A 288,358-nucleotide genomic window follows, 5' to 3' on the forward strand; every position below is an offset into this window, starting at 1 on the left:
AACCTCTATTTGCGTTTGTAGCTCATCGAAATCCGTAAACAATGTTTCAAATCTGCTTAATTTAATCGATAACTTGCTGATTTCAACTGGCGAAATCGATTTGCAACTAGACAAAAGTTCTAAGTTATTTTTAAACTTAGTGAGCCGGCCTTTAAATGAGCTACGCTTCCCTGTTAAATCTCTAAGGGTAGCCTCAAGATTCTGTTCTTCTAGCGACATTTTAAATAAGTAGTGTTACTGTGTTATTAATAAAATAAAATGGTAGGTACGATACGCTCCTATACTTCGATGCGTTGACTCGGGCCGGTCGGCCGGTGAAAGGCAGGCGGCTACGGTCGAGGTCGCACGATGCAAATTCAGCCGCTGCAAGCGCGCATGCAGATGCACCGTACGTGTAGACGCTCTTCGAAAGGAAGCGCTGAATCGCTGAAATTGATATTACGCAACACTGTAATCGTAACTCGCAATTCAATAGAAATAGGTTGGTAGGTAAGATTGAGATTAGCGTTTAATTTGCTTATTATTGCGTTAATGTTTGTATTTGAATAGAAATTGAGATAAAGAATGCATAAAAGGGATTTATACCTTGCTAATAAGACGTAAAGCAAAATAAATAAGTAGTAGCTTAGGTATATTTTAGCAAGTTTGGCATTTAACTGTTGGTATAAGATAAGTTATTTTAAAAATAGGTGCTTATTAGGTTCGCAAGCAAAGAAGTCCACAAATAAATGCTTATTTGGGTATTAGGCACTAGGTAGGTAAAATTATGAAAGATATTATTTGCAATGGAAATCACTCACGGTAGTTTAAAACGCTATAACTTAATGCACATCTTGACACTTAAGTAATTGTTGTTATTAGGCAGACAAAATTAAAACATAGGTGCTTATTAGCTTCGTAAGCAAAGAAGTCCTAAAATAAATGCTTATTTAGGTATAGGCACTTACGAAAAGCAATGTAGATTGTGTACAGCCTTAAATAGAATAGGTAATCTTGCAAAGATTAAAGATTTCATGAGCAATTGGACTAGATGTAGGCTTGATAATCACTATTACATTAATTTAAGCACATAATAGCAAATATTTTATGCCTTTAGGACCTAAATTCATTGCTTGCACAGACTGAAGGGGACAAATTAGGGACAAAGAAAAGGAACTGGCTCACTCGATTTAGCAGGCCACACCCATTGCTCGAGTCTCCTTGCCGATTGCAGGTCCTGTCACGGTCGCCAGCAGATAATGGGGACTTCGATGGCTCCTCGTTGTTGTGTTTTAGTAAAACAAACTTTCACTTGTGAATATGGTTTGTAATTGGTTAAATTACATTTTATCAGCGCACGTCCGGCGTGCGCGCACAAGTTCTCGAACAATAAGTGATCGGGGCCCGCCTGCGCCCTGCCGAGACGGCCGCACACACACATGCACACACACACCACGACGCGTTCCTTGCGGCGCGAACAGTAAGTATTACAAAGAGTAACAAACATACATACACATACACACAAATTTTCGCCTTTAAAATATCAAAATAATGAAATATAACCCACGGGAGCGCAGTCGCAGGCGGTCGCTAGGGTGAAAATGTTTTTAAAACAAAAGGAAGACGTTGGATTCATAAGCTAACGCGTAGGAATGAAAAGAAAATGCTTAAAAGACGTTAAATTTCAATAATTTGATAGAATTTGTATTAAAGGAGACCCAAGCATTTCAAATGAATCCTTCACAAAGGGATTATTTTATATGTAAATGATAAATTGTTAAAATCCTTTGTTTCATTTATGTTTCAGTATTTGCGAGAAAGTTCGGTACATATTAGACATTTTACTTCTAAGACGAAAATTATAATTTGTTTATTGAATAAACTAATTAAAGTGTGTCTACAGATATTAATTACAAAATACATATATTAATATCCGTTTGTTCAAACTTAGTTATTGACGTTAAACATCTTTGTTATGATACCTACTAGCAGACACGTCGCTGCTTCGCACGGGTGGTTTTAAATATTTTCTGAGAGATTCTATAGACAAAATGTAAAACCTATACATAGGTAAAGTAAAAAAGGAAAGTAAAATATGCTTTGTTGTACACCAAAACCAAAACAATAGACATTTATAACAAAGATAGCATGTACAATAGGCGGCCTTATCGCTAAAATAGCGATCTCTTCCAGGCAACCTTAGGGTAGAGGATATTATGAAAATTAAAGAATGCGGAAGGGGTGTACTAATTAAATAAAGTAAATATACATAATATACGTATGTATATATATATAAATAAAAATACAACAGTAAATAAGAGAGGAATAGACGACAGATAAGTGGAATAAAAAGTAAAAATAAATACATAAATAAAGACATCAAATGGAGATGGATAGGTATAATCGCTTGTTCTTAAAATGTTCTAAAAATGCCAAAAAACGGCAATGAAATGTACTAAGAAATTTACAAAAAAATGTACGCAGTCAACACGAATCGCGACCTCGAAGAGTATTTAATTCGTTCTAAAAAGGTACTTCAGGTATTTTTAGGGTTCCGTACATGAAAAGGAAAAAGAAAAAAACCTTTGTAGGATCATTTAGTTGTCTGCCTAACGTCGTGTCTGTCAAGACAAGGAGAATCAAAATCTATAGATTACTTTCCATTGACCTAGAACCATGAAATTTGATAGGTAAGTATTCATCAGAATTCGTGTTTGAGCAAGACAGTTTTTCAGGTAAGTACGGGAGGTAGTAACAATACGTTTTAAACACGTAGTTTTTAGATCTTTTATTTGCTGTTTTCAAAGAGCTATTAATAGAAGTTTCTGAATTAAATAAATAAAATCCAGAAAACCACTATCAGAGATAATAGAAGTCAAAGTTCACTTTATCAAATAAATATGCTATTCCCAAAATGTAGGTCGATTTTATAGCTGCCGATATCCCATACTAAAGCTCCCGCGTCCTCAGTATGCGTTAAACGCCCTGCAGGACCATTTTCGGGAGCCATTCCATTTTGCTATAGCCGTTTCCATTATTGGACTCTATCTAATGAACACAAATTACTTGGAAGCTGTGTGCTAGATGACTCTCACCCATATTGACCGATCATAATTGAAATAGCTGCGATATTGTAGTCTCATAGATTAGTGAGATAATTAATATTGTGGCTAGTATTCTGTTGTACACAATCTCTGAGCTGAACTAAATTGACAAGTCTAAATCTATCCTTTCTTAAAGGAAGGATTATGAAAGGGATATGAATACACTTTCACCTGTCATTTTTGTTTAGTTTAGAGATTGTGTTCAACCGAATTAGCCACTTGTGTAGTAATTTATTAGTTTGTTTAGTTTAGTATTTACCGTTTATTAATTTGTTTGGAATTCATCTCAAACAGTACCCAAACATATTATGTTTTTAAATACAAATTACTGACAAATCCAGGTTTTACTTTATTCAGAAACGAATAATAAGAAATCTCTATAAAATTTCATTTAACATAAAACATAACTGACAACAAAATATCTTGTAACATTTATCTCCAAAGTACATTTAAATAAGCGCTATTGTATGAAAGCGGAAATTATCCTTTCCGGTTTTATATAAAAGTCACAATATGATCCCAATATTTCCTTCTCTGTAAGAATTGTGTTATTTATTATGATGAAATATTTAATTATTGATACCTCTTTTGTATTTTGTCATGTTTTCGAAAATGATAATACTTACTTCAATTTTCAGGTAATATTAATTCTGTAAGGAGACAAACAAGTAAATAAACTAAGAGCAAAAAAAAAACATAAATCTTCAATTAACGTAATCGATCTATTAAACGATATTTTTGTATCGTTTAATACGTTATTTTAAGAAGTCCATAAATGAATAGTAAGTACTATGAAAAACATTATTTATTCTACTCTTACTTACTTAGTTAATCTGTTTTATAAACAAACTAGGGTAAATATTTTTATTCAATAGCTTGTTCAATTATATTTCAGGTTAACAAACGTTCTTTTATTATTTATAAAAATTCTCAGATTTAGTTTTATGCCTAAAACACACGTTTTATTTTAGCACTCTGGAGTATACCACTCAACGGAACAGCTCCAGCAATTTTGTGATTAACATTGAGTAAACACGGCGGGAGTGGAGAGAAACAAAAATAACGCAACTAGACCGCTCTCATACGGCGTTCAGTTTCGACACATATTCGCTTTACAGATCCAGTGGGATCACATTATTAAAACTATTTTTGTGTACGTGGATGCCGTTGATATAAAAAGTCCAAGACACATTTAGAAAAGAACTCGTGTAGCCGAAGCATCTGTATTTTGTCTACCTGTTAAATTGTAAATAGATACAAATTCTATTAAACTAAATATGTGGACCTGTGTGAAATAAGTGGCTTTGTTTTTCGTTGTGATAGATGTGATTTTTCGCAAATTTTGCCTGAAAAATTGGTGTGATCTAAAAAAAAATATTTGAAGAAAATATGTGGTAATTTTTAATATCACATTTTTTTTGGGACTGTTATGTGTGGTGTGTACTGTTTCATGACTATTATAGACCAATGGTAGATGCAGAATAATCTACATTTTGTCATTAGAACAATCTACTGTTGAACTCTAAAAATATACAAGTTCTATTGATATAAAAATGTACTCGAACCTATCTGAAAATAAGGTCACTGTTTTTTTTTCGATGTGATACAAGTGGTTTTTCGTAATTTTTAGCTGAAAAGTGATATTAAAACACTTGAAGAAAATAAGTGGTGGTTTTCAATTTAAGACTCTATGGGGCTGTTATTTTACGTGTCTGTGTTTCTTGGCTATTATAGACCAATGGTCGATGCAGAATAAAATCTGCAACGTGTTTTAACGATGTTTCGTGTAGGTAGCGCGCGCTATTTTGGTGCGGTCGACGCGTAATTAGTGTAGGGCTTCCGGCTTTGCTGTCAAAAATGTTCAACCACACCACTACCGCATTGAAAGATACAAGTGGCGCCACCGGCTACAGAGATTCGAGACTAACGAAGCGTGAGTAATATTTTCTCGTGTGTATGAACTTATTTTTTTATATTCTCATGCTAGAGAGTTGCGAGGGGAAAATATTTTCATATGAATGAAAAGAAAATTACTCCATTCGTCGAAAAATAATAAAAATAAACTTATTTTCTGTGCTCATTCAAGGAAATTTGTGCGTTTGTATAAATTCTAGTTTAAGCTTTTATCAGCGAGAAAATTTTGTTTGTAAACATGATATTTCTTAACCTATTTTCAATTTATAGTAAGTACTTACTTACCTTATTATTAAGAAGTCTGAAATAGCACTTATTATCCCTACTGTGAACTGCGGGAGAGATGAACTGAAGCAACGCCGACGCATCTTTTCTAAAATGTTGCAAAATAATTTGAATTTTATCTCCAACAATACCTGATGTTAATATTAGAAAAAAAACCACATAACAAAAATATTACACTTCTTTTTCGATTTGATTCACACATATAATATTTTTACATTTCGTAGAGTAGATTAAGTTCTGTTTACTTTGTAACATTTTAGAACAGGCACGTGGCTAACTTTCCACTTTTTCGCAATTCACCTTGCGCCTTAAATAATTCCTTATTTTTGTAAGGTTAGTGATAGTTAGGTAGGACTTCATCGTCTTCAATTGACAGACGCCCAACGCAGAAAATTATTGTACAAACTTTCATACGTCTTATACCACCTTATTTTAGCGTCTTCCTTCAAATCGTTTGATGTTGTCTGTCCGTATAATAGGTGGTCTGCAACGGTGCGCTTTCCGGTGCGAGATCGCCATTCAAGCTCTTTTTGAGTACCTACTTACTTGACCAACAAATTTATCGGCACGTCTCTAACAATTGATAGAAACTTACGATTATATAAAAATATAAATAAAAAATGCCAAGCTTTACGGAATTTTGTTATAGGTATATACCTCAGATATAAACAGAGAAGTATAGGAAATCTCGGATGTTACACATAACTTACGTTGTAGATTTCTAAATATGCCTGCAGATATTTGCCTTGTCTTCTTTGCCCAGTCATATATTAAATTCCATGGACCGCATCGTTTTCATGTCGTTTAGATTAGGTACCTACTCGCATTTTCCGGTATCGATTACCAATTCTTTTGTTCACAAAGTAGTTCAAAAAGTAAGTATAATTTGAGTTTGAAATTTTTACCTACATATTATTTCTATTTTGATATAGGTATTCAGTCTTACCTCAGTGATAATTATTGAAGATGTACCTAGTCTACGATAGAAGTAAACTAGTCTGGAAAGGTATGAGTGTATAAAGTATTTGATTCATCTTTGGGTATGACAGTTTCATTAAGGCTATTATATACCTATCCCTAATCAGATTCTACACGCCATCGTCGTTGGCGGTAAAACCTTGCCGGCAGGTAGGGTGGTTACTATAACCACGGCTGAATCTTCCCACCAGACCTGCACAAATATAGAAACTATGGATTCCCAAATTCACCTCTTTGGTAATGAAACAATGGAACTCCTACTTATATAACAGGTACCTAACCACACTGCTTTGTGGGGTAGGCACTGTGATCACAAATGAAATGCAGTGGTCTTGAATAACTCATTATCATTATCAACCGCCAGACATCCACTGCTGGAAATATGTCTCTTATAGGGATTTCCACATACCACTGTCTTATGCCGCTTGAATCCCAGCGGATCCCTGCGACTCTTTTGATGTCGTCGTCCCACCTAGTGGTGGGTCTTCCAATGGCTGTCTGGAATTATCGACTGTGCTTTATTTTATCAGTCCTTCAAACAGCTATAGTCAGTGATAATCAGTGAGTCTATGACGCAACAATATTTTAAACACCTCCAATCAGACAGATTATGTGTCAGACCGTGGCAGACTATGGCCTAAACCCTTCTCATTCTGAAAGGAGAAGTGATTTTTGGATGGGTGTAGTTAAAGACCTGAAGAATGACATAGGCTATTTTTCATCCGGTAAATCAGAGTTTCTACGAGATTTTGAAAAACCTAAATCCACGCGGACGAAGTCGCGGGCATCAGCTATGTGATAGTTAAAATAAAGTCGTGAAATAAAAGTGGCGAAAGCTTTTACACGCGACTTTATACGTCATAATAATTACGCACTCACTCCGGACTATTTGCCTCAGGTCCTTTGGCTTACAAACTTTTTCTCATAATATTTTCATGGTTTCGCATCTCGTTAGTGACGAAACTTTTGTCCGCGTATTTAAATGTGACACATATATATTTGTTTAGTTTGATGACAAAATAAAATTGTTTCGAGTTTTGTTTTCGAGACATTGTGAAAAATCTTTTCTAAAAATGAACGACTGAAAAAGATTTTATAATTATACTTAAACTGAAAAAATATGCGAGCCTGCTAAAAGAAAATGTTGGGTCACAAACGAAATAAGTATAATCTAAATATATAAAAGGAAAAGGTGACTGACTGGCTGACTGACTGACTGATATATTCACACAGCTCAAAATACTGGGCGGATCAGGCTGAAATTTGGCATGCAGATAGCTATTATGACGTAGACATTCGCTAAGAAAGGATTTTTGAAAACAAGAGCCCTAAGAGGGTGAAATAGGGTTTTGAAATTTGTGTAGTCCACGCGGACGAAGTCGCGTAATAAGCTAGTATTTTATATAGAATTGATATTATTAATTTTAAAGTACATTTTTGACGCAAAAAATCGCATCCATTCCAATTAAAATTTGCGTCGTGTGTTGGAACTTGAACGATGCATGCGGCATACCTACCTAAAATTATCGCAGTGAAGTTGAATCTATTCCTGCGTCAATACTTTACCACCAGTTAGTTTACAAACAAATACATGTTATTTCATTGAACACCACAGTAAAGACGTTTTCGTTGACGTAACTTTTAATATACAAAATTAAAATAAGTAAATATTTATACTTAGGTAAGTATACAATAAGCAAATTAATTAGGTATATAAAAAATAAGATTATTTAAGTCAAAACTGCACACTAAAGGTGTGCAGAGCTATTTATAAGTCGTCATTTCTCTTTATTTTTTGGCCTGGCTTATAAACTGTAATCTCACTTGGCAAGGGGCAGTCCTTTATTAATGACACGCAAACGAGCCAAGTTACTGAATACCTCGTCATTAGAATGTAATATATCTAATGGGTGAGTATCAACTGAAGGATTTAATCTCTTAATCCTCCCTGATTGAGACGAACCCTTGGTAATCGCCGATTAAGTATGAAGCACACACAACGCGCGATTACAGCACGATGTAACTGAACGTCCAATTATAAGCGTACAGAGATACAAGAGTATAAGAAGCTCTAAAGCTATACAGAGGTTTTAAAGGTTTTAAAGTGGTTAAAGGAGTAGACTGAAATCTGAAAGGTCGGCGGTTCAAACCCCACCCTTTGCACTATTGTCGTACTTACTCCTAGTACAAGCTTAACGCTTAGTTGGAGGGGAAAGGGATAAAGGGGGCAAAAAAGCTCGAGTTTGACAAACTCCATCCATACTAATATTATAAATGCGAAAGTATGTCTGTCTGTCTGTCTGTCTGCTAGCTTTTCACGGCTCAACCTTTCAACCGATTTTGACGAAATTTGGTACAGAGGTAGCTTGCAACCCGAGAAAGGACATAGGCTACTTTTTAATTCGGAAAATTAAAGAGTTCCCAAGGCATTTTTAAAAACTTATTCCACGCGGACGAAGTTGCGGGCATCAGCTAGTATTTTTTTTTTTACATAATTAATTAGAAGGTATACAGTTAATATATGAAACGTTAAACTCCAGCATGTGACGGCAATGACAGGCAAATGTAAAGAGCGCTGCTTCAATGCGTGATTTCAAGTTAAACTTCTACTTAGCTTTTATTTCAGAACCTATAAGGGGCCTTTTTGTACTTTTTATGCCATCACGCGTCCAGTTTGTTTCAGCCCCTTAAATTCAATATGCGTTAAATGAGTGCCATCTCTATAGCAACGCGTTCAGTGATTCATATCGGTAACAAAGCTTCGCGTACGACAAATGGAAATAAGATAATTAACTCAATCGATCTTTCTCCAATCTTAACTAGGAAATTACGTGTAAGCTATCTGTCATATAGAGCGGTGGGTAAGATGTCGGCTTTCTATTCGCGTGGTCGGGGCTTTGATTTTGGGCGCGCAACTCTAACTTTTCCGAGTTTTAAGGAATTGAATTGATTATCATATACTTCAATAGTGAAAGGAAAGATCATAAGGTAACCTGCATGCCTGAGAGTTCTCTAATATTCTCAAAGGTGTGTGAAAAATAATATCACAAATTAAAACAATTTGTTTAAAATGTTGTGTACGGAAAATGTAAATAAAACTTAGCAAATATTATGTAAGTAATGCCAGAATCATGGTTCCAAATGTTTGAAACTTTTTTACTACAAAATATTTTATGTTACCTTTATGTTTGCCTACGTAGGAAATTTAAATAAGCGTCATTGTATGAAGACGGAAATAACCTATCCGGCTTCGCTAAAGTCACAATATCGTGGCCCAGGACATTTTCTCTTTGTTCTTTGTGTTTAAACATCCTGGCATAATGTAAAATTATTCTTTTGAACATAATGAAAGTTTGTTAAAAATAATAGAAATAGCTGGTACCCGCCCCTTCGTCTTCGTGTTTTTAAGTCCTTTTAATCCATTTCTTCTTTGATTCGATTTTCCGGGATAAAAGTGGCCTGGCCAGGCTATGCAAAAAATCACGTCGATACGTTGCTGCGTTAAGATTTGATTAAAGGATAAACCCAAAATCAAACACACTTGCATTTATAATAATACTAGCGTCCCAGCCCCGTTTTCTAGCGGTAAGTTATTACAATTTTCGTAGAGATGTCTAATTTTTTTTAAATAAAAATATATAGCCTATGTTACTCCGGAATGATGTAGCTTTCTATTGGTGAAAGAATTTTCAAAATCGGTTCAGTAGTTCTAGAGACTTCCTCCTACAAACAAACTTACACACTTTACTTCTATAGAATGTTATAGTATAGAAGTATAGAATTATAGATTATGGATAGTGGTATAGAGTAATAAATAGGGGAAGTTTAAGTATAGGTCAGTAGGTACATAGGTAGGTAGGTACAATAAAAATAAGGCACGAAAAAGCAACACAAAAAAAAGACTTTCCGAACTTAAAATTAAATGCCATAACTTTGTTTTTAAACGGTTTTCCTGTTTTTCCTTAATACTGATTTCGTCTTTGGAGAATTGACAAATGAGAAAACTGATGTTGTTATCATTAAAAAAAGTTTATTATTTTTGTTATCTTTACAAGAAGTACTTCTACTTACCTATACGTTAGAAGAAATCTCTACATTTCTCCTAAAATAGAAATGGATTTTTTTATATTCAAACTTTTACAAGTGCTTTTGAATCGTTACTGAATTTGCCACTGGTTCCGAATGTCATTTCTACCTCTATATACCTTTACAAAAACACAGATTTCAATGCAAGCTTTTATGTGTTTAAATAAAAATGGGCAGAAACAGGTTTCCTATAAAAGTATCAGAGTCACAGTTAAAGTCTTTGTTATTAAAAGAGAAAACGTAATAACAAAACATTTAAACCAGACAGTGTACAGCATCTGCATTTGAATAATATTGCACGATGAACTTTTACTGAGATTTTCTCCATGGGTGCGGGCGCCAGAAAATTATCAGCGGAGCGAGAAATTAAAGTAGCCGTGAACGGCATAAAATTAACTAAGTCGTACCAACTTCGCGTGTTAATGTCTTTGGCATCGCTTACTTACCGACATTTTGCAGCGAGAAGCGATGCAGTCATGCGTTTCGGGAACGCGCGATTTGCGACTGCCCTTGGAAATGCCTTCAATTAAACGTCTTTTATCCCAGGTCAGACTTGCGGGAGAACTCGGTATTAAAATTGCGGTAAAAATACATTTCAGACAGGCGCGGTACGCTGTGCCAGCTTTATTTATGGTGCAGGGTGCACAGCACACGTAAAATGTGCCTACATATCATAGAAATAGTGCGTAATTTTTTATTAGTAGGGCGGTAAATCTAAAAAGGTGAACGCACCAGTCAAGAGGAAGCATGGCCGTGGGTCAGCTACATCAATAAGGGCCCTATTGGCACTGTCTCACTAACTAGGGCACCAGTCTGCTCCGGTATTTCTTCTTTGGTAGCTCAAGACACCACAGTGACATGACCGGTGGAGCTGCCATGGTGTCCCAGTGAGATATTAGCTTATACGACCGCTGGCAAACTTAATTTTTTTCTAAACAGTATCATTACTGAGTATGAGGAATATAGGCGTAATATTATGATAATATTATCTTGTACTATACACATAAATCCACGTACTTTTAGCATTAATTATATTATTATATTCGTAATCTATTTGTATACTATAGTTATTGCTTAGCTTTGTATGTAAAAGCTTTTTTCAAAATAAAAGAGGTCATATGTATGAAATATGTATACTCAATGCAGTTGTGGTAGAAGTATTGTAAAAGTTATGAAGTAATAGCGCGACCGAGTTGGAAATATTACTCGAGTAGGGGGAACATAAACTTGCTAAGTTATAGAACTAGTCCTGTGTTTTTAGGGTTCCGTACCTCAAAAGGAAAAACGGAACCCTTATAGGATCACTTTGTTGTCTGTCTGTCTGTCTGTCTGTTTGTCAAGAAACCTACGGGGTACTTCCCGTTGACCTAGAATCATGAAATTTGGCAGGTAGGTAGATCTTATAGCTGACATTTGGGGAAAAATCTGAAAACCGTGAGTTTAGGGTTAGATCACACGAAAAAATTTAATTGTGGTCATGAACTAATAATTAGTAATTTCAATTTTCTAAGTAAGATAACTATATCAAATGGGGTATCATATGAAAGGTCTTCACCTGTGCATTCTAAAACAGATTTTTATTTATTTTTATGTATCATAGTTTTTGAATTATCCTGCAAAATGTCGAAAAAAAAATTTAGTACGGAACCCTCATTGCGCGAGCCTGACTCGCACTTGGCCGGTTTTTTATCATTATTTAATTGTTATTAATATGAACACACACTTAAATTATGAAAGCGTGACGGTAATATTTGACAGAGTTCTGCAGTAAGTATCATGAAGAGAATTAAAAAATAGCACTGAGTATTGCTCTGATAATGTGGTCACAACTTATGGCCATAATATAAGGAAGAGATGAAATGTAATATTTTTTTGAAAACTTATTAAACACGTGAATACGAGTTGAACACACTTTAAACACGCATTGAACACACATTAAACAAGCGTCAAATAGGTGTTAAACATGTATCACACGTTTTCAAAAATCTCATACACAAGTCAGGAATCAAACACACCTTTCTTACTGACCGCTTACTTTTTGTACAACATTCTGCACACAGATTGATATTTAATAGAAATTATGTTGCTAAGAAGTGGCATTGCCGAAATAATTGCTCTGCTAAGTTACTTCCACTATAGTCGAGCACTGAGAATGTCCTGGATCACTCAAACTTACGGTGCTGCGACATTTGAATGATGGTAGCTTGGTACTCCTATTGTTCTTGTTGCGGTTTGGTTAAGCTTTGCAAGGGAACTTTATATCATTTCGTATGTATTGCAATTGCAAGAAAATTGCACTGTAAATGACGTTGATAAAAATAGTTCATAAGGTTTGGGTAAAATATACTATTAGTTTGATCCTATCATATATCCTATGTATATATGTTATCCTAAGTATAAAAAAAAAACTTTGATTTATCGGTGCAGTAATTACTAGACAGAAAAGACAGGGCTATATTTTTACGCCTATCTGCCTATGTATGTCATCATCATCATCATCTTCATAATCAACTCATCGCCGCAGCTCACTACAGAGAGGTCACACAGGTCTCCTCTCAGAGTGAGGGTTTTGACCATAGTCTACCACGCTGGCCATATGCGGATTGGTAGACTTCACACACCTTTGAGAACATTGTGGAGAACTCTCAGGGATGCAGGTTTCCTCACGATGTTTTCCTTCACCGTCAAAGCAAGTGATATTTAATTAATTAAAACGCACATAACTCCGAAAAGTTAGAGATACGTGCCCGGTATCGAACCCCTGACCTCCGATTAGAAGGCGGACGTCCTAACCACTAGGCTATCACACCTATGTATGTGTGGGATTCTTTTTACCCTCGAAGCATTCCAACAGCTGTATAAATTTTAATCAATGGGGTGTCGATCGATTCATTTAAACTGTACAACGGTTATAAAACGGGTTTTGTTTTTATACGGATGCGATGTGTAGGCTCGACCGTACCAAAGGGAGATCTCCCACCGAGCGTCTGTACTCTGTGGTCCTCGGTAGTGCCAGCTGGGCCGACGCGACGGTTGTATATTGAAACTCCTATATATGTATAGTGCAGATTACTAAACACTGCGTTATTGCGATTCAGATTTGCGTGTTCTACTTTCATTTCCGATGAAAGAACCCGTGCTTTCATCTATTGAGGGCGTCGTGAGTAGTCAAGGCTTGGGTTCGTATCCAGTGTTTGCTGATTGACTTCTTCGTATGAGTGATTAACGCTATCTGCTTGCAATTGTGGTGACCGCCACATTTTTAGAAAACCAAAGTGGCAGCTGTAAGATATAAATGGCAATAGAGACAAAAAAAAGCGTACATTATTGAGTGGCATATCATTAAATAATATTGAATAGGTCTTTTAAATCAACATGATGTTTCCTAGACTATTTTACAGCCAATAATTTTTAAAATGGTTTGTACGAGTACTTGTTACTTTAATGTGAGTCTAGGCTTCATAAAGTTTATCTACTGAGCAATAAAACGCAGGATATTTTATATTTCTTTTGAAGCTATAAGCAAAAATAATAAAATAACACTTTCACAAAATATAGTTATTATATTTGAGAGGTTTTAGTTACTTATATAGTTATGTCTAAAACCGCTCAATTATTTTACTAAGAGCGTATTTACTTGAGCGATTTTAGACATAACTATATATTTTAATTATGTGGACTGTTATATAATTATGTATAAGTACATAGATGTTTGCCCAAATGAACGAGTACCTAGTAAAAACTGTATCAACTTTGCATCGGGCATCCACATTCGCCTCACATGTGTTGATCTCAGTACAAATACACCGGTATGATCTCCTCTCCGTATGAAAAATACTGAGAGGAAACCCATGTTCAGTAGTGGGCGGGTGATGCACGATGGGTTGAAATGATAATTAGTCTTGGCAGCCCGAAGTATACCGTACCGTACTACATCGAGCCCCATAACATACTTCATAAGATAATTGAGAAGTCTTTCAAACTCCGAAACTATTTTTTTTAATTTATAATTTGACTATAATTAAATTACAATTCGACTTACTTTTGTAAGGGGATACGTAGGGGAACCTCATTTACGCATATTCAGGATGTAAGTTAATTGAGGAATGTAAAGTGCTCAGACAAGTCGTCAAGCACTTACGATCACGAAGAAAACAACATTGAATTCGATTTTTTTGTTGAAATTAATAAATGTAAATCTGAATAGAAAAGCACGGCTTTCCAATGACGTCATAATAAGTACATCGTTGCATTCCCACGTGATAACAATCCACGTAGAAATCGTTGAATCGATTTCGCTTCCGGCCGCGAGGCAAGTGGCGGTACTCTGTCGTACTTCAGGCACATAATATATTATATGCTTCAGGCACGATGGTTGACACAAGAGTTGATGCATTTGCGTTTATTACGAAACAACCCACCAATTCGTGCTGCACAGATCCAACAATAATGCTTATAATACCGAGAATACAAAGTATTTTTTGCTTAACTTAAAGTTCTGCTCTCGAAAACATTTAGATACAATTGCTTTGAATCGTTAGGTGTCCAAAACATAAACCTCGATTTAAATGAATGGTTTTGTTTTGTGTTGTGAACGCTAACGCTTTGTTTTGTCCACTGCTACTACTCAGCACGATAATCACACTTTACTTTTATGAGCTTAATTTTACTTTTCAGGGTTCCGTACCCGAAGGGTGCCAATAGGACTAAGCCTCTGCTGTCCGCTCGTCTGTCAGCGGGTTGTATCTCATGAACCGTAATAAGCAGCGAGTTGAAATTTTTACAAAGTGTGTATTTCTGTTGCAGCTTTAACAACAAATAATAAAAATCAAGATTCAAATCCTCATGAAAGATCTGAAAGATGGTAAAAATTGCGTTGAAATCACTTAGAAAGTTAAGAGGCTATAAGTGAATATACAAACAAACACTGATTGCTATTTAGTTTTATGTTATTCAGATTTGAGATAGGTACGAATTAATCCTAGATTTTACAGTTTTACGCCGTTCTTTAAGAATAAAATTTCGAGCGAGAATATAGGACATCGGGAACCAAAGTAGACCAAAACTATTACTTGGGGATAAAACATTTTCTCCCCTTTCAATGCTCTACGCCAAAACTCTGCGACCATTTTCGTAGCTATTCCGCTTCGCCATACCATTATTGGACACTATCTAATGAACACAAATGACTTGGAAGCTTCGGGGCTAAAATCATTTTCATCCACACTATTTGACGATAACTGAAATAGTTATGATATTGAATAGCTTTCTAGAGTATTCAGGATGGAACACAAAATTTATTATTATTACAAGCCCTTTGTGCTAAAAGTAATTGCTATTTATATAACTAGCTGTTTCGCTCGGTAGAATTTCTGATGTTTTGTCTCATAATGGTAATCTAACGTTATAGCCCGTTATCTACATTAAAAGGTGTCGTTAAACCATAAAATAAATTTAAAACTATTAGTATTAGTACCCAGTCAGTCAGTCAGTTACTTACTCATACTTAGTAGGCAAGAGGACTTTATTTCGTAGTGCGCTCCAAAAGGACTAGTAGTTTGATTCTGATTTGAATCAAACTCAGTGAAATTTTGTATACTTGGACCCATTTTAAAAATTTACCTGTATCTGTGTCTGTGGTTTTCCAGATTTTTGAAGAAATGGTGGTTTTAAAATTGCACTTTAACAAAATACCTAAATAATACAATGATAGTTTCATCGTATTTTTATTACATTACATAACACATGTCATTTTAACGAAAATCTGGCAAACTAACAGACACAGATATTCAAATCAAATCAAATCAATCTTTATTTGCTCAAATGTAGGTTCACAACATGTTTTACGATTTACTTAAATGGTATCACTACATTTGCCACGCAATGGCATGGAAATATTTACTCACTTGAGTTTATTTGTCTCTAGAACGTACCTTTCTACTGAATTTTATTGATTTTTTTGAGAATGCTGGAGAGCGCGCCAGGGTTTGGGCTTCGCACGGGTTGCTTATTACAATTTTCGTAGGAATCTCTAATTTATTGAAAATAAAATATAGCCTGTGTCACTGCCAGTAATAATGTAGTTTTCTACTGGTGAAAGAATTTTCAAAATCAATTTAGTAGTTCCAGAGATTCTTTCCTACAGACAAACTTACAAACTTTACGCCTTTATGATATAAGTATATAGATTGTATATATTTTGGATATTATTATATTCTGAAAATTAATTGTTACTTTAATATTAGTTACATTTGAGTACACGTTTTAAATTAAGTCAACATACGAGTAGGTATGTAATTTCATTTAATATTTCTTACATTTGAACGATATCATAGGTATATTATTATATTTATTACACGAATAATCTCTATAAATTGATAATAAAAGCAGCATATTGGATGAAACGAATATTGGATTGGAAAATGCTTCAGTAATTTACTGATCTATAGCACTGGGAACATTTCACGTGGAATATAATACGTGCCAATACAGAAACCAATGATTTGTGAAATAATTCAAATAATCTTTCGTTTCACACATAATATCATGAATATGATTTACACAGTTATTGGGTTTATTGACTGATCTTGATATCTTTGGATAAAAATGGTTACAAGTAGAGCTTGATTAAACTTCAGCAACCCAAGCAAAATCAGTGCGACAGTGACTTTTTACTATTTTGTCGCGGTTTTTACCTCGGCAAAGTGAGTGGCAAGTTTTGTAGCATTGATGTACTTGAGCTGTTGAATAAAATTGCATTACAAAAAGAAAGATGAAATGTAGAAATTTCGATCTTGGTCGTAAGATAATCGTCTGCCGTGCCACTAGGCCTAGAGGCACTTACTCACATGAAAAAACTATAAATAACAAATCTAAAATTAAATGATAAGAAATAATCTGTGTTGTTGAATTAACTACGATTTTCTATACAATGAACCAAAAGCTTAATTTGCGATAATCCGCTGAAACAGATTTTTTTTTCTAGTTAAAAGAATATTAGCCAAGTTTATCATATTGACTAATATTCCCCTTTCCCCTCCAATTAAGCGTAAAGCTTGTGCTAGGAGTAGGTACGACAATAGTTCAACGGGTGGGGTTTGAACCGGTGACCTTTCGGTTTTTAGTCCGCTCCTTTAACCGTTGAGCTATCGAGGCACTAAATGGTGCAACATACAGCATGCGACATGCACCGCCCGCCCTCCCACTACTAAACACACTCGCTCACTCGACGCATGTTTCGCGCCGTCACCGGAGTATCCTCAGGAGATGAGCTCCTAGGATAAGCAATTAAAGCCTGCTTCTATACAACATTTATGATTTTCTGTTTATTTAGGGTTTTCCCACAACATGTAAAAGAAATTGATGTACTCAATTTTTATGGTTCTTCATGATCAACCCATCGCAAGCCCAATACTGAGCGCAGTCTCCTCTTAGAATAAGAAAGGTGAAGGCCATAGTCCGCCACGCTGCTGGCCGAGTGCGAATTGGCAGATTAACACACTTTTGAGAACATTATGGAGAAATCTCAGGCATGCAGGTTCACGATGTTTTCCTTCACCGTTAAAGCAAGTGATATTTAATTGCTTAAGAATACCAGATGGATGTCTTAACCAGTAAGCTATTACGGCTCATTATTTGTTGGTTACATAAAACTTCGGACCGACGAACTCCGGATCCCGAATAAATATTGTGATCGTTGAAAGTTGAAACAAACAATACCATGAACTACTCATACCTAACATTTCAGTTGGTATCATTCTCGGTTAATAATAATAAATACACTTTATTTGCACAACCACAAGAAGGATTACATTAAAGAATAAAAAACACAGACAGAAGGAAGATACAAAAGGCGGCCTTATCGCTAATTAGCGATCTCTACCAGGCAACCTTAAAGATTGGAAAGTATAAGGAAAATTAGACTGCAGGTGGTGTGTAATATACTAATAAACATACATTCAAATAACTGATACATACTAATACATAAACCACTAATACATGTATTAAATAATATGTATAATACCAATCAATATACTAATAAAATAGACTAATATATACTCTATAATCGTACTTAAGGAGAAACAAATATGATTGTCGTCTTCAATTTGTAAGATAATGATTCTTCACTGCAGTTTTAAAGGAGTCTAGTGACTTTGATTTCCGTATGGTCAATGGTAGTGCATTCCAAAGTTCAACAGCTGTGTGCTGCTGTGCACAGTGAATGAGTTGCCATAGAACTTCGTTTTGTGACTCGGCGTTTCTAACATTAAGATTCGGCAGGATTTTTCGGCAGAAGGTTCACTTATATCTATATAAAAACTAAATATAACTAATAAGTGCCATGAAAATGAGTTTTTTTACACTTAACGTACATATTTGGCTGATTTTGACAGCCTTTCTGTCGTAGTGTACCACCAGTTTGGCGAGAAAAAAATAATGTAAATATTTGGTGTGCCTACGCTTGTTATAAAAAAAAAAAAAAACTGTGTTGTACTACCAATCCCAAATCCCGAAACCCATTAGGGATATATGGGTTTCACTAAACTGCCATAATATGAGTTGTCCTGCTTCCATTTTAAGAGATATCATCACTTAGCACCACAGACCGCAGTTAAGGGTTAACTTAACAAGAATTTTAAAAAATTAGGAAAATTAAAAAATAAATTTATAAAAAAAATCTTTACCCACTGATTAACTCATCAACACAAAACTACCTTACCCAAAAATCTAGAAAACTGAAATTTTGCTCATAGATTTTCTTTCTAGCATAGACCTGGAATAAGGCGGTATTTTCCAAAATTCCGGAATAGGGAATAAAGAGGATTTATATTTTCGCCAACCAAAGCCGTCACTTGACAATAAAATAAATAAACAAAATTTTACTCCTGAAATCTTGAATCTATTGTCTTTAAAAAAAGTAAGTAGCTAGGTTTTGTCATGACGTCAAACTTGGCTCAAACTAAATTTAAACGACCGAATCCCGGATCCCGGGTAAATGTGATCGTTGAAACAAAAAGTCCTAGAACTACTTATTCCTCACATTTCATTTGATATCAATCACGGCTTACGGCGTAGCTTCGTTTCGGGTGCTCTCGGCAAAGCTCGGGTCGTCGCTCCGTAGCGTACACTTCAGTGTTCCTAACAAGCTTCGGTATACGCACGTGTCCGGGCTCTACGCCGTAGCGGTAGGCTACGTCCGTACAAGTGGACAATTTAAGTGCGCCAACTAGAACTAGAAGCCAAGTGAAAATTTCTGTGAATAATGGTGAACTTAATTTGTTGAGGATTCCAGTTTGGTTGAGATTGTCGCTAGTTAGTATATGGTAAGTAACGATTGTAAGATTTTTTCTTAAGTAAATTATATTTTTAGTATTTTGTACCTAGATTAATAATTATTTTATGAAAATACTAGCTGATACCCGCAAACTCATCTGCATAGATTTAAGTTTTAAAAGTCGCGTGGGAACTCTTTGATTTTCCGGGATAAAAAGTAGTCTATATATCTAGTCTTTGACTCTATCAATGCAAAAAATCACATTCCGTCCGTTGCTCCATTATTGTGGCGTAATTGAAGGGCAAACCAACAAACAAACCCATTTTCGCATATAAAATATGATAGGATAGGTATTAGGTATGTAGAAAACGCATGGAGGTTTAAATGAGAAAAAAATCTTTTATGCAATATCTACAGTATGGTACAAAATTTTGTCCCAAAATATTATACCCAACTAGCTTTTTAAGCGCGTAGATTTAGATTTTATGAGCTCATTGAAATTTTTCAAAATCCTTTCTTTGTGGGGGTGTATGTTTTTTTTTAATTCATAGATAAGCGCTTGACTGCAATAAGACTTGCTGGCAAGTAATGATACAGCATAAGGTGTTTTAAAATGTACCTACATGCGTAGCTTTAAGTTTCTAGATTCAGCATCTTGAGCTGTAGGTACATTATATTATCTTATAACTTAAGCCAAAAACATAAAATACAATGAAAAAGACTACTATAGAGCTCTCTTATAGCAGCTTAAGAATGTGACATGTTTTATAGATAGCAACATCAGTAATTAACAACAGGTGGTCATGCCCATAAAAATCTCTATTTTAATTGTATACATAACACAGCACACAAAATTTCATAATAAAATAATATACTTAGATGAAAAAAAGGCCAATGCTTAGTGCGATACTTACCTACTATTTAATTATATTTTCTACTAAATAGTATAAAATAAAGACTCAAGCCTCCTTCGTATATTTATTAATAACTTTTTAGTCACACTCAAAACGGTTTTTATATGTAATAATAATAATAATTTATTTATTTAATAACTCAGTTAATCATACAGAACATTTCACTGAAGGCTTATGTAATACTTATGTGTGCCCATTCACATATTTTGGTATTACAATAGGTAAGCCCATACGTGCAAACTGCAAAACCGAGTCGTCTACTTGACTATGCAGAATAAAATTGCTAATTCTATGTGGTTTCAAAAGTTCAATTGTTTTTGGATCAGTAAATTTTTTAATGAATTCTTACTTTTAGGTCCATGGGCTTAGGTTCAAATCTTTCCAGTTGGATTTGCTAGTTTGCTAGGTTTATCGTTGTATTGCTTTAACTTTTAAAGGAATCTACGGCAATTGGGGACTTTTTACATCATACTTAAATACATCTCCTATAATAAATACTATGATTACATCTAGTACAAGTAGGATCTCTCTTTGCGTTGTGATTTTTTCTTTTAATCACATAAACTTGGGGGAGACTAAAAATAATAGTTTACGATCTTGGTCGGATAGATTTAATGATTATATTGTCAGATGCTAGTAATCATAAAGACGGTTAAATATGCTCTGTGAGGCCTGAAGAAACGGAAATACCAAATGCGGACCTCCAAAGTAACTAGGTTGCCCACCTTTTTACCTGCTCGAGCTAACGTTGCTTATTGCTAAATTGATTGACGCTGATGTAACTGGGCCTCACATTTTTTTTATATCTAGCTCTATACAGAAGACAATACTTAATGTTTGCGGATGACAAAAAAGTTTTCGCCAAAATACGTTCCATTGAAGATTGTTATAAATTACAAAAAGACCTCAATGCCTTGACAGAATACTACGCAAGGAACAGGATCTCAGTTAATGTTAAAAAGTGCCACCATATAACTTTGACTCGTAAAACAAATATAATTGAATTTGACTACATAATCAATGGCACAAACTTACCCAGAGTGACTACCGTTAGAGATCTGGGTATCCAAGTTGATACTAAACTTTCAATGGATGTCCATATTGATAAGGTAGTAAATAGAGCTTACAAACAATTGGGTTTCATCAAACGGGTAACCCGTTCTTTTAGTAATGTGGAATGCATAAAAACACTTTACTTCGCGTATGTCCGGAGTATTCTAGAATATGCGTGTAATATCTGGTCGCCTCAATACATAATATATGCCCATAGGCTTGAAACCATACAGAGGCAGTTTCTTAAATACTTAGCTTTTAAAGACTTTAAAAAATTTAATAGTTATGAGGAAGCGTGTACTCACTACGGTATCGGCTCACTGGAGCATAGAAGGGAACAATGTGATATGTTGTTACTGCAAGCAATTTTAACCGGCTCAATCGATTGTCCTAGCTTACTCTCAGCCTTTTCATTTAATGCTCAACCTTTAAGAACGCGTCACACGCGCCTTCTAAATGTTCCCAAATCTAAATAAAATTATGCGCGAAATTCTATAATTCCACGCTTGGTACGTACTTATAACAATCAGTTCGCTGAGTTTGACTTATTTTACCTATCAAACAATAAATTTAAAAAGGAATTAAGAAACTATCATCGTAAAACAAAAAAAAAAGTAGCTAACATCTAAATATGCATGTGCTAGATTAGCCTCAGAAGTATAGAGACAATAAAGTCAGGAATCAACCTACTGAGAGTCTAGACCTTAGTTCGTTATCAATAAGCTAGGGCGTGGTTGTAGGTAGGAGACAAAATAAAAGATTGTATAAGGAAATAAACTGTTTTATTCAGGGAAAAGTCCCTCCAAATCAAAGTTTATCTTTACCATTACTTATTGCTTTATCATTAAATAATTTATTATTTCCTTTAAGAAAAATCTACCGCCAGTTCGAAAAAGCATATCTACCGAGAGAAAGAACTGGCAAGAAAAAACTCGGCGGTGTCTATCCACAATTATTGAAAAATAGATACAACTATGGTATTACCATAACATATCCAACCCACATCGGGTATAAGCATAAACTATTACAAAGGAATACCAGTTGAATAACAAATTACACATTAAACAACATACATAGTATAACAATAGAAATATAAAATCAACAATATTCGTACCTGTAGGTATGTCACAGCTTCTTATTAAAAATAGGAAAATTAATGATTTCTACCGTCAAAGCAGAACCATTTATAGGCTGGGATTAACTCCCACCCTCTGTATAAAAATATAGTGATACCATGTAAAGATTAAATTCAATAGAGTCAATAGAGTTTAAACTCTACTAAATTTATATACTTTAAATACCACATTATACTCTATTTAAATCTACAATTACTTTATTTCTAAAATATAATAAAATCTTAATTAAGTTTCGCCATGTAAGTACCATAGATTTGCCATTTATAATCTGTTAATTGTTCTGTCACGTCTGTAGTATTTTTCTATCATTTTGACGTGCCTCTGTTTACAAATAAAATGTCTATGGTTTAGAATTAATTCTTAAGCAAAATCAAAAGAGTTTAGTAGCAATTTCAAGAAATAAATAGCAACTCTAACCATTCATCTTATACGGCCAAACTGACAATTGCTTCGTTCTCGAAGCAACAAAATAAAAACAAACAATTCGTAAAGTAAATAAAGTTGCTAAACAACATCAAAACATTTTTTTTCAAACAACATGTTCCTTCCAACAAAATTAAAAAAACATTTTAAACATGTGTGTGACACACAAAATTACCACACAGTTTACTCTCAAAAAATACAAGAAATATTTTTCACGCCACAGCACATATGTTTCCAAACAAGATATCCTTTAACCCCATTGGTTTTAAACCAATATCAAAAAATATTTTTAACACCACTGGTATTAAAGCGATATTATAAAAATACTTTTGAACACCGTTGGTTCCAACGTTTTAAAGTATCATCTACAAAATATCCTTCAACACCATTGGTGTTAAGGCAACATCGTAAACATCATAAAATTGTCCCTTAACATCATTGGTTTTGATCCATATACCTACCACTATACAATTTTTCCTTTGATCGAACATTTGATCAAAGTTTTAAATAAATTCCAATAAATAGAGATGAATATTAAACAAAGAAAAATTGCAACTGAACAAAATGTAAATTATCAGACTTTAAAATAATATTTGTTTCATTAAAAGAAACCATCAAAATGAAAAAGTTACAAAAATATTAATATTTCAACATAAATTAAATCATAAGAACTTTTTTTTTTAAATTTCAAGTTAATAATTTTTCAAAAATAATAAAATACCATCGACTTTTACTCCTAAAGTACCAAAGTCAAAAACAAAGGGTAGGTATATAAAAAGTAATTATATCTAAGATATATCAAAACAAAACTGACTACTATGTTAGAAGAAGTAAAAATAATCAAAGAGTAAAATTATCAAATTATTGTTATTTACTTTCAAAAATATTTTCTATTCAATCTCTTTTGTCTATCTGCAATCAGTCCTTGGACTATACAAAAACATTTGTTGCTTCCCACATCCAATGATGTGCCAACAACCTTCCTTTTAAAATAAATACCAAAACATTTTTCCAAAATAAAATATAACAATCCAAAAAGGTAGTAAATAAAAACATATAAAGGTAGGTATTAAAAATTAAAATGTCAAAAAATATCACACAAAAATATTTTTACATTAAAAAGATCGTCAAAGAAGTAATCAATATCAAAAATAGTTTAATACAAGAAAAACCATGTTCAAAAATTAAAACATTTCAAACATCAAAAACGTCAGAAAATAAAAAGTATTATTCAAAACAAAAACCTACGGCATTAAAAAATATTAAACACAAGTGGGTAGTCAATAATCTCTAAATTCCAATATTCTAAATTTAAGTTTCAGGTTTGACCATAGTCCACCACGCTGGCCAAGTGTGGTTTGGCAGATCCATTACATCACATTACATAACGGTGGGTATTTATAAAAAAAAACAATGACATCAAACAATCGGTAACTACTATTCTATAATCTGACAATTGCCTCCGGCCTTTATTGCAAGGTACCTATTCCCCTGCTGAATGGGACTTAGCGGCATAGCAACAGGATAAGACATCAGCAGCCTAACCTATCCATATATAAAAACTACAAAAATAAACTCAAACAAAATTTCTAAACTATTGTAGGTAGGTATCACAAATCTTTCGTCTCTACGTTTTGCGAGTGAGAACTCCGATGCAAAGTCAATAGCAAAATAACAAAATGGCCACGCTAATCGCAATTTCTGATCAATGAATCATCAACATATTTTAACGAATGATGGAATGTGTATTTCTGAAACAAAACTACAACAAAAATTTTTTTTTTTTTTTGTTCTTTTTTTTTTGTTCTTTTTTTTCTCTGTTCTTTTTTTCTCTGTCATTATGTAACACATAAATAATTAATAAACATCTATTCGGCCAACCTGAAAAGTACTTCGTTCTCGAAGTACTTACAAAGGAAATGCCACAAGAATACCAACATAACTAAAAAAAAGTAAGATGACTCATCACTCGTAAAACAATATTCAATGATTCAATGTCAACATCACTATCATATAAATTACAAATATACGGCTAGACGTCAGACGGAAATTAAAATAGAACACAAATTAACCATCAGTAAATATTTACTGACAAACTTGCTTTAGTTTTTCACCGCTCGGTCAGTCTGACATTTAACCACATTTTATCATTTTGAAACTACAAACCTAGGTGCGATTAGATAATGTTACTAATGAACCGTATACAAAAAAAAAGACGTAACCTGTGTCAAGTCTAACCTATTGTAATCGTATGATCATTTACTTAATAAAAATTTCATACCAGCTAACTACCTGCAAATTTTCAACATTAATTTTCGTAATACCGATTTGTGTTATTAGCCGAGACATCATGCGATTTAACACCTTCAAACAATAATCTGAGTCATTGAAACAATACCTATACTGAATACAAAATTACCCGCAAAAATTTTATTTATTTAGTACCCACATCTTTTCTATAATACAATTAGTTTTAAAACAAATAAAATGACGGCAGGTACTATGAAACTGTGTTACTACATTACGCAGAGTATTAATAGGTCCATGATTACGCAATAAAACTTTCTAAGGCCTACCTGCCTGAAAAAAATAGTCTCGCAGAAACACTTTATTTCACTTTCACAACACTTTGAAGAAAATAAGCTTCCATACCGATTTAGGGTATCCAGATTAAGGGTATCCAATGTCCATTGTGGTACCTCTCGTGGACGTCAGTCATCACAACGCCTGTTGCAACATCTTTGATGGCTTTTCACAAAGCCATCCGAAATGGCCGGTATTTCTGAAACTTGTACAACTGTATTAGAAAAGGCACAATTCAGCCATATCGTATCCCACTTCTGATGCTAGATTAGCCTCAGAAGTATAGAGACAATAGAGTCAGGAATCAACCTACTGAGAGTCTAGACCTTAGTTCGTTATCAATAAGCTAGGGCGTGGTTGTAGGTAGGAGACAAAATAAAAGATTGTATAAGGAAATAAACTGTTTTATTCAGGGAAAAGTCCCTCCAAATCAAAGTTTATCTTTACCATTACTTATTGCTTTATCATTAAATAATTTATTATTTCCTTTAAGAAAAATCTACCGCCAGTTCGAAAAAGCATATCTACCGAGAGAAAGAACTGGCAAGAAAAAACTCGGCGGTGTCTATCCACAATTATTGAAAAATAGATACAACTATGGTATTACCATAACATATCCAACCCACATCGGGTATAAGCATAAACTATTACAAAGGAATACCAGTTGAATAACAAATTACACATTAAACAACATACATAGTATAACAATAGAAATATAAAATCAACAATATTCGTACCTGTAGGTATGTCACAGCTTCTTATTAAAAATAGGAAAATTAATGATTTCTACCGTCAAAGCAGAACCATTTATAGGCTGGGATTAACTCCCACCCTCTGTATAAAAATATAGTGATACCATGTAAAGATTAAATTCAATAGAGTCAATAGAGTTTAAACTCTACTAAATTTATATACTTTAAATACCACATTATACTCTATTTAAATCTACAATTACTTTATTTCTAAAATATAATAAAATCTTAATTAAGTTTCGCCATGTAAGTACCATAGATTTGCCATTTATAATCTGTTAATTGTTCTGTCACGTCTGTAGTATTTTTCTATCATTTTGACGTGCCTCTGTTTACAAATAAAATGTCTATGGTTTAGAATTAATTCTTAAGCAAAATCTAAAGAGTTTAGTAGCAATTTCAAGAAATAAATAGCAACTCTAACCATTTATCTTATACATGCAATCATACACTCCCATTTACACACACACACACATGCACACACGCTCACACATACTCATAAGCACACACTCACACACGCATACACACACACATACAATCATACACACACTGTTGTAATTTTATTTTATTATTGTATATACCTACATTTATTCTAACTCTATTCTGTTAAAATAGTTTAATTATAATTTTAAGTAATCTCTTTTGGCCTTCTGTTATACCTAGATTTAAATTTAAATAATAATTATGTATTTACGCTGTTGATTACTTTCAAATAAACAAAATAAAAAATAAAAAAAAAAGACTAATATAAAGAGGTAAAATTTGTCACTTTGTGATTTTGTATGTAGGAGTAACCTCCGGAACTAATGATCTGATCCCGAAAATTATTTTACTGATAGATAGCTACATTATCTCCAAGCGCTACACGTGAATGAAGTCGCGGACCAAAGCTAGTATCAAACACAAATAAAATTTATTTGTAGTAGGCCTAGCTTACAAGCTCTTTGAAGACTACTCTAAAATAAATGTCAAAAACATGAATCGAAAATCAACGTTAGATGTGAGCGTACATTAATTAATTAAATTACAAACGTATTCGCGAAACTCGGCTAATGAGAACTGATATACTCTATAATGATAATTTAAATCAAAATGATACGTTGTATCACATCATAAAACACTATGTATGTCTGTTTAAAAAAGTGGTGATAGCCTTGTGGTTAAAACGTTGGCCTCCCATTCTGGAGGTCCATACTCTAACTTTTCAGTTGACTTTTCAGTACTTTAACGGTAAAGAAAAGCATCGTGAGGAAATCAGCTGTATGCCTGAGAGTTATAAAGCTGTGTCAAGTCTACCAATTCGCACATAGCTTGCGTGCTGAACTGTGGCCTAAACCCTCCTGCCTCCGAGAGAAAACCTGAGGCTGGCGATGTGTTGAGATGATGATGTTTATATTTTATCAGGGATGGTATGAGAAAATCTTTTCAAACAAAAGAAATAAGGACAACTGTCTCAGGAGCTCTTTTCTCTGTCCTAATGTGAAAAACATCGGCTCTCTTATTTAATTTTTTACAAATCGTGCGTGATTTTTCTACAAAAATTTACAAAATTTTCAATATTTTTAATGTAGGTACAATTAATTATACATTTTATCACCTTAATCAAAGCAGTTTTTCAAATTCAGTAATAATTTTCTCATACAACTGTTGTCCGAATTAACTCATTAATAATATTAAATCGATCGAAACTGGCTTTTATCGTCGGACCAAATAGATTTAGATACAAATATTTCCATTTCCAAAATTTGAATGAACATTGAACTCGCTTACCACTGTTGCATTTTTAAAAGCACATGCATTCAATGTTACAAAATATAGACGTTAATGTAATTGAAAACTGTACAAACGCGTTTCACTTTGTTCTCTGATGCTGCGATATTATAATTCTTAAAGCTCTCTAAACTCAAAGCACTCAGTTGGAATTCTAACCATTTCAATAAACTGGTACTACGTACGGCACTCTACCTCTAATATTATTTGAATAAGTAGTAAAATAGACCTAATAGCAATGATAATAGGAAAATTAAATATTCACGGTATGAAATTACTCGTGATATAACAATACTCTTATATTTGCGGTTTAATTTTGTACGATAATATTATTTGTGTGGTTTTAATTGTTTTACTTAATTAATGTATATTTTAGACATTATTTTTATATATTTAAAGAGCTCCATTGCGTATAAAACAGGTATCTTCAAGGATACTGTGTTCTATGTTCTAACGTAGGAGCATATTATAATATATTTAGGACAAGTTAGCACTTGAGTGCGATTTCAACTTGGTTTGTCTATAACGAAGTGACGACTTCATCTTAAATGGAAGCGGAACCTATATTCAAACAAAAAATATTTATCTGTTCTATTTTTAAGAAAAAGTGCTGAAAATGATAAATATGGAGCTGTAAAAAAGGTACCAGCAAGCCGCTAGTCGCTGATAAGACCATGATTATGGAAGTCCCTACAAGAGAGCTATCTATGTCCATCGAATTTAAATTTGTGCAAGGTGAAATTAAGTACATGAACCTGTTTATCGTTCTTAGTACGTTCAGATTTATGTTCTTTTTCTAATGCACTTAGTCTTTGATTCTTGGGCACTTAGAAATGGACTTTTATTTTAAACTAGATTATGCCCGCGACTTTGTCCACTTGGATTTAGATTATATTAAATCTCATGGGAACTCTGATTTTGCGGGATCAAAAGTAGCCTGTGTCCTTCCCCGGGATGCAAGCTTTCTTTGTACCAAATTTGGTCGAAATCTGTTAAACTGTTGGGCCGTGAAAAGACAGATAGACATACGGACAGAAGGACAGACATACACACTTTTGCATTTATAATATTAAGTATGGATCTTACCAAGACCAGGTTTCAAAAGTGAGTACCTAGGTGCTACATAATATATTTATATAGTAATCGTTGGTTCCGTCTTATCCTTAAGAAGTAAACAAAAATAGGGGTCCTTTTGCTTATTTTAGTTCACTTAGTTTGATCTTAAATATTCTCTTTTTGTAGCCATTATGTAAAGCTGAAGTAAAATCTATTTAATACTCCGGGATAGCTTTTGTATTCACATATTGGTTTTTGTAAAACGAATGCGCAATCAATTAAAGCCTTTGTCTAGAAACGAATTGGAGTTCCGTTTCTTTACCAATTTTCCAATTACAAACACAAACCTGGCCTGCAGTTGAACAGGGTTAAAATTCTCTTTATCCACATACTATTGTGACTATAATTGTATGTCCATTTAGTAGGTAGTGGTGCGGTGGAAAGCAATTAAACGTAAAAGGAATTTCAAAGTGAAGGATTTCATTAATGTGAACAACTAGAACTACAGTAGATAATAATCTATATTATATTCATCTTAATCTATATAAAATTGTACTAAATGTATATGATAGTGTATATGTTACTTTTGACCGATTTTGGAAAGTAAGCCACTCCTTATAATATCAGCTATCTGCCAGTGAAAACTGGCAGATAGCTGATATTATAAGGAGTGGCTTACTTAGACTACTTTTATCTTTCAAAAAGAATTAGGGCTCCGCGCAAATTAAATGAAATAGAATATAAAATATTAACTCAACGGAGCAACCGATCGACGTAATTTTTGCGTGGATGTGTGTGACATAGACTACTTTTTCGTAAAATTAAAGTGGTTTCACCATGGTTTCACTGGATTTTTAAAAACCTTAATCCACGCGGATGATGTCACGGGCATCAGCTAGTAATATATAAAAATAAACAAAGACAAATAATCTATCTAAAAAGGAAAGAGATGTAAGATGAAGAAAAAACCAAGAACAAGTTTTTTGGCATACAAAACTCCTCAGATCTTTGTCTAAAAGAGATTTTATTTAAAACCTAAACCTTAAAACTAGAGGAAAAATCTTTTCTACAAAATAAAACAAAGCAATAACGATGTATTAATAGCGTACTTTGGTATAAGAAAAACACGCATTATCAACTTTAAATCAACTCGAATTGTCCAAAACGAGCGATTATTTTCCTTATCGAGTTTTGAGTCCGTCAATTTTGGCTGAGAGCCTAAAAAAATGCGGAAAAGCCGAGCCAAATTGACAAGCATACGAATTGATAGTTGGGATATGTTAAAAATATAAAATTGATCGTTGGAACGTAACGATAATAAAACGTTAACTTTTGCGTCATTGTGTTATAAAATTGGATTTTATTTTTAAGTAATGCCTAGAACGCTGATGATAGGTCAGCTTTGTGTCGCCGCCTGTATAGAGATTACAATTAGACACTTTAATCTTTTTAAGATTAAACTGGTCCAAATTTCTTATTGACATCATTTTGACCCGTCGCCGGCTCACTACTGAGCACAGACTTTCTTTAAGAATGAGAAAGGTTTAGGCCTTAGTCCACCATGCTTGCAAACGATTAATATTATGGAGAACTCTCAGTAATGCAGTTTGCATCAGAATGTTTTCCTTCACGTTAAAGCAAGTGATATTTAATTACTTAAATGCACATGACACTAAAAAGTTAGAGATGCGTACCAAGCCACTAGGCTGCACGGAACAGAAAAAACTGTTCTTTCTGTTCCGTGCTAGGCTGTCACCGCCACATTTTTCGTATTAATTGTATCTTTGAAAATTGTTAAGGTGCTGGGAAAGCGAATCGGTACCTGAAAGCGCAGTGTATGTTAGGTTAGGTTAGTTCTTTCCAAGAGACCTATGTAATATGTTTGTCCAATTACAATGGTCACCATCTCGAATGGTATCTAAACTAAAAGTTTCTGGGTACGACAGATTTTGCTCGGCGTCTTTCTATTTGATTGGTGTATTATGCCTGATACTAAGTATATATACCTACTAGAATTGATCATTTAGATTTTAGAGTATAGAAAAATACTGGTGATACCTATGGTGAGGTGATTAAAAAACAAAATTTTAGGCAAATCGTGGATTTGATGCGATTGGAGCTAAAATCGTTGACATAAAGGCATTTGAGGTTCAAAAGAGCACTGTATTAAAATTTTCGCAGAGAGCACATTCCATTTAATGAATTCCGATTGTCGAAATTTCGGTACGGACAAAAGAGCGGCTGAAAACTGAAATGGCTAAGCGGCTATAATAAAATGTAGCCGTAGCAATCATATTCATTGCGATCAAGTTGACGACAAAACCTGGTCTTACATTGTTCTTTATGAGCAGATACTGTAGGAACCAATAAGTGTAAAGTTATAGTCCGCGACAGGTCCGCGAAAGTGCGAAAGTTGTTTGTTGGTTTGTTGGCTTATTGGTTTGTCCTCCAATCACGCCGCAAGGAAGTAGCAGATCAACGTGGTTTTTTTTTGATTAAATATTTAAAGACCTGGAGAGTGACATAGGCATTTTGTCCCGGAAAATCAACGAGTTCCCACGGGATTAAAAAAACTAAATCCACACGAACGAAGTCGCGGGCATCAGCTAGTTAGGTATAAAAATTAGTTCCATATTTTCCAATTTTGCAATCTTAGTACAGCGATGACAAGTGAGATGGGACCAAATAGGGACATTCCTTTTTGAATGCAAAGAAAATAAAAATTGCATGGAAAAATTCTCGTGACATTTACAAGAAAAACTTGCAAGGGCACAAGGCATTTTAATTAATTCTGGAAGGTCGCTAATGGATATTAAAAAATTACTGCTTTTTTGCCATCAGATCCGAATCAAGTATTTTGTACTCGTCTTTTTCTATTGCTCTTTTACAAAATAAAGACAATATTTAGGTACATTTATTGTAATTTAAGCCACGTTCGACGAGCACAATATAGTTGTGTTTAGTCAGTTTCTAGATAAAAATCAACTCAAAAATAATTTACTGTAACAATTTAAGAAATTGTATAAGTTATAGCAATTCTATTGACACTAAAATGGTTTTTGAGAAAACCCGGCTGTGGTTTGCCACTATACCATGACTATGTGTTTATAATAAGAAGAAGAAATAATATGTCTTTACATACCATATAACATTTCTTCTTTATATAATAAACACTACTAGTAATAACGTGAAACGTCACTACTAATAATAGTTTAGTATGGAGGTGTTTTTATTATTTTATCACCAGACCGAATGCTTCTTAACGCAAATTTCAAAAATATATCTCTATATTTACTATTCGCAAATATGTTGCAAAAGTTTTCTTCTATTATGTCGCAACCCATCATCAGTTCCACTTTTGTTCTGTCATAAAAAATCTTTGGACATTTACATATTACGTGTAATACTAATTCCGGGCTAACGCCGTCGCAGTTACAGTAAGGATTGCATTTTAATTTATACTTATGGAGATATTCGCCGTATAAGTCACCATGTCCGGTTAGTAGTTGCGCTAGCTGATTATTCATTTTTATTTTTTTTACTATTGGATAGCTTTGACGAATATCAGGGAAGAATCTTTTCGATTTTTTTAAATCTCTACCACCATTTCGTATTTTACGGCTGCCATTTTAGTTTTATACAATCAAAACTTAGAATAAAGCTCATTTCACTCTACGTAATATAACATATATTATAATCCGGTCAAAACAGACATTGCGGTTACAATAATTCGCATAGAGCTAAAATGTTGTAAAAAAATGTACGAATATTGGGAACACCAATGTTGACCTGACTATAATATAATTTACGTCCCGTAGTGTGAAATGATCGCATGATGAAACCATCACATGGCTTAGAATACACGAATCGATAGAAATCTCATTGATTAAAACCTATCGAGCCGTTGGGATGTTAATAATCCCGCATACATACCCGAATAGTCATGAAAAACATAGCGTTATCTTTGCTGTCGTGCAGTGGGAAAAACGAAAAACTTGATAGGTACTTTCAAGTATTAAAGTTTGAAATAATAAAACATTTAAGCAACTTTTATTCTTGAATGGCTTTTGAACAATTTTAATTGGAAATAACAGAAGCTTTGATTAAAGCTAAACGTTTTTACCGCTGTTATTGTATTTGCTTTCATTTTACGACGCAAAATGTTTTCAGCCATCCGATCCTATCTACGGGAAAAGCTAGCTATAATAAGTAAGTAATTTATTATTTATTTTTTACACAAGAGAGGAAACTTTTTGATGATAATATTAATAAATAGGATGTAAGGCAAAATGGGAGGAAACCGTGGATGAGAAAAGTAATAATCTATGAAATATATTTTTATAAATATTGTACTATGTTGAAATTAAAAAGATATTAAAATATGACCACTTTTTGTTATATATCCGTACAGTAAAGTTAATAAATGAAATGATAACGCTAATGTCTAATACACACACCACTACCCATATCATAAATGTTTGTTGGTTTGTCCTTCAATCACGCTGCAACGGAGCAACGCGGGCCGATGCGACTTTTTGCATGGATATGCCTACCTAGTTCAAAATCTGAAGAGTAACATAAACTTTTTATTTAGCAAAGAGTTCCCACGGGATTTTTAAAACCTAAATCCACTTGGATGAAATCGCGTGCATCAGCTAGTAATAATTATTATAAAAGTTAAGGTTTGCATGTTCGTACTTTACTGATACATTTGCGCATCGTTCGATCAAATCGTCGATTCAATCCGATTTTCATCGGATTGAATCATCGATCGAATCAGAGATCATGGAGTACCTATATACACATATCACGCAACGAGTTCGAGATGGCAGTCGGGCAGGGAACATCCCGCACACCCGCACAGCCTCCACGCTAACCCAGTGCAGGCGAGCGCGGGTGACGTGCGGGTGAACGGGGTGTCCCCCCGGCCTGATACTCCAATCGCCATCTTAACCTGTCGCGGACTAAATATGGAAATTCCTCTAAGAGACCAGTCCACCAGTGGACATCTTGTTCGAATGAGGATGACGATATTCAAAATAATATAAAAATTAGTATTAGTGTGTTCCTATGTTTAACAATTTATGTCTATGCGTTCGCACACGGTTTATCTGAGTTGAAACTTTGTGCTGTTTGTTGATATTTGCGTGAGGATTTCTGATATAGTAGTACTTACTATCAATGTACAGAAGATGCTGCGCGAGTCACATAGCAACGCATGTCGGGCATCGGCTAGTTTAAATTAAAAAAATCAAATCTTGTCCAAAACCCATTAATAACTGGGTGACTAAATACAAAGGATTCAGTTAACGAAGCCAATTATAAAATATATGGCTTCTTGAGCAATCAATCGTCGGCCAGAAGTAATGTCCTATGACCCAGTATACAACTAATGACTCAGCTTCGTTAGGTACTGGGAAGCCTGAACATACTGACTATGGGGACCGAATCATCGGTATTTTTTATAGTGCTACCAAAGTACCGTTATGTTAACGATAAAAATTACGATATCTAGATACCCATTTTAAAAACGGTAAAAACAATAACACTAATAATTAGTTAATACCGATAATTATTATTCATCTATATCTAATGATGCCGTATATCTACAACAAAATTGCATCTTTGCTTGGTGCAAATTTACCGTTAACTAACGACAAAAATGTAAATTTATTCATATTGGTGTACAGATATATTAACGCTACCTTTTTAATGTAACATAAAAAAATGTTTTGGTAATTTTATCGTTATAAATTTAGTAACGGTATCCATTTCTTTTAACGAGTTCAATAGAAATTTTAGCCTCAATTTTCTTTTAATAATAATGTTCTAATTTGCCGATTTGGTTTCCTTCATTTTCCCAGAATGGAACAACAAATATAAAAAACAATATGTGATTTCTAATTAATCATTTCTTTGTACAGAAAAATATGCCGGGAATCGGGATTCTACGATTCCCGGCATATTTTTCTATACCGACCTTCTTGTCCGACGATTTTATTTCATAGGTACTTCTGATTTATTGATTCGACCTTTTGACTAACATCAGACGGACATCGTTATGGTAATAGTTGCAATCGCTAATCATTATCTTGAATTTAAAAAAAACACGGACAAAGTAGGAGATGGAGAAACGAATGTACATTGCAAAGACTTAACTTCACTTTTATCAATACTGCATCCCGATTATTAATAGTAGATATAGGATTTGGGTTTTAAACTTTTTTAAACCTAGGATTTTAAGTAAGTATTTACGGGATGTACGTGACGTTTAGTGTTCTTTTTAAAGATTCTTTTCAACCCCATAAGATATTATAACCCCATAGATTTAAATAATATTTTTTCTGAAGTAGATAATTGTAATAATTATTCCAGAAGTTACAGAAAAAAATATTCATCTTTGTGAACTTAGATATCTCGCTGTGCTTAACAATTGAGTACTAAACTAGAATAGAGGCAATAAGCTAATTCGTAGGTACCTACCGTAGACCCTAAGTAATTATCTATCTTTTCTTTTCAACGTTACAAAAGGTTAAGAGTTACTAAATTACATTTTGGAAAGGTAAATCTCGAAATTTTCTTGTTCAATATTTAATTTACTTAAGTATCATAATTTAAAAAGTAATGGGCCGAAAGTTAGATAGAGGAAGACCCTAATAAAATAAAACCTGCGAAAGTAAAGTCTGAACGGATAACAGTTTTAGCAAAGTGCTTGTAAAATAAAATTTCCTAGTTTAATTTCGGAACTCGAAGTGAAAGCCAAGTGAATACGGATTATTCCATTTTAAATATTCAGTAGCTTCTAAAGAACTTTGTGAAATTATTTACGTTGGAAGTTACAGAAAATAAATGATGGCTATGGAATTGTGTTTTCCAATTTGCTCGAACAATCTTCATATTATAGTAAACGGTAAGTAATGATTCAGTCTTATTACACTCTGACCTGAAAATGAAATACGAGTAGGTAAATTAGTTTCACATGTCGAGACAATCTGCGCTCTATGATTAGTAGACTCTAATGAAAACCATTCCCTTTTGGCGTTTTACTGGTAATATCGTCCTTTGCCTCGGAGAAAAGTTTGTTTCAGTTCGTTTGAAAAGATTCATAAACAAAGTAGCTACCCACTTAAAGGTCTTTTAGATAATAAAAAAAGGAAATGTTAAAAAGTTAAATGAAAATAGAAAGTGCTCTTTTCAAATCTCCACAATAGCAGTGAGGTTGGAAAACCACAAATCTGTACTGTTTCTGAGGGCGATGTTTTTAGGTCAACGCCGCCGGTCGGAGATGGGAAGGCAGATTCTAGAAAATGTCTAATATGATGAATGGTTTGATGTACGCCCTGAAAGGTCGTTTTTAATACTTTGATCCCTTATCCTTATCACTCTCTTCTGTCACTTCTGTTTTATTTCTCATCTTTTGTGGATTACTGTTATAAATTATAGTAATCACAAAATGTAAGGTTATATTCTGTAAATTAATCAATAATTTTAGTTTAGTTTTTATTAATAGCCTAACACTTCTACACTTTGAATAGAAAGAGGTTTTAATTTTAAATGGCGTTTTTTAATCTTAAAAGCTGTTTTACATTGTAGCAACGACATGCAACAATGTGGCATGCTGCAGAAACAATCTGTTTTATGCTAAAGGAATGCGAATTGGAATATTATGGTACGACAGTCTGTCACAAGGTTGCAATGCCACACGATTCACGCTACAAAAAAATTATTACGACCATGTGCCTTGAACCATGCGGCCCTGTGACATGCCGCAATATCGCAATAAGTTACGAAGCTTCACACATTGTAGTACTGTATTACAACACTAAGTACAGGCAGGAAATATTGTAAAGATAGAGAACCGAAGCGATAGAAGCCGAAACCTCTTTCTAAAGGTCGAAGTACAATATTTTCTTGCTGGCTACTGTAATAATATTTTGCATTTTTGATGATAGGTACGGATACTAGAAAAACATTTTTATTAAATATTGTTGTTTATTTTCAACGCCAAAAATAATATTATGGCTAAAAACATGAATTTGAAAAGCTTTGTGGCTGCCGCGCTTTTATTGACCAAATTCCTAGTTGCATTTTCCCTCCGAAGCTCTTTATAGTGGGGATCCGGTTATATTGGCATTGAAAATGGCACCATACAGCCGCTATTTCAATTTTTTCTAATTTTTTTCCCAATAAATTAATAGCTACTGTCACTAAGGATGATGTAAGAATTTCATTCATATCTGTTGAGGCATTTAAAAATAAGTGGTGGAATAAAGAAACTCACATAATAATTAAATACATAGGTACATATTACATACATAATTATTATCTCCTTCTCCACGCATAGGTACACGAAATCTGCAAATATTGCACTCCTTTTTTGGGCAGTCGTCTAAAAAACTTCAGATTAAAAACTCGTAATCGTCTTATACATTTTCTTTTAAAGTTGCATAGTAACAAAAATGTGTTCAAGATATATTTTTGTTAAAATAGTATTTCATCTTTGATTCTTAAGTAAATTTGAAAAATTATATCAGAATTATATTCAACAGTACATAATTATACGATTAAAATATACAGTCATTTATTTTTGCACGTGTAGGTATAATCTGGAATGTTCTTGTATACGGAACAATGGCGTCAAAAAAACAACAGTGAATTTTTATTAAAATCAAGTGTATTTAATTTAAAATGGGACAACTCTGGCAAACACTTTAAAATAACTTCATAAAGCCGAAGCGAACGTACGAGTTAAAATAATATGATGGAGTAAGTAAACAGCCGGTTCGAAAATTGTGATGAGAAATTGTGTACCTACAATTCATCTCGACTGTTAAAAAAATTATAAAGACCTTATGTACTTTGCACGAGTGATTATTTATGTCGGAAAATATTGTGCATGTTTTTCTATATCAGTCATTTTTTTCTCACTGTTACACTCATTTATTGTTATAGGTTCTTCATAGAATTCTTGAATTATGTACTGTTGCCACTCCAAAAGTTATATTTTTTGCACAAGCATTGAGCTAAATTAGTATAGTTTGCGACAGGTCGACATGGCAATCCCTCCGCCTCATACCCCGATTGCCATGTCAACCTATTGCGAACTATACTTATAGAATGAGCTATTTTTTATGCGTCAAACGTTTTAATATAAAAGCGATCACCAATATTGTGTAACCTCAATTCAAGGTTCCGTACAATTCGCACACTGAAAACAAAAATGGCTACATCAAAAAATTCCCAGTTCTCAGTTACAACTTCATCAGCTGTAATTCTCCAAAAAAAACCGGCCAAGTGCGAGTCAGGCTCGCGCAATGAGGGTTCCGTACTACAGTCGTATTTTTTCGACATTTTGCACGATAATTCAAAAACTATGATGCATAAAAATAAATAAAAATCTGTTTTAGAATGTACAGGGGAAGACCTTTCATATGATATAGTCTTGATATAGCCACTCACTTCGAAAGTTGAAAATACTAATTATTAGTTCATGACCACAATTTAATTTTTTTTTGTGTGATCTAACCCTAAATTCACGGTTTTTAGATTTTTACCCAAATGTCAGCTATAAGATCTACCTACCTGCAAAATTTTATGATTCTAGGTAAACGGGAAGTACCCTGTAGGTTTCTTGACAGACAGACAGACAGACAGACAGACAGACAGACAGACAGACAGACAACAAAGTGATCCTATAAGGGTTCCGTTTTTCCTTTTGAGGTACGGAACCCTAAAAACAAGTCCTTTGTGAAGATCCTTGTCTCGATCATTACTATATGACCTACGATGACACGTTTCTAGCGTCACTTGATATCTTATCGTTTTAACCTCAATAAAATCAATCTAAGCGCAAAGCTTTAAATGGCCATATTGAAAAATTGAGATTTTGCATAAAGTCACTTTTGTTTCACTGTGCGTATAAGACCGTATATTTTCCCCTGAGTTCAAACTAATTATTCGTGTTCAGCACGGGTTGTTGATATGCTTGCACTGTGATGATATTAATTTGACTTGTGCATCGTGCTCGAAATTAATTTCAGAATTTCAGTCTCCAGATCCCTCTTAACATTTTGATTGACTTGACGAAAGCGACTGCTTCGTGTATAATATGAGAAACTTGATTTATATATTCTGTTTCGACGTCTAGGCAAGTACTATGTAAAATGTTTGTACCTACTATAAACTTCTAATTGATACAATAGGATTAATAATAATTATTACATCAATCATCCGAGCAATTATTCGTATATGCGAGCTTTTAAAGTTTAGATAAAATATGCCTCTGTTTTTTAATCGACTTAAATAAAGACTAGACTTTTATATTATAGTCATGTTACTCCATAACTAACAAATCTGAGACGATATAAATAAATAATACATACGAATAATACATAAATAGTCTAGAATAGAAGAATAGTCTAGTGTAGAATAGTTACACGCGAATGTGTTTCTGTCTATCTACAAGCTAGCTTTTCATGGCCCATCCAGTTAACCGATTATAAAGAAATTTAGTATAGATGTAGCGTGCATTCTGCGGAAGTAGAGCTACTTTTTATCTCGGAAAGTCAAAGATTTCCCACAGGATTTTTAAAAACCCAAATATAAGTCGCAAGCATCATCTATTTGGTACAACGATATTTTACAACCTGAAGATGAATGTAGGCTATTTTTTATCACCAAAATCAGACTTCCCACGAGGTTTTAGAAAACCCAAATTCACGCGGACGAAGTCGCGGGCATCTAGGTACTACTTTTAAATCGACAAAACATAAATAAGGATCTAATTAAAAACCTGTTCTTTCTTTTTTGAAGTAGGTTAAAAGCTATATAAATACGTGCCAACGTGTTTGTTTTTATACAAAAGCAAACAAGTATTCGTGAAAATGTCGCCTATGTGAGAGGGCTCTTAAACACGAATGACTGCAAATAAAAGTCGAGTACAGCAACACTCGACTTGCCGCCACGATGGTTTACCGAGCATTTATTCGGAAAGCCATAAAATTTGCTTGAAGTGATCGAATAAATTTTTTTGTTACTCGCCATTGGTTTGGCAATGTAACTAAAATAAAAACATGGATATTATACTTTACTAGCTTATGCTCGCGACTTGAGCTGTGCGTTGATAGATCAGTTGATTAGTCAGTCAGTCAGTCAGCCAGTCATTCACCTTTTCCTTTTATATATTTAGACTAGCTGACCCGCCCCGGCTTCGCTCGGGTGGAATTTAGAAAATCGAGGTGGGGGTTGAATTTCCGAAAATCCTGAAATACATAGGTACCTATTTCTTCATTTGTTGCCGAATTACTCATAGATCTAAACTCCCCTCCCGCACGCGCACCCCCGCCTTGGTGACGCCCACTTCGCAACGGGCCGTGCAGCAGAAATCGTAATATTTTAATTTCGCCATAACTTCAAAACCAAACGTCCAATTTTAATCATTCAAAGACCAAATATTATCTCCATAAACTGTTCTTAGTGATGAAATCATTTATTTTGATAAGGATTAATAGCATGAGTAAAATAAACGCGTTTAAATGTAGTCCAAAAAAAATTCAAGATTTTTAAATAAAAAAATGGTTGCTGTGCCTCACTCGACATAGATGGGTATAGTGTGTCGCGGACTTTTTTGTAGATATTTATAAGATCTACAATTAATTAGAACATTTTATGGTTCTATCTTTTATAGTTTAGGCAGCGTACGCAAAATAAGTAACTTTTCTGGTTGATTTTTTACACCTTGTGTCCGAAAAACCCAAATATCTTACGGAACCCTATTTTTTTCCAAAATAAAATATAGCCTATGTTACTCGTGGATAATGTAGCTTTCGAATGGTGAAAGAATTTTTAAAATCGGTCCAGTAGTTTTTGAGCCTATTCAGTACAATCAAACAAACAAACAAACAAACAAACAAACAAACAAACAAACAAACAAACAAACAAAGTTTTCCTCTTTATAATATTAGTGTAGATTATTATTTACCCCAAATATGTTTTATTTAAAGAATTTTAAGCCGTGTTAATTATGACGAATAATTAACACGGCGAAACCAACAAAGCGAAACCAACAAAGCGAAAACATTGTGCTAGGAGGTAGGTACGATAATAGTGCAACGGGTGGGGTTTGAACCCTTCGGAATTCAGTCCGCTCCTTAACCTAGTAGTAGTCTTTTTTAAAGTAGGTATACTACATGATTCCCTCGTCTTCGTGGATTTAGGTTTTTAAAATTCCCTTGGGTACTCTTTGATTTCCAGTGATAAAAAATAGCGTATCTCCGGGATGCCAGCTATATCTGTATTCTGTATTCTGTTCCAAAATAGGTAAAACGGATGGGCCATGAAAAGCTACACCTCTGACACACTTTTGCATTATAACATTAGTATGGATTAGATATGCATAATATACTCGTAAGTACGCCACAGGTTGAAATGGCAATCGAGGAGGGAACGCCCGCACACCCGCACAGCCCCCGCGCTAACCCGGTGCGCAGGGCGTCCCCCCGCCTCATACCCTGATTGCCATTTTCATCCGCTCTAACCCGCACCGTGTTAGCTCGTGGGGTGTGCAGGTGTGCGGGGCGTCCCCACACCGATTGCCATCGCGACCTGACGCGTACTTACTACGCGTAATCTACTTCGTCACGCGCCACTGCGGAGTTCTGAGGTGTTCAAGCATCAAATGTATGGTAATGGGATGGTAATGTATCGTCTTCTCTCTGCTCACTTCACTATTCAGTGTTACTTTGTTTCGTTCTGGGATTCTTCTAAAGTAAGTAGGTACCTTTTTGGCGGATAACAAAGCTACCCATTTGACGGTATGGGAATATTCAGTTCTATAAGAACTGAATTCTATAGAGTACTATATTTTTAGCATACAATCATCAGCATCATCAACCCCTCGCCGAGCTTCTACTGAGCCTCTCAGAGTTCTCAGGTCTCTTCTCAGAATAAGAAGGATCTTGGCCACAGTCCACCACACTGGCTAAGTACGAATTGACAGATTTCAAGGGTCTTTGAGAACATTATGGAAAACTCACAGGCGTGACGTTTCCTCACAATATTTTCCTTCACCGATAAAACAATTACTTACCTGATATTAAATTGCTTAAAATGCACAAACCTAGGTCCGAAAAGTTGGAGGTGCGTGATCTAATCTCCTACTTCCCGAATAGGAGGTCGAGCTCTGTACAACTAGGCTATCGTACAATACAGTAACTTTATTTCAAATCTAAAAAAGCTATTTCTATAGATATCATAAGTGTTGAAAAGACTCCTTTTAACTTGATTTATGTAAACCTGAGATATATTTTATTTGTGTTATAATAGTTTTTTCTGCAGGGGTCCAGCTTAGCTTTGCCAAAATTTCGCTCTGTGTCGCATAGTATGTCGAGCGGAATTTCGCGCACGGATTTCCGTTCGCCAAATTTCCGCTATCCCCTAATTCTAAAACACCACACTCAGCAACACCATATTACGTAGTTGTATAACCTAAATACTTAATCAATAAAATAATCCTTGTCTAGTACCTAATCATATTTTGAGAATACTTCTGAGATTCTGAGATTATGTTTACAAAAGCAGGTTGAAATAGTAATGTAGGTACTCAAAGAACATTATTGCTTTAATAGCTAATCTCCCATTCTATTGTCGCTCCAACACAAAGCTTTATTCTATTTAACTTAGCTTTGGTTAGTTTTGGGTTGCCCCGCGGCCACATGCTTGTCTCTACATCTTATTAGTATTACTACACTGCTGAAACGACATTTATCTTTTGAAATTATGTTCGAAAATATAAATATGATGTTAACTAAATTTTATTCATGCAAAAATATCTAACCATTTGAGACTTTTGCAGTTTAAAAGTGCTGTGCTGAGCTAGTAAATTTTAATTTGGTATTAACACGGTATTAAAGATTAGGTAGGTACCTACTACCTTAGTATTTTAGTAGGTACCAGTACCAGTATCATGCTGTACCATTCAGGACAACGCATTTAATCCTAGACTGTATAACTAGTAGATACAATCTGCCAGATCATGAAGTGTAAACCTGACAAAATATATGAAAACTTTTTAAACTTGATATTACTTATTATACGATGCACCACCGTCGCGTTCGTTCTGCGCTAACCCTAAAGAATAACGCTCAAAACTTAGTTCAGAATTGAACAAAAATAAATGTTATAATAATTATCATGAGCTTTAAAAAGGAAGTTACTTATTCAAAATCACAGAAAGACGCTCAAAAATATTTGCATAAAATTTTATCGTGTCTACATTTGGACTGTCTAGGTGTGTAGTGCAGCGAATAGGTACACAATTAGATAGTTTTGCACAGATTTGTGATAAAATTGGCATTTTCACAAAACAAAGAGCTAAAGGGACTATTCAATTACCTTTGTTGGTCTAATAAATAACACAAAAGGTTCTGAAAAGGAACTTTCAGTGCGGTCTGCCGGAAAATTGGCTTAGTTAATGTTTTGTGTAGAAATGAAATCCTCTCCGAAAAAACAAAAAGTACGAGTAGGTATACGAAAATATACACGATGGTTTCCCAGAAAAATTCTGCTTGATATCAAATGACCAAAAAAAATGTTAGATAGAAGCACGCTTGAATTAATTGTTGTGATACAAAGGGAACAACAAAGCTACCTTCCGCTAAAATGGACAAATACGAGTATGTTTAGTCACAAAAAAACCGGTCAAGTGCGAGTCAGGCTCGCGCATCGACGGTTCCGTACTACAATCGTATTTTATCGAAATTTTGCACGATATATCATAAATTATTATGCCTAAAAATAAATAAAAACCTGTGTTAGAATTAGAATGCACAAATAAAGCCCTTTCATATGATACCCCACTTGATATAGTAATCTTACTTTAAATGTTGAAAATAGTGATATTTGTTCATGAACACATTTCAATTTTTTTCTTGTGATGTAAACACAAATTCACAGTTTTTAGATTTTTCGCTCATGTCTGCTATAAGACCTACCTTCCTGCAAAATTTCATGATTCTAGGTCAACGGGATGTACCCTATAGGTTTCTTGACAGACAAACAGACAGACAACGAAGTGATCCTATGAGGGTTCCGTTTTTCCTTTTGAGGTACGGAACCCTAAAAAGCCGTGATAGTCTAGTGGTTAAGATTTTAGCCTTCTATTTGGGGGGGTTCTATCCAAGCCACCTATATCAAACTTTTTGGAGTTACTTATGTGCGTTTTAAGTAAATTAAAATTTCATTATATTAGTGTTTTAATGGTGAAGGAAAGCATTGTGACGTAACCTGCATAAAAACTTTTAGCTAAACACTCAGGAAGTTTTCCATAATGTTTTCAAAGATGTGTAAAGTCTGCCAATCACACTACAGAGCACGGGTCTCCTCGCTGAATGAGAAGGGGTTTAGCCATAGTCTACTACGCTGGCGTATATAATGACCTACACCGCTGATAATGCTATTTTAGTACGATAATTATTTACTATCTGGCTGATAGCATTTCGTGGCCCAACAGTTTAACCGATTTTGATGAAATTTGGTATAGAGTTAGTTAAAAATCCCGGTGAAAGACATAGGCTACTTTTTATCCCGGAAAATTAAAGAGTTCCAACGGGATTTTTCAAAACCTAAATCCACACGGACGAAGTCACAGGCATCATCTAGTACATAATAATATACCAAGTGAATAAAACTGTTTAATATTTTAACTTGTTTATTAGGTAAACCATTTTGTTTGCATGCGTATTAAATCATAATCAAGAAGAAAGCCTCTCAAGGATGCCTTAATCGAGGATTTCTATTAATATGTGAGAAATTTCCAAGTAATCTTGATGGAACTTAATGCGTCTAATACAAAGCTTAATTGTTTTAGGAAAGCTCATTTATGTAAAATGATGCTCACATTGTACTTAAATCATTATTAACATAACCTAATATGGCTGAAGATTATGTAACGGTATAGTGTTATACTATTTAGCTAATTGAAAATATACTTAGCAGGCTTTATACATACTACCTAGTGTGTTTGTGTAACAAGATAAAGTTGAAAACTAAATCCCCTAACTACAATCGTCTTAATAAGCGCTGAAATATTATAAGTAAAATTGGGTTTCTGTTGCTTGGTCTTTATTAAAAGTCCTGCTATATTTATATTTATCAAATCAGTATTTTTTTCCTCTTTCTTTTGAGATCCCAATCAATACAATAGCAAAAAAAAAATTAAGACATCCATCTGATCAATTTTATTCGTGTAAAATGTAGCCTATGTCACCCGGACCACAACAATAAATCAATTGACACCTCATTTATCAAAATCGAATCAGTAGTTTAGCCGCATATATAGACTGCCAAAATCGTAACCCTTCCTTTTGATTTTGCCGCATTCTGGTAAAAACAGAGGCGTAGGGATAGCATGTTGATACGGCCTGATTAGTGAGTCTTATGATAGTTTTCATTATTGATGATAGAATAAAAATATTTACCTTTAGCACTTCTGGTTTCTAAATAGTTAGGGTATATTTTATAAAATCAGGTCACAATTTGCTGGCACTTTTTCGGCTGATGCTCCTTAACAAGAAATCGGTATAGACCTCCTCGCCAGACTTTTAGATCTTTGTGTTAGTGGGTATTGAGTAATTAATTGTTACATTTAAGTTTTTCCCAAAGGTTAAATTCTTGAAAATTACACGAGCTATGCTTTTACTGTATTAAATTTTTAAACAAATTTTTTTCGAAAAATCCTTGCCATTTTGTGTATCTTATTTTAAATAAGTTTCAAAACTGTATTCATCATCATCATGATCAACCCATCGCCGGCTCACTACAGAACACGGGTCTCCTCTCAGAGTGAGAGGGTTTTGGCCATAGTCTACCACGCTGGCCACGTGCGGATTGGTAAACTTCACACGCCTTTCAGAACATTATATAGAACTTTCAGGCATGTAGGTTACCTCACGATGTTTTCCTTCACCGATAGAAAGTGATATTCAGTTTGTTAAAAGGTAAAACGCTCATAACTGCGAAAAGTTAGAGGTGCGTGCCCGGGATCGAACCCCCGACCTCCGATTAGAAGGCGGACGTCCTAACCACTAGGCTATCACAGCTGCTATATTATTGTAGTAAAAAGATATACTACATAACGCTTTTCGCTATTCTGCTATATAAAAACTATACTTAGATATTTTAGATCTAAATAGGTAGGTAGGTAAATATTCAAATTGAAAACAAAAACCTTTTTGCAGCGATTGCTTCGAGATTCGTGTTTTTTCACTGCAGAAGTATTTTGTTTACGTTAATTCAGTTTTCTTTTAATCTGTAATCTGGAGATTCACAGCTGTATCTAAGAAATGAAGCTTTTAATTAAAAATATTCCACATTAATTTGCTTTCTCTTTAAACTCTTCCTTGAGAACCTGATATTATCCTTAAAGTAAGCGAAATCAAGGAAGCCATTTTTAATTAAAGACGATAAACAAGTTCTTTAGATTTCACCTTACGAAGAAAATTTATAATAATATGTTTATGATGCTATACACTTGTTGTAATATGCCTATTTATATAGGTACCTCCCTACAATCTAAATATGTAGGACGTAGGTATTTGTGTGTCTGTCTGTAACCTTTTCACGGCCCGATCATTTTTCCCGATTTCACTTACCGATTTTGACGGACGTACAAAGAAAGCTTGCATCCCGAAGACTGGACGGATAGGCTACTTTTTATCTCGACAAATCAAAAAGTTTTCCCGAGATTTTCTAAATCCAAGTTTGTCTATATACTAAGTCCAAGTTACGGGTATGTGTAGTATTATAAAATAATGGGAAAGTAACTCTGTCTAGTTTGTCTACTTTTTCACGTCTAAACAGGATTTCGACAAAATTTAGCAAAGAGGTCTGGGGACGGACACATGACACTTTTATCCCAGAAAATCAGAGAACTCGCATGGGATTATATTTTAAAACCCTAAATCCATGCGGGCGATGTCGCGGGAATCAGCTAGTAATGTATAAAAGAAGAAACAGGCAATGTATTGCTCAACGCTCTGGGTTAAGAAACTTTAGATTTTGTATGGTTTTCCTGGTAGTTTTATTGAATGTAGACCCCGACTAAAATTTCAGAAATTCTACCCGAGCGAAGCCAGGGTGGGTTAGCTAGTGGTTATTATGAAGAGTTGAAAACTGTTGCTTGTCTATCCAATATTATTGGGACACGCTTTGTTTAATATAGATACAACAAGTAGATGCTCGCGCCTTGGATTTTTTTAAAATCCCGTGGGAACTCTTTGATTTATCCGGGATAAAAAGTAACCCAAGTCCGTTTCCGGGATGTAAGCTAACTCAGTACTAAATTTCATCAAAATCGGTTAAACTGTTAGGGCGTGGAAAGCTAGCAGACAGACAGACAGGCACACTTTGGCATTTGTAATATTAGATACCTATTGGATAAAATAAATGCCCATCATATTAGGTAAATAATTTATTTTCAACATTCTAAGGCACATAAGCGTACTTTTAGTAGAGACAGTTTAGGAGAGCGCTAAAAAGTTGTATTGTTAAAAAGAAAAAGGGTCTCCATCATAACCCTTTAAAATAAACTTTCTGATAATTTGTGAGCGAGGTCAGACAAAAGGGAATATGCTCAATAACAAGCAAGGATATCGCCGCGTCACCTCGTGCTCAAAATGCGCGGGGAATAGTCCATATTTCATATTCAGCCGCCCCTTGAATACACAATGAGTGAAGTACCATGAATACTAACTAGGAAACAGTTTATTTCGTTAATCGTGCAAACAAGAACTTTCAGTTTGTACCGTCTTATCTTTCCAATGGGAACTCGGTCTTAGACTACGGAAAATGTTTTCTCATGGATATTAATAATAAAGGAAAACACTTTCAGGTTATATTATCTTTTTAGATGTATCTGGTAACAAGGGTTTTTTATCACTTGTTGTATGAGCTTTTTAACTTTCATTTACCTACTGTGATATTATATTTCTCTGACAAAAGTGGCATAAACGATATTTATTTATTTATTTATTTATTTAAAAATCTTTACAAATTATTTAAGTATTTCCGGCAACAATGACAACATTTTTTTCTAAACAGCATAATATTATGTATACTCAAGTATTAAGTCCTAATGGGTAGGGCACATAGTTACATCAAACGAGTCGCAGGGAGCCGTTAGATTCAGGCGGCGGCGAGCGGAAGTCCGTGGGGTGAGGAAGTCCCTACAAGTCGAGACCTATGTCCAGCCGTGGATCTCTATCGGTTGATGACGACTTATATATTAAAAAATTTAGTCGCTGAAAATTCAAATTCGCATTATTTTTCTTATTACATGAGTTATACCTATGTTCAAGAGTATGATCAAAAATTATATCGCTTACTAGGGCTAGTTACCACCACAAAAAAGTAGTAAATTTTTTTTTACTACTTTTTTGTGAAGAAGGCTCTTGAAATTTATATTTTAGGAATCTGCATAAAATGAGCTTGATCTGAGATTTTTTTATTTTATAATTATATTCGTTTGTATAAAAGTGAACGAAAACACTCATATTTTTTCAGAAAGTTCCTATGAAAATGATAAAAGTTAATACCAGCAATGAATTTTACATCTTTGGTTTATACGAAAATGATACGCAATTGACTACAGTGGCAATAGATAATCGTAGAGATTTTTTTTAAAGAGTTAGGCGGCGGCCATGTTTGTCCTGCTCTGTACCTTACCAGAAGAATAATTTTTCTTGTTTCCCGGACTAGATATGCTTAGAATTACTCAAAGAACATCTGTGGTGAGTGCCAAAGCTTAATCAAAAATTTTATAGGATTTTTTATTATTCACCGGGCTAATAGGTAGGTATACTTTGAACCAATACAAAGAAAGAAAAAGACCTATACGAAAGGATGAGTATCCACCGGGAGCATTTGCATAATCTGTAACAGCTCAGATTTGAGCACTGTGTTAGTAAATTCGTTCCGTGCGTGCGTACACTTGTAACTTCGAACATTGCAGCTGAGTAAGGAGCCGATCATTGTAGCACTCAGTGCATTCTACTTAAGCTTTCTTTAGTTTGCCATAGCGGTGCGGCGGTGCGGCGCGCATCGTCCTTATTTTGCTTTAAGTAGGTACTTATACCAATTTGAACGGTATTTCAAAGTAGTAAAGCTAAGTTTAGGTAGTTATCAAAAAGACTCAACTCCACTCCAATTTGTCTGTTTGTGCTGGGCCGGGCTCATCCTGTCTTGGTGGTCGCCCCATGTAAATCAGTGTAATACACATAAGTACAATGTTCGATATTTAAATCAAGCACATTACTCGATTTCAGTTACAAAAGCAAATACTGCTTGGTCAATACGTTGAGGTTGAAAATTTAATAGTTATCAAATTATACATGTGAATAGGAAGGTACCGCCGGGTGTACTTACCCTAAAAAGAAAAAACTTGCTCTACAAAATAACAAGAAGAGGTTTTTGGAACAGGATGAAAGCCGATAAAACCGAAAGTTTCGTTTCAACTAAAGCTGTAGCTAAAGTAACTTGTTAATTAAATGAACTCTTTATAAACGAAATACAACTAGCAAAGAAAAAGTTGTTTTTTGGGTTTGTTTATTATTTTACAGATAAATGTGAGTAAGATAATAAAAACACTTTCTTTAAAATAAACGAATACGTAATTATCTTTTGATTCTATTTTTGATGGCAAAAAATATATTTTTTAACTTTGATCGTTCAAAAAATAAATGTAGCGCTTAGAAAAGTAACAAATGTAATCTAATGAAAAATAACTATAGTACGCGAGAGGTCGAGATGGCATTCGGGGAGGGAACGCCCCGCACACTCGCACTAACACGTGGCCCTACCGCGGTTGTTTGACAGCTACAATTTCACGCTCGCAATCATCTCTGATTGGTTAATGCTCGCTCACTATTGGCCACAATGCATTGTTGCAACAAGAATCGCACAAATTCAGCCAATCAGAACAATTGAGATTGCAATAATGATTGATGCAGGTTTTAGACAATCGCCCTACCGGTGTAAGCGCGTGTGACGTGCGAGTGTGCAGGTCGTCCGTCCCTCCGCCTCATAGCCCGATTGCCATCTCGACCTGTCGCGGACTATGCTACAGACTGTGTGACAATCGCAATCACTTCTATCCAATACTCACCAATCGCAATTAAACTATTTATAATTCATAAAAATTCTCGAGCATAAGTCAAATAAATTATTGCGGTTACTGAGGGAGGAGGAGACTAATAACTGACGAGCCAATAGATCAAGATTATCGCAATATAGGTCAAGACCAAGATAACAGTTCGTCTCTATCTAGCGAGAAAAACACAATGAAAACGTTCAACGTATTTTTTTACGCTAGACAACTTGCTTTTATCCAATGTTATTATTAAGTTATGTCATAGTATTACGTATTTTAAGCCAGTGGGTTCCATTTAATATTAGGAACGAAGATCAAATTCAAGGGTCTCCGTACCCATCTTACTGAGTACGGGGTTTGGAGTAGATTAAACGTCGTTTATTGTTTCGGGACACTTGAAAGCTTCTGCAAGCTTTAAGAGCATTCATTCCGAAATGAACCGAAATTATCTCTAAGAACCCGTTGCCATTTTGAGCACAGTCAATTTAGCACAGCGACAATGACAAACATACAGCTTTTGGTTATTAAGTGAGCGAGCTCGTTTTGTCTGCACATTTATAACGTGCGTGGTAGTAAAATGTTCGACAAACTTGACGTAAGAGCGCACTAGGGATTTTCTGCCGCAACTTTTTGTCTTGTCGCTTTCTGACTTGATACTCTAGCTAAGATTTCTCTCAATATAGATACAGCTATATAACTCAAGTTAAAGTTATACAAAGATCGCAAAACAAGTAGTGCAATATGAAGTTGCAACATCGCAATCTGTGCACTTCATAGACAAACGATAAAATACACAAGCCCCGTTGAAATATTTTGTTTTTGTACACTGTGCAGTTAAATGCCTTTTTAGTGTTCAGAGTGGATTATAGTAGGTACTTTACTCATAACTACGTTTTTTAATGTAAAACTTGACTATTCTTGTTCGGAAATATATCAAAAGACGTAACGATTCGCGCATAGTTGCGATTGTAAAATATTCGTAAATAATTATTGATGATTAGACGAACTGTTAAGTTTTATCATAATTTTATGAGACGTTTTATTCGATCGAAGATATAATAAGTCATCCCTGGGGATATAAATATAGAAACAGATTTATTGTTTCGTAGTGAGGTCACTCAGCGTGAGTTGCGTATGTCTGTACAAAATGATTCCTCACGCGCTATTTTAACTCACAGTCAACTGTCATGTCAAAAGTACGGTTCACCTTTAAAATAAGGACTAAAATTGCACCTTTGACATGCAATTTGACATAAGAATTTAAAATGGTGCATGAGGAGTTAAAATTTTACGCATTATACGTACATTAGAGAGACATGTCAAAGAGACAATAAGTTGTGAAAGAAAAAGTCCTTGGTATGATCTAACCCTTACCGGTATAACTTAATACTTGGTAGGTACTTAAATATTCGGGTAACTAACTGCGCCCTCTCGTCACTGTTATTGCTGGAGTTTCACCAATGAGGCTTGATTGATGGGACGTGTTTCTTCAGTGCTTCAGCGACATAAAAATCGCTTTATTCTTCGCCAAACTGCTCGATTATAGCTATTAATCTTGTAAGATTCGTTTTTATTGCTGGTATTTTATACGGTTCACTGAATTGCAGAGAATCGACAATCGTGACTATTCCGGTAGAACTCAAGACGGATGTGGGGACAATAGAACATACTTAAATGATTTATGTAAAATAATTCATGGGCGGCGGTAATCACTTAACACCAGGTGACCCGCCTGCTCGTTTGCTATTTCCTTGCTATTTCTATTTAAAAAAAATAGAATTTCAGGAATATATTAGGTATGTATACTAGGTATGAATGTCGTGCTATTATTATTATCAAACTAGCTTGTGCTCGCGACTTCGTCCGCGTGGACTACACGAATTTCCAACCCCTATTTTACCCCCTTAGGGGTTGAATTTTCAAAAACCCTTTCTAAGCGGATGCCCACGTCATAATAGCCATCTGCATGCCAAATTTCAGCCCAATCAGTCCAGTAGGTTGAGCTTTGCGTTGATAGATCAGTCAGTCAGTCAATCCTTTTAAATAATATTTAATAAAGATTTTTCAACTCTGCTACTAAAAATTTTTTTTTGTAGCAGAGGTGTAAACCCCTATGGGTTTTTATACCATAACATGGCGGAATACAAAATGGAAAAAGTTCACTCTTAAACGGATTTCAAAATGTTTCTAAACATTTTCATGGAGTACTTGCCACTGCAGCACTGGTTCTACATCTGTTCGACTTCCTTTGCAAAGTTTTGAGTGTTTTTGCTAATATTGAAATATAGTTTGTTAAAGTAACGCATACCTACTTCATGCACTACATACCTATACAAGATAAAGCGTCAATCAATTATCACTTTGCGACTTTCCCTCTTCCCACCGAAACTCTCGGAATAATTTAATACAAAGAGAGCAAGTTTATGTTCCGGAAAAGTTAATCTCACAGACGATTACTGCAACGCGAATAAGGTGGCCCGTTTTAGCCAGATTGAGGATTTTTGAGAGCCAATTGTGTTTTTCTCTTGTATTTTTTCCTTATTATTTTACCTTTGAACACAGCCTGCTGAAGATTCCTTTTGAGATTTTTAAAAGGAACAAGGCGCACTACTGCTCTTATTTTCTAAAGGTTTTTATACTTTGCTGTAATTTTATACTTACTATTTTCTTATCCACGATGGCCTAGAGATGGCACTAATATGCGTTTGAAGAGGTTGGGGGTTAAATAATTTATCAGCTGTTAGTAAAAATTTAGTATACACAAGGATCAAGGATCCCACCGCATTATCCTAAGGAAACGTCTACCATTATGTTATGATATAAACTGCACCTAGTGTCACGGCCCACAACAAGCCATACATTCCTTCCACACTTCCGCACTTAAATTAATATGTGTACCTACCTATCTGTCTGTCTGTCTGTAGTCTTTCAACGGCCGATTCGTTTCATTCATTTAACCAATTTTGACAAAATTTGGCACAGAGGTTGTTTGTATCCCGGACACAAAAGTGAAATAAAAGAGTTCCCACGGAATTTTTGGAAACCGAAATCTACACGGATGAAGTCTTGGGCATTATCTAGTGAAGAATTAAAGATAAAAATACAAAAAATACGCATTCTAGTCAACTAAGTGACAACGTCACTATTAGCTGCTGCGGTAGATACCTAGCAGAGTGAACTAGAGTGAGGGAACTCTCGGTTTGATCCTGAATCGACGATATGTCAAATATTAGGCTATGGGTGACGTGAAATCTTTGTGAAATCAAAGAAAAATAGGTAATTTATAGGCTACCTAGCGTCAAATGTTAGAAACATTTGACGCCTGCCAGTGACGTCGAAGTCTCGACGTTTTCTTACAAGTTCCCCTACTGTCATGAACTGCGGCTGTAGTCCATGGGTTTTAGTTAGGATAAAATATAAATAAGTTTCGGATATTAATATTATTTCCTCACATGTCGCTAAAAACTGCCACACAAAAGGTTTTCCTGTGCGACAAAATAATATATGGAAATGTTATGGTAATGTATCGTAGTCTTTCATGTCACTACTGAGTGCTTCTTTGTTTTCTATTCGGCTTCTTGTTACTTGTTTAGCGCTTTTTGTGACGAACATTGATATCCATTTGGTGCATTAGGGAGATTTTTTTCCTTTGGCTCGGTAATATTTTGGTAATATCTTTTTCGTGATGCTCAAAGTATATGTCCCGCAAATTGCTATTGCGCTGGAACCATGTCTCATTAACATCGAAATGACGTCATCTTGACGTCAGCCAAAATAAAAATATACCTACCATCAGCTCGAAACTTCAGTGCTGACGTCACTAAAATGGCGGCCACGCTCATTAGCAATTTGCGGGACCTATTATTTTACTCCGAAACTCCGAAAAAAGACACTTTATCACTGTACTCTTCTTCTACCTGACCTTATCCGCTACGTGGGTTCGGCACAACATCTCTTCTTCTTCCACTCACTTATGTCATCTGTCAACGTATTATCCATCCATTTTACACGTACATCCTCTTTCACGCAACCCATTCACCTTTTTTCTAGTCGTTCTCTCCTCTTTTTGCCTTCCAAACACAGCTTCCAAATGTGATAGTAAAATATTTCGGCAACTCGAGAGATTTCTCTCGTCATTGTTATGGCTAGAGTTACCACATCAGGCCTGATTGATGAGTCCTTTTTCTTCGACGACATAAAATTTAGTGTAATCCTCACCCATCCGTTGATTATAGCGGTTAATCTTCCACGAGGCCTTAAGTCGTCTTTTTATCGCCCTTGTTTTATTCGTACCCCCCAAATGGTAGGCATTCGTGACTACTTAACGAAATTAAAGCGAGATAGACGCAGCTTTACTTTATTGGGAGGTGAATAAATAAACTGCGTAACTTTCTCTCGTCTCACTATTCCCGTTGAGCTTTCCCATTGACGGTAATACTGATACTACTTGTATCACTATTCCCATTGCGTTTTTATACTGCGACTATTCGCGACCAAGAAAACGCTTATTTCAATAATATTCTCGACTTATGTCCTCTTTATCGGTCTGATCACTAGATATTGTTTCATTATGTCTCGTTGTGGCTATTTTCTGTATAATATCGTCGATTTTGATTTTTATCAGGCGTTTTAAAAATGGGAATACTGACACATTTTCAATAACATAGACATTATCTATAACTGTTCGACAATATTAAAATTCTAAATTCTTCAAGAATTGCCTCTGACGGTACGCACGCACGAGTATGCTCAATCTCATATTTATCATCACGGAACGCTTTTGTTAGCTAAGACTATAATAATGACTTAGGTATAAATCCCGCAAATTGCTATTGCGCTGGAACCATGTCTCATTAAGATTGAAATGACGTCATTTTGACGTCAGCTGAAAAAAAAAAATACCATCAGCTCGAAACTTTAGTCTAGTGCTGACGTCACTTAAATGGCGGCCACGCGTATTAGCAATTTGCAAGACTTATACCTACTGTTATGTCTTTAAAATTACATTCGTTCTTTATACAGTGAATAAGAACAGAGTCAAAATCTTTTTCTCCACGTTCGAGTTGTAATGCGAAAGGATCTGGGCACGATATTATCCCAAGAAAACTCCTACCATTATGTGATTAATGTGAAGGGTCACGACCCTCAGCAATGAGGAATACGACGTAGAAAGAGAATACAGTGAAAAGCTAATGTGTGCACCTAGTAGGTATTTATCTGTAGTCTAGACAATTTTTAGCTGGAGATTGACTTGTACAGTTTGTTTGTAATGTAGTTCCTCTCGAGGCGATCTTGTTGCAATACAGATGACACAGACTGCGACTTGTAACGTGTGTTTGTAATGTATCATTCGAGCTCTTGGCTCAAGTGTCATTTTTACAGCTTGCGCTTGTGATTTCCTCTCGCGATGAGGCCACCTGCATTGACTTGTACCTGTGTTATTGTAATGTGACACTCAAAAGGGAATTCGCGAATTTCGACAGTCGAGTGGAGCACGCGGCGCTCGCCGCGAATGATACATTACAAATTAACGTCACAAGTCAGTCTTTGGTTGGAGTTACAACAACTCGATACATTACACCAAAATGTTACAAGTCAATCTCAAGCTTAAAGGAATAATTTACCTATTTGCCAATCAAATATCTTTGTAGGTAGTGCATATTTTCACAGTTAATAAAAAGATTCCGACGAATTCAGAACCTCTTCCTTTTTTGAAGTCGATTAGTAAGAAAGCTATGGTGGAAATATATTAGAGCGACGTGGACTCAAACAAGAAGTGTTTCTGAGTGGTTAGAAAAAAAAGAAGCTTAGCTTGACTCTGAGGTAGACTTGATTGATTTGATTAATCATCTCCTAGGATTACCTAGGCAAATTTAGCTATACCTTCAGTATTCAGTATTTGAGTATTAGTCAAGTAATCACTTTCTAGTTTCTACTATTACAAAAACCGGCCAAGTGCGAATCAGACTCGCGCACTGAGGGTTCCGTAGTACATTCGTATTTTATTATTACCATACATACGTCCTCAGTAGGCATAGTCCTAGTCCTAGACCTAGACCTAGGTCTACTTAACTGTTATTATTTGTTTTTTATCTGTAGGTATTATTAATATTTTTTTGTGTTCCTTATATAATTTATGTCAGCACTCAGCAACTTAAAATCAATAAAAAAAAAAATTTATTATTATTTATATTTATCGACATTTTGCAACGATAAATCAAAAACTACTTAATAGATCTCGTTCGAACCAATTTTCGGTGGAAGTTTGCACGGTAATGTACATTATATATATTTTTTAGTTTTATCACTCACTTATTTTAAAAGTTACAGGGGGGGGGGCACACAGATGTCTCTCGCGCAAACTATTCAGTTTAGAAAAAAATCATATTAGAAACCTCTATAACATTTTTGAAGACCTATCCATAGATACCCCACACGATATATAGGTTTGATGGAAAAAACATTTTTGAGTTTCAGTTCTAAGTATGGGGAACCGTAAAATTTACTGTTTTTTTTCTATTGTGTATTTGTGTAAAAATCTTAATGCGGTTCTCAGAATACAACTACTTACCAAGTTTCAACAGTATAGCTCTTATAGTTTCGGAAAAAGTGGCTGTGACATACACACAGACAGACAGACAGACATGACGAATCTATAAGGGTTCCGTTTTTTGCCATTCGGCTACGGAACCCTAAAAATCACGCATAGTAGGTAACCATAACCAATTTGATAAAGATTATTTCTCTACCGATTGATTTAAAGATACATCGGACATCTTCAGGAAGCTGGCTGGTAAGACGAAGTTTTTCTATTCCTTTGTCACATCGCGTAAATTATAATGGTATTTATTGGCAAATGAAACTTTGCCGAGGTTTGGTTTACCCGGCCCACTTATTGCGGTGCAATCAAATGGAAAACTTTTGTACGAACTTTGTTTGAATACGCCTTTTGTGATACAGCCTCCATACATTTATAGTATTGTAACTCGCGTATAATAAACGGCAAAAGTTCTGTGTTTGTGTAGAAAATGTATGAACAGTACGTGTGTCTCATATTTTATTTAGGTACGAAGTAAGTTTAAGAGAAAATTAAATTTATCAGTCAAATACTTCTCGGGATATAAATTATATTATAAACCGGTCAAAATATAGACATCCAAGGTTACATTAATTCGCATAGAGCTAAAAATTGGTACGAATGTTGGGGACACCAATCGATCGATCGATCGATAAGGGGCTTATAATAATAATTCATTTATATTGTGTTTCCAAATCCCAATACTCATACCAATTTTTATTTATTACTAGAGGATGCCCGCGACTTCATCCGCATGGATTTAGGTTTTTAAAAATCCCATGGGAACTCTTTGATTTTCCGGGATAAGCTAACTTTGTCCCAAATTTCACCAAAATCGGTTAAACTGTTGGGCCGTGAAAGCTAGCAGACAGACAGACACACTTTCACATTTATAATATTAGTATGGACGTATGGATGGATTACCTTGAATGTCTGTTTTGGCCAGTCTATAATAAAATTTATATCCCGTAGTGTGAAAGAAGCTCAATATTGCTTTATAGCTTTTTCATTATATACAGCTAAGCTTAAGAAAAACTAAAATGAGAAAGTCGATGAAAAAAGATCCTTTTGGTGCAGAGTTTTTTCTCTCATTACTCTGACGGTAGGTAGCCCCCTTATTGATGTGAAATTGAAATCAATATAAAAACAATAAAATATCGTTCAAGTGGCTGCTATTTAATATCTACATAATACAATTAATCTACAACATGGTTTTTATGCCTACATACAAGTTGTTTTAGGAATAAATCTATTTAATTAGTAAGTTACTTTGGGAACCGGTTTAGTTAAAACATCTTTAAGTTTACCCTTTTATTTTATTGTACCTTTCCCTCCGAAATACTTCCAGCTATTTCGTAGAAAAAGTATTCTTTGGAAAAGGAAAGTATGCTACAGTATTTTCCTCTGGGCGTATTGCCTCTAAATTGTATGTTATTTAAGTAAAAGAATGTACCTATTGAATTTCAATAAAAAAACTCCTGCGATCTGGATTTATTGAAATAGTTTTATTTTATTACGATTTCTTTTAACCTTTTTGGCGATTTATTTCATTTTCGTTGTTCCTTATCATCGTCAACACATAGAGGTCTACGGCTGGACACCTCAAGTTTCTTGTAGGGATTTCTATAAGCCACGGTCTTGCGCTGCCTGTATCCAGCTGCGTCCTGGACTCGCTTGAAGTCGTCAACCCACCTACTAGGTGGTCTTTCAATGCTACACTTTCCGGTGTGAGTTTGCCACCCCAACACCTTGCGACTCCAACATCTATCGGTTGTTCGTACTATGTGCCCCGAACATTGCCACTGTTGCTTCGATAGGTACCCGTTGAACTATGTTGGTTACTCTGATCAGTACTTGGGTACATTTCATAATTATTAAAATAGGAACTCCAAAGATGTATCTAAGTTAGGTCTTAGACCAGGTTTGCGTTTGGTAGTTGATGTTCTCCTAGGTTTAGCCATTTTAAGATTACGTTTCTACCACAGGGAATTTAACCTCAAGAGTACGCATATACAAGGTTTGGCATGAAAACAAAATCTTAAAATGTTGGCGGGGGACAGGGGAGAATGCTTTGTTCTGATTGGTGGACTCAAAAGTCACGTAATCAAGATAATGTGCGGAATGAGGGCACCGAATGGGCGTGGGCCAACTTTTATGCTAAACTACTGCTTAAGCTTGGCGATCCGAGGAGTCCTGCTATTAGGCATCTATAGGTGGTGGTCTGTGGTATCTACTTAAATCATGGGGAATCCGAAAGTATAGGTACAGACTACAGTGGTGCACATATTGAATATAAGGCTTGACTATGACTAAACCTTGGTAGGTTAAGTGTCGAAAGAGTGTTTATACAAAGAATGTACCAAATTTCTTATTGCGATGTGATCAATTGAAAAAAGAAAGAACCCCTACGTCGAACTTTGTTTGCAAATCCCTTTTATGTTACATGCCTCCGTACATTCGTGGTATAACAACGTGAAACTTTGTGTGTTTTTATGGAGAATGAACAATGTATAAATGAACAATAAGCGAGTATTGTTGGGGTCCATTTTATTGCAGAAAAATATAGAACAACTCTGGAGAAAGGCGAACTTTTTGGAAAATTCTTTGCCAAGAAACATTAAACCATCATACGTTGCGGTTCGATGAACAGCCAAGACGTATTTTAGACTTTTCAAACTTTCCTTGTTGAGAGATACCTATAAAACAAAACTTTTTAATTTAATTCAAAACACATTAGGCCATATTACATAATATGTAGGTACATACACGATATGTATGCGAGCATATTTTTGTAAGTTATTTTAAGACTCTTAAGGTAAAAAAACCTGCCATTATTTGAATAATAAAAAGGGGTCATCATCCTCAACAATGAGGAATAGGAGGAGGAAAACGTCTTAAATATTGTACGTGTAGACTATCTATGAATGGTCTGTTATCTACGGTACAACCTGAGGAGGGGAGGAGGTGAGGTGACCCTTCATTTACAAATATTCTATGAAAATGATCCAACTTAAAATGGGATCACCTAATCGGTAGATATATCATTTGAAAAGAAATAGATGCTTATTTGACTAAATATAGATAAAATCGCATAAATACAGGTCAAACGCATAATCCTTCTTTGGGCTTTGCCGCAGACAGGTAAAAAAATACCTATAACATGTAAAATTTAGCTCCTCACGCGCCATTTTAACTTTTTGTGTCAAATTTCATGTCAATAGTAGGTACGATTTTAGTCCTTATTTTAAAGGTACTTTTGAGTTTTGACATGATAGTTGACCCATAGAGTTAACATGGCGCGTGAGGAGTCATTTTGTATGGACTATGCGTGTCGATAATGACAAAGTTGCGTGGAAGCAACCGGCTGAGCTTTCAGTTGCCCATAAGATTAAGAAGTAAGTAGGTAAGTTGTTACATTGATAATATTGTAACTCTTTGTGATTTATAAAGAGTAACTGCCGAGTTTGTTCTCAGTAGAATTGCTTCTCGAACCAGTTCAGTGGTAGAGTCCCAGATTTAGGATAAGAGTCCTACATAAATAAATAAATTTTGAATTTTTGTAACATTTTTTGAAGTCGGTCAAAAATACTAAGAGTAGCAAAGAATATTAACTATAAATACGTAAAGAACGTATAGTATTATGTAAAGCGTTGACCTTATCCCGCTCGATTTACGTTAATATTAGATGATTAAATCTGTTCGCTTGTTTGAAGTGTCGGGGGTGTGCAAGTAGGTTCAATAATTCCCTACCATGATTCCTTATAAAACCGTATCAAATTTCACGTATAATTTAAAATACATAAATCACACCCTATACCTGCTTCGTAAGTAATGCTCAATCATTCCCCAGCTATTATGAAATCTACTCCGTGGGGATTAAATATTACAAGTGAGGAAAATGCCCTTCCACTCCGGGCGTCGTGATAACGTATGAAATAGACATTGATCGATGACGGCCTTTACAAATCTTTGGCCTACACGTGTTATTAGTCAATATCGCAAATTAATAAAATTGATTCATAGCCACTTGATTCCTGATAATAAAATGCTACAGTTCTTAGATTCTGTTCACATCGCACAATGTTTTAATTTTTGTGCAATGGACTTAACGCTCTAGTATTCTAATTAACACAAGATAAAAAAATTCGTCACTTTCTCGCAGATTTACGCTATAATTTTATTAACGTACCTAATAAGTACTCCGCCTCTGGTATGGATTTAGCTTCAATGAAACCTAGCTTATTTTTGAATTGATAGCTCTTACCAATAAGTATGACAAAAATCACTTGTCTATGTTTTTGGGATCCTTGGCATGGTTAATTTAGCTTACCAAAAAAAATCAAAGCCAAAAAAAATGTTTATAACAATAACACTTTTGAAAACAATATCGATTAAAAGTGAAACATTATACATCTTTATAGTACGTCTCTAGTCCTCAGTCGTTTTAATTCAGTTAAGTAGTCGCAATTGCCTGCGATTTGGCGGCGGTAAATAAAACAAGGACGATAAAAAAACATCTTAGGGCATCAAGGAAGATTAACGGCTATAATCAAGCCATTGGGCGAGGATTACAGCAATTTTTATGTTGCTCAAGAAACACGTCTCATCAATCAGGCCTGATGTTGAAACTCTGGCAATAACAATGACGAGAAAACTTCCCAAGTTTCTGGAATATTTTAGAACACGCGTGGAATAAATTCCGAAAGATGTCGAGATAATGCGTGCACTGAGATCAAGTCTACTTTAACAACAGAAAAACTGATATTTATGTGATAAATTGAACCTAAAAGTCCCAAGTTCGTATGATATTTTTCGTATGAAGTAGGAACAGCATTTGACTATGTAGATTTATCCATATTTATACTAATATTATAAATGCGAAAGTGTGTCTGTCTGTCTTTCTGCTAGCTTTTCACGGCCCAACCGTTCAACCGATTTTGATGAAATTTGGTACAGAGTTAGCTTATATCCCGGGGAAGGACATAGGCTACTTTTAATCCCGGAAAATTAAAGAGTCCCTACGGGATTTCAAAAAACCTAAATCCACGCGAACGAAGTCGCGGGTATCATCTAATTAAAATAATAAAAATTCAAAGCAAGGTTTATAACTGGGAACACAACTGGGAAATTAATAAAAAAAAAGGTTGCGTTGAAAATGGTTGAGAATTACACTTCAAAGACTGTACTGTTTGTAAGCACATTACTGCACCAGGCCACTGCTGCTAGACGTAAGCGGCACAAGACCATGGAGTGTGTCAATTTCAAACATAGAGACCTAGGTCTAGAAGTGGATATGGTGGACATCCATCGGTTGAGAAGATGATTTCCAATAGTAAACATAAAACATGGGCACTTGCTCGTATTTTAATGCGATTATTTTGTTAAAAGATATAAGATTATTTTGTATAAAGATATTATTTAAAGAAATAATTTAAATATTTTAAAAGTTAAGTTTTTGAAGCTCTTGGAGAAATTTAAAAATGGTAACTTTAGAAAACTGAAGCGAACGTATAAGTTGAAATAATATTATGACGGAGTAAGCCAACAGGCGGCTCGGAAACCGTGATGAGAAATTGTGTACACTCCATCTCAACTGCGCAAAATATTATTTTAAAGAACACACAAGAATGTTTTATGGCAAATAGAGAGCTTTAAAAAGCATTCTGAAATTTACTCACATTTTTTTTATACTAGTTTCACTTAGTAATAACTAGACAATGCCCGTGACTTCGTCCGCGTGGGTTTATGTTTTTGAAAAATTCCGTGGCAACTCTGTTTTTCAGAGATAAATAGTCCGTCTTCAGGATACAAGCTACCTCTGTACTAAATAGATGATGCCAGTCTGGTCCAGATGGATTTAGATTTTTCGGCGATTAAAAGAACGAACGTGGGTATTTAAAATTAAAGAAGACAATATATTTAGTCATTGCGGTAAATAAAATAAAAGTCACTTATCTGTTCTTTTCTTCGGCATATTAGTGTACGGAAAAACAATGCAATATCCCTTACACCGCACAAAACAATAGGAACAGAGTACGTGTGAAGTTACTACCTAACAGGAATTTCTAAAGCGTTGTCTACCCCTCTTTTATTGGCTAAATTCCCAGTTTCATTTTTGCTCTGAAACTCTTTATAGCGTTCGTCTTGTTTATAAAGTGTGACGGGGGACGGAGACTATCATATATACGTTGTTTTCCCTTCGAAGAGGACTCTTGTAGTTTTCTATCATTACAAAAGAAAAGTCTCCTATCCAGAGTCATATATCACTTTTTCAGAGTATAGTAGATTTTGTGGGAGTTTTCTAATATGACTTGTTCTAAAATGCATTGTGTCAAAATTATTCTACGCTTTACTCGCCGCGTTTTTGGACCTCATTTAAAATCTTTAAGCATTAAGTATAAACATACAGTTAAGTTTAAATAAATAACTATAGATATACAGTTACCTATTGCTTTTGGATTCAGTTTAAATGGGAAAGTAATTTGGGTATTTTAAATTTGGGTTCGATTGGTATTCATAATAATTTTGCTATCAATTTCTTCCAAAGGCATCGCCTGTCGTCGAATCAAATCACACATTATTTACTATGCGATATAGGCACGTTCCTTTTTTTGATAGTGGACACTCAAATATTTGGGATACGATCTCTTCGATCGAAATAATTGGCATTGCTATTTGCTATCTGATTAGGTAGTCAATCAAGATCGGATGAGATCACATTGAAGCACTAACTTGTCAGAAAATTATTTTATAACTAAAAACTGTTACCCGAACCTTTAATATTAATGGTATGACTGGTTTGGGTTTAACATTCTTAAATTATTATTTTCTGTATTAGCTTTATAAACACATACTTCGGTATTTCATGATGGTATGCGGGCATTCCATCCCGTAATATATTCCCAATTTTCTTTGTCCTCGCCCGTGTCGTAGCAACGTGAAATGGGATAAGTTCGATAAGGGTTCACGACTTTACGTCAAAATTGGGGAAATGGATCAGTCATAATATCTTTGGCAAGTGCGATACCTCTCTTCGACGTATCCTCATTGCTGAGGGTTGTGATCGCACATGATAGGACGGGGGGGAGTCACATTATAAATACCAGTTCATTGTTTCACAAATACCAGCTCAAACTACTGGACGGATCGGACTGAAATATGGCATGCAGGATAGCTATTATGACGAAGGCATCTGCTAAGAATGGATTTTTGAAAATTCAACCTCTAAGGGGGTGAAATATCAAATAGGGCTGTGAAATTTGTGTAGTCCACGCGGACGACATCGCGAGCATCAGCTAGTTACCTAACATTAGAATATTTTAAGTTACAGCTGTTGCACTCCAATTAAAGATTTCTATTAGTTTCCATACAAAATTGTAAAGTTGGAAACAATTTTTCAGAAGCGTGGAACTGTTCGCCGCCCAAATGAGTTTCATAAGTTCGGTAATACCGTAAGATCCCGCCCGCCGATGAGACTTTGGTCTGTCTTAGGGCGTCGCAATCGTAATTAAGTTTAATGCGAACGTTTATCGCTGTCGTTACTATTAGGGACTTTAAAGGGGATGTTATTTATTTATCAACTAGACGATGTTCGCGACTTAGTCGACATGGAATTAGGTTTTTGAAAATTCCGTGGAACCTCCAATTTTTGGGGATAAAAAGAAGTCTATGTCTGTCTCTGGGGTGCAAGATATTTCTGAAAAAAATCGTCAAAATCAGTATGGATGAGCCGTGAAAAGGTAACAGACAGACAGACAGACATACATTCACATTTATGTAATATATGTGTAATATTTAATTGCTGGATGACTGGTGTGGATAATATTCCTAAAGCTCTTACTTTTTAAATGACTTTACTTTTTTGTTTGGCTTCAGTTGTGACTATAGTTACCCTACCAACAAAGCCGCGCCATGCGATTCTGCGTTCCGGTGCGATGTCGCATAAATACCTACTAATTATAGAGGTGTGGATTAAAAAAAACGCAAAACCCATATCCATCTTCGGCTGCATCATATTTACCACCACGTTGGATTACATTCAAGGGCTAACTTAATATACCTGTTTGAATAAAAAGCGCGTTATCATAATGAGCCAAGAATCAAGCAAACCTACTAAAAATTCAAAATTTTTTTGAACGCCGCTCGGCCGGAACAAACCAAAAGTTATATTAATTATCCTATTCAACAAGGATTAATTACACGACTGCGGACGGATTATGAGTTACTTATGAGTTTTAGCTTGTTTGTATTAGTACTTTAACTTCATTTATGTTACCTCATAACTCCCAAACTCATATCGACTACGTATCTGTACGTACTCATCAGTTTTTAGGGTTCCGTAGTAAAACAAACATCTCTTATAGTTTCGCCTAGTCCGTCTGTCCATCTGTGTGACAGCTATTTTAAAAACCGGCCAAGTGCGAGTCAGGCTCATTCACCGAGGGTTCCGTACTACAGTGGTTTTTTTCGACATTTTGCACGAGAAATCAAAAACTGTGATGCATAAAAATAAATAAAAATAAGTTTACAATGCACAAGTGAAGTCCTTTCGTGTGATACCCCACTTGATATAGTTAAAAGTCGATATAGATTATAGAGATATCGATATAGATTATAGTTAAAATAGTAGATAAAAATAGCCTATGTCACTCTGCAGGTCTTTATCTACACCCATGCAAAAATCACGTCAATCCGTTGCACCGTTGCGACGTGATTGAAGGACTAACCAACAAACCAACAAACAAACACACTTTCGCATTTATAATAAGGGTACTGATGCCCGTCACAGTTTTTAGCATCTTGCATGACTACGGAACCCTACCTAATGCGTGTTCTGACACTTGACCAGTTATTCATTAATGAGCTGATGTCGCTGCTAGTTTTACGTTACTGTAATAATTATGACGTCCTAACAAATCCAACACGGCAGACATGACAAACAAAAATACATAAGGAAACACAATAATAATATTACATTACTGCCGCAAATGTATCTGATATTAATGGCGTAGATAAAACATATATAAATATATTTGATAAATATAATTATAATTAAGGAAAATACTTCCATATCCATACTATAATATTACTATAGATCCGAAAGCGATTCGTTTGAACATTGTATCAACTATCACGGAATTGGGAATCAGCTTAAACATAGTCATTAATTGTTCTGTGGTTGTGTAATTATTGTTTGTGCTATACGCCTCTATAGTTCCTATTTTGTAAAGCTAGTTAATTTACCTATATTATTCAACAAAATTATCGTTTCTTCATGTTTGTAATTATTTTAGTATAATTTGTAAGTTAAGTTTAACTTTATTAACCAAGTTAACCAAGTATTTCTTTTGTTTTTGTTTCGTAACTCTCCTGCAATTAAATTAACACCTACCTATAAAAGTAGATATCTATAAAATATATAAGCATGTAATGTCTTCATGTAATCATGTCTTTTTTAGGGTCCCGTACCTCTAAAAGAAAAACGGAACCGTTATAGGATCACTTTGTTGTCTGTCTGTCTGTCTGTCTGTCGGTTTGTCAAGAAACCTACAGGGTACTTCCCGTTGACCTAGAATCATGAAATTTGGCAGGTAGGTAGGTCTTATAGCAGACATTAGGGGAAAAATCTGAAAACCGTGAATTTGTGGTTCCGTGATGTAACCACAAATTCAAATAAAATTAAATTGTGGTCATGATCTAAAAATTAGTATTTTCAATTTTCGAAGTTAGATAACTATATTATCAAGTGGGGTAGGTATCATATGAAAGGGCTTCACCTGTGCATTCTAAAACAGATTTTTATTTATTTTAATATGCATCATAGTTTTTGAATTAGCGTGAAAAATATTGGAAAAATATGACTGTAGTATACGGAACCCTCGTTGCGCGAGCCTGACTCGCACTTGGTGTTTTTTTTTTTATATACTCGCAAAGATGTTTGCGTTCATGGTTATTGAATTTCTTCAGTGTTGTTTTTTAGGGCAGCGTATATAATTTTCTCAGCTTACTTCAAAATGTTATCTAAGCCCGTGGAAAGAGCTTTGGGGCGGTCGTAAAGTGTCAAATACCAAGACTTGAGACTACCTCAGCGCGTTGCTGTAAAGTAAATTAAACGGTTAATAAAATTCGCTTGATAACGATCTTCAGTGTTCATGTAGGTACCTACTACTCCATTATTATCTAAAATTATTTAATTTTTAGCTGATGCCCGCGACTACGTCCTCGTGGAATTAGATTTTTAAAAACCCGTGGGAACTCTTTGATTTTCCGGGATATAAAGTAGCCTATGTTACTCTCCAGGTCTTTATCTATACCCATGCAAAAAAATCACGGCGATCCGTTGCACTGTTGCGACGTGATTGAAGGACAAACGAACAAACAAATACACTTTCGTATTTATAATAAGGGATTATACTTAAGTTATAGCTACCTACTTTATTATTAGTGTGTATTGAAAGTAAAAACTCCGTGATCCGTGCTTTAGTACTGAAAATTCAGGTGACATCAAGAGCATCGGATGCGCCATTAAATTACATACGTTTGGGAAATCTCAATCAAAATGGGAACCCAAATCTGTATAACAAATACTTGAGAGTTTTATTGAGAACTTGAAACACCCCTTTGTTAAATGCATGCTTACTTTTTATTGCCAGAGTTATTATCAGATACCTATCTTTTAAACCTTTGATGGCCAAGGGAAAAATATTGTTCTAAACATATCTAATATTTACCTTTGTTCTCCAACTGCTAAACTAAACTAAAATGGATAAGAGCTTACGAACAACCTCTCTGATCCCGTCTCGCCGCGGGAATCACTGAGCTAGTTAGGCTTCTTAAAGATAACAAGTAACAACAGATATATCAAACACATTAATACTGTCATATGAGATAAATCGAATTGCGGTCAGAGGACCCTAAGGCGAAATGTCAATACATCAAGGTGACAGATCATTTGTCTTGGAGGGTCATCCATAATAGATAACTAATTGCCTAGTGAGTAATGAGGAACAGTGGGAACGATAATACTTGACATGTCTGCTTGTATTATGTCGTATTATAGCATATTGCTTAGTGACTAAACAGCTGATGTCAGTGATAGATTTATGCTTGATTCAAATTTCACCTGAGGGGTGATTCGCTCTCAGTGATCATACTAAATGAAAGCCATCAAACTCGACATTGGACATTGGTTGGTTCTACGTTGCTGCTTCACTGAGCGAAATAAAAATATTTTTGTAGAAAACCTTCAATGGATTAAAAATAAAAGTCATATAGATCTTGATGAGGCTTGATGGCTTTCATTCAGTGATGATCACTGAGTTAGCATATCACTCGCTGATCTTGCATCGCAAAAAGATGATACAAAAATTCTTCGAAAAAAGTTGTAGATGCATTTGACGATTCAAACGTACCTACCCTGTGCTACCTACCTACTTGTAAAAGTTTAATTAAATGAAAAATATTTTGATTATTTCTTCTTCTTTCTTCTTTCAGTTCCAGCTTTTACAAAATACAAAGTACTACAAGTAACTAATTATTGAGATGATTCTCATTTTTAATACCGCTGTTCTAAATAATGATTTACTGTTGTTTCCAAATCAGAAGAAGTGAAAATAGTATAAGTTTTTTGAGCCACGATATCTTTCTGTGACTGGGCCTATTTCCACCTGCCACTTGATCATAGTGCCACTTAGTTTTTATTTTTTTAGTTTTTTTCATCTGACGAAGCCAAAATATTTGTGCCTAGGTGTACTTATGTAATGTGACCCTAATTCTCTACAGCACAGTGCATAATCTTATGACGTGTAACACGCTAACAAGAAAAGTAGTTTTGTAAACCAATACTGCTAACTCCTGCAAATCATATTATAGGTATAGATATACCTGTTTGGTCAGTGCGGTTAGAGCGGCATCTATTCTATATACTTAGTGTATGGGGTGTATTATATTATGGTTCTAAAAACTTACCGAGCACGGATTTGTGTAAAAAATAATAAAAGCTGAAAGTTTGTATAAGTTACGAGGCGTATGGAAGCATAGACCGACCGTGGATTTGGTTACTCATAAGACTTAGGTATCTATGTTTTTTCTAGATACCAACTATCGATTGATCTGTCTATAGTCTCTCTCTCTACGTCATGAATTATTCACAGAATTAACGTCTTTATCTCTCCCCCAATAAAATTGTCTGAAAAAAGGTAGGTATTTTTACATTACCGATGAAATTTAAGCTGCATTGACAGAATCAACAAATTTAATATTGATTGGGGAGAAAATGGTAGCCGTTACGTGTTTGGCAGGTAAATATTTGATTTGTTCGAAGGAATTTTTCCGTGTTTTCAACTCGGCTTGAGAATACTTTATCATTTTTCCTACTTCTTTTGTACACCGGTGCTTTTACAGCTTTCAAAGTGAGTAGAGAGTCATGATTTTGTACTTGTGTTTTATTTAACGTTCACTTTATTATTTTAAAAAAAATATGTTGAACTGAACAAGTACCTATGTTGCCTCCTGGCATTTGAATACGTAGGTACCACTAATATGGGAAAAAGTTTAAAAATACTATATAAGGATACTATTTAATATTTACCGTATTAACATTGATTCGACAGTTTTCGTCACTCGGTTCTATCTAATTGACAGGGCGTGATTCTAGCATGGCAAACTTCGACCTAGTGGAAAAATCTGGATAGTTGCGAATCTGGTTTTTGAATACTATCTACGGTCTAACAAACTTATAATTAATTATTATAATGGTTCAAAATCTTACAAGTGACAGAGATCGTGCCAGGCTTCTAGCATTATCCGAAAAGGAATCTGGGTATTGGCTGCATGCCTTGCCATCAAAAAATCTCGGCACACTTTTAGATAACGAAAGTTTTCGTGTGGCTCTAGGTCTCAGATTGGGAACACCACTGTGCCATCAGCACAGATATCCGTGTGGAAAAGAGGTTGATAAATTTGGAATCCACGGACTCTCATGCCAAAGGAGCTCTGGTAGGCTGTTTAGGCATGGCTCTCTTAACGATACAATTAAAAGAGCTCTTGCCACCATAAATATTCCTGCGCTCATTGAGCCGGCAGGGATTAGTCGGGATGATGGCAAGAGACCTGATGGATTGACGCTGGTTCCCTGGGAACGGGGACGGGCGCTAATGTGGGACGCAACTTGCGTTGACACATTGGCCCCGTGTCATATCAGGAAGACAGCATCAAGACCGGGAGCCGCAGCAGAAACAGCTGAAAACAGCAAGCGGCGCAAGTATTCCTCTCTTATAGAGAGTTACATTTTTGTGCCGTTTGTCGTGGAGACCCTGGGGCCATGGAGTCTTAGTGCTAAAAATGTTTTACGAGACATTTCACCGCGATTAATAGCCTCATCTGGTGACAGAAGGGCTGGCTCATTTTTTGCGCAACGGATCAGCCTGGCTGTCCAGCGCGGAAATGCAGCCAGTATTCTTGGCACCATTCCACGCGGTCATGATTTATATAGTAATTAGATAAGGCTAGCTTTAAGTTTTATTGCAATAATAAAAAAATAAAAAAAAAAAAAAAAATTAAAATACAATAATTTAACGATGTATAACTTGAGAGAGTTAGCCAGTTTTTAGTTTTCCGTACCTCAAAAGTAAAAAAAGGAATCCTTATAGGATCATTTCATTGTCTGTCTGTCTGTCTGTCTCTTATAGTTTATTTGATAAAAAAGCTGTGACAAACAGGCAAACGGACAGACGGGCTGGACGAAACTATACTTAAAGGTTTCTTGTTTTACTACAGAACCCCGAAATAAAAACAATATTTTCTTATAATTTTGTTATTAGAATCCTCTTACCTACAATTAACGATCGGAAAGGTTTAGTATTACTGCAAATTGGCGGACACCACTGCAGTGTAATTGCGGATAAAAATGGGTTTAATTTATACCCTCGTATTATCTCCGGAATCGCCTTCTCGGACTTGATTAGAGAGGAATAATTATTTAGACCTCATCTAATTAATTTGTTAATTAAACTGAGAATAATATATTGGCCTAATACGGACAATCGTTTCTTAGTTTGTTTAATTAATCTTTAAAACACGACCTAACTGGCTAAGCGCTATAATCTTATCAAAAGTGGAATGCCGTGGATTCGATTCCCGGTAGGAGTAATATGGAAATTCTTAATTTCTAAATAGCGCATTCTGAGCATTGAAAATGAGGGACTCAAGATCTAGTTGTGACAACGCATTCAATCGGTTGCTATTTTTAAGCAGTGTTGACCCGAATCGGTAACTAGATGGGTGACCGAATTTGGTCTTTTTTTATATACGTTTATTTGCAATCAACAGCGATACATACAAAGTAATTTTACATAATAACGGACTAAAAATAAGGCCAAATAGGATTACAATTTTGTTTTACAGATTACTTAAATAGTTATTAATTATAAATTTATAACAGTACGTTTGAAGAGACCAAATAATTTAAACAAGCTTTAAATATAATAATATAAAAGTCAATTAACTAGTAAAAATACCTAGTAGGTGATTCACAACATATGCATGTGTGTGTGTGTGTATGTGTGACTGTGTGTGCGTGTGTGTTTTGTTTCCATTCCCGGGTTGCAAGCTGTATCCTATTGACAAACTTGTCAAAATTCATTAAACAGATGGGCAGACAGAGAGACAGACACATTTTCGAATTTTAAATAAGTATTAATAAAATTGAAAAAGGTATAAAATAATTGTCCACTTACCAGTATGACTTCTGTGGTCAAAATTACCTGTATTAAAAGCAATATTGTTAGAAAAAAATACTCCCTGTGCGTTAAATAACAATCTTTGCGAAGACATCCAAAAGGACACGATATAAATCCCAGATAAGAAACATTAAAGATAATGCTCTTTTATGTTTCTAATCTCGACTATTTGGATTATCCGTTTCCTTATCAGCGTAGAAATTAGCTAGAATATTTTTATTACTACTGCATAATTAAAATGCAAGCCTTTAAGGAAATAGAGAAGGTTTTTCGTTTCGTTTTTCACAGTGGTTTATAAAAGCAGACATTGAAAATTCCTTCTCTGATTGATAGTAATTTTGATATAAGAGCTTTCTAAAGTTGATCGCATATTCTAGAGTCTAAAGGATAGTTCTGATAAGGACATTGTAAACTGCAGGAGACACTTGAGCGTTGCGCGCTGAATGCAACGCATCTTTCAGATTCCGTACTAAAAATGTAAGAAAGGTACGTCCCCTAACGCGCGTCACTCGGGTTTTATTTTAAGTAGGTATGTATGTTCATTATGTATGTTGTTCGACATAGTAAACTCGTGGTCCTAACTTATTCGTATTTTTTATACTGAAAAAACCAGTTCGGTGGTCGGGGCTCTTATGAAAGTCTCTTACGGAGGTTGCTGTGCAATCAGTACCCTTATTATAAATGTGAAAGTGTGTTTGTTTGTTGGTTTGTTGGTTTGTCATTTAATCACGTTGCAACGGTGTAACGGATTGACGTGATTTTTTGCATGGTTATAGATAAAGACCTGGAGAGTGACATAGGCTACTTTTTATCCCGGAAAATCAAAGAGTTCGCACGAGATATTCAAAAACCTAAATCCACGCGGACGAAGTCGCGAGCATCATCTAGTACATATAATATTTTAATATTGAAATCCATGCGGATGAAGTCCCGGGCATCAGTTATTTCCCGATAAGTGCGTCTTTTTATGAGAGTCTCGCTCACAACCATGTCCTGTCACATAAAATTGTAGGTTTTTACCGGCATTGTTGGTTATTGGCTTCTTTGCGCACGCATCGGGGTAGGATACACTGTGCGCTAAATTTCATTAAAGTCGGTAGAGAACCAATTCCAAACAAGTCGATCCGATCTTCCGATGTTCAAAATCTCACCTAGAAACATTTAAAAAGACCAAAATTATTTCTTGCAGTTCATAGAGTTCATGTTATAGAATAGCACGAAATTACTTTTTATCTTGTATGGAAATGGAAGCGCATTTTAGAAACCTTTGTGGACAATCGGAAAACGGAAACGGTGCAATACAGCGAAACTATCTAACTTTCATAGTCACTTTGCCGGGTATTCTTTTTCGATTTCGTGTTCCGGATGCCGCGTTACTTGAATATCAATGCACAGATATACGGTTGTGGGAATTCTGCTGCACAATGACTTCTGTACGGATAAATCGTCAATATCTCATAGCTTTTGTGATGTGGCGTTAGAAACATTGACAAGTGAAATAACTTTTTTTCTGCTGTTACCATAGAGTATATTATAGCTTTTACTGAAATTCAGAACACTATCGAAATCGATATATTATGTTATAGCTATCATATACGTGTCTAAACAGCTTTTTGAAATAAAAACTTTGAAATGTTATCGTACTGAACACATTGAACACGATTTAAATTATGTTCGATATCGCATAAAAATTATCTTATTTCTAATTTGAAAGTGTGTCTGTCTGTATGCCCAACATATTAACCTATTTTGATTTGTTTGGTACAGAGTTAGCTTAGGTACATACGGTGATGGACATTTGTGGGTATACATGGGTATAGATAAAGACCTTGAGAGTGACATGACATAGGCTACTTTTTATCCCGGAAAATCAAAGAGTTCCCACGGGATTTTTAAAACCTAAATCCACGTGGACGGAGTCGCGGGCATCATCTAATATTTAAATAAAGTTTCCTTTATTTCGCTAATTAGGTATAAAAGTTTTTATTTCGTTGGCGCAATGTATTCTATTCGATATTTTTAAAACTACAAATTGTAATTAAAGTCCGTCGTCTTAAGTATGGTCGTAAAGTGTCAAGTTCCGAGAGTTGAGATTTTATGCGGCCCAATTCCCTCGGCGATGCTGTGAAAGCCATTAGAGCCAGCGGTTGGTAAAATTGCATTTAATAATAAAAATTAATGATGACTTGGTTTCCATTCATTCCTTCGTTTTTCGGACGAAAAATAAGGCGAATAATAAAACTGTTTAGTGAAAAGAAAATGCTTGTAACTTTAAGTAAGTACCTATACCTATTGACGAAACAAGTGCTTGTGAATTCTTATATAAATACGCAATAATTCTTATATAAATGCGAAAGTATGTTTGTTTGTTGGTTTGCCCATTAATCACGTCTCGATCGACCAGATTGTTTGCATGGTTATACCTACTTGAAATACCTAGAGTGACATAAGCTACTTTTGTCCATGAGTACTTCGTGTACCTAGAATTAGGTGATGCCCATGACATCATCCATGTGGATTTAGGTTTCTTAAAAATCCCGTGGGAATTCTTGAATTTTCTAAGACAAAAAGTAGACTATGTCCGTCCCCGGGTTGCAACCTCCAAGCTGTACCAATTTCGTCAAAATCGGTTAAGCAGGTAGACCGTTAAAACCTAGCCGACAGACAGACAGACACACTTTCACGTGTATGATATTTGTATTGACTTAACTTTTGTAACTACATAATTACCATTGTTTTAGATGTATTACGAACCAGTACTTACCTACCTACAATGTTATTTATGAGGATGATGCGATGGAGGCGATGATCACTGCAACACAGTTTATACTTCTGCAGAATCATCGTTCCTATCCGTTATGACGTTCATATTAATGTTTTGTTTCTTAATCAATTATTATTATTTATTATAAAACGTTTCTTACTTATTTTTTATATCATGCAACCGCTAAGGTTTAATAATATCTAATACACGTTGGTGTTTGCAGTGTACTTTATTACAACTACAAACTTACCAGCAATTTGGCTGCCTTCGTAAACTATAAATTATTACAGATATGCATATATTCCGCACTAAACTAATCTAGTTGAATACAAGTTTGTAACTTTGGTATAAATCGATACGTTGCGGTGGTCTGTGTATAATGTTGTTGTGATACATCTTATGTAACCCATTTACATTAGCGCCTGCCACTGTTTCTCAAGCTGTGAGTGTAACTAATCTATTTTTCTTTGGCTTACTAACGGCCGAAATTAAATCAATCCTATCTGTAATCTCTCGTAAGTATCTTACTTAGCAACGTTGTCATTTATCAAAAATTGTATGGTATTTTTCAGTAAATTCCAATATTGCTTAATATTCAGTTGGTATCTTATTGACAGATAACAAATAGATTGATTACAAAGAATAATTTCAACGGTAAAAAGGATAAACGAGTTCTCGAGGAAATGCGTAATCGAAGTTTAAAATCAACCAATGGATATTTTTTTGCATACTGAAACTCACTAGTTACTTTCAAACGTTTCGAATTGGGATTGCTGTTCTTTGTATGCATGATGCACAGGATTTTTTATTGCGAACTAGTAGAGAAACATTTTGAAAACGTTAGCACAAAAATAGATACTTACCTACCTACTTATCACTTATCACATAAACTTCAACAGTTTCTAGAGGATGGCGAACTTGTATATTTTAAATGTATCTACTATCGAAATTTACGTGATCAATAAGGAAAAAAAAACTTGAAATTAGAGATCGCGTTGAAATCAGCACCAAGAGGACCCAAAATGTAACCTATCGTATCTCATTTGTACCTAATCTAAATATATAAAATTAAAAAGTGACTGACTGACTGACTGATATATCAACGCACAGCTCAAACTACTGGACGGATCGGGCTGAAATTTGGCAAGCAGAAAGCTATTATGAAGTAGGCATCCGCTAAGAAAGGATTTTTGAAAATTCAACCCCTAAGGGGGTGAAATAGGACTATGAAATTTGTGTAGTCCACGTGGACGAAGTCGCGAGCATAAGCTAGTGTAAATAAAAATATAACACAGCTATCACTAGCAGGCGCTTCAAATGTGTTTGTTCTTTTCCACCTATTCTTACGTGAAGGTCCCTTATCGACCCTATCCTATCTCAAGTTGCGTCAACGCGACATGCAAGAAAATTGAAAATTTATGAGAAGAAGAAAATATTGTCGCCCCTTATCAACGATATAAATAACAAAAGACCACATTCTCTTATAAATTACTAGCTTATGCCTGCGACTTCGTCCGCGGCGACTACAATTTTATTTTTACAAATTTCAAACTCCCATTTAACCCACTTTGGGGTAGAATTTAAAAAAATCCTAGAGATACCTAGGTACTTTTTACAAAAAATACACCCTCCTTTCATGTCTCTAGGACCAGTGGTTTAAGCTGTGCAACGTGCGTTGATTTATAAGTCAGTCAGTCAGTCAGGTTTTTCAAATTACAGATATACTTAGTATTAGTAGCGATTATATTAAGTATTTTGTCACCTTTTCACACTCAGTATACCATTATGTTTTGTATATCAGCGGTACCATCATAAAAATATACGCATTAAACAATTGTATGCTAAGAGATTGCTACGACCAAAATTACTAATATAAGTACGTGGGTACATGTTCGCTCCACGGAACTTGCAAAGCTCTGTCACTTAATAAAAGATCTCCCAAGAGAAGCGAAGCAAACGACTTCATAAGATGAGGCGGTATTATCATCGTGGGTAAAAAAGGGCGTAAAATGTGGGCGAGTCGCATTACATAAATTACTGGCGCCTACCGCCCGCCGAGTTGTGGCTGTGGACTCCCTCACTATTTTTTTAGTGTTCTTGTTTTCTCAGACACGTTAAGGATATCCAAGTCGACAAATAAAATAAAAAAACAAAATATTTTTTTGGATACCTAGGTACTGTTACATAATATGTGTGTGTGACGTAATAACCTAAGGCCAAATAGGGTACCTATTTAGTGGCCCAAAAACGTCCAGATTAAAGAAAAAAAAATCTGATCAGAAGTGTAACTAGGTAGGTACACCGTTGTATTCGCCAGCTCCTCATTATTATTATGTATCACGTCTACACATCACTCGGCACTTCTATATAAACTGCTACTGCATGCGTAACCAACGCTCTAGTTTTATTTTATTTTGTTTTTCTTTTCACAGCTGCGCTCTCCCAGTCAGGTCGCCTTTTTCTATTTTTACTTGCTTCTCGTCTTCAGTATTCACAAAGGTAAACTCATGGCTACAGTCACGTCTTTCCTAATGAGTTACGACATCCAACCCGCATAATATAATATACACAGGTCGACTGCGTAATCCTGACAAAATAAGACATATTGAATTAAAATAAAAAGGCATTATTTTTGAAGTAAAAACTTCTTTAGACGCGTTGGGCGATTTTGGTATGAGTGAAAATGGTAAAAACATCAAGATCGTGTCACCAGCACGCTGCGCTGACTATACATGACGACACTAGAGACGCAGTTATACACTGTACATCGAGTGTCTACGTGTGTCCACCACCGCGACGCGACACCTTGTTGCAGGTTGTAGTGTCGTTGTCACTCAGTGTCCGCATCATCGCCATAGAGACATGCAACAATGTTAATATTGCTCAGAGTGCCGATAGATGAAAACACTTAAATAAATGTTAGATTAATAGAAGTCACAACCCTCAGTAATGGTCAGGTTATGACGGAGAGGAAAAGGAGAAAAAATGTAGAATCTTCAAATCAATAATTTTTTTTTAATGAAAAAATCTTTATATTCTCTTAATTACATTGCACCGCTAAAACTAAGGAACGATAACAACTGCGATAGTTAGAAACTGTGTAACAGTTGCTTATTACACCTCCAGATTGAGAAATAGCTATGATAGCCTAGTGGTTAAGACGTCCACCTTCTAATCGGAGGTCAGAGGTTCGACCCCGGACACGCACCTTTAACTTTTCAGAGTTATGTGCGTTTTAAGTAATTAAATATCACTTGCTTTAACGGTGAAGGAAAACATCGTGAGGAACCTGCATGCCTGAGAGTTCTCCATAATGTTGTTAAAGGTGTGTGAAGTCTACCAATCCGCACATGGCCAGCGTGGTAGACCATGGCCAAACCCCTTCTCACTCTGAGAGGAGACCCGTGCTCTGGAGTGAGCCGGCGAAGGGGTTGATCATGATGATGATGATGATAATTGAGAAATTAGGTATAAGTGTCTGAAGTCCTGTAGATGCGGAACTAGGTTCGGTGCCGCGATGAGTTTCAAAAGTTTTATAAGCAGCCACTGAGTCTGATGATGTCACTGCGGGTCGTTTTTAGGGCGTCAAGTCGCTTTAATTATAATTTTAATATCAGCGGTTATTACCCTTGTTGCTTTCGCGCACAAAGAGCGAAATTAATTTGAAATACTTGGCAACACGTAGGTAACATGATAATTATTTTAAAATTATTAACAAACATTTCTCATTTATTTTGATATTGCTCTAACAAAAAGCTCGTTAAGTACCAGTTACCACGCACGTTATTTCTGGTTTTATTTGAAAAGATGAACAAATAATCTGTTCTACACGATATTAGGGAAATTTGTATGATAATAGGTATTTGGCTGTCGATATTTTATAAAAAAATAAAAGTCTTATAACTAGGTAGATAGGTAATAATAATAATAATAAAATCATTTATTTCCACCAAATACAAAATCATATTTTTGTTAGTATTGACACGTACCTTAAAACTAATTATTATAAAATTCTTACCAAAACAATACTGTGCACCTGTTTTCCGAACTAGTAGAAACTGTGTCTCGGAAAACAGGGCAAATAGGTACATAATTATATTATTATTATTTGCTCGCTTTGTTTATTTGTTTGAAATATAAAAGTTTCCGTGGCCGCTTAGTGACACGGTAGTATTAAGTCGTTAACTATATCAAGCCTAGTTGTTTTCAAATCTGCAATTCATAATGCTATCCCCCTCCCCCTATAGTATAATGATAGGAACAAAGAAAAATGGGATATCTCAATGGAATATACTTAGCTGCAAGCTACTGAAATGGACAATGAACATATACCTACCTACAAGTTCGCTGGAAGACGTGTGCCATACAAAATATCAATTATTATTTTTCGCGCCGATTCGAAGCGCTGCACCCTACCAAGCGTACTGGAAATCTAAATTGACACTTCGTGTCAAAGGTGACATTGAGTTGACAGAATGTCTTATCATGCTAAACGAACTGAGTATGCTCACTTGATGGTCACGGCTGCTATCAGCGCCAAAATGGCGAAAATCAACTTGCTTCAAAAACAAGATGGCAATCACAGGTCCAGTGTGTATTGATAGAGGTCAGTGCTGCAAGTGCATTATCTTTTATGTTTTTAATCTGGCCTTTGTATAACGTTCTTACGGAAGTCGACGCACGGCCGGAACTAACACTCGCATTAACCCACTTGCCTTTAACCCTCGTCAGTAACGTTCATTACCAGACTATGGGAGGGTTATGAGTTTAGCAGTTTTAATGTACGTTTGTTTTGTATGATCGCATTTGTGAATTCATTAACTAGACTAGTGGAAAATTTATTAACTACATCTTTGATTTTCCGGGATTAAAATAAGCAAATGTCCTTCCCCGGGATGCCAGCTATCTCTGTACCAAATTTCATTAAAATCGGCTGAACGGGTGGGCTGTGAAAAACTAGCAGATAGACAGACAGATACTTTCGCATTTATAATATTAGTATGGAATTCATGTAGGACAACTTCCAGCTAGCTAGCCACTCATGATTTACTAACTGAAGCCCTCGACGTCCGTTTGAATTTAGGCTTTCAAAAATCCTGTGGGAACTCTTTAATTTTAATTATTCGGGATAAAAAGAACCATGTCACTAACGAAATTAGATTAGACGTACCTATTTCGTGGTTCATCATAGTTTTTGAATTATCGTGCAAAATGTCGAACAAATACGACTGTAGTACGGAACCCTCGTTGCGCGAGCCTGACTCGCACTTAGCCGGTTTTTTTGTGATGTAACCAAAAATTCACGGTATTCGGATTTTTCCCTTTACAAGACCTGACGCCTCCTGTGGGCTATTATAAGACCTATATCTATAACCTACCAGCCAAATTTCATCATTATTCTAGGTCAACGGGAAGTACTCTATAGGTTGCTTGACATATCGACAGACAGACAGACAGACAGACAGACACAGACAGACAGACAGACAGATAGACAGACAAACAACAAAGTGTCTTCCTTTTATCCTTTTGAGGCACAGAACCCTAAAAACCAAAAAACAAATAATATGCTTTTACATTTTTAATGACTAGTTTATATAGTTACTTTTACATAGTTAGTGACTAGTGACGGGTAGTGATGACGGCTATAATATGACGTCATGGAAAATCCAATAAGGCAAATATTACTACTCAATGGCTACGGTCACAGGGACTGAAATCCGAAAGGTCGGCATAATCTCCTGTAGTCCATTTCGGTAGCATAAAAATAAATGTTTAGATCTCAAATAAAACATCTGTTGTACAAAGACAACTTACAATAAATATATATATATATATATATTTTAGGTATAGTATATATATTTATTCTTTTAATATTATTTCACTTTTTTTTTAGCTAGCCTTATCTAATTACTATATAAATCATGACCGCGTGGAATGGTGCCAAGAATACTGGCTGCATTTCCGCGCTGGACAGCCAGGCTGATCCGTTGCGCAAAAAATGAGCCAGCCCTTCTCTCACCAGAGACGTGAGAGAAAATATATTGAAGTTCTCTTTAAAAGATGTATCTCGATCTTAATAATAAATTATGACCGCCCGCACCTACTTACAGAGTACTAAGAATCCCTGATGTGTAAATTTTTTACTTAAAACTTTGACACTTAGGGCATAATCGTCATCATCACCTTAACCCCTCACCCGCCCACTACTGAGCACGGGTCTCCTCCACGCTCACCAAGTGCGGATTGGCAGATTTCACATATCTTTGAGAACATTATGGACTCTCAGGCATGCTTCCTCATGATGTTTTCCTTCACTGTTAAAGCAAGTTAGACCTAGTGGATTTTTTTGTACAAATACCTTAATATACAGACATGGGCACATAAACTGGGGTATTAGATAGTAAAGCTCTTTTAATTTCTCTTCTGTAATCAAGTTAGAAAAACGAACCGGAGAAAGCGGATACAAAATAAAGGTATTTATCCACAATTACATCGCTGTGGGCTCCCGCATTTTACTGAACAACAAAGAGTTTCTTGTCGTTGTAATCTGGGAGGTATAGGTAGGTATACTTACCTATTTAATTTAGTCTCGTTGGCCTAGAAAAAAATCCTATTAGGTATGGTATGCAGAAAATAATGTACATCGGCCTTTAGAATGAGATTTCGGCTTTGTAGAGCGTTGTCTCTGACCTCTGTCAATCATACCTATGTGACGTTTTGTCGGTCTCAACTACAGAAACAATGCTTTACAAAACCTCTCTCTCTATCTCTTTTTAAAGGACGATGTATATTATTTTCTACCGCGTATTGTACTTACTTTTTTTTACCTATAATTTTATTTCTTCATATTAGCTCGAATGGGATTTTATAGCCACTAGCAAAATAAAAGGTGTGTATTTTGAGAATCCCAACTTAGACACAAAAATAATTATCAAAAACAAAGAAATATATTAATTATGTAAAAAATAATTAGATATTATGTTTCTGGTAAATACGTAGGAGTGAAGTCGACTTAGAAGTTAGAACTACGACACTTGGGACGTTTAGAAGCAGACTGGTTTCCAGGAGGGGGATATGCGTAAACGCATTTCCCAGCGTTAAAAACAAACGACGTTATATTATTTATGCAATGGTTAAAAAATATTTTTTGAGATCAATGACATTATATTATAGACATATTGTTACGTTCATATTTCGTGTTGTCGAAGAGCGTACCGAAACCAATAATTTAATTTAAATGGTGTTGTCATAATATTATGTGATTGGTGATCAGTAAGACAGAAGTTGCAAAACTTATGAAAGTAGTAGAAATAGCACTCTATAGATATGATCTAAGTGTCGTATAAATATGTAACGTATCTACTTATTTTTTATTCATGTACCTACCTAATAATATTGATTAGGTATGGTGTTTTAGTTTAACGCAATCGGTATTTCAATGAAACGGTTCGTATATAACATAACCTTGGAACAAAGATCAAATCACAAGGAAGTCATAAATTCGGAGTTTCGACGGTCGCTAGGTCCCCGAAGATAGCAATATGCCGTTTATCTCGGCCGCACCGAATAGACCGCTGCGCTGTGTTGGAAGATAGGACGGTTGGTACATTATTTTACTGTGAGAAACATAAAAATATTAAGAAAGAATAGACAGATTATAAAACCCCGACAGCGGTTTGCACTTCATCTTTTTTTTAGCCCGCACATTTAAAGCGCATAAAATCCGTCATTCAGATTTATAAGAATTTCATGTAGGCAGTGCACAGTGTACAGTCGTGCTAATGACTAATTATTCATTATCAAAATCGGCTGTGCCGTTGAGTAGTTACAACCGGACATATGGACGGACATACATACATACAGGTCAAAAACACAACCCTTCTTTTGTACTTCGCCGCAATTGGGTAAGACCCTACGTTGTATTATTTTACGGAAAGCTTTAGGTATCAACAAATCTTAAAAATGTTCTATAAAAATAGTAGGTAGGTACTTATAGTTAGCACAGGACTTTACCGGTAGCAACGTACATAAACAGACCTACAGTAAAAATTAAATATATAAATAAATAAAATCTTTATTGACCACAAAAAAGTGCTAAATATAAGTAAATATTATCGAAAAGTTCGATATGACGTGTCTGACTTTTTACTGACCTATAAGAACAATTATTTCAGTTACTTTTCATATTATTTTTCTTTGTGATTGTCAAGAGCGTTAAAATTATATTGACTGTCTCTTTGGCTAGTACCTCTTGTGTAATTTCCTTGCAAGTTGGTAGAAATTCTATTGTGCAAGCAAATGTTGTAGCTCTGTAAATAGTGGCAATTCATTGAGTAAATTGAGTGGACACTTGAGTGGTTTCTAGTTCCTGCTATGAATCAACACAATAATGTTACAGTATTACTTAGTTGAATTAAATTGAAATATTTGTGAAATAACTTATAGGATTTTTTAATGAAAATATTACAATAAAACTCAAAGCTAGCCTTATCTTATTACTATACAAATCATGCCCGCGTGGAATGGTGCGAATATGATACTGGCTGCATTTCCGCTCTGGACAGCCAGGCTGATCGGTTGCGTAAAAAATGAGCCAGCCCAGCCTGTCACCAGATGAGGCTTAAAATCGCGGTGAAATGTCTCGTTATTTTTTTTGCACTAAGACTCCATGGCCCCGGAATCTCCACGGCAAACGGAACAAAAATGTGACTCTCGATAAGAGTTGCCTTTTTCAGCTGTTTCTGCTGCTGCACCCGGTCTTGATGCTGCCTCCCTTATATAACTTATTGGATTATTTTCCAGAGTATTTAATATGCTACGCACAAATAGGTGAAGTGTGCTCTTAATTGCAATCATAATTAATAATAAAATGTCGTCTTAGGATGTACTTAATTTAATCACTATTCACTACCCATGTTTGTTGTTTGTTTGTTGATTCGTCGGTCTGTCCTTCAATCATGTCGCAACGGAGCAAAGGATCGACGTGATTTTTGCATGGGTATAGTTAAAGACCTGGAGAGTGACATAGACTACTTTTTATCACGGAAAATCAAAGAGTCCCCAAGAGATTTTAATTACCGAATCCAAGCGGACGAAGTCGCGGGTATCAGCTAGTGCATAATAATATGGAAATCTAGAATCTAGAAGATTGGAAGAGTGAAAAAACTGCATTTTTCAACTTGCAAAGAATTTTTTAATTACCTTTGTGACCTTAGTCGGACGAACTTAGAAATATGCTTGTACTTTAATAAAAAATATCCATCACGTTCCCCTATGATAACATACTTGATTTAGATATTTTTATTACAAAAATATGCTATGAATATATTAAGTTAAATATGAATATGGATATATTAGTTTGCATTCGAACCTTTGTAAGTATGGATACTAATCTAAAAAGCATACTAGTAGGTAATTACCTGGAGTTTTATCTAGTACTGATTTTCTTTGACATTGACACTGCTGGCCCACTACTGAGCACGGGTCTCCTCTCAGAATGAGAGAGGACCATAGTCATACTAGAGGCATAGTAGAGGCCATAGTCTATACTCTACCTATAACAACCTTTTTTTTTACAGTAAAGCGAAGGGAAGGCATGTGGGGCGGCGGCGCGCAGTGCGTGCATGCCTCGCTGCCGCGTGGTGCGCGCGCGCAGCCCGCTCCTACGCTCAGCGGCGCCATCGCTAGCCGCCGCCCGCCCAGGTAAGCAAAATTACAACGCCGTTGTGATACAAAAACTTGAAACGGCATCTAGTGACTTGATATAGCTACATTCTATAAAATATTTTTATAAGAAGCAAGAATTTAATTATTTACGTAAAGATCAAAGCGGCGACGGTCAAAACAGAAATAAGTATATTTTTACAATATTTTTATTTTGATGAGTACCTATTTATTATTATTATTATCTAATAAACCTGTAGGTACAATGTGCATGGCGTTATTTTTTTTACATTCCAGCCAATTCTTGCCAGACAGATACTAGAGACGTCATAGTATTTTTACAAGACTACCGAACGTTATTGCTTATATTATCGATATATTCGATACTAGCTGATGCCCGTGACTTCGTACGCATGGATTAAGGTTTTTAAAAATCCCGTCGGAACTCTTTAATTTCCCGGGATAAAAAGTAACCTATGTCACTCTCCAGGTCTTTAACTATATCCTTGCAAAAAATCACGTCAATCCGTTGCTCCGTTGCGACGTGATTGAAGAACAAATCAACAAACCAATAAACCAACTTTCGCATTTATAATAAGAGTACAGATAAAATTACTGAAGTACTGATTAAGAAATCAAGAAAGAAAGAAAATAAATTGTTTGTTCAATTAATTTCCGACTCTCTTTATAATGAAGAAATAGCATAATTAAAATAAAGAAATGTTTCCATTGCAGGCCCACGCCTCCCTCGCCCACCCTAGTAGCTCAGATAGACTCTTCAGTGGCATGCCTATGGTTACTGACCCCACTATCTGCCGGAACCGCTGTGGTTGCTGTCCTCATCGCCGTCACAACCAATAACTGGTTGCACACTCAGGAAAATATGTTGAATCCAGCATTCAACGGGTCTGGGAAACACGAGCTCGTTGCCAAGCACACTGTATCGGGACTATGGCGAATTTGTCATACAGAACGTGAGTTATTTAGCTTATTTGTATGAGTTACTGGGCCCACTCTCTGGTGGAATCATTGGTTCCACCAATCACCATCGCTGTCACAACCAATAAGTTCCGGTATGATATCGCGTAGAAACTAATTAGGAGTATGTGTTTAGTAAAAACCCACCCCTCCCAGGTTAAGCTTCTCCATATTGCAGCATTACTTACCACTAGGTGTGATCGCAGTTCAGGGCTAAATTGTCAATGAATAAATAAAAAATCCTTAAGCACAATAATTGAACTATCATGCCTTGTATAGCCCTAAACTTGACGCTATGCTATTACAAATACCTTATTCATCATCACAACAAAATACGTGTTAATAAAATCATTCTACAATAGACTCGAGTTATTTCAGAATGATTTTAATGAATGGTGAAAATTTTCAATCGAAGAAAATCGTTAAAACCGATGTAAGTAATAAGTAGGTGTTTTTGTTATGTAGCTAATGCTCCATATCCACCACCGAGCATTTGACATTGGTTGGTTCTACGATACTGCTTCATCATAAAATATTTTTTCGTAGGAAACCTTCAATGGATTAAAAATAAATGTCAAACGAGCTCCGTGGTTAACACTAAGTGTAACTCACTGAGTGAGCGAATCACTAGGCTGGTCTGATTCTTGTAAATAATCTTCTTGTAATAAATCAGCTTAAAACATAGCATCATATTCAAAGTTGCAACTGTACGTAGTGCCATTAGTTGACAATAGCGGGCGTAACTTCCGACGCGTCCACAATACGTTAACGTCACTGGCCGGAAAGTCCACTGTTTCCGTTCGCACGTTCCGTTCCAGAACATTCATTGCATGGGGAACCCTGGCCACCCGCCACTGGCCTATTTTCTCTATTGAATTCAAATCTGTTTTAGCTTTTGCCTAAGACTTGAGTAAAAGGAATAAAGTAATCGTAAATGAAAAATTGAAAAACTAGGCTGCGCTGCAAAAAACAAACGAAAAAAAACACATTTGAAAATAGTGCCATATTGATTTTTTTCAAATCAAATCGAATCAAATGATTTATTCAAATTAGGTAATAAATTACACTTTTTTAGAGTTCGTTGTTCCATTTGTAAGATGATAATATAGTGGTGATAGTTTTTACGCGAACTTAAAAACTAAAGCTACGAGGTTTTTTAAATAATATCTAGTAGCACTAGGAATGATATAATAATTCTAGCGATACTCCACACATCCGCATTTTGTTGTGGCATTTAGAGGTTATGATGGAATAAACAAACTCACATACGTACATACCTTCTACCTACATGAATCCTGAATACTTCTTTTTCTGGGCAGTTGTGTAAGAATCTTCTGCTGTTTTCATCAGCATTACAACAATTTTTTGCTGGTCTTTCTCGATAGAAATGGCGATCCGAACCAGTGCACAGTGGTAAATTCTTTTGACGGTTCAAAAGAACTTGTAAAAGCTTATTTGAATAAAATATTATTTTTATTTCTATTCAAATTACCACGATGCAACCGAATACTGCTAAAATAATACGTATTTTCAGTATTAAAAAACTCAATTCTTCCGCCTTGCCCTGTCGTCTCGTCGTATCAATGCGATTACCTTCACAAACAACGATCGACTCTATCATGTGCGTGACAGACTTTTACTTACAAGCTGACATATTAACAACTTTGTGTAACTTGACATATCAAGTTACACAAGTTGATAAACGAACTTGTTTCCTGAAATACCGTATGCTAACAATGGCCGGTGAAACTTTGACGTGCCAACACTTTGCGCCTCGCGACAGAAGATTCATTGTTCTGACTCGTACGTGAATTTCCGTTGCTGTGACACTTACTGACTGGTTTATTTCCGTTATTAAATGTTGCCACGAGTTTGTTGTTGCACCAGAATCGTATTTCCCTTCATACCTACTACTAATCCACGCTGCAGTTTGAGGGCTGCTTCATATAGGAAGCGCTACGAATTCGCACATAGTCTCGCAGAAGTCTCGCAGTTACAAAATGACATCAGTAGCATGAGCCCTGTCGTGAAAATGTGCATGGTTTGAATAGCTACATCTCATCTTGGTATACTGATCTCCATTTCTTCGATGCGCGCGACACATCTTAATGTTGTCATTAACGTCATTCATGTTTTTATTTTGTAAAGATGTGTTGCACTTCTAGCAGTCCTGCGTGTCCTGTAGATCCTGTAGGTATTCAATCTCCATTACAAAATATAAAATAGGCAGTTCTTTACTGTATTCAGTTCATAATGTAATAAAAACTAACGACGATAAATAGACTGGTCATAGGTGTCGTTTGACCTAAAGGTGCGTAAACGCCGCGCCAATATATTATTATTATATCTATTATGTAGTATTGTGCCGCGACACGCATGCATGTCACATGCACAAGAGTCCTACCTATGAATTTGTCTTCGATTTTTAAAATACGAATGTATGAGCTTAGCTTTAGTAGAGTTTTATAATATCTTGTAATAAACATAACTCTTTTAATTTATTTCAGCTGGCAGTACCGTGTTCCATTGTTTGGACATACCATACTTTCCGCTGTCCCAGTACACGCCAGATCCAAGTGATTCTACTACTGCAATACCATGTAAGAAGATTTTGTTGTCATACAAAATTACGATAAGCAGGTACTTACTTACCTTTCACTGCAGTACGGTCTCGCACAAAAAAATATTATACAGATACCTACAGTGACTCTTTAAACGATATAGGTATAACATCTTCCAGATTACCTCGTTTCTATCTTAGGCGCAACGCACACATGCAGCGTAGAATAGAGCTGAGGTGAAGTGCCTTTTTGATTCAAAGCTTTATTTGCTTACCATAGAGGCATAGTGTCATCCTGGGCGCCCTTTAAAGAATATAGGGCAAGCAGATGGAATGAAGTAGCGCTTTTTTGATAATTATCTAATCTCGCCTTTATGTATTATTTTGGACATATTGTTGAAATTGATATACAGCTACTGAAAACGAAATATGGAGGATGCACGCTGCGCCTGGGTTCACCTGGGCTAGATAGCTAGGTTGTCCACCCTGTTGCAAGCTATGTGTCTGGGTTTTTGGCTATCTAAAAACAACAAATTTCATGTGCATTTCAACTTGAAAAGTAGGGTTTTATTGAAATCATCATCATCACGTGCCTTCTTCAAAACGAAGTTTGGAGGTCATCATGCGAAAAGCTTCTCTATTTAAAGCCGCCTCTTTCAACTTTGGGTAACTAAGCCCTGTCCACCCCCTAATATCGTCCAACCATTTGCGCCTTTGGCGACCTGGAGCCCTTTTGCTCTCAATCCTTCCTTCCAAAACTAATCTCGGAAATGAGAATTGGGCTCCTCTTTGTAAATGCCCAAAGAAAGCGATCTTCCTTCGCATGATAGTGGACATGAGTTCTCTGTCTTTGTGGACCATTTCCAGTACCTTCGTGTTAGGTGTAAAGCTGTTCCAGGTTATCTTTAGCATTTTTCTGTAGATCCACATCTCAAAAGCTTGCAGGCGGTTATTTGCTTCCTTTTTGAGAACCCAAGTTTCACAACCATACAAGAGGGTGGACCAGACATAGCACTTGACAAGGCGGCATCTCAGCTCGAGTTGTAATTTGGTGCTGCAGAGGGTCTTGGACATCTTGTGAAACATAATTTTAGCTTGGCTATTTATTGAAATGGAATCTTGAATAAAGTCTCCGAAATAACCAAATTTCGGACATGACATCATATTATCACCTAATCAGCTGCAAATATGCTCTACTTTAACATCTTGCAAGGAACATATCGCATTTGCTGTTATCCTGTAATAATAAGTTATATCTATAATGAATAAATATTATACTTTTTATTTATAAGAATATTATTTTCATAACTTTCAGATGTAGTGACACGTTCTGCTGCCCCGCTCCTGCTGGCAGTGCTAACGCAAGCGGTGGGCGCGCTGTGCTGCGTCTTGGGGCACTGTGTGAAGGGCAGAAGACTTTGTACATTTATTGCGGGAGTGCTTTTTATAATATCTGGTAAGACTTTTTTTCTATCTGATGACGATTTAGACCTTGACTGAGATGTCGCTTGGTGATAAGTTATTATAAATTTACTGCGATCTGATAAGATAGTACGTATGACGCAGTCTAAGATGGAAGTTAGCTAATTTGGAAGAGGTATGTCAGTTTTTGCCGAGCCATGATAGATAGCCTAGTAGTTAAGACGTCCACCTCCTATTCAGGAGGTTGGGGGTTTGATCCCGGGCACGCACCTCTAACTTTTCAAAGTTATGTGGGGTTTAAACAATTAAATATCACTTGCTTTAACGGTGAAGGAAAACATCGTGAGGAAAGCCCATGCCTGAGAGTTGTCCGTAATGTTCTCAAAGGCCGTTCTGCATGGGTCAGCGTGGCGACTAAGGCCTTGAATTTTTAGGGTATTGTGTAGGTGTTATGGGAAATTGTTTACGAGCTTCAAGTTTTCATGGGGAGCAACTATCATCTGACCTCTGTATATGGTACAGAAACTAAATGTAACCAGTTCAAGATAAATGATTGGCCAGACGTTTGGTCAAAGTTTCTTAAACAGCGCCACCGACTGCTCTGTTGCCCCTGGACGACACCACTCTCAAATGTTAGGTATGCCTAATAAAAAGACAAATTTAGATTTTATCTGTTTCAGGTCTCATTATGCTGACTGGAATCGTCATGTACATATCTGTATTCAAATCCCAAGTGGGCCATAAACTTCGTTACATGACATTTTTTGATACTCCAAGAATGTCGTACAGTTACGGCTATTCATTTGGACTGTACATAAGCGGGTTCGTCGCAGCAGAGCTTGCAGGAACTTCTGCTATATTCCTCTTCCTACAATGGTACCAAAAAGACTGGATCACAGAGTTAACAGAGAAGGCCAAAGCAGATTGTCGCGCGTGGGACCGCGAGTTTGCATTCACAGACTTCAGAGAAAGAGAATCAACGTTATTAGAAAGACGTATGATGAAAAGGGACACGTATCCTCCGACTGGGTCGTCAGCTGCCACACCAAGAGAGCGAAGACGTTTTGTCTACGACGGAGACGATGTTCCTCATTGCTCAATTCATAAAAATCGGAGGATAAATTTAAGCTCAGCGTCACTTAAAGATTTGTCTTCTTCGACGTTGTATGGATTCCCGGCTGCACCACGGCCAACAGCCTGTGACAACTATTTTGAAGAATTCAAAGAAGTTCCTCAGAGTGCGAACACTTTAAGTGGACTCCGAAGTGCTTCGATATTTCAGTCTCAGGCATCCGTGGCTAGTGGTAGATTTCTAGATACTTCAGCGGTAGAACCTCCTCCCTCAAGAGAAGAAGAAATGGTAACTTTCGGTCCTGGAGCGAGAGGGGGAGATGACAAACCACCTCGACATGATCGCGCGGTCGGCACTGACCCATACCGTAGAACTACCCCCGTTTGACTGACGCAACCGAGGGTCTTACCCCCTAAAGCATATCGATAAGTGATAAAACGGTGAAAACGTTTTGCAATATTTGATATAGATAATTTGGCTGTTAGTGGCCACGAAGTAAAAGATCGAGTCAAGTGATTTTCGAATTTATGAACTTATGTGACTTGTGTGTCATGAACATTTTTAACTGTTACATTTCCTTAAATAAAATACTGCCATTTGTGTATATAGTTTATTTCTTTTACACTTATACCATAATTTCTATTTAAAAATTACAATTCTAAATAATATCTGTCCGTTCGCGCACGCGCCGCGGTTTTGACTCAGTCAAAACCGCGGCGCGTGCGCGAACGGACTCCCTTGAAAAAGGACCCCGTATGGGTTCGAAATAGTCGGGCTAGCGTCGACTACACACGTGAGTAAAGCTGGGACAGATATTATTTAGAATGGAAATCACTCACGGTAGTTTAAACGCTAAAAATTACAATTTTACAAGATAGGTAAATATTAGAAACCTGGTTAGTACTCTGATCGAGAGTCTTGAGTCACTTAAAATTTATAAAACCTTATTGAAAACCTTTATCTTCAATCTAAATTTAAATTAATAAATAGAAAGTAATGTCATAAGAAATTGTTATTTGGTTGTCATTTCGCGTGGCTTAGTTTGAGAGGAAACTGTTGTGATAGCTGAACGAAAACTTTTAGCTCTTCGAATCTAAGATGGGTGCTCTGGGCTCAATTTTGTAAGTATATTTACTATACATCTATATACATATAAAAGGTAGAGCTGACTAACTGACTGACTACTTTATTAACGCACAACTCAAACTACTGGATGGATTATCGGGCTGGGCATGCAGATGCAGATAGCTATCATGACATAGACATCCACTAAAAACAGCATTTTTGAAAATTCAATCCCAAAGGGGGTGAAATAGGGGTTTGAAATTTGTGTAGTTCACGCAGACGATGTCGCAGGGATAAGATAATTAGCGATAAGGCAGTAAATATATTTTTTTAATGCTTGTTATATAATTAGACTATACAATCCTAATAAACTAACTTATTTGGAATTAAAAAAATGGTTTGCTGCATCAAAGCTGTCTTATATTATATCACATTTTCTTTTTAGCAAAAAAAAAGATCCTCGGACACCCATAAAAGGACCTTTACCGAGGATAAAGAATATCTTTACACTCCATTTTAGAGGATTGATTGGTGTGTTAGTGCCAATAGTTATTTTGTCGTGGCAACCTTCAAAAGGAAAGGTATAGCAACTTTGAGTATATACATTATTATTATTATTGTTAAAATAATAAACTAGCAGATAGCCGGCATAATATGCTGCTACGCTAAAAAACGTGCCTAGAGCTACGGTTCCGTACCTCAAAAGGAAAAACGGAACCCTTATAGGATCACTTTGTTGTCTGTCTGTCAAGAAACCTACACGGTACTTCCCGTTGAACAAGAATAATGAAATTTGGCAGGTAGGTAGGACTTATAGCAGACATAAGGAGAAAAATCTGAAAACCGTAAATTTGTGGTTACATCACACAAAAAAATGAAATTAAAGTCATGAACTAATAATTAGTATTTTCAATTTTCAAAGTAAGATAACTATATCAATGTATATTTCATTGGTTTCATGGGCAAATCTAATTTATGCTTATAAATACGTAAGTCTTATATAAGAGGAAAGGTGACTGACTGACTGATTTATCAAGGCATAGCTCAAACAGATTAGGCTAAAATTTAGCATGCAAATAGCTATTACGACGTAAACATTCGCTAAGAGAGGATTTTTGAAAATTCAACCCTCAAGGCGGTAAAACAGGTGTTTGAAATTTGTGTAGAGAAAGTTGCGGGCATAGGCTAGTAAATCTATAAACATTAAAATAAATGTATTTACTTACAGAATGACATTACTGTGATGTGCCTTTGGTTCTGGATGGCTTGGTTCTTTTTGCTGCAACCAGTGAATGTTCCCGTGGTTGGATTAATTCCATTATTCCTGCTTCCTATGGCAGGAGTCATGGGTACCGTGGACACATGCATATGTTACTTTGACGTAAGTGAAATAAATTTATTATTAGTTAACAGGAGTTTATTTGCGCTCCACACAAACGTAAAGTTCGTGGACAGGTCAACATGACAATCGGGGTATGAGGTGAGTCGTGGAGAGGCTTCCCCACCCCGATTGCTATATAATGTTATGCTCATTTTGATATTAACCAATCAAACGCAATGTGTAATTACGTTCTAGGAACTAATATCCTGTATCTTTAGTTTGCCAGATTTCCGTTAATATATTTAGTTTGAAAGTTACACGGGCTCAAGGATTTACATACAAACCTCAGTTCAGTATGGAGACGGTAGACGTAACATGTCTATATATCATTGGTTTGAAGAATTCAGATATCAGCCTGCTCTTTGACCATTGAAATATTATCAGCTGTCTAGGCCGGCTATACTCGAAACAGAAGTGAAAATTATGATCTTCAACCCCAAGCCATCATATTATGTTTAAATAAGTAAATAAACTAATCGGTAATTATCTTTCTTGCAGGATAACATGGCCCTATTTGTTCTGGCTGGTATGATCCATCTACTGTTGAACAGTTGCGGTGCAGACAGACGTATAATATTATGGTTGCTAACTTCAGGAGATAGCTGTCAATTCTCTGGAAAAAGGTAATATTATTAGTAGGTATAGTATAGTAGACAAAAAAATTATTCGGCCTTGACCACAGTCAGACCCAGAAAAATCGTTCATGGTGACTGTTTTGATTTTTCGGGTAGATTTTGACTTCGTTTCAGCATTTCGCGCGTAATTTAATTATCTATAATATTATGGAGAATGAAAATAATATGGTGTATGGTATATAGTATATACCTAATGAATTGAATAGGTTGCAAGTCTTTTTCTTCTAAATTAAGTACGTACACTTTTGAAAAATCCCGAAAATTCTAGAATGATAGCTTCGATAACGATACTGGTTTCCCACGGTGCGTGATTCGGCGGATTATCACGCACGGCCGCCGACCACGGACAGCCACGCACCACGCACGAGGCTCGGACGACAGCGACGACGTGATTGCGCTATCACGGACGACACTCTTCCCAAGGTGCGTCGGTACAAGCTGATCCGCATCCGTCGCAATATCACGCACCGTGGAAAGTCGGTATTAGAATATTCGCATAACGGTTGGCTCACACTTTGATGTTTTCTGGAACGTGATTGAAGCTGAATCGGTTTTTATAAGAGGTTCGTAATCTCCTATGGCATATACGTTCATGAATCGTGAAGCATTACAAATCTATTCTGACGTATGGTAGGCATGTTGTGTGAACGAGCCGTGGCTCACAGCAAAGATAATCCGGGAGTCGAGTTTAACATTCAATAACTATGTTTTGTTTTTTCTATTAGGTACATATATCCGATATCCGAATGTAATAGAAAACCGTTTGTAATAGCATAAATCTTCAAATCTTGCAATAAAATTGTTTTTATTTTTTAATTCTAGAATGGTACTAAAGGCAAGTGCTGCAGCCTTTTTCATGTCAATATTATGCAATAGGCTTATTGTGACTTCTACTATCGTTCAGTACTTGACACCGGCTTTCATGAATTTACAGGTAATTTTACATACAGTCTTTTATTTTAAACTGCCGAAAATGTTATTACTGTCAAAAATTGTATGGATTTTTAAATAGTATTTTACTTTAACTAAGTAACTTATCGATAGATTACAGATAGTTGGATTCTATGTATTAATTATTATTAATTTTGACCGTCAGATCGCAATTGGTTAACAAGTTCAATTTTATTTTAGTCTACTACAGCCAAATACAGATCTACCGAGCCAGACTACGATGTTATGCGTCATATTGTTCTATGTGCTGTACAAACTGCTTCTTCCATAGGTAAGCATATGATAGTTTAATCAAAAGTTTATCTTTATTTACGATTCCAAGTGCGATTGCAGTCATAAGTGCTAATCTGTATATGAATAAAAGAAGATATATTATGATACCTCCAGTAGAGAGGCTCCATCCAAATGCTGGCATCCGTAAATGCTGTTTGCAAATGCTAGCCCTGTCTGTTGTGTCTGAGAGCTAAGTGGGACATAGATGACTAAATCTTAGTCTTTAGTCCCAGCACAAGCTGAGTAACCATTCGAGAAATTTCAACGGGATTTTTAAATAAGTACCAAAAATCTATTGGCATTGACTGCATCGTCTAGTTTTTCCAATACAACAATAATAATACAGTTGCGATTTATAAGAAAGAATAAAGGAAGAAAGAAAGAAAATGCATTTATTTGTTGTTGGTGTCACAGATAAAAACAAAGTACAAATGTAACATTTTCAAATTTCATCTGTGACACCACCCCAAATGGGTGTACAGCTCAGCATAATGTCCTGCATCATACGCGTTAACACACATAAGATGCAGGACGCTATAAAGTTAAGGCGGTTGATTAATAACAATGACTAATGCAGTATTTTGTGTTTATTGCAGGAAGTGTAGCTGTTTTGCATGCATCGTTTGCTACGTTGGCTATGCGCGCTATTTGGAGTAGGTATGTGTAATATAAAATAAAACGATTTCAAGGCACACGCCACTTTTATGAATTCATGACATTATTGTAAAAATGCAGTCTAGGTAAATAAAAAAAATTAAAACTCCATGCGGACGAAGTCGCGGGCATTGACCAGTAATAGTGATGATTATATTGTACTTACTATACTTATACCCTATATCAGTATATCGAATACTTCTTACGGATACTTCAGTAGATCGAATATTTTATGAACATAAATTGTTACCGATCACTGTTTTCCTGTAAATGATAATATTTTTTCTTTTCTTTTAGACATCCACCAAAAGGCGAAGAATTCCCGGATATATTTAACTATTTACAGTACACCTGTTTTGCGTTTCCCTTGGCTTTCCTGATGTTCATATTCAACTTCATCTACCACATGTTGCTGATAAATTAGTAATTAGTTTTATAATTTTATTATAATCTAAATACACTGTGCCTGGCTGGAAAGATTACACATCAAACTTTAGAAAGAGATAATTTGCTTCATAGAGCGTTGTCTCTGTTGGTATGTCTACTCAGTTCTACTCATAGACATACCTATCTGACACTTTGTGGCTGATTTGTCCGTTTCAATGACAGAGACCTGAGACAACGCCCCCCAAAAGCGTAGCTGACTACCTAATTCTTCGACTTCTTAAAGAGTAGTATGTAGTTGTTGTAGTGTAGTTGTATGTAGTAGATAGGCGCATTTATTAGTTTTGATGAGTAAGTAGTTGATTTAGGTCAGACCAGGTCATAGAGCAGGAAAATGGTCACAGGACTATAGACTGTAGATCCACCAAGTCTGTAAGTTCTTATTTGTTGGAATCTTGACGAATAGTACCTATACGTAGACTGAGTAAAAAATCTAGATTATATAAATAGAAATCTAGATCTAGAGACGCAGCTAACCTTTTTTTTGTCCCTTATCGTATAACCGTATTTTTTCAAGGAATACAACTTTAGTTGCAAAACAAACTTTGAGAATTCGTGGCGTCATTGTATTTCTCATTAGTTATTTTACTTGTTTTCACATAAAAAACGTTTAATACAAATATTGTTGAGTGGTTTATACAATTAATATTGACTACTAAACAATGGTAATTGTCGTGTTATTCATCGTTACGTCGTGCTATCACTATCTCACACGCGGTTACACAGTACTTTCGTCTAGCTTTTTAAATTTTATTCTGTTAAAATAGTTTAATTATAATTTTAAGTAATCTCTTTTGGCCTTCTGTTATACCTAGATTTAAATTTAAATAATAATTATGTATTTACGCTGTTGATTACTTTCAAATAAACAAAATAAAAAAAATAAAAAAAATCAGTCTACGTACCAATAGATTACATATTTTGTGGCGATCAGGATCATAATTATGTTGGAGCAAGAAAATGGTGGGTGGTGGATGACAGGTTTATCACCTAGGTAGACCTAAACACATATTTGAATTTAATTTTGTTAACTTATTATGTACATTACAGTGTATTACGTAAACCAATGAGCGGGAATAGTATGGCTCAAATGAGGAATATACTGTTAGAACAAGAAAAATCAATGAAACCTAATCTGTCGACTTATCAAAAGGTATTTATCAAGACGTAAAACGTCACTCAGCGGGTTATGTTCTCACTAGTGGCCGCTAAGCTATGCTTGGAGTTCTCTACGTGATCAAATCAGAAATGAGGTGATCCGTAGGAGAACTAGAGTAACCGACATAGCTCAACAGGTTGCGAAGCTGAAGTGGCAATGACCAGGACACAGGTCGAAAAACCAATAGACACAAGGATTCCAAGGTGCTAGAATAGCGACCTCGCACCGGAAAGCGCAGCGTTTGAAGTCACCCCATTAGATGGACTGACCTCATCAAACGAGTCAAAGGGAGCCGCTGTATTCGGGCGGCGCAAAACCGTGGCATGTGGAATGTGGAAGTCCCATAGAGCAGAAACAAAGAGGAGATGTTGTATTAAGATTTCCCTATGAAATATCGAGTGACATTTTGCGGGGTGAGGGGTTGTGGAACGCCGCCCACTTCTCAATTTTCCATCTGCGGGTTAGTAGCAAAACTACTCGCTTAGCGACCTAACATCGATATATTGATGTCACTACATAGTTCAGCTATCTCACACTAGATGTCAATAATCTAGAACTATTTTAATAATTACGTATAAAATTACTTACAAATGAAATGTGATACCATTCATAGCATCAGAACGTCTGTCTGAATAACTTTGACACGATAAAACACAACACTTCATCCTTTTGTTCTTAAAAACGCGAAAACACACCGATAATACGAGTCTCAATATATGTGAACCTGACGAACGCAGACAGCATACTAACTAAGGCCCCGCCCACAGTGATGACGTCAGGACCTAGTTGAAAATCACAGTGCACAGTTGCTTAGGCCAACTCCTCTTTGTTTCTGCTCTATGGGAAGTCCCTACAAGAAACATAATATGTCCAGCAGTAGACGTCTATCGGGTTGATAATGATCATGATGATACAGTAATATAAGCCCCCGCCACGTTATCATTTTCAGTGGTGCATCTTCTTTTATTTCGGATATCTGGCAACGTGCATGTTCCGATGGAGTGATTGGCTAAACATGGGATGGTCTGGATTTAAAAAAGTCGTGCCAGAAGTACCACTGTAAGTAGTAGGTATAACGGCGGTTGCGCACTTATCCGATCCGAGTCCGTGAAAATACGTTCCTTTTTGTTTTGGTTGGTAACTCATAAAATACTTAATACCATACAAAACAAAAAGGAACCTATTTTCACGGACTCGGATCGGATAAGTGCGCAACCGCCGTAAGCCGGTTGATTAATATAATTAAATTATCGGGAATCACTGTACATTAGTCGAAATGATATTAAATCAATAAGCACTGATCTAAGTAAAGCCGTGATAGCCTAGTGGTTAAGACATCCGCCTTCTATAAGGGAGGTCGAGGGTTCGATCCCAGGCATGAACCTTTACATTTTCAAGTAATGTACGTTTTAAGAAACTAAATTTCAACTTAAACTAAATTAAGTTGCTATACAATACAAAACCTAGTTGTCAGCAAAATCAAATTCCTACGATTAAATAATTATTGAAAGTTGTGAACCAATTTATAATATAGGATTGTTTTAATTCTACAGTATCAAAGATGCCACAGTAGCTGCAATTTTTGTTGTTGGACTACACATCTTACCGAAAACGTTTTTGTTTACGAACTATTTGACAGCTAGAAGTATGTTTTTTACTTTAAACTTATACCTACCCATCTGTAATTTTACATTTTTTTATTTCCATACTAGCTTATGCTCGCGACTTCGTCCACGTGGACTACACAAATTTCAAACCCTGTTTCACCCCCTTAGGGGTTGAATTTTCAAAAATCATTTCTTAGCGGATGCCTACGTTATAATAGCTATTCAGCCCAGTAGTTAGAGCTGTGCGTTGATAGATCAGTCAGTCAGTCAGTCAGTCAGTCAGTCAGTCAGTCAGTCAGTCAGTCAGTCACCTTTTCCTTTTATATATTTATATTATTTACGCTACAGTGTAGAAAATTATATTATCCTAAATATGTACAAGGATCTCTTGTCCGGTGGCTTTCGATTATACCGTCAAAACTAAACTACCTAACCTACCAAGAAAAGAAAAGAAAGAAAGAAAAGACGTTTATTTATACAAATTGTGCCACACATCACAACTTAAAGCTAAGAGCTGGTTATTCCGGCGCTTCTTCCACCTGAGAACAAGCAAAAGAAGCGCCGGAACAAACTGTCATATTGTGTGGCACAACCCGAAAAAAGGGTCCAAGCGATTTAGCATTACGATACTGATATCGTGCAGGGACTAATCAATCAGGGTATGGGTTTATTAAAGCTGCAATCCACCTGCATTAATGTTCTTGTTAATCTTGTTTCATAATGCATACGAATAGGTAAGATTGCAGTCAAAGGCTTTCTTGTATCGGAATAAAAAACTCGTTAAAATCTATCTTTTTGCAGCTAAATCGGATATAGGAGAGGTTCTAAAACCGGATTCTCCAGTTATGTGGTGGCGATATGTGGATAAAAATACAAATTACGGTTACATTTTCTTAATTGGTAAGTTTTCATATTAACGACTGGTGTGACCTCTTTCATTTGGCACTTAATGTTAGGGTTTTACTGTAGATCTGTGTGCTGAGCTCTAAGTTCCAACTATTATTAAGATTAATCCTGTGATAAATGCTAGTTTTTAGGGTTCCGTACCCAAATTGTAAAACCGGACCTTATTAGGTACTAAGACTCCGCTGTCCGTCCGTCTGTCTATCCGTCTGTCACCAGGCTGTATCTCGTGAACCGTAATAGATAGTTGAAATTCAGAGATGAAGTTTTTCTGTTGCCGCTTCTTCTTCCTTACCTTATCCCACGATACGTGGGGTCGGCACAAGATGTCTTCTTCTTCCACTCCTGTCATCTGTCGATGTATTATCCACCCCTTTCACACGTATATCCACTTTCACGTAATCCATCCACTTTTTCTTAGGCTGTCCTCTCCTCTTTTTTTTCTTTTACATGCATATTTAACATTCTTCTAGTGACATGGCTTTCTTCCCTCCGCATTATATTATGCCCATACCATGCCAGCCTATCACCCCTCATCTTTTCTACAACTGGCGCTACTTTCTGTTGCCGCTATAATAACAAATACAAAAAAACAGATTAAAATAAATATTTAACGGGGCTCCCATACAACAAATGTGATTTTTTTGCTCGGTTTTATAGAATGGTACGGAACCCTTCGTGCGCGACTCCAACTCGCACTTGGCCGATTTTTAAAATTTGATGTTATGTAAAAGAAGTAAGTAGGTAGGTAAGTAGAGATAAAATGTACGAAAATAACTTAAACTTATTTAAGTGTATTGCGTGTTTTTCAGGTGGAGGCATAGCGTTAAATATTGCGATCCGAGTTAGTAAGGCTAACGAAATAATAACTAAACACGCAAAATCATTGACGGGAATGAATTGGAATGCTGCAGTGTTTGTCATTAGTGGCATAGCGACTTTACTTCCCAATATGATGACCGGTGTGGCTGCTGTTTGCACGTTTCTACCTTTCGTTTTGCACATGGTAAGATTTTTTCATTTATTAAATCGCTTAAACTGTTCGGCCGTGAAAAGCAAGCAGACAGACAGCTGTCTGTCTGTCTAGCAGTCAGACAGACACTTTCGCATTTATAATATTAGTATGGATTCAGATATAAGTTAGCCCTTGACCCTAATCACACCTGGAGATAAGTGATGATGCACTCTAAGATGGAAGCGTGCTAACCTGGAAGGGGTATAACAATTTTTATTAAACCACTCGAACTCCTTTGGTTTCTACACGGCATCTTACCGGAACGCTTAGTCGCTTGGCGGCACGACTTTGGTGATAGGGTGGTAATTACCCTCCCACCCCATTGGACCAAAGATTTAGAAGTTCCATCTCATTCTCTCTATATCCCTTGCTTTAACGATATATGAAAAAATCTTGAGGAAACCCGCAAGCCTGAAATCTGCACTTGGCCAGCATGCTAGACTGTGAAATAAATCCCTTCTTATAAGTATAGATTGTTAGGCTATACTCATATTGACGTAACCCCAACTAGTTTCGTCGTAAGCCCGACTAGTTACGAACCTTCCGAGGCCCTTTTTCACAAGTGTAAAACTATTCAGCTTAAAAATAAATAAAAATCTATTTTAGAATGTATAGGTAAAGCCCTTTCATATGATATCTCACTTGGTATATTTATCTTACTTTGAAAGTTGAAAATACTTTATTTATTCATGAACACATTTAAATATTTTTTTCGTGATTTTACCATACATTCACGGTTTTCGGATTTTTTCTCTTACAAGCGCTCTAATACCTACCTACCTGCCAAATTTCATGATTCTAGGTCAACGGGAAGTACCCTCTAGGTTTTTGACAGACAGACCTTAGGGCTCCGTTTTTCCTTTCGAGGTACGGAACCCTAAAAATCGCATGAATAACTCGGATAAATATTTTAGGCTACCCCAACCACGACGTTACGGGACGATACACAAGAGAATCCTTGGACTAAGAACAACTATTTAGCGGCACTGGCTGTTGGCATTGGGAGCTCTTTGGGTTTTGCAGCTCCTTTTCTGTACACGCCAGCCTACTTTTGTCATTACACGGGAAAAGTGCCCAAAAAACAAATGGTATGTTTAAGCACCGCCTAAGAGCTAGCGCACACCACGGTGCGGTAAGTTTCGGTGCGGATAATCTATCAAAATCCGGTGCAGAATTAATTCCGCAGTGCGCGCACTTAGCTATGTAGTTCTATAGTTCACAGATTTTGCGGGGAAAATAACGTACCAAAATTTACTGTGATGCGCACGAGCTCTAAAGTATTTCATACAGCAGTCAACTATACTCTATCCACGGAAGAACAGTATAGCGCGCTCTCTGTTACGAAATCCCATTCAAATGACAGAGCCAGAAATGTTAGTGGGCGTTAATCATTTTGGGTCCCTAACCATTCATTCAATCAACATTGAACTTCGAATGGTTTTTGAAAACAAAATTATTAACGCCCATTGAGATTTTTGGCTCTGTCACTTGTATGGGATTACGTAACAGAGAGAGCGCTATACTAACTTCTTTAATTGGATAGAGAAAAAGCAGATCAATTTGCAGGGTGACAGGGGCAAGATGGCGGTCGACTGGTAAAACTTAGAAGTCAGTAGAACTAAATTTACCTACTTAATTATTATTTTTAAATAGTGGATCACTCGTTCGGGTGTGTTGATTATAAAATTACTTTCCCAAGTTGGTTATCATGTGCTCATCATAAAACTAAGTCATAAAGTCTAGTTTCGCTTACAAGACTTATGAAAAGTCTGAGCTTTAGTGCGTCTTAATGTTGTCTAAAATCGTAAAGCAACTTTATGGTCGACTAGCTTATGCCGCGAATTCCATTACACAAATTTGAAACCCCTATTATACCCCTTTAGGGGTTGATTTTTCAAAAATCCTTTTAGCGGATGTCTACGTTGTAAAATCTATCTGCATGCCAAATTTCAGCCTGATCCGTCTTGTAGTTTTAGCTGTACGTTGATGACAGTCAGTCAGTTTTCTAATCATAGTAATATATTGAGATATAAGTATATATACTTACAGTATAAATATAATTTATTGTTAAATAATACTTTTTCTTTCAGATTAAGTATGCCATCGGAAGTGCTATTATTTGCATCATTATATTAGGAGCTGGAATATGTATCATGGGACCTATTGTTTGGGTTTCCAAGAGTGTTGGTGTGAAAAGCTATACAATAATGACTGCAGCTGCTGGTGAGACTACGGTAGCTACAGAGGGCGCAGCTCCGGGAGTGTAAGGGTCCAAACACAGTTGCGCTGCGCGATGCGGCAGCGCCTTGCTCTATAAACTCATATAAATTTTGCCGCGCCGCGTCGCACAATTGCGCTTTGCTCCATACAAGATCTTATACCTATTTTAATAGTTGCCGCGCCTCGTCGCGCATCGCAGCTCAAGCGCATTTTAAGCTCATGAGAGCCACCCGACACCCGACCTGCACCGCCTCGACTCGCGCGGTTAGTATTCTTTATGGACTATGGAGTATGGACTGCTATGGGCATACGCCAAAGGACATAATGACCTTTAGTTTTCAAGTTCAAAACGTCACAGCTGAGTTTTCTTATGGAAAAATCTGATCATGACGTTTGCCCGTCCATACCTACTAAATGAGAGATTTTTACCTCAATTATGCTTTTGTCAGTTTTTGAGTTGTAATATTATGATTTCAATAGTCTTTTCATGGAAATGTTATGTAAATTACGTTATAGTGAATGTTATACGCTGTATCATATACTTATCTATCTATAAAAATTGAGGTCTTCATAATTTTACTATAATATCAAACAGCTACTTACCTATAGGTTTTTAATAAGCTATAGATTTTTATAATTATAGTTTTGCATATTTTAAGGGGAATCCTTAGTTTTTTCCTTGTTTATTATAATAAAAAATTGTTTTATTTCTTAAGGGCCGAACAATAGATGTACCTACGTAGGTACCTGTAGTAAGTACTTACTTTACTTTTAATAACAGGATCTTGAGTGTACCTAAGTTTTCAAGTTAAAAAACGTAAGTCTGGAGTTCAATTAATTCATACTAATAACATAAACTAAATGATACCCGCGATTTCGTCTGCGTTAAAAATCTCTTTGATTTTGCGGATGAAAAGAAGCCGATATCCATCTCCATTCCGGAGATGGATATCGGCTTCTTTTAATCCCGCAAGCTTATAAAAAATATCTATATAAAATAAATCAAAAATCTTTTTAAAGGTCGATGTACAATATTTCTTGCCGGCTACTGTACGTTTGCTTGTCCCGTTAATATGACACATATTATGAAAACGCTTATATGTCACGTTAGCCAGCATAAGTGGGTACAGTACGCGGCCGAAAGTAATGTACATCAACCTTTATAGGAGATAGCAGATTTGTAGAGCGTTGGCCCTGTCGTTGAGACCGACAAAACGTCAATAGGCATGAGTGACAGAGACAACGCTCTACAAAGCCGAAATGTCATTCTAAACTTCTAAAGGCTGATTGTATATTACTTTCGGCACAGTACAGTGTACTGTACCTACAGTGTGTCATGTAATTGCGGTGTAGTTAAATATCTACATAAGCTAGAACTTATTACCTTACCTAATTTTGTTGTAAAAGACTCGCTCCAAATTTCTTTTAATAAATTAGTTTTCAGTATTATTGTTTTGTTTTTTTTTCACAATAACCATAAGCTTCCTATCCACTAATAAAAGTTGGTGTCCCTACACTCCGGTTGGTGTGCTAAAGGCGTTTGTGAAATAAAACAAAATCAAGTATTATGCAGTGTATCTTAATTTTATTCTATCCAATCTGGTAATGATTTTAAATCCGGCCAAACAACTGGAGCCCAAAAACAAACACAAAACCATGTTATAATGATTGTTGTCACTGTTGGCCCAATGCCTGCTTTGATCTGAAAAAATAAAGAATAAATAAATAAAAATAAAGAAGTTATAATTAAAAAAACTCACTGAGCGAAGCTTGGTCGCCCAAGTAGGCACCTACAAAAATGTTAAATAATAATAGTTTCATAAATTTTAATATGTTTATCTTAGGCCCAGACCGCACCACATCGCACTGTTATGGGGACGACGATTCGACAGCGATATTGTTAAAATAAACTTAAAGATCTGTACACACCTGAGCTGCGCTGCGCGTCGCTTCAGTCCGACTGCAGAAAGCGTCACTTAAGGCCGCTCACGGTACCTACCGCACTACAACTGCAATACGCGGCATCTCGCGTCACTTGCGCGTCACTTCTATGCCCGATCGCGTACGAACAACAACGTCGCAAGATGAGCGACATTGAAGAGGGAAAGGGTGGAAGCCGACATCCTAGGGGTTGGGAATTTTGAGGATATACTTTTAAGAGCCCGTCATGTGCCAAAAATTAAAACTACGTTATTTATTTTGAGGTCTATCACGCCTATACATTAAATACTTAACTCGATGCGCGTGTATCTTATTCGAGCGCCGTACGCATTCTGAAGCGACGCGACGCGCCGCTGGGTATGTCGCACTAGCGTCGCTGCACCGCGCGTCGCTTCGCTGCGCTTCACAATATTCTCCCAACCGCGACGCGCGGCAACGCGCGGAGAAGCGCTGTGCAGCGCCGCTCTAGTGCGATATGCGCCATACAAAATGATAGAAATAATATTTTGACGATCTGTGCCGCGACGAGCATCAGTGACGCGCAGCGCAGCTTAGGTGCGTACAGACCTTAAGTGGTGGCCACATCACCGTCGTTTCGGTTATTGTGACCACTCCCAAGTCTCATATGTCTATAATGCGTACGAAATGACTTTTCACGCGCCATTTTAACTTTTTGACAGTTTGTCATGACAAAAGTAATATTTTAGTCCTTATTTTAAAGGTGAACCGTATAACGCGTAACTTTTGACATGACAGTTGACCCATAGAATTAAAATGGCGCGTGAGGAGTCATTTTGTACGTACTATACAAGAGTTTGTTTACAGAATCGCTGTCATCGTTTTCTTGCCAGTGCGGCGAACTTAGTATATGTAAATAGCGTATAAACGAACCATTTTCGATGTTGGTATATTTGCAGCACTTTGTACAACTAGATTCCCTGGTGTACCAACTGGCAAACAAAACGCGTATGAGGAAGAAAAACCTGCCGCTATGTTGTACCAAAGAGGGTTTTCATTTATTTCCTTTGCCTGTTATCATAAGAATAGTGATTATTTAGGGCTAACGCATACAGACGCAGTAAGGTGGAGGCAAGTCTTTATAATAACAAATAGTTTTATGTATTGACATACGATTGAAATAATTGTTATATAATGCGTAAAAAATTACTTCTCATGCGCCATTTTAACTTTACCTGTCAAATTCGATGTCAAAACTAGATTTTAGTTCTTATTTTAATGGTGAACTTACGGTGAACCGCACTTTTGATATGACAGCTGTTGACCCATAGAGTTAAAATGGTGCGTAAAAAGCCATTTTGTACGGACTATGATATAAAAATGCTTAGATGGCATTTCAAAAAAGAAATACATACCAAACAATGAACGACAAATCATAGAAACTGCATTTCTAACAAGTATTTACAGTCAAATAAGGGTCACAAACTCACGTCTGTTATAAGCATATATCGCAAAAGGCTCATGATTGATTCATACTTTATGTCATGTGACACTATAGTCGTTGCTGTGATTGACCAACTCAATGTAACAGTACTGCAGTTACTGAATTACAATTGAATTGAATACAAGAAACCACTATATTAGAGTATATAATATGCACCGCCCACCAAGGTAGATATTTTGTTACGAATTTTTCTATGTTTTATCGTTCACTGATACTAAGCTACTAACCAGTTGCATCACAATAGGGGCAATGACGGTACAAACAGCCACGTTAGACGCAAAATTCGTTGTGAAGACAGTGAATGTAATCACGAGGAGAATTGTGATTAGATTTGGCAAATGCTTAAAATGTTTCAGCATCATTCCAATTTTACCATTCAAATCCGTATACTCTTTTTTCGCCGCTTCCGAAAGAGCAAATCCGCCACCTGGTAAATTACTACATAATATTATCCCTATATATTTGAAAGGCGATAAATAACTGTGATAGCCTAGTGGTTAAAATGTCGGCCTCTATTTGGTATCCGGGGTTCAATCCCGGGCACTTACCTAAATTTTCAGGCTTACGTGCGTTTTAAGCAATTAGATATCACTTGCTACTGCGGTGAAGGAAACCTACAGGCTTGAGAATTTTCCATAATGTTTCTTTAGAGTGTGTAAAATCCGTACTTGGTCAGCGTGATGCATTATATGGCCTAAGCCCGTCTCGTTTTTAGAGGAGACCTGTAAAAACGAGACAACCTTGGGTTGATGAAATAACGCGCAAATTACCCAAAAGAAACATAAAACTATAGGGCATGACTTCGTTCAATTTCTTCCAATCAAGGACCGATGGAATGCTTTTATCTGGCAAGTCACCGTGATCTGAAAAAGTGCATAACAAATTCCTACCAATCCAAAAATTTTAAAGTAAATAGAAATAGATAGGCGGAAATAATAATATTCCCGCCTATCTATTTCTTTTACTTAAAACATAAGAGCATGTGATTATGTGATTAATTAAAAAAGTGAATAGAAAAAAATACATTACGTTTAGCTCTATAATTTTCAAAAAATGTCAGTGAAGATGGCAATAGTATCATAAAAAACACTACTATCGCGGCTGCCGCCGAATCTTTTACGCTGCAATAAAAAAGTAAAATTACTACACACTGAATTCCTAGATTGTGAATATTATGAACTTCATTTTTACGAAGTAGATACGGTAGTAATTATAGATATAAATAGTATTATACTAAACGATGCCCGCGACTACGTCCGCGTGGATTAAGGTTTTGTAAAATCCCGTGAGAACTCTTTGATTTTCCGACTCAATACACTACAACAATTAGTAGCTTATGTCAGTCTCCTGGAATCAAGCTATCCATATACTTTTCATATAAATTGGTCAAACGGATAGAAAAGACAGCAGACAGACAGATAGAGTGACGCATTTTCGCATTTATAATATTATTAAGTATGGAAGTATGCATTGCAGCTACAGTAGGCTCGTTTGAGCAGCTCTTATTAGCGAAAACTTACAATTTCTTGTCTTTAATATGAAAATATTCAGGAATAGCATCGCCCCAACCCGTGAATATTTGAGGAGATCGGCAAAAAAATAGTAATATAGCGATGCTGAACAAAATAATGACAAGCTGAAACAAAAAGTAAATCAGTTTTAAATTTAATATCTAGATACCTACATGAAAATAAATTATACAACAATTTCCTCCAAAAATTATATTTACAAAAAATATACACTGTCCAAGTGGTCATTAGTGGGAATTTGCTCAAATACACTGGCGTTATTGTCTCGCTGAATGGCTAGGCTTAGTAGTCGTTGAGCGATCTTGGGTCACCTGACGCTTGGATCAGCGTTTGTAGGTTAATATTCTTCTCGACCTGTCGCATACTATATATGTATTCAATATTTTTATAGATTGAATATTGACCAATACTTAAACTTACTATTTCCCAAATTGTAATACGGCCTAAAGCTTTATATTTTTCTTCAACAGCTTTTTTTGCAGCTTCTATGCCTACAATAGGCATTTTAGCATTCTTGGCAGCCGCACTGTGAGGTCTGAAAGAAAAAATAAGTAGGCTGTATTTACAGAACTACCAACTTATCTGTAATTATTCCACTTTGAGCACCTAAATATATTCCACGGATCCCTTGCTCTCATGCAATATAAAAATAGTGCTAATTTAAGGCGTCTCCCACCAACTACTTTGTGGCTTAGGTACAGTTTGCTCTTAATAAAATAGAGAGGTGTAAACATAATGATATTAATACAGTATGATTTATAAGTTATTGTTTTTTACCTTAAGAAACCAAAGTATAACACAATAAGATACAAATAGACACATATTTCCATTATCAACATGTATGGTATGGCGAAAGCGGCGAACTTTGGAAATGACAGATATTCTGGAGCATTTGGATACATCCTGTAATATATAGACAACAAAGAGAATTTCTGATTCTGATTGTGGACCCAGCTTCTATGTTCTCTCAATATTATGGTGTTATTTTGTAGTACAGATAAACAGCTCTTCAAAAACTGGTAACACAATGGCGCCTCTGGTGCTATAGATGTTCATGAGTAGTGGTAATCACTTAACTATCATGTGACTTGCATTTTTGGACGCTATTAATATAAGAAAGCCTCATGAGAAAGCTGAGTCACTCAGCGGGTGATGGTGAGAGCAATGCTCGGAGTTTCTCTACGTGATTAAATCAGAAATGACGATATTTGTGAAAAAACAAAAGTAACCGACTTAGCTCAACGGGTTGCGAAGCTGGAGAGGTAATAAGCAAGGCACATTAAGAGATTATATACGTCGCTATCCCAAGGTGCTGGAGACTGGTTAGGTTACCTATAGAGTCTAGACCCACACTAAGAAAGGATTTCGAGGAATTCCAACGGGATCACTAAAAAACCTAAATCCACGCCGATAAAGCCTCAGGAATATGCTAATTTATGTTAGTACTAGACGATGCCCGCGACTTCGTTCGCGTGGATTTAGGGTTCTAAAAATCCTGTGGGAACTTTTTGATTTTCCGGGATAAAAAGTAGCCTATGTCCTTCCTTTGCAATCTCTGCAAGTTATCTGTACCAAATTTCGTCAAAATCGGTTGAACGGCTTGCCGTGAAAGGCTAGCTGACAGACTGTCAGACATAATTTCGCATTTATAATATTAGTATGGATATTAATTAGAAACTTACCTTGTGAATAATCCTTTGAATACAAAATTAGTGGCCGTACCAACTAGAGTTCCTATACCACCTGAAATTAAAATAAGAAAGTACTTTTGTGTGCTCAATTTCAATAAAGTTAAAAGCTGAAACTGAAAATCATGTTCAAAAATGCAAATCTGTTTGCGCTGTCTGTAACAAGGCATTCACACTGGAGAGTGCTAGTTCACACTGAAAGTGCTCGCTACAGCTTAATAACGTCATGTATCACAAATCGAATAGTACGCGACAGGTCGAGATGGCAATCGGCGGTGGCCCCGCATACCTGCAACCCCACACTAATATCCCGATTGCCATCACGACCTGTCGCTATTATAGGTAGACGTACACGCGCGTTCAATATGCCATCTTTGCGTGAGTTTATCGCGCCCGTCTTATGTATCTCATTTTCACCGCGGCGTGTGAATTAAGATAATTACCGATAGTCGCTGAAAATGTAGCTGCACAGAAATAGCAAGTGGTTATGTCGGATGCAACATTTTCTCCTACTCCAGTGTCGTAGACTTTTAGCAAATCATGCTGAAAATGAATTGAAGATGAGATTAACCTATTTATTTATGACCTGCTAATATTCTTTTGATGACTTCCCTTGCGCAATGGATGGCCCTGTGGTTTTGGATTATAATTTTGGATTATAGTGTTCAACACAGACAGTACAAGCGGTTACTTTGATTCAGATTGGAGGCAGTGCCTCCAATCCGAATCTAAGAATTCTCATCCATCATAGTAGGTACCACATTTGTCATTGACTTGAGGTCATAGTAGCTTGTCATCAAATAAACACATAGTAAAGTATCTACTGACTTCACTTACGTCTTCAAACACTTTCAATAATGCAAAGTTAATTGGAACCATCATGGTGGTAGCTGCAGTGTTAGTGATCCACATCGAAATGAACATTGTGATGAATGACATTGCAAATAATAACCTAGAACAAAGAATTCATGCATGAAAATCGCATGTAGGTATTCGCTGCTTTTTCACAAAATGTTTTCACCAAATAATTTTATTGGAACAAAAGTTAAACACCATTTTCTCGAAAATGGTGTTTAATTTTCTCTATATTTTCTGACTTTTCTCTATATTTTCGAATCAGTCGAATTTTCTCTATATTTTCTGACTTTTGATTCATCATCATCATGATCAACTAATCACCGGCTCATTACTGAGCACAGGTATCCTCTAAGAATAACAAGTCATAGTCAGCCATAGTCGACCACGCTGTCGAAGTGCAGATTTGCAACATCACACACATTATGGACATGCAGATTTCCTCACGATGTTTTCCTTTACCGTTAAAACAAGTAGTATATTATAATTTCTTAAAACGCATATAACTCCGAAAAGCTAGAGGAGGATCAAACCCGGGCCCCCCGAATATGAGGCCGACGTCTTTAACCACTAGGCTATCACCGCTTCCCATTCCAGCCATCTTGATTGCCACGGCAGTATTGTAACTTAAACTTACTTGTAGTGAGAGTAGCCAACACAGCGGATTGCACAGACGGCTAGCCTCATGTGTAGGCCTGACTGCTCAACAGCATATGCAAGCCACATACTCCCCAAGAACATCATGATCGTATCCTGAAATTACATATGAGAACGTTTCGTTACGTTAGTCGTTAACGGCTTAACGATACATTTTAATGTACTTAGATAACGTGTACATACCACGATCAATTTGATGTTTTTATTGGTCGATATTTCAACCCAATTGCACGGGTCGTGGTCACGACGGGACAGTCCCGTCGTCGTGACCACGACCCGTGCTATTGGGTCCGTTGCCCGTTATCTACATTAAAATAAACTAGGTACGCTTAGCTTAGTTCACAAAGATTTTCTAGAAGTTTCATAGAAAAATAAAATACTTAACAGAAACAACGACAAATAAAACAACAGAAACAATAAATAAAATAATAGAAACAACAAAAAAATTAATAACAGAAACAAAACAAACGGAAACATATTTTATTAAAAATACAATTAAATGAGCTTAGCGGAAGACGAAATAAGCTTCCGGTGGTCAGGGCTCCATAACTATTATCAAGCGTGCGAAATCCGTGGAAAAATCCACGGATTTCGCTACAATAAATAATATAAAAACTGCAGTTTCACCACATGGATTGTTCTATAGAGATCAGAGAAGAGGAAAGATTATGATACTTACATTCATATAACAGGCACAAGTTTCACTTGTACTCATAATGCCAGTCAATGGAAATATGACAATCGGTAAAAACGATGTGACAGCTAAGGGTATACACTCTGCGACCCAAAACACCGCCATTAGCACCAGAGTATAGGCACACCATTGATATTTCTGTAAATATTATATCATACAAGTTACCTGGGTCTGGTGGCTGTGAGAATAATTTAGGTTTGCTTTTAAGTATAGCTTTTACTTGCGTTGTCTTTTAACTATACACTATCCGAGGAATAAAGTTAGTATTGCGCTTTCTACTGTTCCCATAAAAATGATAAAGTGAAAAATCTCAGTGGGCAGTGGTGGGATAACAATTTTGATTCACCAACCAATCACAAACGTGCTAGCGCGCACCACGGTGCGGTGAGTTGTGGTGCGTTTTAAAATCCGCTTTGAATTTTAACCTTTCAAAATCCGGTGCGGAATTAATTCCGCAGTGCGTAGTTCTATTAATAGTTCGCAGATTTTGCGAAAAAAAAAACGACGGAAATTTTCCGTGGTGCGCGTTAGCTCTAATTCATCATCATCATCATGATGAACCCATCGCCGGCTCACTACAGAGCACGGGTCTCCTCTCAGAGTGAGAAGGGTTTTGGCCATAGCCTACCAAGCTGGCCATGTGCGGATTGGTAAATATTTGCGGATTGGTTAGCTCTAATTGTGTTTTCTAATTGAATTTCGAATGTTTTAGAAAACATTTTAGAATTGAAATTCGAATGTTTTGTAAGAACATGTTTGTGATTGGTTGGAGCAGTAATACGCTCTAATTAATAAAAAAACCCATTGAGGGTTGGAGTTGGTTGGAGTCTCGAAATGGTTAACGCCCACTGAAACTTTTTGCTCTACGATTTGTATAGGATTACGTAACAGAGAGAGATCTAATACTAACTTAAGTCCGCAGATAGGGTATATAACGTTTTTTAAGTCAAGCATAAGTCATTGTTTGATTATAATCTCATAAATGACAATGCAGTCTGTGAAAGGGATATCCATAACCGGTTGCCGATAGTGTTAAATAGCCATAGCAATAGCCTCACCAGAACAGACATAGCCATTTTAGAAATTACGAATACCCATTAATCCAGACAACTATCTCCGTCAATTATGTTGAAACTAGATTTTTTAAGCATAATGTTTTCGTTAGTTGTTTTTCTTTCACATGTGTTTTCTTTTAACTGGAGTTATTGTTAGTGTGTTTTCAAGTGGGATTTTATTTGAACTGTGTTTTTCTTCATCTCTATTTTTTTCCCCCCAACGACTAGTGAAATTACCTCTGGTGGAAAGGACAGCTGTATTGGTATCAACACGAATGGTACAACAAAGCAAAATATACCACGCCAATGGTTACGAAGAAACAAGCGCAATTTCTCCTTGATCGTAAGTCGTGGAACATCGTCTCTAAAAAAAATTATAGGTTTTAGTTTTTAGTACATTTATGCCTTTAGACTAAGGCCACACGGTGCATTTTCGGTCGTTGCGGCGCCGCACCGCTGCATGTAGATTTCAGTATTGGATGCCACACGGACACTGCGTAGCCGCTCCGGCAGAAAGTACAGCCACACGAGTAGATATTGCACCGCACTACCCCTGCCCGCCTCGGTCTGGTCCTCTGGTCTCAATTCCGTTGCGCGTACGGTGCGGCGCCGCACGACGTCGCAACGCATCGTGTGGCACGGTACAGTGATTTCTATGTAGGATGACGCAGCGGCACCACTCATACGCCGCGCCGCGCCTCACCACCAACACAACGCATCGTGTGGGTTCACTCTATGTATACCGAGGCATACTGCACGCGGTAGCGAAATGTCGACGTCTTTAGATTAAAGGTTATGCTATTGTATGCGAATGTATCGGTTTTCTTAAGACACAAAACGTATCTCGGACGGATTTTGCCAATTATTTTAAATCCGTTTAAAGACAGCAAATAATATATGCCATAATATGTTCTAGCTGACTATGTCTAGTCTTTAGGATTTAGGATTCTGTCGTTTTCATAGCATAAAGTGACCGACATAGTTCATAGAATGAACAAATTGAAGTGGAAGTGAGTAGATCATGTTTGTCACAGAACTAACAACCTATGGGGCAAAAGTGTTCTGAAGTAGACACTACGTCGTATTGGTGGGCGTAGTGTAAGACGACTTCTAGTCCGATGAACTAAATAATGTGAAGAAGATGGTGCAAAGCGGTTAGATGAGAAAGGCAGATGTTTGGTGGGCCCTCTCGAAAATGCCTTTATCTATCAGTGGATGCTACTGACTGATTGATTGGTCTGATTGTCAGAGATACTAACGGAGCGTTAGCGTTTTCTTCGTCTTTCTCAGGAACATTGTCACTGGCGGCAGCTGGTACAGACACTTCGCTGGGAACGTTCTCCATTTTTACTGATATACTTTTTTGAAAGGCTGGGGTTAGTAGATGCCTTAAACGGGTTGGTCATGACGTCTTGATTTAAATTCTCAAACATATTATGTTTTAATATATCGATGGTTTTAGCCATAGGTTTAACAGCCTTCCTGGCATAGTGGTAGACGTTTTTTAGAAGTTCCCGAACTATCGTGAACTGTGCTAAGGGGGTTACCTAAATAGGGGTAAAATGAGAATAAAACTAAATATAGGTACTTTTAAGCCAAATCTATATTTTTAATAAAAAGCGATAATAAATAATTGTTATAGTAAAAATTATGCAAACTAAAGTCTAAATCTCTAACTTAAACAAAACAAAATAATATATTATACTGTTTAACATAAAACAAATCTCCAGTTAATTTTAATGTTTAAAACAGTTTCTATTCCTACCGACGTGTCAGATTTTTGACATTTTGTCTAAAGTGACTATACTTTAGATTTAGCCCAATCAGGCAGACTGTGAAGATCTGGCCAAATTAAAGGAGCATAGAAGTACACAGCGAGCCAAGTTATAATAATTGTTGATATTGTAGGTCCCAAACCGGCTTTCATCTGAAATTAAATAATTAATAAAGTAACCAATCATCATCATCATCATTATCAACCGATAGACGTCCACTGCTGGACATAGGTCTCTTGTAAGGACTTCCCACGGTCTTGCGCCGCCCAAATCCAGTTGTTCCCTGCGACTCGTCTGATCTCGTCCGTCCACTTAGTGGGGGTTCTTCCGACGCTGCGCCTTCCGGTGCGAGGTCACCATTTCAGCACCTCCAGACCCCAACGTCTATCGGTTTTCCAAGCTATGTGCCCTGTTTATTACCACTTGAGCTTCGCAACCCGTTGAGACTAGTTGACAACGTTGTTGACTAGTTCTCCTACGGATCTCCTCATTTGATCACGTAGAAAAATTCCGAGCATAGATCTCTCTATCGCCCGCTGAGTGAATCTGAGCTTTCTTATGCTTATAATTAAGTAGCATCCAAAGAGACAATTTGCAGGAGTATGAAAAAAAATCTGATAACATCAGCAGAAACCAAACCAAATCCGCACCGACCTTTCTTCGTAAATATTAATAAGTCAGTTACTAACCATTTTCATCGTAGGTATCTTAGCAGCACTCTGCACAACCAAGTTGCCTGGTGTTCCTATTGGCAGCATAAAGCAGTAAGATGCGGAAAATCCACTGGCTATTACATACCATAGTGGATTTTGACCGATTTCCTTGGCCTGGAAAATATTGTTATAGTAAACTAATGTGTATTGTTATAAAATTACCGTTGAAAATATCTATGGAATGAAATAAAACAATACGATTTTGTGTTTTTGAAGATCCTTTTTAATGTAATCTTATGAAAATCTACCAAAAAAAACAAATTCACTTTTGCTCAAAGCATACCCCACTTGGTAAAGTTATCTTACTTTGAAAATTGTAAAACTAATTATTTGTTCATGAACACATTTTAATTTTTTTGTGATGTAACCACAAATTCACGGTTTTCGGATTTATTCCTTTACTTGTGCTATAAGACCTACCTACCAAATTTCATGTTTCTAGATAAACGGAAAGACACGACGGACAGACAGACAGGCAGACAGACAGCCAACAAAGTGATCCTTTAATGGTTCCTTTTTTCTTTTTGGGGTAAGGAACCCTAAAAAAGTACGGAAATTTACCGTGGTGCGCGCTAGCTCTAAGGCCTCGTTGTGCGTAGTATGGACAAAATGAAACTTATATTATTGACTTTAAAATAACAAAAAACAAAAAAAGAATGAATAAAATCGGACTACACTTTAATGAATTACAGATCAGTATACATTTTAACTTTCATCCCTAATCTCCTAAGGGAACCATGCTGAATTCTGGTATAAAAAGTAGCCTTTGCCCTTCCTCGTAGTATGAACTCAAATCGTACCAAGTTTAATTGGAATTGGTTCAGTAGTTTCGGTGTGTTGCGCGGCCGTGATACAGACAAACAAACAGACAGACAGACAGACAGACAAAAATGAAAAAAGTTACAGTTTTGGTTTCAGTATCGATTATAGAATGCCCTCGAAAAAATTCAAAATATCTTCAATGTACAGAATTGGACCTGCTACAGCTGTTTTATTGTATAGTAAGTATAGATATATAGTATATAGATATAAAATAAGAGTGTTGGGATAATACAACAAGGGACATGAAAACTGAGAAACTTACCAACGTCATACTTATTGGGCAAAGTACGTTAGCAGTGGCCACGTTTGACGCGATATTTGTCAGAACAACAACGAATATAATCACTATCAAAAGGATCAATATGTTCGGTAAAAATTTCAGTTGTTGTAAGACGTCTCCTATTTTATCATTTAACCCAGTTTTTTTAGCTGCATCGGATAAAGCAAAGCCACCACCTGAAAGTATTCAATCAAATCAAAATTCAAAATTTCACAGAATCATTCGACGGTATAAATAATATGACGACTGTAGTATAAAACTATAGCTAAGGTTTTCTAGGATAGCGGTGCCGACTATCGCCATCAGCCGTAAATAGCCGTATTGTCCATAGCAGTTTTTCATTCGTTATCTTTTACTCTGTCTGAGAGGCCACTCACCAACTAGGTGGTCCGACCAGCTAAAGGAGTCCAGCAGGTGTGGATTTTATCACATTGCGAAAATGGCCACCGACAGAGACCGATGGAAACAGATAAATAATCCATTCGAGGGCAGGTTGCCAGGACCACGATCTTCAGCAATGAAGGAACGACCGGAGAGAGAGAGAGAGAGAGAGAGAAAGAGAGAGAGAGACCTTTTACTCAAAATGAAACGTCTAAACACAAAGTGAATCAAAAATGACAATCAAAATGAGACAATCACTCGAGTGAACATTCACTCCGAATCAAACCATAATGTAGCGTCGAGTCACTGAAAAATTGTTTATAGAAAAAAAAATTGCATGCGTTGGCTATCGACAGAAGTAAAACATATTTTATACTTCCATTAAAAATTGAAACTTACTAAGCTGCGTCAAGGATAAGCTAATACTTCTACCTAATAAAATTAGCATGTTGGTGACGCGACTTTTAAGTTTTTACCTATCCCAAATCGCCCAAAGCGCCTAAATAATTTTTCAGTTAAGCATAGTTTCCTAAAGAGCGCTTTTTTACGCCGTAATATCAAATAATAGGCTACTTGACAATTTTTTTAAGTTGGTCTTAAATGGTTAATATTTGTCCTATTATATCAAAAAAATTAACACTATATTTTTTTGCGCCCTAAAAACCGTAAAACTTTAATTTAAATAAATATTTTTCTTAGACAGGTGAAAACACTGTCGGCCATGTTTGGCCGATAGATTATCTGTGCTCTGACGATGATGCATTTGTAAACAACAGTATAACCACAGGGTTATACTGTTGTTTACAAATGCATGACGTCAGAGCACAGATAATCTATCGGCCAAACATGGCCGACAGTGTTTTCACCTGTCTAAGAAAAATATTTTTTTAAATTAAAGTTTTACGGTTTTTAGGGCGCAAAAAATATAGTGTTAATTTTTTTGATATAATAGGACAAATATTAACCATTTAAGACCAACTTAAAAAAATTGTCAAGTAGCCTATTGTACCACCATTGCATATTGTGACTGTTAATAATGCTAAAAAAAATCTAAAGTTTTTTTCAATAGTGGTACAAAGTGAGTCACAATAATTATTATATGTCAATAGCCTAATATTTCCTTAATTTTTTTTAAAATAAACTACTTAAAATACCAACCGAGAAGAAAAGTAAAACTAAAAGGCAATGCAGATATCAAGCTCTTCCAATCAAGAACGGACCTTACTCTGTTCTTCGGGAAATCTTCATAGACTAAAAGTAAACAAATAGGTAAGTATAAGGTAAAGATTAATGTAATTATTTTTAATTCAAACTTAAACCATACTAAGTATAAAATACTGAACTATTTTTAGTTAGTTTAGAACATTAATATCACTAAAAATATCTAAGTGGTAATCATTTTTGGACTGCATAATAAAGACACATTACGGCAGAGTTGCGTTAAGCAAAATAGCTGTTTAAGTACCCGTAAAGTATGAAAAATAAGATAATATTTACATTTTGCTTTGCAGTTCTGGAAAAATGAAAGATTCGATGGTAAAAGGAACATCAGAAATGTAACTAAAGCGGCTAGAGCTGAATCTCGAACGCTGAAAACATTCATGAAAATAATAATGTATATTAAGGTTATTAATTAATAATACCACGAGATGATCAAGAGACGAATGCTCGAACTTATGCAATAAAACATCTTGTTTAAAGCCAAACCAAAAAATATTTTTTGAACTAAATAATATTTACTGACTTTTTTTTTTGACTGTTTCAAAGAGTGGTATTACCTAACAGCTTTTTTTTCTTTGATTCTTTTAAGCATTTGTTTAAAACAAGCGCGAACTATGGCTGCGATGGTAACACCATAGTTCTTTAACGGAAGTCCATGTACAGACACAGACCGATAGACGAAGGGATCAAAAGGCAAACAACACACTTTTTGCCTCGAGAGTTACTTATTAATTGAAAATAAAACTCACAACTTAGCGTCTGTCAATTCGAAATAATCTTTTATTAAATCTCCCCATCCAGTGAATATCTGTGGAGAACGACAGAAGAACGCTACCATTGCACCGCCAAATAACAAGATTACCATCTGAAATTCATAACCTTAATAATATAATTCACATTAAGTATATATCCATATGAATAACTATCTACCTATTATGAGCCTCAATAGCTCAATGGTTAGCGGACTGAAAAGGCAGGAGTAAGTAAAAGCTTTACGCTTAGTTGGAGATGATTAAAATGACTAATATTCTTTAAACAAAACAGAACAATCCATACTAATATATCCATACTTCCATACAAATATTATAAATGCGAAAGTGTGTATGTCTGTCTGTCCGTCTGTGTATCTGTCTGTCTGTCTGCTAGCCTTTCACGGCCCATCCGTTCAACCCATTTTGACAAAATTTGGTACAGCGATAGCTTGCATCCCGGGGAAGGACATACTAGCTTACTTTTTATCAAGAAAAATCGAGTTCCCACGGGATTTTAAAACCTAAATCCACGCGGATGAAGTTGCGGGCATCATCTAGTCTAAATATATAAAAAGAAAAGGTGACTGACTGACTGACTGACTGATCTATCAACGCACAGCTGAAACTACTGGGCGGATCAGGCTGAAATTTGGCATGCAGATAGGCTATTATGACGTAGGCATCCGCTAATAAAGGCTTTTTGAAAATTCAATCCCTAAGGGCGTGAAATAGGGGTTTGAAATTTATGTAGTCCACGCGGACGAAGTCGCGAGCATAAGCTAGTTTATTATAAATACAAAAGTGTGTGTCTGGTTGTCTGCTAACTTTTCACGACTCACCGGTTTTGCCGATTTTGATGTAATTTGGTACAGATATAGCTTGTGTCCCGTGGAAGGACACTATTTTGGTCCTAGAAAATCTTCCCACGGGAATTTTAAATAACCTGAAACCGAATGGACGAAGTTTCATGCATCATCTAACTACTTGGTATAGAGGCATAGACTACTTCTTGTCATGGAAAATCAAAGAGTTTCTACTGGATTTTTAAAAACCTAGGTCCTAGGTAAATCCACGCGGAAGTCACAGGTATAATCTGGCACTTAATTATCTAATAAACATTAATAAAACACCTGGGAAATAGTTTTAGGTAGGTATAGTAAAAACATCGACTCACTGCTTCCCAAAATGAAACTGGACCTAATTTAGCGTAAAGAGCCTCGACAGTTTGTTTAGCTGCCTCCAATCCTTCCGGCGAAATTTTATTTTTTTTAGCAACTTCACTTTTAGGTCTGTAAAAAAAATATTTAGATACAAGTTAGCTCTTGACTGCAATCTCACCTGATGGTAAGTGACGATGCAGTCTAAGGTGGGAGCGGGCTAACCTGGAAGAAGTATGGCATTTTTTATTAAACCCATACACCTTTGGTTTCTACACGGCATCGTACCGGAACGCTAAATCGCTTGGCGGCACGGCTTTGCCGGTAGGGTGGTAACTAGCCACGGCCGAAGCCTCCCACCAGACCAGACCAGAAATTTAGAAATTCTAAAATTTTAAATCCTTGCCAGGAATCGAACCCGGGACCTCCCACTAATAAGACCACAGCGCTTACCACTGCGCCAGGGAGGTCGTCAAAAACATTAAATATAACATAATATTATTAAGTATCTGGATGAAGTACCTAGCGAGCAAAAGCTAGTTATGTACAAACATGACTAAGTAAGTACAGCCAAAGAGTTGTCATAATTACTAGAGGTAAATGGTAATGATGTCCAGCAAAATGGCCTCTACCTCTACCTACTTGGTGGACCGTGGACAAGCGGGAACAGTCGTGATTTTGTCACTCAGTAAAATGCAGTTTTTACTCTGTCTGTATAAAATATTTTTATAATACGACGCAACTCTTACGGGCATCATGATCAACCCATCGTCAAAACATTACTGAGCACGGGTCTCCTCTCAGAATAAGAAGACTTTAGGCCATAGTCTGCCACGCTGGCTCAGTTGCGATTGATAGACAGTGAAAATATTACAGTGAATTTTTGTAAATTAAAAACTATTTTGTTAGCTAGAAATTACCTTAGAAATCCAATATACATTATTAACATGTTAAGTAGCATAAAAGTAACCATAAGGATCATATATGGAACTCCGAATGCAGAGAACTTCGGAAATGATAAATATTCAGGAGCTTCTGGGTATGCCCTGGAAAGTAATACAAATATTTACGATGAAATATAAAATAATCCATAGTTACCTACCATAGTTTATCGTTAATAAACCACGAAATAAGTTTAAATCCATAGTCATCTTGGATTTCAAACTTATTCCTAGCTTATTAGCTAGACTAGCTTATTCCTACTAATAGTTCCTACTAATATTAGATAATAATGCACAAATTTCAAACCCCTACTTTACCCCCTTAGGGGTTGAATTTTAAAAAATCCTTTCTTAGCGGATGTCCACAACTCCACATCATAATAACTATCTGCATGCCAAATTTCAGACTGATCCGTCCAGTAGTTTTAGCTGTGCGTTGAAACATCAGTCAGTCAGTCACATTTACTTTTTTATATTTAGACTAGCTGATGCCCGCGACTTCGTCCGCATTTATTTACATTTTTCAAAATCCCGCAGGAACTCTTTCATTTTCCGGGATAAAAAGTAGCCTATGTGTTAATCCAGGCTATAATCTATCTCCATTCCAAATTTCATCCAAATCCGTTCAGCCGTTTTTGCGTGATTGAGTAACAAATATCCAAACATCCATACTTTCACATTTATAATATTAGTAGGATTGATGACCGCATAATATCGCGATACAACCTACAAGAGCAACAAGATTCGGCTGCAAAGGGTGTTCCGGAGAAAATGAGAAAATCTGGTGATCTATTTCTCTGGCGCGTCCTGTTCAGGTCACAAATTTTTCAATATTGATAATGCGTTTCGTGCAGCTCAAAAGATACTTGCGGCCCCGACTATTTTGAGATATCTAGACTTACAAAGGCAATCTTAAAGATTATACATACGTGATGAATAGCCCTTTAAATACTAAATTAGTTGCCGTTCCAACCAGTGTTCCAATACCGCCTAAAAATAATACAGGTTGTTATTATTTTGAGAGCAGTCCGAGAGGCGAAAAAAATATAGAGAACGGTTAGGTCTAAAAAAATCATGGCATTGAGTAAAAAAACTGCTTTGAAAGATTTTTAAATATTATTTATAGGTCAAGAACTGAACAGGCACTTTTTGTAAAAAAAAGTAGTGATTTTAGTAGTAGTGGTAAAGATAGAGTAAATTGCAAAAAAATAAAACAATATAATATTATGTTGCAAAAAATTATGCCTCCTAAAAACTTTTAGTTTTTTTAAATAAATTCCTTGTACCATTTTTCGAGGGCAGTCTTTGTCAGGTACAAGTGTCTACATACCGATTGTTGCAGAGAAGGTCGCGACACAAAAGTAGCATATTGTTATATCAGATGCAATCTTTTCTCCGTCGCTTGTTGTATCATATATTCGTAATAGTTTTTGCTGAAAAATATGTAAATGTTTTACTAGTGTCTTACTTAGTTAGCCTCATTTATCTCGGGAAAACATTTTAAAATACCTTAATCCATCTAAGCGCTTAATGGCCTTTTCTCAAAAATATGTTTTCATAATATTCCTTTTTGTCATTTCTCAGAATGAACAAATTTTATGCGAAAAGAAAATTTTAATAAAAGTCTTAAAAATGTTATTTTCTCATAGTTTTTCTCAAAATATCCTTCAATCCCCCAGTTAAGGAGTTCAGTACCCTGCAGCATCAGGATTGAGTGCGTAACCGCCGTAATAAATGACAAAAAGTACATTATGAGAAAAGATATTTGAGACAAAGACTTTGATTTGAGAAAAGGTAGATAACAGCTGTTTAGATACCTTAAATTATGTGGTCAAAGTCGCAGAGCGTAGCTAATAAAAGAAATCTTACATCTTCAAAGACTTTCAGCACAGCAAAGTTGATAGGGACCATCATCGTGGTGGCAGCCGTATTTGTGATCCACATGGAGACAAAAGTTGTTACAACACTCATTGCAAGTAATAACCTACAAAAAAATATTAAGGTTGTTTCACGACGGAGCAACAACATGCGACAATGCGGCATGCTGCGGCAGTCTGTTTTATGCTAAGGCAATATCATGAGGCTTTTTTCATGAATACTTTATATCTTTGTTTTATTTATTCTACTCCATTTACAACCTCTCGCACTGCCAAGGGTCTCTGGTAGAGATAGATATCTTATAGAGATAAGTGCTTCCCTGTCCACTTTTTCTTTCTTTTTTACTTTATTGTTACAACTTTCTGGTCACATAGGTATGAGTGATAGAGACAACTCTTTACGCTATACAAAGCCGAAATCTCATTCTAAAGGCCGGTGAACATAATTTCTAGCTACTGTAAATGAATCTTTACAGTCGTTTTATGGTGGAGTCCGGATCCTTTTAGCGATCACGACCACCTCTACTATCCCGCGATCATAATCGTCAATCTGATACAGCCTGAATAGCATGAAAGCTAGCCTTCCAAATTATAAATTTTCTAAGCTGATTCTTTTCAATAGTTTTTCGTTTTGTGTAAATAAAGAAGATATTTTTAACAACACCCCAGAAGCTTGTGTAATTAAATGTATTTACCCTATTCACTTCTAGGAACATCTCTTAATTTACTTTTTTGTAATTTTTATTATCACTTTTGCCTATAACAATAGATTAAAAAGATTGTCGTTTTTTTAAATCACAACAGCAACTGAATTTCTGTCGGCTCTTCTCAATAGAACCTGTTTTCGGGACTGATGCTAGAGTCTTGATATATAGTAAAGTGACACATGCTGCCCTACAATATGAAATAAATAAATTCATTCCAAAGTGTTCAGCTTCCAGAAAGTGAAAATACTAAAATTTCACCCAAGTAGACTTGGAAAATTAATACCTGACATGTGAATATCCAATAGATCGAATCGCTACATAAGCCAATCGTTCGTGCAAGCCACACTGCTCAACGGAGTATGCCAAAATTAAACTTCCCAGAAACATTACGATAGAATCCTAAAAGAAACACAAGTTTACATTAGATAAAGTTTATACAGAATTAGCGAGTGGTGAAGACGTACCTAAACCAATGATTGCAGCTTTAGTTTCAAGTTGACGCAAATAGTCTGTTATCGCCATCACCTGACTCTTAGGAAAAATGGTAGTTTTGGCAACATTCTTATAACTACTCATATATTATTCACTACCCATATTATAAATGCGAAAGTGTGTTTGTTTGTTGGTTTGTCCTTCAATCACGTCGCAACGAAGTAACAGATCGACGCAATTGTTTGCATGGGTATAGTTAAAGAGAGTGACATAGGCTACTTTTCATCCCGGAAAATCAAAGCATTCCCATGGAATTTTTGAAAACCTAACTCCACACAAACGAAGTCGCGGACATGAGCTAGAATTTAATTATTTTATAATTTACTAGATAATGTCCGCGTTTTCGTCCCCGAGGATTTAGGTTTTATAAAGATCCCGTGAGAAGTCTTTGATTTTTCCGGGCTAAAAAATAGCCTATGTCTATCACCAGGATGTAAGCTGTCTCTATGTCTGTGATAAAAATCACATTTAAGTATAATATCAGTATAGATAGCAATATCACCTTCGATCACAGTACCTATCAGTAAAATAAAATAATGTTAGTTCAATAGAGAAAATTACGAGTAATTAATGCAAAAGTCGAAGCTGATTTTTCTATGAATTACCTATAATATTTTTGTCTATATGTCTATATTTTAACTTACATTAATATAGCATTTGCAAACATCCACTGTCCCTGAAACTCCAGCCAATGGGAAGACAATTATCGGCAAGAACGATGTTACAGCTAAAGGAATACATTCAGATACCCAGAACACAGCCATAACCATTAAGCAGTAAGCGGTCCATTGGTATGGCTGAAACAATGTAATGAAGTAGGTATTTATTAATACTTAAATGAAGGGAACGGAGAGTAGGGAAGGGGCAAAAACCTCTGAAAAAAACGTACAAAAATGTTAGAAAATACATCCAGTTTAGGTTCATACGCTCGGGTTGCCTTTAAAAGTTCACTTACGAGTCGGTAAGTGATAAGGCCTACCTTCTTGTTTTTATTCCTACTGTATTTTGCTGCAATAAGCCTATATATTACTACTACAAAATTTAACTAAACAAACTACACATTAGAAAATATAAATTGATTTTGACAAAGAAGAAACAGACTTCGTGTTTTAGCTAAAAAGGCTACAGTCTCAGTATTTGACACTGCAGGGCAAATTTTCAGACAAAGCATAGGTATAATAATCATTCATTTTCCATTTGCCCTAGGAAACATTTTGACCAAGGTATGTGAGTGTGTGTGTGTTTTTATTTCGGTGACAAGTTAGCCTTTGACTGTGAAGCCAACTGGTCTAAAGTGGAAACGGGTTAACTTAGAAAGGATAAGAAGCCAAGTTTTATAAATTACCCCTAAACGGTTTCTATGTGGCATAGCACTGAAACATTTAATAGCTTGGCGGCATTTCTTTGTCGATATCAACCTTCCACCAGATTAAACCTGAGCCTTTTCAGGGTTATTAATATTATTTGCTTTTAATTTGAAGGTACTAAGCTGTATAATCTGTGTACCTAGTAGGAATTAAGTTGACCAAAAGACCAAAAATCGTTTTCTGCTTAGTAAAATGGCAAAGACAAATTGTAAGTAGAAGTACCTACCTGAGGAGGGAAAGGCAATAATATAACCACGAAAAGAAGAGGAACAAACACACATATTATTCCTCGCCAATGTACTATGAGGAATAGTTTCAACTTATCCTTGTTAGTTAAGCGTGGTTCTTCGGCTGATCTAAAAACAAAATAATACTAGTTTTAATTATTATGCTTGCACGATAGTCAGTACCCTTATTATTAATTCGCAAGTGTGTTTGTTTGTTGGTTTATTGGTTTGTTGGTTTGTCCTTCAATCACGTCGCAGCGGTGCAACGGATTGACGTGATTTTTTGCATGGGTATAGATATAAAGACCTGGAGAGTGACATAGGCTACTTTTCATCCCACGTTCCCACGGGATTTTTAAAAATCTAAATGCACGCGTACGAAGTCGCGGGCATTAGCTAGTTAACAAATATTTATACCTACTTATCGACTCTTTTCGCTTTTTTTATAATAGTCGTATAGTCACCGTTGAAATTGGTACAAACCCAACGTACCTATCCAAAATACGATGGAAATCTAAACTAATTCTACTTACGAAAACATATTTTATTTTGTTGGCAGTAATTATCCATTAAATTTCATCGAGGTAAAATTTACACTTGTCTTAATACTATTTATATTTATTGGTATAAATAATAATTCAAATCAAATATGCTCAAGTGAAAATAATAGAAAGAATGAAGTATTTTTGACGTTTAAATGCAGAATCAGCAGAATGTGTTTTCATTTAAAAATTTAAATAGAACTAGTTATAAGAACTATGTTTACGGCCAGAAATATTTTAACTTCTACTCTACGTGATTTTAACGTTAGAATTGAAGTTAGAATATAAGTTTACATACATAAGTACAATTTAATACGTAGATTCTAGTTATATTTAAGGAGCGCCAGCTCGCCAACAAACTGGCTCACCAGTTTGGCGAGAAAAAAATAATGTAAATATTTGGTGTACCTACGCTTGTTATAAAAATATAAAAAAATATAAAAAAACGAAAATCATGTCGGAAAGCAATGATGATGTCTGGGATGGAACACTCTTCCTTTAAGATAGTTTAGTTACTAGTCTAAGTGACGGAAAACCGCGCTGGGAGGGCGTTCCACCTTTGCGGTTCATATCAGGAAAGTTGAATAAAAATGTTTCATGTGAGTAATTGGGATGTCGACCATAGAATGATGCATTCACGGTTTTTCGCTGTTCTGTGGTAGAAAGATTGAAGGAGGAACAACTTGACGTTTTTATTTGTAAAAGTTATTTAATTTATCTAAAGTAATTCATACTGAATGATTTAACGGTGAAGGAAAACATCGTAAGGAAAGCTGCATGCCTGAGAGTTCTCCATAATGTTCTCAAAGGGGTGTGAAGTCTACCAATCCAGACATGACCAGCGTGGTAGACTATAGCTAAAACCGTTCTCACTCTGAGAGGAGACTCGTGCTCTATAGTGAGCCGGCGATGGGTTGATCATGATGATAATGAATTTATGCTGTTGTTAATTTATTCTTGCTGGCTTTATTGTAGGTAATAATAACAATCTCAAAATCATATTTACCCTTTAACGTTTTACATAGATTTTTAGGTCTAATCCTACATTTTCGCTTCCATTAATATTTGCATGCTGTAGGCGGACTCAAGCGTTATAGCTTTACAATTACTGAAACTAAAGAGCAAATTTAGTGAAAAGGAGACGGAAACAGTAGCATATCAGAAGTTAGACTAAAATAGAGCAAGACGCAAGAAAACGCCAGAGTGGGATTTGTGTGGATGTGACCCGGTAACAGGCGCGCGCAGCACCGTAGAAAACTGAGTAAGAAGGCACGTGGTAGCTTTTCCCGCCCGAGAACAGTCGGCCACGTTAGTTGGGCGTCCCGACAGCCCTGGACGCACGTCTTTTCATTTAAAAAAACGCGTTTCGTGAATAATTAATAAATGCTCGAACTTCAAAGTGCTTACAAGTGATGATAGCAATGTAATCAAGTGGCCTGAAGCGTATTTTCTCGGGAATCATGCATGAAGTTTTCGGTTTCTCGTGATAGTGACCAGGTTTACAGCGCTACAATAGATCAACAGGTCAGATTCCAGTCGTTAATATATTGCTTTAGTACTTTTCGAATTTGTTTAACACATATTCGCCTGTACAAACATATTGAAACGGGCTTGCCTAAAAATACACCCAATTGACGAGAACAATAAAAAGTCATTTCATTTTTAACAAACTAAATTTTACAACAAACATTTAGAATTTGTAATCACTGCACAAAAGAAAATTAAAATAAGAATTCCAATCCAGCATTCAAGCTTTTTTTTGCCCACATAAGATTATCTTTATCTTCAGTCAACCTACAGAACAGTCAGTACCTAATTTAAAGTTAATAGGCAAGAAATCGAAATAACTCCAAATACCCACTCATAAACAAACTTTCTTATTAGACTGGTCACTAGGCTCACATAAATGGATATCAGTATCAAACTTAGATTTCCAATTATTGTACCTACCGTGTACGATAAATGCCCTGGCAGTGGAAAGTTTTAAGAACATAAAAGTGCTATACTTACCTACTCGTGTAAATACATATAGCCATTGCAAAGCTGTCTACCTAGTGGGGGTCCTAGATTTGATCACGTAGAGAAACTCCAAGCATAGCTCTCTCCATCGCCCGCTGAGTGACTCTGAGCTTTCTTATGAGGCCCATAGTTAGCGACCATGTCTCGGATCCATATGTCATCACTGGCAACACGCACTGTTCGAAGACTTTGGTCTTCAAGCACTGAGGAATTTTGGTCAAGAAGACATCTCGAAGCTTCCTGAACGCTGCCCAACCGAGTTGGATTTGGCGGTTGACCTCTTTCTCCCCCCCACTAGGTGGACGGACGACATCAATCGAGTCGCAGGGAGCCGCTGGATCTAGGCGGCGCAAGACCATGGCGTGTGGAAGTCCCTACAAGAGACCTATGTCCAGCAGTGGACGTCTATTAGTTGATGATGATGATGATGATGATGATGATTACAAAGCAGCTCACAGGTACGATGCATCTCGATTTTTATTTTACAAACTTACTGATTTTTCACCAATCGATGAAACTGTCTTGGAGAAGTTTTAAGTACCTATCTTAAGGCACACCATGGAAAGCTCGGAGTAACTCAGCAGGCGATAAAAAGAGCTATGCTTGGAGTTTCTCTACGTGATAAAATCAGAAATGAAGAGATCCGTAGAAGAATAATTTAGTGTTACCGACATAGCACAACTCTTTACGAAGCTAAAGTGGCAATGTGCAAGGGACACAGTTAGAAAAACCGTTACATGTTAGGGTTCTTAGGTGATAGAATGACTGGTGACGTCACACTGAAAAGCGCAGCGTTGGTAGACCCCCAATAGGTGGACTGACGACATCAAACGAGTCGCAGAGACCCGCTGGATCCAGGCGGCACAAGACCGTGGTGTATAGAAGTCCCTACAAGAGACCTATGTCCAACAGGTAGACGTCTATCAGTTGACAATGGTTTTCTTTTTTTTTAATAAAAATGTGAGCAAACGAGTAGGCGGGTCACCTGATGTTAAGTGATTACCGCCGCCCATGAACATTTGCAGTACCAGAGGAACCACCTAAGCGTTGCCGGCCTTTCAGAAATTTGTTGGTTCGCCCCTTGAATCTAATGGGAACACCGCCGAAGGGAGTTGATTCCACAGTTTGCATGTTATTTAATCTTAATCTTCTTACTGCTTCTTCCCAATCCTGTTTAAAGGTGGACGCGTTTTAAATTTTAATACTAGATATCCTGTTTATAAAAAACTGATCCGGTCGAATATTTTCCTATTCGGTTTGGTCGCCGCACGCTGGATCCTAGCATTCTACAAAAAATAAGATCCAGGTAGTGAAACATAATAATTCTGTTATAAAGACGGGGGGCGTCCCACATATTTTGACGCACTATCTCGTGCAAAATAGAATACTATTGCGTGTGTCCACACGACTCGTTTTTGCGGGAACCGTTCTTGTACAGACGGTCGGAGAAACCTACTTATCTCACTTAGACTTGAATTTACCCTAAAATATATTGAAACAGCTTTTTCCCTTAACAAACTGCCTAAGTAGGTAGATATTGGTAAAAAATTCTAGGTAGCATAAAAAACTCTACCACGATACAAACAAACAAAGTAATGGAAGGTGTATACAATGGTTTGAGTGTATTGACTAGCTTAGCAAATCAAGCTAAAAGAGGAATAAGGCTGCTCTTCCAAGAGGGATGTGCGAACAATTATTGTAGCGAGGGATGAAAACCAAAATCTGAGTCGCTTTTTCCTAACTCATGTTTTTAAGTTTATAAAACTGATTATCATTTTGTTAGAGACATAATATACGCCCCAAAACATCAAATAGTTCCCACGGGATTTTTAAAAACCTCATTCCACTCGGGCAAAGTCGTGGGTATCATCTCGTATCATAAATGATGTAAATTTATAAGTTCCTATACAACATTACAACAATAAGCCTTTCGTCAAGATGCACGTCATAGTGTTTACATTATCTACGTTGGAAGCATGCCCTAAAAACAGTAGCGCTGATATTATTTCAGTAGTAAAACTAGGGGAAGCTTTTTGTTTCTTGTTTGCACTCTTCGAAAGTGTGGAATCTCCTGTCAGAGATCCTCTTTCCCGACACCTACCTCTCACCTTTCTAATTTATTATGCACAAGGTGTTTCGCCCCCGCTTTGCACGATAAGCCTATTCTATTAATGTGAATATATAGGGCTATTTTATAGGCTTAATGTTCTGTACAGGGCCGTCTTAGCCAATGCAGGAATTCTGGGTTTATAGACAAGGGCCCTTCTGGCAGCAGTGGACTATGCCAGTCGCAGGCCTGAGGTGGCATCACCATAAGAGTCCCCCATTTTCTATTGGTGTTGTACACTACAGAGCACGGGTCTCCTCTCAGAATGGGAAGGGAAGGATATTTAATTATATAAAAAAATCATGCTTGCGATGATGATATATCGAGCGTGAAAATTTTCTTTCAATTTTACAGACACGATTCTCACTAATAATGAAAGTGATCAGAAAATCAGGATCTAGCTCGTGAGAGCTAGAGCTAGAACTAGAGACTGAACTAGTGATAGTTCAGTCTGCTATTACTTACTAAATAATATTTTATGAGAAGCGAACACAATTTCTTCCAAGTTTTGCATAATATAAATTATTGTATTTGACTAAGTAGATAATGTTTACAACAGATGTTACCCAATTGATTTTAAAATCACCATCATACAAAAATTCAATCACGGCATAAAATCGCGAGAGAAGCGAGTGCGAAAATTTTGCGACACGACCCTATGGTAGATATTACTTCACTTACAGTAGCCGGCAAGAAATATTGAACATAAGTATACCTTTAGAATGAGATTTTGGCTTTGTAGAGTTGTAGTTCGGCTACGTATATGACGTTGCGTCGGTTTCAACGACAGAGACAACGTTCTACGAAAACGCTATCTCTTTTTAAAGGTCGATGTACAATATTTTCTGGCACGTACTGTACATATCTAGATAGGTACTTACATGCCATAACTTCACAATCGTTGTTTTTTTACTACAAAATTACTGTTAAGTCTGATGTACTGAACATTATTCTGTATTTCAATAATGATTTCTCAAGATTTAAAGTCTCCCTAGACCCAAGGCCCATCCCGGATCGATCGGATTTGGATATAAAAATACATAAGATTTCTACATATCGAGGCCTCCATGAGGATGAGGCCGGGGGCCCTTGACTTGTGCCCTATGTGGCCTTATAGTAAAGACGGATCTGAGAGGGAAGTTTATTTATGTACATAAATAAACCTCCCTCGTGAAATGCTCCTCATGAAAGCGCAACCGCACTCACAAGAGCGAAATGTACCTATTTTATTTGTGTGCTTTATACTATTATACTTAGAGATAAGATGAAATTTCCCAGGTAAGCCTTCTCCACTTTTAGCTGTTTTGAAACTTTTAATTTAATAAAACTATTAATTTATCATAATTTCTATTTCCTATTCCTCTCCATTCTCTATACCTAATATGTATATAACTCTAATTACTTATATTTATTAAAATTATAATATTTTTCCACGCAATTACTCCTGTAATGGTTGATACAGAAATTTTGCACTTCAAAGCTTTGAAATATCGGTAATTGTACGTACCTACTTAAATAATAGGTCCATAGAAGATATAAAAATTTTCACGCAAAAATTGTAGATACTTTACACTACAGTCGAGTTATAAAGAAGCATAAACTAGTAGCTAAGACGTCAGCCTTCTTAACGGTGAAGGAAAACATCATGAGGAAACCTGCATGCCTGAGAGTTCTCCATAATGTTCTCAAAAGATGGTGTTGTCTTCTAATCCGCACTTACATTTTCATTCTGAGAGGAGACCCGTGTTCAGTAGTGAGCTGGCTATGGGTTGTTGTTAATGATGATGATGATAATAGAATGAGTCACGACCCTCAGTATGATGAGAATATGACGCATAGATTACACTAAAATAAAGATAAATTAATGAAAGCATAAAATATGTTTTCATGTGAACCACAATCATATCATATCGGTTTAGATTTTGAGGGTATATTGATAATATGGTAAATCTATTAGCCACCTGTTATCAGCTACATATCAGATTGTCCTATCAACGATTTGGCAATGCGTCTATCCATGTCATTAATGAAGTGGCGTATATATTCTCGAAGGGAAATAATACTTTCATTATGGATTTATTTTAATTTGATTGTTTATTACCTCTTATTGCTGGGTCTTATAAGAAAGCTCACTGCTCAGCTCTTTAGTGGGCGATAAAAAGAGTTGAGATGCTGGGAGTTTTACAACGTGATTAAATCAGAAATGAGGATATTCATAGAAGAAATAGAGTAACAGACATAGCCTAATGGTTTTTTTTTTTTTTTTAAAGAATATTAGCCATGTTAAATGACTAATATTCCCCTTTCCTCTCCAACTAAGCGTCAGGCTTGTGCTAGGAGTAGGTACGACAGTAGTGCAACGGGCGGGGTTTGAACCGTCGAGCTTTCGGTTTTCAGTCCACTACTTTACCCGTTGAGCTATTGAGGCTTCGCTGAAGTGGAAATGAACGGAGGACATAAGCAAGTAGTTCGAAGAAACGATAGATATTACGGATCTCAAGGTGCTAGTATTGCAATCTTGCACCGGAAACGCAGCGTTGGAAGACCTTCTACTATATGTATGTAGCAGAGACAACTCATAGACAAGTGACCAATTGTCAATGTCGTACGTAGGTGTCACCTGTCATGTGTCAACGTCAATTGATAGACTTCCACTTGTAAGATTTGGCCAGAGCCGTGCACACTAAGCTCATTGTATTAATATTAATTACTAAGATAATCCAAGTGTAAATATTAAAATAAAGCCAGATAATTTAAAGAAACATTATTTTATTTAACACAACGTTACATGGCGCAGCCGTTTTCGAACAAAACATCAGATTAAAACGGATTACAAGTTTGGACTGAACAAAGACAATGGCTGACGGGGCAACGACTACGATGCAAGGTGACATGTGTGGTGTCGAATTTAAGATGCCGCGAGGAATAGATCTGGAAGATTTGGATACGTGCTGGCAGCAGTGGCAAAAATTCAAGGATTCGTTTAAGATATTTATGCTGGCGGCGGGTTTTGAGAAGTTGTCTGAACCAAGAAAAGCAGCATTATTATTAAATTGCATTGGATCTTCAGCCCTGGAACTATACCTCAACGTATTAAAAAAAGAAGATAAACCGAAATTAGAGGAAGTTATCAAGTTATTCGACGAATATTTCAAGCCGAAAAGTAATGAAGTAATGGCAAGTTACAATTTTAATAGAAGAGTACAACAAGACGGAGAAAATTTTGACACATTTTACTCAGACTTAAGAAAACTGGCAGACAGCTGTAACTTTGGTCAACAAAAGGACAGGATGTTACGGGACAGACTCGTCATCGGCGTGAAACAGACACGAGTGCAACAAAAATTATTAGAAATTAAGGACCTCACACTGGACAAGGCACTGGACATATGTCGATCAGCGGAGCTGTCCAGTCAGCAACTTATGGTGCTACACAGCTCGGAGGTGAATGCGGTGGCAGCAGCAAGCACAACCCGGCAGCTGACTACCCCGGCGAGCAACAATAGCAAAGCTAAGTATAGTAGGCCCCATAATAATATTAATAATAAGAAAAATTGTCAAAATAATTATAAAAATAACTTGAATAAAAACAATTATCAGTGTAAAAAGTGTAATAAGGTACATGGTCCTAGGCAGTGTCCAGCCTTTGGAAAAACTTGTTTAAAATGTGGAAAATTAAATCATTTTAGTGTAGGATGTATGTCTAAGAATCAAAAGCTGGATAATATTAATAACATTCATGATTTATGACTAGTATACTCAATAGATTTTACTAAAAATGAATGGAATACATTGTTGCAAGTTGAAAATAAGAGGGTCTGTTTTAAGTGTGACACGGGGGCCCAAATAAATGTTTTGAGTTTGCGGGACCTTAAAAAAATTGTCGATGATGAGACAAAAATAAAAATGTCTGAGACAAAAACCATAATAGAAGTCTTTGGTGGAGGAAAATTATTTCCTATAGGAAAGGTCACATTAAAAGTATATTCTAATAATAATATTAATAACAATGAGTGGTTCAACACTGAGTTTTTAATTATTAATGAACCGGTTAGACCGATCCTAGGGCTAAGCTCTTTGGTAAAGCTTAGGCTCTTAAATACTAATAATAATATTAATACATTTACAAGTTGCACTAATACTAATATGAAAATGAGTAAAGACTCAATTGTTAATATGAATAACGAACTGTTTCAGGGAGTCGGGGAGTTTAAGAGCTCACTGCAGCTACGCATTCAACCCGGCGTGGAGCCTGTGGTGCGACCCCCACGGCGAGTGCCTAACGCACTGAAGGATCGCCTTGCGGACAAGTTGGAAGCTCTGGTGAAGCACAAAGTCATCGCGAAGGTCGATCACCCTAAAAGTTTTGTAAGCAACTTGGTTATTATAGAAAAGAAAGATGGTTCGCTTAGAATTTGTTTAGATCCTAAAGATCTTAATAAAGTATTAATAAGAGAACATCATTTGATTCCCACCATTGATGAAATTATAACTAAACTTTGTAATAAAAAGTATTTTTCAGTGCTAGATTTATCCGATGGTTTTTATAATATTAAACTTTCAGAAGATTCGAATGATTTATGTACATTTAATAGTCCATTTGGTTGTTATAAGTTCCTAAGAATGCCATTTGGTTTATCAGTAGCACCGGAAATTTTCCAAAAATATAGTGAAACAGCCTTTGGAGATATTCCAGGCGTGATAGTGTACTGTGATGATTTGTTAATATGTGGTGAAACTGAACAAGAGCATGATGCAATATTAAAAAAGGTTTTTGAACGGGCTAGAGAACATAATGTTCGCTTTAATAAGAATAAATTTCAATATAAATTAAAAGAGGTGAAGTATTTTGGCCATATTTTTTCTGAGAAAGGTATGCAAATAGACCCAGAGCGGGTAAGTGCAATTATTAATATGAAAAGTCCTAATAATAAAAAAGAGTTACAGATTTTCCTTGGCATGGTCAATTATTTAAGAAAATTTATACCTAACTTGGCTGATATTGCATCAACGCTTCAGATATTATTAAAGAAAGATGTTGAGTGGTTATGGACGGAAGTTCATGAAAATGTTTATAATAATATTAAAATTAAATTAAGCCAAGCACCCATTTTACAGAATTTTAACAGTAAATTGCCTATAACGATTCAGTGTGACGCATCAAAGAGTGGTCTCGGATGCTGTTTACTTCAAAATGGTAAACCAGTTTGCTTTGCTTCAAGAAGTTTAACACCTGCAGAATGTAATTTTTCCCAAATTGAAAAAGAGTTGTTAAGTATAGTATGGGCAACTAAGAAATTTCATTATTATATCTATGGTCATAAGATTACCGTAGTTAATGATCATAAACCTTTAGAAAGTTTATTAAAAAAGCATTTACATGAGGTACCGTCTCCTAGACTACAGAGATTAAAGTTAAAGTTATTAAAATATAATTTTGAATTTAAATATTTACAAGGTAAACAAATGTACATAGCAGATTTGTTATCAAGGTCGTATCAGGAGTGTAATGATACAGATGATTCTTATATGTATGAAGTCATACACTGTATAGGGTTAGCACAGAAATTAGAATGCACAGATGAACAAAAATTAGTATTAATCTCAGAAAGTTCTAAAGATGAAGAGTTATTAAAAATAATTGAATTTATACAGAATGGTTGGCCGGACAAAATTTCTCATATTCCAGATGTAATAAGAAGTTATCATAAATTAAGAGCTGAACTTAGTGTGGACGATAATTTAGTCTTCTATAATGATAGGTTAATAGTACCGAAGTGTTTAAGATTGAATGTCATTAAAACTTTACATGAAGGGCATGTAGGTATGTCAAAAATGAAGCAGACAGCTAGAAGGTTGTATTACTGGCCTTATATGGACTCTCACATTGAAGAGTATGTTAAGAAATGCTTTCCTTGCCAAACGCATCATAATAGTAATGTTAAAGAGCCATTATTATCACATCAAGTTCCCAACCTTCCATTTTTAAAATTAGGTATAGATATCATGGACTTTAGAAGGAAAAGTTATTTAGTAGTATATGACTATTATTCTAAATGGTTAGAGATAAAATACATATCCAGTAAAACTGCTACAAGTGTAATTAATACATTAAAAGATATTTTTAGTACTCATGGAATACCTGCAGAAATAATATCTGACCATGTTCCATTTGATTCGAGGGAATGTAAAGAGTTTGCACATAATTGGGGATTTAAATTTACTTATACTAGTCCAAGATATGCCCAAGCGAATGGTATGGCTGAACGAGGGGTACAAATTGCGAAGAAAATGCTAACAAAATGCCACGAAGATAGAACTGATGTAAGGCTAGCATTATTACAATATCGGGCTTCTCCCGTTTCTGGTACAAATTTTTCCCCCAGTCAGCTACTAATGAATAGAAATTTAAAAACTAAGTTGATTGTTAGCTCACAATACCTAACACCTAAGTTAAATCAGAATGTAACTCAACAGTTTAATGATGTACAAACTAGAAATATAAAAAATTATAATAAGACAAGTCGATTTAAAAGTAAGTTTACTGTAGGGCAAAAAGTTTGGTTCAAAAAAGAGCCAAGTAAGAATATTTGGTCAGAAGGCGAAATTGTTAGATATAATGGATATAGAGCATATGTAATAATAGACAAAAATAATGTACAATATAGTAGAACCTCGTTTCATATTCGACCGGCGGCGTAGACTTTGTGTTTCAATCAGACAGGCTGTCCATCGCTGGTTGAATGGGTAGTTTAAGAGTCAATAATTGTAGTAAATTTAAGAAGTGTGGCACAATAATATTATAAAATTAATTAAGTAATAATTATGTAAATTGTAAAATTAAAAGGGGATGATATAGTTATGTAAAATTAAAAGGGGATGATATATGTAAGTAATTTTTCAAAATTGTAACTGGATGATTATGTAGATATTTTTTTTAAAAAATAAAAGGGGATGATGTAGCAGAGACAACTCATAGACAAGTGACCAATTGTCAATGTCGTACGTAGGTGTCACCTGTCATGTGTCAACGTCAATTGATAGACTTCCACTTGTAAGATTTGGCCAGAGCCGTGCACACTAAGCTCATTGTATTAATATTAATTACTAAGATAATCCAAGTGTAAATATTAAAATAAAGCCAGATAATTTAAAGAAACATTATTTTATTTAACACAACGTTACAATGTAAGAAAAGAAACTTCAAAGGAGTAGCAAAAAGCAGTCCAGGGGACGCAAGACCGTGGGGTGTGGAAGACCTACGCCCACCTGTAGAGGTCTAGCGGTTTACTACGACGACGATTATTTTTGAGTTTTATTATAAGTACCTATAGATAGGTGATGTACTCATCAATGTAAGAGGAATCTACTTAGAAATCTTAGAATAGATAAAATACAAGAGATGGTGTATAATAATTTTATCCTCCTGTACTAAAAAGTATCTATATATATAAAAGGAAAAGTTGACTGACTGACTGACTGACTGACTGACTGACTGACTGACTCATCTATCAACGCACAGCTCAAACTACAGGACGGATCACGCTGAAATTCGGCATGCAGATAGCTATTATAACGTAGGCGTCCGCTAAGAAAGGATTCTTCAAAATGCAACCCCTAAAGGGGTAAAATAGGGTTTTGAAGTTTGTATGAAGGTCTGTCAGTTTTGAAGTGTCTATAAAGAAGTTTTGTAGTTAATATTTTTGCAATTAGCAGTATGACATATTTTATTAGGCTCATGTTAAAATCTCATAGTTAAAGATCAAACCTAAGGATGTAAAATAGGGGTTTAAAATTTGTGTAGTCCACGCGGATGAAGTCGCGGGCATAAGCTAGTTTTATAGAAAGAGAAAGACGTTTACTTTACCAGCCATATACTGCAATATAACCTATCTACCACATACGGCAATATACTCGTATATTGGAATCAAATGGAATAGAGTGGTCCATCTGTAGCGCAAATCAGATTAACGATATTACCCACGTCTAATGACACCGAAGTGCAAGCACAAGAGTCATACTACTAAGACCTTAAGAAACAAGAAACAAAATCGCAACGGTCTAGGACTGAGATACATAATTAATCTAAATATATAAAACGAAAATATGACTGACTTACTGACTGACTGATCTATAAACGCACAGCTCAAACTACTTGGACTGAAATTTGGCATGCAGATAGCTATTATGACATAGACATCCGCTAAAAAAGGATTTTTGAAAATTCAACCCCTAATGGGGTAAAATAGGGGTTTGAAATTTGTGTGGTCCACGCGGACGAAATCACGGAAATAAGCTAGTTATAATAGCCTCATCTGGTGACAGAAGGGCTGGCTCATTTTTTGCGCAACGGATCAGCCTGGCTGCCCAGCGCGGAAATGCAGCCAGTATTCTTGGCACCATTCCACGCGGTCATGATTTGTATAGTAATTAGATAATTCTAGCTTTAGGTTTCATTGTAATATTTTTATTAAAAATAAAATATTATTCACAGTTTGAAATAAAATAATTAAATTAAAAATTTCAAAACCCCCCGACACAAAAACTCTCTAAAAAGTAATATAATAATAATAGGATGGAGTTGAAATTTTCCAGTCACGTGTTGTTCGTAGAGAATACATGATTATTACCATTGAGCGTCTCGCGTCTCCGGTGATGGAGTGGAGAGGAGGGTGTTGCAACTCTCTCATGGCAATATGTACAAAAGTCGAATTTGGACTTATTTGCATGCTGCGTACTTTAAAAAATATAATGATCTGAATTTAGAAATGGCAGGTGGGCACTGGGTCTATGATAGCATATTATAGTATAGGATAGTCGTATTTGAACCCACACATTTTGTTTTCACAATAAAGTGCCCATCCTTTTTAGTACATGAAAAAAGCATGAGGGTATATGCAACTATAAAAAGTTTTTTTTTTAACATTTAATTCTAGTATTTTACATCATTTGTGTACGATTCGAATGACATCTTGCAGCCGTCTCTGGGACTAGGTAGTAGGTACATTTTTTTAAACTTTTCTATTTCCAACAGGCACGCTTTGTTGTTTTAAAATAGAATATGTCTGCTTCATTGCGTGGAGAATTTAACGAGACCACTTGTCTATACAACAATTCATTATATTTGGTGCGCTTTTATAGTTTAGGTTATTTTTGTACTCAGCCTAACCCAGGGGGGTAATTACGTAACGCACTCTCCATTAGTGTAGCTTTGATATTGACAGTTGGAGCCAATTATAGTGGAATTGCAATTACTCAATCACAACACAATGTACATGTACTTACGTGACAGGTCGAGATGGCAATCGGGGTATGAGGTGGGGGGACGTCGGATTAGCGCGGAGGCTTTCGGGTATCTCGCCCCAATGCCACCTCGACCTGTTGCCTACTATTGAGTAGAATATTAAAAACTACTGTTAGCACTTAGCATAGCGCAATTTATTACCAACAGAGTACCTATCACCTTCATATTGATCATAGATAGATAGATAGATAGAAATACTTTATTGCACACTAAAAATATTACATAACTATTACAGAAACTTAAACTAAAAAAAATATTGTATGCAAAGGCGGCCTTATTGCTCACAGCAATCTCTTCCAGGCAACCTTTGGTGAAAGGAGAAACTAGGTGTGTTGGATAGTACTTACACGCAATACAGAAAAATGAAGTAGTATAATATTATATAATATAATTAACTATTTCAGTAATACATACATAACTATCATACATATACATAACTATTATAAATATTAATATATATACAAAATCCATAATAGAAATATATATATATAATCACATACCTACATACCTACATATATTATTATAATAGACATACATATTATACCTATGATCGAATAAATTAACTATTATGGCATCGATAAGTATAGTTCTTTAAGACGATTTTTGAATATGGGCAAGGATTTCGAATCCCGGATATTTTTGGGCAGAGCATTCCACAGTTGTACAACATATACTGTAAAAGATTTCCCGTAGAATTTTGTGCAGTTACGTGGGGTTTGGAGTTTGTTATCTGTGGATGAGCGCAACTTCCTGTCGCGATCGGCAGCACCAAGAAAAATGAAGCGATCTTTAAGGTACGAAGGAGTGTGGGGAGCATAGAGGATAGAGAAGAGTAAGGTGAGTGCGTGGAAATCCCGACGCCGTCTAATTGTCAACCACTTAAGACGCGTACGGTATTCGGTGATGTGGTCAAATTTCCTTAGTCCATAAATAAATCGAATGCAAAGGTTTTGCAACCGCTCCAACTTGTTTAGTAGCTCCTCGTTCAGATCTGTGTAGCTGCTGTCGGCATAGTCCAATATGGGTAAGAGCAGAGTTTCAGCCAAAGATATTTTTTAAGTTAAGTTTTGATTGGGAGGAGTAGGTCATAGAAGGTACTTAAAACATTAGCCGGACTTAGTATTTGGTCATAGACTTAATACTTAGTATTTGGTCAGGACTTAGTAATTTAGTCATGGATTCGATTCCCGATCTGGTTTTTAGGGTTCTGTACCTCAAAAGGAAAAACGGAACCCTTATAGGATCACTTTGTTGTCTGTCTGTCTGTCTGTCTGTCTGTCAAGAAACCTACAGGGTACTTCCCGTTGACCTAGAATCATGAAAGGCAGGTAGGTGGGTCTTATAGCTGACATTTGGGGAAAAATTTGAAAACCGTGAATTTAGGGTTAGATCACACAAAATAAAAAATTGTGGTCGTGAACTAATAATTAGTATTTTCAATATTCGAAGTAAGATAACGATAAGTGAGGTATCATATGAAAGGGCTTTACTTGTACATTCTAAAATTTTTTTAAATTCTAAGATTTTTATCTTTCTTTTCTTTCTTTCAAAATGTCGAAAAAATGCGACTGTAGTACGGAACCCTCAGTGTGCGAGCCTGACTCGCACTTGGCCGGTATTTTTATTGTTGAATTTCTATGTTAACTACAGACATAGGCAGGATTTTTTAGAGAAACTAAAGTGATGACTCTTTACTAGTTACCTCTAGGGAAATATTGTATCACACCTTAATTTACCGTACCTAATAATTTTTCTTCACTTTTCCGATTTCTTTTCCGTCTCTTTTACTTAATAACTCTCGATCTTGTAAAAATGTACGCTAAGCTAAATTCCGAATTTAACACTCAATTTGAAAAGATGAATCGCCTTCACACTCTTTGGACATCCATTAATCTTTCTAAAGCATCGGATCTGATAAAAAAGAATACTTTTTCAAAAAATACAAGGCGTGATAACATTTTTATTCAGCACCCGTCAGCTCTTGATAACTTTTTGTTCTCGCAGCAAAATTTGAACAATAACGCCTGCTAGCTGTGAGACTGTTGATGCTAGATAGTTTTTGTATCGCAATCGACAGCCTGTTGTTGCGCTATTGTAAAGTTTTTCTTTAAAGATAACTGAAATATCGAAATGTAATATTACGTAACATTGTGCGAGGATTGTGCGTATTGGTCAGTGATCATAATCGAGACATCGCTAACTGTGAGCTTCATAAGAAAGCTTGGTTTCACTCAGCGGGCGATGGAGATAGCGACGCTTGGAGTTTCTTTATGAGAAACCAGAAATCGAAAGATCCGTAGAAGAAGCAACCCAATCAGAAAAACGGGTATATTGTAAAGAAGCAGGCGTTACTTTTGCGGAAGTTTTTTGAAGGAATATACAAAGAACCAAAAGCTTAGTTTTCTATTATCCACTGAAACAGGCAAAATATAGTAAAACATGCAGCATGCGACATCCACCGCCCGCCCTCCCACTGTTTTTAGTTCTTTGAACCGATATAGCTTCACGCTGAAGTGGCAATGGGTGGGGCACATAGTTCCAAGGACCGATAGATATTGGAATCTCAAGATTCTGGAATAGTGTAAACTCCCACCGGAAAGCACAGCATTGGCAGACCTCCCACTAGGTGGACAGATGACATCAAACGTGTCACAGGTAGCCAGTAAGACTGTGTGGCTTGTGAGACCCTAAAAGAGAGCTAGAAAGTCCACCTAAACGCCACGCGTAAAAAACTGAATTTTTTAAGTAATAGTAGTGTTTATTTTATCTATTATATGAAAGGAAAAGCTGCCTGACTGACTGACTGATCTATCAACGCACAGCTCATACAGATAGCTATTATGACGGATCGCTTCAGTACTGAGTTAACATACATATCACCAATTTCGTCACTGGCAGTAAGCGAGGCCGTGGCCGAGTGGTCAAGGCATCGGGCGCGAACCCAGAAGATGCAGGTTCGATTCCTGCCGGTTACGCAATTTTTGATATGTATTTAAAATTATTTATTATGACGGAGTCATCCGCTAAGAAAGTTTTTTTTAATTGAATCCCTAAGGGGGTATAGGGGTTTATAATTTGTGTATTCCACGCAGACGTAGTCGCGATGATAAGTTAGTCTAGTAATAAATCTTAATCCTAATCTTAATAATATTATAAATGTGAAAGTGATGATGTTTGGATGTTTGTTACTCAATCACGCAAAAACGGCTAAACGGATTTGGATGAAATTTGGAGTGGAGATAGATTATACCCTGGATTAACACATAGGCTATATTATATATATACTTTTTATCCCGGAAAATTAAAGACTTCCCGTGGGATTTTGAAAAATGTAAATCCACGCTGACAAAGTCGCGGGCATCAGCTAGGAGTAAATAAAAATAATAAAACTTCCAGCTTAGGAGAAACGAGAAAGTATTAAAAGTAAGTAGAGTACATAATAATGTGCTTAAGCACGACTTACTTAGCGTCATCGACTTGTCGCCAGGCGTCCTGACGCCTTTCGATCGTTGCGAGGAATGTACTTTATTAGATATACAAACCGACCCCTTCCTTAATGACAATATGAAGGTATGTTTGAGATATTAATACAGTTTGTAACTAGGTATGTATTACACATTTTCAGACACATTTTATCACATCACTCTATGATAGTGATTAACATCTGATAGAGATACTTGGATATTATTAGTAATACCATACTTACTTTACTAATAATATAAATACGAAAGTGTGTCTGTCTGTCTGTCTATTTGTAAGCTTTTTACAGTCCATTCATTTAATTTTTAAGAAGTTAGGTACAAAGATAGTTTGCATCCTGGAGATAAACATAGGCAAATTTGTATTCCGGAAAATCAAAGAGTTCCCCCGAACTTTTTAAAAAGCTAAATCTACGTGGACAAAATTACGGGCATCATCTAGTAACTTATAAGCAGATAAGGTCTGAAAAACCTAATATACTTACAAATTTGAAAACGACAAGGCATGTCCTCTGTATAAGGTTAGGACATAATATTACGTTTTTTGCAGCAAAGGTTTGGGTCCGCTTGGTTCTTAAACTTGGATAGAAAAATAATTAAAGAATAGAAGAGTTAAAAAAATCGAATTTGAAATAGTCAATTATAGTGAATCTATCACTGTAATAGTTTGGAACGCTCTAAAATAGGTATTAAAGGCTTATTGGAGGCGGATTGGCTTATTAATTTCTAAAGAAGTCTTGTTGTCTTGTGTCAACGCAGCCTGGCGTCATTTGGATGTCGCCAAGAGTCCCGACGCCTCTCGGCTGCTGTGTGGAATGTGTACGAAATACTTATAATATACAACACAATAGCATTTTGTTAACTTAATGTAAGCAAATTTTTAATGTACATTTTCGCTAAATTGAAAATGTTCGCACTGGCTTAGCTCGCGATTCACTTTTTGGTGATCATTTGTGTTTTATTTTGTTGCGAATTTTTTTTTCAATGGGCGCGACATGAATAATTCATGTTTGCTTGAGCTCCCGCTTCACTATCACTCACTGTTTAGTCCTTATTCGTCTCGATACATAATCTTTTAATATTATGACACACTCGCCCAGTTTTCTCTTATTAAAAAGCCAAATAACCGAACCAACTACAAAAACTGCAACCTTAGTTTGAGAAAAAGATACTGAGGTCAGGAGTAGTGTAAACTTTGAGTGACGTCATCGGATATGTCCCGTTCCAACGTGCGTCCCGCATGTGCGTCCCAGCTTAACGTGAATACGCCGTGTTTAAATAACCCGATGTTTGATGAGGGTCAAAAGTTATAGTTTGTTTATCCATGTTACACGAGATTCATGCCCGCGTATTAGGCCTATTTTCCAGATGTGGGGAAAGAAGGTAGGTACGGAGTACGGAGTAAAACTTGTGTAAATCCTTTCAGTAATGATCATCATGATCAACCCATCGCCGGCTCACTGCAGAGCACGTGTCTTCTCTCAGAGTGAGAAGGGTTTGGCCATAGTCTACCACGCTGGCCATGGCCATGTGTGTGTGTGGTAGACTTCATACACACAAAATATCATTTCCCAAACTATGAGTTTACTTGGAATAAATATTTACTTTATTTATTACCGTAAAATGTGTCAAACATAAACATATGGATTTTTCGTGTAACAGAAATAAGAGCTAAAATAAACTTTAATAATTATTTACACAAAATGCGAGAGCATTGGTTATCATTACGTCGTAAACGCGTTCGAGACCCAGATGATGTTTTACGAGTATTACTACCCATTTCTAAGTTATAGCTGAGGCATCATAACGACTAACGTACCTACCTACTGTTCATCGTCACCCTACAGTTTCCTGTTATCATAGAAACAGCCATTACTTCCAGGTTACCTATTGATTAATTTATTAGGATAAAAAGTATGCTTATAAATTATACTATTGACCTGGATGGAGTATTAGCTACAAGTATGCCCTGTTGCGGTCAAACTCGGCGGGCTGATAGACAAAAATGTAAAAAATACTCCTTTGGGTTTAACATCGACAGTAATGTTTCCTCGCCTTTGGAATGTCGATTTATTAATGTTTTCAGTATGTGTTAAGATATTCAACTAGTAGGTACCTAAAGTAAACGCGCAGTGATTTTTTCTTGTAAATAGTAACTAATATTGCAACATTATATTAAACCAACCAACCTTGATAACTAAAGGATAGAATTTGTCGATTTAAAAGTCGATGGTACAAGTAATTTAACAAAATATCAATATATATTTTAGAGGCATAATCTAAGAATATAATAAAGTTCAAATACAACTAGGTATACCTATTGCAATATTCCGTTTTACTTTACGGTTGGATTAACGTCAATTGTAATGGAAGCTTTGATGTTATTTTGCTACCGAAATATTGTTACCACCGTATTTATTAACGGTACATTTACCTACAAATAGCTACCTACTATACCGTTTATACATGAGCTCCTTCTTGGCATCAGAGTAAAGCGTGTAATAAAGTAAACATTAACTTATATTTTGATGAATAATAAACGTTAACTAAATACTAAAATGTCTAATGTATTGGACATAACCGTCGGGGAGTCATTATGGAATGGCGGCATATCAACCATTCTGAGCACACACATGCATCCATGACCGTTTGATACTGGACATTGTAGGACTGGAAATAGACACTAGGTACTTTAGCATACTAGGCATTCTAGGAGACTAGACATTGTCAGCCTGAAGTGGCCTGAACGGTTCCGAGTTCTGAGTTCAGAATTCTCTATTCCGATTAATTTCATATTTTTCCGTTGCGGTCTACAACTTCTATTCGTGTAAAGTTCTAATTTATTGTACAAGCTAGATGATGCCCGCGACTTCGTCCGCGTGGATTTAGGTTTTTAAAATTCTCGTGGAAACTCTTTGATTTTCCGGAATTAAAAGTAGCCTATGTCTTTCCCCGGGATGTAAGCTATCTCTGTACCTTTTGTCAAAATCGGTTGGATGAATGGGCCGTGAAAAGCTAGCAGACAGACAGACAGACAGAGAGACAGACACACTTTCACATTAATTATAATATTAGTATGGTTCACTTAGCTAACTTGAAAAATTGGAATCGCAAATATTCTTGTAAAATATAATTATTTTATGACAGCCTATCGTATCAAACAATTCCTTAGAAATACGAGTATATACCTAATAAGTTTAATAATCTAAGCAAAAGGACTCAACGTGATCTGCCAACCCCTACTTGTTAATGGGTATTATAAAATATGACGACGCTATAATCTTATATGCATGAGCTCATACTGACGTCATACTTTTATTTACGTGCTTCACCCCTTAGGGATTGAATTTTCAAAAATCCTTTCTTAGCGGAAACCTGCGTCATAATAGCTATCTGTATGCCAAATTTGAGCCCGATCCGTCTAGTAGTTTGAGCTGTGCGTTAATAGCAGATAGATCAGTCAATCAGTCAGTCACTTTTTACTTCTTTATGTATATTTACATGTAATGTATACAATATTACCGCTATGGTTCCATAAGGAAAGTAACGTGCAATAACAGTAATACAAAGGGAGCCTAAGGGATCACTGACTAGGTATATGTTTGCAAATAACGTCTCCATTTGATCAATAATTCAGGAGCGTGGAGGGCTACAGGTACGCAAACATATCTATGCCCAGCTTTTGTTTGTTGGGAACAAATTGGGAAAAAAAATTGGGAACCCCACTATTTTGGATATAACATCTGTCGGATCAATTTTATCCACATAAAATGTAGCCTATGTCACCCGGACCATAATAACGAATCGATTGACACCTCATTCATCAAAACCAGCTCAGTAGTTTAGGCGCTACGGTGGAACACAAAATATAGTTACAAAAATACATACATACACAGACTGCTAAAATCATAACCCTTCCTTTTGGTTTTGCCGTAGTCGGGTAAAAAATCATGACGATGATTGCGATCTTTAAATTCTAAATGATTGTTATTTTTAGGTATCAAGATGATGGAGACTGACAAGATGTCCACGGCCTCCTCGGTGGGAGCCGCGGAACGAAGACCGTTGCTGCAGGCGTTGTTGATCGAGAGGCGCATACTCTTCGCGTGCACTGTGCTGGTCGGTCTCTGCACATTTGTGTGGATCACCGCTGTATGTACAGCGAAATGGTTCCATATTGAAGGGGGCAAGGGTGAGCTCATAGTACGACTATTTATAGGTTATGAATATTATTAATAGCAGTGCAGTGATCGGAATAGTTAGAGTATAAATATATTTATAGATAATTCTAAAAACTAGCTATCCACGAGCGGAACACGACAGACGGACAGATAGACAGACAGACAACGAAGTGATCCTACAAGGGTTCCTTTTTCAGAGTTCCGTACCTCAAAAGGAAAAAAGGAACCTCACGGAGGATCACTTTTGTCTGTCTGTCTGTCTGTCTCTCCGTATATCATGTGTGTCAAAAAAACCTATAGGGTAGGTACCTACTTCCCGTTGACGTAGAATCATGAAACTTGGCAGCGAAGTAGGTCCTATAACACAAGTAAAGGACAAAATCCGAAAACCGTGAATTTGTGGTTACATGACCAAAAAAAATTTAAATGTGTTCATGAACAAATACTAGTAAGTATTTTCAATTTTCGAAGTGAGATAACTATACCAAATGGGTTATCATATGGAAGGGCTTTACCTGTACATTCTACTACAGATTTTTATGCATAATATAGTTTTTCATTTATCGTGAAAAATGTCGAAAAATACGGAACCCTCGGTGCGCGACTCTGACTCGCACTTGGCCGGTTTTTTCCTTTTGAGGTACAGAACCCTAAAAATCAAAGTAATAATGTCAAAATTGATATTAATTACATAATCAAAGTATCAATAGAGGTACCTACTATCAATAAGTGAGTTTTTCTTTTAGTGCAGATTATAGTAAGCAAACTAAGATATAAAAATATATTTCTTCGATGAGTACAGTGAAGTTTAATATCTAACAGTTTCCACGCAAAAAAAAAAAAGAAAACTTGAATTTTATCGGGGCTTTTGCCGACCGCGACGTCAACGCACACGAGTAAATAGTATGTGGTTAACGGTTGTGTGACATTGCGAGAATTTCTCGATTATCTCATAATATAAATACCGGGCGACGCGGACGCGATGTATGCGTAACGGCGAGACTGGACCAGACAAACATTTTTAATAAAGATTTTATCAAGTACATGCTTACGAAAGTACATGCTTACTGAGAAAATTATATTCTGCTTTTCCCGTGCCTATAGTTGCGTCCCTATTGACACACTACACGGTCAATCGTTATAAAAATTTACTAAATCTAGTTATTAATAAAATTATTCCTGCCAGTGGCATGCATATTTTAGGTTACCTACGTTTTACTTTAACCGAATAAGAGAGACTTTGTTGATAAAGATGTAGGTAACTAATTGCTTATACTTGATCTTAGTAGTAAAAAGTCGTAGAATATTTCCGTTAAGCTGTTTAACTAATATTGCCTATTATAAATAAATTAAATTAAATTAAATAAGTCCCGCAATTAGCTATTGCGCTGGAACCATGTCTCATTTACATTGAAATGACGTCATTTTCACGTCATTTGACGTATATTTAAGTAAAAATATACCATCAGCTCGAAACTTGAGTGTAGTGCTGACATCACTAAAATGGCAGCCACGCGCATTAACATTTTGCGGGACTTATAAATATCTCTCTATATAGATTCATCTTTAAGAATCGAACAAACCTTAATAGGTATATGAATGAGTATAAATAAATATCATTGTAGGCGGTATCTCTATCAATACCTACTGGTAGTTTGCCCGAGAAAGAGAATCAGTCCCGAGCACAAGTGTCACTCAATCTGCTTTTGGCATCAACCTGACATTATCACCTTAATGATAGACACGTGCCAGATTTATGGCTTTCACACTGCAATTACAATGTTAAGAATATTAGGAACTGGATGATGCCCGCAACTTCGTTCGCGTGGATTTAGGTTTTTAAAAATCCTATGGGAACTCTTTGATTTCCGGGATAAAAAGTAGCCAATGTCCTTCACCGGGATGCAAGCTACCTCTGTACCAAATTTCGTCAAAATCAGTGAATGGATGGGCCATGAAAGGCTAGCAGACATACATCAGACAGAAAGACACTTTCACATTTATAATATTAGTATGGATAAAATTCGTCATCATCAAAGAGCTGAAACTAGTACCTATTTAGGTAGATTAATGTTATACTCCATGCCTTTGCGCCCTTCTATACAGTTTTTTGTATCTTGTATGTTGTTTCTCTGTTTAAATGTGTGCAATATCTATCTATCTATTTGTCTATCTAAAAAATATTTTGAGAAGTTCAATTATTCGAGTAGTTTTAGTGATCTACTGATGAGAGCTTTTCAAGCTTTCTTTATGTAGAAATAATATACTAAGTAATTTTATTTTAAATAACACAAAATATACTTGAGATCGATACTTAATGACAACCCTATTTACTACATTGAATTAATCTACGAATAACAATTTACTACAATATTATCTAATAACTCGCAATGTCAATTAATATCTTGACATCTGATTTAGATCCAAGAGACGCCCCGACGCCGAAGATAGAAATCAAACGAAAGTTTATTATAATTATGAACATATGGCACTCGGGTCGACGGCCGATGATCTATTTCTGTTCCCTTATGAGAAACGCGTAAATCAATGCAATATAGGCAAAGAGGTGCCTATTTATACTAGATACGGTGGTGTTCCCAAAATCATTCCTTATACGCATGGCTAGGGTCTGGAATACTCTTCCTAAAGCAGTGTTTCCTGTCAATTATAATCCGGGTATCTTTAAAACAAGAGTGAATAGGCACCTTCTAGGCAAACGCGTCCCATCTTAGGCCATATCATCACTTTCCATCAGGTGTAATCGTGGTCAAGCGTGCGCCTATAACGAATAAAAAAAAAAAAAAAAAAAAAAAAAAAAATGGCATGACTGATGTACGAGAACAGGGTGACTAATCAGATACATGATTTATAGGAGGTGTCTTATAATAGACTTGCTTATTTCCACAACCTTGTCCGCGTGGACTACATAAGTTTCTAACACCTATTTTTCTTTAACCCCTTAAGGGTTGTATTTTCAAAAATCCGTACTCAGAGTTGCTAATCGTTAACGAGACAGATTTATGTGAGAGATATAGCTCTGTCTCGTTTTAACTAAACTTAAGTAACGATTAAGCGATTCTGAGTACGGCTGTTAGACATTTGGTAAGCTTTACTTTAGATTAGCTTGGCCTATTTATCCGACCAAATCTTGCTTGTACCTACTTACCGAACCTACCTGTACACTTAATTACTCACACAGTTTACAGAGATAGAGCTATAGTGCCCGGCAAACAACTTGAGTATTGCCGCGATTGGCTGGCGAATGGCGGCTCCACGCGATTGGTTGATCAGTCGGCGCGAGTGCTTGGGATTGGTTGATATGTCGACTTTCGCTTCCCGGATTCGCCAACTTTCTCCCACTACGCTGCTTCATGCCCAAGTTGTTTGCCGGGCACTATAACATTCAGCATGAAACTGATCAAGTAGCAAAACATAGCGGGCGTGTATAAACTATAAAGTGCTACTATCCCGCCACCCTAATGTATCGGCAAACACGTTAATAGTTTTTGTGGCCACTAAAAAGGAGTCAGTAGCACCGTCGACATAGAAAAGAGGAATCGATATCGTCTACGAAAGCTTTTTAGATAAGTACTCTGTAGATTTGTCGTTTTGAAATGTACCGACAAAATATTCTGCCGTCCCGACACTGCCGACACTCCACACAGGCGGATTGATTTAATTAACTTATTACTACTACCGGTGCACCAGCCTGTCCGTACACGATATATGTATAGTCCGCGACATGTCGAGTTGGCAATCGGAGTATGAGGCGAGCGGAGGCCCAGCACACCCGCACGTCATCCGCGCTCGCCCACACCGGGCGCGGGGGCTGTGCGAGTGTGCAGGGCGTTGCCTCCCCGATTGCCATCTCGACCTGTCGTGTAACCGTAGGACTAAGCGAAGCCAATCGAGCGGGACAAGGACAACGACAACGTTATATTATTATGTAAACAACATCAGCTCGGGTGAGAACCGAGTGACGTTAGCGCTGCGCGGCAGTGACAGTTTATAGCCGTACCATTAGGTTCGATGCTCGCAACTTCGTCCGCGTGGACATCACCGAACCCCTATTTTACCCCCTTAGGGGTTTACTTTTAAAAAATCCTTTCTTAGCGTATGCCTACGTCATAATAGTCTGCAATGTCTTTTAGCTCGATCCGTCCTGTGGTTTGAGCTGTGCGTTAATCAGAGACTATTTTGATAAATCAGTCAGTCAGCCAGCTTTTCTTTTATATATATACATATAGATATATCAGGCATAAAAAGTATGAAAAGTTAATACTCGTATCTATTGGTATATATACCTACATGTTGTACCGTAATTTTAATAGGTATAGACACGTTTTTGGCTGCTAGCTCTAAATTTAAATGCTCCACATCATTTAATAGCGATTTGTCGATGTATTTAATTGCTTCATATTAACATTGTGACTCATTCCATTTTATAAACATTATACTATGAAAAATTGCATGCAATGTGGTCAAAGTTCCGTCAAACGTAGCATTTACGACACGAAATCTGTCAAAATAATAAAAGACAAAAAATTCTGTCAATTGATTTTAGCATTTAAAATGTAACATACAAAGTTTAGATTTGAATGCCCGAAATACGTCACATATCTGAAATATCTGGCGCCAACGCAGATAGATCGTTAACACAGGATGCGAGTAACACATATTTTGGCTTGTTTACAATTTTGTGATAATTCAATAAGTCACTATGTTTATCATCAAATATTAATAATCGTCAAAATATAATAGGTATAACTTCTGTTATATTTTCCTAAATGGCTTAGTTGCTCAATGAGGCTCTATTAAATTAGAGGCCGATTGAGGTAGAATGACTGCTACAATGCCACGATCGCAATCACCTCTGATTGTTTGACGCTCGCTCACTATTGGCTAACAATGCATTGTTGCAACAGAATACCATAAATTCGGCCAATCACAACAATTGCAATTGTAATAATGATTGATACAGTTTTTCAGCAATCGACCAGCTGGGAACTTATTCAACGAGTATATTATCTACACTTAACTAAAACTTAGAAACTACTCATCCGATTTCAGAAATTCTTTCACAAATATACCTATAATTATTATCCTCTGCAAGCACTCTAAACTATATAAATTATAATGTATCGTGGATGATGGTGCGGGCAAAAGCTAGTTAGTTTATAATATTCACATACAAAGCTAATTTTGTTTTTTTTTGTTACAGGTATTTACTTGCCTACCAAAGGTGGTTACTTCCTATATAGTGACTCAGGTATATGGGAAATGTGTCGACATGTGTTTCAACCTTACGAAAGCCTGGGTATAAAATATAATGCTACAACTATACATACAACTCCAAGACCGTTTGACATCGCAGACATGAAGGGGGAGCGTGTTACAAGTAAGTTGATTTATATTAAAGCTAAAACACGTCATCACCAACCACCATCGTACAGGTCTCTCCTTAGAATGAGAAGGGTTTAGGCCATAGTCTACTACCCTGGCTAAGTGCGGATTGAGAGACTTCACACACTTTTTTGGGAACATTATATAGTACTCTCAGACATGCAGGTTTCCTTACGATGTTTCCTTCAACATTAAAGCTAGTGATAAATCGCACATAACTCCGAAATGTTAGAGTCACGCTTCAGGCATTGAACCCTGGGATCTCTCGAATACAAACAAACACATAAATAAGCATCGAAATACATACGATGCTTAAAACATTGGAAGTTGGATGCTAAACGCTACTTATCGGAAACTACGAAGCGACTGCACGTTTTACTAGCGAAACTTAGCTTGAACACGCGATTTCCATGCCGCAATCGATCCTGGTTAATCGCAGAAACGTGATGCAGCACTGATGCAGTCGATATATTGATGAAAGCATCTTACTTGTGCTTTGGCCCTAATGGACGCCATCTTCTACTAAATATAACTATTACGTATGTCTCTTGTAGTGATTTCCACATTTAGCGTCTTACACGCTTATAATGTAACTAGCTTATGCTAGCGACTTCGTCCGCGACACAAACTTCAAAACCCTATTTCAACCCTTAGATCCGTCCAGTAGTTAGAGCTGTGCGTTGATATATCAGTCAGTCAGTCAGTCAATCAGTCGGTCAGTCAGTCACCTTTTCCTTTTATATACTTATTTAGATTTCTCTAGATCAGCAAAACAAAAAAAAGGAGGTACTTAACTGGTGTTTTAAAGAGAGATGACGCGAATAACAATTTCGAGAAGCTATCCTTGAGGTTGTATATGAACGTCAATTTGTAAACTAATCGAATTATCTTGCAGGCTCGTAACGTTTCAGCGGTTATAAGCAACAAACTTGTTAACTGACAAATTTACTGTAGGCAACGTTCTAATGTTGAGTTTATTTTTTTCTTGACCGCCTTCTGTTTTAGCTCACTCACTAACTCCATTAGCCCCCGCTGGTTTACTTTTCTATCAAAGCTATTTTCTTTTCTCATCGGGAAAAATAGAAATCTAAAAACAAATAATACCATCTTTCAATCGTTTGCGTATATTTCTTAAGTTTTTCTCGCGTGATTGCAACATGAGATCGAGTGACCTACTTGCTTATTTTAACCATGTTTTTATATTGTTTTTTTTTATCTTAAGACAGACAGTAATTAAAATTATTTAGGCAGTAAAAGTCTTAGACGCTCTCGCATTCTGTTTTATCTGTTTGTCTCTTGGTGTTCGATATATTTGTTAGAGATCTTATTGTTAGAAATTTTAGGTTCCCAAAATCCAACGGGTTTTTAAAATTTAAATCAACGCGAACAAATTCACGATTATCAGCTATTGCATTATAAATTCTCTTGTGTAGTTGGCTAGTTGAAACTTACATCTACAGAATATCTTGTATATTCTATATTTCCAATTCTAACATATAAAACATCGAACAATTTGCTCAAAATAGCATGCTTTTAACCCAAATTAAAGAAAAATTTCCTTTGAGCGCTTATTTTTCGTAAACACCACTAAATATTCATGACTTCCTTTCTTTCCTTTGGCATTTATCATCTTCATAATCGTTTGCCATCCTCCAAACGTGTTTTGGCGGTCGATATGAGAAAGCTTTAAGGTTATTTAAGTACATTTTCCTTTCATTTTTGGAAGATTTTTCCGTTTCCTTATGTTGTTCAAACATTTAAGAAGTTAACCGTGTTCCTAAAATGTGATCTTCTGAAATCGGAATGATGGTTTGAATTTCAAAAATGATGTGTGTATTGAACATATCACCTTTCCTCAGGGCCTCCTGTTTTATTAGATCATCAAAGCACATCATCACAGCATCTTATATGATTCATTAGACTCAAGAACTAGAATTGTGTTTGGTCAGCATGTTGGCAACTCAAGTTTGGCAGTGCTAATGCAAATTAACTGAAGCCACTAATCTAATATTAATTGAAAATTGCAAATCTTGTTTTAGAAACAATTTTAGCCATTCACATAGAAGATTTCTCGACTGTCAGCGATCGTAGTACTGAGTTACGGACTGACGGACTGACTCGACGTTGAGTAATTTTGTGCTCTTGCCAAGTGTAGGTACCTATTGGGTAATAGGGTTATTAGTGATAATTAATTTTAACTTCTTAGTACTAAACTACTAATGTTTACCTAATATCTATACTAATATTATAAAGAGGTAATGTCGCTAAGTTTGTTTGTAGGGGGTAATCTTTGGAACTACTGAACCGATTTTAATAATTCTTTCACCAGTAGAAAGCTACATTATTCTTGAGTGACATAGGCTATACGGGATCTTTAAAAACCTAAATCCACGCGGGCGAAGCCACGGGGATCAGCTAGTTATCAATAAAGATTAACATACATTTGTTGGTTACAAATATTCTTTTCGTGAGAATAGAATGCGTCTCTCTGTTAACTGATCTTTACTCTTATACCAAAGTAACCTAATTAAGAGACTTTTCCTTAACCGAATCAAACAGTAATGAAGACGTGAACTTCTTTATTGTTGTGAGAAGAGATGACAACAGGTCACTTAATAGATTAGGTAGGTACCTACCTTATAGTAATTAAATTATCTCTAAGCATATCATGGTATGCGCTGGCACATCATCTACGTGGCAACTAATATACTTTGTAACTTTCATCAGAACTGCATTACATAAATCAAACAAAGACAACTAATTACAAGAGGTATCAAAGTTGCCTTTGTTCTGAGCCAAATAGTGATTATATCATTATTTCTATGACAAATTGTCTTTAACAAACACATTAGACGATGTTCTAATGAATAACACATGGCAATTCTGCTTAGATGAATGATAATTCTGAGTCTGATGTGTATATTTTAGAAAGTTACTTAGTGACATAAGCTTCCCAGACGGTCAAGCGGCTTGATGGTACGCACGTTTAAATAAAAAAATATATATATATGTGAGTATGTGCATGTGTGTATGCATATATGTGTGTTTATACATATATGTGTATGTATATGTATTGTCTGTTCTTTGTCTTTTTTTAATATTTAGTTAGTATATTATAATATAGTAATATTATTTATTTAATAAATAATCTTTTTTAATGATATAAGTAGGCATGATGTAATGCGCAGACGTACGCATTGAGGGTTAAACCTCTGTGGTTTTTACAATGCGTGCTACCTATTATGTAATTTTCTCTTGTATGTTAATAATAAATTTAAAAAAAAACATAGATTTTTGATTGAGCCAAACATGTTGAACGTTTTCAATGTTTGCTTGATGCTTGAGTCAAGCATTGATGTGATTTTATGTTTTTACTTGACGCGACATTCGGACAGTGTTTGAGAAATAAGAAAAGTGCCTTTTGCTGGCTCAAGCTGCTTGACGGGCACATCAAGCTGCGATTGCATTGAGCAAGCAAAACAAAACTACGTGCTTACCATCAAGCCGGCGCTTGACCATCTCGGAAGCCAGGACCTACTCGCCAATTTCATTAATTGAACATATTTAATGAGTAAGTATACTATTAATTAACTGAGAAAACATTGTTGCCAAAATGTTTTCAACTCAAACCCAGTCAGCTAGCAAGGCTCAAGAAGCCCTTACAATATGTTTTGGTTTTTAATTGGCAAACTTTATTCATTTGAAATCATGGCGAAGGAAAATCCTTGTTAACAATTCGGTATTTATTTAAACGTCTTTGTGTACTGATCTTTCTGTACCAGTAGATAAGGTACTATTAAAAATCGGTGATTTCCACGACACACAAACTAGGAACCGTAGGAAGCTTGCAACTCCTACGCTCCGCCTCGCGAAAGTGGGAAAGTCGTTTGTGGGAATGAGTATAATATTTTATAATAAAATTCCACAAACAATTTTAGACTTGCCTTTACACAAGTTTAAAAAATCTATTAAAAGTGTGCTCTTAAAAAAAGCATATTATACAGTAGAAGACTGTAAATAATAAGAAAGCTTGGATTTGACTCGCTCCAGCAATGCACGGCAAATTGCAGCCGCAATTGCTTGTAGCAGTATGGTATAATAATATTGTAAATTGATCTCTTGAAAAGAGCAACCGCCTAGTTTCTTGCTGATTCTTCTCGGTAGGAACAGCATTCCGAACCAGTGGTAAATTAAACTAGTTGACGATTCAAAAGCACTTGTAAAAGTCTATTTGAATGAAAATCTATTCTATTCTATTATTTTAAGTAGGTATTCTGCGGTTATATACAATCACCTACCAACAAAACAATTCTGTAACTATTTCAACAGAATAGAATTGTAAATAAATGAGCTCTCAAAGTAATTAACTACAGTGGATTATCAACATTGCTATCTAGCATACCTACCTTTGTTTGTCTACCCATATTCATTATTCCGGTACCGGTCGGATCCCAAGGGGCATGTCACTGGCAGTCTTGTTTGCTTAGTTTACTGCGCCTATTTTTGGCTTAGTAAACTTTTAGAGGGCTTACTCATACATTATTTAAGATTATCATTAACTAGTTGATACGCCCCAGCTTCGTCCGGATGGGCTTACCTATTCTTCCTCGGAACCTTTCTCTGATTAAAAGTTTCAAAATAATAATATATTAATGTACCTATACGAATCGTCCTGTTAAATTTTTATTAAAAGTATAGATTAGATTAGGCTAGCTGTAACATTTTTGATTAAAAAAAAGGAAAGTAAGTAGGTATACCAATTTGACAAAATATGTTTTTAATGATGGGGATAAAAAATACGGTTGATATGATAGCATCGTGATTTATCAAACTTAGATAGTCAGGTAAATAAAACGCACGAAAAATTGAGACGTTCTTGTAAAAATGTAGTTTCATTTCATGGCGGGAAGTATGCCAAAATGGAATGACAACATCTCTCATTCCGATGAGATAGGTGAGACTAGACAATAAACGTAAACGATACTACTTAGGCGTTTTCGAAAGTTATCTTCAGCTAGGAACTCATAAATCATTATCCATCATCAACGCCAGCTCACTACTGAGACCGAGTAAGCTCCTCTCAGAATCAGAAGGGTTTGGCTACGCTAGTAAAGTAAAGTGCGGATTGGCAGACGTCACACACTTTTCAGAACATTATGGAGAACCATGAAGAACTCTCAGGCGAGATTGTTCACGATGTTTTCCTTCACCGTTTCAGCAAGTGATATTTGATTAAGTACTTAAAACGCACATAACTGAACGTACCTATTACGTAACATAAAACGCACATAACTGTAAAAAGTTACAGATCAAACCATGGGTCAACACCCGACGCCTTAATTACCTACTGAGCTATTACCGCTATTCCCTTTTCCAAACATTTGGGTATTTCGACATCAAAATTTTGGATACTCAATGTCAATAGCAATGAGTTGGAACGAGAATACGTTCGTCATCATCTGACGTTTCATTAAATTGAACATGATGCACATTAGCGAGACAAGGCCAAAACATAATAGCGGGTAAACTCTACAAACAACGTTTGCGTATAGACAATGTATGAATATTGAAAGGCTAGTAGGTAAATGTGGAAACCGGCTAAAGTTTTCACGAAAAATAGACGCTCGGTTCATCCCACACAATGAGATTTATAGTCACCGACGAAAATACCGCATTGGTTCTTTTAAGTCGACACTGATCTAAATCTACAGTTATTAACCTATCGGTTGATAAGTTTATTGCATAAACAAAATACTGATCGATTTGTTTGCAGTATCAGAGATGCTTTTTTAATTGTGAAATATTATCTAAATAAACATAAAAAGGTGTCTGACTGACTGATCTATCAACGCACAGCTCAAACAACTGGACGGATCGGGCTGGGCACGCAGATAGACACCTATAAGCTAGTTTATTCAATAAACCTAATATACTGCTACTTGCTAGTATTTCAGTCCATCCGATGATACTGAACTTGTGTGTAGTAAAAATAATAAAAATAAAATTTATAGAGGATTGTCTGAAATACGTCAAGGCTTTTTGCAGAATGCCAGAATTATACGCATCACCAGTAACATTTATATCTACAATCAATGGAAACGTAAATAAATAAACAATGGCAAACCGTGCGCAGTTAACAAATCAAATACGGCATTACTACGTAATATTTATAGCCGTTTGTAATGTCACTCTAGACCTTAGACCCAACGACCTTAGACCACTTAGACCGAGCATTTCGAATATTTTTTGCTATACTTAATATAATTGATATATTATTTTTGATATAATGTACTTAGTTCATGTAATTAATTCAGGGTATAGGCTAATCTCCATTCCAAACAAGAAAATCAGTTCAGTCATGGTGGTGTGTGTTGTGTAAAGCTAAAGTCATCAAAATTATAACATGTAGGCATGTAGGCATGTAGGTATATGTCATCTTAACGTCAGTCCAAGAGTCAGTTAAAGGGTTAAAATATCCAAACATCCAAGATGATTTATTGCAGCTAAATATTTGAGGACCGGCATTTTGGTCAAAAGTACCAAATTCTAGACAAAAATAATTTTGACTGTTTTTTCAGTTCAAATTAGTTTTGACCGGATAAGAGTTTTGGCTGTGACAAATACACCTTAATATAAAAAACCTTTGTGAGAAACACCTACCGAAATATGTATTACTAGCTGATGCCCGCGACTTTGTCCGCGTGGAATTTGGTTTTTGAAAATCCCGTGGGAACCCTTTGATTTTCCGGGATAAAACTAGCTTATAACACTCTCAGGTCTTTATCTACCCAAGCAAAAAATCACGTCAATCCGTTGCACCGTTGCGACGTGATTGAAGGAGAAACCAACAAACCAACAAACAATCACACTTTCGCATTTATAATAAGGGTACTGATTAAAGTATAAGTAGGTAGGTACTCGGAGAATAAGTAGGTCAAAGAGAAAATATTCCGGCAACATGAAAACAATTACGAATTTTCTGAAGGAAAATTTTGTATCTTGAGTAAAAGTTTGAAACCAAATATTATGAAGAAAGTTACAACTCGTGTTTAGCAAAATGTTTCCTTTTATTTTTAGAAAAAGACAATAAAACTGAGAATAACCTGCGGTTATTATGCTTAAATTATGTTAGATTTATTATTCTACAAGGTTTTTTAATACGACCGTATATTTACAATTTGATTACACAATGATTCAAACAAACCGATGTTTTATGTAAAACTGTACTTTTACGTGCACTAGCAGATCGTATATTATACGTGTGAGAAAAGACATATTACTATCTTTTCTCATTTACAAAATTAGCTCCATAGCTTTCGGTAGACGAATCTATTCTGCCTAAGTATACCATAGGAATATTATGCAAGATAGGCTTGAAATTGATAAAACCAATATAAGTCTAGTGACAGAAGGGCTGGTTCATTTTTTGCGCAACGGATCAGCCTGGCTGCCCAGCGCGGAAATGCAGCCAGTATTCTTGCTACCATTACACGCGGGCATTAATCTGTATAGTAATTAAATAAGCCTACCTTTAAGTTATAATGTAATTTTTAAAAAAAACTTGATTTATGATTTATGATTTATTTATTCATTTGCTTTCATGGTTACATGAAGCCCCGTTAGGGCATTGCAAAGTTAGGTACATTAACAATACATACATGCTAAATATATAATTATTATACAATTACATGCAAACTACGTGTTACATTATTTTATAATAGATGTCTAGGGATATATTAGATTTTTCATAATTTTTATAGTGTTTTTACCTACACTTCAAGGATAAATTATCAAAAATTGCGGACCGGCAGGAATCGAACCCGCGTATCCTCCAAATCTCGTCACTGGCAGCAGCGTGCCGTAGCTTAGTTGTCCGCAGATTCCTGTCGGTCCGTGATTTTCGATATGTGTTAAAAATTGTATTAGATTTGTCAGAAATGTATAGCAAAAACATATTATTGTCGTTACCGTCAACTGATAGATGTCCACTGTTGAACTGTCCGCTGTTCTCTTGTAGAAATTTCCCCACGCCGCGAGCTTGCGCAGCGCTGCCTAGATCCAGCGACTCCCTATTGAATGTATACGATGAATGAATGACGACCCTCGATGAATGAATCGCAACCCCTGGTGTGCGAGTCCGACTCGCACATCAAGGGTTCCGTACCATCGTACAAGATATAAAACTATGTATTTTTTATTTATTTTTTAATTGCATGACGGCAATTTTGAAATTATTATTGGTTTTCATAGCGGCAATTGAAATTCACACTCTAGTTTCAAATTTCAATGCAAAATTTCAATTCTAGTACGGTTCATGAGGCCCAGACGGACGGCGGAGGCTTAGAAATAGAGTCCCGTTTGCAACCTTCAGATACAGACCCTAAAAAAGAATCGTCGTAGCCGTCGTAACTAAAATAGGTATATTATTTTAGCTAAGACGTAGAGCAATCTCGCGTACACTATTTATTCGTAGCCAATGCATGTGAAATAGGTTCGTTCAATAAACCCACACGTTTGTAATTTATTTTCTGGCGAAGGTAATTTTTAAACCTCCAATATAAACCTGCGGATTTCTATAATACAAGACACAATTTAATCACTTTATATAGAATTGGAAAGTAAGAGGTGAAAGTTTGTGTGAAAGTCCGCCATTTATCAAGTTATATCCATAAAAAATAGTACCTAAGCATTTTAGAAGCTGTGATAGCCTAGTGGTTAAAACTTCCGCCTTCTAGTCGAAGGTCGGGGGTTCGATCTCGGGCAAGCACCTGAAGGAAAACATCGTGAGGAAACCTGCAAGCCTGAGAGTTCTCCATAATGTTTTCAAAGGTGTGTGAAGTCTATCAATCCACACATGGCTAGCGTGGTAGAGACTATAGCCAAAACCCTTCTCACTCTGAGAGAAGACCCGTGCTCTGTAGTGAGCCGGCGAAGGGTTGATCATGATGATGATGAATCTTAGACTTTCGGTTAAAAGGGGAATACGTGTTTCAGGATTTTTAAAATTCCACACCCTCATCGATTTTCATCGTGTAGAATACACGAGCAAAGCTGGAGCAGGTGCGCTAGTGTTATTGCTAAAGATGTACTTTTTATTGTTACAGATTGCACAAACTTTTTATCTACACCGACCATGAAGAATGGGAAGCCTGTTGATCCCGCCTACGATATAGATGTAGCTAGTGAGTAAACAGTGACGTCATTTAAAGCTTATTTCGTGGTTTAACGACAATATTATAATATAGGTAACGGGTGCATACCATCAATTTGTTGTCCCGTCATGACAACGACCCGTGCAATTGGGTCGAAAAAGCGACAAAAAACCAATCAAGTGCGAGTCAGACTCGCACACCGAGAGTTCCGTACTACAGTCGTATTTTTTCGACATTTTGTACGATAAATCAAAAATGCATATAAATAAATGAAAATCTGCTTTAGAGTGTACAGGTAAAGCTGTTTCATATGATACCCCACTTAGTATAGCTGTTATCTTACTTTGAAAATTGAAAACACTAATTATTTGTTTATGAACACATTTTTTTTGTGATGTAACCGCAAATTCACGGTTTTCGGATTTATTGCTGTACTTGTACTATAAGACTTACCTATCTACCAAATTTCATGATTCTAGGTCAAATGGAAGTATCCTATAGGTTTTTTTGACAGACGCGACGGACAGACGGACAGACAGATAGACAGACAACAAAGTGATTCTATAAGGGGTCTTTTTTCTTTTTGAGGTACGGAACTCTAAAAAATCAACAAAGTAACCCTGGTAGGTTATCTACATTATAATAGTGACGTCATATTTTATCCTCAGAGAGAACATCTAAGAAGCTGAAGGAAATATTACCTTTAAACTTGTTACTTTTATTTACTTTGTATGTAATTGCGACAAGATCCGTACCTAGTCCTTGGAATTTAAAGTTCCTTAGTGCCGTAAGTCGATTATAGCACGGCAACATAGTTAGCCGCTTACCTACGTAGGAAGAAGGAACTACGAGTTGGTACGTACATTTAATCATAGTTATAATAGAAATTATTTTATTCTCTTCAGCCCAAAGTAATTAAATTATTAGGGTTCATTACTTCAAAATGAAAAAAGGGAACCCTTATAGGATCATTTCGTTGTCTGTCAAGAAACCTACAGGGTACTTCGCGTTGACTTATAATCATGAAATTTGGCAGGTAGGTACATACATAACACGCCTAAGAGAAAAACATTCGAAAACGGTAAATTTGTGGTTACATCACAAAAAAAATTAAAATGTGTTCATGAATAATAATTACTATTCTCAACTTTCAAAGTAAGATTAATATACCAAGTGGGGGTATCTTATGAAAGGGCTTTACCTGTACATTATGATGAATAGATTTATCGTGCAAAATGGAATCGAAAAAACCACTTGAGTACGGAACCCTCGGTGCGCGTCGCGCGAGTCTGACTTGCAATTGGCCGGTTTTATAATCAACAACACCATAGGAAGCCAATGCTTACAATATAATATGTAACTAGTGCATAATTCTTATTAATGATGAGTAAGGATGATATTTAACTTTCAAAAGGCAGGCAAGTATTATTTTCAAAGAAAACTAAGTGCAAGTTTGTTTCAGATTACGTGCGAACAACGATCTCCTTCGGTATCATCAGCCTTTTCGTAATGGCGATGGGATGCGGCTTCTCTGTTTACACCTTCCGCAATCCACGCTACATGTTCAAACGGCTCGCTGCGGGCATCCACTTCATCAGCAGTGAGTTTACTTGGTTGGGCTTTGATTTCTTTAGAATTAGGAACCATTAGTTTTCATAATTCCTTTCCAGCATCAGTTTTCCCCTCCAATTATAATATGGGCACCTTCAAGTCAAGAGTGAATAGGTATCTTCTACAGGCAAGCGCGCTTCATCTTAGGCTGCATCATAACTTGCCACAAGGTCTAATTGCAGTTAGCACTAAAGCACTAGTCCAACTTCCAACTAACTTCTAGGCTTCCGTTTTACCGTTTTTTGCGTCATCGTCATTATCAACAGATAGAGGTCCACTGCTGAGCATAGGTATCTTGTAGGGTCGTCCACATAACTTGCGCCGCGCCGCCTGACTCCAGCGGCTCCTTGCGACTCGTTTGATATACGTAACTAACTTAAGTTATGGTTTGAAATTATAGTAGGAAACCTTTTAAAATTTATGTAAATAATGGTATTCGGTTTATCTTAGTAGCTCTTATTAAACAAATCACATAGCGGACAGTTATAATATGGTTAATGAACATGTTACGTGAATTTTAAAAACATCTCAACACGTCAAAACTCCAGGTATAAAGTCGTGTTCCTAGTTTTCTACTAAACGTATAAAAACCTATCAAAAACATGTTAAATGATAAACTTATCATTATTTCAGATAAACTTTATATCTCTCTTGTGTCTGAGATCCAAGCTAAAATTGTTACAAGTAGGGACTTATTATAATACAACTTCTAAATATCATAACTTGTTTTTGGTGTAAACAAAACATGGCAACTTAGATATTCATCTAAGCATGGCAACAATGCGTGTTAATGTAGAACATTTCATGTGTTAGACCTAGCACCCGCCACGGTAAATTTCCGGAAGTTTTTTCCGCAAAATCTGTGTTCTATAGAACTATATGGAAGCGCGTGTACTGCGGAATTAATCCCGCACCGGATTTTGATACATTTCAATTCAAATTTACGGATTTTACAACACACCGCAACTCAACGCACTCTGGTGAGCGCTAGCTCTTAGACTTTGGTGTAAAGGCGTTAGAATCACGTGTTAAAAGCACTAGGTCATAAAACAGGCTAAAATGTTACTTAAATATTCTGGATATTAAACGTAAACATTTAAAAATTACAACACAGATGTAGGCGCTAAAGTTATTGATTTCAACGATCTCCGTAAACAAACTGATCTAACACAAACCGTATTATATAAATTGATACCATTAAAATAAGCACAGGTTTACAGTTTAATGTTGGCGAGCTCGAGCCCGATTATTTTTGCACTACTCGTTTGTTAGTCTAAAAGATTATAAATTATCTTCAAACTAGCATATTTCAGCTATATACGTCTAAACAGTGACTTTCAAGCTGTATTTCTTTACGATGAGATAACTATTGGTAGAAACATGTTAACGGTGAATACTGTAAGGGTGTAAATTGGGCGGAATAGAAATATACCCGGATACGGAATAATCTACCACCTTACAAAGATTAGAGGAAAAAAATAATTTACTTTACTTGATCTATCTACCTAGTAAAGAATAGAAGCTAGCCGTCGACTCCCTTGTAATGTATATGAGGTGTTATAAATGAAATTTGCTAGATGTTAGGCAAAATTGTTTTTAATGTAACTTTTACCGGGGTCGCTTAATACATAAGGATGGCTAATAATGCTTAGTTATTCTAGCTTAATGCCAAGACTTAATTTAGATACATTAGAATGCCTTAGGTAGATAGTACATAAGATCTATGTTTTAAATTTAAGATGCCATTGGCATGGAATAGACAATGACACAGTAAAATTCATAAAATTGTTTCAAAATAAAAGCTCAGTAGTAAAGACAGGGTTCTTACTGTACACATACACTAAGAAGGTTCACTAAACTGTACCAGGATACAAACATTGCTTACTTGTAGGTGCGAAGACTGCAAGGTAGCTGGACGGCATCGGCCAAGATCCAAAACTCAATTTATTTGATTCTTCACAACCGAAATGTTTCATTACAAAGATTTTCACCAAGTCTTATCCATAGAAATTAAGTTGCCAACGTGAATGTGCAAAAGAAATAAATACGAAAACGGAAAACTAAAACGTAAACTAAAACGTAAAACGTAAACGTAAAAAACGTAAAACGTAAAACCCTGTAACAAAGAAAAACAAGATTATAATTTGTGCTGTGTGAAAATTTCGACACGTGGAATTTTCCCGATCAAACACAACTCACCTATTGAACTCCTGGCCACCAATGGTTTTCAGAAGTCCACCCACAACCCATTATCCTCATTTATTTGGGAAGATAAAATAACTGGAACTGGAATGAAATCATAAAATTAGGATTTTCTCTAACCAAACCGCCATTTTGTCGAATCCACATTACTTGATTTTTCACTCACCATAATTGATGAAACATTGAAATACGTTAGGATGACTAAAATTTATACTATTGTATTTTCCCAGGCGAAGCCATGGGCGAAAAAGAATGAGATTTTCCTGGAACGAAAAAAATTCGTCTTCACATGTTGACTCCAGGAAAATTCTAAATCTCACCTATCGGTGTTGCCAGACGCAACCCGAGTGTCGCCGCTCTCAGTTAGTTTGATCATAAAGCCAATTCATTTTTGAATATTTGCGGAACCTAGGATATATTATAAGAACCGTTTTGTTAATGACTTAACAATAAACAAATGATATTATGGTTTTATTTAATTATTTTGTTTTATTTTTACGACAATTGACAACGAAGCAAACGCCATCTATTGTGGCTCGAATGAACTCTGAACATCGACCCACGCGTAGTTCTGCACCTTGATGCTAGGTGGCACCAACATACTTCGAACAAAATAGATTTTTATTAAAAGCGAAACGCTAATTAGTAGTTCAAAATTTACAACGTCACAATACTTCCCCTCCTACGAAAAGGTTCAACAGGTTGAACCACGCTGCCCTCAGCGTCATCCAACAACTACTAACAATTTGCCTGAAACAAACAAACAAAAAAAAAAACACAGAAGTTACGCGTGAACGCACATCTACTACTAACAAGGAAAATTGTCTAACAAAATAAATATACTGAAAACAGTGTAAGGTTTTATACATTATACTTAACTACACAACCCTAACTTCTAAAAAGAATATATACAAAAAAACTTCATGGTGTCTAAGACACTTGAGTGGAAACATCTTGGCATCATTCTTCAGCTGACTGATAGAATGCGTCTAGGCCTACGGTGGTTCACTCTTTTAAACTACCATCTTAATATTTGTTACTCAACAAATACGGAAAATCTGGTTGTGAACGGGTCCATCTGATATGGCAACCGTTCTCTATCCCATTCGGAAAAATAAAACCGAATCAAAATCGGAATATGAGAAAAAAAAACGAAATAACTCTCCTAGAAAATAGATCTCGGAACAGAATCGGAAAAATAACAGAAATGATCCATTATCTAGAAGGAAAACGAAAACAAAACACAAAACCCCCCCTTTTCGTTATCCCCAAAGTACGATATTTGCATTTTTACTTTCTCTACCGGTTGGTCTACCACAAGCATTCCAATCATCACATATTCATCCCTACATACATCCACTACATTCATCCTCAACTGAACCATGGTAATGTAACTGTTAATTCAGAACATCACTACACTCATACAAATTCCTAATTGAATATTGATAACTTAAATATTCAACAGTTTAGACCAAACTAAGTAATGGCAAATATCTACTTCTTAATATCCTTAATATGCCAAGTGCCTATTGGGTGGTTGTCAGCTACTCTAACTAGTTCGTAAACCAAAGGTGACAAAACCTTGACCACCCTGCACTTTTCATACTTAGGTGCCAGCTTAGCTGCGAAAAAATTTGTAGCGTCGCTTTGTGGATAGGTCTTTTTCCACACTATATCCCCAACAGAATAGCTTGCAGACCTACGCCTTAAGTTGTAATGCGTTGCATACTCTGCATGAGCCTGAAACAAATTTCTCCTAACCTGACCAAATATGTCCTCCAAAGTTCCAAACTTTCCTGCGTATTCCTCCCTTGGAATTCCGGCCTCGTACTCCTTATCCGTGTCCTTATAGAAGGAACCATTTAAAACCGGTTCTCTAGCGTGGACAAGGAAGAACGGGGAGAATCCAGTGGATTCATTAACCGCACTGTTTATGGCGAACTGGACCTTGTACAGGTTTTCGTCCCAGGACCTGTGGTTATCTTTCACAAAAGCGGCTACAGCAGTCATAACAACCTTATTGTACCTCTCAACAAGGTTAACTTGCGGAGTGTACAGTGGTGTGTAGTGTAATTTCGGAATATTATAACGCTTAATGAGATTACGGAATTCAGATCCTGTAAATTGGGACCCATTGTCCACAATCACAGTCTCTGGAACACTATGGTTCAAAAATACAAAATTCTCTAGCGCTTTAACAACAGCGGCACCTGTGGCACGCCGTAACGGAAACAACATTGTATATTTCGAAAAACAACACGTCACCACAAAAGAAATGTAAATCCTGATTTAGACCTAGGCAAAGGTCCGACTAAATCAGCCGAAATGACCTGAAAAGGTCTCTCGCAGACTTTAGGCTTCCCTAGCAGACCTGGAGTGGCTGATGTCGTGTGTTTATACGCAGAGCAAGTATCACAATTCTTAACGTACTCAACCACGTCCTTATACATACCACGCCAAAAATATCTGAGGGATAATCTGCGATGAGTTTTGAACACACCAAAATGACCTGCAGTTGCATCTGCATGGTTTTGTTGCATAATTCTAAGGATGTCGTTCTTGTGGACTACCTCTTTCCAGTCGAACTCACTGAGAAGCTGGTATTTACATTTACTGTAACGATATAGTTTATCGTTCAAAATACAAAAATTCGGAAAATTTGCTGGATTGATTTTACAGCCATTAAATGTTTTGTCATACCAGTCATCTACCAAAACTTGTTGACTAGAGTTATCATTACGATCACCAACTACATCTACGTGTATGAGTCTCGACAAGGTATCCGGAACTACATTATCACAACCCTTCCTATGTTCGATAACAAAATTATACTGTGATAATCTACAACCCCATCTGGCGAGTCGTCCTGAGGGATTTTCTAAATTTAAGAACCACTTTAGGGATGCATGGTCTGTGATAATTGTGACTGGCTTGGAACCAAAATAAGCCTGAAATTTCTCCACTGCAAAATCACAGCTAGAGCCTCGCGTTCCGTCGCGCTGTAATTCCTTTCGTTTTTATTTAGGCTCCTACTGACATACGCAATGGGATGATCGCAACCATCGGTTTCTTGCGTTAGCATACCGCCAACACCATATGCAGAAGCATCACAATGTATTTTGAATGGTTTTTCAAAATTCGGTACCGCAAGAACAGGTGCGGTTACCAACGCATTCTTCAATGTATTAAATGCTACCTCTGCCTGTTCGCTCCACTCAAATTTAGGTGCGTTCTTTCCTTTACTCGTTAGTCTATTGAGTGGTGCAGCGATGGTTGAAAAATTCCTAATAAAGCGCCTGTACCAAGAACAAGTGCCTAGGAAAATCTTTACCTCCTGTGCAGTTTTTGGGGTCGGAAAGTTCAAAACTGCGGCAACTTTTCCAGGATCTGTGCGTAAACCAAATTCATCCACTATATACCCTAAATATTTCAAAGAGTTTCTAAAAAAATTACATTTATCAAAATTTATGGATAGTTGAGCCATTTTTAGTTTATCCAGAACTCTGTTTAATAAAATTAAATGGGTTTCAAAATCAGCAGAACAAATAACAATATCATCTATATAACAAAATACTATTCCATTTTCAATATCACTACAAAATTTTTGATTAAATAACTGGTCCATTAACCTCTGCTGTCGTGCTGGTGCACCGCATAGGCCAAACGGCATGACTTTAAATTTGAATAACCCTCTACCAGGAACTGTAAAACTGGTTTTTTCCTGAGAGTCGTTAGCTAATGGAATTTGCCAGAAACTTGAACTTAAATCAATCGATGATAAAAACCTTGCCTCTTTCAAGCTATCTAGAATTTGTGGAATGTACGGTATTGAGTATGAATCCCCCTTTGTCACTGAATTTAATTTCCTGCAATCTAGGCAAAATCTCCAGTCTCCATTTGCCTTTTTCACTAAAATTGCTGGGTTATTCCAAGGGCTTTCACTCGGAGTAACTACGTCCATTTCCAGCATCCTATCTAACTCTTTACTTAAAGCTTCCTTCTTTTCGGGAGAAAGTGGATATTGTTTTATTTTTATTGGCAAGGCATCACCAGTGTCAATAACATGTTCAATTAATTTTGTTCTACCCAATCCAATTTTCGTTGAAGAAATATCTAAAAATTTATTTACTACAGATTGGGCTAATTCTTTCTGTTGAGATGATAAGTTTTCAAAAGAAGTGATGGTATGAATTTGTTCATTATCAATCGCACAAATATTGTAAAATTGAGAAGGTGCCTTAATTAATTCTAAATTATCAAAAATGCCAGGGGCTAACTGAAATGTTTTCCAAAAGTCACAGCCAAAAATAACATCCGCTATTATAGAGGGTACTACAAAAAATTTTATTATGTGAGTTACGGAATTATAAGTAATCGGAATAAACATATAACCCATGCAATCAAGTTTGTCTCCATTTGCCACTGAAAATGTGGTATCAATACTGCTATGCAGTTTATAACCGAATTTCAAAAAAACCTTGTGCGCCTGGTTACCCAAAATTGACGCGCAAGCACCGGAATCTAGTAAACCTGTAATCTCAAAACCGTCAACAAAAACCTTTAAATGTGGCCTAAAGTCTCGTTTATCCACTGAATACAGAACTGTGTCAGGTAAAAGGGATGTTTTGTTGTTAATGACCAAGTTCTTTACTTGTGTCTCTGCACAGTTCTTACTAATTAGTTTTTTGAATTTTTGTCCGGAGCGGGTTTACTAATCGCCTTTTTACTACAACTTGGACATGTCTTTACTGTAAAGTTCTGACGTCCACACGAAAAACATCTAATAAATTTCGGAACTGTCCTGCAAAATTTAAAGGAATGGTTACCCTTGCCGCACTTGTAACATAGTTGTTTATTTGTTTTCGTAAAATTAGTGCCTTTACTTGTATCAACCTTAGGTGCAGGTGTGACTGAAAGTGTGTTTATCTGTTTTGTCACTTGTTTGTAAGCAAACTCTGAACTTAAAGTTGCCTTACTGTTAGTAGGCTCAGAAAATAAGGCGGAACGCTGCCTCGCAGCCTCTAGTTTGCGACACTTTTCCTTCAACATTGCGACAGACTTAATGTCAACAAGAGCTAATTGTTCTGAGTAAAAAGGGCGAATATTATGTAATAAAATTTGTAACTTTTGTTCTTCGGAAAGTGGTGTTGACAACCTTGAAAACATGCCAAACATTACAGCGAAATAGATAGACACAGGTTCTTCAGAGCCTTGTGTTCTTGCTCGAATTTCACCTAGCAACCTGTAGTCATAATCTACTGCATCAAATTCCTCTAAAAATAAAGTTCTCAATTCTGACCAAGACGAAACTTGACATTTGTTGCCTCTGTACCATAACAATGCTCGGCCTGTAAAAAGATGAAATGCAGAAACAAATAATTTTCCATCTGAAACGCCATAAGATCTTTTATATTCCTCAACGCGTTCGATGAAACTGCGCGGATCACCCTGTCCGTTGAAATGTAACTTCCACTTGGCAACATTTTTATCACCAGTGCAGTCAACGGCGGTACTCTCGGAATCCAGTGATTCGTCGTGAGACGACTCATTGTCAGCATCTAATCTGGAAATCAAACTCTGCAACTTTGTATGTAATTCACTCTTCCTACTTATTAAGCTGAGTTCGGAACACTGTATTCTCAAAATTCTAAAGTACAAATGTGAAGCTAAAGCTTTAGACCTACAGAGGGCATGTCTATCTTTAGTGTCAGAACACTTTTTTAATAAATCTTCTAAGTCTTGAAGTTTTTTAGTAATAACCCCTAACTCACTTTCAGAAGAGAAATCTGTCTCTAAAATTGATTCAGAAGGAATTTCCTGAATTAATTGTTTTAACTGTTTCTTTAAACCTAGCACTGTAGGTGCTGGAGTTTCGGAACGAATGGATACCTCATAACACAATTCGTCCTTCAAAAGTGAATGAAACTGGGCAAAAGTCTGTTCCATTGTGTTAAGTCAAAACACATTTAACAAAATATCGAGCTTGTGTAACTGTCTATGTTTAGCCTTATACAAATTGGTTAAACACAAACACAAAAGAAGTTATTTAAACTATTAAATATACACAAGCAAAATACACAACAAAAACAATATTCTTAAGTCTATCCTAACTATTTTATCAATTATGTTCCTATTCCAAAATATTGTTAATAATACAAGCACATATTATTACTATAGTAAACAAAATATAACAAAATAAACTTCCCAAAATTGAATAAATGATTGTAAGGTGCAGTATCACCTTTATGAGTACACAGTGTGTTACAACCTTTACAATTACAAAAGTAAACAGGCAGCAAAGTTGCAATGAACTCTGACTAGCATATTATCTTTCAAAAAAAACAAAGAGATTGTGCAATGGTTTGATGACTGTTACTTTACACTTTTAACACATAACCTAAAATACAACAAAATCTGTTTCTAAATGTCACTTTAAACTACCAGCATTCAATTAAACTTAACATGTTTTGTGTGTGAAGTAGCTTTTATCATAACCTTAACATTAACTTAACTTATTTCAACAAAATAATGAAGTATCAAGTCACTGAAAAAAAAAAATTGTTCATAACTTCATACTTGAACTTAATGTAATCTCTGAATATAGTTTATATATTTAGTTTCACAAGTTGTAACTCTTAGTATTTATAAATGTATGTGTGTAACTAGTTAACAGCACATAGCGTTTCAAAACTTTAATTATACTAAGTTACCGGAATTTTCAAACATAAGATGTACTTACTATTGAAAGCAATACCCAACAACAACTCAGTTAAGCAATGTTTATTACTAAACTGAAGGCAAACATTCACTTATACACCTCCAAGGTAAGTCAAATAACATAATTGAACGGCATAAACACCATTTATAATGTGTTAATTAAATAAGAAACAACCACTGTTGGACTATACTCAGAAAATTACTTAAACTATCTAACAAAATTTCTAACTATTAGTTATTATTTAGTTAGTTAACCATAAAAAACAGCTTAGTGCTCTTTGCAATGTGTCACTACTTAGAAAATTGTACAATCAGCGGAGTACATTTCATAAAATTCACAAAATTTCTCAAAATATACTGAAATAACTATATAAAAAAACGTTCGGGCGCCATTTGTAAGGGTGTAAATTGGGCGGAATAGAAATATACCCGGATACGGAATAATCTACCACCTTACAAAGATTAGAGGAAAAAAATAATTTACTTTACTTGATCTATCTACCTAGTAAAGAATAGAAGCTAGCCGTCGACTCCCTTGTAATGTATATGAGGTGTTATAAATGAAATTTGCTAGATGTTAGGCAAAATTGTTTTTAATGTAACTTTTACCGGGGTCGCTTAATACATAAGGATGGCTAATAATGCTTAGTTATTCTAGCTTAATGCCAAGACTTAATTTAGATACATTAGAATGCCTTAGGTAGATAGTACATAAGATCTATGTTTTAAATTTAAGATGCCATTGGCATGGAATAGACAATGACACAGTAAAATTCATAAAATTGTTTCAAAATAAAAGCTCAGTAGTAAAGACAGGGTTCTTACTGTACACATACACTAAGAAGGTTCACTAAACTGTACCAGGATACAAACATTGCTTACTTGTAGGTGCGAAGACTGCAAGGTAGCTGGACGGCATCGGCCAAGATCCAAAACTCAATTTATTTGATTCTTCACAACCGAAATGTTTCATTACAAAGATTTTCACCAAGTCTTATCCATAGAAATTAAGTTGCCAACGTGAATGTGCAAAAGAAATAAATACGAAAACGGAAAACTAAAACGTAAACTAAAACGTAAAACGTAAACGTAAAAAACGTAAAACGTAAAACCCTGTAACAAAGAAAAACAAGATTATAATTTGTGCTGTGTGAAAATTTCGACACGTGGAATTTTCCCGATCAAACACAACTCACCTATTGAACTCCTGGCCACCAATGGTTTTCAGAAGTCCACCCACAACCCATTATCCTCATTTATTTGGGAAGATAAAATAACTGGAACTGGAATGAAATCATAAAATTAGGATTTTCTCTAACCAAACCGCCATTTTGTCGAATCCACATTACTTGATTTTTCACTCACCATAATTGATGAAACATTGAAATACGTTAGGATGACTAAAATTTATACTATTGTATTTTCCCAGGCGAAGCCATGGGCGAAAAAGAATGAGATTTTCCTGGAACGAAAAAAATTCGTCTTCACATGTTGACTCCAGGAAAATTCTAAATCTCACCTATCGGTGTTGCCAGACGCAACCCGAGTGTCGCCGCTCTCAGTTAGTTTGATCATAAAGCCAATTCATTTTTGAATATTTGCGGAACCTAGGATATATTATAAGAACCGTTTTGTTAATGACTTAACAATAAACAAATGATATTATGGTTTTATTTAATTATTTTGTTTTATTTTTACGACAATTGACAACGAAGCAAACGCCATCTATTGTGGCTCGAATGAACTCTGAACATCGACCCACGCGTAGTTCTGCACCTTGATGCTAGGTGGCACCAACATACTTCGAACAAAATAGATTTTTATTAAAAGCGAAACGCTAATTAGTAGTTCAAAATTTACAACGTCACAATACAAATCACAAGTAGGTATAATTTATTTATTTACCTATCACTAGATGTTGATCGCGACTTCCTCCGCGTAGATTTGGTTTTGAAATATCTCTTTTCTTTGATTTTCGGGAATAAAAAGTAGCATAAGTCCGTTTACGAGATTTAAACCATATCTGTTGTACCTTTAATTAAAATCTGTTATAACGATGAGTCGTGAAAAGGTAGCGGTAAGGCTGACGCTTGACGCTTTCGCATTTGTTATTATATTAGCATAAATAGGGATATATAGTAAAATAAATAAATAAAATAAAAATCTTTTTTATTCGAATAAACTTTTACAAGTACTTTCGAATAGTCGGATGCATCTACCACTGGTTCGGAATGCCTTTCCTACCGAGAAGAACCAGCAAGAAACTCGGCGGTTGCTCTTTTCAAATATTTGATATGTATGAAGTAGGTATGGAAGTATGAATAAGAAATCACACTTTTGATATGCGAACTTTATTAATATAATTATTCTTCAATCAAATGCAAAATATATCGTATACAATTACTTTGTTACAGCCCTACATACTAGAGGTGTCAAAAAATAATGTACCTAATAAATTTATTAAATATATAAATGTATTCAAGATATTCGTTTTTAGATTAAAACAAAATTGAATACAATATATAATAAGTAGTGAAAATTTGAGAAAATCCTTCCTAAAAAATAACTCAGGCGTTCGATCTTTGATACGCCGCGCGCGGCGCGACCGAGCGACGATATTAGAATAAAATATATTAGGTAGGTACAGCTGAATACAAATATCGTCGCGATTCGACGGTGAATAATTATTACATCGAATTTTCGTATTGGCCTGTTACATGTTGACTGTGATGATACGAGTATGCGGCTAGTATTTTTATCATTTTGTTTGTTTCGTAATACATTTTGAATGCAGTTTTATTTATTTGTGAACTTGAGTGTCGATAAATATTTAATGCGAATAATTGTAATGTAGATTAGGCAAAATAATGTAGATTAGGTACATTTTTGTGTTGTGATAGATTTGTGTCGCGCGTTAATAATACCTATTATACCTAGTAGATTTGTTCTTTTTGGAAATACTTGCGTCATTTTATAAATCGTATGAGAAAATGTTTTTCAAAGTGTAGGTATTATCATACATTTAAGTATTATAGGTAATAGGTTAGGTACGTGAAGTGGTATTGTTCTTTTTAGAAATCATCATCATCATTTTATAATTCGTATGATAATAAATATGTAGAAATGTATGATAATAAATATAGTAGTTACCTACTAAAAAGATTTTTTTATAGGTAACTAGGTAAACTTACCTACCTATTGTATTGTAGGTATCTACTTGACATTGCTTTATCGTTCTACTTGTTTTTATTTTTACATACATAGGTAGGTACTGTATTCCGCGACAGGTTGAGATGGCAATCGGGGTATGAGGCGGGGGTGACACCCCGCACACCCGCACGTCACCCTCGCTCGCCCGCACTGGGTTAGCACAGGGGCCGTGCGGGTGTGCGGGGCATTCCCTCCCCGATTGCCATTTCGACCTGTCGCGAAGGTATGCATTGGGTACCTATTAAGAGTAAAATTTAAAATTTAAATCAATCGAGTTAAATACAAGCTATACCCTAGTTCTCGACCTTATTGACGGTTATGAGAAAGTTGTTTTTTGTCATATTCTTGTTCAGTAGGTATCATTCATAGATTGTTAAAATGTTGTTCCCTATGTCAATAAGGTCGGAAATCGCTTGCACCCATTTATCTGCTTGCGCCTCATGGTGAAATCGGTGCAAGCAAATCTCGACCTTATTGACGGTTATGAGAAAGTTGTTTTTTGTCATATTCTTGCTCAGTATAATTCATAGATTGCTAAAATGCTGTTTTCTGACGTATGTCAATAAGGTCGAAAATCGATTGCACCCATTTTTCTGCTTGCGCCTCACGGTTCAAGCAATTTTTTTTGTGTAACAAAATAATGTAACGTTAATAATTATTAAATATTTGTCTGTAACACGTGATAATATTGTGATACACACATGAACCTGTATTTGACACCTCTACTACATACTATTGTTCTCTTTGTTGAATTGTTTACTGAGTTAATTTTGTAGGGATTGAAATAAATTCTGATCAAAGAACTGGTAACATGCAATATAACAGAAGGGTACCAATTCATGAATAAAACTAAATTCAATGTCAGTTCTATTCTGTTGTTCAGAATTTCGTTTTCACTTGAATTTTGTTTTATAGCTAGAGAACATTTACGACTTGTTATATAGTTAACATATTATGATGAATAAAATAGTTGTATTGAGTTTATTTTACCAGCGAAATTGCTATTGCGAAATCAATATTAGGATAAAAATGTTGCACATAGGTGCTGGATGGATAAATAAATATTATCTATGTTAATTAAACCTCTAGAAGAAACATCTTGCTTTGTAATTAGTTTCCATTACATGTAATTGTTTTATCTACAGCTTCGTGTACATTCGTCGTTGTGCAAGTAATGATGTCAACCGTGGACCATATGAAGAAGAACTTGAAGTATGTCTACCCAGATGCGGCCTATCATTAGTAAGTCTTGAAACCAACGAACCACTGAAACCCATACACACGCACACCCTAGAGACGCAACACTCCTATTAACACATGCACAGACGTACGCTCACACATAATACACACATGCACACTCGCAGATACACATTGTACCTAATTATACTGTCTAATCTCTTTTGAAGCAGTCTTTTATGGCTATAAGTCTGTACCACCTAGATTAACACTGTAAAATTACTTTTGTGAAACGCTATTAATTTCTAATAAATAAATGAATACTAAAAAATAAACAAATGTCAGCAGGATTGGCATTGTTTTAAACATTTTCTTAATTAAAAAACTGTTTTTTCCCAAACCTGGTTACCCGTGATCAAAATAAAATTTTATTTACAGCTTTCACATCAGCTTCTTCTTGGCATGGTTCGTAGTCCTAGTTAACCTCTTCGCAGCCGCCTCCTTCCTTTGGTACTCACGTAAGAGAAAAGGTGATAAAGCCGCGACTGATGAGCTAGCGATGGCAGACGAGCCCACCATCATCGGTCGATGACGCTGCAGACTAAACTCAAGAGACTATTCTCGTCACACTTATCAATATTTCCTCAAGTCTCTTTTGAATAGTGCTCAAATGACCAATAGCTGTAATTTATATGAATGTCTTCCATATACATTTTGAATACAAGTGATTGTGTTGCAGTATTCAATTCTGTAATAAATAATAATTGTTCTGTTGGTTACTGTGAACATTTTTTAATTCTACGTCTCGCGATCTTGTTTTACGCCTTGTTAATCTTATTATCGTCTTGAGTATTGTTATTAATGTTATTTTTTTAATACTGAAAATGTACTATAAACTATTACATTATATTATTATCGTGTATGTTCTTTAGACTTATGAGATTAACGACAGCCTTATTATTTTATTGATAAATGTAAAGTGTAATTGTTATTCTGCATGCGATTCAAATAGGCATAGTGATATTACCTTGAGCAAACTAATGTTCGGACCAAAGAAATATGAAACAATATCATATCACATAGTGTTTAGAAAGTATAAAAAAATCTTTGCCTCAAATAATAAATAATTGTAATAGTATATTTTTATTAGCAACTTAAAGTTTATCGTACCAAAAGTAGATATCTCTCCACTTAAATTAAGTACCTATTATAAGTATTAAAAGACACAGCTACCTAGTTTTTTAATTGAAATGAATCATCTTAATTAAGACGTTTGCTATTCGTATTTGAATCGCATTTGTTATCTTATTACTTGCTGCCATAAGACTATTATTACCTACAAATAAGTACCTATTGTGTAACTTAATCTAGTCAAACTATTTAATGTATCTATGAATTGTAAAGTTACCATTTCGTAATCATCCCAATAAGGGAAGAAAAATAACAGCATTCTATATCCAACTCAGCAAGTGCCAATTCAGTTGTGCCAATGCGACAAAGAAAGCTTAAACGCAAAGAAATCCCGACGTCATTATCATTGGGCAAGCTAGCATGTTAATTTATTATTACGCATTTGGCATCTTTGGCTCGACTTTTGTATAGTCAACAATTAACAAAATAAACGCTCTGAATTTTGTAGGTATTACTTTGAAACTTAGGTATAATTTAAATTTTAATGTAATAGGTACAACTTTACGTACATTTTCACAGAATAGGAACCAAATTAATTTCAAAGATTCAAATTTTGGTGTAAAGAAAATCAACACGAGGACAGGAATGTTTTGAGAGAAAATAGAAAACATTTAGAAAATATAAACCCACAGCAGCGCGATTGTGGTAGAATGACAGCTACAATGTCACGATCGCAATCACCTCAGATTGGTTGACGCTCGCTCAATATTGGCTACAATACATTGTTGCAACAACAATAGCACAAATTCAGCCAATCACAACAATTGAGAAAAAATGCAGTTTGAGGTCTCATTTACACTGAACCTCACAGTGCTCACAGTCAGAGGCTGACATTACGTCAAGCTTATTTCACACTACAGAATATAAATTATATTATAGTCCGGCGTTATATTGGCGTTCTTAATATTCGTACCAAATTTTACTCTAAAAACCGGCCAAGTGCGAGGCAGACTCGCGCACCGAGGGTACCGTACTACCGTCGTACTTTTTCGACATTTTGCACGGTAAATCAAAAAATATTATGCATGAAAATAAATAAAAATCTGTTTTAGAATGTTCAGGTAAAGCCCATTCATAAATGATACCCCCTTTGGTATAGTAATCTTACTTTGAAAGTTGTTTGTGAGCACATTTTTTTTTTTTTAAATTTAGGTTTTTCCCTTAACGTCTGCTATAAGGCCTAGTACCTACCTGCCAAATTTCATAATTTTAGGTCAACGGGAAGTACCTATTTCTTGACACATAGAGAGACAGACAGACAACGAAGTGATCTTATAAGGGTTCCGTTTTTCCTTTTGAGGTACGGGACCCTATAAATTGATAGTGAATGTTGAGAACGCAAATATTAACCGGACTATAACTACGGGATAATTTATATCCCGTACTTTAAAGTAAGCTTTAAGTGTGACTAGTCCCTGGTGTGAACGCTTAGTTAATGTAATAAATATAATAAACGGTATTAATTAGTACGATTTAATACAAACCATTGGAGATGATTACGGAATGCTCAAACATTGTGTGTTTGGTTTATGGTGAGTTATATTATGTAAGTCTTGCTTGCTACCTACTTGTTATAACGAAGAAATTGATATAATATAAAAAGTTGCAGAACGAAAAGAAAGTTTTTTTTCCAGTCAGAATGCACACTGATTTTCATATTATCGAATTGTACACTGAAATTCGTTTATTATTATATATTATGTTATTTATGCGTAGAGAACGTTTATAAAATAATGATTGTTTTTATTCGTACTTGTAAAACTGTCATTGCTATTTGGAGACGGATGATGATGAATGAAATAGAATTTTTCAGTTTTCCTCCCAATGATTATTCGACGTGATTTTTTGATTGAGTAATTGTAAACTTTTCGATTGAATAAGTATGCTGATATAATCTAAATATAAAATTAATAAGGAAGCCAACGGTATACAAAGAAATATTTTTTTTATATCTAATATATGAAAGGAAAAGGTGACTGATCTATCAACACACAGCTCAAACTACTGGAGCATGAAATTTGAATAGTCCACGCGGACAAAGTTGCGAGCATAAGCTAGTATTATTATATAGTTCCGCATAAAATACGTAGAAATATATAATAATAGAAGTTAAATGATAATTTTGTAATAATTTTATTCAGTTCTTCAATTTCTCTACAAACACAAAAAGTTTGGGAATAAGCATACGATTAAAATGAAAATATTGTAGCTTACTAAAGTTGTGTATAAGGGGTCATAATTAATGTGAATGTGATATCTAATAAGGCATGAAATAAATTGACCAATAACATAGTAGGTATATGACCTGCGAGTACAGTATTTAAACACATAAGTATAACCAAAAAGCTTTCTACAAAACCGATTTATTGCAATCTTTTTAGCATTGTCTTATACGTTGGTGTTATATTCCTTATTATTATGTACTTAAAATCTATTTAAAAAATCAATGATTTAATAAATTCCTTATAAACCTAGTTTTATTTATTTATTATTCATGTCTAATTGGTATGGCTAAAAGTACCTACCGCAACCAACATTATCAATATAGCATATTTATCAATTATCAATAACATAGTATTATTATTCTTGCCTACCTACTAGGTACATTGAATCTACATCTATATTTAAATAAACATGTAGTCCCGTTGTCCCCGTTAGCCCTATCCCCGTTAACGGGGACAACGATCCCAATACACTTCTCATTTTCTTCATTAATAAATTGCACCCGTGCGAAGCAGGGGAGGGTTGCCTAGTCCTGGTATAAAAAAGTGAGAGAAAATTTTATCATACCATATTTTTTATTAAACGGATATTTTATACCTTTGAAATGAAAAACCAGCCCCCGGGCTTGTTTTCACTAAATGACGTTGTTTATTTTCACGGTGCGGCAGCGACGTTACTAATGCCAAGACAAATTGAGGTTGTTTGTAATTTACGTTCTGTAATGTGATGTGATAATGTTATACGATGTTTCAGTCCATTGTTCTCGCTCCGGAGCCATCCATCTGAGAAAATATTTGCAGGTATTTTTAAGCCGCCAGAGAAATTAACGACTTTGTCTTACGAATAACAGTTTGGTAACACAAGGTAATATTTTAAAACGAATCGTTTTGAATGCGGAAGTTTTGATGTTTAATCACTTGTTTAATGTTATAAATCACTTTAAACATGTCTGACTTTGGCCGACTTTTATCGATTCGACTAATATCGGTAGTCTGTGAGAAATCCATACTAAATATTATAAAAATGAAATTGTATCTCTGCCTGTCTGTCTGTCCGTAAGGTGACAGTCAGACAGACAGTGTGTCACTTGTCACCTATGTATAGCTGCATTAAAAATGTTTCGCTTTTAAATATTACATTGCGTTACTAAACTGTTGTTTTGTTTTCATGGCTCAGCCGTTAAACCGATTTGACGAAATTTGATACAAAGATGAAGATGAAGCATGCATCCCGGTGACACGGACATAAGCTATTTTTGTTCTGGAAAATTAAAAAGCTCCCATGGGATTTTTAATCACGTGGACATCATCTATGGCTTGCATCCCGTACAGACATAGGCTAGGTAATTTTATCATGGATCATTTACTAGGAAGGTATCTAATAAGTTTTAGCATTTCGATAGACGTTGGGGTCCCAAGGTGCTGGAATGGCCACCTCGCACCGGAAGACGCAGCGTTGGAAGACCCCCCACTAGGTGGACGGACGACATCAGACGAGTCGCAGGGAGCCGCTGGATTCAGGTGGCACAAGACCGTGGCGTATGGAAGTTCCTACAAGAGACCTATGTCCACACGTCTATCGGTCTATGATGATGATGACTTATTAATATAAATTAATCTAGACATTTATGTTTATTCTAATTAGATGTGTACTAAGCAGATAACAATAGAATTATTATCGTCAACTACTTGAGTTCAAAGTAGCGTTTAGTAGAAATAAAAAAGTACTAATTTTCCGTCGGTCTATTTAAAGTCGTGCATTGTCGAAAACCTGGCACACACCCAGAGCCCGGCTCAGGGCTGTGACACGGGCCAACCTCAGACAAAGGTTAGTGTCCTAAAAAACGCCGAAGGAAAGGCCAATAATGCTAATGAACCGGCAAATAATATGAGAAACCATCAAAGGTGTACTTGAAATTAATTTGAGGAACTTTGTATTAAAAATTACTTATATAGGTACTCCAATTTATTTTATATGCGTCCCAAAAGCGGTGTTCAGACACATTTCGGTTGTTAAAAGAATCAAGTTATGGCCTCAAAAACTACCAAACTTCTATTTCACCCTTAGGAGCTGAATTTTCAAAAATCCTTTCTTAACGGGTGCCTACGTCATAATAAATATTTTTATGCCAAATTTTAACCCGAACTGTCCAGTAATTTGAGCTGTGCGTTGATAGATCAGTCAGTCAGTCAGTCACCTTTTCCTTTTATAGGTATAATTAGATTAACAAAAGGTAATTCTGTGACAGCTGCATTAATCTGCGTGTGATTTTTGTTGAATATAATATCGCAATATTATATTTTTAAATACCTACTCGATGTTCCTCGATCTAGCGTGGCTAATATATTATTCGTAGGAATGAATACATTTCTGTCAAACGATGTTCTTGGCACATGCTTGGCAGAAACGAATTCTTTTCTCAAAACTAATAAACAGTTAAATACCATGCTGGCGTATTTTTTACTTCTGCTTGCTAATTGAGATATTGATGAACTTTCGTGAAGGATTTCAATTTCTTCTACATAACCGACTCTCAGGAGATTTTCGCACGTGCAATTTTTAATTCTTTTTTTTAATTTATAGACTAGCGTTTGGCTGCAATCAGACCTGGTGGCAGGTGATGAGGCAGCCTAAGATGGAGCGCGCTTGCCCAGAAGATGCCTATTCACTCTTGTCTTGTCTTGTCTTGGTTGAAATTTCGTTAATATTATCTGACCCGGGTTCAACTCCTCGATCCTAGTCCTGTAAGTCTCCAATGCTCATCTAAACCGTGAAGAGGAAGGGTGTTTACCAATATTAGGTATGAATTATTGATATTGGGAGTAAAATAAGACTTACCTGACCTGATACTTCTACCACGGCATTATAAATTCAATAAATTTATCATTTTTTTCTGCTATGCTTCATCATTTCAGAGAGCAAAATCTGATGCTACGGGAAATCTAATCAAAAATCTAAGCCAAGAAAGCGAGAAAAGAATCTAATATTTCTGTAGTAAATTGTAGATAGATGTATTTCCAGCAACAATCTCTATACAAGTAGGTATCTCTAATTGATTGGAAATAATGAAAATAAGTAGTTGTATAAATTCAATAACTTTATTTTGGTCTAGATGTAAGTAGGTATTAAGAGTTCCAACTCGTGTCTCTGTTGGACATTTTAATTTATTAATGACCGCTACCATATTACAGAAAACCCACGAGAAAATTGGGAGTCCCTTTGTTCGTTCTCGTATCCTAATAAATTTTAAAACACTAGAGTTAGGACTTTAATACATCGTATTAACTTTAAGAGCGCTATAAATCAGGCTCAACATTAAAAAGAAATGGAAAATTTATAATGAAAGTTATATTATAGGTGAAGTTAATTTTCTATATTTAGCCTATATGGTGTACTGTTAATTATACTGTAGAGACCCTCGTGTAACTTTCCTGGCAATCGTCAGAGTGAACTAGAGTGAAAGAACTCTCGGCAACACACATTAGGCTATGAAATGAAATAAAGATAGTCGTTTCATGTTTCATAGCCTACCTTACGTCTTTAAGTAACATTTGACGCCTGCCAGTGACGTCAAAGCCTTTATATTTTGTTACAAGTTCCCTAACTGTCGTGAACTGTGTTATCGTTAACTGTGCATACCTAAATCGGTAAAAATTTAATATGGAGATACCAATTATTAATATACTCGTATTTTATTGTATAATATAATGGGTACATACCACTATAGGACTAAACCCTCCTTAGACTTAACCACAGACCTTACAGGTCTGACAAAAATCCATAATTGTTTACATGTCACCGTAGCAACAAAATATCAAATTGCATGTTTTGTTGTGGACCGTAATCGTACCGTAATGGATTAAAATAATTTTGACTTAACCGAAACAGATCAATAAATGGAAGGTAATTTAAGCGGATCACGCGATATGGCCGAATCTAAGGTAAGGTTAACGTTTCCCCTTTTAACTTAATTGATGTGACTTACGTGACATGCGACTGGAGTTAGGTACACGATACCTGCCTGTCACACCATACCTTCAGCTAAAAGTAGATATCTGCGGACCTTATCTTCATATACATAAAGACCGTTTTAAAAGCAAAATTCATGTATTCCATAGGGATTCGCGCGTAGGTCATAATTTATTTGTATATTTCCACACCTTTTTTTAATGTGCCACTCTCATTGTAAATTATTTATACACTGCCTTGTATACACTCTATAGGATCGATCATAAGGTTATCAAAATTCATATGTTTACATTGCATGTTGAAATAGATCAAAATCTGTGTAAGTATAAAAGGAGAAACATACAAACTATATCATTCAAACTATTGGGTCATACATTAGAAACTTGAGATTTTGCATGTAGGTTCTGTCTGTAATCTAGAATCCTGGTAAAAAACGATTTTAGTTAGACTTTTTAAACGAAGTGGCCGAAAAAGCTTGTACATGCCTTATACCTAATATAAGACTGATAATGAAGGTCGCAAAACAGACAAAGCCACATTTCTGAATACTTACAGATACCAAGTAAGAATTCAAAAGGCAGGAAAGAAAAGAAAGCCCAAAAAGACACTGCCAATGATGACAGTTCTAGCTCGTCCAGTGGTAAATAGTTACCTTTAATTTCAGCACTATATTTTTAACTTTTCTGATAACTAGATCATTAAAGTTTTGCAGTTAGATGTAAGCTATCGCTTTACCAAATTTCGTCAAAATCGGATTCGGAATCGGTTAAACGGATTGGCCGTGAAAGGCGAGCAGACAGAAAGACGGACGGACGGACGGACAGACAGACAGACAGCATGGCTTTACTTTGACCTCGCTGCACTGCCTCGGCTGAAGGATACCCGTTTGCTGTTCGAGGCTGATGAATACTATTACTGACCATGCTGCCGAATAAAACAAAACCATAGTTGTCATAGTTGTGTCGATGTATTGAGTGTAGACCCTGCTAATATGATAATAATATGTTTAGAAATATTTTGTAGGAAGATCCTTATAGGTACCTAATTAAATTAGAATACCCATTCATATCTGAAAAAGAAATATTTCCTACAAAATAACGAGGTTATCTTTTACGCTTTAAGATCAATAGAATAAAAAGGGCTTTGAAAAGCAATCAATATTAATTTATCTTCAGCGAGTCGAGAAGATGAGTCTCTTGGTCAAATAGGCCAAGGAGTAGGGACAGCATCCATTACCATAAGTCGGGAGGAATATCTTCTGGCTTACAAGGATCTAATTTTCGACCGTAACCACGTACAAATAAAAAACAATTTGTTTCACCGTCGCCTTGCTGAATATTATAAGTGAGTACTTAAAATACAAGATTTGTTGACCATTAAAACGAGGAAAAATTCGCTTAGGTATCACTTTGACAGCGTAATAATAGTCATATCTAGATATAAGCTGAAAATGCAAGATATATAATTATATAGATAGTAAAGATAAGTCTGAAGAATCTGTGATTGTAGCGTTGAATTTTTTTTTTGTAGTGTGTGTTTATACATTTAATGCTTTTATTAATATTTTTTTCAAAACGTGACACAAGCATTTTTTAGATTAGAGACGAATACTTACCTAATGGCTAAATATTCGTCTAATGGTTAAATCGTTTAACTTTCAGAAAAAGGAAACTTGAACATGTTTTAAAACCGCTGGAAAATGTACAGCACTTGGAAGAAAAATATCAACAAAAACTTTTTAGTTTCCAAGAGTTAAAAGAAAAGGAAGAACAGGAAATGGCTGATGTAATTTTAATGATTTACAACTTTTTTTCAGATATACCTAGGATTTAGGGATGACTCTACTCTCCGCGACATAGCCGAACCGCGCTGAGTGCTGCACAAACGCAGCACCGGTATAGATGCTAGCTTTTCACGGCCCATCCGTTTCACCGATTTTGATGAAATTTGGTATAGAGATTGATTGCATCCTGGGAAAGGACATAGGCTACTTTTGATCCCGGAAAATTAAAGAGTTCCCACGGAATTTTTAAAAACCTAAAAATCCACGCGGACGAAGTCGCGGGCATCATCTAGTAATAAATATTGTGAACTAGATGATACCCGCGACTTCATCCGCGTGGATGTAGGTTTTTAAAAATCCCGTGGGAACTCTTTATTTTCCGGGAGGAAAAGTAGCCTATGTCCTTCCCCGGGATGCAAGCTATTTCTGTACCAAATTTCGTCAAAATCGGTTGAATGTTTTTGAAAAATGTTTGTGAAAAAATGATTTATTTTCTGACTTTTCGACTTTTGACTTTCAAGACTACAAAAACAAAATCACTTAGGTAAAATTCTAAAAGACTTAGGAAGTTATCTACATTGCACATGAGCTACTAGAGCCTTATAATGGAGCTCCTTTCTGTACATTAGATAAAAGCGAAACTAAACACGGTTGAAGCTGAATATGCAGGTACGCTGGAAAAAGCGGAGCAAAATTTTGACGCACTGCAACACTATGAGAGAACCACTGGTACAGGACTTATATATTCTAAAAAAGGCAAACCTATTGCAGATAAGGTATGTACGAGCATAATTATTTAGCTAGTAGAAGAAAATAAATAGCGCGAAAGTTTTATTATTTTACGGAAAACCGATAAACCTAATCGTTCGATCCGAACGAAAAAACGTTGGGATCCCAAGGTGCTGGAATGGCGACCTCGCACCAGAAGGGGCAGCGCTGAAAGACCCCCCACTAGGTGGACGGACGACATCAGACGAGTCGCAGGGAGCTGCTGGATCCAGGCGGCGCAAGACCGTGGCGTGTGGTCCCTTCGAGAGACCTATGTCCAGCAGTGGACGTCTATCAGTTGATGATGATGATGATAATTGTTATTTGTTGCCAATATTATTTTACATGTAAAAATAAACTACTTTCAGACTGTCGAACGTTTCCTTACATTGCAAAGACACAAAAGCGAACAAACGTCAGCTCTTCGCCTGCGCTATATAAGAGCTAGAAACGCTGTCAATGAACTTGAATCTATCGTTCGTAAATTGGAGGTTATAGCCCCAGGACTATACGTTGCTCAATACGAACAGCTGCACATTGATAAGCAAAACTATTTATCAAAAATAGAAGGTACACTAATCTCTAACGTACCTACGATGTGTAAAGGGCATCTAAATTTTAGAGTATTCGGATCTTTTTCTTACCGATGTAATAAGAAAAGGACAGATAAACTGAGATTTTAGGTGCCAGTCTTGAGAATTGTGTAGAGTAGGTAAGCAGTAAGCACTAAAATTTAAAAATCGTTTTCCCTAATTTTTTTACAATATTAAAAGAAAAGATGCAGATACTCTAAATTAAGTTTAGAGAAAGACATCAAAATCGATTTTCAAAAATAGATAAGTACAATCTATATTTATGTACTAATATTAGTTATTTATAAATGCAAAAGTATGTTTGTTTGTTTGTTTGTTTGTTTGTCCTTCCTTCACGCCCTAACTAAGCGACCAATCGCCTTGATTTTTGGCACAGATAGTTGAAAGGATGAAAATGAACATAGGCATTAACATACTTTTTATCCCGGAAAATCAAAGAGTTCCCACGGTATACGGCTACGGCAAAGTATACATTGGAATAGGTAGGTGCATTTTCTATTTTCACATTAATCAGCAATATCCTTCGGCTACTTCATGGTAAAACCATGTTTGACTTTTCTCATTTTATACGAATCGGGGATATTAAATACCTCATTCAAATACTTGAAAGACAATTTTAAGAAAGCCGCCCGCCCCACGACCTCTTGCTGGTCATCTCATATAGTACTTGATGATACCCGCGACTTCGTCCGCGTGGATTTTGGTTTTTTAAAAATTCCATGGGAACTCTTTGCTTTTCCGGGATAAAAAGATGTCAATTTCCGGGACGTAAGCTACCTCTGTACCAAATTTTATATAAATTGGTTAAGAATCCCTTGGGAACTCTTTGATTTTTCGGGATAAAAAGTAGCCTATGTCCGTCTTGGAGATGTAAGCTATTAACTCTGTACTAAATTTCATCCAAATCGGATAAACCGTTGGTCCGTGAAAAACTAGCATATAGACAGACAGACAGACAAACAGACACAGACAGACACTTTCGCATTTATAATATTAGTATGGATTTGGTCTTCCATCCATCAACCATCCTTACAGACCGCGAAGATGAGCTAATTAAGAACAGGACAAATTGTACTGAGCATAACCAAATGCTGGCACACATAAGGGAAAAAATGCATCACACTGATGAGGTCATAGATTTTGCTGAATGTGATCTTGGAGATGCTGAAATTGATCTTCTACGAACTAGAGAGGAATTGGGAAATGTTAAGGTAAGTTTTTAGAATAATTGGAACTAGCTGGGACGGCGCGGCGCATATCATTTGGTACCTAGATGAGTGACCGTAGTTGATGTTCTTCGCCTTTAGCTTTCTTCCATGCCTCAGCGAGCACGTTAAGTTGTTGGTTCTGGTTATTATCACTACCATCTGATGTCATTATCATACTCTTACTGGGTCGTAAGTGGAAGTTTCTGACAACTCATCACTTTGATACACCAAAAAACCCTACCATTACATTACGCGTCTCTCTCAGCAACCTATTCATATTATAATGTTCTTATGTAAAGCTTACGAGCTGAGATCACAAGAATACTACGAAAGTTTTGATTAAAGTATTGTCAGAATGATAATCAATTCAAGGCCAGCGTGGTGGCCAAACCCTTCTAATTCTGCGAAGAGACCCGTGTTCAATAGTGAGCCGGCGCGGCGATGGGTAGATGGTGATGGTGAATATCAATCCATACTTCCATACTAATATTATAAATGCGAAAGTGTGTCTGTCTGTCTTTGTCTGTCTGTCTTTCTATCTGTCTATCAGTCTGCTAGCCTTTCATGGCCTATCCATTCAACCGATTTTGACGAAATTTGGTACAGAGATAGCTTGCATCCCGGGGAAGCACATATGCTACTTTTTATCGCGGAAAATCAAAGAGTTCCTACGAGTTTTTAAAAACCTAAATCCACGCGGACCAAGTCGCGGGCATCATCTATTATTATATAAAAAAGTATCTACCGTGATTGACGGACAGACAACACATAGTCAGCCGGTAGATCTAGATTGAAATTTTGCATGTCGATTCTCTTTATAACGTACACTCGAAGTCGAAATCCTTAAAAACCCTAAATCCACGCAGAAAAAGTAGCGGGAATCAGCTAGTTTGAACATAAACACACTTATTTATTTTACACTATCAGCAATCGACATGGCTGATATCCGCACTCGAAATGAGTATTTATTGCACCAACAAAGTGGATCTAGAAAATAAGTTCAATAATATGATACGAGATATCTACTGGGAGCTGCTGAAACATTTATAAGCGAACACTAGCTTGAGAGACAATTCTCATTCAGGTTTCCTCACGATGTTTTCTTTCACCGTTAAAGAAAGTGATATTTGATTGCCTAAAACATTAGTCCTAAACAGTAAATTGAATGTAATTGCTGTTACAATTTACGGATACTTCTTACCTTTCATGTCTTAAAACTGAACTATTTATTATTTATAACTACACTGAAAGGTTTGTTGCAAATAGGGTAGACGCGACAAGCTTCGTTGGTCTCTCGAGGAAGAACGAGTGAAAGCCGGCTTGCTCACCAGAAAGGATTTGTTGCGTGATTTCCAAGACGCCACCGACGAGGTATGCCATGCCTAGGGCCTATTATATCAGCAATTTGTAATTCTATTTTGTTATGAAGATTAGGCTAAGAGCTAGTTATATTCAGACTCAAGTTTATTTGAGATTATTAATGACAAAATGCATGCAAGCCACGACCTTTGCATTCAGCTACCCAGGAGACGGAATACTTACGTTGCATGAAAGTAGATTAGTACCTTACCTATTGAAAGGCCCTTTCAAATTCAAAATAAAAAATACTTAGTGATCTATGAAGCTGTCAAAATCAGTAAACTCTAAACAGAGGTCGTTGTTATTAGGTGGTATTAGAATACCAAAAGTTAATAACTGCTTTTTTGATCTTGTGGATAGCTCGTCCAAATCATTTATTTATAATAATATTATTATCATAATATTGTATGATCATAAACCGTGATAGCCTAGTATTAAGATGTCCGCCTCCTATTCGGGAAGTCGGAGCATGCACCTCTAACTTTTCGGAGTTATGTGCGTTTTAAGAAATTAAAATATCACTCGCTTTAACGGTGAAGGAAAACATCGTTACGAAACCTGCATTGGCCTGAGAGTTGTCCATAATGTTCTCAAAGGTGTGTGAAGTCTGCCAATCCGCACTTGGCTAGCGTGGTGGACTATGGCCAAACCCTTCTCATACTGGGAGGTAGGTACTTATGACATTAGCTGGTATTAAAAAATTCAAGAAAGCTAAGTATCTCTTAGCCTATTTCACTTTGCATAAAGTTTCATACTTTTAATGTTCTTCGTGTTTTTACCATTTGGGTCATCTTTTTTTGTGATCACGCTATGTTTGTCACTATGATTTGATGTGATGGATGTAGCGAAACTGTGTCGTACTTTGTAAACATTTCTGATTTCTTTTTTATTTCTTTGTCAATGTTCAATTTTTAACAGATGTTCCTCCTATAATAAAGTTTAATAATATAAAGCCGCTACCCCGCCATGGGCCCCTCTCCCCTACTTAAAACAGATAAAGTAACATTTTTCAGTGGATCAACCTTTGATTATATTGGAAATGCGATGTAGATAACAATAGGCTCTAAAAAGATCAAATTGAATTACTTATTTTCGTATTGGGTATTGGATTACACGGACAAAAAAAAAATCTAAATCTACGGATTATAATTGACTTTATTAGGAGACGTTTCGTTACTGAATATAGAAACTTTTTTTTACAGGTTGTAATGCTAAGGGAGAAGAAGAAAATACTTGAGGAGCAAATTGCTGAAACAACGAAGAAATTACGGGATGCTAGACAAAAAGTGCAGCTTCATACCGTATTAGATGAAATATCGCAGGATACCGATTATGTTATATGAAAAAAAGCGGCCAAGTGCGTGGCGGGCCACTTGCAGTGTAGGGTTCCGTAGTCACAATCCTCGAAAAACAGATGTAACTCCTTAACCTGTGAACCCTACTTAGCCATGATAGTTTTCCTTTAAAATTGATTATATATACTACTGCTGTGAATTTTTTCACGTTCCTATATACTACCATTTGGCTGATAGAGGGGGGGGGGGGACACAACACTTGACTCTAATAAAAATTAACACTTTAAAACATCATATTTTACAAACGGATCTAGTAATCAAAAAATGACGTTCCCATACCCACAGTATTTTTAAAAGACCTATTCAGCGATACTCCACGCTATGGGGTAGACCAGAAAAAAAAAAGTTCATCGCCACTTTACATGTAGGGGAGCTAAAGAAAATATTTATCCAAATTTTATTTGACCACTTTGTCGGCGTGACGCATGCCAATTTACAGATTTCTAGCACTAATAGTCTCTGAGATTAACCGAGGACGGACGGACAGACAGACGGACGGACATGGCGAGTACGCCCCACACACCCTCGCACGTCACCCGCGCTCGCCTGCACTGGATTAGCGCGAGGGCTGTACTGGTGTGCGGGGCGTTTCCTCCCCGATTGCCAATTTGACCTGTCGCGTACTATATCTATAGTCAAGACTTACAACTAGGACACTTGGTTCATATTTGTAGAGCACTATCTCTTCTATACTAATGCGTTTTTATTTTCGGACTAATACTCACACCTTACCTAAATATTAATATGTTTATACTATAGTGCTTACTTACAAGTTTTTATCACTCTATGAAGTATTAGCTAAAATATACAATTAGTTTAAACGTGTGCATTTTTACATTACAAAGTTTATTCTTTAAAAAATATTACAAAGGAAAACTGAAACTCCTATTACAATATAACTGCAATTTTCCTACGTTGGCACATTGCACCTCTCTTTAAATTTTCCTTTCAAAGAAAAAGGTTTTGTATCGACATTGTTTCATATTATGCACTAGCGGATACTCGGCATCTGCTACTGCGCTATATAAAAACCCTCTAAAACCATCTTCGCATTATTGCCTTTCTAAATAAACCAGTTTGGGGCACATCGGTTGGACAGTTTCAAAGTCTATAACAGACACAGGTAGAAGCATTTTTGTGTTTTATACATATACTATGCTTTTAACACTGACTTAGTAATACTGCTAATATAAGTAGGAAATTAGGAATAGTTCTTGCATTTCACGATAGGGACTGATTGGTCCGACATGCACGCGCGCTTACGCAATGCCCATGTATACGACGCAACCACAAGTAAAGTTCACTCGCCTTCGTGATTTGCAAGAACTGTACCTACACTGGACTTGCCATTGCTGACGTAATTAACACCATTTTGGCGCTGATAGCAGCAGTGAGTGTCATGTGAACTAAATATTAGTGATGAGATATTATCCGTCTACATACTGTCAACATGAAGATAATTTAAGTATCAATATTAATTTACGGTACGCTCGGTGGGGCACTTCAAATCAGCACAAAAATAACTGCCATTTTGTATGGCACACCTTATCTAGCATACCTATTCGTATAATGTCCGTATCTGTGGCTTTTAGCGTGTCAATAAATTTCCGAACTCAACTTCTTAGTCAATTCCATGTATTCTGGATCATCTGTAGTTGGTGTCAGATCTTCTTTGATGATTGGTCCGTGTTTCCATCCAGAAGGGTATCCAAGACGTCTAACGTCATCCCACCACTGCTGCTCCCCTTCTGTCCAGGCACAGTATATTATGTTTGTGAAAACAAGAACTGCAAAACAAACCCAAAATGCTGTCCTCCATTGTACTAAAGTCGACTGAAAATAAAGCACATATTTCAATTTTATTGTTAATTTATAGACAATTACCTACTTGATTATTTTTCGCGTAACCTATTTTCTAAAAATACCATTGTAAAACTTTGAATTTTCTGTTTAAAATGGAAACTATGTCCGTCTCCAGGATGCGAGTTATCTCTGCACTCGTCAAAAGCGGTTGAAGGAAGGGGCGGTTAAAAGATCAGACAGATAGACAAACTTTTACAATAATTATAATATTAGTGCATGTTAGATGATTAGACGCGATTCATGTGGATTTAGGTATTTAATAATTTCTCTGGAATCTTTGTATTTTCGGGATAAAAAGACTCGGTCCTATGTCCGTGTCCGGGATAAAACTATCTCTATACTAAACATCAAAATCGGATTAGAGGATGGACTATAAATAGTTAAAAGACAGACAGACAGACGGGCAAACATACTTTCATATTTATAATATCATTTATCAGTATGGATAATCTTAGGTTGGAATAGCGGTTGACATTACCTAAAATAAGACCAGTCAAGTGTGAATCGGTCACGCATACGAAGGTTTTCGTACCATATTAAAGACATTATAATTTTTTTTTTAATTTGCATGTCGGCCATTTTGAAATTTTTATTATTTGTTGTTCTAGCGGCAATAGATATAGACACTGAAAATTTCAGTTATCTTTGAATGAAGCTTGCTAGCAGGCAGACGGACGAACAACGGAGGCTTCGAAATAGGGTCTCGTTGGCACCGTTCGGGAACGGAACCCTAACAATACAACACATTAGGATAATGGACTTACTTATAGCAGAAAAATAATATAAAAGGAAAGAAAAACAAGTTCGTAAATCGTCGGCTGTGTTTATTGCACTAATATACCACGCAGCTTGCGATAGTGCAATAAACAGAGGCAAAGTGTAATTGGTTCGCGTGACAAACTTTGGTTACTCACAACTCTTTATTTACTTTTTTTATTTACTAAATGGTTACATGATTATTTACTAAAGGTTAAAATGTTTATGTGGGTTCTTTTGTCGATAAGATAATAAAGGAACTCCTTTTTAATTATAAATTTATCCAAGTAACAAAATATTATGAAAGCTTAACAACATATTTTTTTATCATCATCTTGATCAACCCCATCGCTGGCCCACTCCTTAGAATGGAGTCTCATATCAGAATGAGAAGGGTTTATGCCATAGTCCACCCCACAGCACGCTGGCTCAGTGCGGATTGGCAGATTTAAATCAGAGAGCGGTAATGGCTTACTATTCGGGAGGTCGGGGGTTCGATCCCGGGCACGCATCTCTACATTTTCGCTGTTAGATATGTTCCTTTTAAGCAACTTAATATCACTTGCTTTCACGGTAAATGAAATCTCCATGCCTGAGAGTAATTTTTATTTAAAATTCTATGAGCTGTACTCACCCATTACCTATTATCGTGTAAAAATAATATAATATATTTGCCGTTTTCAAGCTGTGATAGCCTAGTGGTTAGGACATCCGCCTCCTAATCGGAGGTCAAGGGTTCGATCCCGGGCATGCACCTCTAACTTTTCGGAATTAAGTAATTAAATATCACTTGCTTTAACAGTGAAGGAAAACATTGTGAGGAAACCTGCATGCCTGAGAGTTCTCCATAATGTTCTCCAAGATGTGTGAAGTCTGCCAATCCGCACTTGGCCAGCGTGGTAGACTATAGCCAACTCACTCTAAGAGGAGACTCGTGCTCATGATTTGCTGTTTTTAGATTGCTTTATGCAGTATCAACAAGATTTTCTTTTGCACCTTATTTTTATATCGGATAGGCATAGACCTACCTATGCAGAAATAATTTAAAATTTTTTTTTTATTCAGATACAAGTTAGCCCTTGACTGCAATCTCACCTGGTGGTAAGTGATGATGCAGTCTAAGATGATAGCGGGCTAACCTGGAAGGGGTATGGCAGTTTTTATTAAACCCATACCCCTTTGGTTTCTACACGGCATCGTACCGGAACGCTAAATCGCGTGGTAACTAGCCACTGCCGAAGCCTTCCACCAGACCAGACCAGAAATTTAGAAATTATAAAATTCCAAACCCCTGCCAGGAATCGAACCCGGGACCTCGCACTATTAAGACCACAGCGCTCACCACTGCGCCAGGGAGGTCGTCAATTTACCTATATAGAATGTAGATAAGTCTGTTATAAAATATTTAATAGCTACGTCATGTTTCACTTACATCAGGTGTTAGCAGTCCTATTAAATAGGGTGTTATAATGCCTGCGAAAGTAGATGTAGTATTCACAAATGATGTCAAGGAACCGGCATAGTTAGGCGCCAGATCTAAAGTATTTATCTGGAATAAAAATGTATTATTATAATACCTAAATAATACTAATACTAATATTCTTCGATTTATAAAAAAATATTCAAGGAACCACAAACTTAATTCGCTATACTTAATCCGCCAAAATAGACAAATTTGTATGCTACAAAGTGCAGGATTTGATACGCACCACCCGCCTTCCCACTACTAAAGAAGCAACACAACCAACACAGAACATCAAACAAATCTTCTAGAAAAGATTTAACGTACGATCACGTTTGACTCCGATACCGGATTAAAGCTTGTGGTTCCTTTTATATCATGGCCTCCCGTGAAGTAACGCCTGCTTCTATCCAACATTGCAAAGAAATAGTTTAAAAGACAAATATCTTTTACAATAATTACATATTTACTTGACTAGGTATAATGTTGATGAGTACCTTCATCCCACAGTAAAATCCGCCCATGAGCCCCATTGATAAAATAAAATAAACAATTGCCGCATTTCGATTGCATCCAGCGTATGATGCTAAAATAATGCACACCCCTGGGCCAGTTGTAGCTGAAAATAAAGGTGTTACATTTTTCAAGAGAAACCAAAACAAAAGAAGCAACCATAAACGGAAAACTCATAAAGGTCCGAACGCATTTGCGTTGCGACGAGCGACGCGACGCGGCGCCTTGCACCATACTAAACTCGTATAAACTAATAACGTCAGTTTTAATATACGCAAAACCTGAAAGTAGTTTGTTTAGAGTCACTAACAGAATCGATTGCAATCATTTTTACAAGGTGTTATATTTTGACCAGAAAATACTTTAAAATCCTGCAAGTTTAGACACCTAGTTGAATGACCGCATGCACCAGCTGATTCGAGCCACGCAAGCGGGAGTGCGCACGATCGACGCTAGCCGTCCCGTTCACTCACAGCTGCTCGCTTGGGGTGACCATGTTTTCTCGATGACAACGACTCAACACAACAAGCTTATAACTTCGTAAATTTTCATTAAACATTTTTGTTTTTTTTTACATAATATAAATATTCTTTATGTAAAAATATTCGACACGTGTTTCGGTTTTTACGTTAACTAAAACTAACGTTGTATTTACCGTGCCGTGTCACTCAATACGCTTTGCTCCATACAAACTCATATAAACTACATTTATCGAGCTGCGCAGCTCAAGTGCGTTGGGACCTTAAAGGTTTATTAAATCTGTACCTACCAATGGTCGTATAAATCATTCGTCCGGTTTTAATACTGTGCCATCCATTTTTAATACACCAATCACTTATCATTCCAAAAATGAACGAACAAGTTGTCATGGCTATATATGGCAATCCCGTAAGGATACCAGTAGTTGTAATATTAAATCTTAAAACATCGTGCGAGTACTTAGGCAGATCTGATATCATAGTGTAGAGACCCCAATCGTGGCCCACCTGAATATAAAAATGTAATTTTATAAAATAAAATCATTTTAATTTTATAAGTCTATAAAGGAAAAGCTGACTGACTGACTGACTGACTGATCTATCGACGCACAGCTCAAATCACTGGACGGATCAGGCTGAAAGCTATTATGACATAGAGCGGATGAAGGAAGAAAGGATTATTGAAAATTCAATCCCTAAGGGAGGTAAAATAGGAATTTGAAATTTGTGTAGTCCACGCGGATGAAGTCGCGAGTATAAGTTAGTTATTAAATAATTTTCTGTCACTTGGTATAATACTGTACCTACCTTTATATTTATGAACTCAGAATTTTCTCCTTCTTACATATTTTGACATCCCACACGATTGCAAAGATAATACCCGCTATATTGATTATCCATACTCAGTACTAATATTATAAATGCGAAAGTGTGCCTATCTGTCTGTCTGTCTGCCTATCTGCTTGCTTTTCACGGCCCAACAGTTTAATCGATTTTGATGAAACTTGGCACAAAGTTAGCTTACACCTTTTATCCCGGAAAATTAAAGAGTTCCTACGGGACTCTTACAAAACCTAAATCCACGCGGGCGAAGTCGAGGGCATCATCTAGTGTTCTTATAAATTATTCTTATAAATTATTATATAATTTATTTTAATCCTATTCTTATTGTATCTTTAATATTTACCATTTTATTGTACCTAAAATTATATTTGCAATACAATTTTACACCAAACAAATATTGATTTTTTACCTTAGAATCTAAAATTTAATTTAATTTTATATTTGAACTTTGTAATAATATGGGTACAATTTGCCTGAAATAAATAACATTATTATTATTAATACCCTGACAGGGTCTCATGTATTTAGCTTTTAGCTTTAAGCACCCACCATCAATAAATGTAAATGTACATGAAAGCAAATAAATAAATCTGAATCTGAATCTGAATCTAAAATGTAGCAATGTCACCCGGATCATAATAACGAATCGATCGACACTTCATTCATCATAATCAGCTCACTGTTTTACATACAACATACATACCTCATACGTAAATACATATTATAAAGACTGCTAAAATCATAACTTTGCCGTAGTGGGTTAAAAATTGATAAGAAAAGTATCAAGATTGTCAAGTTTTACTAACATTAGCGGCAAGTAAAGCCCATGCAGGTGGTGATCTCAAAATTGCCTTCCAAGGCACCGGATCTTTCTTTATGTTGCTTTTAGCTTTATCAACACTTTTATTCAGATAATCCAATTCCTTCTTAGAAATGTACGGATGTGAGTTGGGTTCACTGAAGCACAAAACGCTCTGAAATAAACCTTAGGTATAGATAAGTCTGACGTTGAATGTTTGAAAGACTACGGAATCCTTTGTGTGTGTACAACTCCAAACTTTTTTCAATCAAGGAAACTATCTAAACATATAAAACGAAAAGGTGACTGACTGATATACTGACTGATCTATCAACGCACAGCTCAAACTACTGACCGATCGGGCTGAAATTTGGCACACAGCTTTGGCACAGCTTAGCTATTATGACGAGACTTCCGCTAAGAAAGTATTTTTGAATATTCAACGCCCAAGGGAGTAAAATAGAGGGTTTGAAATTTTTGTAGTCCACGTGGATGAAGTCGCGGGCACAAGCTAGTTGTTTTAAAAATCTTTATTTTTAAAGAAATCTTGATAAAAACTTACCCAGAAAATGAACCATAGCACACCACAACCTCCAAAGAAATAAAATACATAAGCCCAGTCTCTACCACCATCTAATATGAGGCCAGACAATAATGGGCCCAAAACGTTACCCAATTGACCACCTCCGAAAAGGATTGCTGATATAAGGGCTCTCTCTTGAGTTGGACACCATCGCGCCATCATATTCATAAGACTGGGCATTGCGGGGCCCTGTCAAAAAAGTTGTATGTTCAATATATTTTTATATATTATTATTATAGGTATTGATAAAAAGGAAAGGGAAGAAGTTCTTACCTCGCTCATACCCTCAAGAACCCTAAGAATAAAAAGCCAAGTTACGCCTCCAGTTCTAATGGTAAAAGGAGTCAGAAATGTGAACAGAGCAGTGCTTAGTAGTGCAACGCCTAGAACCCACTTGCCACCGTATCTTTCTGCTAAGAAACCTCCCAAAACTTGCGTTGTCACATATCCATAGTAAAAACCACTTAAAAGAAAACCTTGAGTTTCTTCATCCCAGTCATAAATAGCATACTGCAAATATATTAAGTAATTATAAGTTGAATATAAAACTATTCAATTAATATTTATTTATCTGGCTTCATAATCGTCTTTTAAATTTTATTGTTTCTATACTCACCGGCTTAGTGTTATTGTTTACAATACCAAGCATTTCATCACTAGGACATGCATCAGGATCAATGTGATCTGTTAAATTCTTAGTTCGATTCACCATTTGAGTTATTGCTATATTCAAACTCACACGCATTGTGAACGCATTGCTTATCCCGAGCAATCCTATGATAGCAAATACGTACCGTTGTGGAATCAGGCAGGCTAGAAAGGAGTTTTAAGTATTTAACTTTTTCCAAAAATAGACTACTCTATTGGTTACGATTTTTTTAAATGATACTAGCAGCTACTAATTATAAACCTCCCCGAAACTATTTGAAGCTGTAGATACCTATTTCAGTCAATCTTCGATAATATCATGTCTTTACCTAAGGCCATGATAGGCATCAATTTATTTGACTACTCATCAAACTCATTTAGGTATTTTACGTATCTACTTCATCATCAACATAACCATCAACCGATAGACATTCACTGCTGGAATAAAGTCTCGTGGAGAAACTTCCACGCGCCGCCTCAATCCTGCGGTTCCCTGCGATTCGTTCAATTTCGTCCGTCCACCAGCCACGTCGTGTTTTCCAACGCTGCGCTTTCCGGTGAGAGGTCACCTTAGGACCGAATACTTTCTATCTAGTTTGTCTATTTGCCCTGTCCATTGCCACTTTAGCTTCACAATTCCCATTACCGCAAATATCTACTTACATGCACGTAAAATCCTCACAAGTGTCCTTTCTTTTTTTATTGGTTCTTTAAGTATGTGAATTGGTATAAGATTTTCATGTTTAACCACTCTCATAGCTTCCATGCTTGACTGCAACTATAACTTGAATCCAAAAATATATTATTTTTCGATAGATATTTTAAACAGTTGACTTTTTATCGTGTTAAATTTAGTATCAGAATATGCTCTACATTTCCTGAATTAAGATCTACCACCAGACACGAACACTAAATACCTACTTAGTATCAAATATGTCTAAGTATGTGTGCCAAGATGTTCTAGATAATTATCACTTTCAATTATCATTTATGTAATTATTTATATTAAAGTTTGTGTACCTGACTGTCAATCAAATTAAGAAAACAGAGGCACTGTGAGTTCGTGAAGACAAATTTGTTATATTTTGTTGCTATCAATTTTGTAAATTCAGTTGCTAGATTTACATTAGGTGTTTCCGCCGCCTCATCCTTTTCTTTCACTTTAATAATGGTTCATAATATTTCTGTTTCTTCTTAAAGTGACAAGATTTTATTTCATGATCTTACCCTAGAGATTTACATTTTTTAACCGCGTCATCCGTCTCAGCACCAAAACGATATATTATGTTTTTCCTATTATTACTATGAAAGGTTGTTGTAAGAAGAACCAAGGTGGAAGAGTAAAGATGACCCACAGTTGAAATGAAATAATAACAAAATAAAATATAATATTATTTATTATTAAGAGTATTTACATAAATCCACAGATCTAACTAATGCTAGGTAAAAGAACGATATGTAAAATTTATGAACTGGGTGGTTTTTCAATGTCCTTAAATATAATAATTAATTACTTTAGCAGTATAACTATACTATGGCTCAAATACACCAATGAATCATCACTGACTAGCTTAATAGTTCATGTTAAAAACTCCTAACCTGTCGTTGATAACGACGAGTAATGTGTTATTTTCTATTTCTATTTTTTTACAAATTCAGTAGTAAAAGTGTTATGAAGAAATACAATATTACAATTTCAAGTAATGTATCGGTTTTGTTCAAAGATATTTTAAACAAGATTAAATTTGTTTTATCGGTAAGGGAAATAATCAATTTCATTACTTGATTTAATTACTTATATGAATTAGCATCGTTATTATCCCTATAAAGTTTCTAGCTGATTAACTTTGTCTTTCTTCTGTGCTACTTGAGCTCAATTTACTTTTGTTAAGTCACAAGGTTAATTATATAAGTCTTCAGATTCCTTTTTGCCGTTTAGTTGTACAGTTTCTGGTTGTTCAGCGTTCTCATCACGGAGAAGGGAGCCATGTTTCCAGTCTGGTGGGTAGCCTAACTTTCTTACGTCGTCCCACCACTGTTGTTCACCATCGGCCCATATGCAGTATATTATGTTTGTACCGACTAGTACTGCGAAGCAAACCCAGAAGGCTATCCGCCATTGCGCAAGAGTTGACTGAAAGAAAGAATATAATCATTAATTTATGTTTAAGTTGTGCTGCTAGCTTTTCACGGCCTAACCGTACAACCAATTTTGATGAAATTTGGTACAGAGTTAGCTTATGTCCCGGGGAATACGGGATTTTAAAAAACCTAAATCCACGCGAACGAAGTCGCGGGCATCATCTAGTATAAAATAATCTAAAAATTCAGACCAATAATGACTAATCTGGAAACCATTCGGATACCAAATATACTTATAATAATATACCTAAGAGCGACATATGTGACTCTTTATAAAATCAATAAAATATAAGATGAAATTGAGGTAGGTTGGTACGTACAGAATCCAATAAAATTTTCGCAGAAGTTACTATTTTTAGAAAACAATATGAGATACTTACGTCAGGTGTTAACAGCCCAATAAGGTACGGAGTGATAATGCCGGCGAATGTGGAAGTTGTATTGACGAGCGAGGTGAGAGAGCCGGCGTAGTTGGGCGCGAGGTCCAACGCGTTCACCTACGCAAATAAGTAGTAGGTTTAGTATGAGATTTTATGTCACCAGACATCAACGTTAATAGAAATAGTTTTTTTTACTCAAACAAGCTTTTACTTCGTAATAAACGACTACTTTTGAATCGTCAAATGCACCTACCACTGGTACCTTTTGTATCAAGAAAAGCCAGCAAGTAACTCGGCGATTGCTCTTTTCAAAAGTTTGATTTGAAGAAGAGAAAGATTCATATCACACAATCTTTGATTGTGTAATACTTTTAGAAAGTCGAAACACAATACCGTCAGAGTAAAATGGACCTAAAGTCAAAACCGATTCTAATTTTGTAAGCGGGCTGTAGCTTAGTGGTTAGAGCGTCGGGCGCGAGCCCAGGAGACGCGGGTTCGATTCCTGCCGGTTCGCAATTTTTGATGTGTATTTAAAATTATTTAATAAATAAAATAATAATAAATAAAATAAATAAATAAACTTGAGCTTTAAACCATGTCTTTGAGGTCCATTTTAATATAACGCTGAAGTGTATCAACGCTCGAATACTATCAACGTTGGTGAGGTGTTAATTCTCATAATAAGCACACAGTACAGACAATAAACCGCTGCTTGACACAAATTAAACCTACGTACGTACTACGTACCTACGTATATGCACGAAAGCTTGGGCAACAAGTGATGTGGCGTGAACATAAATAAGACAATAACAAATCCATCCGAAGGTTACTAAATCTTCTTTATATAAAAATAAATGTTTGTCGCATCTTTTTCCAGGAAGATTTCTGACATAGTATCGCAGAGTCGCATTGCAACGCATATATCAGCTACGCGATTGCGGAAGATTGACAGCTACAATGTCACGATCGCAATAACCTCTGCTTGGTTGACGCTCGCTCACTATTGGCTACAATGCATTGTTGCAACAAGAAACGCACAAATTCAGCCAATCAGAACAATTGAGATTGTAATAATGATTGATGCAGGTTTTAGACAATCGCCCTACAGGCATTAGCTCTAGTAACTAATACAAAAATATAGGTATAAGGCCAGTACTGGGTACTTACCCCTTCTTTCAGATTTTTAAATTATAATGAAAATGATAAATAAATATAAATAATATTATGGATTTATTGCACCCAACACAAGAAAACAAAATAAAAACACAAGGATCTTAAGCTAATAGCTGTAGTATGCAAAGGCGGCCTTATCGCTTTAGCGATAAACATTTAAGCAAAAAATGCACTTTTCTGTGTTACCTACTGTCATAGTTGTTCGCTCCATTAACAAACCAATCTTTTTAAAAAAATGAGATAAAAATATTACAATACCTTCATTCCACTGTAAAATCCACCCATAAGTGCCATGGAGACGATGAAGTACACCATGGCTGCCGTACGATCACACCCTGAGTACGATGCTAGGATGATGCAGATAGCTGGACCAGTTGCAGCTGGAGAGAAAATAAATTGGTCCATCATCAGGCAAAATCGAACACAAAATTTTTTCAAACTGGATTCGCCTTTGACCATGGGGACTACCACCGTAGGAAAAACAAGGAAAAAAAATAGGATAGGATTTTCATTAGTTTTTTTAGCACTTGACCGCAATCTAAGCTAAATAAAATTTTATTGTAAGTGACGAAGCAGCTAGATTTGCTGATTGCTCTAACATAGAAAGAAGTAGAGATTAAATAAAAAGTAGAAGAAGAGTATGTCATTTCCTCCTCTTCCTTGCGTTGCTGCCTGATTACTACTAAAGATCGTGGCTCCTTTTTGATAAAGTTAACTAATTTATGATCTTCTTCTAACGCTGCCGGTTTTCCGCCTCTTATGATAATAATATGATACTTTTCAAGTAAGGTTGTCCACTAAGCTTATGCCCGCAACTTCATCCGCGTAGACTACACAAATTTCAAACCCCTATTTCACCCCTTTAGCGGTTGAATTTTACGCTAACCCTATAATAGCTATGTGCATGCCAAATTACAGCCCGATCCGTTAAGTAGTTTGAGCTGTGCGTTGATAGATCAGTCAGTCAGTCAGTGAGTCAGTCACCTTTGCCTTTTATATATTTAGATTTAATTACTAAGTACTGATTTCACCAACGTCGAGTGACGTTTAACTGAACAATTAATTGGGCGCGATGACAGTTTTTACGGTAGTAGTAATTACGGTAAGCACAATACCTATAGTGGTATGAATGATCCTGCCAGTCTTGATTGTGTGCCAGCCTTTCTTATTGCACAAGTCACAAACGAAGCCGAACAAGAAGGAAGATAGCCACATGGCCATATAAGGCAGCGCTGTGAGGGTACCGGTGGTCGCTATATTGAATTTGAGCACGTCGTGAGAATATTTCGGCAAATCTGTCACCATTGTGTAGTAACCCCAGTCGTGGCCAACCTGAAACCCAAATGTAATTTTAAGGACAAATTGTTATTTGTTAGTGATCAACAAAGATTAATAAATATACTCCAGATTGGCAAAGTTGATACAATTGATACATTACAGAGAAAACCTCCACGACAGGTCAAGTTGGCAATTAGGGTATGAGGCGAGGGACGCTTCGCACACTAGCACGTCACCCGCGCTAGGCTGTGTGGGTGTGCGGAGCGTTCCCTCTCCAATTTTCATCTCAATCTGTCGCATACATTCAAATACTCAAGTTTTTAAAACCAGAAATTTGAGCTGTAGGTACGTATAGCTCGTGACAGGTCGACAAGGCAATCGCTGTGGGGACGCCCCGCACACCCACACAGCCCCCGCGTTACCCCCGGTAACCGCCCCCGGGGCGGGATAACGAGGATGATGTGTAGGTGTGCGGGGCGTCCCCCCGTCTCATACCCCGATTGCTATCTCAACCTGTCGCGGACTATAAACGTTTTTACTAGAACCACCGTCATTAATTAGAACACTTCATGAGGAATGTTACAAATACCTACTGATAACAATTCAATCACGCTTTGTTAGTGCTATACAAACACAATATTTAAAATACAAATATTTCTACTTACCTACGTTAAAAAAAAAAATTATTACTTAAAAATATTCGTTCTCCCATGGCAATGAAACGTTAAAGTGATAACTGATTAGCGATTACGTAAACCCGGCAATAAGCCGGTGAATTAACATAAATTTAAACCTTGCCGTCTTTGTCCATGCCCATTGTTTCGACAGCTTGGCTTTGTTTGTTACTTATCCTACCTACTTACTTGAGCTATTGAATGTAATGTATCTAGTCTACTAAGACCCGATTTTTTAATCGTCAAATAACTTTAGGAATAAATTAGAGGTTTTGACAGTTTTTAGGGTTCCGTATTTCAAAAGGAAAAACGGAACCACAAAACAAGACGCAACACAAATAACCTTATAATCGTCAACGTGCCTAACATAATATGCAGTTCTAACTTCTATAAGCTTCGGGCATAAATAGAACTTTTGCTTTGCAAAAGCGCTACAAAGCCTGTAACGAATTTTAATACACAAGTTACGCCATTGCGGTCAATGTTTAGCATATTAAATGTTAAGGCAAGCTACGACTAGACGTAGTTAGGGTTTTGTATCCTGTTTTAGTGTATAAGGCTAGGTTGACATGGGCAAACTCTTAATTCTTTGTCAGCCCTTGTATATTTCTGATGATATCCATGCAAAAATGTAACTGGCCTTACTAATAGACGTTGCTTAGAGCTTGTCAAATAGTTAGATGCACATCGATTTCGCTTTTTCTGTCATCAGTAATTTGACATTCGAAAGAAGAAGATTTAGTAGCGTTTAACTAAACAACCGTTAAATAACCTTTATTAATAAGGTAATTAAATTTCAACGCACTATACTAGAACTAAAAGTTAGAGGCATAGTGTGGCTAATTCCGTTGTACACAATCTCTAAACTAAACTAAAATGGCACGTCTAAATATATTGCTATCCCTTTCATAATGTTGCTTGCGGAAAAGGATAGCACTATTTTTAGACTTGTAAATTTAGTTTAGTTTAGAGATAGTGTACAAGAGAATCGGCCCCATTGAGGAAGGTACAAAGAGACTCCACGCATCTTTTCCAAAATGTTGCAAAGTGAACCAAAACTTGTCTCCCCTACGTACCTATACCTACATATTTTAGGAGGTACAAATTCAACAAAAAAAACTACGCGACGCGTTCTTTATCACATAAAGTAGAAAAGTGAAAGATAGTAAATAAGTACAAAGTGCGTTTTACATAGTTCTGCAAAAAACGCATCGCCTCGACTCTATCGCAATGTGTCTTGAAACTATAAAATGGTAATAAAACTGGATAGATTGGATGGATTGTCTTATTTACGACCGGAAGGTGATGTAATTTCAAAAACATAGAGCTTTGTCCTAGTTTTGAAAGATAACGAATCTAAGACTTGTTGAGAAATCAAAATGTCAAAAAATCATTATAGGTTCCATCATTAGATAAGAGTTAAAAAATGCTACAGTAAAATACAATATATTACTATCATCCATTCATGTTTTGTGATCCGGTTCAAATCAAATGTTTTATTCAAAATTGGTAATAAAATTACACTTTTTGATTTACAATATTAATTTGTAAGATAATTTTTATGCGAAATTAAAACTAAAGCTACGAGTGTTCCAAACGCTCCCAGGTCTGAGAAGAGACCACAACAAACTCAGCCGTGTATTCGTTCGATATAACCAGGTGTATCATCGACATAATGTCGCTGTGTACCTTGACCTTAAATTATTTATACGCATAAATCTGCCAACCGCACCTCGAATTGTACACAATTTACCTGTGGTTGAACAAAGGAAAATAGAGTTTATTACAATTACAATACATTTTATTATTTTAGTGGCAGAGTTTAAAATTTTGCAGTTCACTGTAGATATATTTTGTAGGTAGGTAACGTAGGTAGGTATGTAATGGAATTCGCCAAGACGTTTGTTTAACTTCTTATAAGTAGTTTTATTTAAATTATGTAAGACATGAAATAATAATGCTTAATTTGCTTAGATAACGAATAAAGTAGGTAGATAAAATATTTTTAATGACTTTATGATTTTATTCAATGAACTACTTACCGTATTTGTTCTGTTGAAAACTATTGAAATGCACAATTATATTTTTATATTCCAATGGCCAATGCCGTTTAAATTATACTTTGTACTTTGGTGATATTTACATAATTATCTTGGGCTACTCAACAAATGGCGCGGAGTTGAAACCAAGCTCGAAAGTATGGTTAACTTTATTTCCACTTCAATTATAAAGAAGGAAGAAGAAGGAAAAAGACGTGCCACACATTATACAGTTCGCGGCAGAAAGTAAGATAGCAGATTTGTAGGGCATTGTCTCTGTCGTTGAGACCACCAAAACAACACATAGGTATGAGTGACAAAGACAACGGTCTACAAAGCCGAAATGTCATTCTAAAGGTCGATGTACATTACTTTCTGCCGCGTACTATATTATAGAGTAAGTGGCCCCGGCGGGGAACCTCAAACACAAAAATGGGCTAAACTGTCCAAATAGAGGAGCGTCGGAATATAGGTCATGTCTATGTGTGGCTCGTGGATGACGTGACGTAATGGATGACGTGATTTCTAAAACTATTTCGAAGAAAATATACAAAAATTAGACTGTATACTTTGATGTAAGATTGTTTACAACCTTATTACCTATTATCTCCCAAAGCCACCATTATCCAAACAAACGTTCCTCCCAGTGTTGGGGACAATATGCAGAGAAACTTTTAGCTTTTATAAAATAACAAGGGTCTGGCACGCGCTGGCTCTTAGTCCATAATCTAGTATTAGAAAGTATAAGCACTTACAGCTGCCCACACAAGGGCCCACACTGACGCGGACCGCAATATGGCTTTCCAAGGAACTGGATCTTTGAGGGAACTGTTCTCCGCCGTTGTAACACTTTTGTTGAGGTAAGCTAGTTCTTTTTTCGATATGTATGGATGGGTGTTCGGCGTGCTGTAACAGGTGAGACTCTGGAATGTACGTAAGTAAATAAATAATTTAAAAAACTTAATTAGAATAAACGCTATTTTTATATCATTACCTACTAGAATAAAATTATTAATTACTGGGTCAGAAAAAAACAATAGGTTTAGGTAGGCTCTGTATAGCTACATAGTTACAAAAACTTGCTAGTGTCTTGTCTACACTAATATTACTCGTATATTAGGCGAAAGTATATGTTTGTTACTCTTTCAGGCAAAAACTACGGGATGTATTTGACTAAAATTTGGAATGGAGACAGAGTAGAGTATACCCTGGATTAACACATAGGTTCCTTTTAGGAACCGTGAAATAAAAATATGTATCTAAAATTATGTAATTTGACTATCAGTCTATACGCTTGCGGTTATACCTACTTACCCACAATAAAAACCACACAAGGCCGAATCCACCGAAGAAATAGAATACATTAGCCCAGTCTCTGCCATCGGCAAGTAGTATGCCAGACATATAGGAACCAAAGATATTGCCTATTTGAGCTCCACCGAAGACTAGCGCTCCTTGGAAGGATCTCTCATGCGGTGGCACCCATCTTGCTAACATGATCATGAGTGCTGGCATTGTAGGACCCTGTGAATAGAGTTATTTTATTTTGTATTGTTTTCTCTCTCCCACACATTTTAACAACGTAGCGGTGTCAGATAATCAGCTAGTAATCGGATTAGGCTTCGAATACGATACCGCTTAGAAACCGATTAAGTTTGTAAAAAGTGTGAATGTAACGGATATTATGGCATAAAAGTAGGTATATTATACACTTGTACTAATGAAAACACCTTGATTAAATATGTAGACAGTAATAATCATAATAATATTATGTTATCTTTACTTATAAAAAACATTTCCTGAGAGACTGACGCACAGCCAAAGCAGCTAGCCTGGGGTTAGAAACTTGAAATATTGAGTAGGTTTTCTTCATGATGTTGTTTTTAAAAATTACACCCCTAAATGGGTTCAATAAGGGATGACACGTTTCATGAAATTTGGTTATTGGGCTTTTGGTTAAAAATGAAGAAATACGTGTTTCACGATTTTCGGGACTTCCACCCGTAGGATAAAAGAGGGTAGTATTTTATATGAAAATCAGGCATTTTGAAATTATATGTTTTTGAAAAATAAAAGCTGAAATGCGTCTCGTTTTTGCGTAAGTAAGTAATCCGTATCTGCTAGGCGATATTATCATGCTAAAATACTATTAAATACTGTATCGTTCCTTCATTTTCACTGCATCGTATAATGGTGTATTATTTTCTAGAGAATACGATCATTACCTCGCCCATCCCTTGTAGAACTCGAAGTATGAACAGCCATACGGCACCACCGCCTCTTATAACAATTGGTGTAAGGAACGTGAATAGGGCAGTGCTAAGTAAACCAACTCCCAGAGTCCATTTACCTCCGAACTTCTCTGCCAAATAACCACCGGGCACTTGGGTTGCTGCATATCCATAGTAGAAACCACTGAGTATAAGGCCTTGTGTTTTCTCATCCCAGTCAAAGATCGCGTACTAAAAACCAAAATATAAATTATATCATTGCGTGTGTACTAATCTAAGCTGCCTACAGATAATAGGTTTATGTTCAACTAAGTATAGAAAAATTACCAGAAATGATTTTCTCAATTACTTTCCGTAAGTCATTATATCATCATCATCCCAACCCATCGCCAGCCCGCTATTCAGAACAGCTCCTCTCAGAATGAGAAAGTTTTGGCCATAGTCCACCTGACCCATAACGGATTGGCAGACTTCACTCGCCTTTGAAATCAGTATGGAGAACTCTCAGGCAGGTTTCTTCAAAATGTTTTCCTTCACCGTTATAGCAACTTAATAAGTAAGTAATTAATAAGTTCACTAAAAGTAACCCACTCGGTAAAGTTAGGTGCTCTGGACAAAATTGCGAAGCTTTATGGTGGGCAATCATAATAATATTATAATGTTTCTGTAGGATAAGAACTACCAAGAACAGTTGGATTACATAATTTAAAAGTTTTAATATAGTGAACAGACAAATTAAGTTTAAATTTATGTTTTCACTAATATTAATATTCTTCTAACATATTTATAATGCCTACACAATGCTATTTGTGCAATCTAGCAAAATGTAAATTGAACATGATATTATATTATATTGTATCCGCAAACAGAATCGTTATTCGATAGTGGACGATGTCTTGCGGCACGTAACTTTATAACGAGTACCTACTGATTGTTGCAAGAAAAAAAATCAGAATCTAAAAATAGGTCATACATCCGTTAAAAAGGATTTTTGAAAATTCAACCCCTAAGGGCGTAATAGGGGTTTAAAATTTGTGTAGTCCACGCGGAATAAGTCGCGGGAATAAGCTAGTATGATAAAAAAAGAAAAGTCCTGACTCCTCACTCATTTCCTAACTAACTCATCAATGCCCAGTCAATTTTTTAGGTCCAATGCCCTTGGACCTAAAAAATTGAAATTTTGCACAGAGGTTCCCTATAAAGGGTATAAACCAGAACGCTAACAAAACGAAGACAGGTGATGGTTCTGATGATTACTGATATGATACCACAAAAAAGACGCGAAAAAAAAAATGGAAAAATTATCCTATATTTTGTTCACGATATACCTATTGCAAATAAAACATCTGCCTGACGCTAGAGATAAACGAACGTTGCGTAAGTAGGCCACTCGGAGTCAATGCCACGTCGTACGTGGGGCATTGACCCCAGTTTTGCATTTTTGTATTGCAGACACCAATTGACGCTATATACATCGCGGGTTTGAAAAATGCTAAATCACTAAAACTACAAAACGAGGCAAATGGTTATTGGTATTGGACTGTGTTAGTATAATATAACAATAAATAACGCTTAGTTTTTGTCGACAAAGAATAAGGCCGAATTTATTGAATTTGGGACAAGGAAAGAGTGAAGCCGCGGGCGGCTGTTAGTTAAATATTACCTAATAAATAAGTAGTTTGTTTTTTACTTACTGGCTTATGATCTACTGCAGTGGCATTACCAGGCAAAACGTCGTCAGGGCAAGCATATGGGTCAAAATGTTCATCCCCAGTCTTAGTTCGGTTCACCATCTGCGTTATGGCTAAATTGAGACAAACTCTCATCGTATACGCATTGCAGACTCCGAGGAGTCCCATTACTCCTAATATATAGCGTTGGGGTATAAAACAACCTGAAAAGATAAACTGACTTGTTATCATACAATAATAAATTGATGATTTCTATGGGGTAACTGTAGGTAACTGGACAGTAGCCAAAACTAGGAAATATAAAGTATCATAATGGATAAAATCAGTACCCTTATTATAAATGCGAAAGTGTGTTTGTTTGTTGGTTTATTGGTTTCTTGGTTTGTTGGCTTGTCCTTCAATCACTTCGCAACGGTGCAACGGATTGACGTGATTTTTTGCATGGGTATAGATAAAGACCTGGAGAGTTAATTATAAAATCCAGATTTCTTCATATAATTTGTGTTTTTAAACATGACTAATCTAATGGCTCATTCACACACATCCGTGATCCGTCATTAAAGATTCGTTATTAATAACGATTCGTTAAAGACGTAGATTTTCACATTTAGGTACAGAACAAATCGTGATATAAGTAAATTTATCAAAGCGAGTCACTGACGTTTCATGATAAGTAACGATTTTTTGGACACGAATAGATGTTCACACATGAGCCAAATCGTGATTTCACAAAAAGACACTGCAGAGTGCATCCGATTGTCACTAAAAGTCCACCTCGTAAACACTAAAGGACGAAACATAAAAAAACCAGCCGTCAAAAAACGAATCATTTTCCACATGGCTACAAGACGATTCGTCGTAATGATTCAACATTACTTATTCGTATTTTGACAGTGCCTATTCGTAATTTTTCACGTGAGCTTATGAATATGGCCATAAGAGTTTATGTGCCATTGTAAAATAATAAGGAGTGGAAACAGTTCAGATTTCCAGTTCACTCTTTGACTGTTGAGTTATTGAGGTTTATGGGTCCCATTATTATTGCCACCAGTGTGTACCTAGCCATACACGGACTGCTCGAACGGTTAGCCAGTGATCAACATACACGGACCGCTCTTGTAGTCAGAGTCAACAGCTTGAAGCTGCCATCGAGCAACCGCCCGAAGCAGTTGCAACTGCTTGAGCGGTTTGTGTAAGTACGTACGTAGAAGTCTGTAGTTCAGTATGCAGTCGCAGCTTGAAGCAGTCCATTCTGACTGCTTCAAGCTGTCCGTGTATGGCCGGTCTAAGTCGAGGTTAAGTTTTGAGGACATCATCTTTTCATCGTCTTTTATTTTTCACCTTGATTAGATAAAATGAATTATAGACAAGGTCAACATAGCTATTTGATAATTATTTACCGTATAGATAATAATCTAATCTAGGTAACATTTACAGATAGGTACAATCACTAGTCACTACCCATTATTATTATTGTAAAATGCGACAGTATGTTTGTCCTTCAATCACGTCGCAACGGACCAACGGATTGACATAATTTTTTTCATGGGTAAAATATAGTTTAAACTTAAAGATCTGGCCAGTGACATAGGTTACTTTTAATCCCGGAAATTCAAAGAGTTCCCACGAGTTTTTAAAAAAACCTTTATCCACGCGGACGAAGTCGCGGTCGTTATCTAGTGTTCTTATAAAAGTGAGTGAAGTCTGGCTGGCGATGGGTTGAGATAATGATTATGTCTTAATGTTTATTAAAAATACTCTTGTTGCAAGAACAATACCATAAATTACAAAACACTTACACTAAATATTTATAATATTTCTAAATTGTTATTTTGAAAATTTTCCTTATAAGGCAATCATCAGTGTGACCGCAAGAAGCAAAATACCTACTAATCATAAAATGACTTTGCGTTAAAATGTTTTTCTCAGTATTAAACATCTAATATTATAAAGGTATACCTAATGAACTTCAACTCATATACTTTAGTTATGTAATATAATCTAAATATATAAAAGGAAAAGCTAACTGCTTGACTAACTGATCTCTCAACAGACACAGCTCAAACTACTGGACTGATCGGGCTGAAATTTGGCATGCAGATAGCTATTATGACGTAGACATCCGCCAAGAAAGGATTTTTGAAAATTCAATTCTCATTAGTAAATAAGTTTTGAAGCAATTGAAAAATATGAAAATGGAGGAAAATATATTATGGACAACGGACTATGTAGGTATAAGGGAAAATTACATAAAAAAATTTAATAGTGCTTTATTTGTATTATTTTAACGCTTTGCTAACGTATATAAACGATGTCACAAATGTCATATCGTTACGTTACGAGAAACATCTGCTAATCATCAGCAGTGTTATTTCACTTTATTTCAAATCGAAATAACAGTCTATTTCGAATCTACTTAGTCTATTGTTTGCTTTAATTAAAGGATGCACTCACAAAATTTTATTGAAAACACTAGCTTATGCTCGCGACTTCACCCCCTTAGGGGTGAAATTTTCAAAAATCCTTTCTTAGCGGATGCCTACGTCATAATAGCTATCTGCATGCTATATTTCAGCTTGATCCGTCCAGTAGTTTGAGCTGTGCGTTGATAGATCAGTCAGTCAGTCAATCCTTTTATATATTTAGATTATTATAGAAATCTCTCAAGCATGCAGGTTTCCTCACGATGTTTTTCTTCAAGCACCTGATATTGAAGTGCTTAACACGCACCTCTCTCAACTCTTTAAAGTTGTGGTGCGACATGCGTGCCGGGAGCGAAACAAGGAGCCTCCGAATAAGAGGCGAAGTCTTACCACTAGGCTATCATTACACTATAGATTAAATATGGACTATTCGAATGGTTAACCTAATATAATGAACAAGCAGGTTAACTTTTGTCTATTGTTTCTTTTAGAATATAATGGGTACTAAGTATTATTTTTGTATTGATGTTGGTCCTATTGACCTTAGAAATGTCACTTGAAGATTTCACAAAAGCTCTACCGATGAAAGAGACTCCAAAAGCTTGGAAAAATGAGTGTCTTAAGAGCCTCTTTGATATCTTGATCTCTTTTAACATTTTGTGAGTGGATTTCGGTAGACTGAAGTATTATATTATTATAACTTGTACTATATTTCAACATACAAAGAATTTGTATTTTTTACCTTCCTAGTTTTTTTACAAAATCAGAAGACATAATAAAGTAAATATCTACTAGATAATGCCAGCGACTTTGTCCGCGTGGATTTAGGTTTAAAAAATCTGTGGGAACGATTTTTCGATTTAAAAAGTAGCCTATATATCCATATCTAGCATGCAAGCTACATCTTTATACCAAATACTTTTATTATGCCCTCGATTTCACAAAAATCTCGTGGAAACTCAGTGAAAAGTATTCTATGTCCGACCCCCTGTCGCATTTCTATTACTAACTACTTTATGCTCGCGATTTTCTACACAAAATTCAAACCCCTATTTTATTTGAATTTTGAATTTACAAAAATCCTTTCTTAGCGAATGTCCACGTCATAATTGCCCAATTTTCAGCCCGTTCCGTCCAGTAGTTTGGGCTGTGTGTTGATAAATCAATCAGTCAGTCAGTCAGCTTTTCTTTATATATATTTAGATGGGTAGGTACCATTTCACATTTTTTGACTGTCAATTGTTGAATAATATGTAAGACTAGCTGATACCCGCGTGAATTTAGGATTATCAAAATCCCTCAAACAAAAACAAGCAAAAAAACTCAAGTTACCGGACGGATTGGGCTGAAACTTGGCATGCAGGTAGCTGTTATGATGTAGACATCCGCTAAGAAAGTATTTTTGTAAATTCAACCACTAAGGCGGTAAAAAAGGGGTTTGAAATTTGTGTGCTCCGTGCGGACGAAATCGCGGGCATAAGCTAGTTTTGAATTTGACTTTGACTTTGACTTTAAAATTATTTTACTCAAGATTTTTCAATCGCATAATTTTCTCTAGATATAATATGATGGTAAAAATAACTAGTGGTATAAAACTGATAATAGCCGGAACCAATGAATGTACGCGTTCCGGTATGATGCTTGTGGATGGCAACAATAGGATCTCTAACAATAGGAACTGGGTAAGTAAATAAGTACGTCCTTACGCCTGCAGTTTAATTTTTTAGGGTTCCGTACCTAAAAAGGAAAAAGGAAAGAAGGAAAAAAGGATCACTTCGTTGTCTGTCTGTGTGTATATCTGTCGGTCATGTCTGTCAAGAAACCTATTTTGAGACCATTTTGAGTGACAATCCAATCACAAACGAACCTATGTTTTCGAACTTCGATCTCTCTACTTCTCGTAGACAAGATTATATAGTTTAGTTTGCTCCCTCGTTGCATAATCACCCATCACATAATACTTTAGACCTAGTCCACCACGCTTAACAAGTGGGGATTGCAATCCCCACTTGGTAAGCGTGGTGTTACAGAACTACAGAATTTTCAGGCATGCAGGTTTCCTCATGATGTTTTTCTTCACTGTTAAAGCATGTGATCTAGTATCATTTATATAGTAAGGCAAAATTTATTATTTGAACAAATACTTACATGATCGCAAGGTGCGTGTCAAAGCAGTGTCTTTTCTTTTTGGAACCTGTGTCTTTAAACCGAGCAGGTTATGCGCCTGTACTTGATTATTTTCATCCATTTTCAAGTATCAAACTTTGGTGATTAAGATTGAAATATGTTCCTAAGTATTCCTATAAATAATAATAGGTGGGTATGTTAAAGATATTTTGAAAATTATAAAAGTAAATAATTTATGATACTAATTAAAATTTTCATAAAATAATTTGCTACATTCAGTTTATCTGCATCTGCAAATACATAATCCGGTATCTAGTGGTCATATTTCAGTTCATTTTATCTCTCTGAAATGTTTATGATAGGAAAATTTACAATTATGTTTTTAGTAGGTAAATTTATATTCATACTTTATATTATAATCATGCAAACATGATAAAACAATTAATGTATATGCCTCCAAACATAAATAACATGCCACGTCTATTGAAACTATTTATTTATAAAGATGAATTTATCAATCATTTCACATATTTATATAAATACCTTTTTAGCTGCGATGATGTAGAAATATCTAGGTAATTTTAAGTTATTGTATTGATAAACATAAATAAATTGTTCAATTAAATGTCTCTACTTGATGAATACATTGTTATTTATTTTATGTATGCAACAAATATTACATTTAAATTCAAATAGAGATCAATTATTTATCAATGTTTTCAATTTAAAATCTATAATATAAAGATTATGTTCGAGTTAACCCGGTACTTCGTAACGTTAGTAGGTATAGCTGGTTTATTATTATATTAATATAATTATATTTTTAAAATTAGCAATTTGTTCCGATTATATTTTCATAACAGGATTCACTGATAACTCAATTCCACAAGAGTCAATCGCACATTCACTTTACATTATGAAATCGACGCGACACTCATTCACAATGTTACAAGTGTGTACACAGCGATAGTGTTCTGTCATGTGTTCTCGGTCTTTATATCGTTTTATCAATAATATATTTGTGGATCGAAGCTTGCGCATACGCGTGAAGCCTGCGAGCACATGGCGAATATTGTCGTCTTAGGCCGATTACCCACGCTAAACCGACACAACTCGCTGGCCTTGGATACGACTCGTATCCACTATGAGCACCGATACTAGGTTCACTTAATCTAGTTGCAAAACGAAAACAGTTGTTAGAAATACGAGTATGTAGGCATATCATCTGCTGGAAACAGATACCCATTTAAATTTCGCTTTTGCTGAAAGGAAAAGATCAGTGGGAAAGTTTTACCGAAGAAATAGAATTGGGCTATCAGTTACAGTCAAAAACTACATCCATACTAATATTATAAATGAGAAATTGTGTCTGCTAGCTTTTCACGGCCTATCGTTTTTGGTGAAATTTGGTACAGAGATAGCCTGCATCCCAGGGTAGGACATATCACATAAGCTACTTTTATCCCGGAAAATCAAAAAGTTTCCACGGGATTGTCACAAAACCGAAGAAGTCGCGGACATCATAATATTATATAGTATGTCCAGAGATCTTGCATCTCGGTGACGAAAATAGGCTACTTTTTATCCTGGAAAATCAAAGAGTTCCACAGGACTTTTAAAAAACTGAAACCAACGTGGACGAAATCGCGTACCTCATCTAGTTTATAATAACTGGCACTTATATCAGGCATATTCGTATATTTGTTAGACTTGATATTTTACCTCGGTAAATAAAATACAATAATACTATAGTCGTATTACCGTATGTAAAGAAGGACGTGTAAAGTAAATAAGAGGCTATTTGCGTAAAAGGCCAACCGCCAACCGGCTCTGTAATAGCCCCGCTTAAGCTTCGTATGAAGAACTTAATTTTGCGGTCCTTTGTAAGCATTGGACTCTATATTGGAAACAAATGAGAGGCTTTGATTGCTTTGCTACTAGACCATATTTTCATTCAGTCATTGAACTAAAATCCCGAAATTGTGCCCAGAAAAATTGGGTCTTTTTATGTTTATGTGTATGAATTATGATATGGCTCAAAACTAGTTAGTCCCCGACTGAATGGACTGACAACCTCAAACGAGTCGCAGGGAACCGCTTGATTTAGGCTATTCAAGACCACGCCACAAGGAAGTCCCTATAAAAGTCCTATGTCAAAAAGTAGACCTCTCGACGACGACGATGATGATGATGGCTCAGAATATGTAGGTACAAACCGTTATAATAAATTGCAATTAAAAGAGTCATAATTAAATAGACTAATTTTGAAATTACATCGTTCATTTCAACATAATGGTATTTAGCTAGTATTGAAAGGAAAGGGATCCAGTTTATCAAAACCCACCAGGAAAGCTCATTCGTAGGGCAATGTTAATACAAATAAGTTCATTAGGTATGGAATGTTCGTTAATTTTTTTACTGTCCAATGAAATGATAGTTTCCTAGTCTAGAAATACCTACCTAATTGTTGTACGCATTATTTTATCCAAAGAGAAATATAAATTTAATATAACACATGCAAGTAGATAGGTACATTCAGTTATGTACCTACAAATTATGTATATCAATTTGCACATAACACAGCTTTTCAAACAAGCCACAATCATTTGCGGTATGTTTCAAAAGCAGTGCAGATATTATATTATTAACAAAATGGCAGTGGTTCGCAACCGGCAATATCAATTTAAATTTAACTAATAAGTAATGATATATTTCATTTGGCTTGTTTTCCTATAATATTTGATCGGAGTCTGCTTAAGAGATTTAGATTCATTAAAAAACTGGTCAAGTGCGAGTTGGACTCTCGTACAAGACACAATGTAGTAATTACCCTTCTACGTTTGTATGAAGAAAGCATCGTCCTGCGCCCACTTAAGGTTTGGAACGGATGATGGATCAGTAACGTTGAGCAAAAACGTTTCGTGCGAGTTGATTGGATTGGATGTCGACCACATAACGCGCACTGTTTCCTCGCTGTTCTGCGGTAGAACGGTGAACGAGGTACAGTATGCGGCAGAAAATAATGAACATCGATCTTTAGAAAGAGATAGCGGTTTTGAAGACCATTATCTCACATAGGTATGAGTGACAGAGACAATGCTGTATAAAGTCGAAATCTCATTCTAAAGGTCGATCGATGTACTTTATTTTCAGTACAAGATTGTGTCGTACGAGCACCATCCGTATCGATTCTCTGACACAAAACATAACCTAACATAATGTACGTCGAAAATAACTATGGACGCGGTTTATATTGAAATCACGGAGACAGAAGGACTTAATTAAAAATTACTTGGAATTGAAACTATTTCGCATGATTACAAAATGTTATTATGTCTTATCAATATTATTCGAAGTCAAAGATCATTTCTGCGTAATTTTGTAGCACAAACTTTGAATGCTATTGAATTATTATTCACAGTATTAATTATTATATCAATGTTATTGTTCTCTTTGGTTTAACTGTGATTCATCCATTTCAAATGAAAGTGTTACATTTTTATTTATTTTTTAAATTAATTTTTCATTATTTCTTCTATTACTTCATGAGATAACAGAAAGTATTATGAATATAGAATTGTGTCATATGAAAAAAAATATATATATTATATACCTACCTACTAATAATCATTATAATGGTAGCTATATAGGTATGATTGAGTATTTCACAAATTGAACAAGTTTCACAATGTAAAAAAGTAAAAAAGTGTATTATAAATATAATAAATTTGAACCATGAAGTCCTGATAAAACAACAAAATACTAGAAAGTTATTATTTGAGATTTACGCAAAGCCCATAATACATAATACATACTTTATTATGTTATAGACCATAAAATATATAACCCTAACTATCTTAAAAATTCTTGGCCAGCTTGGTGGACTATGTCCAGAGCCTTGTTATTTTGAGAGGAGACCCGTACTCAGTAGTGAGCCGGCGATGGGTTGATCATGATGATGATGATAACCTCTGAATAATGCTATCATTCTAAAATAAGTAGAGATACCGTATATTGCGTCGACTCTGGCCTTGAAGCGACGTCGTAAAACAAAGTCATAAAAATATTTAATTAGGAACAACAACAATAAATAATTAATGAGTTCAAAACTTTCTGTACAAATAATATTAACATAAAACATGCCTGAACCTTTCGATACTAGGAGCTAGGACCTATCTTAAAGACTGTTGTGGTAATCTGTAAGATCTGTATTTTTTTCATGTTGTGAACTCAATGAGATTCTTCTCTCTGAGACTAACTCAATGAGTTCTTAATGAGATTCTGTGTCCTGTTTTGTAACAATCGCTTAGCATGGATAATATGTTCGCATAGGTGTTGTTATTTTTATTACTAAACCATCTAGGAGTGAAATACCATCTTAGTACTTTTATCTAGCTTATCATCATACTTATCTCAAAAAATTTTCTTTGTGTCAACATTTTGGATCAACAACATTTTCTTCAAATATTCTTTGCACTATATCTACGCTGTATTTTAAAATACAATTATAAGTATCATAAAACTTTTAAATATACTTATTGCAATAAAAAAACATGCTCTACCAGTTATGTATATTTTGTAACATCCATAATATGCCCCTTTAAATATTACAAAATACAGACACTTGAAAGCATTCATGTTATATGAGCTGATCTACTTTAATCTCAATCCTTATCTCCCGCCAAACTGACGCCAATAAATTTAACTAATCAGATAGAATACACCTACAATATAAAAAATAACATTCTCAGAAAAAAGATACGATCTTACGAATAATTTACTATCTTGTTCTACAACATTTGTCTAGCGAATGATGGAATACTTTATGACAATATTGAATAATAATTAGATATCTATTTTACAATCGATATTCACGTTTAAATTTAAGTACCTAATATGAAATATTCATATAGACAATACATCAATAAATATTATTATCGAGTAACTTTTGTCTTTTTTCTTATGCGAAGGTAAATAAGAAAAGAAAAAATGATTAGCGTACTTTGCTCCTTTTCTGTTCTTTTCCGTTAGGTAGTATCTACTTCTCTAATCCGAATTAATTCCAAGAATCTGACTAAGACAGAAAACTTAGGGTGCTCAATATGTTACCATATTTTGATGCCCTATGCTTACCTACTAATACATAAACCAACTAAATAGCATAAAAAGTAAGTTGAATTGTTTCAGTATTACTTACTATATCGTTTTTATCACACTTGTTATATAAATTGGGCGCAAGGTCATGTGAAAAAAATAATCGTTCATTAACAGCTATTGACCTATCACCTTATGTAATAAAATGTTGTGTAAGCTAACAATTAAAATATAACTAAGCCAATTTGAAATTATGTTTTGATGCCTTTTGTTAATTAAGAGTGACTTAGTTTTTTAATTCATAATCCATACATCAGCCTATAGGCGTCCACTAGGACATAGTGTTTTTGAAGCACGCTACCATTCAAGGTCCTCCGATTTCTTCATCCGGCCACTTCCCGCCACCTTCTTTAGAAGAGTGTAGCGGAGCGCGCTCTATACAAACGAAGTTTGACTCTCATTTAAATAACTCAAAGCTTATAGATCATCATCATCATCATCAACCCATCGCCGGCTCACTAATAAGCTTGAGTATCCTTTCAGAATGAGAAAGATTGGTCCCAGTTCACCATGCTGGCCAAGTGCGGATTGGCAGATAGTTTCGGGGGTCCCAGGTTTGATCCCGGGCACGCACCTCTAACTTCACATGCTTTAAAGGTGAAAGACAACATTGTGAGGAAACTTGCATGTCTGAGGGTTCTCCATAAAGGTCTCAAAAGTGTATGAAGTCTGCCAAGTATATAAATATACTATGGGTAATTTCAAAGTTACACGTTCTCAAATGTATATTGTTATGTAAATCTAACTACATATTCAGTTTAATTGGTTAACATTCAAATGGGAATCAAACTTCCCTGGTAATCTTATCGATCCAGCGGGTTAAATCCTAAAGATCGTCTGACACTGTAATTCACATACAGTTCTCTACTTCAGAACAAGTCCATACCTATAACCATCAGTTCTACAACTGACTTGACCTGACCCACCTGTCGCTTCAGTTTGCTAATCTTCCAGGCTATATCGGTTACTTTGGTTCTCGTACAGATTTAGTTTCATAGATACAAATAATAAATATACATAATTAGACATGCTTACATAATTGGACATACGTTGTGATAAAATCTTAACTGTCGGAAAATCTTTACCGGGGTATTATTAGATTTATTAATATATATATTTATTAATTTTCATCCGAGTAAGTACGAAGGTCTATTAATACAAATAATGCAAAAGCTCGACTCCATACTGTACTTAAGGAACGTGTATTGAACATTGTTATTTACATACTATCAACATAAGAGTATGGTCGTCTACAAATAGCCTAAGAGGTCTTATGACGTAATTTCCACACTGGTCGGTTTACTCAAAAGCGGCATTGTTTTTATCATTCGTATTTTGTTCAAAGTGTTTTGCATAAAACCTTCACGTTACATCAGTAGCATTAGTAGCAGTTGAAATTTTAGGTCTCACGCAATAATTTTGAGTGTTCATTTAGCTATGGACACCAATTTTATATTATTATCAATCCAACCTTATTAGATCAAAAAGTTTTTGAAGCCAATTGGCTGGATTTAATTTTTTTTTTCTGTTTTTAGTTTTCTGATAAAGTTAATAAATAAAATAAAATAATAACAAACAAAACCGCAATAATGCAGTAGTGGATATAAATGCAATCATTCAATGTTCGCATTTGCAATAAGATGCCGCTGGCGCCGCATCTTACGCGACAGGCTTACGCAATTCCACTTATGGAAGTTGCCTCGTGGAATCCAATATGTTTGTCTGTGTGTTTTAAATTGCTTGTCCCGTGAGCATTCCATTAAATTCTCAGACTATATTTTAATATAAATTTTCTTGTTTCTCAGACATGGCGGTGCCCTTTTTTTGTTGACGGGGGGAAATCTTCTTAAGATACCCGATCTCTTTGGGAAGAGGTCGCATGATGATTATGCTTGGACTTCAAAAATGTATTGATGATGACGTCATCAATCATGGCGTCATGTTTTTGTTTTCATATTTTGTATTCTGTCACTTTTTCATTTTTCAAACCTATTGTTCTAGTAGGTATACCTTTTAGTTTAAACTATAAAACATACCTAAGTACTTACTTGTTTTATTTGCAAAGTAACTTTAAGTAGTGTTTTAAACACACCATTATCCGTAACGTATATCAATTTGCATAAGTAATTATGTACATCAAGGCTAATCCAGGCATTTGTATTCGCAACGCAGTGCTTATAACACTTCACCCATATCTAACTGTTAAAAGCACTTTATAGGTAGGTATAGTTGATTTAGATGTCATATTAATAGGTATTTCCCAGTAATAATCTAAAATTTTATTAGTCTGGTAGTTTGTATGTCGGGGATAATCTTCGGAATTAATGACCCGATTTTCAAATCAATTGTACGTACATTGTACTCGGGCGCTTTATGCTACAAATTATTTCACGCGGACGAAGTCGTGGGCAAAAGCTACTTATTGATAAACAGAGCTTTTAAGATCGAATTCAAACAAAGGTAACTTTACCGTAAAACCGTATGACCAACATAATCCGCACAAGTGGCAGAAGGTGGAACCGGCGAACCTGCAAAATTCGCATTTTTCAGTCCTGAAAATGCTAGCAAACCTGCGTAAATCTTTTCTTTACCCATACAGCGTTATTGTTCTTTCTTTTTAGGGTTCCGTACCTCAAAAGGAAAAACGGAACCCTCATAGGATCACTTTGTTGTCTGTCTGTCTGTCTGTCTGTCAAGAAACCTACAGGGTACTTCCCGCTGACCTAGAATCATGAAATTTGGTAGGTAGATAAGGTCTTACAGCTGACATTCGGGAAAAAATCTGAAAACCGTGAATTTGTGGTTACATCACACAAAAAAAATTAATTTGTGGTCATGATCTAATAATAATTAGTGTTTCAATTTTAATGTCGGAAAAATACGACTGTAGTATGGAACCCTTGCTGCGCGAGCCTGACTCGCACTTGGCCGGTTTTTACGTATTTCCTCTATAATATCAAACTGCTTGTTACGTCTTCATTAATCTTTGCTCTATCGTACATGAGGATTTTCTTGAATACCCTCCAGGGTTTCCCATGGTAGCCGTACTACATAAAATTTAACCCCCTAGCCGTATTAAACACTACTGTCTTAAGATGGTACAATCAATTTGCATGTAAAAGCAAGCTGAGACAAGCATGCACGTCGTGCAGCCAAACCGCTACAACTTCATCAACTTGCAGTTAGCATACTTGAACTGCAACTTGATGACATTATACAATCGGGTCGTGCAATTGAGTAAACTATTATTAGCATGAACGTGAAGGTTTCTCTAACTTACTAGCATTGTTGTCGTCATTAATCGATAGACGTCCAGTGCTGGCTATAGGTCTCTTTTAGGGACTTCCACAAGCCGCGGTCTTGCGCCGCCTGGATTCAGTGGCTTCCTGAAACTCATTTGATTTCATCTGTCCACCTAGTGGAAAGTCTGACAACGTTGCACTTTCCGATGCGAGGCTTCCATTCCAGTAGTTTAGAAATCCATCGTCTATCTAATTTATTTTCATACACCTGTTATAATATATTTTAATCCATGAATTCATAGACTGCATATTTATGGTGATTAAGCACTAAATTGTCTCATAATAATAGAAGGTACTTGTAGTTTACCCCCGTAAACTGAGGTCTGAGCAAAACCAATTCAATTAACCGAAAAACATTTTTTTTATTTTGTACTGATTATTAATTTAAGATAATATTTGTATGGCAGCTTGGCGTAGAACAGCTGGACCAATGTATTGTTATATGTTTACACCTGTGTGTGTATACCTATATCAGCAAATAAATAAAATTGAATTGAACCAATGAGTGGAACAAGGACAGCGCTATACTTAAACTTGCATCAGTGCTTCTCGCTCGCGTGACAAGGGACGAGAACCATAAGTAACCATAAATAAAGAACCATAAGTAACGCCAGCGCAGCACTGCTAGTAGCCATGCCATTTTGCGGGGGATCATAAAATTATTGCGAATACAAACGAAGCGATTTGCCTTCAAGTCTGATTGCAGCCAAGCGCTAGTCTATGAATTAAAAAAAAACAATTTTCTAGCTTTTCACAACCTATCCGTTTATTTGATTTTGACAACATTTTGAATAGAATAGCTTGCAGCCCGGGAAAGGTCATAGGCTACTTTTTATCCCGGAAAATCAATCATCACCGAAGAAGTAACGCGCGTCATCCACATAATATATTAAACAGCTTGCATCCCGGAGATGGATATAAGCTAGATTTTAGCTCGGGTGCTTCTGGGTGCTCGATTACGTTAAAATGCTGTCATTTTGCAGTGCAGTGTGACGACCGCAATCACCTTTGACTGACACTCGCCCACTATTGGCTATAATATTGGCATTGTGTTGCAACAAGAATACCATAAATTCAGTCAATCACAACAATTGCCATTGTAATAATGATTGATGCAGGTTTTCCGGAATCGACCTACGGACAATCAAAGATTTCTCATAGGGTTTTAAAAAGCTGAAGGTTACGCGGACAAAGTCGCAGGCATCGTCTAGTAAGGACTAACATAAAATGATCATAAAGTTTATGAATCTTGTATGAATAGTTGCTATTGATAACAGATTGGACGGCTCGATTGAGGTCGTTGTCACTATGCGTTGGCGGCGGTTACGTAAACAACATGGTTTATTAAGTAAAACGAGTATTGTACAGCGTGTAACCTGCACGCTGGTAAAAACTTAGCGTTATTGTTAGACTACCTAAACACGATCCAATACCAATAACCATTTGCCTCATTTTGTAGTTTTAGGTGATTTAGTATTTTTCAAACCCGCAATAGGTATATCGTGCAAAACTCGGGTCAATGCCCCACCTACGACGCGATATTGACTCCGAGTGGCTTACTTACGTAACGTTCGTTGACCTCTAGCGTCAGTCATATGTTTTATTTGCAAATTTGTCGTGAACTTTTACAAAATATAGGTTTTTAAAAATATATTTTCGCGTTTCTTTTGTGGGATCATATCAGTAATCATCAGTACGCTTAGTATAAGATTTTACGTCTCGCCAACGTTGATAGTATTTGAGAGTCGAAGTATTCTTGGCACCATTCCACGCGGGCATGATTGATATAGTAATTAGATAAGGCTAGCTTTAAGTTTTATTGTAATATTTTCAATTAAAAAAAAAAACAAAGAAGTTAAATTAACATCCTGAGAGTTCTGCATAATATTGTCAAAGGTGTGTGATGTGAAGTCTGCCAATTTGCACCTGGCCAGGCGTAGTGGAATAAGGCCTTCTCATCCTGACAGGAGACCTGAGCTCAGTAGTGGGCCAGCGACGATAAGTTGATTTCTACATGATTTCTAAGCAATTTTTGATAATAGGTATGTACCATGATTATTGTCACTACTGCTTCATTTTTATTTTCATTAAAATTAAACAAAAATAATAACTTAAATACATTTTTATTCTTTTAATGATAAAATAATTAACCATATGTATTTATTTATTAGAATAGGAAATTGAATGCTATCACAATACAGTTAAAGTTAACTAACATAATATCTACAATTTATAACTTAGTCATATAAATGAAAATGTACCTAAGTAGGTACCTAATTAATAAGTTTAAATAATACGTTTTGTACATCATAATTCGAAATAACACTTTATTACTTAGGAAGTACTTTATAAAACGCAAAAATAAATAATTAATTATTTTATACTGCTCGGTATTTAGAAATGGTAAATTTTTTTATTTAAATAAAATCAATAAGTTCACTTAATATTATTATTTTAAAACAAACAAATAACTGTCAATTTTGTTTACAATATTAATTGAGGTAGGTATACCTACCTAAATTAATCTTTGGCACCGTTGAATAACAGTAAATGTATGCAATTACGAAGAGTTCCAAATTTTTATAATAATAATATGATAACAATATACTTACATAGTTAAACCTATAATATTATTTAGGAAAGAAATGACATACTTACCTATTTACAAAAATAAAGAATTTTCTTATCAATAAAATATGATTCAGGTAACACATTATAATATATTAGCTGGTGCCCGCGACTTCGTCCGCGTGGATTTAGATTTTTAAAGATCCCGTGGAAACTCTTTGATTTTCCGGGATAAAAAGTAGCCTACGTCCTTTCTCGGGATGCAAGCTATCGCTGTTCCTAATTTCGTTAAAATCGGTTTAACGGATGGGCCGTGAAGGGCTAGCAGACAGACAGACAGACAGTCAGACAGACAGACAGACGGACAGACAGACACACTTTCGCATTTATAATATTAGTATGAATGTAATACTAAATCGAATTTTCATTTCCTTTCTAGGTTTTAGGAATTTACATAATTAAATATTATGTACCTATCGTATCGGTGGTTTTTCATAAATAGTAATACATTTTATTAAGCTTTTGAATTATTAAACTAACTATTCGTTAAAATTCTCTATACTCATTCTAAATTTTAATGCACCATTAATTAATTACCTATATTACAAAATGGCACCGAAAGAAAGCTTACAAAAAATATTTTAAAGCAAAACTTGTTTAAAATAATTTTTATTTTGAATTATAGGACTTATCTATAATAATATTAGTTTATTTTCGAATTCAAACTAGGGCGTTGCACGTCGAAAAAGTCGGATACTTATTAGTAAGTACAACAGTATTTGCGCACTCCGATCCGAATCCGAGAATCCTTCGGTCCGAGAATTCTCGGATCCGGATCGGATGCAGTGCGTAAGAGCCTTATATTGGCAAGAAGTGTATTTATGTGCAAGTAGTGTATACATATATTGTATAGCGTTATTAAGTACTAAAGTGCGGTGCCTTCTGCTTCTTTCTTTTTATTTTTCTCTGTGTCTGAGTCGGCCATTTTGAGAGGACCATGTTTCCAATCAGCCGGGTAGCCATATTGTCTGACGTCATCCCACCATTGCTGCTTGCCATCAGCCCAGATGCAATAAATAATGTTGGTACCAACGAGCACGGCAAAGCACACCCAGAACGCCACCCGCCATTGTACCAGTGTCGACTGTAAAAAAAAACTTATATTATTACCATTATAATTAAATTAAATTTATTGGATATTATTACATATTAAATTACATATAAGGAACACAAAAAATACTTATAATACAGATAAAAAACAAGTAATAACAATTAAGTAGACCTAGGTCTAGTAGACGTATGAATGGGCAACCCCTGCACTAGTAAACACTGTATTACAGTGGGTTGCCTTCTCTATTTCTATTTCTATAATAGGTATAAGATAACTCTACAAAAACGTTTAAATTAAATATGGACTCTTGTTACGACGCACAATTTTTGTAAAACGCCTTTCTTTATACCGATCAGGGGTACGGATTTAAGGAAACTGCCATACCCCTTCCAGGTTAGCTCACTTCCGTCTTAAACTGTATCATCACTTACAACCAGGTGAGATCGTACTCAAGGGCTAACTTGTATCGGAATATACCACTCAGTCATACATTTTCCATTACGCTATGTTATAGATACGTCGCTAAATCAGCAAATAGGTATTCGTCTTAAATAAGCAATTAGAATCTACCTATATCCCATTTATTTTTACCGGAGTGGGCATCCACAAGTTGGCTTCAACATACATCAAAATGTCCCATCAAATTATGTTCGGAACGTTAAGCAATAAATATAGATTTTTACCACACAGCATAAAATAAATAATGCTCTCAGTGTACGTGTAGTTTTATATGGCTATTAAAAAGGGATATAACTAGGATAAATGGACGAACTATAGGGACAAGATTATGTTGCAGAACCCACAAATCATCATCATCATCAACATTATCACCATGATCACCCCATAGCCGGCTCACTACAGAGCACGCGTCTCCTCTCAGAGTTTTGGCCATAGTCTACCACGCTGGCCATGTGCGGATTGGTACACTTCACACACCTTTGAAAACATTATGGAGAACTCTTAGGCATGCAGGTTTCCTCACGATGTTTTCCTTCAGCGTTATTCCAAGTCCAAGTGATATTTAATTACTTACAACGCACATAACTCCGAAAAGTTAGAGGTGCGTTCCCGGGATCGAACCCCCAACCTCCGATTAGAAGGCGGATCCTAACCGCTAGGCTATCACAGCTTCAACCCAAAAATACTAAATGCTAAAAAAGCCCAAAAAAGTAGAAGTAATTTCAATTTCAATTTTACAAATCAGCTTTAGATAGGCAGGTAGGTATTTACATGATATTTTTATTTGCCTGATTATTATGTCTGAATCACATTTTAATCTTGCAGTTAAAACAGTAAACCGTCTTTGAACAGCTCACCCAAGCGCTCAACTAGTAGCAACAAAAACTAGTAGCATAACTAAATAGATACTATTATCTTATCAAATCGCTCACTGAAAGGAAGACAAGTAACGCTAAATCCCCTTTAAACTACTGAATTGAATTACTATCTCTAAGAATCTCGTTTCCTAAAGCAAGTTATTACGAGTTAGGAACGACTTTGGTAAACTATTTGAAATTTCGCCTTGAGAAGTTCCACGCAAACATTTCCGACCCGCCCATTATCTGCGTTCACCGCAAAACTAACTGAAAGTTATTAGCTTCGAAGCGAATTTGATAACATCCTGCGACTGACATCGGCTTGGAAATATCAATATTGGTAAGGTGTATTAAATTATGTCAAAGCCTTCTCCAATAGTATAACGTTCTAAAACATAAACTAAATCTATCAAGCAATTATTCGTTCATGTGGTTTTGCTGCATCTATAATATAATTCATCTTATTGCTTTGATCCCTAACTATATTTTCATTTCAAGTGAAAAAGTTGATTGCGGTACGCCAGTAGAGAGTTTAAAATATAATGGCTTACGACGGGTTCCTATCCATCCTATATTCAATCTATCGGTAATCTGTCGATAATCTACTAATAATAATCACATGAAATGTTATAAACATCATAAATTGCCTATATTGTAGATACGACATACCTACTAAGACGCTTGCAATCGATAAATATAAAAGTAGTTAAGTATTACACTTATAATCAATAGATTAATTATTATTGTTAATATTAAAACCACAAGCACTTACATCAGGTGTCAACAACCCAATTAGATAAGGAGTGATTATTCCCGATATGGTAGACGTTCCGTTGATCATCGCTGTCAAAGAACCAGCGTAGTTAGGTGCCAAATCTAATGCATTGACCTAAAAGAGAAAATAACCATAATTAAATAAATAACGATTTAAGGCGAAATGGTATCACAAAGGCGAAATGTATAGAAAAGTCTGGGCCGCCCTAGCGCAAATTTATATTTAAAATTCTATGTGCTCTGTTACCATAAAATAATACCGTAATCCCTTAAGTGTATTAAACGTTGAACGTAAATGTGAAATTTTAATGAAGTTGGTTTTATATAAATCGAATAAAACTGGTTTTTATATCGAGCCAAATTGTGCCAATCGTGTTTTGGCTCTCGTAATTCACTCAAGAATATCTTTAATTTTTATAATAATAAAAATAAATTAATAAATTTGTAGTTTTTGAGGCCAAAACTTGATTCTTTGAACATCCGAAATGTGTCTTTTGGGACGCATATCGCCTTAACTACGATATACGCATAAATAATAGTTCAGCTAGAGAGACGAATAATATGGTCTACTGATGGTCCACTTAGGTTAAAAATTAAATAGTATTAGTAAAACTGACAGAATATGAAGTAATTAGGTACCTATTACTATCAGTTTATTCTAGTACCTACGACCTACGTGTATCCTATCAATGATCTAACACTAAAGCAGCCAAAGCTCTTTAAATTTTTATTTCAAGAATAAGAATAAAGTAGTGAATTAGCAAATTGAAAAAATTGAAGTGGCAGTAAGCAGGCCATGTCCGGCACAGAAGCCATGGCCAATGGGACAGACGTGTTCTGAAATGGAAACTGCAAACCAGCAAGCGTATGTGGGATGATATTATATAGGGGGAAATAAATGGATGAAGAAGATGTACCTACTCTCGAAAATGCAGAACATGGTTAGAAGTGAATACAAACATAATATACTGATTGATTAGTTGAACGATTGGCAAACGGACAGCTGAAATAAAATTTGATTCATCATCATCATCATGATCAACCCATTACTGAGCACGGGGTCTCCTCTCAGAGTGAGAAGGGCTTAGGTCTGCCAGGCTGGCCCAATGCGGGTTGACAGACTTCACACACCTTTAAGATCATGGAGAATTCTCAGGCATGCAGGTTGCCTCAACATGTTTTCCTTTACCGTTAAAGCAAGTGACGTTTAATTGTTTTAAAATTCTATTAAAATGAGATAAAATAAGCTGAAATGAAAATAAATATAAAAAATGAAATTAATATAAAAATCAAATTAATATAAAAATCAAATAAAAGAGAGCTGGATCTAACCTTCATGCCGCTATAATATCCTCCCATTAAGGCCATAGATGCGATAAAGTAGGCGACAGCTGCAAAACGATCGCAGCCCGCATATGAGGCCAATATAATACAAATGGCCGGTCCACTTGCAGCTGTAAAAGGATTTGTGGATTTGTGAAAAAATATGACTATTGTAGGTAACAAATAGAATTAGTATTTAATGTTTTCGAGAAGATTTATATTTTTGCTTGATATTGCGCATTGAATATATTTCTCACTTGTTCCAAAAGATCGTTTCAAAGCAATAATGCCACCTATTGTACTTCCATTTTTGTGGTTTATCTTATTGTTTTTTATTTTTCTCTTTATGTTAGTGTATAATAAAGCATACTTTATTCATTATTTCATTCATCATGTTACGAGAATATTATCAGGAATTACTAATTTTAAATTTTTTACGATAATAATTTATCGTAAAATGTATAAAAAATGTAAGATTTATAGAGCAAATAAATAAACCTCAAGAAACCTCAGAATATTATAAATAAAACAGATGTATAAATTAAATAAATCGCCAATTTAAATGCAATAAATGTAAACAATATGTACCGTACCTATAGTTGTATGAATAATTCTTCCAGTTTTGATAGAGTGCCATTTACGTTTAACGCAAATGTCACAGATCCAGCCGAACAAGAAAGCACTAATCCACATAGCGAGGTAGGGGATGGCCGTCAAAGTCCCCGTTGTGGCAATGTTGAACTTTAGCACATCTGTCATGTACTTGGGCAAGTCTGTGACCATCGTGTAGTAACCCCAATCGTGGCCAACCTGGAAACATATTCAATAGGATTCTGATTTTTTATACGAATAGTCTTTACTGGGAAAAAAATTACAAAGAAGCCGGGTATTATAACTAGCTGAGTTTTCGGGAAAATCCAACTAACTTGCTAATGTTGGTATACATTATGAAAAAGTTTTGAAGTTTCAGTTCAGTACCTTCTACACTAATCAGCGATCATAAACCCTTGGCTGACTCAATACTGAGCACTAGTCTACTCTGAGAATGAGAAGGGTTTGGCCACCCACCACGCTGGTCAAGTACGAGCTGGCAGATTTCACACACCTTTGAAAAACATCTCTGACATGCAGATTTCCTCACGACGACGTTTTCCTTCACCGTTTAATGAGTGATAACGATACATAAATGATACTTACAGCAGCAAATAACAACGCCCAAACAGGAACAGACCTCACGATGGCTCTCCAAGGTACAGGATCTCGGACACTCATAGTGTCTGCACTCGTGACTGTCTCGTTCAGATATTTTAGTTCCTCGTCTGATATGAACGGGTGAGTATTCGGTGTACTATAGCAAAATATGCTCTGGAAAAATAGTAAGAAAACATAAACGTATTACATATACAAGAAACATTGAAGTAACTTGACGGCCCTAATCTATAAAATAAAAATATTCCTTTTTAATTAAACTTTTCAAAGTACTTTTGAATCGTCAAATGCATCTACCACTATCTCTATCTGCATGTATCTCTATAATGTATATTATGCAAAATAAACTGAAATTTATTAAGTAGGTACTAAAATGTGTTTAAAAGATTTTACTCTTGAGCATAATTCAGATATTGCTTTCAACCAAGCCAGTTAATGTTTTAACACAACAACATAAGATACCATCATTTATTCATACAAGATTAGATGATAATTTTGTTTGAGAAGAAACCAGATCATTGACCATAGATGCATTTTAATTATAATTTATTAAAATTGTTCTAGCTTGGTTAGCCTTGTTCGAGTTAAGTCATGTGGCAACTGCGGGTAGATAATTAGGTATGCTATGCAAAAACTTGTTAACCTAACCGGATTCTATAAGAAATAATTACATGCAGCTTAATTTTTTACATACCCAAAATATAAACCATACGATTCCAAAGCAACCAAAGAAGTAGAAGACGTTTGCCCAGTCTCCACCTCCAGCCATAAGAAAACCAGACATAAATGAACCAAAAATGTTTCCAATTTGTGCACCACCAAATACCACTGCACCTTGCCGAGATCTTTCATGTGGTGGGACCCACCGAGCGAGTACTATCATTAAAGCTGGCATTGTAGGTCCCTGGAAAAGACAAAGTAACTTCACAAAGAGCATAAGTGACCAAAAAAGCATGACACGTGTACTGGTATTTCCTTTAATTTAATCCTCAACTTTTTTGGCTGTTGTTGGGCTATCGCTGACAGCATAGCGTAGGTGATTTGGAAAAGTTGCTGTTGATGTGTGGTTATTTGAGAAGCTATTTGATTTTGATAGAATACAAGTTCACTTGAATTCCATTTCTTTCTTAACATACTTGTTTTCAATAGGTAGGTACTCCTTTTTTCTATTCATTATAGGCGCATGCTTGACCGCGATCGCACCTGATGGAAAGTGATGATGTGGCCAAAGATGGGACGCGTTTGCCTAGAAGGTACCCATTCACTCTTGTTTTAAAGATACCCGGATTATAATTGGCAGGAAACACTGATCTAGGAAGAATATTCCATGCCATGCGTATAGGGAATGATGACGCAAAGCGTTTCGTACGCGTAGATGGAATGTTGACGACATAGGGGGGGAAAATCACCTGGCGTCTTGGGGTATCTACTCCTTCTGAGTTGGAGGTATGGGGAGGGGAAAATATTTTTCATTTTAAGTACTGAAAACGGTTTTATTTTTAACCGACTTCCAAAAAGGAGGTGGTTCTCAACTCAGCCCGTTTTTTTTTCAAACTACACAGAGTAATGGCTATGTTTTAAATTCTCACCTCCCCCATCCCTTGTAAGATACGAAGTATAAACAGCCATGTCGCTCCCCCAGCCTTTACAACTACAGGCGTCATTAAAGTAAAGATGGCAGTACTCAGAAGACCGATTCCTAATGTCCATTTGCCACCATACTTTTCAGCCAAGTATCCTCCTGGGACGTGAGTAATAGCGTATCCATAGTAAAAACCACTTAGAATGAGACCTTGCGTTGATTCCGACCAGTCGAAGATTGCGTGCTGGAATGGAAAATTAAAACAATCAATTTAGAATAAATCAACCAAATTAGATTAGATTTTAAGGGCATTAAGTATCTGTCTGGAATCATCCCGGAATTTCGGTGATGATTACTGATTACAGATTTTGATGAAATAATTTTCAGCCAACCGATAACATTATAGGTACCTACGAGTCTTTTGCGCAGTTACTAAGTATCCAGGTTTTTCAAAAGTATTTTTATAATAATAGGCCTTATTCTTGAAAACATTTGAGTAGGAAAGTAATAAAGGATTTTTGAACGTTGATTTTGTGATGGTAAAATGAATTGTATTTTTAACAAGCTATTGTAGAAAGGGGCAGTGGCTCTTTTCTTGGTGTACTAAGTATTAATAAATACGAAAATGTGGCTTTCTGGCAATTTATCTGTAACGCTTTCGCGACTAAACTAGTAAACATAATATTAACTTGATGAAATTTAACACAGATATAGCAAGCATCCTGAATACAGGTATACTGTAATTTTTATCTTGGAAAATCTAAGTTTTCCCACGGGATTTATCGCAAACCTGATTCCATGCGGACGGCATTAAATAGTTAATTTAGATCCGTCACAGATGAATTGGCCAATCAATCGTGAAGCAGCCATTAAGATCTCAAGATCAATAATATTGAAATGCCAGGTGGTTTCCTAGTTTCTTTACCGCAAAATTTCCAGAATTCGAAACTATGAAGGCTTGGTGAGGATCAATAACATACATCCAAAGAACTAGGTCAACATAACAAACTTCAGGTACACTTACAGGTTTGAGCGCAACGGTGCCATTGACAAGGATTTCACTTTCGTCCGGACATGCATCGGGATCATACTTTGCGGATTCACTCCTGGTGTTATTCACCATCTGTGTCACTGCCAGGTTCAGGCACACCCTCATCGTATACGCGTTGCAGACAGCCAGCAGTCCCATAATGCCGAGGACATACCGCTGGGGAATTAGGAACACTGAGCCCAGAAAATAGTTAAATGTTAGAACCGCAGATTATGAGTATAGTTGGATAGAAATGTTGAAAATATCGGCTTTGCTAAATACTCTTATAAACTTACTAGCTGATGCCCATGACTTCATCCGCGTGGATTTAGGGTTTTAAAATCCAGTGGGAACTCTTTGATTTTTCGGGATAAAAATAGCTTATTGCCACTCTCCAGGTCTTTAACTATACCCATACAAAATCACGTCAATTTGTTGCTCCGTTGCGACGTGTTTGAACGACAAATTGAGTGGTGCATATGCACTGAAATATTTAGCCTTTTAGATGTAGGTACCTTTATCGTTTCTAGATCGCGATTTTAATGATTGTAGATAGCAATCGCGCCTAAATTAATTAGGCATTCGTTAGGTCGTAATGAAAAAAATTCTAACTTGAAATAAATAGAAACACTAAAGAGTATATTGTGCAATAAATATTCCCTTGGTTTAATTTAATTAGGTAATTCCAGATAACAGAGATATACTGCAAGATTGAATACCCAGTACCTTGCGCAACCGCATAATAAATAACCTTTACGTAAAACCGCGAGAGTGGTTAGGATTTTTTTATATTAGTAGGTAAACTAGGTATTAATAAAAACCGGCCAAGTGCGAGTCAAGCTCGCGCAACGAGGTTTCCGTACTACAATCGTATTTTTTTCGACATTTTGCACGATAACTCAAAAACTATGATGCATAATTAATATAAATGAAAATCTGTTTTAGAATGTACAGGTGTACCTTTTATAAAATACCCCACTTGATATAGTTATCTTACTTCAAAAATTGAAAATACTAATTATTAATTCATGACCACAATTTAATTTTTTTTTGGGTTGTACTTAACCACAAATTCAGGGTTTTCCGGAATGTCTGCCTACCTACCTGCTAAATTTCATGATTCTAGGTCAACGGGAAGTACCCTGTAGGTTTCTTGACAGACCGACAGACAGAAAGACAGACAAAAAAGTGATCCTATAAGGGTTCCGTTTTTCCTTAAGAGGTACGGAACCCTAAAAACGTACATGGCGGCAGTATATTTAAGTGTTAGTTTCGAATGCCGACCGCAAAAGGAATTCCAAATCGACTAATGAAATTGGACCTCTAAGCTGATTGTATGGAGCCGAAAAAAGTCAGGCAACATACCTGATAGTAAGGTTACTTAGGTACTTACATTTTGATATTCTCCGTCGCCATTCTGGTATCATTGCAACGTATATTATGTATAGTAGAGCGCCAAGTGTAACGTCAGATCTGAAAGTAAATATATTTTTATATTATTAAGGTACCTACTCGCGCTCTTGCGATTGATGATACAAGTTTCATCAAAGCATTTTTTTAAAAATAATATTGGCCATGTTAAATGACTAACATTCCCCTGACCCTCCAACTAAGTGTCAAGGTTGTGCTAGGAGTAGAAACGACGGGGTGCCAGCCAGGTAACCTCTCAGTGTGTCTGGGTTCTGCTAGTCCCTTTTTGGATGCCACGGGCATCCGAGGGGAAGAGCAGTATTCGGGGCGGTGCACCCCGGTAACATGGCTAATAATCTCTCTTCTGGGATGCTGTTAGCCATGGCTAATGATCTGGCAGGGGGGAGATTTTTCCGCGTGTCCCTCTAACTAGCAGAGGGCACAGTGGACGAAGCGGAGGATGGGACGTGAGCGACGTGCGCGGAGTCTGCAGTTGTCGCCCGTTAGGTCAAACAAACCAACAAACCAACAAAGAAATAAACTAACAAACCAACAAACAAACACACTTTTGGCATTATAATAAGGGTACTGATAATATCTCTCACCCGGCTATACTCACGTGTTTAGTCGACGTTAGCGTGTTTAGACGACATTTTATAATATTTTAGATAAGACTCGTCGGTAATCGGTATACTTGACTATCAATAATATGCTTTGAGCATTAAGATGCGATCTAGGTAAGTATATATTAGCAAATAGATAAAAAAAATATCCAAGGTGCCATAAAATATTGTGTTCTGATCTGATGATTTTGATCAAAAGAGATAATTTATCTCTTCGATGTCGCTATGCTTTTGCATGTTAGATAACTAGCTATCTAAATCTATATGTAGATATATAAAAGAAAAAGCTGACTGACTAACTGACTGACTGATCTATCAACGCACATCTCAATCTACTGGACGGATCGGTCTGAAAATTGGCATGCATATAGCTGTTATCAAGTAGACATCCGCTAAGAAAGGATTTTTGAAAATTGTACCCCTAAGGGGAGTAATAATTAAATAAAATAATTTTGTTAGCAATAAAGTTGTTTAAATAAATAAATATGTTCCTTTTATGATGTAGGCAATCATTTAAGAAAGGATTTAATTCTATCCCGAGGATGTTAATCGATACTAATATTATAAATGCGAAAGTGTGTCTGTCTGTTTGTCTGTCTGTCTATCTTTCTGTCAATTTGTCTGTCTGCTAGCTTTTCACGGCCCAACAGTTTGACCGATTTCAATTGAGAAATTATGTTTTTATTTTAGCTTTAATAAATAAATGAAAAATTTAAGGTACAATGCTTCTTGCGAGAGTACTGTCCCTGGGCATACTCCTTCGGTACGGAGTTATCTTACATCGCGGGGAAAGGCATAGGTTAATTTTTATCCCGGAAAATCAAAGTCCCTACGGGATTTTTAAAAAACCTAAATCCACGCGGACGAAGTCGTGAGCATCATCTAGTAGAGGATAAAACTTTGTAAGAAAGTCATTTTTCCAGTTCAATTAATGTTAATTACTTTTGAAAATTCGACCCCGTCAAAAATGGTTAGTCAATATTAACTTAAATTAACAGGGAAAGTGAAAAACATACGAGTTCATAATTTATTTTTTTCTTCAGATTTTATTTTATTAGCTGATGCCCGCGACTTCCGTAGATTTAGGTTTTTAAAAATTCCGGGGGAACTCTTTAATTTTCCGGGATGAAATTAGCATGTGTCACTTTCCAGGTCTTGAATCATAATAATTATCATCTATGCAAGTATTCCACATCAATCCGTTGCTCCGTTGCGGCGTGATTGAAGAATAAACCAATAATTTTTCGCATTTATAGTATTGGTAATGATCGTCATAAAAGCTGCATTTTGAACCACTAAAAAGTTCAAAAGTTATAAGCAAACACAAAGAAAAACACGAATTGCGACAAGATGTGCCCACAAACAAAACGTTAAAAGCCACGTTTTACACCTTGAATTTTACAGTAAACAGAAGTTTGATCAATATCTTTTTTCAATAATTAAATACATCTGCAAAATACAATTGCATATTACGCTGTCAACCATTGCAACTAAATTTTATACTTTTAGATATATTTGCAGACACGCCTTTAAATAAATAACCTATAAATAATTATAAAAACCAAAGCTTCATCAATCTTCTACTTTTTTTTTCAATCATTACATACCTTACAAACTTTGCCTGCTGTGAATTAAACTAACGACATAACAAGAGCAAATGTCTTGAAAGCGAACTTATTGATACTAATCAAAGTTTTACGAAGCAAAATCATTGAGCGAAGTATCAATCTGAAGGATATAGACCAATGTTAGAGATGACATAGATGTGCTGCTTATCTCGACAAACAACGATGTTTGACGAGTTTATCAGTGCAATAATCTTTACACAAGTACAAAGTATCCGAGAGTCAAGTAGGCTTTGAAGATATCTGATTGCCATTTATGTAGCTATCAGGTTTTAAAAGTAAATCAATAATTATTATAGTGTACGTCCTGCGAAGTGTTAAATAGTTATGCAGTAGGTCATTAAATGACATAGCTATTTTTAGGGTTCCGTATCTTAAGAGAAAAAAGGAACCTTTATAAGATCACTTCGTCGTCTGTCTGTCGTGTCTGTCAAGACCCATTGAGGAAATCAAAACCTATAGAGTAATCCCCGTTAATGTAAAATCATAAAATTTGGCAGGTAGCCATGTCTTATCAAGTACAGGAAAAGTCCGACAACCGTGAATTTTTGGTTATATCACAAAAAAATATTAAAGTGATAAGTACGATGATACGAACCTTCGTGTACAAATCGCACTTGGCCGGTTTTTGTTTAATTTTTCAATACCTAAAGTTACGCAAAAACAAGCTGTATATTTACTGACGTCAAACAATTACCTAGCAATAATATTATAACAAAAACTTTATTGTCTTCTCTTATATTAATAAATCTTACAGTAGGTAGGTATATAACCCTATAAAATAATTATAGTTATGGGTCTCTAATAAGGAAACTATACTTTAGCTATTTTATAGTTGTGTAGGTATTACAAAACAAAATCTAAAATAATAAAGAATTTCATATCTTCAGTAAAAAATAACAAAATCAAATGAAAAACCTGATGGCAAATTACATTCTAATCTCACAATAATTTAACATTAAAACATTAACACTGATAGTAAATAAAGTAATTGACTCCAGGTAAGAAACATGTGCATACTATGTATTGAATAGAAGAATTTACACGCATTCACTATCGTTTAACTTTGATTGCACTTTGAACTTTGACCCCTTTGATTGCGAAAGCAGTTTATTGGTATCACAGATTGGTATAGATAATTGTCCTTTCAAAATAAATTGAATATAAATGAACCTAAAATGCCCTACCATTGTTATATGGCTTGCTGGGATTCCCCGCATGCTGTATATGCATTGAAAATTATATGAATTAAAACTAAATTAATATGTTGCATTTGATAATATGTATACCTATACAGTGTGAATGCACTCAACCATTAAAAAAAGCCGGCCAAGTGCGAGTTAGACTCGCGCACTGAGGGTTCCGTACTACAATCGTATTTTATCGACATTTTCACGATAAATCAAAAACTATTATGCCTAAAAATAAATAAAAATGTGTTTTAGAATGTACAGGAAAAGTTCTTTCATATGATACCCAACTTGGTATAGCAATATTACTTTGAAAGTCAAAAATAGCAATATTTGTTCATGAACACCTTTTAATTTTTTTCTTGTGAAGTAACCACAAATTCACGGTTTTCAGATTTTTTCCCAATGTCTGCTATAAGACCTAGCTACCTGCCAAATTTCATGATTCTAGGTCGACGGGAAGTACCCTGTAGGTTTCTTAACAGACAGACAGACAGACAGACAGACAACAAAGTGATCCTATAATGGTTCCGATTTTCCTTTTTTTGAGATACGGAATCCTAAAAACATTTAAGGATAATTTTATTAAAAGTAGGTAGTTATCTTTATTCTCAGGCACTCGTATTTTTAATGACAGTGTTTTAAGCGTTCACAAATTTAAAAATGTTATTAAGTTATACCTAATCGTTAATTAGTCTCACCATGGTCACGCTAGTGAAAGGTTAGGTATCTACACACGGCTAATCGTGTAATACGCTGCCTTGTATCCAATCCACTACCTTCGAGTAGTTCATAATCATAATCATAATCATTTATTTATTTTGCTCAGATATGGTAGGTACATGTATATTATTTACATGGGGTCTTAAAAGTTAGGTAATCAGTTACATATCCTGCCAAACATGGCGTGCAAAATTATTTCTAAATTATCTAATTTCATTAATATTGCGATGTCATCGTGTACTCATAATAATCGTGTAGTTATAATGGAAGATCCAAAATATTATTAAAACAACATCTTTTCCCATTCGTTACATACATAACTAGCTTATGCTCGCGACTTCATCCGCGTGGACCACATAAATTTCAAACCTCTATTTCACCTCCTTAGGGGTTGAATTTCCAATAACCCTTTCTTAGCGGATACCCACGTCATAAAATAGCTATCTGCATGCCAGATATTCCAATTTCAGCCCGATCTGTCCAGTAGTTTGAGCTGTGCGTTTTAGATCAGTCGGTCAGTCAGTCACTTTTCCTTTTATATAATTTTTAGATTACTTACATTACATAATTATGTCAGCTCCGCCAGCTATGGAAACCCTTTGTATAGTAAAATAATACTTATAAATAGCTCATGGATTCCCCTAAAAGACTTTATTGAAGGATAAAATCTGGCATGAGGAAATCTTCAAAAAAATCATGGTCATCAACTATAATAATATGTGGCGACCTTGCCCAACCCATCAGCAAGTTGAAATAGTTTTACCTACTTTTAGTAGTGGACAGGCCATGCTTGGCGCTGAATCTAGACGGGATAGCTTGATGAGACGTGCTGTTTGCATGACTGTTCTCTCTACAATTACAAGCCTATGCGAATTGAGAGGTCAAGGGACTCTTCAATATCATGTAGGTATGTTGTTAACCCCTGTTAAGCACAATGCTTTGACCGGTTAGCTTGAACACTGAATCGCGTTGTCTGCGCACCTACAAGTTACCTTACCTACACCTACCGATGAACGCATGTAACTTACCTACCAATTTATCGCGTTTTATTAGTACTAATATATAGGTAACAAAATATTTTAGCAATAGTACCTTACTTGCTAATATTATAAAGAGGTAAAAGTTAGTTTGTAAGTTTGTATAATGAAAAATTTTTCACTGATAGTTATCCCCAAGTGCTAAAGGCTATAAAATATACCTAATTACAGCTAACAGAGTCGCGGACAAAAGTTAGTCCTTTATAAATGCGTCAACACTTCAATCAATCAGGTCAGTTGCATCGTCGATAAATAAACCTGTGCATACAAAAACTGGTTACAGACCGCTTGATTCTATGTTTAGTCTATAGTAAGTATCTATCTTGCCTACCGTGTATTTTATAGTTTCATACAAATTCAATTTTGGACACGTGAGCAGAAGTCATTCTGTATTCAAACAGTGTTAGCCAACAAGCCACAGTCGCGGGCCGATCGATACAACTCCTGGAGGTCGACTACTTTCTGCGAATGCCTTTAATTGCTCTACGTATGATTTTAACAAATAACTCCTTTTATTTGTCAGGGTGGCAAAGTAATCTTTATTTAAATATAATAGCTTATACTCGAGACTTCATCCGCGTTGACTACATTTTAAAACCCCCATTTAACCCGCTTAGGGGTGGAATTTCAAAAATTATTTCTTAGTGGATATCTACTTTTAACAAAGAACACACCCTCCAAATTTCATGTCTCTAGGACCAGCGCTATAGGCTGTGCGTTGATATATGAGTCAGTCAGTCAGTCAGGACTTTGAATTTTATATATACAGATATAAAAGGAAAAGGTGACTGACTGATCTATCAACGCACAGCTCAAACTACTTACTAGACGGATCGGCTGAAAGGCATGCAGATAGCTATTATGACGCAGGCATCCGCTAAGAAAGGATTTTTGAAAATTCAACCCCTAAGGGGGTAAAATAAAGGTCTGAAATCGGTCTAGTCCACGCGGACGAAATCGCGGTAATAAGATAGTTGTAAATATATTTATTGAAAAATAGTGAGTTGTACCTACTATAGGCAGCCTTATTGCTAAAGCAGCTAAAATACTGTATTCCATTGTGCAAAATAAATATTTTAACCTTTATAAACACGTTGCTCATTCAAAATTCTATTCATACTTATTAAATTAAACTAAATCCTTTTCAAAGCTCTTTTACGTCACACGTTAGAAATGATCTCACATTTAAACTCTTTACAATCCAAACCATATCAAAACAAATTCCACTTAATACAATGTAATTCAAAGGGTATTAGTTTCGCTACGTGACATTTACTCTTGAGCGAGAAACACCACGTTGGGATGTATTTTGAAGTATCACCATCATCATCATCATCATCAACGAATAGACGTCCACTGCTGGACATAGGTCTCTTGTAGGGACTTCCACACGCCACGGTCTTGCGCCGCATGAATCCAGCGGCTCCAACGAACCAATTTAAATAAATAAGTAACAAAGTGATGATATTTTTCACTAATGATGAGGCAAGACTACAATCAAATCTGTCATCGATAAAGTCATCTAGATAGACGTGATACTAAGACGTGTAAGTAGATAAACTAGGTAAGTATATCTAGGTACTAAGTCACCTACTTCTTCCGATATTGGGCAACGTCGACATCGTAGAACTTTCCTGTTGCACTCATGATGTACCTACTAAACACGATCTATAATAATATACAATAAACCATAAGCTTAATTTGCTATAATCCGCTGAAACAGGTCGAATCTGCGTGGTGCAATATGCAGCATGCAAAATGCAACGCCCGCCCTCCCACTGCTGAACATGCAGGAAGATGCAGCCACCAGGCAAGCAATAAGCACCACCACCACGCAGCACCACACAAATCCCAAACACACTCGACGCACGTTTTGCCCCGACACTGGAGCTTCCTCAGGAGATGTAGACCTTACAATGCACAATTGCAAAGCTGTTTCAGCGGATTATAGCAAATTAAGCTTTTGGTTCATTGTATATCATGGACTTCCGCAAAGTAACGCCTGCATCTATACAACGACCTATAATACACAAAACAATAGACCACCTCACTAGCGTTAGTGTTTGTGATGTCACTAAATAAAACTTAAACGCGTATTGTCTGCACGAACGCGTTCCACGTTTTTAAGTGTTAAAGAACCGCATTGTTAAATTAAATAATGTATAATGTCAAAGTTATCAGTTAGGATTGTTAAAAATAAATAAAAAAGGATTAATGTCTTCAGACTGCGAACAACCGGTTTTGAATAAGAATATAACTATAAAGTTGGCTTGTTTAAATCATTGTAATGTTCTGTGACTGTGACTTTATTGTCTTTAAATAGTACCCACTGTTATTGTATTTTATAATTTTAATTTTGTCATGAGGTAATTTTCCTGTAATCATGAAAACACTGCCTGTTTCGTTCATCATTTTTTAGGGTTCCGTACCCGAAGGTTGCCAACGGGGGCCTTGCTGTCCGTCCGTCTGTATGTCAACGGGCCGTCGCCGTCGTGAATCGTAACAGGTAGAGAGTTGAATTTTTCCGAATGTGTACATAATATTATATTGCCGCTATAACAACTAATATTAAAAAACCAAGATGGCTAATTTCAAAATGGCCGCCATATAAATTAGAAAAGTGCATAGTGTTATATCGTGCACGGTTGTATGGAACCCTTCGTGTGCGAATCAAACTCGCACTTGACCGGTTTTAACTTATTTTCCTTTCTAAATATTTTCTTTACTTGGTGACAAATTAACCATTAACTGCGAATTGTGGTCTCAGTTCATAATTTAACTTTGTTATATATCTCTTTTCTCTACCCTCCTATCCTACCGTATTCCTCCCTATCTACAACTCTGTCGCTCTCTTTGCGTCGTACTCTACATTGCTGAGAGTCGTGACCCCTTCTTATTAGGTACAGAATGGTAGGAGTTATATAGGGTACAACTTGACAACCTCCCTGGCACAGTGGTAAGCACTGTGGTCTTATAAACAGGAGGTCACGAATTCGATTCCGGTAGGGGCAATCCGGGAAATTATATTTTCTAAATTGTCTCTGGTCTGGTCTAGTCACTAGTGGGAGGTACAACATTCTATCTAAAACATTCTACTCGAAATAGGATACTTATTTAAAAAAAACCGACCAAGTGCGAGTCAGGCTCGCGCACCGAGGCCGAGGGTTTCGAAAGTCGAATTTTTTCGACATTTTGCACGATAATTCAAAAACTATTATGCATAAAAATAAATAAAAATTGAATTTACAGGTAAAGCCCTTTCATAATATTATGATACCCCACTTGGTATATTAATCTTAGTTTGAAAGTTGAAAAGGTCAACGGTAATTACCTACCTATATGTTCCTTGACAGACACGTCAGACAGACAGACAAAAAAGTGATCATATAACGGTCCCGTTTTCCTTTTGAGGTAAGGAATCCTAAAAGTTACAAACCTGTGACCGTCATGCGTTGCATTGCATTGATAAGCTGTTGTTACTTTTATTACATGTCCAAAGATTTGACTCAAGAATCCTTCTTTTATACCTAATTATTCTTAAATAATAAATACTTAAATAAACATTATTATTCTGGTCGTACTTATATTTTTGTGGTTAACTGTGGAATATTTATCATGTTTTGTTTGTATTTTTAGCTATTACTCCAAAATTTTTTTTTTGTTTGATTGTCTTCTAAAATTACATTAATATTTTACAAATTGCTTGAAAACTTATCCAACTTTACTGCAAGTGTGCAAAAAAATGTTATAAACGCATCATTTGTGTCTGTTAGATTGTCATTGTTTAACCGCTTAATTGACCACATTAATTGGCACAGAGGAGATATAACTTGCATCTTGCAGACTGACATGTCTGAAGTCGCGGGCATCAGCGTGTAGATATAAAAAAATTATATATCCAGGTACATAGCAACAAATATTCGTGCACTATTGAATGATATATATGTATATTCAAATAACTGCTGCGTTATCGCTGGTGAATTATTCCACAGGTATACACTTATCTATAACTACAAATTATTACAAGTATGTAAATGAATTAACTTTTTCACAGCTTTTTTACAGTAATAAGTGTTGAAATACTGAGTCAGTTTTTAAACTTGTGTCAACGTGTAATCAAAGTAATATTAGGTTTATGATAATTCAATTGCAATGCTAATAAACAAAAATGTCAGCCACACGTTTTTGTACTCCATATTTTTACACCGGAATACCCATTCCCCCATTGCCGGCCATTGCGGAACCGGCATTGCAAAGTTGAAAATGACACAATAAATGTCATTTGAATCGTCCTCTAAAGAAGTCCCTATGCCCCCTACTTTGAATTCCAGTATTAGTGAATTCTGAGGTCAGCGCAGGCAGAGTGCAGTCTAAGATGGAAGCGGGCTAACCTGGAAGGGGTATACTTACGGCAGTTTTTATTTACCTAACTTATATCCCTTTGGTTCCTACACGATCCCGGGACCTCCCGCTTACCCATAAGACCACAGTGCTAACCACTGCGCCAGAGAGGTTGTCCGAAATAAACCTATGGTCCAGTTTTGTCAACAACAGTACTGTTATGCGAGGTAAGTACCTAGGTATTTTATAATAGTAAGTAATTCAAGCGTAAACACAATTGAACCAGCGACCTCGATGTCCACCACCCTGAAGGTTACAGTTATTAAAAATCTTATTTAATATACACTGCAAGCTAAATAACGGCTCATAGTTTTTCAAAGGTACAATAGGAATTCCAATGACACGTGCTTGTAATTTGATTGCATAATTCGTTTAAATAGTAAAACTATATTTTATGACTGCCTTCAAAGGCCATGAAGAAGAAAAATATAAGTCGAAATAAATTCGGAATAATCATGTAATTTTTTTTACATAGCAACCTATTAATGTGAGGAATGCCTGAAAGTTTTCTAAGGTGTCTGAATTCTGCCAATCCGCAGAAAGTTCCGGGGTTTGATCCCGGGCACGCTCTTCTAACTTGTCGGAGTTATGTGCGTGATAAGCAATTAAACATCACTTTTTTTAATGCCGAAGGTAAACATCATGAGGAAACTTTCATGCCTAAGAATTTTCCATGATGTTCTTATTAATGGTGTGTGAAGTCTGCCAATCCGCACTTGGCCAGTGTTGTGAACTATGGCCTGCACCCCTTTCAGTCTGCGAGAAGACCGGTGCTCAGTAAATAATATGTAGTAGTAAGTAGTTTATAAGTAGCGGACCGGCAACGGGTAGAGCTAATGATGCAGAATCTTAATTTAACAAGTGCATAATTTATTTCAAACAGAACTCTACGATGATAATAATAATGTCTGTCATTTAGAAACATTTTTTTAAAAGTTGTGTTAGTATAAATATTAAATACCATGAAAAATCTTTGTTTCTTTACCAAAACAAATGCGTTCGCTATACCTACATGTATTTCAGCTGATTACATACATTGGTCGTCATGAATAGATTGACTTGTACCGTTTGTTTGTAATGCACCATTCAAGAAGATCTTGTTACTATACGGCGACACAGACTTGTATCGTATGTTTGTAATGTTCATTCTTGCTCTTGGCTCAAAGCGTACTCCGTTTTTACTCAAAATAGCAGACCTACACCGGCTTGTAATGAAATGAAATGAAAATTTATTTATTACAACTAAGTCGGTTTACAATTTTGTGTCGGGAACCCTGAAGTAAGTTTATCAACAGGTTTACCTGTGTCTCAGGGTCCCCGCTCTTTCTCCTCAGTCTCAAACATAGATTAAGTGTTAATAAAAACCATATAAAAACTATCAGTCTAAACAATAAGCATGCAATGTGTCGTGTGTGTGTGTGAATGTGTGTATGTTTGTGTGTATGTTGTGTGTGTTTGTAAATTTGTAATGTAACACTCAAAGGGAATTCGCCAAAAAAACCAACGGTCGAGTGGAGCACGAGTAGAAGAGTACCTACATTACAAACTAACGTTACAAGTCAGTCTTCGGTTTGAGTAACAAAATGTTTAAAATAGGTAAACGGATTGGCTACGGTTATTAACTATTTGCCTGCCTTCATGCTTGATTAGGGTTCCGTACCTCAAAAGGAAAAATGGAACCCTTATAGGATCGCTTTGTTGTCTTTCTGTCTGTCTGTCTGTCGTGCTGTCAAGAAACTTACAGGGAATTCCCGTTGACTTGGAATCAGGTGGTTTGTTGGTTTGTCCGTCAATCACGCCGCAACTGAGCAACGGATCGACGTGATATTTTGGATGGGTATAGTGTAAGACCTGGAGAGTGACATAGGCTACTTTTTATCCCGGAAAATCAAAGAGTTCCCACGGGTTTTTTAAAAACCTAAATCCCCGCGTACGAAGTCGCGGTCATCAGCTAGTTTATAATAATTAGTATTCTGGGTATGGGTATTACTAAAAGGATAGACACTTCTTTTAAAAATACTTAATTGACATATGAGTAAAACGCCAAAAGAGGAGTCTATCAGACGACGTTATCCTCGTTACAAGGTTAAAGAATAAGTAAAACTGGTACTATACGAAAAACGTGTCAATGTATAGGTAGATAAGAACGAATGATAGCTTTATCCGTACACTGGTGAAATTATGCAGTTATTAGCATGTGAGACTGCAGTTATCGAACGTGAATATTTCTTATAAGAGTTTAAAAAGGTAGGTAAGTTTTTATTAGGTCTATAGAGTTCATTATCATCATCATGATCAACCCATCACAGGCTCACTACAGAGCGCGGGTCTCCTCTGAGAGTGAGAAGGGTTTTGGCCATAGTCTACCACGCTGGCCATGTGCGGATTGGTAGGTCTATAGAGTTACTCGTAAATAATGATTGCGTTGCATTGAAAGATTTTCATAGCACATAATATCATGGCTTTCTGTGTGTTGGATCGATCATAATCGCTAAATCATTCAACATTAGATATAAGTTTTCATTTGGGATAGATGGTAACTAGTCGCGAAAAAATATATTTAAATCCATACTACTTAGTATCTAAATATACAGGGTGTAACCAGAACGCTAGCAAAAACTTAGCGTTATTGTTATACTGCCTAAACACAATCCAATACCAATAACCATTTGCCTCATTTTAGTTTTAGTGATTTAATATTTTTCAACCCCGCAATGTATAGCGTGCAAAATGGGGGTCAATGCCCCACCTATGAGTCGGCATTGACTTCGAATGGCCTACTTACGCAACGTTCGTTGACCTCTAGCGTCAGTCCGGTGTTTTATTTGCAATATATCGTGAACTTTTACAAAATATAGGCGTTTTTTAGATTTTTTGCGTTTTTTTGGTGTTACCATAATCAGTAATCAGCAGTAGTATCACACACATGTCTTCGTTTTTGCTAGCATTATGGTTATAGAATAGAATAGAATAGAATAGATTTTTATTCAAGTAAAGTTTTACAAGTGCTTTTGAATCGTCAACTTGTTTAATTTATCTCTATATATATAAAAGGAAAAGGTGACTGACTGACTGACTGACTGACTGACTGACTGACTGACTGACTGACTGATCTATCAACGCACAGCTCAAACTACTGGACGGATCGGGCTGAAATTTGGCATGCAGATAGCTATTATGACGTAGGCATCCGCTAAGAAAGGATTTTTGAAAATTCAACTCCTAAGGGGGTGAAATAGGGTTTTGAAATTTTGTAGTCCACGCGGACGAAGTCGCGAGCATAAGCTAGTTTAAATTATAAATTGCACGTATTGCCCTTTTTTGTAATACGAATTTTTTTCCAATATGGCAGATATTTACCCCACAGCAAGATTCCGTCCGTTACACCTGTAAAAAAGGAAAAGCTGATTGACTGACTGAGTGACTGCCTGACTGATCTATTAACGCACAGCTCAAACTACTGGACGGATCGGGCTGTGTGCTTATCTGCATCTGTAGGTACAGAAATTGCTTGCATCTCGGGCTACTTTTTGTCTTGAAAATCAAAGTGTTCCCTAGTAATTTTTAAAACCTATATCCACATGGACTACGTCGCGGGCATTTTCTACGGAATTTTCTTCTTTTGTTACGGAAAATCAAAATGTTCTCACGGGATTTTAAAATCCCAAATCCACGCGAATAAAGTCACGGGTACCATATTATACCTAGTAATAGAATATTATGCAACCTGATGAGGTTAACTAGATTCTAGGTACTATATTTATTTTCGTAAACAAAATGTACAATTTCCTTGAAGTCTGCAGAAGCAAAAAAATTTAAGAAAAAGTTTTTTGCATCCTAGTTATACCAACACCAGCATGTCCTGTTCAGTTAAGGAAAGGTCAACAGTAGTTAATACGATTCTCCCTGTCTTGTGCTTTGAATGCGAATTAAATTAAGTTCCTATATGAGTTCAAACAAAAATCAAATTGGCTATGTAGGTATCTTAAAATTAAATACAACTAGCTTATGCCCGCGACTTCATCCGCGTGGTCTCAGGTTTTTTAAAAATCCTTTAGGAACTCTTTGATTTTCCGGGATAAAAAGTAGCCTATATCCCTTCCAGGTCTTAAACTATACTCATGCAAAAAATTACGTCGATCCGTTGCTCCGTTGCGCCGTGATTGAAAGACAAGCCAAAAAACCAACAAACAAACACAATTGCGCATTTATAATAAGGGTACTGATTAGTATAGTCTTTAAATACAATTAGTATAGTCTAGTCGAAGATTTAAAACCAAAATATGACGTTGCGTCAAGAAAAAGACCGTAACTACTAACTATTTCTGAAATCTTCCCCAGCAGTGTATCTTTGTACCGAATATTGCTTCTGATTAATATATCATCATAAAACAAGAATTTGCGAAATGAATTATTACGTATAATTAATACTGGATTTTTTTTTGCTTGATAGGTAGGTATATAAAATGAAATCGGTCATTATGCAAATAATATTACTAGTCTTTTAATAAATTGTATAATACTAAATCTGGTTTTATCCAGTTTCAATGTAATGTATACAAAATTGCTATGGCCTTCTGTCTTGAGAAATATGTATTTTTGTTTATAGTAACATTAAGTTGGATTAAGTTACGATATAGTGGCATTTTTTATTTAAACAAAAATTTACTATAAATAATATTTTAAACTATAATATATTATTAGATAGATGTATATTTTTTTATTTACACTGGAAAATTATTTTAAGAAGTATCTACTTATGCATGAAAATACTCGTCTTTAACATTCAAATCGCCAACCGTTAATAATACCTTAAGATCTACATATGTGTAATAGATAATCTGTGGACATGATCTTAATAATATTACACAAAATATACATGTAAAGGAAAAGCTGACTGACTGACTGATGTAACATCTCTGGTAGTAATGATCCATACTAATATTATAAATGCCAAAGTGTGTCTGTCTGTCCGTCTGTCTGTCTGTCTGTCTGCTAGCTTTTCACGGCCCATCCGTTTAACCGATTTTGATGAAATTTGGTATAGAGATAGCTTGCATCCCGGGGAAGGACATAGGCTACTTTGATCCCGAAAAAGTAAAGAGTTCCCACGGGATTTTTAGAAACCTAAATCCACGCGGACAAAGTCGCGAGCATCATCTAGTTTTCTATAAGTAGCTGGCCTAAAAAATAAATTAAAACGTAGGTACGTGTTTAATTTACATGTTTACTTTATAGGACTTTATGTCTAAGTCACAATGCCATTCACGGTGTGATTTCATCGTATCATGATAAAAAAAGCATACAATAGATGAAATCTGCTTGCTCCCTTTGATTCAAGTTTGCAAGGTTGCTTTGCATCAAATCTTAGTAGAAAAACTTCAAAGTTAACAAAAATGAGTTACGACATTTTTCTTTGCAGCTCGCAGGTGTCAATAGGTAAGTAGGTATATAATGTAACTTTTGTCGCGGTTATAATTAACATAATTCCAAATTTACTGAGGATAAAATATTTATGAGATCTTTTTCTATTCAATAATAAAGTGTAAAGACAAGGATGTGTGTTTAGTAACATTTAATTTACTCAGTAATAAGTACTTATGAAAGTACCTACCTCTGTATCCATAGATACATGATATTTTTATGTAGGCTAATATAAAAAAATCTCTACAGACATATAGTACCTACCTAGGCGACAGGTCTAGATGGCAATGGCCTACCTAGTAATAGGTATATAATATATACCCATAAAAAAATCACGTCAATCCGTTGCACCGTAGCGACGTTATTGAAGGACAAACCAACAAACAAACACACTTTCACATTTATAATAAGGGTACTGATTTTTTTCCAAGCAACGTTGTTATTGTCTAAAAGTAGCCTATGCCTAGTAGCATATGCCTTTCTCTGGGATGAAAGCTACCTCTGCACCAAATAGACAGTTCCCGCAACTACGCTCAAGTGGATTTTGGTTTTTAAAAATCCCGTGGGAACTCTTTGATTTTTCGTTGTCTGTGTACTCCGGTACAGCTATTTCTGTACTTAAATTTCATTAAAAATCAAATTAAAAGCTAGCAGACGGACACACACACTTTCGCATTTATATCATTAGTATAGACACATAAGTATATCTACTCGTGTGGTATGGATATAGGTTTAATTTTTCAAATAAAACTTCTAAGAAAACTAATCTCATACTACGTTGTTAAATCCGTTTCCAAGTTATTATAAAATCAACTTGTATGTTTAAATACAGTGTGGTTTTATCTACACTAATATTATAAAGAGGAAAACTTTGTTTGTTTGTTTGTACTGAATAGGCTCAAAAACTACTGGACCGATTTTAAAAATTCTTTCACCATTCGAAAGCTACATTATCCACGAGTAACATAGGCTATATTTTATTTTGGAAAAAAATAGGGTTCCGTAAGATATTTGGGTTTTTCGGACACAAGGTGTAAAAAATCAACCAGAAAAGTTACTTATTTTGCGTACGCTGCCTAAACTATAAAAGATAGAACCATAAAATGTTCTAATTAATTGTAGATCTTATAAATATCTACAAAAAAGTCCGCGACACACTATACCCATCTATGTCAAGTGAGGCACAGCAACCATTTTTTTATTTAAAAATCTTGAATTTTTTTTGGACTACATTTAAACGCGTTTATTTTACTCATGCTATTAATCCTTATCAAAATAAATGATTTCATCACTAAGAACAGTTTATGGAGATAATATTTGGTCTTTGAATGATTAAAATTGGACGTTTGGTTTTGAAGTTATGGCGAAATTAAAATATTACGATTTCTGCTGCACGGCCCGTTGTATTATATAAAGAGGTAATGTCGTTAAGTTTGTTTGTAGGGGGTAATCTTTAGAACTACTGAACCGATTTTAAAAATTCTTTCACCAGTAGAAAGCTACATTATTCCTGAGTGACATAGGCTATACGGGATCTTTAAAAACCTAAATCTACGCGGGCGAAGCCGCGGGGATCAGCTAGTCGTTAAAAAAATTGCGGTTGATTACGATCACATTATGATACCTACGTAATAAAATGAAGTGAAGATTCAGTGTAGGTAAGGCGGAAAAACATACATAGATCTAAATAAACTGTAGATATAAAGAAACATATTATTACAGTGCGATAAGGCTATCTTGGCGCGTAGCGAAAATCGGAACTAACGTTGCCGTCAAGTGTCCCCTTTGTTCTTGTTTGAATATCCTTAACCTTTTCCAACAGCGCCCCCCTGTCAATGTCATTCAAGTGCCAAGAGAGCCTTGTCGCACTGTATAGACCGCACAAAATCAGAACTCACTAGCCATTTTAACTTTATATGTCAACTGTCTTGTTAAAAGTAGGTATGATTTTAGTCCTCATTTCAAAGGTGAAGTGTACTTTTGACATGACCGTTGACACATAGAGTTAAAATGGCGAGTGAGAACTTATACATTATACCTGAGAGATACCTATATCGTTTTAGAGTTCCGACACGACACTGTGACGCGACGCGACACTGTCGCAGACGTGTTATCCTGTCAGGGTCGTGTGTGCGGCTCTATTTATAAAGTGAGTTAGGCGATCTTTTTATCCACTACTCAAAAACTTGTTGTTCCTCGTGTGTTTGACCTCTTAGAGCCTATAGAGATATGAGGAAAACGCAGACGTAAACCGCGCGATTGAAACTGCGATAAAATGAAGACATGTTCATGAGACGTGGGCGTGCGGATATGCAAGACAGAAGCTATGCGGCATACACCTAGTTTCACGTCTAAAGCGCGCAGTCAATATAAAGTAATAAATTTTTCTCAAAATTTCCAAATATTATGTCGTACCTAGTAAAAGCGCCCGTGGTAATTTATTTTCCACGTGTGAAGTAGCAATAACCGTGCGGATCTATATAATTATATTATGCCCGTGGAAAAATATATAGACGCTAATGTGAAAATGGACCTTGCGATGATCCGCGAAGAGTCAAACTGTGCGTTCCGATCGTTGCGTCTAAACTAGCCTTTAGATTCCTTTCTTACTTCTTAAAAAAAACCATTCCATCAGAATATTATTATTTTAAACAAACCAGTAGGGCGATTGTCTAAAACCTGCATCAATCATTATTACAATCTCAATTGTTCTGATTGGCTGAATTTGTGCGATTCTTCTTGCAACAATGCATTGTGGCCAATAGTGAGCGAGCATTAACCAATCAGAGATGATTGCGATCGTGACATTGTAGCTATCAAACAACCGCGGTAGGGCCACTGAGTTAAGAATAGGTATACTCTTCCTTACCCACCCGGAAATTACTTAAATCAGTTTTGCTTACCTACAGTAGGCAAGTATAGAAGTATAGAAATATAGGATTTTCCAGAGATTTTCATACACTTATGCTATGGTTGACTTTATAACCATGCAGTAAGTAAAATACCTAGTTATTGACGCTCCTTAGGATAGTGCAGTCATAAAAACATTGTAAATAGCAATAAAACACTATTTACAAACTATTGGCCTTATCTACAGCGATAAAAATATCTACCTAGGCTATTATTGCTCAAACTAAAAACTCTTAATTACGTACAAAAAAAAATAATGAATAGGACTAGCTGTCCTTTGCTTTGCTTGGGAAGAATTAATTAATTCCTTTACTATACTGCGAAATGTAAGTATAATATGTTTGGGTAAAGACTTGGACAGTGACACAGGCTGCTCTCTATCCCGGCAAATCAAAGAGCTCCCACGGGATTTCAGGATTTATAAAATCTACTGTTTTAGGGTTCCATTTACGGAAAATACGATCCTTTATAGGATCACTTTGTTGTCTGTCTGTCTATCGTGTCTGTCAAGACAACTAAAGGAAAAAATTCGAAGACCGTGGTTTTGTGGTTATCTATTATATATTATATATTATCACAAAATGTGTTCCAAAAAAATTTATTTACTAGATCACATATAGATGGCGCAGTTCCTCATTAACTTGCAGTGTTCTATATTTTTATGTACCTTAGGTTAGGTTACACTTCGAGTGCGAGTCCAACTCGCACTTGGCCGGTTTTTAATAACTTTAGGAACTTAGATGATGAGATAACTTAACTCCTGTTAATTTCAGGTAAATTTTAGATTTGAGAAGTGAATTTCCTCGTTCATGAAAAAAGGATGTAGATTGTAGATGAGTTCTTAGCTATAAATTAGACTGTGATAGTTGTTGATAGTTGAAATGACAATCAGGGTATGAGGCGGGGGGACGCCCCGCACACCCGTACATCACCCGCGCTCGCCCGTAACGGGTTAGCGCGGGGGCTGTGCGGGTGTGCTGGCGTTTCCTCCCCGATTGCTATCGCGACCTGTCGCGTTATACTTAACTCTAATTTATAAGCAAATCTTTAAAGCTACTAAAACTGTAGATAATGTAGGCAATTAAATTACATTTTTAGAATCAGGAACAGTGCCAGTAAATCATTTTTTTTATTCATTTGCGCTATTTTTATTACCATTTTTAAAAGAAGTTGCGTCCTTTAAATATAACCTTATTAGTGTAACCTGATAACATTTCAATTAAATTCATATTGACGTTGAATGATAAAAATAATAAAAATTACAAATGCGCGTAAAAACACGCAACCAATCGAAATAAATTAAGAAATCAATTAAAATGTTAATGGTTTGATAAACATAATATTATCTAAGTAACACTTACTTTGCAATAGACCCGGTTTATCCAATAGTAATGTTTTTCATAACACAAATAATAATTATTGTTATTGTATACACTAATGGGCGCGAATGCGCGAGTGACAGGCATTCGACTGCGCGGATCGACTAGTGCGCAATGTCAGTCTGTCTGATTATACTCTTGCGGTAAGTCACCCAACGTGAAGGTGCAACGAGAATGTGAATATGTACATTAAAAATTCCTCAAATGTTAATACTTAGGTACTTATCTACGAGTGAGATTGCTCTTAAAGACGCACAAGGTGAAAAACCTTTGCAGTAGGTAAACAAAATACATTTAGGGCCGTGATTTTCAAGTGGTTTTAAATTTTGTACAGTGCACACAAAATGAGTAGTCAAATCCGAACACTGAGCGTGTGATTGTGCACTGTACAAAAACAGATCTCAGCCGGGCTTGTGTGTTTAAAACCTGCGCAAATCGCTATGTTGCAACTCCAAATTGGACTACATCGATCTTTAGAAAGGAGATAGCAGATTTGTAGAGCATTGTCTCTGTCGTCGAGACCGACAAAACGTCATATAGGTATGAGTGACAGAGACAACGCTCTACAAAGCCGAAATGTTATTTTAAAGACCGATGTACATTACTTTCTGCCGCGTACTGTACCTACAGTACGCGACAGGTTGAGATGGCAATCGGGAAGGGAATGCCCCGCAATAACCCTGTGCGGGGAAGCGTGGGTGACGTGCGGGTGTGCAGGGCGTCCTCCCGCCTCATACCCCGATTACCATCTTAACTTGTCGTGGGTTATACTTTTTTGTGCGCACTAATACTACTTAGGCATACATTTTATTTCTTTCTTTTTGCGTTGCATCCCTCATTTCTGAGGATCGTGAACCCTTTCCATAAAGCACGTTATGGCAGGGTTACCACTTTTGGGATAATGATACGTTGGATTCCCAGATCCTTCAACATTAAACTCGCTCCTCGTAGGTTCGCTTCAGAATAGAGATGGAGCATTTCACAAGTAGCATATGAAAAATCATAGTGGAATCACTTTACACATGTAACACTTCACACCTGCTACCTTATTTAAACTTTAAACTTTAAAGTAACCTAAGAAAAGTCACGAAGCAATATCTTACACAGTTTGAAAATCATTACATTTAATCTCAATTTGCTGTTTATAATTATCTAGCACGTGCAAGGAAATCGAGTTAATTACACAATTTCACGGAAAATAAAATTACAATCATAAGTGCGAAAAATCACTTTCGTGTAAAACCACCTCTGAAATTATATCAGCGCTTTGATCTTGACCATAATATACCTACTCATAAAAGGAATAGCTGACTGAATGATCTATTAACGCACAGCTCAAACTACTAGACTGATTGGGCTGGGCATGCAGATAGCTATTATGACATAGACATCCGCTAAGGGGGTAAAATAGCGGTTAGCAATTTGTGTAGTCCACGTGTACGAAATCGCGGAGACAAGCTAGTTCCTAGATAATTTAATGTAGCAAACGTTTGTAAACTTGCGAAAATTTTAAAAAATTACTTCCGTCAAAAATCGTCTGTTCACAGTGTAGAAAAATATTAATTTTAGCAAATGAAAATTATTTAAAAGTAGCAATCTAAATAATATATAAAAGACTGATTGACTGATCTATCAACGCACAGCTCAAACTACTGGACGGATCGGACTCAAACTTGGCATGCAGATAGCTATTATGACGTAGGCATCCGTAAAGAAAGGATTTTTGAAAATTCCACCCCTGAGAGGGTGAATTAGGGGTTTGAAATTTGTGAAGTCCACGTGGACGAAGTCGCGAGAGTAAACTAGTAATTAATATTATGCATCTCTAATTTAGGACCTCCTTCGCGAGCTTTTGGCTTTGCTCTTTATAAAAACACTCTTGGGGTAGATAAAACTGCGTGAAATCATGGTGATCATTATTTCGTTCTGGGATGGATACGTTCGACCTAAGTTTAGTATTTTTTTTAACTTAACAAAACCTAAATAATTAAAAAAAATCAAAATCTTACTAAAATAAAAGAACTCAAAATAATACACCCGAGGTCAAAGTACATAAAATAAATTATAAGTCCATTAAAAATAAACAAAATTTAAAGTCTACTATACAGCTACACAACTATTGCGAAATCTAACAGCGACTGTAGATTTCTGCAACATAATCTCATTTGTAAAAATTAAGATTTTAAAAGATCACATGATACAAGTTTAAGCGTAAAAATATTTTGGATTGAGCTCAAGGGTACAGACATTAATTAGGTTCTAAAGTTAGAATCTTTATTACCGACAGGAATTGTCATATTAAGCGGTTTCAGACTAGCGTTATTTTTGCACGTTTTAAATTTGTTTTTTCACTTACCACGCACGCTACATCGTATTACGCACTTAAGGGCGGTTTCAGGCTAGCGAATTTTTTTTCGGGTATACGGTCGTTTCAGCATACGCGATTACACGCGCGCTACATACGCGCTTCAAAAACCGGACGCGCGTATACGGGCATATTTCGGCGTGTACGCTCGAACCGGTGGCCCGGTGGGTGGTGGTCTCTCGCGGCTCGCGCTTATACGAGCTTAGAAGCGCGTCAACGCTCGTACGAGTTGAGCGTGTGCCAAAAGGCCTATACGCGCCTACATGCGCTTCCAAAAACGAGCTTATACGCGCGTATAATACGCTAGTCTGAACCCGCCCTAAATAAACAAACGCGCGTGAACACGCTCATTCCGGCGTGTTTGCCTAAAGTCTAAACCATTATTTCAGTCGGAGTAGGCACGCGGGAGGCGTTTTTTCCGGCTTCCGCGTATACTGTGCCTTTACCTACGCTTGTACGAGATGTTTATGTGACAAAAGGCGCGTGTACACGCCTTTTGGCACAAACACATCTCGTACGAGAACGACTTTGTACGCGCAAAATAAAAACGCTAATCTTACACCATTAGAATAATATGCTAATTATGTTAGTTAAAAATGTATTTTTATTTGTAAAATAATATTATGTTTAGAATTAGATCTACTTGTAATGTCTGAATTATCAACATACACAAACCCTGAATTTTGAGAAACTTGAGATTTTACACGTAGGTTTTTCCTTTAATGTAAACTCCCATTAAAAAACATTTTAACATTCCATCTGAGCGAAACCGGAGTGGGTCAGCAGTGTTATTTACCTTGTTTATGGATTAGGGACTGTACCGCCTTTGTATGCTTTTATGTACGCTTTCAAAATAATAAAAAGTTGAGTAGGTAAAACATATTTTTCCTCCTTTAGTAATACCTACTTACTCTTAAACAATCCAATCCGTACTTGGCCAGCGTGGTGGACTACTTCTTATACTGAAAAGAGACACGTGCTCTGTGGTGAGCCGGCTATGGGTTGATCACGATGATGACTCCTTAACATCTTACAGTCAAACCTTATCCTTTATCTTAATCCATAATTATTCTAGGGAACTGTAGCCAAATTAGAAAATTCCTAATTGATTTCTGATTTGATTACGTAGAGGAACCCGAAGCATAGCTCTCTCCATCGCCCGCTGAGTGACTCTGAGCTTTCTTATGAGGCCTAACTATACCTAGTGAACGACCACATCTCGGGTCCATAATATGGACCTCAATTCAACCTCAATTAGCCGCCGGTTAATCGGGGGCGGGTAAAGATTAGATAATAGTTTAAGTGCGGGGTTCGAGGTAGTGCCTCCAGCCTCATTATTCGGAAATGAGCACGCACAAGAACGGCTTTCTTTAAGCCAATCATAAAATCAACTAGCAATAGGCATCTATGACAGGATGATGACGACGAAGACGATGCTAGTAAAATTCTCAACCACGTTTTATTTCGATACTTTTACATTCCAAACGCATTCCGAACCAGTGGTATATGCATTTGACGATTCAAAAGTACTTGTAAAAGTTTAATTAAATAAAATAAAAAAATTGGTTTTTTTTTAGGATTCCGAACCTTAAAAGGATAAAAGGAACCCTCACTTCGTTGTCTGTCAGTCGGTATGTGCTGTCTGTCATACCTACCTATTTTATCCACTGAGATTCAAAATCTTCAAGTTCAAAGTTTGATTGATCTTAACAATCAACAAATAAAATAGTGCCTAATTTTCGGTGTAATTGAAAAAGCTCTTTATCAATAAAGTTGTTTTATTAAATAAAGCTAGTCTAATTTATTTACTTTCTTGACTATTTACTTCATAATTTTATTTTACCTCTCATGATTTACTATTATATATTATCCTGTCGACTTCTCAGTTTATTCTTCTTAAGCATCATCCGCTCCTCCCATTTCTTAATTTTTGGAATGTTCTATAGACAAATATATCATCAAAATTTATTTACATAACAACAAAAGAAAGTACCTAGTAATACTTATAGCCTCAAGAAAACAGTTTTAACAACCGTTTTATTAACAGACCTTCAGAAGACATCTACTTAAAAGTTACCAGCTAGGTACCTACCTAAGTTTAATAAATGAATGAGTTGCGATATTTTACTACTTCTTTAATTATTATTTTAAGCATTAAATATGTAAATAAATTAAAATATTATGATACTCGCGAATCCGTCTGCGTGGTTTTTAACAACCCTTTGCGAACTTTGATTTTTCCAAGACAAAATATTATTCAGTCACTCTTCAGGTCTTAAGACCATACCCATGTAAAAATCACGCCTATTCCTCGCTCCGTTTTTGAGTTTTGCATTTATTAATGATATTAAGTAAGTAACTGGTGATAAAATATTAGCAATAAATAATTATTATCTTCGGCTGTATTAAACCATCACAATTAGATATAAGGATCTACTACCATACCTCAGTCGCTTCAGTCTTAACCATACTAATCATAATAAATATCACACAACCACAAATTGAATCAAATTCACATGAAATGAAGTCATAGCAGCACTCTGCACGATACCTAGGTAGGTATTTAATAGCAATGAATTTTTGTTAAAGTTGCAAATCTTTGCAGATAACTCGATATCAGGCACTCAACTTTTTTATAAATTAATGTAAGTAAGTAAATGGCATCGATATTTTTCACAAAACTAAATTTGAGCATCTGCATCTCTTTCTTTTGAACATTGCTAAAAAAGGAAGGAACATGAATTTTAAATTTAAAGACACTAAATTTTAGTGCATGCATAGATCTAGTGCACGCTACGCTAGCTTGGATGAATGAATGATTACCACTACCTCTATGAAAAATAGGCTCCCGACTGGCAGCTACATTCACAATGTTTAACCAAGTACCATTAAATACATAATTTTAGTTTTTGATTAATTTGTTATCTGTATATATAAAATTCAAAGTCCTGACTGACTGACTGAAATATAATATCAACGCACAGCCTAAACTGCTGGTCATAGAGATTTGAAATTTGGAGGGTGTATTCTTTGTAAAGAGTAGGTATCCATTAAGAAAGGATTTTTCAAAATTCCTTACATGGGGTTTGGAATTTATGTAGTCCATGCAGACGAAGTCGCGAGCATAAGCTAGTCTAAATATATAAAAGGAAAAGCTAACTGACTGGCTGAATGACTAATCTATCAACGCATACAGCTCAAACTACGGGACGGATCGGGCTGAAATTTGGCATGTAGATAGCTATTATGACGTAGACGTCCGCTAAGAAAGAATTTTTGAAAATTCAATCCCTAAGGGGGTAAAATAGAGGTTTGAAATATGTGTAGTCCACGCGGATGAAGTCGCGGGGATAAGCTAGTTCATCAATAATTTCACCTGTTACAATAACTATGAAATTTAAATAGGAACATAATATATTAAACTATCTAAGTTAAAAAACTTTAAAGACAGACCCTCAAGCCCTCAAGCAACTTCAATTCATTTAGGTCCAGTTGCGTGATGGGTATACGGTTAAGATGGCATTCGGGGAGGAAATGCCCCGCACACCCACGAAGCCCCCGCGCTAACCCGGTGCGGGCGAACGGGGGTGACACATATTAGAGAACCCTTTAGTTTCTCTAATCTGTGGGGGGTGACTTTGGACCAAAGTTTTACCTTAACTTTAATCATGATGGTATAAATTGACAAACCTAATTTGCTTATCTGTAATGCAACTAGCATGCTGTGGCAAGCTGTGGTAGCCTAGTGGTTAGTATGTCCGCCTTCCAATCGGAGGTCGGGGGTTCGATCCCGGGCACGCACCTCTAACTTTTCGGAGTAATGTGCGTGTAACGAGTAATTAAAATATCACTTGCTTTAACGGTGAAGGACAACATCGTGAGGAAACCTGCATGCCTAAGAGTTCTCCATAATGTTCTCAAAGGTGTGTGAAGTATGCCAATCCGCACTTGGCCAGCGTGGTAGACTATGGCCAAAACCCTTCTCACTCTGAGAGGAGACCCGTGCTCTGTAGTGAGCCGGTTATGGGTTGATCATGATGAATGCAACTAGACCTTGAAGGTATTTGGAAAATAAGCAAAATAATGAAACATTTATTATCATATTATTATTATATCAGTCCATTACAATTGGAGAGTGGTCATGTTTAGGGTGTACAACCTTTTTCTCTACATTTTCATGTCCCTTTTTTAGAGGTCCATGTTTCCAGTTAGCAGGGTACCCAAACTTGTCTACGTCATCCCACCACTGTTGCTCGCCGGATCCCCATATCAAATAGATAATGTTCGTGCCTATTAACACCACGAAAATTGTCCAAAATGCGTTACGCCATTGTTTGAGAGTTTGCTGAAACGAAAATCCGAATGTTATCGCTATTTTCAAACTGGTATGGTAATGCTTGATACTGTCTGATTCGCTCCGAACCTCCATCTTATTGTTGAGATACAGAAGATATCATCCGCAAAACCTGAATTCACCACAAAGATGGCTGGGGACACCATAATTTTTTCGAGTCTACATAGACTGTACACTCGAAAAAATCGCCAGCCATCTTTGTGGTTAATAATTCAGTGAAGGTAAGTTATTATGGTAAAAAAACGTACCTAACACCCAAATGACGTTCATCTGCCATCTTTGCATGGTGATGTAAAATCACTTTTATCTACCCGTCCATGAATAAATACTTTATAAATAAACTAGCTTATGCCCGCGACTTCGTCCGCGTGGACTACACAAATTTCAAACCCCTATTTCACCCCCTTAGGGGTTGAATTTCCAAAAATCCTTTCTTAGCGGATGCCTACGTCATAATAGCTATCTGCATGCCAAATTTCAGCCCAATCCGTCCAGTAGTTTCAGCTGTGCGTTGATAGATCAGTCAGTCAGTCAGTCAGTCAGTCAGTCAGTCAGTCACCTTTTCTTTTTATATATACAGATATATCTTTATGAATTTTGTCAAAGACTTACTAACACAATAGTGTAAAACCATGCGTCCTGTTAAAATAAAAACTATGTTACAGGAGGCAGTGTCTTCCTATAATATTTATGAATCACAATAAATTTCCCTTCGATTCTTATTTACCAAAAAGTACGAGAACACGATAAATACGTATTAGCATATACTTCAGATCTACCAAAATTTATTCAAGCATGCTGTAGATAATTGTGTAATCAAATCCGTCAGTTCATTACACGTTCTCGTAAAAAAAACTTTTTTACTTTACATCTGTAGGAAAGTAATTTTACGCTTGACTTATCCAATTTTCACCTTTGACCAAACAAGGTTCAATCAACCGTAAAACGCCTTACCCAACTCATTAGAAAAACCATCATGTTTTCCCACTTTTTATACGGAACCTGCGTAACATGAAGCACTTGAAGAATAAATTAAACTGAAGTGATTTTCGAATCTAGGTTAGTAAAATAAGATACCTAGCTACCTACTCGTAAATTAGGTTAAAACAAAGGTTGACTTGACACTAAGGTAATATAATATTTTATCGACGTGATTCTTTGTTATCATTGACTTTTTCAATTGTTGCCCTAAATTTGATATTATTAAATGTTAATACTGTCTTAATTTAACTTTGACAAATAATTACTATACTCTTTTATAACTTTAAAACTAGGTAGATGCTAGGTAGGTATTTCATATGTTTAAAGACTCTCTCGTATTAATTAATTTTTCTTAACCTATTAAATATTCCTATTTCAGTTAAAATAATATTTTGTAAAAGCTCATGATATTATGTTAGTTTCTCTGAGACAGCTTCTTATTATCAGTTCTTTCATACATTAAATTACGTTTAAAATTATAATTACTTGTACATGTTTTGGTTCGATTTAAAACTCTATTATACATAATATAATGTGAATCGAGGAGAATTTCCATTTGCGTACCATCTCTAATAATAATGGTTCTGCCAAAAACTCATTGAATTTGAATGGACCAAGAAATGTCTACTATTTAAAGGAAATTTTCGAGCATAATCTCGTAGTCATGAAAATAACGGTGCCCTTAGCTGAGGAAATTGAAAGAACAAATTCAAAATTATTTATGAATATTACGTCTAAATAAATCTCTCTGTATTTTGTAAAATGTAAAGTAGGTACCTACCTACCCTGAATTAATTCACATCTCTTAAGATGATAGTGTACTGTGTAGAGTAATAGATTCTCACTGGCCCTTTGTGTACGGAACCCTATAATCTAAATACTTACATCAGGTGTCAAAAGTCCAACCATATAAGGCGTAATCATTCCAGACACAGCAGCCAATCCATTAACAAAAGCAGAACATGTTCCTGCATAGTTTGGGGCAATATCCATAGCATTGATCTTGACACTGCTATAGAAGCCAGCCATGAAGGCCATGGATGCTATGAAACATCCCACAGCCTTGACGCGGTCACAGCCAGAGTACGAAGCCAGAATAATGAAAACAGCGGGTATTGTTGATGCTGAGGAAAAATGTTCTTCCGTGAGCGTGATGTATATTTTATCCGCGTTCGTGAAATACACGTATAATATCCTGAGACAAAAAATGTATCAAATAGTTTTTATTTAGCTTCCCTTTCGTACACCTATTCATTGTTGTAAATCTATAGTTTCAGACCCTTGCACTCGAATTTCATTAGTTACCATTATTACGTGACACGGAATATGTTTGTTTTAATTAAGTATCCATTTACAATTCAATATCAATTGATTTACGGAGTTATGTGCATTCTAAGCAAGTAATTTAATACCACTTGCTTTAACGGTGAAGGAAAACGTCGTGAGGAAACCAGCAGCTCGATTGCGGTAGAATGACAGCTACAATGTCACGATCGCAATCACCACTGATTGGTTGGGCTACAATGCATTGTTGCAACAAGAATCGCACAAATTCAGCAAATCACAAATGAGACTGTAATGATTAACGCAGACTTTATGAAATCGACTTGACTGCATACCTGAAAGTTCTCCCATTATGTTAAAGCCCTTAAAGCCTCAAAGATATGTGAAGTCTGCCAATGTAGAGTTGGCCAGCGTGGTAGACAATGGCTAAACCCTTCTCATTATGAGAGAAGACCCGTGCAGGCAGACACATTTTCGCGTTTATATGGTACTAGATGATGCCCACGACTTCTTCCGCGTGGATTAAGGGTTTTAATAATCCCGTGGAAACTCTTTGATATTCTGGGATAAAAGTAGTCCTTCCCCGGGATGAAAGCTATCGCTGTACCAAATTTCGTCAAAATCAGTTGAACGGATTGGCCGTGAAAGGCTAGCAGGCAGACAGACAGGCAGACAGACAGATAGACGGACAGACACATTTTCGCATTTATAATATTAGTATAGATGGATTACTTTACCAGTAGGTAATACTTACATACAGTAGTATAGATTTTTCTTCCAGTAGTAATACTATGCCACTTTCTTCTAATGCAGAAGTCACAGAAGCCAGCAAATATAAAAGAGCAAATGTACATAGCTATGTATGGCAGGGCAGACATTAATCCAGTACTCTTAATGTTGAACTTGAGAACATCAGAAAAATATTTGGGCAAATCAGTAATCATGGTGAAGTATCCCCAGTCATGGCCGACCTGCAAGAATGAAAAATTAAGGGAATTAAAGTAAATGCCATTAAAATGAACCACTACATCTATGTAGTGGTTCATTTTAATGGCATTTATTTATTTATTTTAATCTATTAAGTATTATGATTTCTTTTCTATAGAGCGAACTTTTACAGAACCAAAAGATAATATGCAGTATTATTTACACTATCACGGGATATTGTTTTAAATTCATTCATTAAGCCTAGAGACCGTAATTGCCCAGGGGTAACAAAGTAAATCTAAATATACAAGGATCACTGGTTTCTGGAACATTTATAGGCTATTATCTAAAGCCAAGTGTACCTATTAAGGGGACTCACTTCACTGCTTTCTTCATACAAACGTAGGAGGGAAAATACAACAATATTCGATATTGTACGCACAAAACTAAGAATTATATCGATTTATCTCGTCTTTATCTAGGTTCATTGATATATAAAACATTGAAAAAAATATTGATTTAAAAGTTAAGAGCCTCAAAAGATTCCTTTTTTACACTAAATTTATGACAACTTTGGGCGTAAATAAATAAGATTAGGGATATGAAAATTCTAAAAAAAATTATCATTAGACATAGTTTATTTATTCATTAGTTGAAATAACTTTACTTTGCAAACATAAATTCAGTAGTTTTTTCTCAAAAATACTTTTCCTAAACCCTTGATTTCGGTGAAAATCATCGTGCCTCTCACCTTTCTCATACAATGTCAAGTGAAAAGCAAATAGGTTCGGTCGAGCGTACTGCGTCACCTTAAGGTTGTATTTAAGGAAATCAAGGCACAGTAATTTCAAAATTAAACTGCCTTATATGTAAAACTATAAAGTAACTTTAAATAATATTACACTATTCTTGCTTTCTACGTAAACTTAATTGAGCGCTACGCCAGATCTATTATACTGGCACAAAACAGCTGTACCTACCAGCTATCTACTCCTAATTTTATTTAAGTTTTTAATTTAACAACACATAAAGATCAAATAAAATATTACGAACGTAATCCTGAATAATAATAATAGAACTGTTCTTTGAAATTGCCGTTTGATTTTAATTTCTCCTCAAATTCCATTTGCCAAACAGAGCATTAAGCCTTTATCATCATGATAAGTGCAATTCATACTTACAGCAGCTATCATAAGCGCCCACAGTTGTGGTGAACGTAGTATGGCTTTAAATGGCACAGGATCTAATTTCTTGTGCAGGCCTGAAGCAGTTACATTAGCATTTAAGTAGTCTCGCTCCTCGTCGGATATAAATGGATGAGAGTTAGGAGTACTGTAGCAGAGAAGTGTCTGAAAATATAATTTACTTAAGGTGAAATCCTGTAATAAAAGTGTGTTTGTTAAGAGTGTAACAGCGGTTACGCACTCATCCGATCCGAATCAGAGAAAATACATACCTTTTTATTTTGTGTGAGAGCTTATGACATATGTCGTAGATAATCGCTGGTATTCTCACGGATGACGGATAGAACTTGGATGACGGAAGTGCAGTGCGTAATCGCCATAAGTGTGCGTGTGTATTGTTTGAGTACCTTCCTATAATTGAGTGACCATTTTTCATAACAAAACTTAACTCTTCGGTTCCTTTCTTATGACCAGAAATTAAGAAATCTAAGGATGCTTACCAGTTGTATCAAACAAGTTTACCATGTAGTAAAAAAATATACAAAATAACGAAAATAACGAATGAACGCGTGGCAAACAGTTTCAATATTGATCAAAGTTATAAGACTGCGTTTAGTCAAGGATGTGCGAGTGTAGGGAATGACGGAAGATCAAAACCCCTTTTCTGCGGAGTGACAATAACATATCCTAGAAGTGGATTTTACATAGGTCGTAGGTACCTACCTACCTACATTTCTCAATTACTCATCCCAGAGAATACTTACGAAAAACAAAAACCATAGAACTCCGAGACTACCAAATACGTAAAACACGTTCGCCCAGTCGCCGCCGTTCGCTAAGAGCAATCCCGAAATATATGGTCCAGCAATATTGCCTATTTGGGCCCCTCCGAATATCATTGCGCCGAAACGGGAACGTTCTGCCGGCGGCACCCAACGAGCCATTAGTAAAACAAATGCTGGTGTCACTGGACCCTAAAACAATTTATATATTGTTTTATTTAAAGTATGTACTTCTATTAGAAACAGCGTCCACCAGGCGAGCTGAAAAATCGGCCTGCTGTACATTTAATTGCGTCGACGAGATGGATAAACGTCTGTGGATAATACATTATTATTAGTTACTAGCTGTTTCGCGCCTCACGCGGGAACTTTTTTCCCCGTGGATTTTTCATAAAAATTCTTCTTTCATACAAATCTTGTCCTGAGAATAAACACAACAAAAAAAATTGACCAATTTAGTGTGTGCGCGTTCGGGAGCTATGCGCGTACATACATTTTTCAGCGATTCATTTATATTTATATAGATTATTACATATTATTCTTACATACAAAATGTTCGCCGCACCGTTGCGACCCGACCCGTCTCCAGTGGACGTCTTCTAGTAATACTACGACGTCTAGTAATATTATTCCACTGAAATGGACATAAAACACGTATGCCTTACAAAATTGCAGTTCTTTTTATGCCGATTCAAAGCGCTCACCGATTGTACCGGGAATTACAATTGACACTTTGTATCAAATATGGTCTTCGTGTTGACAATAATATTATGTTGAAGTAATATGTCTCTTCACTAAAATTTAGTTCTGAGTACGCTCACATAGCAGTTACAGCAAATCCCTTCAATTATTCTAAAATAATACAAGAGAGTTTGTAATTGAACAGTTTTATTTTGCCTACAATATCAATTCAAACACAAACTCAAATTATTTATTCAGAATAGATAAAATTTTACGCTTACTGATGGTAAAAAATTTAATTTGTAAGATGATATTTTAAATAAATGATGATAATTAATACGTACTTAAAACTAAAGCTACGAGGGTTCCAAACGCGCCCAGGTCTGAGAAGAGCCCACAACAAACTCAGCAACAACTTCAACAACTTTAAAATTAATAGATCCTGTGGCCTAATAAGAATAATCTCTAGCAGAATCAGATTCAGAATTGAGAAGTTGGAAGTCAAAGTTCATTGAGACTTGATACCACAGAATCAATTATTATATTTTACAATCGGCACCTAGTAATTTTTTTTTTAAAGAATATTAGTCAATGATGACTAATATTCCCATTTCCCCTCCAACTAAGCGTTGAGCTTGTGCTAGGAATAGGTAAAACAATAGTGCAACGGGTGGGGTTTGAACCGGCAACCATTCGGATTTCAGTCCGCTCCTCTAACCGTTCAGCTGTTGAGGTATAAATTTTATTATAATTATAATGGAAACAAATTATCTACGAAGTTGCATGTCTTTTAAAGGTTGGATTTAGTTTTTTTTAAACTGCACACAAGAATAATAATATTTTTAAGGGCAATAATTACAAAATATAAATTGATATGGCGTTTCATCGGTCACAATTATTATTGTAAATTGTTAGCGGATATTCTTGAAATAGCAATAAACGTGATTTACAATGGGCGTCCCGTTAAAATGCCGGCTTGAAATTTTTAGAGAAAATGTTTTGAATAAACACAAACTTAGTCAATTTCACTGTTCAAAAGACTTGTATACAAAGGACCTTTCTTGTGAACAAAAGTATAAAAAGAAATGTAATTTTTACACAATTAAAATGAGATTCTAAAGTATTTACAATTTGTGAATACTTACAACATCTAACCACTATATGTATATATAATGGTAAACCATGATACAGCTTTGACAGTACCTATGGATTCAATAGTTCCTGCATCATTTATAATCCAAAAAGCATTTTCTTATGAATCTAATTGAATATAAATTAGCTAAAACATCTTTATTTACTAGCTGATGCCCTCAACTTCGTCAGCGTGGTGGCTTTAGGTTTTGAAAATCCTGTGAGAACTCTTTGATTTTCTGGGATAAAAAGTAAGTAGGCTACGTCACTCTCAAAGTCTATTACTATATCCTTCCAAAAAATCACGCCAATCTATTGCTCCGTTGCGGCGTGTTTGTAGGACAAACCAACAAATAAACACACTTTTGTGTTTATTATAATATAGGTAGTGATCTCTTATTAATTTCCTTACCTCTCCAAACCCACAAATGACCCTCATAATGAAAAGTCCCACAGCTCCCCCAATTCCTACTGCGAATGGTGTCAGAGCTGTAGACACAGAAGTGCATAGTAAACTCAGACCTAGCGTCCATTTCCCACCGAACTTTTCTGCTAGAAGTCCTCCTGGTAAGTGTGTGACCACGTATCCATAGTAAAATGCACTGAGCAGTAGACCTTGAGTACTTTCATCCCAGTCGTATCTTTCTCTACCCTGTAAAAATGTAAGAGTTACCTAACTGGTTTATTTCTAAATTATAAAAAAATACAAAAATTTGGCGTCAAGTCAACAGGTAGTACCTACTTACTTAACAAAAGAAAACGGTACGTTTTAACCTGTTATACGTTTTTATTTATAAACCTGTTATACGTTTTTATTTGTTTTAAGTTCTTTCTATGACTATCTTAACCAACTCGGCTTCACTGGGTTTTAGTGGGCACCCTTTCGCAGTTAGAATATGGACCCAGCGGTTTGAGATGTGCATTAGTCAGTCAGCCAGGCAATTTCTTCTTTCAAAACCGCTACATTTTGTCATGCAATATTAATCTTGGAATTTATGTAATAGGTTTTGCAAGATTATGATCCATAAAACGCCATTTACACACTCCAGATAATTCTATTTACATTTTCAGATAGACGTGAGGATGTAGATAGCTAATCATAATATACATAGAACATATTACTCGAGTTATCCCTTCTAGTGCTTTGGGTGGATAGAAACTATCGTTTATCAGGGCTTAACAAATAGGGTTACCCGGTAGTGGGGTTGATTTCATTGTTAGAAAGTACCTACCCTGGACTTACAACTAAGGAATATACTTACTACACTCTGGTTTAAACTATCCACGGTTGAAGAGTTTGAAAGATATATCACTCTTTCTCTCTGTAATGTTGTGATGGGATTTTATTGAGATTCGATTCCTTCCAAATCTTCCTAGATTTTATAATATCTAAATTTTCTCTGGCCTGGGAGGTTTCGGCCGTGGCTAGTTACCAGTTACCACCCTACCAGCAAAGCCGTGCTGCCAAGCAATTTTGTTTTTTTTTTTAAATTACCAACATAAAGAATGTTTAACAAATTCAATTTAGACACACCAAAAACCACGAAGGTTTAAAAAGTGTGTCATTCCGTCTACTTCTTAATACATAATAATAGTGCTTCTATAAACAATTTAAATTGTTTATAGAAACACTAATTATTACATTACTTAGCGTTCCGGTACGATGCCGTGTATAAACCAAAGGGGTATGGGTTTAATAAAAACTGCCATACCCCTTCCAGGTTTGCCCGCTTTCTTCTTAGACTGCATAATCACTTACCACCAGGTGAGATTGCAGGGCTAACTTGTATCTGAATAAAATGAAATAAAATCATACCTCAAATACTACAGATGAGCTGTTAGATGATGATGACGTACTCGCATCAGACGGGCATGTCTCACCAACAATATGCGTCTCAGATGAGACTTTCTTAACCATTGTTACGATTGTCATACTCAGGCAAACGCGCATTGTGAATGAGTTCGCTAACGCAAACAGACCGAGCAAACCAAAAACATAACGCTGCGGTATGAATATGACTGAAAAATAGAAAATAAAACAATTTTTAACACATAAGAAAAGACACTTATATATTTATCAAAAAAATCAGTCAAGTGTAATTCGGACTCGCACAGGAAGGGTCTCGTACCTACAAGAAATAACACTTTCATTTTTTTTTTCATGGCAGTAATTTTAAAACTATGTATTAGTATTTACCTATTTGTTATATAGCGGCAATAGAAGTAGTACACATTTTGTGAAAATTTCAGTTCTATTCCTATTATGGGATACGATATACAGCTCGCTAGCAGACAGACGGACGGATGAAAGGATGAACAGCGGAGTCTTAGTAATAGGGTCCCGTTGGCACCCCTCGGGCACGAAACCCTTAAAAATACAAAATTGACCAAATAGGGCATGATGTGTTTAAGAGATTTCCGAGCCTCCAGTCCCAATAGAGGGTGGCCACGTGCTAAATCCTACGTAACCCGATGTCTTTCCCAGGATGTCCCCCTCACCATAAAAAAAATGAAATCGATGAACTCTGTGACTAAGTACTGAACCGATTTTAATAATTATTTCACCATTAGAAAGCTACTTTATCCAGAAGTAACATAGGCTGTAAACTACATAATAATAAATGTACTCTGTGTATTGAGTAATCAGGCACTTTTTGCTAATCTTACCTTTGTTTAGTATTCGACGCCATCCAGTTAGAGCCATTATTTGCTACGATTATTTATGGTCCTTCGACCTATGTCCGAGGTGGTCCCAGTGGAGGAGGAAAACTATGCTACCACATAGTCAAACGTAAAAGTGAATGGAACAAAAAGGGCAGGGGTTTCCCCAGCAGTGGGATGATAATATATAAAAATAATAATAATATAACAATAAAACTGATATTAAGGCTTATGTAAAAAAATGTGTTGGCTGAACATCACCAAAAATGGAGCACTTAAAAACACTTTATAGGAATTATTATAACAACAAAACCCGTCTCTTATCTAACACTCAAAATATGTAGGTGGGTACGTAATACCAAAATGATTTATCGTTTTTATTTTACCCCACTTTCCAGCTGTCGTTCATTTATCTAAACATCATTGAGTGTATTGAAGTGTGCTGAAGCATTGAATCATAGGCTAAGTATGAATTTGCTTACAACGACAACGTTGATATCATTCGAAAATTGCAACACGGCAGAGTAATAGAGACCCTAAGAGCGGTTACGCACTGCATCCGATCCGAGTCAGTGAAAATAAATAGGGACGTTCCTTTTTTAACCGACTTCAAAAAAAGGAGGAGGTTCTCAATTCAACTGTATGTTTTTTATTTTGTATGTTTGTTACGCGATTACTCCGCCAAATATAAACTGATTTTGATGATTCTTTTTTTGTTTGGTAGGACATACTTGAGAGGTCTATTTTACTTCGGTGAAGATCTGATGAATATCTTCGGAGATGGAGAACAGAACTCCTCAGTGGATAAGAGTAAATTGCTCGCGATCGGGGTAATAGCTTAGTAAACAGTAGGTTTTTAACCAGGCATATCATATTTTAGTACAATAGGGCCACTAAAAAATGTGAAATAAAAAAATTTAAGAAATAAATAAAAAGCGACTTCAATAACCACGAACACTAAAAAGTAAAAAATAATTTAATTTATTACCCAATATATGTATTATGAATACAAGAGTTATTGTAGTTCTATAGTAATATTTTTTGGAGCCGGTGCCAATTAGCTGCACGAACCGTCTATGATCTACTCTTCATATTGTTTTGACTCTTGGCACCTCATTGGCACCGACTCCAAAAAATATTACTATAGAACTACAATAACTCTTGTATTCATAATACATATATTGGGTAATAAATTAAATTATTTTTTACTTTTAGTGTTCGTGGTTATTGAAGTCAGTTTTTATTTTATTTTACAATTTTTTTATGTTTTGTTAGCTTATGACATATGTCGTAGATAATCGCTGGTATTCTCACGGATGACGGACAGCACTCGGATGACGCATGTGTAGTGCGTAATCGCCGTAACATCATATTTTTTTTGTTCAAAGTTGTCTAAACATCACAGCCTGTGTATATGTGGTAACTTTGTTTAATGAAAATCGGTAGAAGGTAACTATTTTAAAACTAGTAATTTTAGGCCCATTTTATCATTACATTAAGTATGTGTTTTGATACTCGAAATCTGTCAACCTTGTCGAGTTAAGTGAACTCTTACTAAGGGTACTAAAACGAGATGACACTATCAGTGATACAGAGAACAATAGCAATCGCACGTGTCTCTGTGACAGACGACAAGATCAGATAAAACATAGATATACGAAAAAACACAAATAAAAAACCGGGCAAGTGCAAGTTAATTAAATCTTAAATTAGATTACTGAAAGATTTCAAAAATTATAGAGCGTCCATTTAATGCGGTTACCGAGGATCTAGTTATTGACGAGTACTTATAAATTGTCCAAAATAAGCTTAAATTAAATTTGTTTCTTAGTTGAAGTGAAAAAAACTACATATAGTACCTACGCGACAGGTCGAGGTGGCAATCGGGGTGACGACACCCGCACAGCCCCCGTGCTATCTCGGTGCAGGATAGCGTGGACGTGCGGGTGAGCGTGGCGTCCCCCCGCCACATACCCCGATTTTCATCTCGACCCTCTTGCGTACCTACTATACACATACCTTACACACTCGAACATGTGCCGAAAAATCAAGCTTATCTCATAAAACAAGGGATTCCCTCGGGATTTATAAAAAACTCAATCGATGCGGATAAAGTGGCGGGCATTATCTATTTATTTATGTTAAATAAATAAATACTTGACTTTTAGAAATGTAACTGGGTTTAACAAGCAGGCGTAGGCGTATACCTATAAATTAAAAGTAGGTATGTATAATGAAACGGAAATAAAAAGCTAAAGTATATCCATTTTAGACATTAATTCACATAATATAATAATGTGCTTTAGTTTACATTTAAGCCATCTGACTGCATTACATAATGTTATTATCTGCCGAATCTTTTAATTTTTAGTTTTACCAATAAACTGTCACATCTCAAAAATGTTTCACCATGACTCTGCAATAGATTTGTAAATAAAACGACAATAACTGTACAAACAATATATTTTATTTTTTCTTTTTTTATAATAAATTACAAACTTATAGCTAATAATACCATACTAATAAATAGTTAACACTCGTTGGTCTATTGTTTTTGTTTCGTCTGTTCACTTTCAGCCTTTTCAGAGTCAGTTGGTCGCAAGGTTAACGGGCCGTGTTTCCAGTTTACAGGGTAACCATGTATTTTCACATCGTCCCACCAGAGCTGCTCGCCCTTAGCGAAGATGAGGTATACGATGTTTGTTAAAACCAAAACCCCAAGGCATACCCAAAATGCCACACGCCACTCTTTTAAGGTTGACTGTAAACAAAATAAAGATTAAATATTACTTTAAAAGTCTTATTTTCAGTCGCTGAATATAAAGATTACATAATATCTTTAACTTTTTGATAAATTTCCAATACAAATACAGTCCAAATGACTTCATTTCTTTTACTTATTTGCTAATCTTTATTGCACACAAATTTACATAAAGGAAAACAATACAAGAAACAGAAGAAATTATATTCAAGGGTGCAAAGGCGGCCTTATTGCTAAAGCGATCTCTTACAGGCAAGCACCAGGCAACCATCGTTCGTGAAAGAATTTAACTGACCAGAGCGCTAAGTTCCTTAGTTAAACATTTATCAGTTATTAACCCTTATTATAAATGCGAAAGTGTGTTCGTTTGTTGGATTGTTGGTTTGTTGGTTTGTCCTTCAATCACGTCGCAACGGTGCAATGAATCGACGTGATTCTTAGCATGGGTATAGATAAAGACCTGGAGAGTGGCATAGGCTACTTTTTATCCCGGAAAAATCAAAGAGTTCCCACGGGGTTTTTGAAAAACCTAAATCCACGCGGACGAAGTCACGGGCATCAGCTAGTTTTTTTATAATTTATGCTGATTTGAAATTAATGCCCATTAATTATTATTTATTTTTATCAGGTTGAAAGCAAAATAGTTTAAAGGCGGAATATTTTACATTTTTTTTTTTCTGTTAAACCTCAATTTATTTATTGCAATAAATAAATTGCAAAATGTGGTCCAATTACAATTGTCTTAACTATTAACTATATCGATAGACGTAAGATTTAGGATAAGGAGTAGGAGGAGGAGACGAGGTGCTGGGATGACGGCACCGGAAAGTGTAGTAGGTACCTATAGGTAGAGCCCTTACAAAACTTACAAAGCACGTAAACGACACAAGCGGCCGAAGGCCGTGGACTTTGTAAATCACTACAAGAGACTTATGTATGTCCAGCAGTAGAATTTATCATTGAAAACTACGACTGATGTCAGTTATCATCATTAAAAAAACCGGCCAAGTGCGAGTCAGGCTCGCGCAATGAGGGTTCCGTACTACAGTCGTATTTTTTAGACATTTTGCACGATAATTCAAAAATTATGATGCGTAAAAATAAATAAAAATCTGTTTTAGAATATACAGGTGAAGACCTTTCATATGATACCCCACTTGATATAGTCACTCACTTCGAAAGTTGAAAATACTAATTATTAGTTCATGACCACAATTTTTTTTTGTGTGATCTAACCCTAAATTCGCGGTTTTCAGATTTTTTCCCAAATGTCAGCTATAAGATCTACCTACTTGCCAAATTTCATGATTCTAGGTCAACGGGAAGTACCCTGTAGGTTTCTTGACAGACAGACAGACAGACAGACAACAAAGTGATCCTATAAGGGTTCCGTTTTCCTTTTGTGTGTGTTAAGTGCGAGTCAGGCTCGCGCACCGAGGGTTCCGTACTACAATCGTATTTTTTCGACATTTTGCACGATATATCAAAAACTATCATTCATAAAAATAAATAAAAATCTGTTTAAGAATCCACAGGTGAAGTCCTTTCATATGATAACCCCACTTGATATAATTATCTTACTTCGGAAATTGAAAATACTAATTTAGTTCATGACCACAATTTAATTTTTTTTGTGTGATGTAACCACAAATTCGGGGTTTTCAGATTTTTTACCAAATGTCTGCTATAAGACCTACCAACCTGCCAAATTTCATGATCAACGGGAGGTTAACGGGAAGTACCCTGTAGGATTCTTGACAGACAGACAACAAAGTGATCCTATAAGGGTTCCGTTTTTCCTTTTGAGGTACGGAACCCTAAAAAGTACAAAGAACGTAAAGATACGCGTAGTTTTCTCTAAAATAACAAAATTGATTACAATGATGATAAAATTTAGACTGATAAGTGATAACATTCATTTATCTAACTCCAAATAATAAGATTGAAAAACTGTCAGCAAAATATTATGATAACAGCTTATCAGCCCCCTTGGACGAAAATGAGCTTAACTGAAGCAGACACCGGGGACATCAAAAGGATTACGATTAGATGATATGACATAAGCACTTCAAATAAGAGGGATTTTTAATATCTAGGGGGTGACTACGTAATGTACTCGGAAAACAAGCTTTGATTTAAACTAGGAATGAATAAGAAACTCGTGACTCTAATAATTGTGTCTATTGCCACCATCAAATAAAGATCCGTAGGAGAACCAGGATAAGTAACCGTAACATCTTAACAGGCTGCAAAGTTGTATGGCACATATTTCGAAAGACCGATAGAAGTTGGGGTCCCGAGGTGCTAGAAAAGCATCTCGCACCGGAAAGCACAGCGCTGGCAGACCCCTCATTAGGTGGACAGACGACATTGAACAAGTCGCAGGATTCAGGTGGCGAAAGCCCGTGGCATGTAGAAGACTCTATTTTTTATTTATATATATTTTTGGGACAATAAACAATTACATAACTTAAATCTGTCGAACAAAGTTGGCAACTACAAGAGACTTATATCCAGCGAGCAATGGATATCTTTCAGTTGAAGATGATAATGATGAGCCCTATTGCAACTAACCCATAGAACAGCCCATTCGACAAAAGACGGCGAAAATAGGACATACCTACTGTTATCGCACTTTTATTTGCCGCCTTTGGAACGGACGTCACGTGATCTGTTGCGTCGACATCTTGAGTCAACTGTATAAATACGGGTGGTTGATGACTTTTAAAGGCAGTCTTGTTCTAACTCGAGACTCGAACGACTATTAAATACTTTTTGTGTTTAGGTCGCCTTTTTGATTGAGGTTGCAATAGCAATTTTACCCTGATCAAGTTAATATTGCAGTTGGGATATTATAAAAGATAAAAACTCTCGATTAGCCTATTCGCATCTTAGTTAATATTTAACTGCACTTCTGGTACGTTTATACTACTAAAACTATTTTAACACAGACCCCACAAAAAGTCGTCGTAAAATGGCCCAAGACATACCACCTAAAGTCAGCTTTTGTTGGATAAAAATTGATTAAGGGTATTGGTTCTACTTAATTCTAACTTTTTACATGACCAATTTTTGAATCTATAACCCAGAATCAGATAATATTGAATTCAGTACGATAGCACTTACATTTGGTGTAAGTAGACCAATCAAATAAGGTGTAATGATGCCAGATATTGCAGCAATACCATTCACCATTGCAGTGGTAGTACCAGCATAGTTCGGCGTGATATCAAGAGCATTGATCTTCATGCCACTGTAGTAGGCACCCATCAGCGTCATGGCAGCAATAAACCAAAATACTGCTAATGTTGTATCACATCCAGAATACGAAGCGAGGATTATGCATATTCCTGGACCGGTTGCCGCTGAAATTTAGAAAAACAATTAAAGGATAATGCTCCAAAGAGAACAAATTTATAGCATGTATTACTCGTGGTTGAAGAAAAACTAAACGCGCGCGCGATTACTTTTATTTACAACTAGCTGATGCCCGCGACTTCGTACGCGTGGATTTAGGTTTTTAAAATCCTGTGTGAACTCCTAAATTTTCTCGGATAAAAAGTAGCCTATGTCCTTCCCCGGGTTGCAAGCTACCTCTGTACCAAATTTCGTCGAAATCGGTTGAACGGTTGAGCCGTGAAAAGCTAGCAGACAGACAGACAGACAGACAGACAGACAGACAGACAGACAGACAGACAGACACACTTTCGCATTTATAATATTAGTATGGATAAGTCGCCAAAAGCTTTTATAGTAAGCATGAAAGTACGCCTTACTAACGCCCGTACTTTCAAAATATATTTGTGCTAGTACTCATGTCATGCCTAGTAAAGTTTCACTTCCAAAACTGTGTCGATTAAATTTATTATCCAAAAATAGCTTATTAGCAGTGTATCTCCGATAATTATCCTTAATTCATAGCAGTGCATGAATAGTCATAAATAGTAGGTACGTGGTGCACATTTATGTCCAGTTTTATCATATTTAGTACAAATCATTTCGTTCGATATGTTGTTCAGTATGTTGTATAAATAATATACATACCTATAGTAGTATAAATCTTTCTTGCATTTTGGATGCTGTGACACTTTCTCTTGATACAGAAATCACAAAGAAGTCCAAAGAAGAACGAAGCAATCCACATAGCGATGTAGGGCAAGGCAGACAGTAATCCAGCACGCTTAATGTTGAATTTCAGCACATCGGTCATGTATTTAGGCAAATCTGTCACCATTGTAAAGTAGCCCCAATCGTGGCCGATCTAAAAATAAAGCGTAAATAATTGTGATGTGGCAGAAGACGAAAATGTGGCACAGACTTGGTGCAGTCATCGCACAGACATGGTGTGATGGTTTTAACACATCAAGACAGTGAAAATTACATATTTGATATTATTTTTCTCCACCCACTAAGTACAGTATAAACCTCGCCTTAGAAATTTCCACTTTTTAGAATATGAATAGAGACACTACAGTTTTAAGGCATGTTCTATAAGATGGTACACAAAATTGTATAATGAAGAAGAGAGAAGGCAAAAAGGTGAAATGTTCAAAACATTTGCATGCTTACAAAGAAAAATTAAGTAAGTTTTAAATCCCAACTTGCCCTTAACGGTCACAATTCCGAGAAAAATTAAAAAATGGGAGAAAAAGGGTACATAATAACTAATATTCTACTTACACCAGCAATAATAAGGGACCAAAGAGGAATAGATCTCAGTAACGCTTTCCACGGCACTGGATCCAATACTTGTTTTTCACTATGAATTAAAGCCTGCACATTTTCATTCAAGAACTTTTTCTCATTGTCCGATATATAAGGATGCGTGTTCGGTGTACTGTAGCAAAGAACAGTCTGTAACGAAAAAGCCACATTAAATGTTTGATTAACAATTGTATTAGTAAAACAAGACGATGTTGTGAAAATGGGTGAATCTTTTGCTGTCTTGCTACAAAAATATAAAATTGTAATAAATTAAAAATAAAACACTATAGGTAAACACTGATTATTTTCAAGTTTAACATACGTTAATAGCTTTCTAAAATATGATATACCTACAATTATTGTTTATTTTGAACAAAATTTTACCATCCTCCTGAGCATTTGAAAATTTGCATAAATAATAAATACAATTTGAATATCACTGAGTTAAGGTTTAATTTTAAACATGCGTTAATGCGTTACTAATGCTAATGCTTTTTATAGTTTTTTTCTTATATACCTACTCGTACGTAATTGCTTTAGGTATGTGTAAAGGTTTTATTTTTACCATACACACATTGACATTTATACCATAGATGTCTATGTTCGTATCGTTACGTTCATATTACATGGTGTATATTAGTCTATATAACCTAAGGGGTACCTCTATATACCTGTCTGTAGTCTTTAGATAAGTATAACGCGTAAAATTTAACTCCTCACGCGCCATTTTAACTTTTTGTGTCAAATTTAATGTCAAAAGTACGATTTCAGTCCTTATTTTAAAGGTTAACATGGAAGTTCACCCATAGAGTTAAAATGGCACATGAGAAGTCATTTTGTACGGGCTATAGGTTCTCACGTATGTAACATATCGGTACATAATATTACATATAATATGTATGCCTACTTCTTTTTACATAAACATTGGCCCCCAAAGACGTCACATTTGAAAACAATTTGTAGTTTTGATTTTCATCAAAGGGTCAATTACTCAATTGATCACGAACGTCATCTATTTAATGAATGGCGACGATAGTGACGAAGACTTAATTTCCGTGTTGCGAATATTTTGAATAGCAATTGTATTTGTGATGCGCAGAAACCGTAGTTAATACGCATCGATCGATGTATAGGTACCTAGTACCTACTCATATTTATACATTATCCATACCTACCTATTAAAGTGCTCTAAAGTTTCAATAATGAAGAAAGCTAAGTAAGTAGTTGGAAAGACTAGAAGCTCTAACTTTACAAATTGTTTCTTATTTTGTAGCAAACAGATATTAAGGATGTTAAATAATAATATATTATTACTTATAAGCGATGGTGTCAACCACTAGGCCACTAGTGGTTCAGATGTCCTCCTAGGTCCTGGAGGTCCAGCATTCCATCCTTTTAATGGTGAAGGAAAACATCGTGAGGAAACATACACGCCTACCTGAGAGTTCTTTAAAATGTTCTTAAAAAAGTGTGTGAAGTCTGCCTATCATTTGGTCTGCGTGGTAAACTATGACCTAACCCGTTCTTATTTTGACGTCATACCCGTGCTCTGTAGTAGGCTGGTGATGGGTGAATAATATAATGAAACAGGCAATTACCCATATTGCAAACCATGCAAGACCGAAACCACCGAACATGTAAAACACGTTTTCCCACGTTCCCGTATGCATAATAAGGCCGGAGAAATATGACCCAGCTATATTACCAATTTGGGCACCGCCAAAAACGATAGCTCCCATGCGAGCTCTTTCAGACTTCGGTGCCCATTTGGATATCATTGCCATTAGTGCCGGCATAGTTGGACCCTGGAACAAAAATGCTATATTAAACAAAAAGTATCAAATCATAGTAAAAAAATTAATAACTACCTACCCTTATTTTGATAAATTTCAAGACTAAATTAGACTTAATTTATAGCCAACTACCTTATGCCCGCGAGTTTGTTGGCGTAAACTACACAAACTCCTATTTTACCCTATGGATTAACTTTTCAAAAATACTTTCATGGCGGATGTCTACTTCATAATAGCTATCTGCGTGCCTAATTTCAGCCCGATTAGCCCAATAGTGTGCGCTGTGCGTTGATATATCAGTCAGTCAGTCACCTTTTCCTTTTATCTATTTAGATAACATGATCAATGCATAACGTGACTCTACGGCGTAACCTTTTATGCTTTACCTGTTGAATCAGCTCTATTTTTTCGGTGACTCGAATCGGTTTTGTTTTATACCAACCTGTTTACTTAATCACAAAAAAACCAACGTAATGACCTTGTCTTACTCTTTAGATACCGTAGTAGCTAAGTAGATATATACATGATAGCTTACATGATACGCCAAGTACAAGTTGGCACATCTCGACAAAGTTTATAGATTGCGAGCATAACAATAATGTCAAAGTAAAATAAACCTATTGGACATATTGAGTTCATCCACAGCCAGTGTAAATGGTAAAAGTCTGTAGTAGGTATAAAATGAACGGCTTCAAAACAAGGAGATCCAAGTTTATTTTACTCTTTTGTTAGATACTGGAAATTTACAAACCTTGTCGAGATATCAGAACTCGTTCTAAGAGCGATCGTGCACTGCAGTGTAGCGAGTTGCGGTGTGTTTTAAAATCCGTAAATTTGAATTCAAATTATTAAAACCCGGTGTGGAATTAATAACGGAGTGCGCGCGCTTCGATGTAGTTATATAGTTCACAGATTTTGCGGGGAAAAAACGTACGGAAAATTACCGTGGTGCGCGCTAGGTCTAAGGGTACAGATAATTACCTCACCGAATCCTTCGATCACACGTAGAATAAATAAAGCGGTTGCACCACCAGATTTGACAGCATACGGCGTGATGAACGTACAGACGGCTGTCGACAACAACCCTCCTCCAAGCACCCATTTTCCTCCGTACCGCTCAGCGATCATACCCCCAGGAATATGTGTTAAGACGTAACCATAGTAAAACGAACTCAGAATAAGACCCTGAGTTGCTTCGCTCCACTCAAAAAGTATGGGCTGAAAAAATATTAAGGTGAGACCTCTCTCTCTCTACGAAACCTCTATCTCTTTCCAAAGGTCGATGTACAATATTTCCTGCTGACTACAATATTAGCTTTTTTACGACTCCTGTTGTTGCTGTTGAGTTTCTTATAATTTCTACAGGATTTTCTTCTTGAAACCTTATGTTTTTCCGGTAAAACCAGCCTAGATAAAATCAACTAACTATCAGTGAAAGTCATGTTGAAATAGGTTCAGCTGTATCGAACACATGATCGGGTAAAAAGACAGACAACAAAATAAAATGTAGATATTTCAAAATCAGTCAAACAGACTTTAATTATTCTAAATCGAATTAGTTTTTCTACAATCTGCGATTTTTTATTAGCTAATGCCTAATGGTGTTCTTCTTTTACTTTTTTTATTATATAACAAAGGAAATTATTGAGTTTATACAAACCGAGAAATACGAAAAACTAAGAGGATAATTTTATTGCCAACACGACGTGTTGCGATGATTATCTTGTTATCAATTTATCACACAGTTTATCTGAATGGAATCCATTTCATTACCACCGTCAAAAGGATAACTTATTGAGGTCAAAGTTACAATAATATACGTTTCTAATTTCAAAACAATAAATTAAAATTCAAACTCTAGATATTTTAACACGTTTACATTAACTCGCTTTCTTATTGCTCTGTTTGTTTGTTTCCTTGTCTCTCTGTCCGGAATAATAATCTAATAAATAATCTTATAATCGATTTTAAACTAACTTCCCGGTGAGCTCGAGGCTTGAAAGTTGCAGTTGAAGAGGCATGGGTTAGAACTTGATAATAATGCAACATTAACTTGCTTTTATGTCTGTCTGTTTGTTAGTAAAAACTAAAAAAACTCTTTATTACTTATCTATTGCATGCACCCCACGTTTTCCGTTGTAAATCTTACAATTAGTGTTCTCATAGCTAATTATTTTATAGCATATTGCATAAGTAAAGTAATTATTTTATACTATTTAGTCGGTTTTAAAAACGGGCGAGTATTTAAAAACAAAATTTTCTTGAATAATAAATTATTTAATCCCGAATTTAAATAATGGTGCTTTCAATCAAATATTAATCTCGCTGTTTCTTATTATTTGCTCTCTGACAGCTCCATAGCACTATTATATGTATAAATATAGGTATATAATTAGTGCTATATAGCTCAATATTAAGGTAAATCTGAGAGATTTTTCATTACCTACTTCAAACTGGACTGATTTTTATGAGAAGTTGCTTAAGAGTGAGTAAACAACATTTTGTTCCAACTCCTGTAGCCTGATGCTACAATGATCCAGATAGCCCACCTAAGCTGCAACGTTGGATCTGCTGGTTGTGAATTGATCGTGGCACATTGACTGTCGTTGAAATTCAATATTGATGATGCAGAAAACCGTGTGGACTAATAATGATGAATTTATATTTTCGACAAAATAAAACGGGTTTTTTTTAGTTGTTTATGTTAACTTATTTACTTTTTATCATTTAAAGTTTAAACACAATAATTTGTTCTTTTAATAGGTACGCGGGACGTACATTTGTACATTTACAATAAGCACGATTTCATTCCGCAATACAGGATGCTACCTAGTTTTAATGGCACTACAAATATGGGGGTTTAGATAAAGCAGATAGAAGTAATTGCAGTAAACCGTATTTACAAATAACAAATCAAATCAGGTTGAGTATTTACTAGAAACATTAACATCGAACTCTCTATCTAAACAGTTATACTTAGGTACCTTAAAAATTATTGGCTATGAAATAGACAAAACTTTATATTATTTAAGGTACTTTTACCATTTTGAAGGTAGGTAAGTACAATAATATAAGCGAAAAAAAAATCGTTTATAAATATATCTTATCGTTTCTTGCATAAAATTATATTACTGAATGGATTTTTTAACGCAAATATTCACTTTTAATTCAAACTATACAGGTAAGGGGATTTAATTTTTATATGTTTTTTCATTTTTAAGATACCTAAACATGTTTTATGGGTTCCTGACCTGCCATAAAATTATTTATTTTTCTAATCATTCCGCCAAACTTGTGGTCCGGATCGGGATCTTAAACTCTTAAGTCGTTGATAAGTTACTTACGCCAGTTTGCCTGAACAAATAATCCGATAGTCTCATTGTCTTATTAGCTAAGGCGTAAGGATCTGGACAAGCGTCGGGATCCCAGTTCTCATCTCCTTCAACTGCGACTGTCTTCTTCACCATCTGCGTGATGGCCAAGTTGAGACATACGCGCATTGTGTATGCGTTGGCGACAGCCAATAGCGCCATTATTGCAAACACATACCTTTGTGGTATTATGAATACTGTAATAGGAAAGAGTTATTTTTTATTTGTTCTATGGTAATTTAACAGCGGTAATAGCCTATAGTGTGTAAGTTGGCGCAATTCGGTAGGTCGGGGGTTCGATCCCGGGCTATTCTGAAGTCTGCCAATCCGCACTCGGCCAAAGTAGTAGACTATGAACAACCCCTCTCATTCTGACAGGACACCCGTGCTCAGTAGTGAGCTGGAGATGGGTTGATTATTATGAAGTTACTTTAATTAGTATACCTTATTGATATGACTTACGAATTGACTGTTAGTATGTAGAATATAATTTAAATGCATGATTAAAAAACACCATCTTTTATTTTGAAAAAGTAATCCATGGTACTCATAACAAAAGCAATAAATAAATGATGTACTTAGGTATAGGTACCATACCAATATCAGGGTTTCATTGAAAACCCTTATGAAAGAATCTACTCACTATTTTACCCCATTAGGGTATTTATTATTAAGTACAAGTAAAAAACTATCAATGACTAAAACATAATATTTAAAAGTACATGATACATTTTTACAAAAAATATACGCTGTCCAATAAATAATACTTTTAACGAAATGAATTTTCTCTCCATGAAGATATATTACTATGACAATTGTATGTGGTTAATTGCCTCATCTGGTGGCAGAAGGGCTTGTTCATATTTGCATAAAAAATCATCTTGGAATGCCAGGCTGATTTTTTACGCGAAAAATGAAGCGCAGACATGCAGCCAATATTCTTGGCATCAATCCACGCGGACCGATTTGTACCTACAGTTATTAGATAAGGCTAGCTTTAAGTTTTAATGAATTTTTCAATTATATAAAGCTCTTTTATGTATCTAAAGATAATCTGATAATAAAGTAGTTCGGCGGTGTTCGGAGGTGTGTAAAGTCTACCAATCAGCGCTTGGCCAGCATGGTGGACCTAAAAACCTTTCTCATCCTGAAACCCTTGCTCGATAGCTAGTGGCAGAATTAGATGATGCAAGAAAGTTAAATCACAGAAAATAAAAGAGTAACTTAACTTTCATTTAATTTTAATAATTATTATTATGCACTGGTTTTAGGAATTTCTAAATCCAAGGTTCTAGTACCTAATACAGCGCAGATTTAGTTTAGAACAAATACTAAACAAGAGAATACCACATCGAGATAATTTATTTACTAACATTAAAAACAGTAGTAGATACTTCAAAATTTTAATTTTCACATCATTAAAATTTACGACAATACTTACGTTTTGATAAAACAAGGCGCCATCCTGACAGCATTTCAGAGTTGCTCCTAGAACCAGCAAAGCCAACATTAACACCGATCACCATACCGAAATAAATTTAACACTTAATTTATTATTATGAATACAAATAACGAGCACTACGCTCAATTTCTTTGGCGCGACTATTTGACAGCCAAGCTAATCAGGAAAAGTTACTCCAAATGCTACGACCAAGTCACAAATTACACATCCAAAAAAAATTTAATTGGACGCGCTCTTATGGTCAATGCTGCTTTTTTATAGTATCTAAGTCCTAAATAATTAAATATTTCGCACAGCAATATTCAATGAAACTACCGGGAAGGTGAACTATGAACTCTCTAACGGCAACGTTACTAATTGTCAAAAAAAATGTTTTTGACAAAATATAACAACGTGACCCCCCCCCCCCGTTCCACTTGTCGTTTGTCGGACCCGGATTTAAATCGGATGTTCCAGTGGCAGAACATTTTATATTAAGTTATTCACACTTGTCGGAAACCAAAATGTTCTGCCACTGGAAAATCCGATTAAAATCCGGGCCGATAGACGACAAATGGGAACGGGGTGTTATTCCTAAGTAAGCTATCGGAAGATTACAGATGTAGGATTAATTTTTATTTATTTCGGCCATAAGATACGGAAATCATCTTGTGTATAATGTATAATACTTTGACATTTTTGTTTTAAGTGCTAATGGCTTTTATTAGGATTAAGTTGTCTCATTAGTCACCTATTGCTCTAGTAACTATAATTATGTTAATTTGAGATCTGTTTTTCAGTAGTTACTCAAAAGAAGAGTGAATAGGCAAGCTAGGCAAGCGCGCTCAATATAATATTATAATAATAGAATAAAAATAAACTTTTACAAGTAGGTACTTTTAAATCTTCAAATGCATCTAACAATGTTGGTTCGGAATGCCTTTCCTACCGAGAAGAACCAGCAAGAAATTTGGTGTGATTGCAGTCAAGCGTATGCATAGTTAAAGAAGTTACTCTATGTATGAAAATTAAAAAACGTGATGTTTCCGCATTTTCATCTATTTTAAATTTTCATTCATGTTCATGACTGACAAAACCAATTTTGGTTCGCGACTGACAAAACGTCACATAGGTAGGTATGAGTGACAGAGACAACGCTCTACAAAGCCGAAATCTCATTCTAAAGGTCGATGTACAATATTTCTCGCCGGCTACCTGTATGTGTTTACCTAAAGGTATTAATTAATAAGTTGTTTTTCCTCCTTTTTATCCGACTGAACTAGAAAGAAGAAAACTTTTTTTTCGGTTTGTATGTATATAATTATATCAAAAAAAAGTTTGGCATCGTGTCACCTGTTGCGTTACGGGGTTCAAAACGAGTCGTCCATAGGTGTGGGAGTAACATTGAGTGGGCGAACAAAAGAAACAGTAGGTAATTGTGGACGCTGGTCACCAAAAAACTACTTAATATTTTATGGCGCAGTCTGTTAGAAACAGGTTGATCGATTCTAATTAGTGTCGTTAGATTTGTCTCTGTTCATCTGTCACATTCGTCCTCTATGTATAAAAACCAAAAAGTAGGAAATAAAAATTACCTGTATATCAAGTTGTGTATGCGTCAGGTTAAAAATTATAATCAGGCGTTAAATTAGTTATAAATTATTATTAAGGGTCATAGGTAGGGGTATATTATAATATTTATTGTATTCGTATCATCTTAACATCTATTATCTATAATATTTTAAAGAGGCAAATCTTGTAAGTTTGTTTGTAGGGGGTAATTTCTGGAACTACAGAAGCGATTTAAAAACTCTTTCACCACTAGAAAGCTACATTATTCCATATATAGAGTGATATGGGCTATATTTTATTTAAAAAAAAAAAATAGAAATTGTAATAAGCTAACCGTGCGAAGCCGGGGTGGGTTTTAAAATAATTTTCTAGGTATGTCTCCGCTTTTTGCACTGAAGTTTAATTTCGTTTATATAATGTTTTTTATTAAAAAATTCAATTGAGTAAGTATAATTTTTGTAGCCTTCTGCGCACAGACAGGTTTCTTCTTCATACATTTAATAATTAATTTTCATTACCTACCCACACTGATTTATTACTAAGGAAAATTGTTTCGGTATTTCAATCCTATCAAAGTGACAACATTTGAAATAGTAAATATTTAACTGAACTAATCGTTAACAATCTTATCGTAATATTTGGTCAACAAAGGCGCATTTAGTTAACACGCGATAAATTAGATTTTTGGAAGTAACTAGGTTTTTTATTTGAACTTGAACCAAATATATTACGAAAACTAATAAACTAGTTTTTGCTTTATGAAAAATGACGTTCTTCTGAAATAGATGTCCATTGTCCGCATAAAATTGTTTTAAATGAGCCACAATTTTTTAAAGACGCTTGTAGTCGTAGGTATCAAAAGGTGCGTTAACTCCGCGTCAATATCTATACACACACACACACAAACACACATACATACATACATACATACACCCACGCACACACAGGCGAACGAATTTTTTGTAATGAGTTTTAATATTGAGTATCAAATATTTAACTCATTAAAATAAATTGGTACCTGGTGTTAAAAGTTAAACCAAAATTTGGTTGAGGGTGCTTCGTTTTTAAATAATGAAGATTAAATTTATTTAAGTAATTACAAATAGTTTCAAGATTTTTAAATACTTACTTTTAGTGTAGTAGGTTTTTAGTGATTTAATATGTTAGTGTCCCAGGAAATGTGAGCCTGCACTGAACTCTGTCCATTGTTTCACACCATTTCTACGATTCTTATTATCATCTCGTATGATTGACGTTATCAGCTGCATTGGGATCGCTAGTACAGTCTGATTATTTTTCTTAAAAGAACTGTTCAGAAAAATATCTTATTCCGGTTCTGTATGTTTCAGAAATATTTGGACTCCACATTCTTATTCCATAGGTACTAAAGTTTTTTACTAAAGAAACTTTAAGCTTTTATATAATAACGAAGGTCTGGCACGCACTGGCTATTAGTCCACTACTTTAACTTTACATAAATTGACACTTAGTAATAA

At 35.8% G+C, this 288,358-nt stretch overlaps 12 protein-coding genes across 13 annotated transcripts in view; 4 read left to right on the forward strand and 8 right to left on the reverse strand.

The window, feature by feature from the left end:
- Positions 1-1,227, reverse strand: part of LOC117987858 (uncharacterized) — a 6,123-nt gene extending 4,896 nt beyond the window's left edge. Inside the window, exon 1 of the mRNA XM_069502755.1 lies at positions 1-1,227. This exon is cut by the window's left edge and continues 1,516 nt beyond it. Coding sequence (XP_069358856.1) covers positions 1-219 — 219 coding nt within the window. The 5' untranslated portion in view covers positions 220-1,227.
- Positions 1,228-4,784: 3,557 nt separating this feature from the next.
- stg1 (stargazin-like protein) lies at positions 4,785-90,827 on the forward strand. 2 transcript variants are annotated; one of them, XM_069502693.1, is made up of 6 exons: positions 4,785-5,016; positions 84,107-84,230; positions 84,927-85,165; positions 87,677-87,769; positions 89,045-89,185; positions 89,832-90,827. In XM_069502693.1, the coding sequence occupies exons 1-6, from the start codon at positions 4,941-4,943 to the stop codon at positions 90,608-90,610; spliced, it is 1,452 nt and encodes a 483-aa protein (XP_069358794.1). In that variant the 5' UTR covers positions 4,785-4,940; the 3' UTR covers positions 90,611-90,827. The 2 variants fall into 2 exon arrangements, with proteins under 2 accessions (XP_069358794.1, XP_034830698.1); XM_034974807.2 differs by lacking the exon at positions 4,785-5,016 and adding an exon at positions 19,493-19,669.
- Positions 90,828-91,271: 444 nt separating this feature from the next.
- On the forward strand, positions 91,272-102,941 carry LOC117987859 (protein I'm not dead yet-like). Its single transcript, XM_034974926.2, has 15 exons — positions 91,272-91,344; positions 91,734-91,869; positions 92,517-92,669; positions 93,168-93,292; positions 94,127-94,238; positions 94,436-94,526; positions 95,125-95,185; positions 95,480-95,605; positions 96,677-96,779; positions 97,735-97,844; positions 98,339-98,430; positions 99,194-99,292; positions 100,108-100,301; positions 101,225-101,398; positions 102,401-102,941. Exons 1-15 carry the CDS (start codon positions 91,322-91,324, stop codon positions 102,575-102,577), a joined length of 1,776 nt encoding a protein of 591 aa, XP_034830817.1. The 5' UTR covers positions 91,272-91,321; the 3' UTR covers positions 102,578-102,941.
- A 1,172-nt stretch (positions 102,942-104,113) lies between these two features.
- Positions 104,114-113,756, reverse strand: LOC117987450 (protein I'm not dead yet-like). Its single transcript, XM_034974466.2, has 15 exons — positions 113,671-113,756; positions 112,649-112,775; positions 111,342-111,494; positions 110,643-110,758; positions 109,988-110,102; positions 109,594-109,693; positions 109,145-109,205; positions 108,240-108,365; positions 107,883-107,997; positions 107,454-107,569; positions 106,963-107,054; positions 106,704-106,796; positions 106,161-106,360; positions 105,363-105,500; positions 104,114-104,232 (listed from the first exon to the last, which is right to left on the reverse strand). Exons 1-15 carry the CDS (start codon positions 113,754-113,756, stop codon positions 104,116-104,118), a joined length of 1,755 nt encoding a protein of 584 aa, XP_034830357.1. The 3' UTR covers positions 104,114-104,115.
- Positions 113,757-114,063: 307 nt separating this feature from the next.
- Positions 114,064-125,698, reverse strand: LOC117987860 (protein I'm not dead yet-like). Its single transcript, XM_034974927.2, has 15 exons — positions 125,657-125,698; positions 125,123-125,252; positions 124,174-124,326; positions 123,321-123,436; positions 122,323-122,437; positions 121,784-121,886; positions 121,383-121,443; positions 120,433-120,558; positions 119,530-119,644; positions 118,353-118,468; positions 117,880-117,971; positions 117,541-117,633; positions 115,984-116,177; positions 114,876-115,013; positions 114,064-114,338 (listed from the first exon to the last, which is right to left on the reverse strand). Exons 1-15 carry the CDS (start codon positions 125,662-125,664, stop codon positions 114,213-114,215), a joined length of 1,686 nt encoding a protein of 561 aa, XP_034830818.1. The 5' UTR covers positions 125,665-125,698; the 3' UTR covers positions 114,064-114,212.
- Positions 125,699-126,908: 1,210 nt separating this feature from the next.
- On the forward strand, positions 126,909-179,892 carry LOC117987560 (uncharacterized). The gene is made up of 7 exons (XM_034974584.2): positions 126,909-127,189; positions 146,572-146,766; positions 151,977-152,153; positions 161,263-161,340; positions 162,773-162,910; positions 176,196-176,292; positions 176,665-179,892. The coding sequence occupies exons 2-7, from the start codon at positions 146,580-146,582 to the stop codon at positions 176,816-176,818; spliced, it is 831 nt and encodes a 276-aa protein (XP_034830475.1). The 5' UTR covers positions 126,909-127,189; positions 146,572-146,579; the 3' UTR covers positions 176,819-179,892.
- A 3,562-nt stretch (positions 179,893-183,454) lies between these two features.
- LOC117987388 (cilia- and flagella-associated protein 184-like) lies at positions 183,455-190,814 on the forward strand. The gene is made up of 9 exons (XM_034974391.2): positions 183,455-183,581; positions 184,165-184,249; positions 184,785-184,953; positions 185,271-185,394; positions 186,022-186,168; positions 186,529-186,730; positions 187,789-187,964; positions 189,228-189,332; positions 190,523-190,814. Exons 1-9 carry the CDS (start codon positions 183,537-183,539, stop codon positions 190,661-190,663), a joined length of 1,194 nt encoding a protein of 397 aa, XP_034830282.1. The 5' UTR covers positions 183,455-183,536; the 3' UTR covers positions 190,664-190,814.
- Positions 190,815-192,271: 1,457 nt separating this feature from the next.
- On the reverse strand, positions 192,272-199,417 carry LOC117987385 (putative inorganic phosphate cotransporter). The gene is made up of 9 exons (XM_034974389.2): positions 199,285-199,417; positions 198,590-198,786; positions 198,247-198,483; positions 197,953-198,162; positions 197,398-197,565; positions 196,039-196,255; positions 195,254-195,375; positions 194,727-194,843; positions 192,272-192,508 (listed from the first exon to the last, which is right to left on the reverse strand). The coding sequence occupies exons 1-9, from the start codon at positions 199,385-199,387 to the stop codon at positions 192,272-192,274; spliced, it is 1,608 nt and encodes a 535-aa protein (XP_034830280.1). The 5' UTR covers positions 199,388-199,417.
- A 583-nt stretch (positions 199,418-200,000) lies between these two features.
- LOC117987386 (putative inorganic phosphate cotransporter) lies at positions 200,001-215,860 on the reverse strand. Its single transcript, XM_034974390.2, has 10 exons — positions 215,323-215,860; positions 214,801-214,952; positions 210,233-210,432; positions 208,533-208,769; positions 207,622-207,831; positions 207,063-207,230; positions 203,432-203,648; positions 202,575-202,696; positions 201,144-201,260; positions 200,001-200,755 (listed from the first exon to the last, which is right to left on the reverse strand). The coding sequence occupies exons 2-10, from the start codon at positions 214,898-214,900 to the stop codon at positions 200,522-200,524; spliced, it is 1,605 nt and encodes a 534-aa protein (XP_034830281.1). The 5' UTR covers positions 214,901-214,952; positions 215,323-215,860; the 3' UTR covers positions 200,001-200,521.
- Positions 215,861-225,341: 9,481 nt separating this feature from the next.
- LOC117987384 (putative inorganic phosphate cotransporter) lies at positions 225,342-242,418 on the reverse strand. The gene is made up of 10 exons (XM_034974385.2): positions 242,351-242,418; positions 235,542-235,621; positions 234,143-234,342; positions 233,126-233,362; positions 232,231-232,440; positions 231,525-231,692; positions 230,921-231,137; positions 230,337-230,458; positions 229,003-229,119; positions 225,342-226,947 (listed from the first exon to the last, which is right to left on the reverse strand). The coding sequence occupies exons 1-10, from the start codon at positions 242,401-242,403 to the stop codon at positions 226,729-226,731; spliced, it is 1,623 nt and encodes a 540-aa protein (XP_034830276.1). The 5' UTR covers positions 242,404-242,418; the 3' UTR covers positions 225,342-226,728.
- An 18,915-nt stretch (positions 242,419-261,333) lies between these two features.
- On the reverse strand, positions 261,334-271,634 carry LOC117987555 (putative inorganic phosphate cotransporter). Its single transcript, XM_034974579.2, has 8 exons — positions 271,227-271,634; positions 270,376-270,578; positions 268,972-269,211; positions 266,730-266,939; positions 265,963-266,130; positions 264,609-264,825; positions 263,456-263,694; positions 261,334-261,580 (listed from the first exon to the last, which is right to left on the reverse strand). The coding sequence occupies exons 1-8, from the start codon at positions 271,261-271,263 to the stop codon at positions 261,350-261,352; spliced, it is 1,545 nt and encodes a 514-aa protein (XP_034830470.1). The 5' UTR covers positions 271,264-271,634; the 3' UTR covers positions 261,334-261,349.
- A 2,031-nt stretch (positions 271,635-273,665) lies between these two features.
- On the reverse strand, positions 273,666-285,467 carry LOC117987553 (putative inorganic phosphate cotransporter). The gene is made up of 8 exons (XM_034974577.2): positions 285,291-285,467; positions 283,823-284,046; positions 281,460-281,696; positions 280,284-280,490; positions 278,662-278,835; positions 278,026-278,242; positions 277,108-277,346; positions 273,666-273,981 (listed from the first exon to the last, which is right to left on the reverse strand). The coding sequence occupies exons 1-8, from the start codon at positions 285,373-285,375 to the stop codon at positions 273,766-273,768; spliced, it is 1,599 nt and encodes a 532-aa protein (XP_034830468.1). The 5' UTR covers positions 285,376-285,467; the 3' UTR covers positions 273,666-273,765.
- Between the last annotated feature and the right edge of the window lie 2,891 nt (positions 285,468-288,358).

Source organism: Maniola hyperantus, chromosome 13 (genome assembly GCF_902806685.2).
Source record: "Maniola hyperantus chromosome 13, iAphHyp1.2, whole genome shotgun sequence".
In the NCBI taxonomy this organism is placed as follows: Eukaryota; Metazoa; Arthropoda; class Insecta; order Lepidoptera; family Nymphalidae; genus Maniola; species Maniola hyperantus.

What these genes read in the sequence shown, in the direction of transcription:
- stg1 (XM_069502693.1), top strand. Translation starts at nt 4,941, where the DNA reads ATGTTCAACCACACCACTACCGCATTGAAAGATACAAGTGGCGCCACC. An exon ending in GCTAGCCGCCGCCCGCCCAG is followed by an intron (nt 84,231 to 84,926) that starts GTAAGCAAAATT and finishes TTTCCATTGCAG; the next exon opens with GCCCACGCCTCCCTCGCCCA. An exon ending in GCGAATTTGTCATACAGAAC is followed by an intron (nt 85,166 to 87,676) that starts GTGAGTTATTTA and finishes AATTTATTTCAG; the next exon opens with CTGGCAGTACCGTGTTCCAT.
- LOC117987859 (XM_034974926.2), top strand. Translation starts at nt 91,322, where the DNA reads ATGGGTGCTCTGGGCTCAATTTT. An exon ending in GGCAACCTTCAAAAGGAAAG is followed by an intron (nt 91,870 to 92,516) that starts GTATAGCAACTT and finishes ATTTACTTACAG; the next exon opens with AATGACATTACTGTGATGTG. An exon ending in ATGCGCGCTATTTGGAGTAG is followed by an intron (nt 95,186 to 95,479) that starts GTATGTGTAATA and finishes CTTTTCTTTTAG; the next exon opens with ACATCCACCAAAAGGCGAAG.
- LOC117987450 (XM_034974466.2), bottom strand. Translation starts at nt 113,756, where the DNA reads ATGGAGAACGTTCCCAGCGAAGTGTCTGTACCAGCTGCCGCCAGTGAC. An exon ending in GTTGGCTACTCTCACTACAA is followed by an intron (nt 110,103 to 110,642) that starts GTAAGTTTAAGT and finishes TCTTTGTTCTAG; the next exon opens with GTTATTATTTGCAATGTCAT. An exon ending in TACATTTTCAGCGACTATCG is followed by an intron (nt 109,206 to 109,593) that starts GTAATTATCTTA and finishes TTTTAATTTCAG; the next exon opens with GTGGTATAGGAACTCTAGTT.
- LOC117987860 (XM_034974927.2), bottom strand. An exon ending in TATTGCCTTTCCCTCCTCAG is followed by an intron (nt 124,327 to 125,122) that starts GTAGGTACTTCT and finishes ACATTGTTTCAG; the next exon opens with CCATACCAATGGACCGCTTA. An exon ending in GACCTTCTCTGCAACAATCG is followed by an intron (nt 121,444 to 121,783) that starts GTATGTAGACAC and finishes TATTATTTTTAG; the next exon opens with GCGGTATTGGAACACTGGTT.
- LOC117987560 (XM_034974584.2), top strand. Translation starts at nt 146,580, where the DNA reads ATGATGGAGACTGACAAGATGTCCACGGCCTCCTCGGTGGGAGCCGCG. An exon ending in CCATATTGAAGGGGGCAAGG is followed by an intron (nt 146,767 to 151,976) that starts GTGAGCTCATAG and finishes TTTTTGTTACAG; the next exon opens with GTATTTACTTGCCTACCAAA. An exon ending in CTACGATATAGATGTAGCTA is followed by an intron (nt 161,341 to 162,772) that starts GTGAGTAAACAG and finishes AGTTTGTTTCAG; the next exon opens with ATTACGTGCGAACAACGATC.
- LOC117987388 (XM_034974391.2), top strand. Translation starts at nt 183,537, where the DNA reads ATGGAAGGTAATTTAAGCGGATCACGCGATATGGCCGAATCTAAG. An exon ending in GCGATATGGCCGAATCTAAG is followed by an intron (nt 183,582 to 184,164) that starts GTAAGGTTAACG and finishes GAATACTTACAG; the next exon opens with ATACCAAGTAAGAATTCAAA. An exon ending in CGCCTTGCTGAATATTATAA is followed by an intron (nt 184,954 to 185,270) that starts GTGAGTACTTAA and finishes TTTAACTTTCAG; the next exon opens with AAAAAGGAAACTTGAACATG.
- LOC117987385 (XM_034974389.2), bottom strand. Translation starts at nt 199,387, where the DNA reads ATGGAAGCTATGAGAGTGGTTAAACATGAAAATCTTATACCAATTCAC. An exon ending in GATTTTACTGTGGGATGAAG is followed by an intron (nt 194,844 to 195,253) that starts GTACTCATCAAC and finishes TTTTTATTCCAG; the next exon opens with ATAAATACTTTAGATCTGGC. An exon ending in TAGGACTGCTAACACCTGAT is followed by an intron (nt 192,509 to 194,726) that starts GTAAGTGAAACA and finishes CTTTATTTTCAG; the next exon opens with TCGACTTTAGTACAATGGAG.
- LOC117987386 (XM_034974390.2), bottom strand. Translation starts at nt 214,900, where the DNA reads ATGGATGAAAATAATCAAGTACAGGCGCATAACCTGCTCGGTTTAAAG. An exon ending in GGGCCCTTGTGTGGGCAGCT is followed by an intron (nt 203,649 to 207,062) that starts GTAAGTGCTTAT and finishes TTTGGGTTTCAG; the next exon opens with GTTGGCCACGACTGGGGTTA. An exon ending in GATTTTACAGTGGAATGAAG is followed by an intron (nt 201,261 to 202,574) that starts GTATTGTAATAT and finishes TTATTTGCGTAG; the next exon opens with GTGAACGCGTTGGACCTCGC.
- LOC117987384 (XM_034974385.2), bottom strand. Translation starts at nt 242,403, where the DNA reads ATGAGTGCAACAGGAAAGTTCTACGATGTCGACGTTGCCCAATATCGG. An exon ending in GTTGCCCAATATCGGAAGAA is followed by an intron (nt 235,622 to 242,350) that starts GTAGGTGACTTA and finishes ATTTACTTTCAG; the next exon opens with ATCTGACGTTACACTTGGCG. An exon ending in GCACCGTTGCGCTCAAACCT is followed by an intron (nt 233,363 to 234,142) that starts GTAAGTGTACCT and finishes TTTCCATTCCAG; the next exon opens with CACGCAATCTTCGACTGGTC.
- LOC117987555 (XM_034974579.2), bottom strand. Translation starts at nt 271,263, where the DNA reads ATGGCTCTAACTGGATGGCGTCGAATACTAAACAAAG. An exon ending in GGGCGCTTATGATAGCTGCT is followed by an intron (nt 264,826 to 265,962) that starts GTAAGTATGAAT and finishes TCATTCTTGCAG; the next exon opens with GTCGGCCATGACTGGGGATA. An exon ending in TTGGACTTTTGACACCTGAT is followed by an intron (nt 261,581 to 263,455) that starts GTAAGTATTTAG and finishes TTTTCGTTTCAG; the next exon opens with CAAACTCTCAAACAATGGCG.
- LOC117987553 (XM_034974577.2), bottom strand. Translation starts at nt 285,375, where the DNA reads ATGGTGATCGGTGTTAATGTTGGCTTTGCTGGTTCTAGGAGCAACTCT. An exon ending in TGATCGAAGGATTCGGTGAG is followed by an intron (nt 280,491 to 281,459) that starts GTAATTATCTGT and finishes TTTTTGTTCCAG; the next exon opens with GGTCCAACTATGCCGGCACT. An exon ending in AAAGATTTATACTACTATAG is followed by an intron (nt 277,347 to 278,025) that starts GTATGTATATTA and finishes TCTAAATTTCAG; the next exon opens with CGGCAACCGGTCCAGGAATA.